The sequence below is a fragment of the Phyllostomus discolor genome, chromosome 5 (assembly GCF_004126475.2).
Source record: "Phyllostomus discolor isolate MPI-MPIP mPhyDis1 chromosome 5, mPhyDis1.pri.v3, whole genome shotgun sequence".
Taxonomy (NCBI): Eukaryota; Metazoa; Chordata; class Mammalia; order Chiroptera; family Phyllostomidae; genus Phyllostomus; species Phyllostomus discolor.
In genome coordinates this window covers 10,066,821-10,349,154 of record NC_040907.2, presented here as the reverse complement: position 1 = coordinate 10,349,154, position 282,334 = coordinate 10,066,821, and the positions used below count along the sequence as shown (strand labels likewise).

At 59.0% G+C, this 282,334-nt stretch overlaps 2 protein-coding genes across 9 annotated transcripts; both read right to left on the bottom strand.

Annotated features, from left to right (window-relative positions):
• Positions 1 to 9,968: 9,968 nt before the first annotated feature.
• ACTL8 (actin like 8) lies at positions 9,969 to 12,909 on the bottom strand. The gene is made up of 2 exons (XM_028512600.2): positions 12,562 to 12,909; positions 9,969 to 10,736 (listed from the first exon to the last, which is right to left on the bottom strand). The coding sequence occupies exons 1-2, from the start codon at positions 12,907 to 12,909 to the stop codon at positions 9,993 to 9,995; spliced, it is 1,092 nt and encodes a 363-aa protein (XP_028368401.1). The 3' UTR covers positions 9,969 to 9,992.
• An 87,134-nt stretch (positions 12,910 to 100,043) lies between these two features.
• Positions 100,044 to 254,050, bottom strand: ARHGEF10L (Rho guanine nucleotide exchange factor 10 like). Of its 8 annotated transcripts, XM_036025388.1 has the most exons (30): positions 238,482 to 238,586; positions 227,400 to 227,519; positions 204,142 to 204,221; positions 198,420 to 198,611; positions 197,661 to 197,694; positions 183,239 to 183,330; positions 181,532 to 181,615; positions 177,757 to 177,926; positions 173,041 to 173,157; positions 169,992 to 170,100; positions 167,455 to 167,561; positions 165,122 to 165,199; positions 164,142 to 164,321; positions 163,022 to 163,138; positions 161,572 to 161,664; positions 160,743 to 160,916; positions 156,781 to 156,926; positions 155,176 to 155,190; positions 154,767 to 154,948; positions 151,744 to 151,859; positions 151,058 to 151,185; positions 148,867 to 148,967; positions 141,911 to 142,032; positions 135,796 to 135,882; positions 133,749 to 133,981; positions 132,899 to 133,053; positions 126,292 to 126,440; positions 108,790 to 108,964; positions 102,260 to 102,382; positions 100,044 to 101,112 (listed from the first exon to the last, which is right to left on the bottom strand). In XM_036025388.1, the coding sequence occupies exons 3-30, from the start codon at positions 204,176 to 204,178 to the stop codon at positions 100,583 to 100,585; spliced, it is 3,846 nt and encodes a 1,281-aa protein (XP_035881281.1). In that variant the 5' UTR covers positions 204,179 to 204,221; positions 227,400 to 227,519; positions 238,482 to 238,586; the 3' UTR covers positions 100,044 to 100,582. The 8 variants fall into 8 exon arrangements, with proteins under 8 accessions (XP_035881281.1, XP_035881282.1, XP_028368001.1 ...); XM_036025389.1 differs by lacking the exons at positions 227,400 to 227,519; positions 238,482 to 238,586 and adding an exon at positions 253,888 to 254,050; XM_028512200.2 differs by lacking the exon at positions 227,400 to 227,519 and having other exon boundaries at positions 238,459 to 238,590.
• Between the last annotated feature and the right edge of the window lie 28,284 nt (positions 254,051 to 282,334).

The following is a 282,334-nucleotide window of genomic DNA, read 5'->3' as shown; positions in this document are numbered from 1 at the left end:
TCACCCACCTGCAGCTTAAAAGAGGGTGGAAAGGCGAAGAGGGGCTGGAGATGGGGAAGGGAATTTGGGGGGGAATTGGAGATCTGAAAGTCCCTGCTACCAAGAACGAAGGGTGGGGTGCCTGCCCTTCCATCAAGCCCAAGGAGGGGGGGTTTTGGCGAGACCACTTGGAGAGCTAGGTACACATCCCCTGGGCGCTTGGGCAGTGGGGGCACAGCCATGACACGGGGCCTCGCCACGAAGCAGCTAGAGGTGAATGACCAAGGGGGAAGATAATGCAGACCCCCACGAGGCCGCTGAGGGAGCTGCAGGTGGGGGCGATTTAACTAACACAGGATCACTGGTTGGGGGCCAATCCAACCTGACCGGGGTCCTTATGAGAAGAGGAGATTAGGACACACAGAGAGACGCCAGGGGCCACGCACACAGGAAAGACCCTATGAGCACACCGGAAGAAGTGCCCCCTGCAAACCAAGCAGAGAGGCCTTGGAGGAAACCGACCTGCTCACACGTTGAACTTGGACTTCCGGCCTCCAGACCTGTGAGAGAACAAATGTGCATTATCCAAACCTCCTGGGCTGAGCTGACGGAGACCCTCTACCAAGCTCTCCCGCGTTCAAGGAAGGACGACTAATAGGGGCAGAGGGGGCGGGGCAAGGGGCAGACATTCCCCAGCTCCAAGCCAGCTTCGCCAAGGTCGTGTGTCACGCAGGGTAAGGCACAACACCGTGGAAGTTCTACCACCTCAAGGCCCCAGGTTCACTCCCATCCTTCACCAACCTCCCAGGTCACCTTCGCCCTCGGTGCACCTGCCAGCCAGCCTTCTAACTCCTAGGCTCTCCTCCGCACCTTTGCACAGGCCAGTTCTTCCGCCTTAGTGCCCCGACTTGCCGCGCTCCGACCCTTTCTCCCAAACTAGGCCCAACAGCACCTCCTCCGGGAAGCCTTCCAAGTTCCTCAGCTTCCACAGGGCTCTGGGCTCCCCTAGTGTCACCACCAGTTTCCTGGAGGGTTTTCTCTACTGAACTGCAAGCTTCTAGAGCCAAGGCTGCCTGTGCTGTGCCCTACTGTGTCCCAAGGGTCTGGCACAGCCCTTGGAACTTAGGTAAATGGAAGGACAGATGGAAGGAAGGGACATTGGGAGGCCTGGAACTGTCCTCGCCCACATGCATGCTCGTAGGAGCTGAGCATCGTGGACTGTCAGAGCTTGTGGGGACTTGGGAGGCCACCTGCTCCCTCCTCCTCCTCTGAATACGGGAAGCTGAGGCCTGGAGAGGCCCAAGGTCACAGTGATCAGACGGCCCCGTCGGGTCGCAGAAGCCCCACCTCTCAGCCCGGGGCTCCTTGCACGATGTTGTGCTCTCGCCAACCTCCTCTCGGTCCCCTTGACAAGTGCAGTTTAATTATTTACGAGGGCGCTTTATAGCTGCGGGTGAACCCACCGGAACATATTTTGTAAAAGTAATGAAGGCTCAGTAATGCGAGACCTCGCTACAGCTCCCGTCACTAAATCTTGGCCCGGGAGTCGGCCAGACTGAGTAGGCATTTTTTTTTCCCCTCTTCTCTCTTTCGGAGCATTACGGGGTTTGCAGATTAGGGGTGGTTGTGGCACAAGGCGTATCCAAGACATTTTTTCTTATTTGGGAGGAAAGAATTGCAGTTCTTGGAAGCGGAGTCTGAATCTCCTAAGTGGAGATTGTAATGGCGTGTCAGTGAGGGACACGCCTCAGGTGTGTCACACGAGGCAGGCGGGATGCTGTCACAGACCCCCACTGTGCCCCTCGCCCTAGAGGGCAGGAGAGGCACAGTGACAGTGGAAGTGAGGAGAGAGGGCAGGCCTGGGGGTCAGCAACACATGTCTCCACTCCACTTCTCTGGGCCTCAGTTTCCCCATCTGTAAACTAGGGAGCGGGAAGAGGCTTGCCTCTCCTAGTTCCTTCTACAACATCCCACCCCTTTTTTCTAGCAATAAGCAGAGTGAGACCACAGGCTGGCTCCAAGAAGGCACCTGGGCTGTGTGTGGGCTTCCCGTGGGCTCTCCCTCAGTGTCTCCCACGACCCCCCGTGTGCAGATGAGGCAGAGAAAGAGCAGGTGACCTAGTCGAGGTCACGGTGCTGGAGAGCAACCGTCAGGACCTGAACGCAGGCTTTCTGACTCCAGAAAACACCACTTCACCCACCTCTCTGCAAGCTTGGCACTGACTGTGTGCAACAGGCCAGACGTGGCGATGGGCACCGCTGACTCTGTCTTCCCAGCAACGGTGAGACACGTTTTCTCGCCCTCTCTGAGAAGTAAGAACACTGAGGCTCACAGCGGACCCAGACTCAGGACCTGGGTCTCCCACCTAACGGGGCTGAGCGGGGCGGGTGGTGGGGTTCTGAGTCAGGCTGAAGAGGAAGGGAGAGAAATGGGCCTGCAGAAGACATCTGAGGTGGGGGAAGGCGTAGAGGGATCTAGATGGAGGGTGTGTTTGGGACGTTCCAGCATTTGGGAGGGAGGGTGACGGCCTTAAATCATGGGATTTGAGATGGGAGGCCTGGGTGGTGAGATCAGAGGGTTAGACACGGAGCCCTCACAGACAGGAGCCATCCACCCGTGAGTCTGCGTGGCCTCAGATGCAGTAGGTGCTCAGTGCATGGAAGCAAGTGCTGTCAAACAGGCAACTCCCTGTGGACCTTGTTCTGCCCCGATAAATGGGCAGCCTTGAGCGTTTTCTGTCCCTTCTCTGGGCTTCTTCGTTATCCCTTTAATCAGAGCCATCTGCCCGTGCAGGAAGTTCTACCAGGCAGCTAGCTACCTAATCCATAACCCTGCAGGTGCGAAGCTTTCACATCTCCCAGAAAGCCGGTTCAGTCAGTGCACTCACAATGCCACGCCAATATTGAGCTCAATGCCAGAAAATTCTGCAAGCAGCTAATCTAACTGCATCCTGCTGGATGCTGGAGCCATACAGTCTTGCTTGGACCTCAGTACAGAGGGAAGAGCTGGTTGGCCATTCCCTGGGTAAATGACAGTACTCTCAGGGAAGGAAGATTCATTCATTCGTTCAACAAACACTGACTGAGCAGCTACTATGTGTTGGCACTGTTCCAGGCACTGGAAATACAGCAGTAAACAAACTACAAAGTGTTGCCTTCATGGAGCCTCGACACTGCATTGGCACTAGCCCCTGACCCCACTGGCCCACCCTTCTTGTCGAAGGCGGGACCAGCCCTCCACACCCAGCCCCTCCAGCTGCATCCCCCACTGACTCCGCAGCAAAGGCACCACAGGGCTGCCATCTCTCACCTGGAGTAAGACCCCCTTAACGCCAGGTAGAGGGCCAGGCAGTCAGAAACAGGCACTATTTTTAGAGAAGTGAAAGCCAAATTGGTTGCTCATTGCAAAGACGACAAACTAAGGCCCTCAGGGAACATTTCAAGGAATACATAATGACTAAGGCGTTAGATAAAATGACAAGACCTCAGGGGCTTTTTCCCCCAGCCCAGGGTGGCCTCCTGATAGGCCGGGCACTTCGCTGAGGACACACTCTCCTAAAACCCTGGAGCACGGACGGCTTCTCAGCACCATTTTGCAGATCAGGAAACTGAGGCTCAGGAAGGCTGAGTAAGTTGCCCAGGGCCGCCCAGCTGGTAGGGCTGAAGTAGCGAGTCACACGCAGCCTCAGACTCATTGCCTGCACAGCCCACGACCCCCGCAACGGCGGTTAAACTGGCTGGGTGAGGAATGCACCTTGAATCACACTCCCCTCCGCAGGCTCGACATCACCCCTGCAATTTCACTCTATTTTCTTTCAGCAAACCCATTCTTTTCTTCATATATCATGCAGCGTCAGGCCCTTGTCAGAATCACCAAAGGCCCAATTAACCCTGAATACGATGGCCCCTTCTCTGCAGACTTCCCCCAAACCCACAGCTTTTGGGGCCAGGAATATTACAAATCTGGTAGAAAACCAGCCCAGTAAGCAAGCATTTATTCTACAGTGACCCTGTGGGGGAGGGAGAAACCCACGTGCCTAAAAAAACCACCCACAGCAGCTAAATTCCAACTGCCAAGCCTTTATTAGTAGTGATAAAAGGCAGCAAAAATGCACAGGGCTTTGTACTCCCAGGTGGGGGCTGCAGTCTCAGGAATTAGTCATGTTTTGACTGGTAGAGTTATAGAATTTATAATGGAGGCCCTGGAGAAATTAAGCATGCTTTACAGCCAACCTCCCCTCCCCCCGATGAATGTCTCCAGTGGGAACCATCCTCAGGGCCCCTGAGAACCCTCCAGGAGCCTGGTTTGCTGGCCCGGAGGGCTGGAAGAAGAGGGCGACCCCCACAATGCAGGGCTGCAGAGGAGATGGCTCGGGCAGCTCCTGGCCTCCCTGGGGCCACGCCCATGCCTCATCAAATCTGGGCAGCGTGAGTCAGGTCTGTCCTCTGCGCACCACACCCCCAGCGGGGTTCAGGGATGCTCATTGAATGAATCTGCGTCTTCACCCCACCAATGTCATCCTTCCTGGGTTCACATCAGTCTCTTTCTGGAACATCAGAAGTGGCCTGAGTTCAGGCAAGTCCAGTGAACTCGATTTTAATTAAAGAAAAGAGTTGGACCTACATCTCACACTCTGATTTTAGGCCCTTCTTAGAACGCCAAAGATCCCTGACAGCAGTTGTATATCAAGAGCCTAAGACCTTAGTGGAAAATTCATCAAAAGAACAGGGTGAAGAGGAACCTTTACAAGCAGCATGTGTGAGCTTTGTTCGGGGCCAGGCATTGTGACTCTACATGTGGTTGATTACTCCCAGAGTCTTTAATCCTGGTTTTGTGTTGCAGAAGAGTGGTTAGGGTGAAAATAACCTTTATTGAGCACCTACTATGTTCCACACACCATGCTAAGCAACTTTATAAACATTCTTCATTCTAACAAAGCCTAGAGAAGGACTCAGCACAGGGTAGGAGCCTAATAACATCCATCTGCCCTGGGAGGTAGGCGCTATTGTCAATTCTTTGCAGATGAGGCAGTAGAACCAGAAAAGGGCAGGTTTGTGCCCCATGCCACACAGCACACAAAGTTGGGGACAGAGTTCAAGCCGGGGGGTGTCTGTTTCTGACACCAGAGCGCTTTCCTGCCAGCCAGGGTTCCTCCTTTCCCAGCAGGGATTGGCCGCTGGGAACAAGGGATGGGGAGTGGAGCAGGAAGCCAGAAGCCTGGGAGCTGTCCAGGATTCGCGGTGCTGAAAGGGAGAGCCCGTAGAGCCAGGCACAGACTCCCAGCTAGGGCAGGGCCCAACTTGCCTTCACCATGACGTCATGTCACTCTCTCACCTTGGTGACTATGCTCCCCAAGTCCCACATTCCCAGCTGCCTCTCCTGCCACCACTCAGGCCAATGTTCTCTTAAGCTGACAACTACCAGACTGCTGCTAGGTGACAGGAAGGACGATCTGTTTGTCCCTCAACCTTACCACAACCCTAAGTCTCACCAGGGCCAAATCTCCAGTCCAAGGCATAAGAGAAGGAGCAAGGTCATGGACAATGCAGAAACATTTAACCTACAGTCTAATGATATGCATGTTTTCATGATTTATGTTACTGCTCTGGCCTAGTCCCTCTCTGGGCCATTCTCCAAGCTGTAGCCAGAGCTCCAGTTCTGCAAGTGATGTAATGACTCCCCTGACTAATCCAAGAGGCCTCCCTTCACCCTCAGCATGAAGTCTTCACTCCTGAGCACGACACTCAACGTCCTTCAAGACTTGGCCCTACCTACCTCCACCTTCATCTGTCCCTATGACCTACTGCCCTTCTTCACTAGCCACTCTAACTGTCCTATGTATGGGGCTGGTGGCAGGGATAAACATTTCAAACAAAAGGAACGGCAGGTGCTAAGTCCTGGTGCTCTGGCAAGAGTCACCTCAGGCATCACTCCTACAGAAGTCTCCTCTGGCTGACCGCCTCTCCCTGAAGCCAGCATTTTCCGTGCCCTTGATGGCTCTGCGTACAGAATGTGCTTCTGCCCCATCACTCAGACAAAGAAAGGAATTACCCTGCTGTGCTTCCTCCTGGACAGTAAGCCAGCACTCTGTGATGTTTTATTCATTTGGAATCACTGGCACCTATCTGCATGTGAGCAAGTAAAAATAAACAGAAGAGCCAGGTTGTTGGGTTTTTTTAAAGAACTTGTTCAATAGAGGCTGATGTATACAGAAATAATAATAGCTAACCCTTACGTATCTGGCACTTGCTAAGTGTTTTATGAAAACTCATCAAAGCCATGCGGTAATCATCAAATCACTGTGAGGTACACATCCTTGTTGTGCCCATTTTACAGATGGGAAAACTGAGGCAAAGGAGGTTACGTAACTTCCCTCAAGGTAACTAACTGAGCCAGAAAACTGCACAGCAGACATGCTTATCCAGACAGTCTGGCTTCAGTCCCAGCCCTTGTCCATTCCACCATCTGCCTGGCTGCGGAAGGGGGACCTAAATGTGGGAGAAGCAGTGGAACTCTCTTCCAGAGCCAGGAAGGTTCTGATGTTAACATTGACTTTGTTTTCCGCATCAGCAGAATCTAAAGCTTCTACCAGGGTTATCTCAGGGAACTTGGGCATCCAAAGCCCACCCAAACCCAAACACCAGGGTGCCAAGCGCCAGCCTTGGCAACAGCAAGTGGCAGGACTGTACTCTCACAGCTGGAAATGGCCCGGCTAAGGGCCCTTTCCTTTATCTTCTCTGCCAGCCCCACCTAGCCCTCCCTCCCCAGCTGCCAAGACCCTGCTTCCCACCCCCTGCACCTGGCTGCCCCTGGCAGGCGGCCCCAGACCCCTTGTGGAGGATAAGCTTCCCCCAGCTCTCAGCAGCTGCCAGGCCTGGCATGCCAGAAGTTCCACGTTAGGTTGATGGCCCCGCACAGCCCTATGGAGCTGCTATTTTTAATTTAATTGGAGAGTCGGAGGAGAGAGATGATACCCAGTGAGAGAGTTTTAAAGGCTTTCAGGGTAGGGAGGGGGGAGAGAAAGCAAAGAAAAGTTCGTAATTATACACCAGGAAGCCAGATTTGATGCTTGAACAGAAAGGTTAAATGTTACATTCAGAATAAAATGAGAAACAGAGTTCTGATGACAGTTGCCCAGAGCTAAATAAGGAAAAAAAATACCCCTTTGCCCAGCTCCCTCTGCTCCCTTATACTCGTTTCTGTGTCTCCCCCTTCTTCTGTTTAAGGCTCAGGGGTGCGCAAACAAACCAGTTTAGAGCACAAAGAGTCCTTCTCAGTATATCATCCCCTGGTCACCACCCAAAAGCAGATTTCACTCAAGCACGGCAAAATCCTCATCACTCAGGCCAAGAGGCCCAACAGGGTACGGAAAACTGGGAAGGTGATCTGGCGCTGTAGGTAACAACATGGGCTTAAACACAGAGGGACCTAGGTTCAAAACTCTCCTCTTCCACAGGACAGCTGCAGTGGGTCAGCTCACCTGATGTCTGTGTGCTTCCTACTTCTTTAAGTAATGAGATGGAAGCAGAAGTCTACAGGTGAGGCTTTCCTGACACGGAGATAGACTCAGATGGCACACTCCTTTCACCCTCCTCCCTTTTCCTGCGGGACATATAGGCAGGATGCCTGGAGCTGCTGCAGCCATTTTTTGATCTTGAGGTAACACATTAGAAGTGGAAAAATGGAAAGATAGAGAGTCCTTGGTGATACAGATATACAACTGTCCCTCCGGTCTGCTTACTTGTTACCTGAGACAAATTCCAATACGTTTCAGCCACTTTTAGTCCAGTTTTCTAGGGATGCTGAATCCATTCTAACTTTGACAATCCCTTATTAAATAAGCTGCAGCCTGTGTGTGAGCCTGAGCAAATGCTTATCACTACTAAGCTCCAATTTTCCTATTTACAAATGGAGAAATATATCACCCATTGCATGGTGCACCTGTAAGGATTAAATGCGACTCCATTTGTAAAGAGCTCACCACAATGCCTGGCAAGGCACAGTGGCTGCTGTTGTTATAAATACTCCTAATTAATAGGCGAGAAATACAAGATTACAAAATTTAAAGCGACATCTCGTATTTTAATAGCACTTTCTGGTTTTCCAAGTGACTTCTCATCCCTCATCCTAGCTCATCCTCAACCCCAAACCTCTGACAAAAGGCAGTGTTACTCCTTCATGTATACCTGATAGACTCAGAGTGTAAGCAACTTGCCCAGCTTAGCTAATGACAGGGCCAGCCTCTACCTCAAGTGTGGTTCCGAGTACCTGGGGCCTGGGCCAGGCTGGCTCTGAGCTGTTCTGCTAAAGAGGCATCATGCCAGACTCCTGCTTCTTTCCCTGGAGACCACCGATGGCTCAAGTTTGGGGGTAAATCCGTGGCCAAGAAAATACAGTTCCCATGTCAAAGACAAGGGGAGCTGGCCTCTGGCCTCCAACTTCCTCCTCCTGTCCCTGAAATATCGGGGTTCCTTGGGCCTTCATCCTCGACCCGCTGTTACTGTAGTCCAGTTCCCAACATTGGAACCAAGAGCTCCCTTCAGAAGCAATGATATAACTCAGTGGTTATATCAAAGACAGTGGCCCAGTCTGGATTTGAACCCCACTTTTGCCCCTTACCAGAAAAATATCTGTTAAATAAATAGTACGTATGACTCCTTTCTCTGTATTAGTCAGAGTAAGCAACACAGCTGCTGTAACAAGCAACCCGCGCATCTCAGTGGCTGACCATCACAGACCACTCCTCACACCCCAGAGCAGTGCAGGTGGGGGCAGGGGCTCTGTCCCACCCAGTCATACAGGCTCCTTCCATCTGCAGCTCTACCGTCCCTCCCCCCCATGGGATCCCCCAAATCCCGCAGGCAGATAGCGCTATTTTAAGGGTCGGGTGCACACGAACTGGCCAGCACTTCTGGTATGGTCACATGGTCCTGCCTAACTGCCAGGGGGCTGGGAAGTGTAACCTCCCAGTGTGCCGAGGAACGCAGCAGGGCACAGTCCCCGACAGTCTCCAGTGGTCTCAGCCGACCTCATCGAAACTAGGCATCCCTGCCATCCCCCAGATCCCATGACTGTGCTACATTTGATTTATGTCATCCTTCATCATCAAAAACATAGTGACTTACATGTGCCCGAGTCCCCACAGTAGGTGGTAATCTCTTAGAACCAGAAATGTCCTGCCCCTTTTTCACCTCCACGCCCCCCATGCCCGGCGCAGAACCCGTCACGTGGTACATTCTTAGCTGTTTATCCAATATTACTGATAGGAACTCGGACTTGAACAGAATGTTGGGACATCTGGGGTGAACGGAGAGAAAGAGCGTGGCTGCGGAAGAGCAGGAGGCTCTGGGCCCTTACCCATCCTGCTCAGCGGTCACCACTGTCCACAGGCCCCAAGTTCAACAGCTACCCAGGCCTCATGCTAGTTCTCATGTACTCACGGGCCCTAGGTCTCCCCAAGGAACTGCCCACACTGCCCCCATTCATCACAGAAGGCAGCTCTTGCTCCAAACAAGTGGTTTATTTGCATATATAAAACAAGACCCCTGCCACGCAGGAAGGGCATTCTTCCCTGGCCGGAGTGTGGAGGACTAGAAACTTCAGCTCTCCCCAGCCTTACCCTCCCACTGCCCTACTCAGTAAGAACCCTCTCTTGCCCCAGTTAAAACCTGCTCTCCTAAAAGAATGGACAACCCAAGTGAGATGCCAGTGAACAGTAAGTGGCTATTAGGTAGGGAGATCTGGCAGCTGGCCACTCCCCTCCTAATAACACACCACCCCTGGAAAAACTGTCCCCTGGAGGGTGTCCAGGGATGACACCCTGTCCTCCCATGGGTTGGCTCCCATTCTTGAAACAAGATAAAACCCCAACACTTAAAAAGTCCTCCACGAGTTCAGAATTCCAGCGCTAGGTAACCCCACCCCTGCCCAGACCCTCTCACTGAAACGAACCCACCCATGTCCATCTGGCGAGAGCCAGGTCCTCCGCACAAGCCGACGGGTCACACAGCCTCTAGCTCTCGTCGTACTCCACCTTGGTTATCCACTCAGACTTGTAAGTCGACAGATGAGCCACAATAGATGCTCCCAGCCACACACTACATTTTCTTTTGGAATTGACACACACCGAGGCCGTGAAGCCAGAGGGATGAAGTCTGGCCAACTCCTGCTCCAGGCGCTCGCCGAAGCCGCTGTACATGGTGTTCCCCCCGCAGGCTATCACGTGGGAGAGGAGCCGGGGCTGCAGGGAGTCCTCGCACGTCTTGATGGAATCCACGAGAACCTGAGAGAGGCTGGGCGACTTCAGGTCGAACATCTCGGGGCTGAAGAACATCTCGGGGGCCAGGCGCTGCATGGGGGTAAGCTCCACGGAGGTACCGTCCGGGAGCCGATAGGTATTTTGTTCATCAGAGCCAGGCGGCAGGTTCTGAAGGAAGTCTATTGCGTCCCCAAGATTCTGTGGCGTGTAGCATTGGTTCATCTGAATCGTGTCTGCCATCTGCATCTGAAACACTGTGGGTACGTCAGACCCTTCTGGAAAGAGGGTCTGTTTGAGGTAGGTGGAGAGGTCCTGGCCGGCGAACTCCACCACCTTACGGCCCTCCCACAAGGGCTGGCCCAGGTGGAAAGGCTGCACTCGGGTGAGGCCAAAGCCAGAATCGAACACCGTGCCCGTCAGGAGGCCAGAGGCGTACAGGGACATCTCCAGCTGGTCAGCCAGGAGTAGGGACGGGACACACAGCGACTCAAACATGATCTGCAAGAAGAGAGAAGACAGTCAGGCAGGGTGTTTTCCTCGGACAAGGGCCGGGATCCGTTTCCGTTTCACCTAACACCGTGCCGTGCCCAGCTCTCAAAACGGATGTTGGCGCTGATGTGGGCCCTTAGAACTGTGGGCCCAGGCCTCCCCACCCCCCGGAGCTCCCCCCACCTGCCCTAAGGTGATCAGGGAGGGGCTCTAGAGGATCAGATTCGAATTGCCCTCAGGAGCTTGTTGACGGTGGCGTGGAGGGGTGGGAACGGCCACCAGGCTGCCAGAAGTGGTGCTGAGGATTATGGGAACATGGGGGGAAGGGGTGGGGGCCACGGCCGAGGGCCAGCGGTGCAGCTGAAACTATTTCTTCAGAAGAGGGAAGAAGAGATAATTAGAAAAGAAAGAAGTGCAGCATATCCATGACACCGCCTCCCAGAAAGTGGGGGTGTAAAGATCATGCCCTCGCCTCCTGGGAAGTGAAGACCTACTTGTTTGTTGTTGTTCTTTTGCTCCAAACTTCGAACATCAAGCCAACACTTTAGCAGTGGGCAGAGTCCCTTGGCTGATCTTCTCCCCCTGCCCATCGCCCCTGGATTTTTATGGCACTCCCGCACAGCTCCCCACTTGCCCAGCTCTGGGTGCACCCCCCAAGCTGCTGACACTACAGATGCAGGAAGGCTATCACAGTCCACTTTTCGGTGGCCTGTGGCCGCCTCCCCACCTCTTCGGGCCCTGGAGCCCTATCTTCTCCCCTGCACGGGAGAGAGCTCCCTCCATTCCCACAGTCAGAGCATCATCGCCGCCGCCCCCCCCCCCCACCAACCATCCGCTTTCCAAATAGCAGCCAACGTCCCCTTTTTCAAAGAGAAAATCACGTGTGACTCCTCCATTAAAACTCCTCAGGAGCTTCCTACTCATTGGAGCAGCAGTTGGGAAGCATTTTCTGTAAAGGGCTAGAGCGTCAGGTTGCCCGACGTAGCCAATGAAAATGCAGAATACCCAGTTAAATTTGAATTTCAGATAGACAACAAGTAATGATTTAGTATAAGTATGTCTTGAGCAATACCTGGGACATACTTCATTATACGAAAACATCTGTCCTTGTTTCTCTGAAATCCCAGTCTAACTAGGCACCGTGTATATTACCTAGCAAACCTACAAAAATAAATATTTTATGCACTCCACAATCGCTGACACAACCACTCCACTCTGCTGTTGTAGTAAAAGCAGCTGTAGATGGTATGTAAATGAGTGGGCGTGGTTGCGTTCCAATAAAACTTTATTTATAAAAACAGATGCGGGGCCACATTTGGCACAATGGCTGTAGTTGGTCAACCCTTGATTTAAAGTAAAATCCAAGCGCTTTCCTCAGCCTACCAAGCCTGCCAGCTCTGGCCCCTGCCAACCTCACCTTCCTGTGTCCCTCTTGCACCGGGATCCAGCTGCACCAGCGAGCTATCGTCCCACTCCATTTTGTCTCTGGAACTGACCACTATGCGGAATCCTTTTTTGTTCCCTTATTCACAGTCAAGTCTTCCCCAGAAGGTAAGCTCTTGGAGGGCCAGAATCTGATCTGTGAACAGGACTGAATGTCTGGGGTCTCCCAGGAACACCCTTGCGAGAACATTCTTCCTGCTGCGTCTCTAGCTGTGGCAGGAGCCTATGTGAGTCCCCGTGCCCAGGGCCAGGCACCGGGAGGTACTCAGGAAACATTCGTGGGGCAAATGACTAAGAAAGAAGCCTGACATCCTGACGGCCGATCGTGTCCAAGCACAGAGGGCCAGCTGCTCCTCGCTCCTTGGTCATGGCAGCCCCCAGAAGGACTTACCTCCAGGGTCTTCTTTCGGTCCACAGGCTTCCTCAAGGGGGACTCAGTGACCAATACAGGGGAGCCCTCACATCCCTTTTGGTGGCTCTCCATGACAAAGGACCATATGTGCTCCACGCCCTCCCAGTTGAGGATATGGCCACGCTGGATGGGGTAGCTAAAGGTGTCAGGATGGAAGATATCGATGCCGAGACCCACCACCCGCCGGGCGGAGCTGGGGCCAGGATTCTCCCTGCACGGCCTGTAGTTCACGATGTTCGGGTGGACCAGCTGGGGCTCATTCCAGCCAGAGAAGCCTGACTTCACATAGCCAGACCCGTGGTCAATGACGATGGTCCTTGCAGTCATGGCAGAGGCAGGGGAATAAAGGGGAGGGGTCTTTTGAACTCGGCTTCTCAAGGGTGGTTTGGCCACCTGTGGAAAGAAAGGATGAGGGTTCTCTGTGAACCCATTCTGGGCCACTGTGAGAGGCATCCCACTCTCCGCCCCACATCAAACCTCAGGATCCCCAAAAGCCTGCCCGTTCCCCCTTCCAAGCATTTGCACAAGCTGTCACTTGCACCTGGAATGTTCTTCCCATCCCAAACTCCCAATCATCCTACAAGGGCCACCTAGCCAGCCTGTCTGAGAACCCTTGTCTGTGACACCAGGAGGGCACGTCCGCTTCACAACAGCAGAGGACGGGCCCTATTGCCCTTTGCAGGTCCGGCAAGAAGTTTGTCACCCAGGGAGTACTTGGTGGTGGTTGGGGACACACGGAACATGACCCATCAGCCTCAGGGGCCACCAGTAATGCAACAATGATTACCTTCAACAGCAATAGTGTAGGAGCAATTGCAGTGACAATGGCAATGATGACAGCAGTGACAGCTGTGGCTGCCATCTCTGAAGTCCATGCTCTCTCTCTAGTACTAGGAGGGACATTTTGCACATTAGGTTGAATGATGGAAAATTACCATCCGTATCCATCCAAAAATGGTCCAACACCAGCCACTCTGTACATTCTGATCTGATACTCATGCAACCCTCACCACAACCTGTAAAGCAGGTAGCCTTGTTACGACCATTTTACAGAGGGGGAAACTGAGGCATGCTAGCACTAAAAACAGAGCTGAGAGGTCAACACAAATCTGGCTCCAAAGGCCACTCTGAGCATCGGGTGAGGCATGAGACGATGTAGGTTTTGAGGATGGGCTGAGCCGATAATTGTGAGTGAGGCATCTCACCACGATTCGGTCAGTTTCCTCACCTGTGACGGGGGAGGATCATACCTCCATGCTGAAAAAGTAGGCATGGGCATTGCCTGATTTCCAGGCTCACCGTAAAACTACAGCGCAGGTGACGAGATGTCGTCGCATAGATCTACGGAGAAACCAACCCCCACAGAAAAGGTGAACTGGTCTTTGACAACATGCTAGACAATAACATGGAAGAAGAACAGGCTTTACAGCCAATAAGAGGGAGTGATCGGATAACCATATGCTAGAAAGAAAGAGAGAGGGAGGAGAGGGAGAGAGAGAGAGAGCGGAAGGAAGGAAGGAAGGAAGGAAGGGAGGGAGGGAGGGAGGGAGGGAGGGAGGGGGGGGGGGGGAAGGGAGGGAGGGAAGGAGAGAGGGAGGGAGGGAAGGAGGAAAAGAAAGAAAGAAAGAAAGAAAGAAAGAAAGAAGGAAGGAAGGAAGGAAGGAAGGAAGGAAGGAAGGAAGGAAAGAAAGAGGGAGGGAGGGAGGGAGGGAGGAAGAAAGAAAGGGAAAGCGAGAAAGAAAGAGAGAAAGAGAAAGAGAGAAAGAAAGAGAGAGAAAGAAAGAAAGAAACAGAGAAAGAGAGAAAGGAAAGAGAAAGAGAGAAAGAGAAAAAAGAAAGAGACAGAGAGAGAAAGAAAGAAAGAAAGAAAGAAAATGAACTTTCAGGTATGGAACACCTCACACCTTATAAATAACTAAGTCAAAATGAACCATTTGTAAAACCTAAAACTAAAAAGCATTTTTTTTTACAAAACAGGAGAAAATCATTATAACCTTAGGTAAGGTAAAATTTTCTCAGATGTAACATCAATAACCTGATACATGAGCGAGCGAAATTGATGGATTGGTGTTCATCAAACCTGAGGACTTTTGCTGTTCAAAAGACCCTGTTGAGAGAATAGAAAGGTGAGCCTTGGACCAGGAGGAAGTACGTCCACATCCCACATCTGACGAAGACCCTGTATCCCCCAAAACACAAAGAGCTCACAAAACCCAACGATAAGAAAAGCACCTCCGTTTTTTAAATGGGAGAAAGATTTCAACACTCTGGAAAAGAAGATGTAGGATGACAAACACACGAGAAGATACCCAACACCAATAGCTTTTAGGAACGCAGAAACTAAAAAACCACAGTGAGGCACTACCGCACACTTACGAGAACGGCTCCAGGGAAGGCGGGACGCGAGGGGGAGGCACGGGGGCCCTCCGACGCCAGGGGCTGTGCCGCAGCGGGGCACGGCCGCTTCGGAAACAGCACAGCAGCGTCTCAGAAAGTTAGATGTACCGATGGCATGACCTAGTTTCTGCACTCCAAGGTATTTACCCAGGAAAAATGAAAACTTATATCCACACAAAGATCTTTATGTATACATATATAGTAGCTTTAGTCATAATCACCAAAACCCAGAAACGACCTAAATATCCCTCAGCTGGCTAATGGGTAAGCAAATCTCCATTCAGTGGAATGACGCTGGGCTATAAAAAAGACCGAATAACACAGTCACACGAGTAAATCTCAAATGCATTAAAGCTGAGTGAGAGCAGCCAGACTCAAAAGGCTACAGACGATATGACTCCACTCATAGCACATTCTGGAAAAGGCAGGACAAGGAAGACAGAAAACAGACCAATGGCTCCCAGCAGCAGCAGGTGGGGAGAGGAGCTGACCCCTGGGGTCATGGCAGAATATGGGGGAGGGGGTCAAAACTTGGCTTGTATTCTGCTCATGGAGGTGGACGCACAGCTGGAAGCATTTGTTGAAACTCTCACAGCTACACACTATAAAAAGTGACTTTTGAGCCTTGGCTGGCATAGCTCAGTGGATTGAGCACGGGCTGCGAACCAAAGCATCGCAGGTTCGATTCCCAGTCAGGGCACATGCCTGGGTTGCAGACCATGACCCCCAGCAACCGCACATTGATGTTTCTCTCTCTCTCTCTTTCTCTTTCTCCCTCCCTTCCCTCTCTAAAAATAAATAAAATCTTAAAAAAACAAACAAACTTATGTTCACACAAAAGCCTTTACACCAATGTAAAAATCCATGCCGATTGCCCCAAACTGGCAACGACCTAGAATGTCCCACAGGCAAATGGACAGACCGTGGCACACCCACAGGACAGTGCCCAGCTCAGCAGTGAAAGGGGAGAAGCGACGGAGGTGCGCCGTGACATGAACGGCTTCCAAAGTCAGCACGCTCAGACGGAGCAGCCAGACCTGCAGAGGCCTGCTTCCGTTTAACCAGCGTCCTGGCAAAGGCAGACCTCTGAGGACAGAACACGGATCCGCGGTTGCCAAGGCAGGGGCGGGTGGGAAGGGCTGAGGACGCCGGGGCGCTGGGGACGGGAGTGGACGTGATGGGACCGTGTTGTGCCTAGATTGTAATAGTGATGACATGACCATGTGTATTTGTCAAAATCGGGAACTACACACCCAAAGGGGTGCGCCTCGTGCTGCATACAAAATCGTCAGTGAATTTTTTAAAAGAAGAACATTTGGGGAACTGTTGGTGAAATTTGAATACGGGTTATATTTTCAGTGTTACATTTCCCGCATTTGATCACTACATTATGGATTTGAAAGAGAACACCCTTGAATAAGTATTTACAGGCAAAGTGTCATGCAATTTACTTTCAAGTAGATCGGAAAGGAAACAGCGTGTACATAGAGAAAAAAAGTCTCAAAGCAAGTATGGTCGAGAGATAATAACCCTGCATATAGGAGAGCGTGTTGAACCATTTTTGTTCCGCCTCTAAATATGAACAGTTCTTAAAATTAAAAGGTTTTTAAAAGAAAACGCGGGTGCAGAGAAATTGGAAACAGGGAGCACAGGAAATTTTGATGAGTTCTCTGTGAAAGGAAGCAGAGAAATACAACAGAAGATGCAGGGAGAGAGAGAGATGGCAGCCCGGGAGGGGAGGGGTGTTGTTTTGCTTTGTGTTTTTCTTTCATAAGATGAGAAGTAATATGTTCAGGTTGCGTGTTGGTGGGAATCATCCAGCAGAGAAAAGAGTTGAATAAAACCAGAACAAACCCCAGTTCGATCTGGATTTGACACTGTTACCTTTCCTTACTTCTCCAGAATCATCTTCCACCATCTCCCACCCCCTACGTCCCCCTCTACCCGAGTTCACGGAGCTCCGGGCCCACTGACCACTGACCCTTCCATTCCTGAACCACACACAGCCTGCTCCTTCCTTCCCAGGGGCCTGGCGTGGCGTCACCTTCTGTCTGAGCTCCTGTCCTCGCTCCACCAGGTGCCGGCTGCCTCTCATCACTCCAGCCTCAGCGCGAGGGTCACCACCCCCCCGCAGCCCTGAGAAGTCCTCCCTGCCCACCCACTGGACTCTCAGCCTGTGTCTCAGCAACTTTTATTCTTTCCGCAGCGCTGACCCAACACATAACTGTGGCGTGTGACTTCTGGCTTCTTGTCTGCGTCCCTCCAAGTGCCACCTGAATGCGGGCTCCAGGGCGGGCAGGTATTTGTCTTTCGTCCCCATAGTCCCATCCCAGAACTGGCATATTTTTGTTAAATCGATTTGTGTTGAATGAATAAATTTTTTTAAAACACACTGATTTGCTGGCAGCGTGACGGTCCCATATGGACTGCTTGTCTGTGTCCCTAAAATACTCGTTTCTCCTGGAGGCTGCTGGTTACGCTCCTGCTCAGATCCCGTCCCCGGCTCCCACTGCCAACACAGCGACGTCTAAACTCAGCTGCATGTGGGTGGGCACCGGGCTCCGGCCCTGGCTGGCTTCACCTGCCTCTCCTCTCCACGCCCCTACAGCTGGAGCCATGCGGGGTATTTGCCTCTTGAGAAATTCGTCCTTCTCGACATCTCTCGGCTGCCAGAAACTCCCGTCTACGACATTGTCAGGTGTTTAGGACCCAAATTAAGCATCGCTCCAGAAAGCTTCTAACACCAGATAGCTTCCCCACGTAGTATCTCATTGAATCTGCACACGAGCCCAAGGACAAGGGCGTAGCGCCATCTCTGGTTACGGACGAGGCGATTAAATTTCGGGAGAGAAGGAATGGGCTCAAAGACGCCCAGTCTAAGGGCAGTCGGGATTCAAACCCACGCCTGTGGGTTTCCAGAGTCCAAGCTGGTAACCACCACCGTGATTAACCACATGGTGCAGCATCTCAGTTCTCTAAGCCTCAGTCTCAGATGAGAATAACCACCCTTCGTGGGTGCTCGAGGGACTGGCGGTGTCATTTGAAGGAGACAGGGTGCAGAGACATGACATGTCAGCTCTTGTTAGGCTGCAGAGCCCCTCACTGCCGTCGGCTCCCATTAGTTGCCTGCCTGGGGTCTTCTCTCCCTTCCGGGGCTGTCGCTCCCTGTCGCAGTCCGCAGGGTGCCTGCACACACACACACGGGACGCTCCGGGGTTTGTCCGTGGAGCCTCCATCTGGGGCCCCTGTGAATTGCTCTGTGGTTATAAACACTGTGCAGGGAACGCCCCACTTACTCAGCACTTGCACCTACATCCTCGGGGAATCCCTCTGAGGCAGGACATGCCGTTCCGGTTTGCATCCCAGTTCACGGATATCGGCCCTTTCTTGCTGCTGACGGCACTGAGCGTGCCTCCGACGCTCCAGGCGCCCCGCCGGCTCTCCGGTCCGCCTTTCGCCAGCACAGCCACTCTGGTGGCAGGCATGCAGTAGCACCGGCCTCAGCTGTGTATGCCAGGAACCTGCAGCGCAGCCTCCCACAGCCCCCGAGAGGCTGGGCCAGGATTCAAACAGATTCTCTGGCCCCAGAGTCTGTGCCTCTACCAGGCAGCCACTTCGCTTCTCATCCCATCAGCACAGCACAGAGAGGTCTGCTTCCCAACTCGGGAACCTACAAACATGTCAGGTCCCCTGGCCTTGGGCTAGGGAGAGTGTCCCGGAATACCCAGGTGAGCCCAGTGGAGTCACGAGGCTCCTTTCAATGCGGAAGGGGAGGCAGAAGGTCACAGAGTCAGACGAAGACTCAAGATGCAACGACACTGACGACTCTGAAGACGGAGGAAGGGGTGACCTGCCAAGGAATGTGGTTGGCCTCTAGGTGCTAGAGAAAGGCAAAGAAATGGGTCCCTCCCTCGAGCCTCCAAAGGAACCCAGCCCTGATGGCAGCTCAGTTTTAGCCCAGGGAGCCGCGTTTTGTGCTTCTGGGTCCGGGACTGCAAGACAGCAACTGCTGTTTTAAGCCTCCAGGGTTGTGGTCCTCCGCCATGGCAGCGGTCGGAAACCCATCCAGGGGTCAAGGCAGCTCACGTCTCCTTCCTGCCCGAAGCTGACCAGGCCACAAGGGCTCTGGGGTGGGGTCCGGAGGCAAAGCCCCCGGCACAGAGCCCCCTTCCAAACTCCCTCCCCACGCCCTCTGTCAGGGAGACCGAGCTTTGTCCACCAGGTGAACCTGGACGTTTTATCCCAAAGCCAGACATGGCCCAGCCTCCCTGCCAATCAGGAACCACGCCGGGAAGGACCAGGGCCAGGGACTGTGCGACAGACCCCACGGGCTCCCGAGTCCCCTCCCTGGGACCCCACCTCCCAGGGACAGATGGGCTGAACCTCATTACACAGAGGGCCAAGCAGAGAGGTGGAGCTGATCGTTCCAGGGAACATCTGGGCTCAAGGAGCGCCTTCATTAGGGACGGGGTTGCCGGGCAGAAGAGAGTGAGAGCCTTCAAGTCTGCACGAGGGGAAGACAGGGTTTTAATTACTCCTGTTCTTACCCTCATTGGCCCTCGAGGTATTTTAACATTACTCTCCCTGGCAGGAAGGATTGATTGATTGTCTCCTGGCATTCAGAAACCCTGATTAATGTAAAACTAACCAGTCGTTCTGAACTCTGGGAATTAATCACTTAAATGTGGGAATTACTCAATAAACCATTCAAACATGCAATAAACCAAGCCATTAAAAATTAATCGCTCGACATCCCAGCCGTGTAAATAGGGCTAATAAGATCCTGGCAGCCCAGAGTAAGGTGAACAAGGAGGAAGGGGGAAGCCATGCCTTTAACCGGCTGCCTCCCAGGATCACAGTGGACACACCAGTGTCCAGGCTGCACATCACAGATCATCAGGGTAGGTGACATCTGGTCCCTGGGACCTCCTGCCCTGGGACAAGGGAAGGCAGGCAAGTGACAGCAGAGGAGCCCTCACTGGGCTGTTAGGAACAAGTGGCGCAGTTTGAGCTACAATCGTCAACAAATATTTATTGAGCACGTACTATGTGCCAGGCAGTGTGCTGGACTCTGCAGGTGCAGCCGAGAACAGGATGACCATGGAGCTGTCATTGGTGTGTCGGGGGTGGGGTGGGGGGTAGAAAACATATTTGGCTAGGAAGGAAGGAAGGAAGGAAGGAAGGAAGGAAGGAAGGAAGGAAAGAAGGGAGGGAGGGAGGGAGGGAGGGAAAGAGACAGGGATTATACAAATTCTGGGAGAAGAAAGACTTCCTATTGCAGTCGGGCTGAGCAGAAAAGGCCTCTCTGAGGAGGTGCCCTTTGACCAAGATGAAAGAGCAGTGTGGACCCAAAGCACACAGCTGTCTGGGGAAGAGCGCTCCAGGCAGACGCCTCAGCACGTGCAAAGGCCCTGAGGTGTGGGTGTACCTAGCGCCTGGGAGTCGCCCAGAGGGGTGGGTGTTTCAGCGGGACAGCAGTGGGGAGCACAGGGGGCAGAGCATCTTGGGCCCTCTCAGGAAATCATACAGACTCTGTATCTGTCCCCTAGAAAGATGGTGCCATTGAACGTTCCTGAGAGGGGTCTGTCCCTCCCGGGAGAGGACAGATGGTGGGGCAACAGTGGGAGCAGGGAGACCAGTTAGGAGGCAGCTGGATGAGGGCACCAAGGGCAGCCCTTTGCTGCCCACCCCTGTACCCCGTCACCCTCCCAGGCAGCAGCCCCCAGACCCTGCTTTGGACTTTTCCTTCCCCCAGGTCCACCTGTGGCTGGGATGGGGTTTATTCAACTCTCAGCTCAGGGGTGACTCCCAATAGGCTTAATTCAGTGGGCTCATCCCCACTCTCCGACCATAGTGACTGATTCAAGGAGAAACATGTGACCCAGTTTAAGCCGATGGAGATGAGGTGACATTAACTCAGGACTTCTGGTAAAAAACCTTTTTTCTACCCTGGCTGGTGTGGCTCAGTAGTTGAGCGCCGGCCTCCAAACCAAAAGGTCACCAGTTTAATTCCCAGTCAGGGCACATGCCCGGGTTGTGGGCCAGGTCCCCAGTAGGGTGCACATGAGAGGCAATCACACATTGATGTTTCTCTCCCCTTCTTTCTCCCTCCGTTCCCCTCTCTAAAAAATAAATAAATAAAACCTTTAAGAAAACCTTGTTCCCCTTATCACAGGAGGCCCCTCCAAGAACCATTTTCTGTCACTTAGCATGCAGATGTCAGGTCTGAAATGGCCACAGCCCTTCCTGTGACATGGCCACTGTCTGAGGACGAAGCAGGCCCCTGGAGAAGGGCAGAGCCAAGAATGTCCCAGAGACACAGGGGTAGGGTCTGGCATCAGGGACTTCTGGATCAAACTGCTCCTGAAGCCAGCCTTGCCTCTGGGGTTTTCAGTTTTTCAAGTTGGTCAGTTTCCTTGCTTTGTTCAAGTCACTTTGGATAGGCTAGATTCCTCGTGACACCGAATCCTTAGGCTATGTATATACTATTTCGCCTAGGCCTTTCAAGTACCCTTTGAAGTATTACATCCAATTTTCCAATTTACAGATAAGAACACCGAGGCTCAGAAAAATAAATTGCCCAGTGGCATATGGCATATTGCTAGAATGTGGCAACACTTTAAACTTCCACTCTCACATTCTTTCTCTCATCTCATCTCATCTCAAATTACAGGAACTTTCAGCTGAGCGGATGATTTAATTTGGAAACAACAGGTGCAGCCCACGCTGCCCCCCGCCCTCTGCAGACGCCATCGCTCCCAGCCATCACTGACGGTTTGCAGGACTCCTTCCCGCGGGCTGACGCACTGGGAAGTCTCTGCACACTTCCAGCCACCAGCAGCTCTCACACGAGACAGCAACGCAGCATGGTCCTGACGAGACTGAGAATGAACTCTGGCTGCTGATCCACGGCTCCCGGCCACTCCGAGCCGCCCTCTCCCAGACCCCATCCTGCCGCAGCCATAAGAGGAAGAGGGACGTGGACGCGGAAGCCACTAGGGGAGGCCACTAGGAGACGGACTGAATGGTGGCGGGGCTGCCCATGGGGAAACAGCGGCCGAAGGACAAGATGACCAGGCCCCGCCAGAGGAGACAGCCGGAAGACCGCATCGTGACCTTCCTTCTCCCCCAGGTCACCCCATAGTCGGGTCCCAAATTTGAAAACAAACAAAAGTTTCCAGAAAAATATAAAACCGTCAACATTAGTTTAAAAAAAAAGAAAAGAAACATGAAAATTGAGCAAGCCAGTAAATAAATTACAATCAAAGATAGCCCCGCCCAAAGGGCCAGACCCCAGATAGCTGTACAGGAGAGTTCGACCTAATTGTTTCATCCCAGTTGATAGAAAATAGGAAAAAGGAAAGGCACCAAACTCATTTTGTGAGGCCAGTTCGAGCTGGATCCCACCATTACATGGCACAGTATATGCAAAGGAGATTGTAGGCCTATTTTACTCATGAACGTATTTGCAAAAATCCGAAACACAGGATCGGCTCACCGAGCGTAAGAGTCGTTTTTAATCAGTCTGGTCAAGAGGCAGCCCGGTGTCACAATCAATGGCGTGGCCTGGAGTCAGCCTGGGTTCAAGTCCCAATTCCCAATTCTTCCTTACTCCTTACTGTAGTGACTCCCTACACCCAGGTAAGAGGGGACCCAGCCCTGGGCCACATATGATAAATACATACACACACACACACACACACACATCCTCTGGTACTCAGTGCCAACACAACACCTAACTCAACATCACTCTCGTGACCAACATGTTCTGCCTCCCAAGAAACACTCCCAGAAGGCCTTGCTCCGGCCCTAGACACAGGAGGCCCCTCCTGCGTCCAGATGCCATGGAAACGCATCATCTGGGCCACACACGCCAGAAGCACACGGCCTTGGGTCACAGGGAGGACCTGAATGGCGGCAAAAGCACGTTGTGAGAGAAAAGACAACCTAACCAAACTGTCGGCCCTCCCTTTCAGCTCCCCTGCCATAGATCCCCCAGAAGGAAGCGGCATTTCCCGGAGTGCGGGCCACCCACTTCCCGGCTGCCCTTCGGGCCCCAGCCTGGGGCAGGGGAGGGGCCCACGAACGAGCTGGTTCAGAACGGCCATCACAGAGGTCACACGTGGCCACTCTGGGACATTTTGAAACACTGAACCATCCGTGTGACTCTGACACTTGCATGAGCCCGGATCCAGACGTGAGGAGGGTAAGAACAGGGCACCAATTATTTCTGTTGGCAGCTACATGGCTGGTGCACGCTCGAGTTATATTTTCAAAGGGCAGATAAATTTAAGCTCTGGAGAATTTTGAATTTAAAAATCTTATTGAGTCATATTTTGCCTCTTCATTTTAGCAGATTATTTTTGCATTTTCAATGAAAACCTTTGTGATAACTTAAATTATTTTGACGTTAATTTAATTTATAGTTAATAAAAGTTTAATTTTGTGTACTTTGAACATAATTATGCTTTATTTGTTAATCTTTCCTATCACTATTAATAGAACATGTGAAAGCCTTGATTACAACAAAATATAGTCATCTGATTGAGCTGGAGACAAGAAAAGTAAGTTTAATTGGACAGACAAGTAATTTGTGAGTTATGTTGAACTTGCTTGCTCACCAGACTTATCAACAGCATACCAAAATGTGCAACAATAATTAAACTCGGTCATCTGGATATTCAGTCTTTATCAGGGTATATTTTTCAGGTAACAGAAAAAAATATATATCTCATTTAACAGTTTGCTAGCTTGTTTTATAACTTTAAACACTGGTGTATTGAGTACCCATTTGCATCGCACCCCTCCCCACCATCCCTACAAACGCTAGCGTTGGGCCAGGCTAGAGGTGTGACCTTGGCCAAGTCACTTAGCCCCTCTCTGCCTACACTGTCTCACCTACGAAAGGGACAGTCAGTAGTGCCTCACTTACGGAACGGGCACGTGGATGAAGTGAGTCAATATTTAGAAGGCGGGACTTGAGAAATACTCTTACAGAGCGTAGGATTCAGCCCAGAAACGCCAACAATCACTTCAACGGGTTGACAAGAGCATTTAATAGAATTTAACATCTATTTTTTAAAACCCAAACAAGAAACTGAAGGGAATGTCCTTAACGGGATCAGCGCTGCAGAATAAAACCTCCAGCAAATGCCGCCCTTAGGTGAGGAGCTTTTAAATGTATTCCTCATGAGCCCGGAGACACAGCACGGATGCCTGTCATGCTGCCGAGGTCCGACACCACACTGGAAGTCCCGGCACGTGCAGTGGGATGAGAAGAGATGAAACACGAAATAATTGGAAGGGGAGAGCAAAAACTACCAGCGGTCACATTTAAGACAACGTCAGCATTTATAGAAAAAAACCGAAAGGAACCCGCACATGGTCAGAGCCGTCCACTTAAAAACTTAGCATTCTTCCACACTGGCAAAACCAACTAGAAACATAACAGAAAGGGAGATACCCACTCATGTATCAAATAAAATATATAAACTATTGCAGAATTGATCTAAATACCCAAGATTCATGGGGGGTGGAGGAGGAGTATTAAATCAATAAATGACGGAAAAAAAACCCTAAATGTCATGTTAACATTGTTCATCCGTTAACTCCCCAGAGACATTCTAATAAATTTCAGTAGAAATTATAGCAAGGCTTTCAAAGAATTTGATCAACTAGTTCTAAAATCATCTGGAGGAAGAAAAGGTCCACGGATCTTGAAGAAGAAGAGCGACGCCTTTGGCCTCCGAGGGGTTCAGAGACGTCCCCGAGGTCCTGTGATAAACAGAGGGGGATGCTCGGACAGATGCAGGCGGACAAATGGAAGAGAAAGGGCCCAGACCCAGAACCTCCCGTGCGGGGAAGCTGAAGCGTGATGCAGGTGGTCCCTGACACCAGGGGAGGAAGGAAGGGGTTGTGGGTGGTAGGGGGCGGGGGTCGGGACTGATGTGCAGGATAGAGAAAAATAAAGCTGTGTGCTCCCCACACGGAGAGCACAGTACCAAATCCAAAGGGACTCAAGTCCCAGCTCTTCAAAGTACGACTATAAAGCTAAGGGGAAAATCTCGGGAGAATCCTTTTGGCCTTGACTTAGGGAAGAACTTTTAAACCCCCACTCATACCCCCTCCTGTTCCTCCTTTCCTCCTCCGCCCTCCAGGGAGCCATGCCATACCCAGCGGAGTCGATCTGGGCATGCTCAGTAGCCAGAGCAGCTGGGGGGTCCTTAAGACCTGCTGCCCCACTGCTGACTTCAGCATCGCCACCCCAGTGAGATCCCTGGGGGAGAGCATCATCCTCAGCAGCCGCCACAGAGCACAGCCCGCCGCCTGCTGGGCTCCCCCACTCACCAGCTCAACTTGGAAAGGCCCCAGAGGGGCTCCTTGGGGAGAGTGGGGTTCGGCTCTAGCAGGAAGAGGGCGTCAGGGGAATGAGATGTGGCACCCTGCTGCGCCCCCTGCCAGTTTTCTCGGTGTGCAGTCTCGGAATTGCCCAAGCTCATGTTCAGCTGGAAAACAGCCACCATGCGACCCCAGCCTGTCCCTGCCTTGCTTGGGAATCAAGGGGCAGGGGAGGCCATCCCCAGGTCATCGGGCCCACACGCCATTTCCATACATATCTAACCTCTAGTGATCCACAGGGGACCCCCGGGCCTGCTCCCCAGTTTCCGTTTTAAGGCCTCACCGGTTGGAGCCATGGGGAGTCCTCTCGCCCAGGGTCCTGGCGTGGGTCCCTGAGTTCCCACTCAAGGAACGTTCTTTTCCATCGCTCCCACATCTTCCCGGGTCTAGCTCAAGCCTCCCCCTTAGTCCCCAGGAATGAGGGGGAGGGAAAACTACAAACTAGGAGGAAATTTACATCTGTGGAACACCTGTTGTCTTTTACTGCATCCTTAGTTAATCCTCACAGGACCCCCGCAGGGCAGTGAGTATTTACATCAGAGACAGGCTCCAGGAGCCCACCGGCTGGGGTAAAGGCTCGCTTTCCCCCCTCCTCCCCCCAAGCTAACGAAGCCTAGCCCTGAAGCTGGTCTCTGGCCAGTAAAGTGGGGTAGGAGGGTCCTATCTGCCACTTCCAAGAAGTGTCCTTATGAGAGAAAGTGCCCTTCTTGGGCCCCGCCTCCCCCTTCTGTGACACAGACAGAAGGGTGAGCTCCAGGAACCGTCTGGAACACGAGCGACTCAGAGAACGGCAGCTCTCACACAACACAGAGAGAGAGGGAAAGGAGGAAGACTGGGTCATGACACCAGACCCCCTGCAGTGCCAGGACGGACCTGCCTCCAAACTATTTGAATGTGAGAGAGAAATCAACTCTTTGATTGTTTGAGTCTCTTATCTGGGGTTTTTCTGCATTCACCCAACATTACATTTTCCTACTTTAATCCTATACCGATTCAGGGACCTATCGGCTAATCTGCCTTTTGCGGACTTGATCAGCAAATTGTCCTGCGGCCTCAGCTTCCCAAGGGTTAGAGGGAATTTTCAGTGCTGTCAACCCACTCGGTCCCACGAGGGCAGGCCAGTTTGCAAGGATGCTTTGCTCTGAGGGGGAAGGACCAGATACTATCTGGAAGAGCAACTCCCCAGGATCTCTGCTCTGCCCTCAACTTCCCTGCTCACGGCGACATCCGTTTGTGACAACCAGAGCTTCACACACAAGTTTAGAAAATGTTATACAGTTTCATAAAGTAGTAAATAAGACACAATGAAGTGAAGTGATTACAGGGAAGAGAAAAGTACAAAAATAAAATGAGACCAGGAAGGTCCATACACTTGCAGCAATGTGACTGAGCTTCCTAGCAGCCAAAGCAAAGAAGGAAACACAATGAACTCATGTTAACTGTTGGTTGTTTAGTATCTGTCAATATTTTCCAGGCTTTTGGGCCTAAAAGCCATTTCTTCTGTGGGGCCTAGAGAGCACGGTGCAGCTGATGGGCAATGCCAGCGACGGTCCCGGTGACCAACGCAATCACGAGTCTTGCTGTATAATGTATGCAGTCCTCCCAACACCTGGGTGGTGTGGTTAATTGTCGTTCACACTTTTCAGATGAGGGAACCAAGGCAAAGGGAGGTAAGTGGCTGTGTCCAAGTTCACACAGCGTGTAAATGGCAGAGCTGACATTCCGGTTGAGGCAGTCAGACTCCATAACCCAGACCCATAAACCAGAAGCAGGGCCAGGCCCCGTGTTGACCACTAGAGGTTAGGTATGTGTGGAAATGGGGTGTGGGCCTGATGACCTTGGGGTGACCCCATCTGCCCTTTGATTCCCAAACATGGCGCGTTAGCCAGACCTGGTTCAAATCCCACCCACTGTCCGCTGCTGAGCAGCCTTGGGCAAGTGACTGCATCTCTCTGAGCTTGTCTCCTCGCCTGCCAGGGGGAACAGTCCATAAACCAAACACGCTGACTGTGAGACACCAGCAAGAAAAATGTACATGGGACAGGATGGGGCTGGGGGGATTTTTCCTGGGACCCTGGAGATGAAAGCAAGAGCCAAAAGAAGAGACAGGGAGAGCCAAGCACACTCAGATCCTAGAGAGCATGGACAAGGAACTGCCCAAACCTGGGGCCAGACTACCTCTTCCTGCCCCCTGCCAGGATTTACCGGGAGGCAGCAGCGTGAGCCCCGGACACCGGCTCTGCCCACACATGCCGTGCCCGGAAGAGGTAAGCCACGGAAAGACAGAGTGCTGGCCACGGAGATGTGACACAGGCAAAGAGACGGAGCAGAGGTGCCATCAGGGTGGCAGAGGCCGCCAGAGTGCGTGGAAGCAACCTATGCTCAGGCAGGTGGCCCCGCCCCTACCACCTGCCTGGGAAATTAAAGAGCGAGCTGCGTTCCCCTGCTCCCGGAGGGGCCGGAATGGCTGGGAACAGCCCGGAATGTCCTGGGGAGCTGCAGATGAGACATGAGGTCCCAGTTCTAAAACACATTGGACTTTGCTTCAGCAGCCGGGTCGTGCCAGAGCATAGCAGGGCTTGCCTGAGGAGGCCGAGGCCTGAGAAAGGGGGACCCGAGAGGACTCTGTGGAGGGCAGCAAGAAGAAGAGTCAAAACCGTTTCCCACGTCACCCATGAGGCACGAACACCACCACGTCACCTGGTGGATAAAGCCCTTTGCCCACGAGCCACGCCTGCCACAGCAAGGATGGGGGGCCCCTGCCAGCCAACTGGGGGCCCCACAGGCCAGCCCCTCTCCAGGGGAGCTGCAGGACTGGAGGATTCCTACACTGGAAGACACCGCGTCCCCTCATGGGACCCTTCCCTTAGGTCTGTCTCTGTCCGCCCCCTCTGCAGACCTGTGATTCTCCTCGGTCCTCAGGCAGCCACCTCCCTGGGTGGCTGGTCATGGCAGGACAGGCTCTTCCGTCCTCACCTTCCCTGTTCTTTTCTCTCCCATCTTCACCGCCGCTGGGGAAGGGTCTCAGCAAAGCCCCCCAGTGAAGTCAAGGGAGGCCATCCCTATGAGCGGGAGGGCAGGCCCCACTCAGGAAAGAGCCCCCAGGAACACTGGGACCAGACAGGAAGCTGTTGCCCCCAGGGTCCACATAAAGGTGAGGGCAGGATGCGCAGGGCCCTGGGGGCGGGACAAAGATGTGGAGTAGGAGGGGGTGGAGATGGGTGAGCAGCGACTCCAGACCCCCACGTGCAGCCTAAGGAAAGCCGAGAGTAAGTGTTGTGCTCGGATCCCTGGCCCCTGCATAGGTTTGTGCTGGATTACGAGACACACTGGGCTCTGTTCTGGGCCTGACGCAACCAGAAAACCCTTCCAGGCGTCTGAAGGCAAAGCCTCGTGCGCACACGACGTCCAAGTCATTCTTTGTAAGGGGCGGGGGGGGGGGGGGGGGGGGGGGGGGTTCCGTCTGTGTGATCGAACCAGCCCCAGGCCCGTGAAACCTAACTCTCACCTCAATTTCCCCATTCACCGGTTAAAAACACACCCTCTCGGACAGAGTTAGGGTGAGGGGTATAGGGCATGCAGGCCACCAGTTGGGGACGACCGCCTACAGCAGGAGCCTCATAAGCGCTGGGTTCGCCCTTTCTTCAGCCCAGTCTGAGGCAGCTGATCTCTGTCGGCTGAGCGGCACACGGCTCTGATGCGGAGAAGGGGGGGGGTGCTGAGGCGCCGAGAGGGGCCCATTGGGGGGCAGGCCCCGGCCACAGCCCAGCGTCACAGGGGCGGGAACCCCACCCAAGGAAGCAGCCGCACGCGCCTCGCAGACGGCGGAGGGAACGGGGCCGCAAACACGCACCTCAGCTCAAGCTCCGAGCCACGGAGCTCTTGTTTTCTTCCCTCTCCGTCCTTGCGTGATGTGTCCCTGACACTAATCAGGGATCCGTCCCCCTGGGAGCCAACGAGAATGATTAATGGTGTTAAATATAGCCAGAGACTGCCGGGGCAAAATTAGGCGCCATGCATAAAACATCCCCCTCCTCGGCAGGCAGGCAAATCAGCCAGGCTTTGGGGCCAGGGCATGAGGACTGGCGCCCCCTATTGGGGCAGCCCCATCCAGCCACCTCGTCCCCTCCTGCCCACAGGGGTGGTCTACCAAGGTGCCTGCCATTTAGTACGTGACCACACCTGCCCCCTGTGGACCTCAGAGTCACCATCAGGCCCCGGAGTGAACTCAGCATAAAGGAATCCCTGTCCGGCTGGTGGGAAGAAAATGTGCCTGGGACCCAGGCAGACCTGGGTGTGAATCCCAGCTCGTCTGCGGCCTAGCTGAGGGGCCCTGGGCAAATCACTTCCCGCCTCTAAGCCTCAGTTTACCCTTCTGTGAACAGGCTTCTTCATAACCATAAGACAGTATCAAGGTCTAGTGACAGCCAGGAATTTATTTAGTAGGAACTCAGGAAACGTTACTCCCTTCCTCCCATTCCCATCGCCAAATAGCTGTGTGACCTGGGGCAAATGACTCAGCCTCTCTGAACCCAAGTTTATCCCCTACAGAACGGAGACGGTGGTGTCTACCTCCCTAGGCATCGAAGACACCTAACATGTGCTAACACGTCCATTCACTGTGCCGTGGGCAGATGGGAGAACCGACCCAGCACCCGGCACTGTGCTGAGCTCCAGGGGAACCCCAAAGGCTGAGACATTCAGTCCTTCCCCTCAGGGGGCCGACAGTCCAGGGGAGACACAGGCAAGGAATTAAATTAAGTCACTGCACATCACAAGCTATTTTCTAAAGGGAAAAAAAAAGAGGCCAGACGAAACCGTAAGAGGGATTGGAAGGGGGATTGCAAGGAGGTGATGTATGAGGCCCTTCAAGGGGCGTGGGAGAAGTAATCTCCTCCCCACAATCACTCTCCCAGGTCTCCCAGGCCGCCACCCTCAATGGCGCTCCCTTCTGGGACAGGGGCCCTCGCCCCGTCAGGGGCGGCGGGCAGGGGCCGAAACAGCTCGGCCCACGAAGATCGATGGTCCGCACGCTGGGCTGTGCACACGCCCCGGCGAGCGTCTGTTTACGATTATAAACAGGCGCTGCCTCCCTAATTTTATGTACATCATTAAACATACATAAAAATACACCTTCAGAGGAGATGAGGACATAAATAGAAATGAAGTTCTCATTCCGCCTCCCGCACTCCGGTTCTTTCCACTCCCTCCCGGGACCCACACAGCCGCAGCCCCAAGGCGGCCCAAGGTGTGCCAGGGGGCCCACCGGCAGGCGCGTCAGCCCGACTCTCTCCTCCGCCACCTCCCCTGGCGGGGGACACCCTCTCGGGCAACTTTCTGCTTGGCCCTCGCCCTTCTGCAGGGTGGTGGCATGCCTCCTCACTGCCCCACACCCTCCACGGCCCTAGCCGGGGCTCCTCGGGTAGGACAAGCCCTTCCGCCACCCCTCCTGTGGTCCCTTCCTCCGGGACATCCCCTCACCACGCTCCTTCCTCCCCTGGCCACCTCAGCCCCCAGCCCTAGAGCATCCTCTAAGGCAGCCCCACGACATGGGACACAGAGAAAAGAAACCTGTGTCAGGGAACGGTTTAGGCCACCCACGGCAGGAGGTGACTTTCCTGGGGACTCGGGCCACCCTAGGCGCCAGCTGTCTGGGCTGGGAGCATGAGGAGGCCTTAGCACCTCTGCCTCCCACATCCCAACGGGGCGTCTCTGAGCTGAGGCTGCAGCCCTCGCCCCTGAGCCCTGGTTGCCTGCGCTCCATCACATGGGTTGTAATTACCCGTGTGACACCGAGCCGCTTGAGGGTAGGACCGCCTCTTCTTCATCCCGTATCGGGGGTGCGTAGCCCAGGGTGCGGCGCAGACCAGACACTTGGCGAACATTTGTTCCGCTGCACCGTTGATGTGGAAAGAAAGCAAACACGTGGGGGTGAGAAGCCCCCTCAGCCAAGGCTGGAGACGCAGGAGCCACGGGAGGAAAGGCAGGTGTCTACCCACAAAACCCCGCAGGGCGCTCGCACGACCACACAACCACCACCCATAAACAAGGTTAGCAGACAACTCAGTCTCGCTGGCAAAATCACGGAGGGTAGAGGCCAAAGAGGGTTAAAGTCTGTGCTGCACAAGAGCTGACAAGTTGACAGGAAGGGGACAGACGACCCTGTGGAGGAATGCGCAAAAGATTCATGCGCACGGGCAATGCACGGGAAGGCGTGTCCAAACAGCCAGCCGGATGAAACACTGCCCAGGCTCACTGCTAGGCAGGGAAATGCAAACGGAAAGGAACAGGGAGACACCCCTTGCTACCTCTCCACCTGGTCAAAATGAACAGGAGCAATGGCAACCCTCGCTGGCGGGCTGCAGGGGAAAGACGGCTCTCCAATTACTGGGCTCTCCAATTACTGGGCTGTGAAGAGCCACCTGGAAGTGCTGCGGCCTCTGGGGAAATCAGGCTGGCAACAGTGATCACAATTAAAAGTACACAAATCTTCTGACACAGCCATTTACACCCCAGAGAGATGAAAATCTACGGATGTACCTAGGGATGAGTGTGCGTGCATGCACGGAAGTTTATCAGCATGCTCCTTATCGTGAAAAGACACAGGGAGTGAGCAACCATCCACAGGGGAACAGTCAGTGGAAAGACAGGGCAGCCACAGTCAGGAGTAGTATACAGTCAGTAAAAAGGATGTGTCCAACCTGGCGCTATCAGGGTAAAAGGGTTTGCCCAGGGTGTGGCTGAAGGGTGATGATCCAGATGTGAAAACATTGATACATGTTTGCATGTGGTTATATGACCTGGGAAAACATGGAAAGATCTATACTGGATCATTTAACATAGTTTCAGGGCAGACGTAAGGCGGAATGACGTCACCAAAGGAGAGTTAGGGGATAGGGAAAACCAGGGGGAATTGCACGGAAGTACGTAATGTAACATTTATGCATTCAGATAAAATTGCCTGTGAAAAGGCATTTATGTAAGTAAAGAAAGTTCACCTCCTTCCTTTGTCCTGTTTGGCTTCAAGCTCACTTTCCTCCCTAGTTTCCTCACATCAAACAATTCAGACGAGAAAATCAGGGTGATTCTGAACAAGAAGCTGAGCGTCTCATCTGTCTGGCGCCCTCACTCTCCAGAGCACAGCCTGGCACTGCAGGGCGAACTGGAGATCTGGTAGCCAGAAAGGAGAGGATCACACGTTCCTTACTCCTGACAAAGGGCTTGGAGCAAATTATTCTTATTTGACACAATTTTAAAGATTTTTTTTATTTATTTATTTTTAGAGAGGGAAGGGAGGGAGATAGAGAGAAACATCAATGTGCGGTCGCTGGGGGTTATGGCCTGCAACCCAGACATGTACCCTGGCTGGGAATCAAACCTGCAACACTTTGGTTCACAGCCCGTGCTCAATCCACTGAGCTATGCCAGCTAGGGCTTATTTGATACAATTTTAGAGAGCTTATGAAGCTCATGGTGAGAGTCAGGCCTGACAGGGACCCCGATGACCCACATGCCTGCGTCGTCCCCTCCCCTTGCACGTGGGCGGGACCTGTGGCTATCTTCTCACCAGTAAGATGCCGCGAAGGTGATTGTGTTTCATTGCACAAAATCCCGTCTTCGCAGGCGAGACAGAGAAATGCTCTCTTGCTTGCCTCGAGGGAGCAGGTGCCACGTTGTGAACGGTGTGGGCCAGGGCCACACGAAGGGGTCAGAGGGTGGCCTGCAGGCCCGAGGGCAGCCCCGGCCGACAGCAGGGAGCAGCCTGGGCCCATGGTTGCACAAACAGAGCACACGGATTCTGCTGGCAGTCTAAAGGAGATGACACGTGGTTCTTCCCTGATCAAGCCTTCAAGTGAGAACGCAGCCCCGTCCACGCTGTGACGGCAGCCTCGTCGGACCCCGTGCAGAGGCCCTGCTACGTCGTGCCAGGGTTCCGGCCCACAGTCGCTGGCGTGTGAGGTGACAAGTGTCGTCCTCAACCTCTGAATCTGTAGTGGCTTGTCATGCAGCAAGAACAAACTAGCACACTCATCCAATGAAGCATTAAAAGAGGGGATTGAGAAAAACATGCCAAGACGTGTTAGGAATGACCACCAGGATGGAGAAGGACAGACAGAAACCAGCTACAATTTGGGGCCGTGGTGAGTTAGGGCGGAGGGTACTGCAAGCATCTGTCACGGCAGGGCATGGATATCGAAGACCCTGAGGGACCAGGAAGTGGGCGCAGAGAGGGAGGGAGCAGCGAACACCGCAACAGCCCTGCTGTCCCCCGGAACAGGAGGGACAGTCCAAATCCTCCCGTTGGGAAGCAACAGCACGCCGGAGGATGAAACCTTTCCAGGGAACCCGACTCACCGCGTGTCAGCCAGCCTGCACGGAGCACGGAGATCCAGGCGCTGAAGCGGTACTGGCAGACCCACCTAGCACAGGTGTCACTTCCCCTCACCCATGAGAGAACACAGGTTCACAGGTCACACAGCCAGCAAGGGGCATGCCAAGCATTCATTCAAACCGGCGAGGCTGGGCACCAAGATTGCGCTGTATCTCCTCCAACTCCATAGTCACGCCGAACCCACCAGGCCGCCTCCCTGGGCCTCAGTCTCCTCCATCTGTTAAATGGGGAGAAGCCCATGAGGAAAAAATGGCCGCATGCGTGGACAGCACTTGGGGGGTGCCTGGCAGGCAGCAAATGCCAAACCTCTTTCCTAGTGTCCCATACTGCTCACACAAAAAGGGGGACAAAAGCATGAGTTTCGTTTCTGAACAGTAACAACTCCTGGGAAAATGGCTTATTATACGTCATTCTTCCAAGCAAACAAATGACCCACAGGGGTGAACGAAGCGAGATTTCTAACATTCCTGTGAGGCTTGTAAGGACGACAGGACCTTCGCACAAGGGAGGCCAGACTGCTGATGCCTGACGTGGCTGAGCAACTTGGCCGGCCGGCACAGTGAGAGGCAGGATGGAAGACGGACTCTGTTTAGACCCGGAGGGTGAAGTGACAGGGGCCAGCCCTGAGACCCCGAGCTCCAAGGTATTGCTAGTTCAAAGGCTTTCAGCCAACCTGCCAGGACCTCCCCTCTGCACCAGCCCAGGCGGTGAACGAGTCCTCATTTCAGAATTCCTGGCCAGCAGGGCCCGAGAAGTGCACCCCATAGTCCCCACCCCCAGGAAACAGAGGTTCGCCCCTGTCAGTGCAAACATTTGTCTGCAGTGGAGGCCTGGAGATGACATCTTGGTGGCACAGCCCTGCCGGTCGGGACCCCGCACACCTCACAAGAGACTCATTCCTGGCACACACCAGTTGCAAAGGGAGAGAGCTACAGGGCAGCGGAACAGGCCTCCTCTTCCTGTCCCCCCTCCACCACCCTCACAGAGAGACCTCGGGCACAGGGTGACACGGGGACTCAGCTAGGGGCACGGGAAATGGAAAAGCCGGTGCTTCACCCTCTGCTCCGCCTCCACCGGCCTCCCAGGCCCCATGCACAGAGCCAGGGTCAGACAAAGGGTTGAAACGGGCGCGGCGCTGCTCTGCAGCTTACGGTTCACGACACACGTCCCCCACAGAAGCGGACATGTGAGAGCAACTGCACAGATGTTCCCTGCAGAACCATTTACCAGAAAGAAGGCAAACCGGGCAGTTCGTCCCTAGAGAGAGAAGGTTAGTTAAGCTCTGGTCAGAATTCCACACAGTCATTAAAGATGCTTCGTGAGCCTTTCTTCACAGGAAAAGGTATTCACTATTTCAGGCAAACATGTGAACTTCGCTATTAGATACATTATCATCCCTTTTGTGTCTAATAAAACACAGAGAAAAAGGTTCAGAAGGTCAGAGTCCACGCGGCCACCGTGGGTGTCCGTGGGCAATAACATGAAAAGAGTTCCTTCCCTCTGCTTATCTGCATTGCTCCATTTTTCCTGCCACGAACAGATACTGCTTTGCACAGTTTAACAGAAAAACTGAAGCACAGAATCTTGCTTTTCAAGGCAGGGAGCGCGTTCACCCCTATTATGTCTTGCCACCCTCAACACCCAATGCGGATGCCGCAGCCTCCAGCCCCGGCCGGCTCCTTGCCAAATCCGACTTGAGCCGTCTGGCAGGGGCCCTAACGATGGGGGCCTCGGGGGTTTAGGGGTGGCTTTGGGGTGCGAGAGGCATGTGCCCGTTTTTCTGGGGAAGAATCTGAAAAAATTCATATTCTTAAAAACCTGAGGGGTGTGACCCACGGCCTTAGGCCCCGCCCAGAACACACTCCCACCCATCTCCTCTTTGTCCTGCCCAGGCCCCTCCGTGGGTGGCCCGTGTCCCGTGACCTGTCCTCCGTCCTAGAAGTCCCACCTGCCAGAGAGGTGCCCTGTAGGATTGCGGGTCCCTAACCTCAGGGTCTCGGACGGGTCAGAGGAAGCTACCATATTTTTTGGACTATAAGACGCACCTAGGTTTTAGAGGAGGAAAATAGGGGAAAAAATTTTTTGAGGCAAAAAATGTGGTAAAATATTTAATAACACAAATAACATAATATTTCGCCAATGTGAATGTAAATAGAACTCAACAGCAGCATTAACAGCCATTATTCCTCCCAAATTTCGGGGGGGGGGAGAAAAGTGGGTCTTATAGTCTGAAAAATACAGCATGTGTCTTCCTGCGGGGACACGTCCCTGCTGAATTTGATGACGGATCCAGGTGCTTTGCACCCTCCTGAAGCCCACCCACAGATGGCTCGGTGGTGGGTTGAATAGTGTTCCCTTAAATTCACGTCCACCCAGCACCTCAGAAGATGGCCTTGTGTGGAAATAGCGTCTTTGCAGATGTGATTCGTGAAGGATCTCGAGGCGAAATCATCCTGGATGGTACTAAGCCCAAGGACTCATAAGTTCCTGGGGTCCCTATAAGAGGCGGAGAAGTCACAGGGATGCACAGGAAGGAGGAGGACATTGGGGTGCTGCTGCCAGAAGCTAAAAGCGGGGGGAAGGATCCCCCCCCCCGCCAGATCCTCTTCGGGGCTCCAGATCTTTGAGAGGATAACTTCCTGTCGTTTCATGTGGGTTCCTGCGGGCAGCCCAGGGACGCCAATGCAGGCCCCAGTCCCAGAGGGGCTGGAGGGCCCGCTGCAGGCCCGCTTTGGTGGGAGCCAGCAGTTCCCTGAGCAGTGTCTGCGGCCATAGCCCCCGGACCCTCCCTGAGGCCATCTGGTCAGCCCAGGGCACCCCCCACCCGGCTCCCGATTCCGTACTGGTTCCCTCAGCCCGGGCTCTGAAGCCAGCACCCTCAGCCACAGCTCACACCCTCCCCTCACCTCCCACATCCTATTCATAAAACAAAGCAAAAATTAAATTACTTCTAACACACCCCCGGTCTGCTTTCAAAAGGGCTGGATGGTTTGAAATTCTAATTTGCTTTCCGAGGTCTTAAAATAATTTCCCCAGAGCCCCAGCGATGCCATCCCGGCCCCTGCCTGCATCACTCGGCAGGATCAGACAGCAGGGCTCCAGGCTCCGGGGCCAGAGAAGCAAGGAGGAGAGGACAGGGCTAGACAGTGGGAGGGCTGGGACCTGCCGCTGGCCCCTCGGAGAAGAGCCCCACTCTCTCTGACCTCAGTTTTTTGTCCATAAGGACACGGGAGGCCTCTCGAGGTCTGTGTAGGGATGCAGCCCCTCGGCTGGGCCCCAGGTCCTGGACACACGGCTGGGTCCAGGACAGCCCATTCCCACAGTTAGCAGAAACGGCTCTCAGATTGCTGGTCACCCCTCTTTGTTGTAAGTGAAGAAAGGTGGCACCGAGTGGAAAAGCAACTTGTCTGAAGCCACACAGCAAATCCACGATGCAGCTTTGTGACTAGGACACAGACTGGGCCCCCTACACATGCTGTTCTTCTTTCACTGCTCTGCTTCTTAGGACCCCAGGTCCTTGGGAATCTGTTCCACCAGAGGCCGGCCATGCCTGGCAGCACCCCTTCGGCTGACTGGGCGCTGGCTGGAGTGTGTGTGCAGGGAGGAAGGGAAGGAAGACCCAGGGGCTCCTGGGAACAGCTAAACCCAGCCCCTCAGGGGTTCTGGTAGAGACCCTTGTCCTTTGCCTCTCCCCACCCCCACCCCCAGGGGCCTGAAAGATACCCCGAGTTATGGCGGGGAGAGGCTGCGGCCTCGCAGCCCCTCTGCCCAGTGAGGCTCCTCTGAGGGGAGAGCAAGCCCTTTGCACCGAGGCGAGAAGAGTTCAAGGCTTGGTGCCTAAGCCCTCCCTGCTCACCCCGATCTCCCGGAGGCGCCCCGGCCCACCTCACCCTAGGGGGCACCCGTGGCTCGTTGTTGGGAAGGCACCTGCCCTGGCATCAGCACGTGTCTCAGGAGGGAGCAGTTTCAGCCGCCCTCCCAAACCAGCGGGGACTAACTTGTCTCCCATGCAGCCCTCAGAGCAGCCAACCCCGACAACCACCACGAGGCCAGCTTCCAGAGCACATGGGGTGACAAGGGAGGAAAAGGCAAAAGGAAAGTGTCCCAGCCAAATGGCACCTTCTAGCACACACCCCCCCCCCACTCCGCTCCCTCATGGCCATGGCAGACATCACCAATCAATCACCGGCCTCCTTCCCACTGAGTGGAAGGACAGCCTAGCGACTCTCTGCCCTGCACTCCAGTTAGCAGCGGCCTCCTGCCAGAGCCGGCGCCCGCCAGATGAAAGGCACTTCCCACGCCCGCTATCGCCCACCGAGGATCTCAGACACGAGGGCCGCTTTCCACCTCTGGGCACACGTTCCTCGAGTGGCAGGAGTGAAAGAATCAGGACACACTGAGAAGTGGGGATGACATGTGCCTGGGGCCTGGGGATAAAGAATTTCAAGTGTCACTCTGCCGATCAAGAGAAGCTGGGCACTCGGAAGTCACCGACAGGGGCCGGGGGGCGTTTCTGGGATGTGAACAGCCACCGGGCACTCTGGAGAGCCTGAGAGGTTCCTGGCAAACCAGGCCACAGGATCTTAGGCTTCCTGACAGTGCCAACCCAGCGCAACAGGGATATTATCTGCACTGTCTAGGAGATGGGTTTCTTGTGCTGTAGTTAGGTTATTTACCAGTTTACGCATAAGAAACGAAGAGCAGGGACAAACAGTCTCCTCTGGAAGGAAAAGTGAGGTTGTCCGAGGGACTGACACTAAAACTGGTTTTATGCTGGGTGTGAGAACATACACGAGACTGCCGAGTGTGCAGATGGCATTCGCTCAGCCTGCGAGGGTAAATGAGGCCATTGGGGACATGTGGCCAGGAGAGGGAAGAGAGTGGTGCGGAAGGGAAGCTGGGTCTGGTCTGGGGAGAGGGGACTGTGGGACAGCAGCTGCCCCAGCTCCCAGGAGGCTGCTGGGGCCTCCTTCCCGGCTCCTAGAGCAGCCCCTGCACCTAGAGGGAACAGGAGGGTCCCTGGCAGGAGCGAGGCGAGTTCGTCACCACACAGAGGTCTTCCCTGCCTGTTCCAGGCCCTGGTGGCCCCAGATGAACCGACACAGGAGCCGGTTCAAGCCCGTGACCTTCACCATCTTTTAGGCCTCAGCAATGCCTCTCAGCCGGGAACAGCTGGCCAGGACCGGCGGGAGGGGCGGGATGAAGGCTGCTGCGGGGGGACCTTTCACGTCCCTCCTCAGAGCTTCTGTCCCACAGCTCCAACGCTTTCTGTGACTGCCTATGGCCCTTGGGGACAGGTCACAGCACTTGGTTGGGAAGAAGAGGCCGAGAGGTGTAAATCCTGGCCTGTCATTTCCAGGCTGTGTGACCTGGGCCAGCGACCCCCTCGCCCTATGCCTCGGCACCTCCACAGGGCAGATAATGGCAGCGACGCCCAGACTTGAGGAGAAGAGGTAACAAGAGGAGCACCCCATTGATACTCAACGGGTCGCTCTCATTGTTATCAGTCTGTAGAAGACCTTCCATGCTTTTCCATCTCAGCCTCCTCTCCCACACGCCCTCAGAGGCAAAGAGCAGCCACATGCAACTCCCTGCAGTCTCTCAAGCACACCACACTCATACTCGGTGCCCTTCCGCCTGCCACGACCTTCCCTCCACCCTACCTTAGATTCCCAGGTAACTGCCTCTCTTCTAGGGGCTTCTCATGGAGTGATGCCTCCTCCAGGGAGCCCTCCCTGACTCCCCCAGGTAGACCAGGTGCTTCCCCACACTGTCCTGGGAAATTTTCTGTTCTTGCTCTAAGACACTGCCCCCCCCCCCCACCGCCATGCCATGCAGATGCAGGCACCCTCCGCTGTCGTCACCGCAGGGAGAGCTCTGCCCTCATCCTCAGCCCTCCTTGCTCACCGCACTCAGGAGCCCCAGTTCCCTTCTGGCTTTCAAACACTCCAGGCATGTGCCTACCTCAGGGCCTTTGTACCTGTTCTTCCGTCTGAGGGACACCCTTCCCCCACACAGCTGCACAGTGCGCTCCTGTACCGCCTTGGAGGCTCCGCCCAGGTGACACCTCGGCAGTGGGCCTCCCCGACCCCTGGGACATTCACCTGCAAGCCTCCCTAAACACCCTCCAGTGTCCCTGTCCTGTGCTTTACTTTTCCCCATCATCCTCATCACCAGCTGACGTGCTGTAAGCTCCATGGGGGCAGGAGTGTGTGTCTGATATTTACTGAGCACCTACTACGTGCCAGGCATTGTGTCTGGCTCTGAGGACACAGCAGTGGACTAGAGAACCCACCCCACCCCCACCCCCACCCCCAGCTCTGACGTTTGAGCCAGTGGTAAACCAAGATGCCTAGCGTGGCGGAAAGCAAGGGTACCCGTAGCTGCTCAGAGATGCCCCCATTGGCAGAATGCGGGAAATGCGGGACCAGGACCCAGTGCAGGGAGCAATCATTGGTAAGGCTGCCAGCCCCTTGCTCATAGAGTCACACCACCCCAGCTGCTCCTGCTGCAGCCAAACGGGCCCAGATTTCAGCCTCAGAGACCCCCAGGCCTTAGTTCCTGGTTGGCTGCCTGCAGCCAGCACGTCCTGCTTCTCCCTGTCGAGTGAAGAGACACCGCTAGGGTCATTGCAAGAGCCGGAAGACCACGACGATGACGCCCACCATCTCTGACTGCTCCCGATGTGCCAGGCGTCACTGAGACGCAATCCCGCCTCCTCACAGTGACGCTGCAGAGGCGGCGTCAGCTACCCCGTTGCACAAAGTAGGGAACAGAAGCTTAGACATCCTCACATTAACCAGCTTCTGGCCAAGCACTGTCCTGCACACGGCATGGATTACCTCATGTGATCCTCTTTCATCAACCCTGTGAGAGAGCTCCCCTTACAGACAGTGCAACTTGGGCACAGAGAGGTCAAGCAGGGTGCCAGAGTCACACAGCCAACGGGAAAGCAGACATCAGAGCCCCGGAGATCCCATCTCTTCTGCAACACGTTATGCAAAGGAATGGGGGCAGAACCCAGCACTCTAGACAAACTCACTCCAGATGTGAAGTTGCTGGACCCCAGAGCACAATAAATACCCACGTGGGGCGGGGCTTAGCTACCACTGCCCCTTTATGCGACCGTTTCTGAAACAGCCAGCAGTTACGAGCACTTGTTACGTGCTAAGAAAGTGCTTCATGTGCTTTCTTATCTCACGCAGGACGGACCAGAGAGGTGCACTGGCTTGCCCAAGCTCACACAGCAAGGTGCGGTGGGCAGTGAGCCCCTGACTGCAGCAGGGCACGGATGTGAGCACTCAGCTGGCAGTCAGGAGCTGCCTGAACAAAGAATTTCTCTATTTCTTCTAAACATGTACAGCGAGTCCCTAATCCCGGTTATTAATGTAAATAATATTCCAGCAAAGACAGCAAGCACCCCGCCTCTCCAAGGAGCTTCGCGGATTACGTCTGCAGTGTCCGACACAGCGAGGACAATAACCAATTGACTCTTATTAAAACTCCAATAATGCCGGTGTGATTGTGGCTTTGATAAGCGCACTGCTGTGAGCGGGAGTCAACCGCATTAGGAAAATGTAATTAGACTAATAAATTCCAGGCAATCTTTTTTTCCCCTCTTTGCTCCTCTATAGAAGGAGCCGGTCACAAGACTGCATTACCCACATGGGTCCTACTGCAAAGGCAGGCAGATTCTTGGATCTCCTGGGCCTGGCCAGAGAAAGACCCCCTCGGCCCTCATAGCTCTGCACCCAGCACGTGGGACTTTTTGGACACACAGCAGAGACTCCAGGGTGCTGGGGGGTGGGGGGGACACACGGCTACCACTCCTGCTCTCCTCTCGTTCTAGCGGGAACCCCCCCTTCTCCTCCCACCCCATGCAGCCCGTCCCCCTGGTCAAGCACTATTCCACATGAACGGCTTCTTTGCTGCGTCTGCAGGCTCAGAGCCCTGACCCACTCCACGCTGGCTTGCCCGCAAAGAACAGGGGCATTGGGATTATTAGAGGACCTGGTGGGGCGCCTTGAGATCACAAAGAGCCAGTTGCTGGGATCAGGGAGGGGACACACTTTGGGGAACGGTCAACCTCCCCCAAGATCTAGGGGCCATTCACTGCAGGCCGCGGATTTCAGAGTGCACACCCGTCTTCTGGGGTGAGGCGAACCTTACGAGGCAGCCCCTTATTGAAAAGACCCTCTCACCATTCACAGCTCGTGAGTTTTCAGTTCTGCTATAGCGCTGGCTCCGAAAATGCAGAGCTATTCCGATGCAATCAATATACTAGGGGACAATCAGAGCATTACACGGATTTGACATTATGGGAGATTCCGTCCATGGGAAATGCTTGGTAAACAGGACAGCACGCCCGAGCCACCGGGGAATACACAAGACACGCCCCCTCCCAGGGACCACGGGACCTGCCAGCCACACTGGGGGCTCCATCTGCCCATCTGACCTCCCACAGCCCTCTTCTGTCGCTGCGCAGGGCAAGCTCACACCTCGGCCTACTTCGTGTTCTTCCTCTGTTCTCTCTCTCTCTCTCTCTTTCTCATTCTCTCCCCTTGCACATGGGCTGGCAGGTGTGGGAGCTGGGTGGGCAGCCAGCGGGTAGAGCGGACACACACTCCCACAAGCCAACTTCAGGTTTTCTCAAGGTAAATACTAAAATCAATGTACTTTATGTATTTCTGAACAATTAACCATGAATAAAACTCGGCTACCATTGTATTCAAGTCCTTTTTTTTAGGGGTCACTGACAAAGTGCCTGACTGCTGGGCCCCAGCCACATTTTTTCCCATGAACCCTGGGGGTTCACTGTGCGGTTCTGCATCGAGCAGGGATTTGGGGGCACACAGCTGTCGTGTGATGGCCGAGGGGGCTGCGCTTCGCACAAGCCACCTGCCAGGCAAGGGCAGTGTGGCGGAGGGCCACGTCCCCAGCACAGAAGGGAGCGTTAGGTCCAGACTGGGTCCACACTTACCAATCTCCTAACAAACTCATGCTGGCCTTGACTCCTTACGTGTTTAGGTTATCTCGCCGGCGTCCGATGCAGGCGGGGGAGCTGAGTGAGGGTGAGGGCAGGCTTCACAGTTAAAGCCCTGCGTTCGACTCCTAGCTCTACGGCTTAGCTCTGTGACCTCCAGCGAAGCATGTAACCTCTCTGTGCCTCAGCTTTCCCATCTGTCAAATGGGAAGAGCTCAGAGTCTGGGAGGATTAAGTGAATAAATGGGAGAAGGCATTATTTAGTCTCTCACGCGGGTCACTGGAACGGTGTCTGGGGCACAGTCACCACTCCGACCACGTGGGCCACTCTCATTACCAGGGCTGACCCTACACCCCATGGACCCCGATGCCAACCAAAAGGTGCCAGGAGATGGGGATGTGGGGTTGGAAGGTGCAGGCTACTGCTGTCAGGCCCAGGTTGCAATCCCAACTCTCCAACTTCCTCCCTGTGGCCCTGGGCAGATGACCCAGGCTCTCGGCCTCAGTTTGGTCATCCGTAAAATGGGGCAGAAGGTGCATGCGCCCCACAGGGTGGCTGTGAGGGTTCACGGATCCCCCACGTGAGTCGCTCATGCAGAGGGCCCAGCACAGGACGCAGGAGGCCCGGGGAGGTACGCCCCAGCTGAACCCCACACGTCTCCAGGTTCACTCCCCCAGAATCTTTCTCCGCAAGTCCCCAGAGCCACACGGGTGCAGGAAGGGAATCCACTTCTTATTTACCGGCTGTCTGGAGGTCGTTCTTGGGACATGCCCCTTGCCCACTCACCGGGCCTGCGGGCAGCCCAGCCTCGGCCTCACCTCCCCCCAGGCCCGTAACTGTCCAGGCCACACTGAAGCAACTGCCTCCTAACACCCCTCCCCAGAGATGCTGGCCCCACAGAATCATGAGCTTACTCACATACAGCAAATGGAGGGCGGGCAGGCTGCTTCCCAATGGGCAGGCTCCTCCCTGACCCTCCCAGGCCACCTCCACAGCCCCGGGCCGAGAGGCTGAGACGAGGGTGGACAGGAGTGACCTCTGCTTGAACACCTGCTGTCCATCAGGAGCCACACAAGGCAGTTTACACGCAGTAACTCATTTCTCCCTCACAACTGCTTTGATGAGATCATACACCTCCATGTTATGGATGGGGAAAGTGAGGCTCAGAGAGGTCACGGGACTTTTTTAACCCAGGGCCACAAAGGTAGGAAGCCGAAGAGCTGGGACCAGATCCAGGACCACAGTCCATGTGTTCCCACCGAGTCACACTCCCCTGCCTAGCCCACAGGTCTGGCCAGGTGTCCAGCTCCCTCTCTGTCCCCCACTCATACACCTGTATGGTGGGGGGGGCGGGGGTGCTGGCCCCATATACATCACTGGACTATGCAAGAAGCAAGGAAGAGAACGAGGTGCTTTGGGAATTAAGAAAAGGCACCTGGGAGAAAAGGAACCTCCCTTCCCGCAGCCAGCAGGAGCTGCAGGAACCCAGCACCTAAGGGTCCATCTACCCGGTGAGCCGGCCTCTCTCCTGGCAGGTGACCGGGGCCTCCAGCCGCTGCCTCGGCACTTCCAGGGACAGGGGCTCACTGCGCCCACAGCAGCCTGGTCCAGCCTCAGCTGCCGGACCCACACCCCTGTCGGTTCTGCCCACCAGCCCTAGAGGATGGCCCCACGGGGGGTAACAGGACAAAGCCCACCGTCCCTTCCAATGGCAGTTATTACACACCCTCCTCCGCCCCCCCGGCCCGATGTACCCTCCCAGGAGGAGAAGAACGATGATGAAGATAAAGGTAACAAACATTTAATGGACACGTAATAGGTAGTATTCTACATCGGGAGTCACTAAACTATGGCCCATGGGCCGACTCCCACTCACTGCCTGTTTCTATATGGTCTGCAAGCCAGTGGTGGTTTATGCATGTTTAAAGGGCTGGAGGGAAAAATCAGGAAAAGGAGACTCTCGTGTGACACATGGAAGTTCCAATTGCAGTGTCTATAAATAAAGTTTTATTGGAACACAGCCACGTCCATCATTTACATATTGTCTCCGGCTGCTTTCAATGTGCGACAGCAGAGGCGAGGAGTCTGGCAGAGACGCTACGGCCCACGAAGCCTAAAATGTTTACTCTCTGACCCTGTACAGACTCCCATGTGCTTTGCACGATCGTCTCGATCCTCACAGTAGCCTACGAGGAGGTTGCTACTCTGGTCTTCCGTCTACAGGTGAGAAGCCGAAGCGCAGAGGTGGGAAGTACATCGCCCTAGTCCCGCAGCCTCACGGCGGCGGAGCCAGGGCCGGAACCAGTGCCGGTGTCTGCCCGCTGCCCTGTCCCCCCTGTCAGAACCCAGGGCTGACAGCCATCACAGCCCCAGGGAAGCCGTCCTGGCTTCACTAGACATAGTGGGAATAACCAGAGGACCTGGTCAGCTCACTGGCCACTAGGACCCCTAGATCCTCTTCTAACCATCTTGGTTCTGTCACTGGCCCATCCTTAAAAGGGCCTATGAGCCCATGGCTCTCTGGATACTGTAGCAATCGACCTGCAGCACCATCCAGACTGGGAACAGCAGCAGATGTGACCCAGTCAGCAGCTCTGGCCAGAGTTCTCTAAACATTTACGAGAGCCGATGAGTCTCGCTCTCGGGGGGCTGCCCGCTGGCTCCAGATGAACCTCTCCCGTCCACTGTTCTGCAGTGGTAGAAAGTCAAAGTCCCTGAGGCTGCTGTCCTGGTTAGGGGGATCTCAAAGCCACCCACCCAGTTCTTCTCTCTCTGAACATCCAACAACAAGGGGAGGAGGTGCCTGGCTCGGTTACCATAGAAACAAGGCTAAGCTGTGTCTGCAGCAGGAAGGATTCAAGATAGACACTAGAAGCAGAAGCAGCCCAGAGGGAGAGGCACAGGTACAAGATACCAAATCTGTGATTACAGTTTCTCGAAGAGGTTTCCGCCCCATCATTAACCCTGAACTTAGACGCACGCTGTAAACCACAGAGCTCATCCATAAATACAAATCAATACATGTAGAAGGCAAATATTTGATTCTCATCTATCTGCATATTAAATGTAGCGGCATCTCGTGCAGCGGGAAGAGATCCAAATAATCTAGTCCACGTATCGACCCTGGTGACCCATAGGCCGGGGTCAGCCCACGAAGCTGCTTTATTTCCTATACAATCTTTCCAAAACTTCCCAAATAAGTGTCTGCCGTTTAAAATTTGAACTCTTTTATAGCACAGTTAAGATGTCTGGCTTTTCTTGAAATTAACCCAGAGATCTGGCGAACGGCAGCCCTACGCAGCACCAGCTGGTTGGGCCTGACCAGGGGCTCCCCCTAGCGGCAGGGGACATACCTGCCGGTCCCTCCCTCCCCAGCACCACCTTCTCTCCTGCATCCGGCCCATTTCACACATTTTCTTCCCTGGGGGGCTCCACTAGGCATCTGGGTTTGGGACACCCAGCCCCACGTGCCACCACCCATTGTACTGGTGGAAACACTGAGGCCCACAGAGGAGAAACTTCCTGCCTGAAATGTAGCAGTGGGCGTGGCAGAGCTGACCTCCCAACATCCTGGGCAGGACATAGCTCGGGCCTGTCTGAAGGGAGAGGCTAGAGGCTGGGTTGATATCTGTCCGCTGTAAATGTGTCTAACGTGAAAATTAGATTTTTCTGCTGACACTAATTTTGCCAGCCCTGTTCCAGCTCTTTGCAGGGAGAAGGACAGAGGAGGAAAAGCCCCACAGGGACAAGGAGAAAGTCTCCTTGGACCCTCTCCAAACGCCCTGCGTTCTGCCACCCCTGCCCGCCCACGCCCACTGTCTAGGAATACAGAGGAAGAAAAGGCTGAAGGAAAAAGTATCGGCGCAATAGCTCAGCACAGGTCAGCAGGCTGCCCTTGACCTCACAGCTGATGATTCTGTAACACAGAGGAGTATGGAATGTTGGCCAGACCTGGATTTAAATGCTCCCTCTGCTATTTGCTCGCTGTGTGACCTTGGCCAAGTCCCTTAACCTCTCTGAGCTCCATCTCGCCATCTGTGGAGCAGGAATGATAGCACCATGGGGTAGGATTGCTGTGCAGGTTAGATTGGGTCACAGTGAAGCACTTAGTGTAGCGATTTTCAACCTTTTCCATCTCATGGCACACGTAAACTAATTACTAAAATGCTGTAGCACATCACAAAATGTATTTTTTTGCCGATCGACAAAAAAATAGGTATAAAAAGGCATAATCTGATTCATTCACACCAGATGGCTACTGTTGTGTTGGCTATTGTCATTTTTTTTTATTTGACAATCTAAGGGAAAAGGGGTCCGTGCCCCTGACTAAGTAGTCAGGTATTGCATGTTTTAATATTTCCTGCGGCACACCGGCGGAATGATTAGTAGAATGTCAGGCACATAGTAGGTGCTCCACCAAAGCAGTGTATTCTATTACTCCTCGATCTTGGCTGCCACCTGGGCACTGCCCCGCCCCAGCCATACACAGCCACCCTCTTGCACCTGGTGTTCAGATGCAGGTTCAACAGGCACGCAGCTCTGCTGTACCCCTGCACCCCGACCAGTGAGGGGCCAGTTGGTCTCCACCTCCATGAAACCCAGCAAACTTGTCCCAGCCTCCGTGACTTGGCCCAAGCGGTGAGCCTCACTATTTGAGACCTTCCTATTCAAGCCCACCCAGCCCTCCGGGCCCAGCCAGAGCTTCCACAACCTCCCCCAGTCCCAGGAACCTCTGTCTGCTCTGACCTCAGCTCCCTCATTTGCTCAGAGGAATTCGGTCCTGTTCCCTAGCGTTCCCTATGGCGCTATTGTCTGCCCGTAGCATCTGAAGGTCCGGGACACAGCTCATACATCCCGGAGATCCTTTCCGGGCACATTGGGTGTCTGTAGCAGCTAAGGACCCATCCCCTCTTCCTATGAAGGAAGCACCCCCAAATTCCTTCCCAGGGCCCACCCTCCCCTCCCACATTCAGCCATGGCAGGGCTACTGATCACGAGGCTCGAAACCCCACCGAGCCAGGACCAGTCACGTGGCCAAAGCCGCATCCGTTGGATGCCCTCTCTCCCAGGACGTGGAATTCCATCCTGCAAGGTCCTTAGAAGTCAGCTGGGGTCACCCATGCTGGTGGCATCCCAGAGGGCCTTGCGTTCCCGGACTTTTCAAGGCTAATCATTCCGTTGGACCTCAGATTCCACGAGCTTCCTTCAGAGCCATTCCTTACCTGTGGAAGCTGGCCAGAACCTCGAGTTTGCAGGTGGGGCGGGAAGAGAGAAAAGAGCCCTGACTGGCTCCCTGGACCCCACATCACACACTTACACCCCTTCCCAGAGCCGAGCCCACAGATGCCATGTCCCTCTCATAGGGACGCATGGGCACAGCTTCCAGGGAGCATCCAAGCTGCCCGCTGCTTAAGTAACACGGCTCAATCCTTCCCGTGCCGGCTAATGGAGCCCCAAGGAGCCGAGGGGCCAAGCAGGGTGGTGCCTCTTGTTTGAAATTAATTAATGAATTGATTAACCAGCAAGATGTAACTGAACAGGTTCCACATAAAGCAGGTATTTCTGCAGGTGCCAAACACTAGAAGTTGAGCACCTAAGTAGGAGAACAGGCTGTACACGGGCCATCGTCCAATGTCCCGAGAGCAGAGGGTGTGCCACACGCCAGGAGACGATTGGCCAGCCCAGCCCAGCGGGTGCGGACGAGCAGTGTTGGGGGCCGTGAGCATAAAAGAGGCCGAAGTCACCCCACCAGGAGCGCAGGGAAGGTCTTAGCCATGAGGGAAGGGTGCAGGGACGTCGGCTGGGCAAGGAAAGGCAGGAGGAGGGGTTTCTGAGAAAAGACTCCGTAGAACCACGCTGATCTAAGCAGCAACGCCATCTGTCCCGGCAACAGCCCTCCCACGGGTCCCCTCGTTTCACCGCCCACAGCCCGTCCTCGACAGTGGCAGCCAGATCATACCATCCACTGCTCAGCCCCCGCCCCCGACCACCACCCAGCAGCTCCCCACTCTGACCTCTCTGACCTCACCGCCTCCCATCCTCCTTGCAGGGCCTCGAGCACGCCTGGCCTGTTCCTACCTCGGGGCCTTTGCACACGCTGCCCCCTCTGCCCGGACCCTCCTCCCCATGCCGCTCTCACGGCTCGCCTCTGCTCCCCTCGGGTGTCTGTCTAACCCGTCCCTGAGCACCCTGGCTAAGGTCTCCCCTCTGCCATCGCTCCGAGTCTCCTTCCCATCCGTGTTTCCCCACGGCCCCCCCAAACAGAGACCGCTCTGTTTGTCGGCTGCCATTCGCCTCCCCCACCTGGAATGGAAGCCCCACGGGGGCGGGACCACGGTCTGTTCTTTTAAGGACTAAATCCCTGACAGCTGAAATGACGCTTAGCATGTAACAGGTACCTGTAAACAAGCGCTTTTTGACCAGATGAACGAACGAATGAGGAATGATGCATGAATGAACAAAGGAACAAATGAATGAACTCCCAGATCCATTCCTGAAGAAAAACTACGGCACCTCCAGCAATGCTGACTCAGAACACGTCACAGGGCAGGATGGTCGGAAGCCTGGCCCTGGAGACGGCCTGGGTTCCAGTCCCTGCCTGTTGCGTCCTAGTCCCTGCCCTCGGCTCAGCACAGCCATCTGGGCCTCAGTTCCATCCTCCGTACACTGGGGAGAGGGGCAGCCCCACCACGACGGGCCGTGGGAGGGGCACTGAATGCCTTCCCACGGGCAAGGCAATGAGGACGGCGCCATCAGGGCCCGGGCTGTGCATTTTACTTCTATTTACTGCTACAGTCACCCTTCTGCCACAGCCCTCAGCCGGGCGGGAGCGCCCTCAGGAGCAGGCGGTCCTCTCTAATGAGACCCATGAGCGGGGAGAATGAGAGACACGGAAAGAGCACGTGACACGGGGGCAGGAGACCTGCGTTGGAGGCAGGCCGTGCCGTTCACACACTGCACAATTGGGGGAAACATGCAACTTTGCTGCCCCATCAAGTCAGGGCCCGGCACCCCTTCCAGCCCAGGGGGGCTGCCAGGAGGCTCCCAAATTGGGCCAGGGGTGGGAACACAGCCTTGGGGGGGAGAAGTGAACAAGCGTATCACTCATCATTACTGTATGTGCGGAACCACCTCCAAGTCCAAAAGCCAGAGCTCAGAGGGGTCGTGGCGACACATGCACTGAGCGCCAGCTCGCTTCGGAAGCCTCAATTATTACAGAGGCAGGCCCCTCACATTTCGGTCACAATATCATCCAAAAGCTGAGGGTTTTGCAGGGGAAATTATAGTAATTACCCGTGGGAGGGCTGGCTGCTTGAGCTTCAGCTGATCTAAAACCTGGGGTTCAGTTGAACTCCCTGGCGGCTGAGGGTGGGAGGGTAATCCAGAAGGAACGTCCCCCTCACATCAGGGTCCCCAGGAAATGACACCAATTTTATTTTAATAAACTCACAACCCTCGCCAAGCCAGGAGGCAGGAAAGCCCAGTGGTTGGGAACACCGGTGTCGGAAGCTGGACCCGCTGGCTCTGCCCTCCCTGCTCCCACCAGGAGGCAGAGGCTGCCCCCGGAGGCTGGCGCTCCAGGAAGCAGAGACGACAAGGAACAGGAGCACAAACCAGACATTGACAGCTGCCCTGAAGGAAAAAGCAAAGGGGTGGATGGTGGGCTGCGTCACTGGCCCGGGGCTCAGGGCAGCCCCTCTGAAGGGAAGAAAGTTAAGGTGAGACCCACAGGATGGTGAGGAGCCAGCTGTGGAGAGGGGCTTGGACATATTACCTCGCCTCCCCGAGCCTCAGTTTCTCCATCTGTCAAATGGGCATACTTATCCTGCCCACTTCACGGGATTACAGGAAGTCCTCACTTCATAGTTTCTGTGACTGGAAGCGAAAAGTCCGCAGCGCTCCGGCAGAGCTGAGGTGGCTCCAGCAGCGGGGGAGCCCCTCCTGCATGCCAGCGAGTCCTGGTCACTGGGAGGCAGTGAGATAGGGAGGACAGAAGTCCCAGCCCCCAGGGACCAGGGTGGAGCGAGGCCACCCCCTCTGTTTCTCATGTAGGAAGCGTCTGGGGCCTCCAGCCGGACCGGTTCTCACCAACTCTGGATCCCAGCGGTGAGAACCCCCCCCTCCCCTCAGGCTGAGCCCCCACTAGTGCACAGTGGCCCCCTGAGAGTTGTGCATCCCAGTTCCTGAATCACAGTCTCTGCCGTGACCCCCCGGGGTGCTGGTGACCCATTCTGTGGTTCTGAGCACGGCCAGGACTCCAGTCTGATGCTTGGGAACCTCGAGCAGACCCGCCTGCCGTCAGCTCACTGAGGGCGGAGCCACCTCCCCTCAGCCCTGCATCTCCAGGGCCTGGCACACAGCGGGTGCTCAGCAGGACGGATGGAGAACGATAACCAGATCAAAGTTGTCCCCTCCCGCACCCCATTGTGCTGCCACCAAGCAAGACACAGGGGGTGGCCTACTCTGCACCTGGCCGCCTGGGGTAAATGAAAGGTCAGAGGGGCCAGAGACCCAGGTGCAGAAATGCCTGCTTCTGAGCCTCAGTTCCTCACCCTGAGAATGGAGCCAAGGCTCCTTCTTCTCTAGGGTTCGGGGAACTCAGGCTGGCCCAGAGGGTTTTGATGCGTAGAGGCGAAGGCCTCTCAGAGACCTTCCAGCCCAGCCCCTCCCACCTGAGAAGGGTTCTGTCTGTCCCACCTGAACAGCAGCCCCCTGCTTGAATGCTCCCAGTGACAGGAGGCTCACCACCTCACTAGAGAGCCCACCGCACTATGAGGCAGGCTGGAGTCTTGCTAGAAAATCTTCACCGTGGAAGACCATCCTGCCCGGTGACTGCACTGAACAAGGCTGCTCCTCGTGTCACCTGATGGGAGTGAAGTCCCAGGGAACCTGCTGGGACTGGAACGGTGACCCCAGTCCAAGCCCCAACCGAAGGTGCAACCTTGGGCCAATGACCCCTCCCCGTTTCAGCTTCCTCATCCATAACACGGGAGACATGAGAGCATGCCCATTCCCACGAGGTGGTTGTCAGGCCCAATTAAAAGGCTTGCCGGGTGCCCGGCACACGCTAAGCAGCCAGCTTAGTGTGGAGGGTGAGAAGCAGGCAGGACACAGGGCCCCGGGGGCCTGGGTGAAGGGGGTGGGGTGGGCTGCAGAACAGCCATGAGGCCTCCCTCTGCTCCTCTCACAGAGAGGTGGGGCGGCCACACAAGTCTGCACGAGGTGGCTTTCCCCAGGGGGAGGTGGACCACGGGTGCCCCCTCAGCCCCCACTGCCTCAGCTCGGGTGGGCCCGAAGGTAAGCACCACGTCGGGCTGCAGGCCGGGGCGCAGGGATGCAGCCGAGGAGGCCGCGTGAAGAGCAGACGGGGAGAAGCCACGGGGCCTATTAACACATCAGTTTCTGCATGGGCTCCCCCGGGGAGCCAGGCGGGCAGGGTGGGAGGAGTGAGGGCCTCGACACAAGTCAAATTTTTGTATAAAGAAATATTCAGCTATTAAAACCCAGGCTCTCAGGCCACACGGGGCCTGCATACTAAGTGGGGCTGGTGCAGCGTCAGCAGCGTGTGGCCGAGGCAAGGAGTGGGAGGCTGGAGCGGACACTGGCCTCAGGGTGCAGGCGCTGGCCTCAGGGTGGGGGATCCATGGAGGGGAGGGGCCCCAGGAGGCCGGACCACCATGGTCACAGCAGTGCCCCGTCCCCAGCAAGGGGACCTGGGCTACAGCCTGCTTGTCAGTCTTGCACCACCCCTGTTTGGGACCACCCAGTGCTGGGAAGGCACAGCCCACTCAGAGGAGGGCAGTCCCGTTTGCAGGCTGACTTCATCCCCTGGCTCTGCCCCAGACTCTCCTCATCCAGCCTGCGCTGAGAGCCAGCTACGTGCCAGGCATGGAGCTGGAGGGCGTCTCCATGCCGGCACTGTTGACATTCGGGCTGGCTCGTTCTTTGTCATTGGCACCATCCTGTGCCCCGTAGCTCCCCCGGTCTCTACCCACTACGTGGCAGAAGTCCCCCCAGCCCTAGTCATGACAACCAAAATTGCCCTGGGGGACGAAATCACCCCAGTTAAAAACTATTGGGCTAGAGAGATTAAAGCAACTAAAGAACAACCCTGAACTTGCTGTTCCCCACCTGACACCTCCCCTGGCACCCGTGACCTTGGACATGGAACCCGAGTTCCACGGTCTGACATCTGCCTTGGGTGCTCCATCTCTATGCCGGCCACTGCCCACCCCGTACTTGATCCTCCAGCATCGACGAAGCCCAGGTCATCCCTGTCTCAGGACCCTCTCGCCTCCTGGCTGGCTCTTCTCTCAACCCCTTAGCTGCCTGGCTTCTGTCTGTTCGAATTTAAGGAATCCACTCAGATGTGCCCTCCTCCAGGAAGCCTTCCTTGCTGCTCTCCACCCCCAGGTAAGTAGCACACCCTGTGTGCTCCCATCGAACTCCCTCATAGTGGTCACTACGCACTCTGTGGGCAGGGCCACGCCATGGTCATCCGTTCGCTCGAGACAGCCCTTGCCCTCGGGGAATGTGACGTGAACGTGTGCCCTCAGCCTCCTACCATAAAGGGACCAGTTCCCTCCTGAGGTCAAGAAGGGGAATCTCGAGTTGAAGGGGTGCTGTCCAGTGGCAAAGCCAGTGGGGAAAGGCTCTCAGGGAAGGACGGAAGGGCCTTCGGGAAGGAGGACCACAGGGTCATACCCAAGGCCAGCCCCACAGAGGTCTACCAAGGGCAGGCACCACCCAGAGGCCCCTCGGGGGCCAGCGTGCCTTTGAGCTCTGCCACCGGCTTCCCGGGCCCCGCTCAGCTCCACTCCCCACAGCTCGGGGTTCCTCCTCTGCTCTCTGGTCTGTGACACGTCATCAGGAATCACAACAACCGCGATAGAAGGCATCGGAGGAGTCATTGTCTCATTTACCCCTGGTGACAGCCCTGTGAGGTCACCCTCCCCAGGCACCAAATGAGAAAGCAAGGCTGACACTGACCAGGTCGTCAGCTGGTGAGGCCCAGAGCTCCACCTCAAAGCCACCGCCCCCCACACAGCGCACCTCATCAGCTTCAATACTCCCCTTCCTTTCTGCGGGAGTGCGGGGGAGGCTGAGCAACAGGTCGCTCTAAGTTTTCCCACGCCCCAGTCACGGGCACAGGCCCCAGACGTCCTGGGAATCCTCTCACGGAGAAGGGCTCTGGCTGCTGAGGAAGGGAGAGGGGAGAACCCTGCTCAGCCCCTACAAAAGCCTCTCCGAGCAGAAGAGGGGTTCGTAGTACCCTCCCGTTGTACGGGAGGGACATCACCAGACTGTCCCCAGGAGCCCCAGGAGCAGCAGGGAGAGGGGTCGGGGTCCTTGAGCCTGTGGTTCAGTGACAGGGAAGGGAGGGAGGGCAGGACCCCAGGGGGAGCTCAGAGCTGCGGGCTCCAGGCCTGGGGGGCTCCCAACACTGCCAGGAGCAGGGGAGACCAGCTGCACAGCATCCAGGCCTCCCTGGGTCTGGGGTGGGAGAACCATCGGGGTGGGGGGCGTGCAAATGGAACCATGAGGAACCAGGGGCATCAGCCCCCAGGGGAGCCTTTCCGAGGACGCCACTTATACCGAGCACGTCTGGCCCCCTGTGGCCACAGCGCTGACCATCCCCCAAAACCCTCTCAGGGCCAGTGCGCTCGCTCGCTCGTCACTTGTCTCCCCACAAGACCCGAGGCGCCACCAGGGCTGGCTTCTGGCTGTCCTTCCATCCCCTGCCCCGGGTGTGGCGTCTGACATACAAGGCCACGTTCAGTAAACAAGTGATGGATTTGTCATGGTGACAGGGATTCTGATCCCTGAGGTGTGAAACCAGCCGTCCCCACCCCAGCCCAAAGCCCAGCCCGCTTCCTTATGGGTGAACCAGGAGTGATGAGTGGTTTTCACCTTGAAGTCACACAGGGGGTGTGGGCTGCGGGGAGGGCTGGAGGGAACGGAGGAGGGAGGACACTGAGCGGGGGGCCTGAAGCTGCACTGGCGGACCCCTGGCACCCCCGCCACCCACCATGAAACCCCAGCAGGAACGAACCCGTCAGCACGACAAGAGCTCATCCAAACAAAACCTCATTCCATAGCCTTTCATTCCCTAATGGGTGCTGGATGCCGGGTGCCGGGTGCCAGGGAGAACTCCTGAGACTCGACCTACTCACCCCGGCCCCGAAGGCCTCCCCCCACGGAGGGGTCAGTCCTCAGAGGCCCCAGCTCAAAGGAAGGCCCTCACCCCTGCCCTTCCCCTGGCCTGATCGGAAATGCGAACAAGGAATCCGATACCCTCTTCTGGCCAGGAGCCTGCCTGTCATACAAACGCCGTCATTTCATTGTCGCCTGGACCCTGCGAGGCAGACCTATGCTCCCCACCCACAAGCAGGGAAATAGAGCCCCGGCCAGGTCAGGGGACCCACTCAGATCACACAGCCAACAGCAGAGCCGGTAGCCCCGAGGGGCTGCAGTGTCTCCTCCACAGCCACCCTCAGCCCAAGGGACCGAGTCACCAGGCGAGACCCACCGTCTGCGGCCTCCTCCACAGGCCCAGCCAGTCCAGAGGCCTCAGCTCCTCTAGCAACCCAGCTGCCAGCCAGCCCCCCGCTCGGCCAGCCCCAGCGCCCTCCCAGCCCAGCGCCCTTGGCTCCAGTGGCTGGCACCAGCGGACTCCAGACACAGGGCAAACCAGTGTGACATGGTCACAGTCAACCCACCTGGCAGGGAATCGGGGGACCCAGAGCGAGAGTTACCTGTCAGGGGTGAGCCGGGGCCTGGGAGGACCGAGTTCCCTGGCTGCCGGCCGCAGGTGTGAGCTTTTTAACAGCTCTGGGCTCTAAGGAATGAAAGTGTGACCAGCAGTAGGGGCCTGAGCTTGTGCCTGTGATTTTAAAGGGCCCAAGAGGTGGGGGGCTAGTCTGTGCTTGATGGGGAGGAGGCAGGGAGGGACAGAGAGTGGCCGTGAAAAGACCTCTGGCCCAGCAGTGGGGACACTGCGTGCTTTCAGATGCTCAGGCCCAGCCCTGCCTTGGAGGGTTTGGGCCCCATGAACCGCTCTCTCAGGGGTGGGCTGACACACCTCCACCCCCTCAGTCCTGGGACTCAGTGACGCTGGAGTCCCTTCCAGCGAGACCACCTGCCTCACTGGCCCTCCCTCGGCGCCAGGAGCCTGAGGTGGCCCCCAAGCACAGTCCTGCAAGTAGGATCAAGGGTCGGATGTCTAAAGCCAACAAAGCGGGAGCGCCTGGGATCCAGGTGACCTGAGATATAAGCCCCTCAGTCCCCCAAACCTCCCCATCCCCAATGCAGAGGAGCCCACCATGGTGTCACCTCTGTCCCCAGATCCTGAGGGGTAAAAATGGGTCCGGCCCTAGAGCAAAGCCATGTGTTAATAGCAGAACAAGGTTGGCCAAAAACCTCCTCTCCCAGTGTCCTTTGGGGATGAGCACTGGGTAATTAATGGTCCCATTTTAAAGATGAAGCTATGCAGGCCCAGCAAGTGCATGTGGACCGGTCACACAGAGTCTATGACAGCAAAAACATGGCCTGGAGCGACTGCCACCTCTGTCCAAGGGGCCTGGCAGGGTCCTGAGGGGAGGGAGGGAGGAAGTGGGGAAAGCAGAAATGCGCATGCGTGAAGCACCTGTGCCAGGTGCTGGGCCCCTCGAATCAGGATCTTTCCAAATGCCGCAGTGCCCGCCCCCAAAGGTTTGAGTAGAGCAGCCTCTCTCCTTCCTCCCTCCATACTGAAGGACCCGCCCCCAGCTGCCTAGCCACCTCCGGCCCGGGCAGCGCCGGGGGCCTGGCTCCTTCCAATAAAGACATCTGCAGCCTTATTTGAAACTCACTGCTGCCCCTAATTAGAGGCACTTACCCCCTCAGAGGCAGCCTTCCCCTCTAATCCGTTTTATAGCAGTAACTCATAAGTTCCTCAACAGATGGAAACTTTATTTGACTAATCACAGCTGTTTGGCGTGCTGGGGTGCCGTGGCTTGGGCCCAGACTGGCACGGTGCTGGCTGAGGCGACTGTCAGGGGCCAGGCATGGAGCCCAAAACCCAAAGCCGACTTGAGGGTCCTCTCCTCGGAAGCCATCAGGCATCAGACAGAGCCAGGGGCTGGGCAACAATGGGCAGCTGTATCCCACCTTTTCTGGATCCAGAGTTGCCTCTCGGCAGGGCGCCGAACCCTTTCCACCCGTCTAGGTGCACAGTGGCTGGTGCCTGGCAGAAACAGGCACACCCTGGCCTAGACACCTGACAGCATGCCGGGTGCCACCCGCCGTGTGCCATCTCCATGCCAGCCCATGCCACACACCCCTCGGGCAGTATGCCTGCTGGTCCCATCAACAATCCTTTGGGTGCACGTGCACATGCCCATTTCACAGGTTTGGAAATGGATGACAGAGCAAAGTCACATGCCCTGGGTTCCTAGGCAGAGCTGCCACCCTCCTCTGGGGAAACGCAAGCTGGTGTCCCGCAAGCCCACGGGCACAAGGCAGAGCCATCCTTCTAAAACCCACACCGAGTCCTATCGCCGCTATAGAAACAGACCCGCAGAACTCCCGGGAACTCCTCGGCATCCTTGGGAGCCGGCGACGTCCAAGCTTCCGGCGTCTCTGCGCCATACTGGAGGAAGAGTCATCTAGCGCCACACATTAAATACATGGCAACACGTCATCACGCAAAGGTCTCATCATGTTTTAACTAAACTTGCCACTTTGTGTTGGGCTGCATCCACGGCCATCCTGGGCTGCACGCAGCCCACAAGCCAAGGGTGGGGCACCCCTGTGGGCTGGACAAAGTGAACCCCCCTCGGCCCAGCCTTCACAAAGGAGCCCAGCAAAGTATCCGTCCGAGAGAAGTGAAAACGTGGTAAACAAAAAGGCTCTTCACTGGAGACACCACAGCAGATCGCTCGTAACAGCCCCACACTGGAGAGCGCGACATGAACACTGATGAACAGACTGCGCTCCGTACAAACAATGCGAGCGCCTTTGCAGCCAGCCAGGAGGAGGACACCACACGGTCATTTGGAAGGGAGAGCTTCACCCAAAGAATCATTAACTATACCCGGAGATTGAGTTAACAAGGGAATGGCTAGAAAGACGTGGAGGAGGCTAGAACAGCGACGTTCAACCTCTCCCAGCTCATGGCACCCATCAACTAATCACTAAAGTGCTGCGGCACATGCGCGCGTGAGCACACACACACACACACACACACAAATGTATTTTTTTTGAGCTGACCAAAGGAAAAAAATAAGTATAATGTTGATTCATTTGCACCAATGGCTACTGCTGCCTTGGCTGTTGTCACTTTTTATTCGACAATCTAAGGGAAAAGAGGTCAGCACCCCTGACTACATCATCAGGGACTGCGTGTGTTGAGAATTCTTGCGGTGCCCTAGGGAACGTGGCCACTGTAGAGGATGGTATCAGGGAGAAATCCCCGTAGGGGCTGGCATATAGCCCCTGAGGTAGAGGTGTCCCCAATATGGGCTGAATAGAGCCCCAGAGCAGCACTTCCCACATGCCCAAGACTGTGAGAATGCCCAAGGAAGAGCCCCCCACCCCCAAGACTGAGGTGGGCCCCCTGAGAAAGGACCCCCCCACACACACACACACCCTGCAGGGCTGACACCCAGACCTTGCTGGAGGCATGCCTGTGGCTCATGGCTCAGGCAAGTGTTGGCCTGGCCCCACACTGATGGAAACTGCTAGAAATCCAACCTGCGGACCTTACCAGAAGTCTGCCCTGGGGGATGCCACAAAAGCTGCTCTCAGAAGGTGTCTTCCCAGGGACACCCCACTAGAGAACTGCCTGCAAAGGGGTGCTGGGGAAGCTGCGGGCCTCGGGGTGCTACTGCCCACCGTGCACTGCGGCGGCCGGGCTCTGGTGAGGCTGCAGGTGTGCGGCAGCCCACTGACACCAGGAAGCAGGACCTTTCCTGCACAGATGCCACAGCGCCCTCTATGGACGAAGCTTGGCTGGCCGGCTGGCCTGCGGGGGGGGGGAATTAAAGGGCCCAGATGTAGCCCGTCTCAGGGGAAGCAGCCTCTGCTGCCTACAAGAAAGCAGCCGTGGAGCATTTAAAGGGCGATGCCCTCCCTCACTCATGACGTTCTGCTCCTTCTTGTGGAACATAGCCGGGGGGACAGCAGGGTACAGACTGCACGTAGCAATCCAATCCGACGCCCCTGTGTCCCCCAGCTTCCAGAGTCCCCCCCTCCACATCATGACATCGCAGCCACATTAACCGTAGGCCACGGTGGGGTCCAAATTTCAGACAATCAACGAAGTACGTGGTTAGAGCCCCCTCCAGCTGCACACGCTAACGACCAAATCCAGAATGCCTGCTACGGGCATCCGCAGCGATGGTTCAGCCCAGTGCAGGGTTATTTCCTGCCGTCTCCGGTCTAAAACCCTTAGCACCCCCTGCCACCCATGTTCCCCAGGTTGGTGCAATACGTCTCAGCAAAGTCGTGCAACACGTTTGGTGGCGACTCCTCCTAGGTCATGGTGTGTCCTATCACCAGGGAACGTGCTGAGATTTGACCCTAGCTAGAGTCTAGTGATGACAGGGGGTGGTCGCAGTGGGTCTTGAGAATAGGACTCCTCTCGGGCCACCTGCTCTGGCCGAGGTTGTCAGGGGATTGTTGGTTTGTTTTTTATTAACAGGGAAAGAACGGTCTCCTCAGACACTGGATGGCGAGCTCCCACCACCACAAAGGGAGGCTCAGAGCCACTTGAGGGTTAAGCTCGTCTGTCTCATCTGGGTCCCACAGATGGTCCCCATTCCACGTTTCCAGGCTCCTGTCTTTCCAAATCAATGCCCTAATTTTCACATGAGGAATTTGTCAAGCTGTAAATTCGATTGTGGTTGTAATTCAGCAACCAGCACGAGGAAAACAAAATGAAAGGCCACGGTTGCTTTCCCGCAATATCCATCCTGCAGCTCTGACAAATGCCGTCTTGCAGGGCCGTGCTGGGAGCCCCCAGCTCTCAGGCCTTCCCTTGAGGGAGGAGCACGTGGACCTGCATGTGTTGCTTCCTCTCAGTAAGTGCTGAGAGCCCTTGAAAGCATTCATCCCGACCCACAGTCCTTATCTGCAGTCACCGCTGCCCTAACGGTCAAGTGCAGCCTCACTCCGGCTCCCAAGGGACAAGCCTCGGTGGCTCTTCATCCCAATCAGCCACGGGTAGCAGGTTGTGAGGCTGCTACCTGTCTTAGGTTACCAGCATCTTGTTTCCCGCCGGCAAGGCGTGAGAAAACCAATCTGCAAACCCCTGAGCAGCCCCACCCCCTGGCACCGCTCCGGGCGGCAGTTCCATGCTGGTCTGGGTCCCATCGGCAGAAAGAAACCACACAGGGCTTTTAACAGAGAGTTTCCTGTGCAGACGTGCGAACTTGTAACAGAGGATTGGATGAAGGAGGCATTGGCTCATAGAGAAAGCACAGAACTGCCATTAACTCGGGAATGCATGCAAGGAGCAGCCACAACCCCAGAGGGGAGACGGAGCCCCTAAAAACCCCCCTCCCCCAGGGCAATGGTAGAGCCCCCAGGAAAGAGCCCCTGAGGAGTTTGGTAGAACCCCCTCAAGGATGAGTCCCCCCAGAAGTGAAATAAAGACCCCAAGAAGCAGCTCCCCAGGGAGGAGGTAGAGTTCCCAAGGAACAGGGCACCCCATTCAAAGGCTGAGCTAGAACCCCAAAGAAAAGCCTCCTCATCCCCAGGACTGAAGTAGATCTCCCAAGAACAGCCTCCCAGGAAGAGACCCCCACATCAGGCTGAGGTGAAGTCCCCAAGAAAGCATCTCCTCAAGCTGAGCTAGAGCCCCCAAGGAGGGGTCCCCAGGCAGGCGGAAGCATAACCCCCAAGGGAAAGCCCCTCCCCTCCCCTGAGCTGATAGGGAGCACAGAGCCCGCCGAAAAGTGGCCTCCTGCCAGGAGGAGACAGACCCCCCCACACCAAGGGAGAGCCCCCCGAGAGCTAAGAAAAAGCCCACCAGGGCTGATATAGAGCCTAGAGCCCCCAAGACGAGACCTCCCACCAGGGTGAAACGGACACTCCATCCAGGAGGAGACCCCCTCTAGGGCTGGAATAAAGTCCCCAAGGAAAAGCCCTCGGGTGGAGGGAGAGCCCCCTGCAAAGCCCCCCGCCACACACACACACACACACACACACACTCCAGGGCTGACACCCAGACCTTGCTGGAGGCATGCCTGTGGCTCACAGCTCGGGCAAGTGTTAGCCTGGCCCCACACCGGTGGAAACTGCTAGACATCCAACCTGCGGACCTTACCAGAAGTCTGCCCTGGGGGATGCCACAAAGCTGCTCTCAGAAGGTGTCTTCCCAGAGGCACCCCACTAGAGAACGGCCTGCAAAGGGGTGCTGGGGAAGCTACGGGCCTCGGAGTGCTACTGCCCACTGTGCACTGTGGTGGCCGGGCACTGGAGAGGCTATCCGGGTGCAGGAGCCCCCGCAGATCAGTATGCAGGACCTTTCCTGCCGCACAGACTCCACAGCGCCCTCTGCTGATATAGTGTGCCTGACCAACTGGCCTGGGGGAAAAATTAAAGGGCTCAGATCCATTTTCACCTGGCAGGCAAGAAGGGTGAATTTGATACACTTGCTAAGCTGTGAGTACTTGGAAGGCAAGGCCCATAGCTCGCTAACCTCTGTGTCTTTGGGGCGATGGAATTAGTCTGTATTGCGATTGGGCTGGTGGTAACAGGAGCACATACATTTGTGAAAATCGCTCAGATGGAACATTTAAGATCTGTGCATTTCATTGTTGGTGAATTCTATGTATCTCAATTTTTAAATTTAACTATGTAAGCTTTGGTCGGAAATCCAGTCACTGTGTACTGCCCACACACAGGAAGCAAATAAATATCTTTGAGTAAATAAATGCATGCATGAGGCACACACTCTTTTTGCTTTGCTCGCATCAAACTCACGACAGCTCCTGAAAATCACGAAGCTATTGGCCTGACTTTCTGGGCTCCCATAACCCTCTGCTCTCAGTTCAGTCACTGCTTTTATTACACTGAGGTTAGCCTCAGAGACTCAAAAGTGTCTGGTACCAGAACGTCTTGAGTGCTCTAGGTCTGACACTGTTTCCAAAGCTGAAATATTCGTAACACTTACGCAGTAGCTACTTCTATCATCCCCATTTTACAGATGGGGCCACTGAGGTGCGGTTTGTCACAGCGTTCACACTCTTAACCACTCTGTCTCTGGGATCAGACTGTCCTTGGCTCCTCTTGCCCACTGGAGATCTTAGACAAGACCACCGATCCCTCTGAGCCTTGCTCTACACATCTCTGAAATGGGGATAATAATATTGTCCCCTTGGGTTGTCACGAGGGACAAGTGACTTTATTGTCCACATAGAACATTCAGCACAGGGTTCATCTCAGAACAAATGCTCGCCATAAGTAAACAGCGGATTTGATCAAGACGCACACATTTTAATATCTCTGAAATCAGAACGGATCTTCCAGCCAATGGCAGCTCGCCGTATCCTTGGCCAGTGGCCATCGTGACACAGTTGTCCCTGCCCATGCGTGAGCAAACCGGGTCAGGACTGTTCACGCCGTTGTCACTTCTGCGGCTAAGCAAGCCGCAAACAGCTCTTTCAACGAGAACAAAAACACGATGAGCGAAGACGGCCCCGGGACGTTCCTCAGCTGGCAGCCGCTTTTCTTCCTGAGTGGCACGGGGATCGGTGGCGTGTCTCATGATTGACGGTTTCTCAGATGTGATGGAGTGCCCTACAGTGTTATCGTCACAAGTCTGTCTCCCCACTGCAGATAACTGCGTGCTTGTCCCCTGTCCTCCCTGCCTCCCTGTTGGAGAATGAGACATGCATGTCTTTTTTGTGGGACTTTGCGATGCCTCCCACGAGAGTGGGCGATAAAAATGGCCTCGCCCCACCCACGTTGGTTGGGCTTGGCTGTGCAACTTGTCTCGGAATGCAAGCAGCAGAACGGCACAGCAGTTCCAAGAGGGAGGCTTACGACATGTATGTTTCTGTCCAGTGATCAAAACAGAGCCTGAGTAGCCACCCATACAAGAAAAGTGGGAGACAAGCAAAGCCTATCTGGACCCGAGCAGCAGTTGGCTGCACAGCCACCCTAGCTGACCCACTAGGAGCAAAAGGGATAATTCCTTATAGTTGTAAGCCACTGGGGGGGGGGTGCTATTTGTTACTCTGCATTAACATACTAGCAATACCTGATACACTTGCTAAGCTGGGAGTCCTTGGAAGGCAAGGCCCGTAGCTCGCTAACCTCTGTGCCTTTGGTATCGAGGTTAATACCTGGTCGTAGTGGGTGTAGAGGGCGCTCAGAGGTACGCAGAGATGGGAAAAGGCAGGCTCTGGAATCAGACGGGCCTGGATTAAAATCTCGGCTCTGCCACTTAAGTTGGGCAACCTTGGGTGAGTCGTCTGGAGGTCCCCCATCTCGACGTCCTCGTCTGTAACGTGGGGACTCGGTGTAACAGGAGTGACGAGAAGTGAAGCGGACGACGTGTGGGGTCCTCACTCGGTGCCTCGCATTAGCAGGCACTCCAGACACGCACCGCTCCCTTTCCTCGGTAGGTATGCGTGATTGTGTACCTGACTGAGACCCCTGTAGCCCATCGCTGCTCCCCAAAACCAGCCAGAAAAGCCTCTTCCGGATGTTCTCGGCACACGACAGGAAAGACCGGGCAGGAAGGAGACACTGCTGGCACAGTAGGTCTGGCAGGACCCAGGAGGGGCCGTTGCCAAGTTGCTCCCAGCCATTCAGCCCCCCGGGGAGCCCCTTCCCCAATTCTGTTTCCAACCCGCCTGGCGTCCAGGTGCCTGGGCGGGCGCCAGGTTCGGGCTCGGCAGGCTGGGTGCTTCCCTAGAATTTTCTGCCCCAGTTAGTCCCTGTGAAAGGTCAGGGGTGGAGCAGCCAGGCAGGGGGCAGGGGTGGGCCGGCTCTCCTGTCCGGGGATCTACCAGCCAGAGCCCACAGGTACAGAAGCCCTCTGGACCGCGGCAACCTAGGACACCGTCCGCAGGCTGCACCCTGGGACAGAGTATCCAGCAAGGAGGCCCGGACTCTAGCACTGACTCTGCCACAGCCTGCTGTGTGACCTGAGGCAGATGCCGCGACCTCTCTGTGCCTCCCTTTCTCATGTCTCTACAGTGAAGAATAACATCTAGGAAGTCTCTGTGGTTTGCATCCCAGACCCATCTGAGAACCTGGTAGAGGCCACAGACCGCCTCCCAAGAACAATGCGTCTAATTTCAGCGGCCAGCACGTGGGAGCAGCTGACCCAAAAGAGCCGTCCGGTGGCCCAGAGAGCCCTGTGCTGCCTGTGCGCCGGGGCCGGAGGTCCAGTGGCAGCTGACCTCCCACTCACCCTCTCCAATGTCTCTCTCACCAAAGGGTCCCCTCGCAGGCAGGGACACAAGCCCCAGGGGACCTTCTCTGGAGCTTCTCTCTGCGTGGCCTCAGATACCCAGGCTTCTGGCCTCCTCGGTCCCTGCTTATTAATTATCCCTCTGTTGCCATGGTGTTTCTGAGTCTCGCACAGAGAGCAGGCCCGGAAACAAGCGGCAAATCAAATAATCAGCTGATCTTGCGCTGAAGGGTTTTCAGGGGCGACCTACATGCACACGTGTGCACACGCACACACAAAAGCATATGCATACATGCACGCTCACATATACACACATGTGCATGCACACGCCCATGTACAGGCACGTGTACACACACAAATACAGGCACACGTGTGTGTGCATGCACATACACACATACACACCAATCCTGTGCCTCGGCCCTCCACGCCCCAGCGCACACCAGGGCCGCTCCCTGTCCCAGGGGCCCAGGGACCATCACCATCGGCATCACAGCTTGCACCTCCACACTCTGATGCTGTGCTTTCCATTCTGGTGGAGACTTCGGTCCCCGCCAAGGTCAGGGCGGCTGGGGGGCACAAATGGTTAAAACTGGACAGCTGGGAAGCACACATCACCACCCCCACCCACCCTCACTGCGTAACCCTGGGGGTTGTCCATCAGTCACCCTGCCCCCTTTTTGTTACATTTTGTGCGGCCTTCAATGCATCCTGTACTGTGCAAGTGCCTTCGTGAATTTCGTCCCCGCAACAGATCCGCGAGGTAGATGTATTAGCCCCACATGTTATATACCCGCTCCTGTGAACCAAATCACCCCCAAACCCGGCCTCTTAAAATTACATTACTGTCTCGCTCAGCCTTGGAGGGTCAGGAATCTGGGAGTAGCTTGGCAGGATGGTTCTGGGCCTCCCGTGAGGTTGCAGTCAAGTGCACGGTGAGGGCCGTGGTCTCGCTCAAAGCCCCATGGAGCCGGAGAATCCACGTCCCAGTTCGACCGTGTGGCTGTTAATAGGCCTCAGCTCCTCACTGGCTGTCGGACAGAGACCTCAGTCCCTCGATACATGGGACTCCCCGTAGGCTGCCTGAGCGGTGGCCTCAGGACATGGCGGCTGGCTCCCCTTAGGGTGAGTGATGACAGAGAGAGAGAGGACAGGGGGGAGAGAGAGAGAGAGAGAGACCAAGGCAGAAGCTGCAGCATCTTTTCTTATCCAGCCTCCAAGGCTGGGATGTGGGTATCGTCCCCTTTGCCTTAGTCTGCTGGTCACACAGGCTGAGTACAGGGAGGTGGGGGGAGACCGGGGAAGGGTGTAAACACTAGGGGGTCGTCTTGGAAACTGGCCCTCACGCCCTACTTTATAGACGACTGAACTGAGACGCAGAGAGAGGAAGTGACTTGCCTGAGGTCCCACGACCAGCGAGTGATGGAGCAGAGATTTCAGTACAGGACGGCCCGACTCCGACATCCACACCCTTGACTGTGCGTCTTCTCTATACCATGACGACGGTGTGACCAAGGACGAGGATGAGGACGGTTGTGAGGACGGTAAGTAACATGTGCTCTGAGCGCTTCCTGTGATGCTGAGAACTTGCACTGCCTTTTGACCTCACAGGCTTGGCCGTTGAGAGTGTGGCCCACGGGCCCGCAGCGGGGGCATCGCCGGGGCACCTGTTCCAAATGCAGCGGCCGCCTCGCTCCCCCACCCGGGGGTGGGCGTGCGCTGCTGAGTGTGAGAAGCGCTCTGACTTCTCAGAATCAGGAGACGACACACCACCCAGAAGGGGAAGTAACATTCTTGTCCCTCCTTCTCCGGCAAGGACACTGAGACGTGGAGAAGTTTCTCAGCCCACAAGGGGTCTCCTACCCCTTGGGCTGCAGCTCCTCCTGTCTGCCCCTGGGTGAGGTGAGGGTGCAGCCAGGGGGGGCCCGGCCCTGACAGCACCCCTCCCGGGCCCCTCGCCTCCTCCACCGGGCCCAGCTCCCCCACCACCTCCAACATGCTTCCTCGTGCTGCTCATGCCCCTCAGCCTCACAGGGCTATTTATGGGGAGACCAGGGGCGAAGAGGCCGCCTGGTGAACAGCGACCTTGTTCCAAATTACTCCGGGGAAAGACACTCAGAATCAAGAGCCGGCACTCGGCACAGCGGCACAGCGGCATTTCCGAAAGAGGGGGAAAATTACATCTTGGAAATAACATTAATCACGATAAAGCTTTGGCTGTTCCCTCCCTGGGTATTTGCTGGGTTTTTTTTTTTTTCTCAAGGTGGGTTTAACCCTGGGCAGCCCGGGGGCCATGCTCTTCCCCCCCAGCCAAGACACCCACCCAAGACACTCGCCCACGTCCCCGAAGCACGAGGAGCACGTCTTTTCCCACCCCCCACCAGCCTCCCTGGGCCAGGGGTCGCTCCAACCCAAGGTCAAAACCCAGGAACCAGGTGGGAAAGATACATGAAGGAAGCCGGCTGTGATTAGCACCCGAGTGTGCCGGACCCATGCTGGTTCGCCTCCTTCTACAACTGAAATCTGGCACCCCGGGGACCCCCTCTGTCCTGGGGACACCTGAAGGGCGGTCACCCTCATCGGGACTGTCATAATCAGGGGGAAAAACATCCTGCTTTGGGACAGCGGGCGTCAGTCACCTCAGGCTGGTCGCTACCATGCGGCGTCATGGATGGAACTGTGCCCCCCACTCACATGGGGAAAGCCTGACCCCTCCTTGGGACTGCTTTGGAGAGAGAGCTTTAAGGAGGTAATTAAGGTTAAATACGGTCCTAAGGGTGGAGCCCTCATCTAATAGGACAGGTGTCCTCAGAAGGAGAGAGAAGGGCAGTGGGGACGCATGCGCAGAGAGGAAAGACCACGTGAGGACACGGCGAGGAAGTAGCTGTTTGCCAGCCACGGGGAGAGGCCTCAGGGGAGACCAGCCCCCCAGCATCTTGGTCTTGGACTTGCAGCTCCAGGACTGTAAGACAATAAGTTTCTATTGTGGTATTGGGTTGACAAAAAAAGTTTTGTTTGATTTTTTTTCTGTAAGATGGCTCTCCTGCCACTTAGTTGTCTTTAACTTCATTTGAAACAGTTTTGTTCGATTGTATTGTGACAGCTGTCATATCAGCGTGCATTCAAAACACGCTTACCAGAGTGGGTGCGTTTTTGCATAGCCATTTTAATATTAAAGATGGGAGAAAATAAGCCATGTTTTTGGCATATGATGCTGTATTATTTCAAGACAGGTAAAAATGCAACTGAGATGCACAAAACCAAAAGATTTGTGGTTTGTGGATTTTTGCGCTGGAGATTCCTCGCTGGGCGATGTTCCACAGTCAGGTAGACCAGGTGAAGTTGACAGTGATCAAATCGAAACATTAAATGAGAACGATCAATATCCTATCACATGGGAGATAGCCAACATACTCAAAACATCCAAATCAATAGAATTACTGGTGAAAATGAAAAATGCGTCTTGTAGGTTATGGAAAAAGACACATGGAATTTGGGGGCAACCCAATATTTCATTTAGAATAGCCCCGAGGGGCAGACTGGCAGACACGGCAGGGTGGTTGGGAGGAGTGGCGATACTCGTAACAAAAGCCACTACTTACACGGCCCTCACTACGTCCCAGGCACCAGTCCCAGTCTCTCCACCATGTACCTAACCCTCACCATGGCCCTCTGAGGTCAGCACTTTCACCATCCCCATTTTACAGATAAGAAAACCGAGGCCCAAGAGCTTAGGTAGCTTCCCCCCAGACTCACGGGTGGAAAAGGCCAGGCTGGGGCAGACCCCTTCGGGGTGAGGCGCACGGCCGGGCTCCCCGCCACTGTGTGAGGGGTGGCGGCCAGGCAGCCCAGCCTTCAGCTGTCCAAGGGAACTGAAAAATAGCCTGTTTCTTAAGCCTAGCTGCTAACTCAGAAAAAATCATATTTATGGGCAGAAGCCAAAGATACCCATGTCGAACTCTCCACTGCCAGCTTATAATGGCGGCTCAGAAAATTTCAGCAATCAGGATTAAAATTTTTCCACCGCCCCCAACACCCACACGACTACCTCTGCTTCCCAGGATCGATGCAGGCCTGGCGATTGTGGGGTTCATAGACTTAGAAAGTCAGAGAACACTGGAGCCCGGTGGGAATTTGGGGGCCATGGCATTCAAGCCCTTGTTGCACAAAGGGCATCGCTACGCTGACAGAGGTTACCCGGCTCGCTGAGTCACCCAGCAAGTGAGACCAGGGCCAGTGAGACCTGCCCCTGGTCACCCACCAGATCAAAGACAAAGGGGTCTACTGTCTTTGGGGTCCACTCTCTACCACTCTTCATTGCCTGTTCTTTTCTACATCTTTGAATTTGGGTATCTGTCCATTTGCCCATCTCTCTGTCCATCCACTCATCCACCCATCCATCCACCCATCCATCCACCTGTCCATTCAACCACTTACTCATGCATATATCCATCTACTCATTCATTCATCTGCCCGCCCACCCACCCATCCTGTCACCCACTCACCCACTCAGCCAGCCAGTCGGCCTGGTTCCAGGTCTGCCCTGGGTGAGAACTCCTTGAAACGAGGGGGCTTCCCTCACCTGTTTCCTATTTGCAACTGTCAGGAGCCCTGTACCTAGCATAGTCTTACCCAGCTTAACCCCTTCCTGGCTACTATCCTCGGACTAGGCACTTCACCACCCCAAGGCTGTTTCTCCATCTATAAAAAAAAATGGGGACATAACAGTACCTACTGCACAGTGTCATGAGGAGACGAAGGAGATATAGGCACATAGTAGGTGTACAGTGGCAGCCAGCTGTGATCATGAACCGGCTCGAGGGCTGGAGCCTATGTTCTTCAAGACCCTTCAGCGGCACTCTGACGGCTCTGCACTCTCCCGGGGACATGGGAGCGCAGGTGAGAAGGGACTGGGGGGGTGGGGGCGGGGGGTCCTGGGAAGAGCAACAGAGGACAAGGCTGCAGAATGTTGGCTGGAGACTTGGAACCGCGGAAGGACACAAAGAGGGACAGAGGTCAGCCCGGTGGTGAGGGATGCAAGGTCTGTCCCAGGTGGGCATGCAGGGGGCTGGGGGGAGACACCCAGCCGGCCGCAGGCTCCCTCCTGCAGGTGCACGCGGTCCGCGGGGCGGGGCCCGCGCAGCCTGCTCCCCGCCGCGGCTTCCAGAGCCACGCAGGCTGCTCCCGTTTCCCCATCACCAGCTTCTGTGAAAAATCAGCCGTGATGGCTGAACTTCTGTTCCATTGTTGTTATTGTTTTTTAATTACACCTCCTGCTTTTTTTAACTTGGGAACCAAATTAAATCCAGCCAACCTGAAATTAATTTGCGGAGTAATACGGCGGTGTGGGAAACTGGGCCATCGGCTCGCGGGCTGGCGGGGAGGAGAAGCCAGAGGGAAGGCGGGGGCTGGGGGGTCACCGCTCAGCTCTTCTGCCTCTTCCCTTCTCCGTGGGAGAAAGCCCTCCTTCGTCCCCCACTGGGCGCCAGGCCCTGGCCAGGCTGTGGAAATCCAGCCACGAGCAAGATGGCCAACACTCCTGCCCCAGAGCTCAGTCCAACTTAGTCAGTGAGAATCCTGTTTCTAGGGTGAAAAATAAAATAAAGTCGTTTTCTCCAGACCTCCTATCAGGCTGAGATTTAGTACAAATTAAGCCACTGCCCCCATCTGCAAGTTTTACCAGAGGAATAAAAGGTGACTTTCACGGGAACGTGCCCTTCACGTGCATCACCGCGTGTGATCTGTAGGATGCTGATCGTGTGCCCATTTTCCAGATGAGAAAACTGAGCTTCAAGGGGCCAACCTTGTCTATGATGAGGAAGTGACAAAGCTGGGACTCAAACCCAGGCCTGAATGATCGCCAAGCCTGTTTTTAAAACTACCAGGCTGTTCTGCTTTTCTCGGAAAACCCTGGTGCCTTGGGTACATCCCTGAGCCCAGGTCAGACCCCAGAGTGACCCCAGAATGCCAACGGCCGGAAATGGTGGGTGAGGGCCAAGGTGTGTGTCGGCAGCACCGGGGATCAGTGGCTGTGAGGCTGGCCTGGGCAGGGGCAGTGCCCAGGCACCCTGACCTCTGCCCTGGGGACCCACAGCTTGCCCAGGTGGCATTTTGCCTCCCACCTTTCCTCTCAATCCTGTCATTGATGGAAAAGGCTGTTTTCTCCCCCGTGGAATGGATCCTGCAGAAATGCTAGTGTTTGGGGAGTTGTTCCCCTCTTTCAGGACCCCTGGGGGAGTCGGGATCCCCTTCCCCCGGTGCCCAGGAATGCGGGACCACGAGGGGGACCGTGGGAGACCTTTGTGAAAACTGGAATTCTCTCTCCTTCTTTGTAGCCTCTTTTTTCCCCACCATTTTAATGTCCTTTTCCTCGAGGTGAGCAGTGAGGGGGGTAAGGAGCACCGTTGCCCTGCACTCTACGGTTTTTCAAGAAAGGACCTCCCTGCTCCCCCCAAAGCTCCATTAGCCCACGTCCCAGTGCCCCGAGCTGGGAGAGCCCCTTGGGGCGGCCAAGCAACCTGAAACTGGGAGGTTTACGATTCCCCTCTCCTCTGCTAAGAACACCCGCATCAGGGGTGTGTCAGGGGCCCTGCCCTCCTGCCGGGTTCAGCGTGTTCCCAGCCAGTGAGCTCTGGCTCCGCACTGGCCAGGAGGAGCTGCCCCGCCCACCTTCCCAGTCCCCTCCCCCACCACTCTTCCCCTCCTGGCTGCGCACCCAGCAGACACCACCTCCAAAGGCACCCAGCAGCTCCCTGGGAGGGACATTCCCAGGAAAGAGAAGTCCGCTTACCCACCTCCCACCACCCTGGGCTTAACCTCCCAGCAGCCATCCCCAGTTTTCTTTTCCGCCGAAGTCCACGTGGGATTTGGAATCTGACAGCCTCGGTGGTAAGTACGGACTGCACACAACACCCTCCAAAGACGCAGTGCGGGACGGCAGTGCATTCGAATGGAACCCTGAGCACGCTGGCTCTTCGAGAAGGGAGAGGGGCACCCACAGCTTTCACCTTCTATTTTAATCTTCCACCACAAGCAGACATTACTGTTCTGATCAGAGAAATAAAATAGAGCTCTTTGTAAAGCAGACCAAACCCAGAAACCCGTGGCTCAGTCTCCATCTCACAAGGGAAGATCTTGAATAGGGGTCAGGAAACGGTGGCGGCAGGCGGGTGGGGGGTGGGGGCCAACCCGGCCCGCCCCCTGTCTTTACACATAAAGCTTTATTGGAACACAGACACACCCATCATTTACATATTGTCCAAGGCCCCTTCAGCCCCGACCTTAGAGTTGGATGATTGTGACGGAAACTGCATATGGCCTGCAAAAATGAAAACATGTACTATTTGGCCCCTTGCAGAAGCTGTGTGGCCTGGTCTGGAGGAATGTAACATCGCAAAGGAATGATCAGTCAGGCCCAGGGTCGAGACGGGAGTCTCTCATGCATTGCCAGGTCAGCGATCTGGGCACCACAGATTCCGGGTCACTCAGGGTTCAGAGGCCCTTTGGTCCACCCGCTCAGGCTCCATCCCCCATCGATGAGGGTCTCCTCCACTCTGACCAGTCTCCTGGGGAGGGCAACAGCCTGTCCACCCTCGGACAGGGGCAGGCCTGCCGGAAGTGCACCTTAACTCCAGCACCCCAGTCCTCCTGCCTCGTGGCTCAGACCCTTGACCCAACCTGAGCTTTTGGTCGGGTCTTCCATGGTTGCTGGCTGAGACTTAGATCTTGCTCAACCGGCCCCCCCCCCCCCCCCCCCCCCCCCGCCATCGAGCCAGCAAAACAACCACCAGCAGGAAGGAAATGGCCCTGTGGACAGCTGCCCCCCGAGCCTCCCCCTCCTGGGCCCCAGGGTGCAGGGGTGGGCAGGGCAGGGCCTGACCGACCAGTGGGGCCTCCACACCAGCACTAAGACGGAGCCGTGGCTCCCGGAGCAACTGTTACCACTTCTGGAAGAACGATTACGTGAGCGCTGCATAAACACCCATCCAGACCCTTCTGCGGGGGAAAATGAAAACACGCGAGCATCTGGGCTGATTTATCTTGCCCAGAGGAAGCCAGAGAAATTCATTTCCCTTCTAAACGATCTGCTCTGGGTCCTAAATAGTCAATAATTTCCTAGCTGGGAAATGGATTTCTTCCCCTTTCCCCCGGCAGACGGCTTGCATTCTTATGCACGGCACCATCAAGGTGTTACGGGCCACGCTTTACAGCAGCAGGCTCCGGCCCGCAGCCCCGAACCCTTTCCCGGCTCTGGGAGACTCTGTAGGATCTCAGGACCCTCCCCGTCTCCAGCTGGGTCCTGGCAGCCCTGCCCCAGCCCCGAACCTGGCCTGGGCCCATGGCTGCAGCGGCCGTCCCAGCACAGCCCACGGAGCCCACCCAGAATCTGGCGAGAGCTCAGAGTTCAGAGCCCCTCAACTGCCCATTTGCGTGTCTGGGTCCTGCACCAGGGGGTGACTCTGAGGGCAGGGACGGCCTTGGGTTTACTCCTACGTGCCCCTGTGTCTGTGACCCGGCAGGTGCTCACTGTCCATGGAGCGAGGGAATGGATAGATGAAGGAACGCACGAAGGACGGGAGAATAGAAGGGTAGATGGATGGCGCTTTAAATGGTATTCACTTGACTCCTTAGGGTATGGGACGCGATTAATTTATCTCTCTGCCTCAGTGCCTGAACAACACCGACAGCCAATACGTGCTCACCGAATTAATGTACCAGAGATGAACTGGGGTCGCTGCCCCCACCAGCCCCGAGGAGGCTACCGACCGTCTGCTCCGCACAGCTCTGGCCAGGGAGGGCGGGTGGCAGAGGCAGGAGGACAAGCCAAGGTGCCCAAGGCATCGTGGACCTTCGGCCTGGGAATATGTCCTTCCAGAGGAAGGGGCTGTGGCCAGAGAAGAGAGGTCCCACTAAGAGAGATGCTTCCCGGTGTGACAAGGCGGTCAGGGGTCTGCCCGTGCTTGGGGATGGGACGGGCCAACCATGGAGAAGTGGAGAGAAAAGCAGGGGACTGAGACGGTGGATAAACGGAGAGAGACAGGCACAGCCAGAGAAGGAGCAGCACGAGGCCGAGACAGGGGGCAGAAGTGGCTCTCACACCCGCCCCCACGGGTTGGTCCTGGGGGAGACCTGCTGTCATCTTTGCTGCAGGCGGGGGGATGGGCTGTGTGGCCCCGAGGTGCCTGCCACCTAGAAGCCGAACTGAGGTCCGCCAACAGGAGATGGAATCTAGGAGACAGTTTGACATCCCCCTTGGCCACGTTTTAGAGCTTCTACTCAGACGGTGGGCCGGGAGCCTCCACAGCGCCACCCCCTGGGCCCAGCCTGGACCCCACTGCCCAGCCCCGTCTCTGGGCGCTGTCGCTCTGGCAGTCACTCGCAGGGACAGACTGACACGCAGGTGCCAGGGCGACGTCGGGCCTCATAGACGCGAGCTTCGTGAGGGCAGGGACCTCTGTCTCGTTCATCCACAGCTGTGCCCCGCAGGGTCCAGAACCGTCCTCACGGCAGGGGCCGAACACCTTTCTGGTGAAGGCAGGTGGGTGAAGGAGCAGAGAGCCCCTGGTGGCACCTCAGGAGCCCGAAGAGGAGAGTCCTGGCCTGCCCGGGCACAGCCCTCCAAGTCTGGGGGAGGCCCCTACTGGGAGCTAAGCCCAAGGGTCTCCCCCAAAGCCCAGGGGGTGTCCTTTCCTCCCCATCTCAGAACCCCTACCAGGTTATGTCTGCTGCCTACTCGTCTCAACCCAAGCTCAGCTGAAACCAGTGATGTCCACCCCAACCACACACTAGAATCACCTACAAAATTACCTGCCCCACTCCAGACAAATTAAATGGACTTCCCAGAGGGGGCCCAGGGCCTTGGGAGTGATTTAAAATCTCCACAGTTGAGTCTATGGTGCAGAGCAAAGAACCTCGCATGTAAATTCTAGAACAGTAGGTTTCACAGTGTGGGCCCTGGACCAGCAACAGCGGCGTCCCTGGGAACTTGTTAGAAATGTGAATTCTCGGACCAGCCCCACCCACCCAGGCCTCCCCCATGGGGGAGGTGGGCCCAGCGTGGGTTTCAAGAAGGTCCCCAGGTGGTTGCGCTGCAGCTCCAGGGCGAGCGCCATGCTCTAGATTCTAGCAGCATCCCTGCCCAGTCCGGCCAGAGAGGAACCCCTCCTGGGGACCCCATCAGGCCAGGGCTGAGCTCTCAGGGAAGCCAGGCTGCGGAGGGCCTGAGGACAGAGAGGAACGTTTCCAGGGTGCCCGCAGCACAGCAGAATCAATGCTCGGGGAGGATGCATTTCCTGGGATGAGAGTCTCAGTTCTCCTTACGTAACGGCGCTCTCGGGTGACTTACGGCAGACTCTGGCCCACAGCCACACTCCTATGATCCTGTCTCCCAGAGAGTGGGGTCCCCAGGACCCTCAGATCTCAGGATTTGAGATTTCGTGAGGCCGGGGCATTAACTTCCTGAGATGTCCATAACCCACCATCACCATTAGCAGACCAGCCGGAGTGGAACATCAGTTTCCCGGGACAGGACTCCAATCCCCTTTCAATACTAGGTCTGGCAGGATGCCATTCATTTCCAGGATATTTCTCTCTGCTTCCTGGGGGATCCCTTCCTGTCTTTCTCCCCCACTTGCCCAATGGGGCCGGTTCCGCAGGTCTCTCCTCGAGCCCCCGAGACTTGGAGAAGAGGGCAATGGGGTTCTGTAGGATCAAAAATGCTTCCTCTTTTGTCCCCCAAGATGTTGATGGGCTCCCAACAGGGCAGAGGAGGAGTGGGCGATGGGCTGGTGAAATCGCAAGTCCCACAGTCAGTCCAGCTCTGGGCAAGTACGGGGACGGGGAGGACTCAGACATGGGAACCCCTGGCCCGCAACAGAAGGGCCCAGGTCCTAACTGGCTAGACCCGTCCGAAGAGGCAGAAGAGGGAGAGGCAAGAAGCAGGGAGCCTGTGGCCAGGATACCGCTGTCCCACCTGCCAGGTGCAGAGGACCCAGAGGTCTCCACAGGGGGGCGAGGGCGGGGGGCCATCAGAGGTCACCTCGGGCCCCAGCTCCATCCCACATGCTGCGTTCGTGTGTGGGCTCCAGTGACCACACCTGTAACAGGGCAGAATGAGGCGGGATTGCTCCTGAGGCCCCGCCCAGTCCATCCTCTCCATCCAACCGAGCTGTCTACCTGCCTACCTTCGGCAAAAGTAATAAACCGTTTTAGAGATGGAACAACGGGGGTCGGAGGAGGTGGAGTGACTTGCTCGAGGCCATGAGATAAGTCAGGGACAAAGGGGAGAGCCAGAGCCCTGGGCCCTAGCTCTCTAAAGAGAGATGGCTCCCCAGGGAGTGGTAGAACTTAGAGGTTCAAATCCCAGCTCTCTCCTTACGGCTCTGTGGCCCTGGACTAGTTGCTCCCCCTCTCTGATCCTCGGTTTCCTGATCGCCTCTCAGGGCGGGGGTGGGGGAGGCAGATTCCACCATGAAGATCCAGTAAAACAATGACCACGGGCACGACCTGACCCTGACCTAGGGCCGGACACCACGGCAGGTGCTTACACAGACGGACTCATTCACTTCTTCTCCGTCAGCCACGGCGTACGCGCTGCTGCTGCTGCTGTGGTCGACAAAGCCCAACCCCACATCCGAAGACTCCGTCTTCCCCTGGCAGAGCCGGGGCTCCACGAGGTCCGTCTCATCCCAGCCTCCATGCTCTCTCTGCGGCAGGGCGCTGCCTAAGAGAACACTCAGGGTTTGAGCCCAAGTTCCAGGATTTACACGTTTCTCTCCCTCCAGCATCATGGCCAACAGCTGGTGTCCTTCACAGTGACACGGGTTCCCACACCCCAGGGCAGAGCTTCATGGCCTCCATGATGAGGAAAATGTGGTTTTTTTTTTTAGATTTTATTTATTTATTTTTAGAGAGGGAAGGGAGGGAGAAAAAGAGAGAGAGAAACATCAATGTGCGGTTGCTGGGGGTCATGGCCTGCAACCCAGGCATGTGCCTTGACTGGGAATCGAACCTGCGATGCTTTGGTTTGCAGCCCGTGCTCAATCCACTGAGCTACGCCAGCCAGAGTTAAATGTTTCGTGATTAGGAAAATGAACCAGCCACCAGAGAGGATACCGGGCGGTTCCCTTGTACCCTTCACTCGTGTGTGCTGTGCCAGGCCCAATGCCAGCCCCTGCTGTTGCAGGTGGGACCTCACAGCCTGGTCGTGGCCCATGCAGGGACTCACCACCACCGCCCGGACAGAGTGCCATCCCTTCTGGGGGATCTTGGTCACTCTCGGCACTGTGACAGAGGAGGACACCCAGTGGCCCCTGGAGTCCATCCAGCCCTGAGACGTCAGACCGGCAACTCGGGGGATGTTTGGGACGAGAAGTCCCAGGCTTCGGGAGCATCCCTGGCCGTGGCTGGGCACTAGCAACCACAGCCGGGAAAGGGGACAGCAAGCAGCTACAGAGCCAAGATCGCCGTGTCCTCCTCTTGTCCAGGAAGGAAAATCTCAGTGCTGCCTGTGGCCTGATAAAGAAGCCCCCTCCCTCCCCTCAGCCCGGCTGCGCAGCAGCCACAGAGTTGGCTGGGGCGAGATAAGGTTATTAATTCACCAGCCAAGCCCTATCCAGTGGTTCTCATCCTTAATTGCAATCAAGCGGGCAGGAGGCTGCGTGAGGGATGGGAAGGAGGGACACCCACCCCCAGGACTGGGGCCTGGGGTTGGGCCTGCTGCATACAGCCAGCAGCAAGATAACCCTGGACTCTCAGTGGGCATGGGGGGCAGGGGCTGCCAGGCACGGTCTCAGCTGAGCCGGATTAGGTCCCTCTGATGCACATGGACCCAGCACCCAGTAAAGGCGGTTCCGGTCCCAGCCCTGCCCTGTGGGTGAGTTACCACACCAGCCCAAGCCTCTGTGTCTTCATCTGAAGGGGGACCATGACAGCCCATCACAAACGGTCATCAAGAGACTAACTGCGTGCAGAGCCCAGAGCCGGCCCTGAGCCCACGGTCGGTGACTGACTTCCGAGCCGAGAACAAGAGGAAAGGTGCTGCGTCTGAAACAGCCACCTCCACAAAGTGCCGTTTGATGGCTCTGAAGGGAGGCTGCTGCCCGTAAGACAGGCACAGATGCGGCCCCTGGCCAGGCCAAGGAAGAGCATCAGTCCTTGGGCAGATGAGGAGCGGAACGGACAGGAGCTCAGAGGGGTGATGAGCAGAGGCCGTGGGGACGAGGCCCTGGCCCTGGCCAGGCCTCATGGACGCCTCCTGCAGTAGGGCTCAGGGGAGGGACCTTCGGACCCTGAGATCTGAACCAAGACTCCTGGGCCTTTTTCCAAAGGAGCAGCTGGGATCCAAAGTGTGTGAGCATGCACACACACACATCGCACACGCATGTGTGCACACACGCATGCACACATACGGCCACGCCGACATCCCATGGACAGCTGCAGGTTGGGGGATGGCCGGTCACACACTCCACTCAGTTACGCTGGTGTTTACAGAGAACCGACCCTGTGCGGGGCCCTGGGACCATGGAGGTGAGTGGATGCAGCCCAGCCCGGGAAGCAGACTTGGAATAGGAAGTCACTGCTCAGGTGATGAGTGCTTGGAGAGAAGCCAGCCTGGGTGCTGCAGGAGCCCAGGAGAGGGGCAGGTGCCCGGGCTAAAGGTCAGGGAGGAGGGACCCTACGCTGAGCCTGGGATGTAGGCATGAGGCAGGGAGCAAGGGAAAAGCGGTCCAGTCCGAGGGAACAGCACGAGAAAGGGCCCGAGGCGGGAAAGAGCAGGTGTGCCTGCAGGGACTAGCGGCCACCCTGCTGAGGGCAAGGGCAAGGGGAAGGAAGTGTCCCTCGTTAGCCTGTGAGCATTGAGAAAGCATTAAAGACACCGGAAGCATCAGTTCTGGCCCTTCGGGCTGGAGTGGGGCATGGCTGGGACAGCAGTTGAGACGGGCGAGGAGGCTGCCATCCTGGGCACCCAGACTCCCCAGGGCCCGGCCTCTGGAAGTTGCATAAGCTCTGCTGGGAGCCCCCAGTGCAGAATGCCATCCTTGACCTTCAGGACCGTCCCCCTCGCCACCCCAGCCGAGCCTGCGTCTGAGGTTGGAGTAGAAGGAAACTGTGTGTGCAAAACGGAGACAGCACAGCCCAGGTCCTACCCAGCGTGGCTGCGTGAGCCGGGGCTCACTCCGCCGCAGTGAGTCTGCAGCTCTCCTCACTGCCACTCCCTCTCCTTTCCTGGGCTGTGGCTGACAGAAAAAAAAAAAAGAAGGAAGAAGGAAATGAATTTAAATCTAGTCAATGCCAACTATAGGCCGGGAGCTGGACTTCCTTTCCCTGTGGACTACTAGAAAATTCCTCTCTGCCGAATCAGCTGTGTGACCTTGGACAAGTCACGTCTCACCTCTGGGCCTCGGTTTCCCCACTATCAAATGCCGTGGCTGGGACTGCTTGCCTCTAAGGGGTCGTTCAGTGCCAGCATTCTGGGCAGTACAAAGAAAGTCATTTCAGAGTCAAATTCCTGGCTCCTGGCTGACTGGGCTGTGTGACGTGAGGCAAGTATACCAACCCCTCTGGGCTTCGCGTTTTTCTGCAGAATTTGGTAATAACTCCCATCTGGCCGCACATGGCCAGCATGCAATGAGATAGCGTATGCAAAGCCCCCCACACGTCCTGGGCACACAGACAGGCCTTAGTACCTGCAGTTGGTTCTCGGCAAGAAGCTGGCCCTCCTGCAGCCCAGACCGGCTCTGGTGCGGGGAGGAGGGGGGACCAGGGCTGCCGCAAAGGACAGGGTGGCAGAAATGCTCACGGGGACCGGTGTTTGCTCAGACATTCCGTTTGGAATGAATCTCCTTTTATCCCGGCGAGTGAAGTCTCCGCGCCGGCCGCTCTCGGGCGTGCGGGGGCCCCATTCATCACGGGCGTTTGATGGAATATTCCTCCTCCAGGAACTGCGCTCCCAGACACTCCTCACGCTCAGCCAGGGTCTTTGAAACTTAACAGCAGTTTCTTTAAAGAGACAGCAGAGGCACGCTGCATCCCAATACGCGGCTTTTGCACGCATCAATATTGATAGAGGTCACCCTTCCAGGGGCTGCGCGGCCCTTCCCAGGAATAAGCCAGCCGTGGGAGCCAGCCGCCGGCCAACTGATACGTTTTGCTTACATTTTGCTTATGTTTCCTTTTGATCATCCCCTAGTGTCGGGGCTCGTGCGGTAGGGGAGACACGTCTGCACCCACTTGACTGGGCCTTGGGGGAGAATCCGGTCTGAAAGAGGCCTAGAGCGGCCGCCTGTCATCCTGTCCCCGTCACCACGGCGAGGCAGGATCTCGGAGTTGGCGTGCAGGGTACCAGCGAGCATTACGGAGGGTTTATCGGGAGCAGGAATGGGGCTCAGGGTTCCATGAGCACCCTGCCATTTCTTCCTTGCAGCTATCTGGGGAAACTGAGGCCCAGTTAGGGTCCTTATTTAAGGGCCCACAGATGGTAAGGCATGTGGTTGCACCCCACACTCCAACTCATCCCGACCCCAAGTCTGACCACCCACCAGGCTACCTGACAGGAGGGCTCCAGGCTCAAGAACGCAAGGCACTGTGACTTCCCGACCTGCAGACTCCCTGGGTGCAGTCCCCAGTGGCCTCCGTTCTTTCCAGTCTGGCGCCCCCATTCCTCCAGAGAGGGCGGCAGGAAGCTGGGGCCCCTCGGAGCATGGACTGTCCACCCTGACCCAGCCTCCTGGAGAAGGGCTGCTGCTACATGACGAGTGGGGGCAGCTTGGCCCCCAAAATATGCCCTGGACTTTGCAACCAGACAGGCTGGGTCCAGTCCTTGCTCTGCCATGTCCCAGCTGTGTGGCCTCAGGCAAGTAACTTGACCACTCTGAGCCTCAAATTTGAAAATATACGTTCACCTTTGGCTTGAACACAGCTCCTCCAGCAGAGCCTCTGCACTGAGAGTCCTGGGAAGGGGCCTCGGGTCTGTGTGACAGTCACCCCCACAGCCTCAGGCCCCTCTGACTCTCTTCCCAACCCCTCACTGTCTGCAATAATGCTGGCACCAAATGTGGCTGGCTCCTGCCATGGTTCTTCCACATTTTAAACTCTTCACAATTGCCCAGATGTATAATGTCTTATGTTTGTGTCATTTCTTGGTTACTGATTGTTTTATCAATAGTACTGCCGATGTGGGTTTCATGATTTATTGGCTTCCGCCCCCACCTCCGTGTGTGGCCCTGGGTGGGTCATTCATCCTCCCGCATCACAGAATAGAAGAGCTGGGAGGGACGGACCTCGGAGATCATCAATCCAGGCCTTTCATTATATCAATAAGAATCACGGCAGTGAGCCACACTGCCTGAGAAGCCCGTGGCAGACCAGTGCATGGCGGCCCCCAGCGATGGCGGGCACCTCCTGGTATTTCTGCCCTGGTATAGGCCCCTCCCTCTCTGACACTGGGCTAGGCCATGCAATGCACTTTGGCCAATGGGACACGAGCAAGCGGAAGCTCTGTAGATGCTTGCTTTGGGGGCTTTTTCTCCCGACACACCCCTCTTGGAAGGAATGCTACCTTAAGAATCCCAAGCAGTAAGGATGGCCAGGCCGTAGAGAAGAACCTCGAGGCCACAGCAGAGAACCCTAGCCGAGCTCCCAACACACAGCCAACCCACCGCCAGCCACGTGAGTGAAGCCATCATGGGGCACTGAACAGCCCCCGACCCCCATCGCCCTGCCGAGAACAGGTGCGGCCGAAAAACCATCCCACCAACACGCAGCGTCAAGAGAGATTGTAAACAACTGTAGTCTCAAACCTCTAAATCGGGGGTTGCGTGTCACGTAGCAATAGATCACTGAATCGTGTCCCTCGTACGTGCCAAGCTGGACTTGGCCTTTGAACCAAGAACTCCTCATCTTCACATCAGTCCCTCTGAGATGGTGTTGTTACCCAACAAGTGAAGAAGCACTTGAGGCTCGGGCAGGCCAAGTGATATTTCAAGGTCAGGCATTGCGAATGCGGTGGGGCTGCGGGGTTCAGACCCCAGTGCAGCTCCAGCCTCTGAGCCCTAGTTTTCACCACCGAAACCCCTGGGTGTTATTACTGCCATTCAGCAAGTAGAAATGCACAGATCAGAAAGATGTGACTTCCCCAAGGCCACGCCCGGCAAGTCAGTGCACGGGGCTACCTCAGATGTCTCTGGGGTGTCTCCGTCAGTTATCTGGTGCCACGACAGCACTATGCGACAGACCACCCCACACTCAGCCACTCAGAGCCATGAGCATGTACGCAGGTCATGCGCCTGCGGATCAGTTCGGTGGCCCTGGTCTGAGCTGGGCTCCTGTGTGGGGAGGTGTCCTGGCTGTCAGCTGAGGGACTGGGGCAATTCAGCTCCTCGCAGCCCGCCTCCTGGCCCCCAGCGGGCAGGCAGTCTGCGCATGCTCTTGTGGCAAACAGAGAAGTACCAGAGCAAACACATGGAGGCGCACGAGGCCTGGCCGTGGAGCCAGCATGCCGCTGCTCCCGGCACATTCCTGCTTGGCCAGAGCCGCTCCCAGGGCCAGAGCTGTCCCTGGAACACAGCTGGCGGGAGGGGCGGGGGCAAACGCAAGGTCTCCTGGTACAGGGCAGGGCTGCAAGAATGACTGAAAATGAGGGTCATTAAGACCATCGATTTGTTATTAGTAGTTTTTACTGTGGGCCAGACAGTGTGCTGGGGGTTTTATACTTGTTATCATCTACTGATATTTCTTGAACCATTCCTACCATTTAATTAGGTACCATGATTAGCCCTCATGATCCAGTTAGGGAAACTGAGTCACAGGACAATTAAGCACCTAGCCCAAGGTCACACCGAAAGTCAGTGGCAGAGCGAGAATTCAAGGCCAGGTCCGCTTTACTCTGCGGCCTGTGCCCTGAGACACTGAGCAGCAACCACACATGCACCTACCTCCCTGCCAGCCACTCTGGCCCTGGCATTCCGGAGGCCAAGGGGCTGGGGGCGCCAGGGGGGCTCCCACTGGCACGAGTGAGGAGCTGGTTCTTCCCCCACCAGAAGTTTCTGCTGATGTGGAAGGAAGTGCCGCTCGCGAAGATGAAAGGCCCTTTGCTGAGCACAGCAGCTCCGCTGACAAAGGACGGGCTTCCTTTGGAGTCGGGCCTCTGGGGGGTGGGGGCAGGTAGGAGCCACGGGAGCCGAGGGAAGGCTGCGGCGTGGAGCCGGTATCCGGGCACGCCAATGAGGGGCAGCCCACGAGCGCTGCCTGCATCGGCAGGGGGGCCCGGGGCAGTCCTGGGCTGGAGCTGACCGAGGCTGCCGGAGCTACTAGGGCACCAGAAATTACCCAGGCCGAGGGCTATGGTGCCGATGGGGAAATGGAGGCCCAGAGGGGGGCAGAGTCTTAAGCTCACACAACCAGATGGAGACAACTGGACCCTGGGCACTCGTCCAGCCTGCTACTGACCCAGCTTACCCTGCATGGGGTAGGGGACCTCCCTATGGGCCCCCACTGGGAAGGGTCCCAGTCAAGTTCGGTGTCTGCCAAGGCCTCGCATTGCCCGGTGCTCACATCCCCAGAGGAGCTCAGACCTTGGGGCCTTTGGGGACCGCTGAGCTACTTCTGTGTCTTTCCTTCAAGGAGACTCAGCACAATACAGTGTTGATCAGCAAACACCATTTATTACGTCTCCGGCTCCTGGAGCTCCGGACTCCGAGACAGATAATGTCCCTTATCTGAGCCCGGAGAGCAGGTGGGGGAGGCCGGGAGTGATGATCCCGGCTTCAGCGATAAGCAATTGGAAGCACCGGTCTCCGCACTGTGAGCAAACAGCGCCGGGCATTTGCATAGGGAATTTCACAAAGTGTGGCTCTGGGACGCTCCGCGGGGCACCCAGCAGCGTAGAGGACACAGGGGACACACACCACGGACGCCAGGCGGCCCAGGCCTGGACTCTGCTCCTGACTCCCCGGGCGACCTTGAGCAAGTCGGGCAGCCTCTCCGGGCCTCCTTCCCCCCGCCTGCTCAAGGAAGGGTACGGACAAGATCAGGGGGGTTCCAAGTGTACTCCGTGGCACTGCGGGGTTCTGCGGGAAGGCCTCTGGGGCATTTTGAAAGGGGGGACAAGAAAGTGGAGCCCTGGCCCTGACCCCCCACTGCCACCAGACCAGACCCACTTTCATCTGCTTGATGTGCAGGGAGTCTACATTACATGTCATTCCAGCAAGGGTCTCACCATTTTCAAGGAATCTGTTGGAAGCCTGTGAGAGGTGAGCCACAAAGGCCACTCTGAGCGTCTAAGGCAGCCAGGATCGGGAGGGTGGGAGACGAGACTAAAGGCTACGTGGGGGCGCGGGGGGTGAGGGCTAAGCGGTACACAGCCCTCCTCTGGCAGAGCTGCCCAAATCCACCCATTTCTCCGCCTCCCCACAGCTCGGGGCCTCCCCCATAGCTCCCTGCCCTGTGAAATCTATCACCCGCCTCCCACAGGCTGCTCTGGCCCCAGCCCAGGGAGGATGTAGGCAGGGGAAGGCAAGCTGGCCCGGAAGGCTGAGCTGCAGAGGCTGGGAGCACAGGCCAGGGACGGATAGGTGCAGCAGGATAAAGGTCTGATCGTCAGCCCCAACCCCACTCTTCCCAGCTGTGCAGCCTGGGACCTGTGCCTCCACCTCTCTCAGCCTCCATTCCCACCCCTATAAAGTGGGAAGGCAGCAGCGCCTCCCCCGGAGAACTGTGAGGACCGAATGAGATGTTCAAGTGCTTAGCACAGGGCCTGGGACAGAACAGGTGCACGGGGTGCCCAGTACGCGGCAAGCGCCCGATGAACTTGGCTGAGGTTATGGGCAGACTGTGTATGTTGTTATCCCTGTAGGATCAGGAAAGGCGGTATCGTATCCATCTGCTACACGTAAAGCCCAAGAATCATAGAGAATACACACTTGCCCCAAACCGCACAGCTGGTAACGGGCAGAGCCTGTAGGATCCCAGAGCCCATCCCCTGAATGTCGAGTCAGACTCACCCACGTCCCCTTCCCTTCTCACTCACGCGGTTCCTTTAAGAGGATCCGCCCAGGAAGCTCTCCCAGATGCATCAGAGAACAGCACGCAGCCCTGGCTGGGGTGGCTCAGTGGACTGAGCGCCGGCCTGCGAACGGAAAGGCCGCCAGTTCGATTCAACATGCTGGCCAGGGCCCCAGGCGGGGGTGTGCAAGAGGCAACCGATTGATGTTTCTCTCCCTCTCTGTCTTCCTCCTTTCCCCTTTCTCCAAAAGTTAAATAAGTAAAATCTTTTAAAAAGAAAGAAAGAACACAGCACACAGGTTCCGCAGCTTGGAGCTCACAGAGCCTCTGCCCCCTTCCCATCTCCGACACCATAACCCAAACCCGGCCCCACTCCCCAGAGGGCCCGGCCAGGGCTAGAGCTAAAGGTGGGGACCCCGTCTGCTCTTTGCACCCCTGATGGAGCCGGGATAAGAATAAGCCAAGCTGCCCCTTTACTGGCTGCGTCACCTGGGTCAAGGGACTTCCCCTATCCGAGCCTCAGTTTCCTCAGCTGTAAAAGGGGACTCATAACACGGGGCTGATGTAAAGCGCAGTGAGACAGTGAACAGAGGGAGCACACAGCAGGTTCTTAGAACCCCACCCCCACCCCCCGCTCAGACAGAAGGGCTGGGTACGGGGGTGGGAGAAGGCCGCATCACCCAGCACCACCGTGGAAAGATCTGGCCTCCGAGGCTCCCATGCAAAACCCATCCACTACTGGGAGACTTAAGAGGTGGCTCATTCGGTGATTCAACTGGCAAAGCGGGAGGTCAAGGTCAGGGGCCCAAGATTCAGCCACCGCAGAAGGGCACTGTCCCATGCACACCCCCGTGGGGGCTCAGCCCTTCCCAGGTGAAGGGTAGTTCATGGCAGCAGGAAGTGGGGAAGGAGGCCTGGTCCTGAACTTCTTTCTCTCCCTGATCAGCCCTGGGGGCTCTATCCATTTCAGCCCCCCCTCACTGCCAACACCCCTCCCGGTCCCCATGGGCTATAGGAGGAATGGTTGGGAGCAGGAATTTGGGGATTGGACTGCCTGGGTTCAAAGCCCGTCCTAACCATTGCCCACTGTGTGACCTTGGGTGAATGACTTCCCCCATCTGAGCCTGTTTCAACTACAAAGCAGGTGTTAAGTCAAATAAATGAGCTGATACATGGCGATCAGTTACAATATGGTCTCAGTAAATAGCAGTTATTTTGGGGGGTTCTAAGCAAGGCTCCTCTCAGAGTCCTCCTTCACACACCAGCCCCCACCCCCACCCCACAACCATTCCGGGGGTCTGTGCCGTCTTGGCTCCTGACATAAGGCAGAAGACGTAGAAGAAAGCAGGAGGCTATAAAAGCAAGGGTCCCCACCCCGGACCACTAAGGAACACCCGGGATACCCACAAGGGTATCAAAGAGGGCGAGAAGGCACTGTGGATGTGGTAGAACCCCCATCAAGGTATGGGGATCTAAGACAGAGAGGCAAGGAGACCCCAAGTTTCCTGCATCAACACAGAATGGGAGCAGGAGAAATGGCCGCCTGTGGGGTCCAGGCAGGTCCAGGCGGAGGGCCTGTGCTTGCTGTCTCCAGGTTCCTGCAGACAGCAGGACAAAACGTTCTCCACACGCAGAGAGACACGGGACCAGGAGCCTGTAGGGTCACAGGCAGGGGCTAAATGGAACAAGCACGAACAACCAGCCCTGACCAGCATGGCTCGTTGGTTGAGGGTCGTCCCACAAAGCGAAAGGTCACCGGTTCGATTCTCGGTCAGGGCACATGCCGAGGTTTCAGGCCAGGTGCCCAGCTGGGGGCGTGCAAGAGGCAACCGGTCCGTGAATCTCTCACATACCAATGTTTCTCTCCCTCTCTTTCTCCCTCCATTTCCCCCCTCTCAAAAAATAAATAGTCTTTTTAAAAAGGCCCTGGCTGGCGTAGCTCAGTGGATTGAGCATGGGCTGCGAACCAAAGCATCGCAGGTTCGATTCCCAGTCAGGGCACATGCTTGGGTTGCAGGCCATGACCCCCAGCAACCGCACATTGATGTCTCTCTCTCTCTCTCTTTCTCCCTCCCTTCCCTCTCTAAAAATAAATAAGTAAAATCTTGGGGGGGAGAAAAAGGACAAACGACCACGCGAGGCCGGGAACACCCCAGCCCTACACCGTTGTAGCTGGAGGGCTGAGATGTGTGCCAAAGACACCGGCCGGTAAAAACTGAGGTCACAGTGTTCCCAGAGGCCCCGGGGATAGCTTCATTGAACGGTCCCCAACTCCCATCACGTAAGAGGGATTCTGGGAAGTGAGATGGCGGGGAGTCAAGGCCCCTGACTGCTCAAAGCTCTTCACACAGTACAGAAGCACGCTCTCCCGGGAAGCTCGTGCCGATTTCTGCTCCGCCAGCCAAGGATGAAAACCTCTCTCCACGCTTCCCCGCATCGAGAAACATCACGCTGCCTACTTTTGCCCATTTGATGAGAAAAAAATTAGACTCTCACAGTTTCCACCTGCATTCTTTGGTTAGTGGAGCGAGATGCTACGCTGTGCTTTGGGGAAGTCAGTGTTAGGATTACGAGAACCTTGTTAAGCACGTGTGTGCGCACTGGATTTTTTAAATATTTTATTTATTTCTTTTTAGAGGGGGGAGGGGAGGGAGAAGGACAGGAAGAGAAACATTGATGTGAGAAATATCAATCGGTTGCCTCTCACACGCTCCCCAACCAGGAGACCAAACCCGCAAGCCAGGCACGTGCCCTGACCGGGAACTGAACCGGCGACCTTTCGCTTCGTGGGATGAAGCCCAAACAGCTGAGCCACACCGGTCGGGACTGTGCACAGAATATTTGATGTGAGACACCCGCAGTGGTGAGCCGGCTGTGCTCTCTGGAAAGCCCCCTCCCCACTCAGAGAGCACCCAGTGGGTGGCTACCCTGACCCTCAGCTGCCTCAGCCACTAAATGGGGAGAAGAACATCTGTCTTGTAGGACGGGAGTAGTGGATACTTGTTTGTAGTTTGCTTCCTTGGCATCCTCTTCTTCCTTCCCTTTCCCCTTCCCATTGCCCCAAGTTGCCTGGCCTTGTGATTTGGCCACGGGAGAGCTTGCCGGGATTAGACCAATCAGAGTCTCCCATTTCCCTGGCCACAGGGATTGGTTCAGGAATGGGCACATGACCCAAGTCTGGCCAATCACAGGCCAAATTCTAGGACATGGATTAAGCTGTTGGGTGAGGTGGACTCTCCTCGACTCATAGCTGTTATGGAGAAAGTTGCTGGCGGCAACCTGGAGGCAGGTGGGGCGGGCCTGCTATGAATGTCGCCACACTGAGGGAGCGGAGCCAAGAGATGGGGAAAGGGAAAATGCATATATCCATACCAATCAGGGCAAAGAGGTTGGAGCAATCCTTGCCTGAAGCAGGACTCAGCTCTTTTTTAGTTATGTAAACCAGAATTCCCTTTATTAAGCTTGTTTGACTTGGGCTTTCTGTCACCTGCAACCCTCATCTCAGTACTAAGATTACTAGTGTGGCGACAGTGCCTGGTGTGGCACATAGAGGGCGCTCAGGAGACCACAGCCTCGTGCGGGGCAGCACAGGGCAGAACCCTCCGCTCCAGCTCTGAGCTCTTCAGCGCAAGCCTCAGAGCAAGCAGCCGTACCTCTCTGAGGGGGATAACTCCTGCTTTCTCAAGCTTTTGTGAGAATTAAGATAAAATCCATGTGAAGCACGTTACAGTTCCCAGCCCATTATAAATACTCAACAAATTATCATTATTATTTATTCACTGCATTTTTCTTACCGATATTTCTATGGTTACCTCTCCCCCAGGCCTCCCAGTGAGCTCCTGGGGAGTAAGGGCTCGTGTTGCCTTGTCTGTCACAACAATCGGAGTCACCACTTCATTGTTGATTTCGTGTTACATTTTGTCTCCCTGAACCTGCCAGCAGCATCCCTGCGGGCAGGAGCGAGGACTCCCCTGGGCCCTGCAGAGGGCCGCTGGGTGAGCCACACGTCCCGAATCCCTCGTTGATACATAAGTGAATCCATCATAAGCCGTGTCTCGGAATCACATCACCCGCCAGGAGACCTTCGCCATGCTGCGCTCTGGACGGAGGAGGAAACCGAGGCCTGCCATACTGATGGGGCGGGCAAAGGCCCCCGGGCCACACTGGCAGGGTGCAGACCACAGCTGCCCTCAGCTCTGGCTCCAGGGCCCATGTTCTTTGCACAGGCCCAGAGTTGGCCTTCATGGGGCGAACACAGATCCCAGAGTGGACCGCACTGTGCTTGGAAAGAGCAAACGGCCAACAAGATTCATGGGGAGGGACCCAGGAATGTGGGAGGGGCTGAGGACAGAGGCCTCCTGGTCTGGCTCCTGGAAGGAGAGAGGCAGGTGAGGAGCTGTGGTCACTGCCTCCCCTGGAGACCGCTCGTTCAGAGGCAGTACGGGCCCCCTGCTCGCACGCAGGCTGGGGGCACACAGACAGGGCCACGGCTACCGGCCCAAAAAGGCCTGAAAGGACCTGGAAAGAACCTAAATGGGAGACCAGGAGGTTCCCTCCCCTCCTATGCCACAAACTAGGCATCACAACAGCTGCAGTGATACCGCAGGGACATTGGAGAAACTGAGGCTCAGAGGGTCCAGCAGCTCACCCAAGTCCCCGCAACTGGGCTGTCTCCCAGCACCAGGAGCATCCCCTGCAGTGTCCCTGGTCAGAACCCGGAGACTCGCTGAGAAGACAGGTACCCCTCCTCCCGCCCCTCCCTCACGGGTCCGGCCCAGGTCCCACGTCTGTCCCCAGGCCTAAGACAGGACACGCTGCCCCTCTGAAGGCTTCGGCAGGCCTGAGGGACTTGGGACCCCATCACATAGACACGGACACTGAGGCTCACAGAGGACCCCAGTGTGCCCCCGCTGACCGTCTGTCCCCACCTCCCTGGTGCCCCCCGGGTGACTGCCAGAGCCTGACCTTCCAAGGCAGACAGGAGGGGTAGCCCCCCTCCCCACCTGCCCACAGGGCCCAAGCGTCTGACAGGCCTGGAAAGGCCGGAGGAGCTTCCGCAGGCAGCTGAGCTTCTCAGGATGTGGGACCCCGAGGGGGAGACCAGACACTCTCTCGCCTTCTCAGAGGCCGGCTGATGGAGGCAGAGGTAACAATTTACAAGCACCTTGGGACAACGGGGAACCATTTCTGCAGACACCTCGTGCCTCTAAAAGCAGTTTAACTTTATTTCCTCCTTCCCCTCAGCCTTCCCCTCTGCAGACAGAGCTATCGACACAGCTGTTAACCCACGGCGGTCCCCCCTGCTCCTCCCGTCACCCCTGGCTCAGCCTGCTCAGCTCCCAGCCTGCGGGACCGCCCCCACAGCGCCTTCCTGTCCGTCTCTGGTCTCCGCATCCCAAACTGCAGGTGGCGGGAGCAGGTTGCTGGTGTCGGGATGGCGCCCAGCACTTCAGAAGCGCTCAGTCACATGGGTTTCACTCCTGAGGAAAAGCTCAGGGCCCCCACTGCACACCAGGCCCGCCCGTGGGCCCCTCCCCCTCCTCGTGGCCAGGGTCCAGGGACACCCTTGCTGCCCTTTGCCACCCATCAGCACAGACACCCTCCCCTGCCCACGCCGAGAACCACCTGCGCCGTGAATGTTCCGTGGACCACGTGGTCTTTCATGCCTGGGCCTTGGGCTGCTGCTAACAAGGTCGTAAAATTTCAAGGCAAATCAGGCTGGGATCCCAGGGCGGCCACGCGGACACCACAGCTGGAGCAGGCTTTCGTGGAGGGGCAGGAGGAGGCTCTGTGCGGCAATAAGCCTGGTGGAGACAGAACAGGCGATCCCGGCCTGGCCATTGGCTGCTTCTGTTCGTTTGGTCTGCAACCATCCAACCTGAAGTGACAGGAAGTTAGCAGCCCCGCGTCTAGGCCGTGCTCCACCAAAGGGGCTGGTATTCCGTCTCTTCTGCGGATGAACAAAGGGTCATAGTGTTGGGGCTTCAGCCCCATGTGAACTAGGGAGGGCTCCGCCCTCCTGGAGCTTGCGTTCTGGAGGGGAAGAAACCCGTCAGTCGAGGCAATTTGTAGGTGCTGATCAGCTCTACAGAAATAAGACTGGGGCAGAGCCCACTTTAGACTGCGGCATCACAATGGGAGGACATGCGTTAATACCCGCATGAGGAGGATGGCACTGGCCACAGGCTTTGCTGCTGACCACGGGCTGGCGGCTCCATCACAGGCCGTGCCCGCCTTCTCCCCCAGCAACCCCCGCTGCAGTCCGGGCAGCGGTTTGCCAATCAGATCCTCCTCATGCAACCTCAGCCAGGGGACTCTCTCACCCAGCTTCCCAACCCTGCACAACGCGGGTTAAGGGTGTGGGCTCTGAAGCCACGATCCTGGATTCAAGTCCCAGCTCTCCCACTTACTACTTGGGAGGACTGGGAAAGGCAGGGCCCAGCACACAGTAAGCCCGCCGTCAGGGCCAGTGATGGCTGCCGTGTGTGTCATTCCCACGCCCTCCTCACTATGACTGAGACGGCTCTACCATCAACTAAGCAGACCCAGCAGGGTGGGAATAGGGGCGAAGCAAAGGCAGGGGGGCTGCGGGATGCCCTGCTGCAAGAATCTGGCTGAGACAGGAAGAGAGGGCAGCCAGTCCCCTGGAGGCAGACGAAGCTGGGGTGCTGAGCGAGGGGCTGGGGTGCTGAGCAAGGGGCTGGGCAGCTGGGGAGGGGCCTCAAGGGCTCAAAAATCCGGACAAGAATGAACATGCAGCCAGCCAGGGGCTGTATGACCTCACCTAAGACATGGATGCCACGGAGGGACCCTGAGTGGCACCGTGGAGGCTTGAACCCGCCTGTTCAAAGTCACTGCAGTTCATGAGAAGGAGGAGGTGGCAGAGGAGAGCAGAGCCCGGGTCAGGCAGGCCTGGGGCAAGTCCTGGCTTCAGCCACCCCGGGGCCGTGTGAACCTGGGGCTCCTCCGTAAGCCTCAGTGGCGCCACTCGTACAATGGGGCCAACTCTAGAATCCGCCACCCAGGGCCACTGCAAGGACTGAAGGAGATGGTGCATGCAGTCCACTCACTCCGGGGAAGTTAAAAGAAACACAGGGAAAGGTCTCTGATAATAAGATTCAGTGATTCCAAGGCTCAAGACTTGGAGACTCTAAATACTTATGAGTTTAAGACTAAATCTCACTACAGTGTTGGCTCGGTGAGGGCAGGGAATTGGTCTGTTTTGTCCTTGTTGTACCCGCAGTCGCTGGCACCCAGGGCTGGGTGTACAGGGGAGTGACGTGTGTACATGTGTGATGGCGTGTGTGTGGGATGACTGAGTGACTAAATGAATGAATAAGTGAATTGTCAGGACTGACCACTCACTATCTGTGCGGTTGCCCAAACCAGAAACCAGGCTGCCGCCCCCAGCCCTCCGTCACCCCCCAGCCGTCACCCCTGGGCAGCTGCTCTCCCATCAGCCTCCCCTGTAGACAGCCCCTCGCTCACCTGGGGTGCTGCCACCGCCCCCCAGCTGGCCTCCTGGCCCACCCTCCCCTCCCATCTCCAAAGCCTCATTTGCAGGAAGAAATCAAGTTCACGAACCAAACTGGGGGCATTCTGCCTCGGGGCTGAGCCGCTCCTGGACACCACAGAAAGTCTTATCTGTGTCACGGAATTAATTACGAGGAACTCAGGCGCGGCAGGCTACAGCAACCTCCTTCCCAAGGAGCCCTGGAGGGCCGAGTGGGCACCGTGGCAAGCAGATGGATGGAGCGGTGGGCGCCGGTCACCCGCTGCGCTGGACCGTGGTGGAGCGGGCACCCGGCACAGTCAGGTCACCCACTCTGACGCCTCCTCCCCCTCCTCACCCCAGAACACGCAGAGCGCGGGTCCAGCCACTCCTGCCTCATCGAGCAGCAAGCGCAGAGCCCTGGGAAACGTCTTAATTAGGTGGCCACGCGGGCTCATGTAAATTAATTTGATAAACTAATGAAGTTCAGCAGAGCAAAGCTGACCACATTTGCGAGAACAGCTGCCCTGAGGCCTGAGCTCTACCCACTAGGAGCTGGTGCGGGGTGCGGAGGCTTGTGGACAGCGCCTCCCGGGGCCCACGGTCCCTGCCTTGTCCTGCCTGCCCCTCCACGCATCCGTCCTCTGGAGGCCAGAGGAACCAGGGGGTGCATCTAGTTCTAAGGGTCTCTGGAAACAAGCGGGGTTTCCATCCTGGCTTAGCCGTGGGAGTCAGGCCATGGGATCTCTGAGAGCCTCCGTTTCCACAGCTGTGAAATGGGCTCCACAGGCCTGCCCCCAGCACTGGTTAAATGAGATAATACACGGAAAGGATTTGGTGCTTGCCTGCAGTCTATAGTGGGTCCTCAGTAAACAATAGCAGCTGTTTGTGTTACTAAAATCAAGTAGTGGAAGTCCCCTCCCCTCACTGACCTTGCGTGTCCTTTCAGAAAATGGCTCTTTTGAATGAACCACTGGCTCCGGATTTCCAGGAGCTCGCCCTCGTTCTGGGCCTCCCATTCCCTCTGAGGCTCAAAGGACTAAAGCATTTGGCCAAGGTCACACAGCTACTGAGTGGTAGCTGTGAGACTCGAACCCAGTTCTTCTGACCCAAGAGCAAAGCTCCTCCCACCACAGCGGGTGCTGGGGAAGGGCAGCCGCACAGACCTGAGCCTGCAGATGAGTGGGCTGCGCCGGGGCCTGCACGCCATGTGAGATTCTGGTTTCCCTCCGATCCAGATTCCTCCCCATCCAGCCGGTCGCACGGGAGACTTAAGCAAGCTGAGGGTTCACCCTGCCATAGGCAGTGAGTGGAAAGGCTATTGAACCAAGAATCAGGTACAGCTTTGGGGCTCAGGTACAGAGATGGGGCTCAGGTACAGTTTTGCCACAACTCTCGTGCGGCACCTGCGCCCAGTCACACCCCTCTCTGAGCCTCCTTCCCCGTCTGCAAGCAGGAAGAAAAGCTTCTGACCACGGACACCTTTCTAACCCAATTCCTCCCACAGATTCTCCTCTGAGCCACCTGCTCTTCAGCTTGGGGGTGCCTGAACTGTCCCACCATGCACCCTGCAACCCCGCACAGGGTGACCCCTACAGGGGCTGAGCACGCCGGAGCTGCTGGCACCCTGCTACCTCTGAGAGCAGCCCCAGAGGACCAAGGACAGATGTCAAGCATTCCAGCAGCATCAGGGGATGACGGATCCCAAAAACGGAAGTTCTCCTCAGGACATAAAGTCCCCAAGCCGGTCACAGGACAGGCAGCAACTGACAGTGTGGAGCTTTTCTGTCCCTCGCTGTAAGCAAGAGAGAGGCCTTGGGTGTCCCATCAGCCAAACGTTAGATAACTGGTGTAACCCGGCACTAGCCCCTCCTTGGCAGTCTCCTCGGTGCTGTCCCACTTCGAGCCTGGGCTGCCAGCACCATGGGCCGGTGATTGTGATACTGGAAATGAAAGATCGGGTCAGAGTCCTCGGAGGTGCCATTAACTTGACCTAGAACTGGAAATGTTAATGGGATCCCCTTGCCTGGCCCTCCCGCCCCGCCCAGTCTCCGCCTCGCTCTACCCCAGAGCAGAGCGGCCTCACAGGGATGGGGTGGGCGGCCCTGCCAGCCGGCCTCTGCCCGGCTCCCTCCCTGCAAAAGCACCAGGGGCCACGGCCTCCGAAGGCGGTGGTGAGGTTCGGTGGGAGAACGGGGGAAGGTGCCCCTCCCCGGGGCCTCAGACGGAGCCAGGGTAGCTCTCCTTTCCCTGGAGAGCCGAGGCCTCAGAGCCAGCGCAGCCCCTGCTGTTTCTAAGTCTGATACGACACAGAAGTGGAGTCGGGACAATGTGCGCCCCATCAGTTCCAGCGGCAGAAACCAACTCAACCGGCTTAAGGGTGGGGGGAGCACTTATTGACTCATGAAACTGGGAAGTCCAGAGGGAGAGCTGGCCCAGAGGGGTCACCGCGCCCCCTCTTCTGTCCCTGCCTTAGCCTCCATTTCTGCCACTGTGGCTGGGACAGCTCCATACCGAGCTGACGGGGGGACAGGGTGGGGAACGTGACCACAGACAGCTGCCAGGTTTGCATCCTCCCAGTGAGGCCACCCCAGAAAAAAAAAACAGCTTCTTTCACCCAGCGTCAATATACACAGCCCAGGGAAGGGCCCTGATTGGTCCACCTTGGGTCACGTGGCCATCTCTGGGCTAATCACTGTTCTGATTGGCAACCCCACTGGGTAGGCCCATGAGGGAGCATCACAGAGGGTACTTTTACTGCTAGAAGAGGAGAAGGCATGGGGTCAAAGGCCACAAACCCCCCCAAACTTAGCCTCTCTCACGATTCTGTGGGGTAAGCAGGTTCGGTGAGGTAGTGAGGCTGGAGGAGACGTCGTCTGGATCTGTAGCCCTCTGGGGGCTTGACCAGGCAGCTGTGTCCAAGGCAGTGGGTGCGTGTGTGCCTGGGGCTGGGGTCCCCTCTCAGGCCCTCTCTGTCCCCACGCCTCCGTCCCTGTCGTCCCTCCAGCAGGGTGGCCGGACTTCTCACGTGGCAACTCAGAGCTCCCAAAAGCGTGAAAGCCCAGAACTGGCACAGTGTCACTCGAGTCATATCTCAATGTCAAAGGAGCTTCGAGACCAACTCTGAGCCAGAGGAATGGACACGAACGCCACTTCCCAACGAGCGGAGGTGACCAGGAATCCTCACCCCGGAAGGGCCGGGCCACCGGATGTCCGTTCATCCGTGAGCCAGCTCGAGAAGCACCCGCAGAGGCCCTGCTCAGGGCCAGGCTTGCGCCGGGGCTCCTCCTTCCCTCGAGGAAGCCACCCCCTGCGCCTCCCGGGGGTGGGGGGGGGGCTGGCCTGCCGCTGGGCTGTGTGTGTGTTGTCATGGAGACCAGCCCATGCCGGAGGCGTGGGCTCCTTCGTCATGAGGTAGTCGTGAAACACACAGGAAAAGAAGAGAGGGCCTTCCTCTGGGGTGAGAGGTGCTCAGGCACTCCGAGGGTTGGGGTTCTCCTCTCCCCGATCAAGGCAAAAAGGTCTGGACCCACACTGGCATGCGTTTGAGTCTGGGGCCCCCCAAAACTAGCCATGTGGTGTTGGATGGGTGTACTTCGGCTCTCTGAACCTCAGTTTTCTCATCTCTGAAGAGGAGTTAACAACCCACCTCATGGGCTCTCAGGAGGTGAAATGGACTATCGCGTGTCCAGAGCCCAGTCCAGGGCCTGGCACGTCGTAGATGCTGGAACATGAGGACCGTTGGAAGGGTCACCGCCACTCCTCCTGTCCTTACCTGTCCCAAGTCTGTGATAGGCCATCGATCGAGGACACCCTGCCCTGCGGTTTCATCTGTTGCTTTAGCTTCTTTGTAGCCAGTTGCCCAGAGCTCTCCTGCCCTACCCCCCCCCCCCCCCCGGTCCCGAGCAGCGCTGGGGAGAGCTGGGCCCAGAGCCCTTCCCTGGTCTAACCGTCCCATGGAGACCGCCAGCCCCTCTGAGTCCCTTCATCCCCGCGGGGAGGTCAGGCCAGCCGGGAGGGGTGAGCTCAACACACTTACTTCACTTCACACACATTAAGTTTGTGCCTCTTAAGCCTCACATCCAGTGAAACATGCAAATGGTGCAAATAGGTTCCTGATTTATGCAAAGCAGCATGAAAATGCATGTCCCTGCGTTTGCCGAAGCAAAAGGCCTGGTCACCTAATTCAGCAGAAATAACAGGGGGGAAAAGATCGTGTCTGTCCGTCAGAATTAGGTCCAGGCTGACAAGAACTCAGACCTTCTGGAGTGGAGCTGGGGACCCCCAGCCTCCCCAGGCCACAGCCCTCCAGTCCCTGGAACCAGGAGCCCACCAGCAGAGTCTTCTGGCTTCACAGTGGATCTCTCTTCCCTCCAGGTGGGGCCCGGAAGAGGGCTCTCCCCAGTCTCCCCGCTGGAGCCACGTGCTCACTGCCAGGCGGGCCACTTGTGAATGCCATCACTACTAAAAAGCACTAACGCTGAGTGAGCAGGCCCCGTGCTGAGCACTTTCCACACATGGGCTCCTTCACCCCCAGCTGCAGCATCTTACACCCCCTCACAGCCCCGGAAACTGAGGCAAGCAAGGGGAAGACCCCCCCCATCTGTGGGAGCCCCAAGCCAATATTCTCTTCCCTACATGTGGGGCCTTTGTGAACCTCCTCTTTCCAACCCTGGGTTGCCCATGAGGCTGGAGGCTCGGCTCCAGGAAGCCAGAGACAGTGTCTGCTTAGTTACTGCCCTGGCCCCTGAGCCCCACCCTGAACCTGGCACACAGCAGCCAGCAGCAGACACTTGTTGCTAAATGAATGAATGGATGAGTGAATGAATACTGAATGAATGAAAGAACAATGAATGAATGAAACCTACTCGGGAATATCACTTGCTCAACCACGAGTCTGTTTTCTGCAAACTTACACCATCGATTTTCTGGGCCCAGCCAGCGGCCCACGATGGGCTGTCTCTCTGTCACGATGGTGTTTATTTCACTTTGCCCTTATTTCCCAAAATGCTCGGTGGGTGATGCTGCCACGTGTGGGTCCTAAGCCAGCAGGACTGTTAGGGGCTCCTGCACAAACTGCTGGGTGCGCCGAGCTGGCCAGAGTGGAGGAGCTACACCTCTCTGAAGGAGGGGCTCGGGGCTTCGAGGCATGCCTGGGCGTTTAACACTCTACTGGGAGCGTCTCAAGTACTGACACCAGGCAGGGATCCTGCATGAGATGATAATCAAGTTAATGAGGGCTCACTACGGGCCAGGAGCTGCTCCGAGTATTTAACATAAATTACCTCATTTCATCCCTGAAACATCCTAGGTGGTCAATGCTGTGAATATCCCCAAGTTCTAGCAGAGGAGACCGATGGTGACGGTTTGCAAACACCCTGCGGTTGGTATTGGCGTTCGGGCACCTGTCTTCACACAGGCTCCTTGGGTGGCAGAGTGGAGGGGGCGGGGCCAGGACACAGGCCAGGGATGGGGCAGCAGGATTGTGTGACCCCACAGCCCCGGATTCTTCTTCTGTGCTGTGTGACACTGGGCAAGTGACTTCACCTCCCTGAGCCTCAGTTTCCTCCCCTGTAAGGGAGGGATCAAAACAGAACCTCCTCCAGGGGTGGTTGTGACAATTCACTGCGGTCAGGGGCATAAGGCACTGAACACGGTCCCTGGGCCCGACAGGACCTCAGCACATGGGGACTAGTACTGGGCAAGACTCGGGTTCACAGAGGGGCTCGCACCTGTGCATCCCCTTCACGCCGGCGCCGAACCTCACGCCCGCATCTCCCGACTCAAGGCCCAGGCGCCCTCCCCACCCTACAGCCCGCCCCTCGGCCCATCTGGCGGGCAGGCTGGCTTCCCGAGCTCGCGCCTGGGACACCTGTAGGAACCCGCTCCCCACAGAGGGGGAGCCAGCTGCCTGCCTCGAGGAGGGAGTTCATCCTACCGGCCTTCTCAGCAGGAAACGTCTGTGGTTTCTGTTGATAGGAAAAGATGACAAGGAATAGCTCGGGTAATTATATTAATTTTCCTCAATTTACACCTTCTTGCTATTTGACGGTTCCCGGGAAAGTGCAAATGAGGAGCTTAGGCAGTTCAGCAGCGCCGTAATTAGGTCCGCATTGTTAAAAAGTTTCTGCTGTGTGTCTTGTTATGAAGTCTCGTCACGGCCGAGGGTCCCGTCTCCCTGTGAGACTGGGAGCACCTGGAGGCCAAGGACGCATCTTCTGCTCCAGCCCGGAGGCCTCCACCCTCTGGTTGGAGACTCCCCCAGCAGACTACAGTCTTCTCCATGCAGAAATGTACCTTCCCCATCCACCTGGAAAGCCCCTGAGAGTTAGGCTAGGCCACCCCCAGCAGACTTGGGTCCTTAGGGACAGACCCATGTCTCCCCCCTCAGACTAGCGGCTTCCGCAGCCAACTAGGCGAGAGGGGCTCCGAGTCCTCCGTCAGACCGGGAGCTCCCTGAGACCAGCAAGGACCTCTCCCCCTGACCCCAGACCAGGAAGGTTCCGGGTCGGTGGCTCTGCCTCCCCGTCAGACTGCTAGGGTCAGTGTTGCTAACATCCACCCCCATGGTCAGCGGCTGAAGCTCGTCCATAGCAACTGTGCGAGGCATCCCAGTCCCTGCTTTAGAGGTGAGGAAACCGGGGCTGGGAGCCACACAGCAGGTGCTCGGTGGAGCCGGGCCTGCACGCAGGCCTGCCGGGTCCTGGACTCGCTCGTTGTCCCAAGCGGCCTCTACTCACTGTCCTTGTTCTAGGGGAAGTCTTGACGGATTGACAGTTGATGAACAGGGTAAAAGCACCCCCTGGGAGCCACACCCAGGCAGGGCGTTTGGTGACAAACCTGAGCACACAGCTCTTTGTCCCACTTGTACGTGGTTGGGCAGGACACTCCTCTCCCATGGGAAGTGGCAGGACAGAAGGGAGTCTCCCTTTGACATAAAATGGAAACTGAGGCCCAGAGCAGACGGGCTCCAGTGGAAGGGAACATGGCTGGTCAATGCCCATGGCCACGGTTCCTCCATGCACGGCTCCCTGACCCCGCCAGGGACCCACACGGGACAACGTGCCTTCTGGCAATAAAGCCAACCACTACGCAGCCCACCTCTGCATGGGCCGCCCCCTCTGAGGTGCACCCCCTTCCTCTGCACGCCCTCCCCCTCCGCCAAGCCCACAGCTGTGCCTGCCCTGCCCTCTAACCATGTACTTCCTGGGGGCGGGGGTGACCCCACTACCTCACTCGCCTCTGAAGCCCCAGCAGTGAACACGGTGCCTGAGAAGGCTGAGAGGTTTCCAGAAGATGGGAATGCGTGACCATTGGTGGGTGCGATCCCACCAGGCGGTCAGGACCCGGCTGAAACGTCCTCTCCACAGCGGCTCTTCTCGCTGGGCTCCCACCCGAGTGTCTCTGAACTTGGAGGCTGTACCCAGATAAGAGGTTTGCCCCCCATCTCCCCAGAGCCCTGCTTCCCTCCTCCCCGCACCCCGGCGCTGCTGCCGTTGGTGAGTGCGGAAAGGGGAACAGACGGATGGGTGGGTGGACAGACACGCAGACAGACGGCAGAGAGGTGGGTGAGTGGGAAGGTGGGGAAAACACTTCCCTTTTGGGTGGTGGGTTGGGGTTTTGTTTGTTTTGTGTGTTTTTTTTTAAATTCCCATGCCGGCAGCTCTAGCGATAGGACGGAGACTGAGCCAGACCAGGGGAGCCAGGGTCCTGGGGCAGCCCCGCCTGCCAAGCCCCACCGCAGCCCAGGCCCTGCCCCCACCACCCAGACCTCACCCCACCCTCCCGCAGACCAGGGCCCTCAGCCCCCTCCCGGCCGGGCTCTGTGCCCACAGCAACAGCCCCAGGCCCCAGCTTCCACCGGGGGGAAAGCCCTCAGCTTCCTGCTCTCCCAGGCTGGCGAAGCCAAGTCCACCCACCTTCTCATCACTCCGGTGCTGGTGGGCCAGCCTTTATTTTTCCCCCAAAAAAATACTGAGAAAAGAAGCTCCCAAGAGCCCCTTGTTGAGCAGAAGGGAACTTTCCAGGATGACGGAAACAGTCACCTCCGTGTTGTCCCATACAGTGGCCCTCGCCGTGTGGGGCTCTCCCAGCCACCCTGGGGGGGGGGTCCCAGTTTCACGGGACCGGGAAACTGAACTTGTCATTTCACTTCATTTTAATTCATTAGTTTTAAAAAGTAAACAGCCACGGGTGACCGGTGACGACCACATCACACAGCACAGTGCTGGGGCCCCGTTCTCACCGCAGGGCCCTCCTGGTGCCTGGCTCGGTCTTGCCTGCAGAGGGCAGTGTCGCTCCTGCCTCAGGGCCACCCCCAGCGGTGACGGTAGCGCCCCAGGTCCCGCCCATCACATCCCACCAAAAAAAAAGCCCCTCCGTCCAAGAGCCACATTATCCTCGCCCTTTATTCCAGCATCCCCCGCAGCTCCAATATGTACAGACTTTATTTATACAGAGATAATATACACCATATATACGTATTTATATATATTCACACACCAGCCCGCACGCTCTCCCCCGGGAGGGGCGCGTGGCTGCCTCGGGGCCCCGCTCGGCCCAGGCAGGAGGCGCGGGGCTTGCCAGGCAGTTGTGAGGTTTTGCGTTTTGTTTTCAAAAAGGCCATTTCCTCCAGGGGAGTCTTTCCTCTCCACCAACCTAGACCCCTTCCCCAAACACTCTAAAAACATTTTTTTTCCCCTAAAAAAGAAGAGGTTTTTCTCTGCTCTGCCAAGACAGCTACTGGAGACCCAGGGCCGTCCTCGTGGCCCCGTGTGGGTCCCTGGAAGGTGACTGACTCCACCTGCACTCCCTGGGGGACCCTGGACGGCCGAAGAGCCCCGGAGGGCGGACAGCCGATGGCCCGAGAGCCTGAGAGCCCAGCGTGGCTGCAGCCATGCCCCTGGGTAGGGGGCCGTGCTCCTGGGTGGGGGCTATAGCGTCAAGGGCACCTGCCAGATGAGGAGGGTGCTGTCCGTCTCCCCGCACGGGGCCGGCCTCCCGCCCACGCCCGAGGCGCTGCCGAAGTTCCGGTAGCCCTGGCCGCCCGAGATGATGGCCACGGAGCAGATCTCCTTGCGATGGGCATCGCGGGCGCAGGGCCGGCTGCGCACCCACACGTCGGGGTCGTCGGCCATCTCGTAGATGGAGCCGTCCTCCTCGCTGTGCTCCAGGGCCGAGCCGTCGGCGGGCGCGGGCTCCCGCACAGAGAGCAGCGGGCCGGGGAGGTGGGCCGTGGAGCGCAGGCGGTACTGCAGGAGGACGCCTTTCTTGCGGGTCAGCTCTCGGCCCACGTGGCTCGGGGGCGCGGGCGCTGGCTCGGGGGCCTGCCCGTCCGGCTTGTCCTCCAGGCCCTCGGCCTCTTCCTGGTCACTCCGCAGGATGTCCAGGGCCAAGATGCTGGTAGCCACAGCCAGGAAGGTCACGGGCCCACAGTGACCGTTGAGGGAGACCATGCCTTTCCCTGCAGGAACGGGGGAAGGGAGAAGGGGCCCGAAGGTCCAGAGCTTTACATGAGGCACACACTCATCTCTGGGAGAACTTTCTGGTGGTGGGTTTGCTTGTTTGTTTGTTTGTTTGTTTTTGGTAACTGCAATCTACATTGGAACCTTGCCAGAGAGCCCCAGATCTGGGGTGGGGCTCTCCCAAATGTTCCAGGGCCTCTTCCCCTGCAGTGGGGGGACAGGAGTGACCTCACAGACCACCCCGGGGAAAGCTCAGGGTGAAAGCAAGCACCTGCAGCTCCCTGCCTTCCCCAAGCCATTGCCTCCGCCCAGAGTCCCTTTGCCGCCCACGTGATTCGGTGACCCGTCCTTGGAAGCCCGGCTCCAGCTCCCCCACAGCACATCCCTCTGGAATTCTCCCCTGGAGAGCTGACCGCTCCTGCCTCTGAGCCGCCGTCCCCAGGCCGCCCGCCTTAGCACCTGCCACCCTGGACTACAGCTGCCCTCAGCAGACGGCCACACTGTGGGGGCAGGGGCTCTGCCTAGTACAGGCCCTCGACCCCAGGACCCAGCCTGGGAAGGACAGCACAACCTAGCTGATGAGAGCGGGACATCCCGGAAGTGAGAAAGGGAGACTTCTTTAGCAGAGAGCTCAAGATCTGGCCAGCGCTGGCCTACCGTCAGGGCTCCTCCCCCACTCACCCCTGCTCTCCTAGTTGTCACTCTCTGAGAAGAAGCAGAGACAGGCCCAGGGCCCTGGGGTCCTCCCGACCCCGCCCTCACTCGCCTGGGCCCCAGTGCCACGGGCCAGACCAGACCCACCCCCAACCCGTGCACACACGTCTGCACACGGCCCCCACCCCAAGGGCCCCCAGGCATGTCTGCCTCTGGAGCCCGGACACTCTGCAGCTGCTGGGGGGGGAGGGGAGCAGGAGGGGCCTGGCAGAGTCTCTGCCATCAACCAATCAGGTATCTCAGCCTTTCCTCAAATCATCCAGCCAATACGCATTGCTGTGCCCATTGGCCAGGCCAGGAAATGGCCACTCAGAAAGGAGGCGGGAGACTGTGGGAAATAGCCCTGACACATCTGGGCCTGATTCAACTATACCACCCACCCTCAGCCCCACCCCCAGCCCCGCCCTCTGCAGCGGACTCCCAGAACCTCACCTGTGATCTTGGGGATGCCTTCCAGCCGAGGTACGGGCAGCAGGACAATGACACCCTGGTCAGTGCCCACCCAGAGCAGGCCCTGGCAGATCAGGAGACTGGTGACACACAGGTGCTTCTGGCCTGCAGAGAGAGAGGCCAGTGTGAGCAGCACACCATCCCAGGGACAGCAGTGGGTTCCAGGCCACCCCAAACTGAAGAAATGGTACAGTCCAGGCTCTGCCCGTGAGACGAGGAGAAGCTGCACGGGGTGTGGTTCAGGCCCGGGGCTTGGGAGGCTGACCCAGCTGGAGGTCCAGCCCCTGGATCCTCGAGCCAGCGCTCCCCTCACCCAGCCTCGGTTTCCCTCCATGTAACTTGGGGCTGTGGCAAGGATTCAGCGGGGCAACGACACAGGGCACAGTGCTGGCCCCTGTCTGCTCCTGCACAGAGGGGCTGGGTCCTCTGGCACAAAGGGCAGACCTGGGAGGCCCACATCAGGGCCACAACCAGCCACCTGGGCAGTAAGGCCAGGGAGGCCGGGAAGGTGCGGGTTTGAGGGCGGGTTTAAGGGCGGGGAGGATGCTGGTACAGGTGGGATGCATGGAGAGGGGCCAGGGTAGATCCAAGAAGCTGGAGAAATCAGCCAACTGTCACAGCCCCTGAATTTCCAGCCAGGGCTTGACAATTTGCCGAGGTGGGCCCTTCCCCCGGGGAGGCCTCAGCGTGCCCTGCAGTCCCCGGGCCCGAGAGCGAAATGGACAGCTCCGTGCCAGGAACGAGCATGTTTTTGATGTCGGCCCAGATTATTCTCGTGGGCTACCCCTGGGTGCTGCCTCTCCACCACAGCAGAATGCGATGGCAGGGAGGGTCGCACCGCCCTTGCCCGGGAGGAAGAACAGCGCGGGCTACGCGGCAGCGGCCAGAGCATCAGACCCAGCTCTGCCACCTCCTGGCTCCGTGACCCAGGGCCGGTCCCTACACCTCCCTGCGCCACGGTGTCCTCGTTTGCCAGAGCGGACGACGAGGACACTCTCGGCCTTCCGTGGCCTTGCCCTGAGGATGGAATGAGTCGATGAATGTCAGTCCCTGGAGCCAGGGCCGGGCACCTGGTGTGCACAGGCGGGCGCTGTGTCCCTCTGTCATCGCTGCTCCATTGCAGTTCCAGTCGGTGAGAGCGGGCGCGAGCGAGAGGCTGGGGACAGACCCCCGCCTTCGCAGAGGGCTGTCTTCTCGCTCGCTTCTCGCCTGGATCCTTCCGCCCCGCCGAGAGGGGCTCACTCTCCCCTCGAAGGAAATTCCAACTCCTGCCACGTATCCCGGCAATAACAACACCACGTGATGTGGAAATGACGCTGAGAGCCTCGGTCCCCATCCTGGGTGGCCTCAGGGCCACAGGAGGGCTGGCCACCCAGGGCCAACCCCGAGAGGTGAGGCCTCCCACCTGCGCTTCCAGCAAGTCCCCAGGCGGCACCGATGTGGCCGGTCCAGGACCGCACATTGAGAAAAACCCTGCTTCGGAGTGTCGGCAGCGGCCCTGAGCTCGCGCTGCTTTGAGACCCGAGCAGAAGCACAGGAGACAGCATGTGCAAAGGCCCTGTGACAGGAATGAGCTCAGCCAGTGGGTGGAGCCGACGGAAGCCAGGGCAGCCTGGGGAACGAGGGCAAGCTCGAGGGGACAGAGGGAGGCCAGGAGGGCGGACGGGTCAGGGGAAGGGCTGTGACTGTTCATTCTGAGCATGACAAGAAGCTACCGGAAGGTCTAAGCAGGCAAGGGAGAGACTTATTTTGGAGGAGCCTTTTAGCAGTGTGACGGGGGAGGGGGACAGGGCGAGGTGGGGGCGGCCAGGAGGCAGGGGTGGCAAGGAGAAAATGAGAGGCCAGCGGGTTCAAGGTCTGTTCTGAAGCAGAACGACGGGCCCGTTGCAGACCAGAGCAGGAGGAGAGAAAAGGAGAGGAACCAAGGACGACTCTGAGGGTTTTGCCTCCAGCAGCCGGGGACACGGCAGTGCCATTGACTGAGATGGGGGCGGCACAGGCTTGGGGTGGAAGGCCAAGTTCGCTACCAGACGTGTCGTGTGAGAGGCACAGCCGACCGCCAAGCGGAGCTGTCAGCAGGCAGCAGATGCATGAGTCTGGAGACACGATGCGAACTCAGAAAGTCATGTTCCTAGTGTTGATTCCACGGAGAAACGCAAACCACATGGGGGGAAAAAGCCAGTTCGTCACTCGACAACGGACTGTTTCACAAGCAGCGGCAGCGGCAGGCGGTGGAGCCGGGACTCTGCCCCACACCTGCATTGCTCCCAACCACTGGGACACCCCCGCCCCCGGCACACGGTGGCCCTGCCGGCCCTCAGGGAACCACAGCAAGCAGCTCAGGCCACGAGCTCCCTCTCGTCTCCTGCTGTCCTCCCTCCTGGCCCCGGCCAAGGTCTACACCTGCCCTCTCCTGCCCTTTGCTTCAAGACTGTTTGCCGTCACATGGAAGCTTCGAGAGGGCAGGCACTCGTCCGTGTGCTCAGAGTCACACCCCAGCTCCCCGGCAGACACTCAAACAGGATCTGTGAGCGAAGGAGCGAGCGGACGAAGGCAGAACGTGAAAAAGGACATGGGCGTGGACGTCACTTACTAACCGTTTGAATTAATAAGTCACTTTCACTGATCGATGGATATTACAAATCTACCTTGCTCCGTTTTATGATTATTAGAATATATACAGTATAGACGAGATAGAAGATATATACACAGTTGAGCACAGCTCTTAGCCCTCGTATACAATCAATAAATGGAGGCTATTAGGGTAACAGCTGTAATTATTAAAAGGACCTAGACTCTAATGTCTTAAGACCGGCTCCACCAGAGCCATAAACCCGCAACAACAATCAAGGCAAGGGAGGGAACAGCGGCAAATTCTTCATCTCGATCGCCTCACCCACTTTTCCAGAGCCCCGGGGGACCCTGCAGACTGGGAGGAGACCACTTTCCGATGCCCCTGCATCCCTGCACCCCCGGCCCCTCCACCGCTGGCCGAGCAAACCCCTGCAAGCGAGAGGCAGGCAGCAAACGACCCCGAAAGAGATGCCGGGACTGAGAAATGGCTTCGTCGTCGTCAGACCTCATTCCCGGACCCTCCCTCCTCCCGCCTCCGCCCAGAGGAACGGAGCGAGGCTCTTCGCAAACAGTCCGAGAGAAGGGGAAAAAAATTCTAATGGTGGATAAATATTTTATCACAGAGACTTAATGCGGCAGTGTTCAACCCACCCAAGCCATCTATCTGGAGATACACAACTTTAAAAAGCTCAGGCTCTCGGAGAACATTTTATTAATGACCTGTCTAGTTAAGAGGAGGCGGGAGTTCAGGTTCAAAAACGCATTAATACCAGCCGGGGCACACGCGTGGGAGACAGGGGTCGGGGGAAGGGAGCGCGATAAATTTTTAACGTTCCCTTAAAAAAAAAAAAAAAACAACCCACGTTTAAAGGAGGAACAAATTTTTACTAATTATGCAATTATTTCATTCGCTGGCGTGGGGGAAGAAAAATACTCCAAAGCCTTTTTTAAATATTTCCAATCAAGAATTCAAGGGCTCTGCCCTGCTGTTCTACAGCTGAGGCACAAGGTTGGTGGGGGGGGGTTTGAGGGCACCCTCTGCCCGAGGCTAGCCCCGGCCCGGCTCCCCCTCCCCCGAGCTCGGGGGTGGAGGGGCCCTAGCTCCCTGGTGTTGCTGACTGGGGACAGTCAGGCCTGGGGGGGAGGCCCAGGGTGGTAAGTCCTGGGCCCGGCCCCCCTGACCCCCCGGGAAGCCCTGCACTCAGACCCCAGCCTCTGCCCCGGAAGCGCCCGGGGCCAGCCCCAAAGAGCCCCAGCGAGCAGAGGGGCGGCTTCTGCCTGCGCTGCTGTAGCTGACTCAGAGGGCAGGGGCTGAGCAAGGAGCTCCTCCGGAGATGCGTGGCTGGAAAGGGCCCGTGTGACGAGGGGCGGGAACGGCCAAGGAGACACGATGGCAGTGCACACAGTGCCGGCGGGACCGGAGACGCACTCGAGCCAGGAACCGCTCCGCTTCAGGCCCACACCGCCCTGAGAGGCAGGGACCGGGGACGAGAGAGGTCCCCCACTTGCTCCCAGTCACGGGGCTGGACGGCGGCACAGCCAGATCCCCAGCGGGGCTGCCCCTTCCAGGCCCTGGTCTGCCCTACACGGCCCAGCCGGGCCCTGACTCGAACCTCGGCCCCTTGTCATACAGAGGGGGAAACTGAGGCCCAGGGAGGGGACGCTGCACGGTACGTGTGTGAGAGAGTGCGACGATTCACGTGCTGGCTCCAGCCTCACCGGCAGCGGGACCGCAGGCCGCTGAACCTGCTGGGCCTCAGTTTACCTGGCCCGGAAATAACCATCACGCGGATGAATGAACGCTCTTCCCCCTGAAAGGGGGGCTGCACAGAGCCAGTCGGTCGGGGGCGTGAAGGCATGTGCGAACAAATGCAGCGAAGCAGCGCCGGGCTGGGGGGAGCTGCGGTCTCTCCGCCTGCCCCCGGGGCTGTCCGCACACCCGGCCGCTGGCCGCGGGGCAGCCGTGACCCTTCCTCTCCCTCCCCCCTCCCCCACAGATGAGACCGCGGCCAGAAAGGCCCATAAGGTTCCCCGTGTCTCTCCTTGAGCCACTAACTTGGAATAATTTAGCTATCAGCGTGAACGTGGGACTATTTTTGTGATGTAGAGACACATTTATCGTAGTTAAAATGGATTTGCTTTGTATAATGGCTGAATCCTATGAAATACAATAAAACTAAAGCTGCAAAAAAGAAAAAGAAAGAAAGAAAAGACCCATAACGCAGGTCCCACAGGCCCCGGCCACTCCCCGGGGCACATGTTAGGGAGGTATTTCTTCTCCCGGTGTACCTACCACACCCAACACCTGGGCAAGGTGTCTTCCCACGCCTGGTGGCATCTACCTGGAGCCAGGACCACCTCAGGTCCCCCGGAGGGACCAGCGGCTCCGGGAGGCCAACAGGCCTGCCCCAGACCCAGCAGTGGCCCAGCCAGGACTCTGGCCACCTCTGAAGTCCTCCCTTCCCCCTTGACTCACAGTGGGACTCTGAGGTGAGTCTGACCTTCTGTGACCCCCAGTCCGGCCTCGGGCTGGCTGCGTGACCCCAGATCAGCCTCCTGACCCGGCCGAACAAACATCGGCATCTGCACCTGCACAGTGGGGCCAAGCCCCACCTGGCAGGGTTAAGGTGAAATGAGGTCCTGCAGGCAAAGTGCTTGGGACCCAGCTCACCGTGGGGCTCACGGCAGGGTGGTAGGTGCCCTGTAGCATTGCCACTTGTTGACCTTGCGGTTAGTAATCACCAGACCCTGTGGCCACAAGCCCAGACTCCGGGACAGTCCTGACCAGCCGGGAGGGAGCAGGAGCCAGGGTGACTTCCAGGCACCCCATCTGGAGTTAGGGACCAGGCCTCTGGGGTAAGACAGAGGCCCCACGGCCCCCCAAGTGCTGGCTAGCGTGCCTGCCCTTGACCCAGCCACACAGCCCAGGGAGGCCAGTCCCCTGGCTGGGCCCACAGTGTCCCCGGCCCCGGGGCCCTTCAGCTCCCCCAGCTGCTGCCACCAGCCCAGCCTGCGGTGCTTACACAAGACAGAACTTCTCTGTCCTCCTAAACCAGCCGGGGGTCAGTCTGTCTGTCTTTCTGGTGGAAGATGGGCGAAGCAGGGAGGCAAGGCCAGCTGATGCCCACTGGCTCCAGGGACTGCTCTGAGGCCAGCTGGGGACAGGAGGGGGCCTTGAGCAGGTGTCCACCCTGGCTGCCTCCACACCACCTGCAGGGCTCTGGGCAGCGGCGCGGGCAGCAGACGGGAAGGGGGACACCCGGGGTCAGTTCCACCGAGGCCTCAGACAGACACAGGGCAGGGGCGGGGTGTCAGGTGAGCCCCCACCTGATCTTCTCTGCCGCGTCTCACAAACAGCTATGCAGGAGGCAGCACAGGCCCCACGGGGAAGCCGTCCAAACCCTTGGACCTCCCCCGCCCTCCGAACCCCAGCTAATGAACTGAAAGGGACAGTTGCCTTTCTTAGAAAAACCTCTAAGTAAGAGCCCCTTGCTTGGCCTTCTCTCTTTCCCTTCACCTCATCCTGAAGGTGACGAGGCAGACCTGGGTTTTTTTGTCAACCTGAGGAGTGGCAGGTGGAGACGGGCCTGGGCTCCCACCCAGATGGGGCTTTCCGGCGGCTGCGTGACTGGGGAAAGCCCACGGGGCTCGGGGCCTCACTTCCCGGGAGCCCGAGCCCACTGAGCTGCAGGGCAAGCGGGGCGCGCAGTGACGGCGAGAAGGGCTTTGAAATGACAGGCCTAGGGTTGATTTCTAGACCCACTGCTCTCCCCCCAGAGGCCCAGCTTTCAAGGCCGACCCAAGGCTGCCGCCAGGGTCAAGGACATGAGCCGGATAGGACGCACCTCCGCCCGGCCGTGGCAAGCACTCCACAAATGCCAGCTGCCTCCCCCCGCAGGCCCAGGGCAGCCGGGACAGCGCCCCCGCAGCCGCCTCACCTGGCAGGAGGAAGGTGGTCCTGGTGGCGATGTTGATCTCCTGCAGGTGCTCCAGCGTCTCCGTGTGGAAGAGGCGGATGGAGGAGCCGGAGGAGAAGGCCATCCAGACGCCGCTGCCCGCCTTCACCATGTGCGTCACGCTCACGGCCTCATCCTGGTGCGCCTCGAAGCTTTGCTGCAACACAGGGCAGGGGGTGTTGGTGTCGGTGCTGGGCCGGGCCCGCCAAGCACCTGGCGGCCACGCCGGGACGAGTCGAGGCCAGAAGGAAACCGCAGAAGCCCCGCGGTGCATGTCGGTGACTGTGTAACCGGCAGGGGCATCCTGGTGTGTCGAGTCTGCCAATTCCCGTGGTGTAAACACCGCTAACCGGGCCGACCTCAGGCTACCCGCACGGCAGCCCTGAACAAGGAGCACAGAGAGACGCACGCACTCAAGGCTCGTGGGAGTGGATAGGACTGGGCTCCGGCACGCCTCCGGGACGGGGGGAAGGTGGAGCGGAAAGTCAGTGGGAGAAGTAGCCGCCCATGCGTTACGGGAAGTGCAGAGGCAGCCAACATAGCTGTTGGGAAGGAAGGCGGGTGCTGTGAGCCAGACCCCCCTCTTTCACCGCAGGAGACACCCCCGAACGTCTGAAATGGACAACCCAGGAGCCAGCGATCAGACACGTTCGAGTCCCGAGGAGAAGTGCCAGCGAGTTAAAAACAGAAGCAGGTGGAAAGTATTTTCTCCCAGGAAGTGGGACCGGAGAGGAACCAATCTATGCTATTTGATTTTTTAAGTAGGTGTATGTATAATTTTGATCTTTAAAAAAAAGAAACCCTTTTTTTAAAGAGAGAAGACAGTCAGCACTCCCATCCTCGGCAGAACGAAGTCCAAGTTCTTTAACTCGGCATTCCAGGCCCACCTCTGCCCCCGCTCCCCCCTGGCAGGCTCCCCGCATCCCAGGCCACCCAAAGCCTGTGCCCCAGGGACTCTCAGGACGGAGCATGTGACCACAACTCTCCCCTCGGGAGGACCTGCGTGCTGTGTGCCCTCCTGGGAACAGCCTCTCGGCTTCTGAAGACCCCCCTTGGGGTGACGTCCCTCTCCCATGAGGCACCCCCCGCCGCCCTTGCACCGGACTTCCTCCTGCGCGCCGTCCTCCGCTGCCCCGCCAGGTGCCCCCTGCACCACTGCGGCTCTGCCCAGCGCCTCCCGCCCTGGATCGTGAGCTCCGGCCACAGACACCGAGCCTCGGGCCCCGCCATCCCCCGGCTCAGCACGGCAACACGTGGCCACAGAGCGAACGGATGGGCCCTGGAGTCCCATCGGCGACACTGATTGTCACTCGGATGTAAACCAGTCCCACACAGCGAACTGGAAACGACCTGAATACTCGGTCACAGGGGACAGTCGGGTCACTGACAAATCTACTCGATGGGCTGTCCCACATCCGTTCAGAGGCGCTCACAGAGAGAGACTGCGGGGAGAACACGGGGACATGTGGATGTTACAGCGGGAAGTGCAGACGACCGGGGGGGGAGGAAGCAGTGCGGGGGGAAGACCCTGACCGCCGAGGGCCAGTCCAGGGCCAGTGCCAGCTGAGTGTCCCTTCCACTTCCCTGTCGTCCCCACTTTGTCTGTAAAGAGCACAGAAGCCCGGAGCTGCAGGAGGGTGTTGGACGGCACATGCATTTGATGTCGGACCTGCTGTCGAGTCTCAGCTCCTCAGTCACTGCACAGGCCTGGGCCGCAGTTCCCCCTGTGCAAGCAGAAGTTGCCACAAGGGTTATGCGGACCTGGGTCCAGGCAGCTCGGCCCAGGCCCAGCTCCTGGCACGGTCTCATTCACCCGTCAAGGGCTCCTGGGCTCCTACTCTGTGCCTGCCCGGGTCTGGGTGCTGGGGAGACAGGAATGAACGGGAGTCCGAGGGGCTCACTCTCGTGAGGTGAGTGTTCCCAGGGCAGAGACAACGGAAACGCAAAAACAGATAAAGGGTACTCCGAACAGTGGTAACCGCTGCCCAGGAGTGGGTGGCCAGGGAAGGTTCCTCGAGGAGGCAGCATTTAATCAGAGACATGGGAAATGGGGAGGAATGGGCCCCGGGGTAGTGGGGTGGGGAGGGGAGAGCATTCCAGGCAGAGGACACGCAGCAGGGGCAAAGGCCCTGGGGCAGGGATGAGCTTGCCGTGTTTGAGGAAAAACAGAACGGTGGCCAGCGTTGGGGGCACGGCAGTCAGACAGAGGCGCGGGAGGTGAGCAGAGGCCAGGCCACCGCGGGCCCCCTTGCAGGGCACAGCCAGGAGTCTGGTGGTGTGCGAGCGCTGGAGGGGGCTGAGCTGCTGAGCGGCACGATCGGGTTTCCATCTGAGAGGAGCTCCGTGCATCAGCTGTGCGAGGCGGGAAGCTGGAGTCCCAGCCCCCGCGGGGGCTCAGTGAACAGAAGTGGCAGTGACACGCTGCAGAGCCACCCCGGCCACAGCCTCAGCCCCGAGTCACCGAGAGGTTCCCCACAGAGATAAAGACAAAGCTGGCGGTGGTAGGGTGTCCTCCACCGAAACCCAAGCCAATGAGTTTGAATCTCATTCCCGATCCGAACGCAGGGCCCAGGAGGGCAAGACTTTGAGATGGCCAATGAAATGGCTTTCTCTAAGCCAATCCCTGATGGCTGTGCTCCGCCTCCACAGCTGAGGGCTGGTGGGGGAGGCCCGAGGGCAGGGGCAGCCTCGAAGCCGAAGACCCCCAGAGGAGGGCGGGGAGAGGAGAGGTGTCCTGCTCTGAGGAGACAGAGCCCTGCCTGTCACCCCGTGCTGGGGGGGGGACCCCGAGAGCAGCAGTGGTAGCTGCTCTCAGACAGGAAGTTCACCAAGGGCAGGGGCACATGTCCCCATCAAAGTGGGGGTTCCTTGGGGGCGAGGAGGGGGTCTCGCATCAAGGCTGAGCACACTCGGAGGGCAGGGAGCTATTTCCTCCCTCAGATTGGGGGCTCAGACTAGGAGCTCCGGGTGAGGGGGGTCACTGTCCCTCTTTCCTTAGCACCCCACCCCCACCACAGTGAAGGCCCAGGTGCTGGAGGCCCAGCCGGGGAACCTCTGGAATTTGGGGGGGACGCAGAACGCCTCACAGCCTCCACAAAGCCGGGCCCCGCCCATGCAGGGCTGGGGGGAGGCGCAGAATTTCCATTTTTCTTGCCTTTCGCCCCAAATCTGCTGCCCACAGCCTGGGCAGTGATGGCTCCCGGCTCTCTCTCTCTCTTTTTTCCTTTTCATTGAATTTATTGGGGTGACACTGGTTAATACAGTCATACAGGCTTCAGGCGTGCAGTTCCATAAACCATCATCTGTCTATTGTATCGTGTGCTCACCACCCCGTCACGTCTCCGTCCATCACCATGTACCCCCTTTCCCTCTGGCGATCACCATCGGTCCTCTGTGTCTGAGGGGTTTTTTCTCTTAATCCCTTTCCCCTTTTTCACACCCCCCCCACCAAAGTTCTCTTTTCTTGAGAGGCTGGTCCCTCAAGGAAACCCTGGTGGAGGGGGGGGGGTGTCATCTCCCTCCACCAGCCTGCACTGGAGACAGGCCTCCTGAGGGCCCCCCACAGGCGGGCACCTGGTTCAAACAGGGCCCCTCCCTCCCGAGGGGCCTGCCGGGAAAGGCCCGACGATGAGGAACCACGAGCCCCATCACAGAGGGGACCCTGCAGCCCGGCCCACCCAGAGGGCCCGCCCTCCGCAAACAGATGGACGAGCGGACGGGGAGCAGGACGGAGGGGCGCCCGACACGCTTCGTCCACACGTTCCCAAAGGCAGCTCGCACGTGCGTGCACGAAGGCACGAGCACACACATCGTCGGGAAGGTGGGCGTGTGCTCGCAAGCGTGCATCCAGATTCCTGCCGGGCTCCCGCAGAAAAGGAGTATTTCTGCCTCCAAAATAGCCAAACGGCCCCGAAACCGGGAGGCCCGGGACCGCAGAAAGCTGCACCTGAATTTGCAGCCTGCCAGCCCCGCGTGCTGCTGTCGGAATCTAATTAAAAGAGAAGTCGGCGGTGAAAATCCAGACTCATTTCTCCAGAGGCATAACAAGTCTGTCTCCCGGCCTGAAGGGCTTTGCACAGGGCCTGCGCGAACCCGCCAGGCCCAGCGGTGAGGTGGGTGGGGGCAGGGCGAGGGTGCACGGAAACGACAGAGCAGCAGCCCCTGCCCCTCATCCCTCAGTTCCCTCCAGGCTTCCTGGGACCCCTCCCCATGCTGGGAGTCTGCTCACGGGAGCCAGGGTCTCGGGAGTCCGGGGCACCCCGGGCAGGAGCAGTGACCCACCCACCAGGTGCCCCGTGTGGGCCGGGGGCGCCGAGCGCAGCACTCGGGGTGGAAGCAGGTGGCGGAGTGGTGCAGCCCCGGCTGCCCTGAGCGCGGTGTGACAAGCCACACAGCTCACTGTGTGCTCCGGACGGGGTGTGCGCTGGCCCAGAGGGCATCTCAGGAACGGCCGGCGGGGCTGGCTGCCTGTCCAGCTCTCATTTCCACCCAACCAGGGCCAGTGGGAGCGCTGCCCACCCGGCACCCCACCCCAGGTCAGGGCCCCCCATTTCTCACCTCCAGATGCCTCCTCTCATTGCTGGGTGGTCTTGGGGGCCCAGGAGTGGGGGGGGGCACCTTACCCGCTACGGGGCCTCTAACCTGCTTGTGCCCGAGAAAGGGCCACCGGCCACCAGCCCAATCTCACCCATCCTCTGGGCTCTGAAAGGCCCGGTGCTTCCTGCCCCCTCGGCCCCTAGGGTCCTGGCATGACTGTCTACTGGCAGCTTACCCTGCAGCAAGGGCTGCTGACACTCTGGGCCGGGGGGGCTGCAAACAACGACCCTCGGGCGACACCAGCCTGCCGCTGTTTCGGCGAATCGAGCTTCATGGGGACGTGGCCACGCCCACGTGGAAAAGGGGCCGTTCAAGGGGCCTGGGAGCTCCGCACCCTGGCCACACACCCTCGGTCCCTGCCTAAGGACAGCAGGTCTGCGACGAAATCCTAAACTTGACCTAGCAGGCTTGGGGAGGGTGGGGAGACGGGCACGGCGCCCCTAAAACCATGTGGGGTGGCGGAGGTACACTGAGGTTGTCCCTGCGTGGGCACCAGGGTTCACACAGGGAGAAAGGAATCAGGTGCGAAGTGACAGAGGTCAAGTTCTGCGATCTCGGTACGGACTTCCTACTTTCCTCCTGGCTCTGTGCACTGGGGCGGGGGGGGGGGGGGGGGGGGGTCTGGAAGAAGTGGCACCCCGGCCTCAGTGGGCACCCCAGATCTTGATTTACACGTGCCATCCCCATGTGCCGGAACCAGCCAGGGCGCCCCGGAGAAACGGCTGACCAGGCCCAGGACGGTAGCCGCTGATCCTAGAACTGGTCCCGACGCAGAGAAGCAAGGAAGTGTTGGAAGAACAACAGGGGTGTCCAGAGGACCCGGAGTCAATACTGAGGGGTTCCCATTGGCCAAGTTTGAGACAATTCGGGCATTCGGAGTAATAACGAGAGTCTGAGACTATAGCACCCTGGACTCTCAAAGATCCTGTGAATTTGCAGCGGTAGTTGAGGGGGAGGAGAACTCTTTAAATAATGAAAGTTTGCTGAGGAACAGGATAGTCACAAAATCCCCAAGAACCAGCCGCAGGACACTCAGTAGTCGTTATGACAGGAATCTGGCACCTGGACGATGGGGAGGCCCGGAGGGCCCCCCTGAACCCAGAGACCAAGGATGGGGCCAGCCCTCACGTCCCGCCGCCGCCACGGGTGACGCAACAGACAGTCCCCTCTGGCCAGGAACGTGGCCAGACGCTCAGATGGCGTCAGAAGGAAACAACTGGGCAATCCTAGACTGCGGGACTGGGACTTTTTAGAAGTCCACCTCTCTCTCTCTCCCTCCATATCTCTCTCTCTCTCTCTCTCTCTCACACACACACACACACACACACACACACACACACGAGCAGAGGGCTTACTCCAGATCAAAGGGAGACTGAAGAGACAGGACACCCAAGTGCAGCGTGTGGTCTCGGCTCCTGTGGGTCCTGGGTGGGGCTGGGGGGCGCTGTGAAAGGAATTTCGGGGACACCTGGCGGCACGTGCCTGTGGACAGCACACTGATGCTAAGTTAAGTTTCCGGGCACGAGGAAGGCCGGTGAGGCTATCCCGTGGGGCGGCCACGCTGAAGTGTCTGGACGTGAAGGGGAAGGATGTCTACAGCGGACTTTCAAACGGTTTACCGCCCCCCCAAAAAAGGGGTGTGTGCATTTGTATAACATTGGGGGGGGCAGAGAATTTATGGCAAAACGTTAACAGACGGTTTCCCAGGTGAAGAATATGTGTGTGTTCGCTGTGCTGTTCTATCGGCGCTCCTATCGTTTTAAATGCTTCAAAGTAGAAAGCTGGGGGGAGAAACGCTGGTGGCCAGAGAGGAGGGCCTGGCTCTCCGCTCGCACCTGTCACACCTGTCGAGGGTGCGCGGAGGCTCCAGGGACGGGGCGGCGCCCCGGCTGCCTCGGGGGCTGCCCGAGGGAGCCGGGGAGGACCAGGGGCCCGGCACCCGCTCCCGGCGTCCGCACAGAGGCCTTTGGTTGAGCGACGCTGCCCCAAATGGTGCTGACGCAGCCCAACCTCCAGCCGTGCAATATTTATGTGCCTCCAGGTGACGCCTCTGTGCTTGGCTTCCACGAATCCCCAGGTGAGCAGCTCAGCATTCAAAGTCATTAAGGCGAAGATGACACCAAGGAGCCGGGAAGGAGTGCTGGGCCTTCGGGGGGGCCGGGAGCTGCTGAGGCAAAGGCGGAGGGCCGGCGGACACTGCCTGCTGGGCACCCGCTGGGCGCCAAGCGCTCCCAGGCCGCAGTGTCCATCCTTGCCGAGACCCCTCTGAAAGAGGAGGAGCCCACCCAGGAGGGGGACTTGACGAGACCCACCGGGCAGGGGCGGAGCTGGGCGTGGGCCTGACCAGCCGAGCTGGAGCCCGTGCTGTCCCCGCACTCTCCGGCCAAGCACCCTGGCGGGTGTGTGGTGTGAAGGGGCTCTCGCCCCCCACTCCCCTCTCAGCCCCCACAACCAGGCAGCCCCGGGGGCACCGCCGTGGGCCAGAGGTCAGCCACAGTGCACTCGCCAGCACCCCAACCGCTCTGCTCCCACTCCACGCCCCAGCACCTCCATTCCGTCCTCTTCTAAGGGGTGGGACTCTGAAGCTTCCAGAAATCGGGGGGGGGGGGGTCCCTTGGTCAGCCTGGGGACAGGCTGGGGATTGAGGCCCAGGGGTCACACTCCAGCTGCCGCGCTGGGCAGTCCATCTTTAACGACAATTAGCACGACAACTCCCTGCCCTTCCTTTATCCGTCTTATTTCTTATCGGCACTTCGCAGCTGAGGGAGCAAAGGGAGGGGCCAAACAGCCCACATTCGCAAAGCCGCCGTGCTTAGCAAATGGGGGGAAGCCAGGACTCCAGCTCGGGGTGCCCGGCTCGTCCCGGGGTGCCCAGGGAGGCCCCAGGTGTAGCACTGGACATCCAGCTCCCCGTCCGGGGCAAACAGGGTCGGTCGGTCACGCTACCAGGGGACCACACCCAGTCTCCGAGCCACGCACAAACACCTACCCCTGGCTTCCGCCCGATGCCTAAAGACGCTGCCTTCCACATCTGACCCTGTCACGGCCAAGGGACGGTGTCCCCGGGGCAGCCCTGTCCTTCCTGGTGCGTTTCTGATGGAGGCATCCTCCCCCACCTCTCACCGGTAGCTGATTAACATCTCTGGCCTCAGTTTACTCATCTGTAAAGTGGGGGTAGGGTCATTCCTGACTAACAAGAGACTTCGTCGGACGCTGGGCTCTCCTAGCTCAGGGCCGCCACAGAAACCTGGGAGGGACAAAGGGAATGGACATCCTCGTCAGCTTTGAGACTGAAAGCCAGCCCTGGCCACTATGGCTCAGTGGGCGGGAATGTCATCCATACACCAGAAGGTTGGGGGTTCAATCCCCAGTCGGTGTGCACACGGTGGGGGCGGGGGGGGGGGGGGGGCAACCAATCACTGTTTCTCTCAATGTTCGTCTCTCCCCCTTCCTCTCCGAAAGCAATGAAGAAATGTCCTCGGGTAAGGAATTTGAAAAAGAAAAAGGTTGAGAGCCAGTTCCAGACATTTAACAACCCCTTTTGGAATTGACTGTGCAAACTCTGGCGTCTTTGGTGCATTTTTCTAGAAAGGTGGCCAGCCAGCCACCAGAAAGTTAAACTCTCCTGCGTTAAAGCTTTACTTGTCACAGACACGTAGGAGGGCAGGCACGGAGGTCAGGCTCCACCCCTGGCCGCCCCACCCTCAGCCGGACCAAGGCACAAGAAGCACCTTGGCTGGGGGGACTGCCCCCTGCGGCCGCACCGACATTCTGCCTTTATGAACAAAACAAGCTCAACTCGCCCTGGCTGGCGTAGCTCAGTGGACTGAGTGTGGGCTGCCAACCAAAGCCTCGCAGGTTCGATTCCCAGCCAGGGTACATTCCTGGGTTGCAGACCACAGCCCCCAGCAACCGCACATTGATGTTTCTCTCTCTGTCTTTCTTCCTCCCTTCTCTCTCTAAAATAAATACATAAAATCTTAAAAAAAAAAAAAAAGAAAAGAAAAGAAAAGAAAAACAAGCTAAACTCCTCCGGCACATCCGGCTGCTCTGGAGGAAGTGGGAAAAGAGGGCATCTCGGAACACGGGCTACCACCGACAGCCTCGTCGTTGGGACTATTTAACTTCCTCCTGTTCTCTTCAACCATGCGAGTCAGCACCGCGGTCCCTCTCCACGGACACCTGGGGAGGGAGGCTGGGCTAGCTGCCCCCCGGGACCACCAAGAGCCTGCACGGTTTGGCCCTAGCAGCTGCTGCAGCCTTTCCCTGTACAAGCAGAGAGGGCTAGGCTGAGCCAGGGGTCTGCCTGGTGCCCACCCTGGCCCAGCCACCGCGGGGACCCTGTGAGGCCCGAGCAACAGAGATCGGGGACGTGGGTCTCCAGCACCTGTGCACACCTGGGGCACAGTCACACAGCTCAGCGCACCTCACGGCGTCCTGCCACCCCCACGAGGCAGCTGGACCCCCGAGCCTCCACCAGGCGAGGGAGCGAGGCTCAGAGCCAGAGTGGACTGTCCCGGGCACGGCAGGCCGAGCCCAGTGTGCCTGGCTCCCCTTCCTCACGTCCCTCACGGCAGCCTGGTTGGCAGAAACAGTGAGGCCGAAAGCCCAGAGCCAGACTGTCAGGGTTCAAGTCCCAGCTCTACCACTTCCTGCCTCAGTTTCCTCAACTTTAGAATGGGGGTGACGAGATCACTACCGCAGGGGGCTGTTGTGAAGACCACATGAGCTGCTACCTGCCAAGAGCTTGGAACAGCCTGAGATGAGTGAGTTTCAATAAGGGCTAACTCGCTGGGGGGGAGGGGGGGGAGACGGGGCAGTCCCTGCCGCGTGGACAGGGACCACGGCTGAGTCCCAGTGCCCAGGACAGGGACGGAAGTGCTGGTCAGTGCCCACCCCTGGGCCGGAGGCTGGAAGAGCCGGGGGAGAGGCAGCCTGGACGGCTCTGAAGCAGGGTCAGGTGTGGCGGGAGCTTTGCTCCAGAAAGACCCCCAGCAGCCGGGCCTCGGAACACGACGCCAGGGGCCCACCTATGGCTGCTCTGTGCTCCACATGCTTCGCAGCTCCACGGAGCAGACCGAGGGGCACCTGCAGACCCTGCCCAGCCCTTTGCCTCTGGTCATCAGAGCACAGTGTCCGTGCAAAGGCCAAGGCGTTGGGGAGCTGGGGTAGCCGGGAGCCCTGGGCAGCTCAGAGCTCAGGCAGAGGGGAAGAGCCGGTACAGGGGGGAGGCCGTGGGGAGGCCGCCAGTAGGAGAAGGAAAGCGAGAGAGAAGCCAGCTCAGCGCTTGCACTCGCACCAGAGGAACCGTCGTGAACACGAGACACTGTCCCGGCTCCCAGGGGACTCGATCCCGTGGGAGGTGCAGGCGTGCGCACACCCACCAGACACAGGGGACCGCGGGCCTCGGGCCGGGGCTTGGGGGTCAGAAAGGGTCTGTGACCCTGGCTGCCCCACCCACTGGGCATCCCTGGGGCCCTGACTATGGCCTGCAGTCCCCGGGAACCGGCTGCGGCCACTCACTCTGTCCCACCCGCGTCACACTTCATCCTGAGGGGGGGGCCTCTGCAGGGACCCCGCCTTCCACAGCGTGGACAGGGAGGCGAGCAGAGGTGGAGAGGCCTTGTGGGCGGACGGACGGATGGACGGACAGACCCTGAGAGCCAGGGACTCGGGGGCCTGCTGCCATCGCTGCCCACACTCATTTGCAGCAGGCCCATCCGTTCCCCCCACCCCCGGCCACAGCATCCATCCCGTCTGTCCCCCCCCCCCCCCCCCCCCCCCCCCCCCCCCCCCCCCCGCTGCCTCCGACAGCTTCACAGAACCTGCGCCTGAGCGACAGCTTCAAACCCCTTTCTCCAAACCACGACATCCTTTCATCTTCGTGAGTCTCCCGGGACTGGGGCGCGGGCACCTGATACTGGATACGCCGAGAAAGGTCTGCGCTCTTCCAGAGCAGGAGGGAAGGGGCCCGGGGCCCGGGGCCCTGCGCGGGGCCACCCCCAGCCCCACGGGATGGGAGGTGCCCTGAGAAGCCTCCTCACCATCCCGGACTCTGGAGCCAAGTCGGCAGCCACGGTCCTGAGCCCCACCCAACCCCGAGGCTCCCCCAGGATCCCCAAACCCACCCCCACACCCTGTCCTTCGCCAGCCTCCTGAAAGGAAGTTCTTCTGAACATCTAACCCTGATTCCTCGTGCTGCGGCTAAACGCTCACCCTCCTGGAACTTGTTACTGTCAGAGCCTCCAGAGAAGTCTGCACAACCTTTAGAAAAATCGATTTCTCAAGTTTCACCTGCCTACTTGTAATGTGGAAAAAAAAGAAAAGAACAGGATGACAGCGGTAATGATGAGACACACACAGAAAATAAAGGCAGAACTGCTGCACGGATGCGACCCTGTGGAGCGACGTGACCCCAACTCGCAGGCTCGGGCTGCCTGCAAGCAGGGGCCTGGCTTGGCAGCTCCCCTGGCCCCCCCGCCCTGCTCTCACCACCCGCCCCCCCCCCCCCCACACACACACAGGGGACTTGGCGGATCTTTCCGCCCTCACGCCAATTTGCATACCATTACCCAAGAAGCCCTGCGCCTGGATTCCGCTTTTGCAAATTCCCACCCGTTTTGTGTCATAAATAAGATAGGAGACAGAAAACTAATACAGCCCAGTGATGCATTATTCATGCCGCATCACACTGTTATGATAGATTTACAACGGCTAATACATGCAAACTACGTTTGGGCACTAAACGTGGAAATTAAGGGTGGGGAAGGGCCGTCGGTGTCCAGGAACCCAGAGAAGTTTCCCACCCGATGTGCTCAGTGACAAAAGGCGTCGGCGCTGCTGGCGCATCAGGAGTCCGTGGGAGGCATGTTCCGCGAGCTCGGAAACCGGCGGCGGAAAGCAAGCCCTCGGTCCACTGCTCTGCCCACATCTCCCCTCCGCGGTTATCAGACCCACCATGGGCAGAGCCCTGCACCCTGCACAGCCCCGCACTGAGCACCCACCAGGTGTCAGCCTGGTCTCAGCACCAGGATGCAGTGGAGCAACAGGAGCTGACCAGGTGCGCCCTGCCCAAAATGTCAAAGTGCAGCCGTGACCCGTGTTGCCCAGGGAACTGGCTGGTGCCGCCGCAGCAGGTCACGGGGGTGTGACCGGGGCGTGTGGAGGAGCTGTGGTGGTCTGCCCAGGCTTCTCCCCGGGGTAGGGGAGCGGGGTCTTCTGGGAGAGAGTTGCCCCAGAGAACCCTCGCAACAGCCCTGCCGGCAGGAGCTGGGCCTGGAACCCAAACGCAGGCACCAGGAGGGGCCAGGAGCACTGCCGTCCCCCCCACGTAGGTCCCCCTGCCCGAACCCCCCTGTGCTGTAGTAGCGCCTGCCCTGGAGCAGGACCTGCCCCTGCTGGGCATGAGGCCCTCTGGCCAGCCCTTTCCCAAATTCCTTCTCGCCTTCTCCAGGGGTGGCCTCTCCATCCTGCTTTCTTGAAGGCACGACTCCTCCGGGGACACTTCTCCAACGGGCACAGGCACCCCCAGCCCCCGCCAGCCCGGATTTCCAGCCTTCCACCCCGAAAGAGTGGGCGGGGCGTCTTGGCACACACCCCCAGCCCCGCCAGGGCCCTGCCCACGGGGAGAGGAAGGGCATCCCCGTCCTCCCGCCGACGCTGGCTGAGGGCCGGTGCCGGGCCGCGCCCAGGACACACCGGTACATGAGCCAGGCCCAGTCCTGTTTGCCTCTGCTTCTTTACAGCCCAGCGGGGGCCGAGGGACCACAGTCAGGGGGGCAATTTCAGACCCCGGTCAATACTCGGACGACGACATCAACGGCAGGAAATGCATCAGGGCTGTGACTGGGGGCCGGAGAGGACGCAGCCAAGCCCTGAGACCTGCGTGAGGAGGGGGAGCCACCTGGGGAAGCTGTGGGAGGGATCGGGGTCCCGGGCTGGGGACCCGCAGGGGCAAAGGCGTGGCAGGGAAGCAGAGGCCACAGGCACCGACCAGAAGGCCTGCCTTCCAGTCCATGTTCCCATCTGCGAAATGGGCCCAGCCGACACCCCTGCAGCGTCTGGAGGCCCCAGTCACACACAGCGCACTCACGGCCCCGCCCCGTCTGCACCCCCATCCCTGGCGCCCCGGCCACCCTCCCGGGAGCAGGGAGCAAGCCCTGCCGTTGCCCAGACTGCCCCCGCCTGGCAGAGCACACCCCCCACACCAAGGGCCTCCTCGCAGCCTGGCCTCCAGTAAGTTGTGTTTTGTTTTTTTTTTAACGAAGATACAACAATCCCCCACAGCCAGTTTTCCCCTCCGGCGGCCGGTTAAAATGAACTCCAGACGACTGGATTAGACTTTGAAGGTGTCCACAGATCTCGATAATGAACCCGGAGGACGCGGTGTTGACACAGGCCCGGAGAGCGGGATGATTATTTAACAGCCTGACCCGCCGCTGCTTCCTCTGGGGTCAGGGAGCTGAGCGAGCGGTTGGGGGGCAGGCATCAAACCCAGAGCCGGACCGCGGGCGCCGCGCCACACCACGGAAGACAGGCTGGGCAAGGTCAGGGGCAGCCGGCAGCAGCCGCGTGGGCCTCAGGGAGAGGGCCCTCCCCGGGGAACTCCCACACACCCCAGGGCCCACACACACTGGGTTGTCTCTGGCCGGGGCACCCTCCCCACTCCCTCTCTTCCCTCGCCCCTCGGTGCCCAGCCTCCTCGGGGGTCCCACCCTCCAAGAGCCTCCACCGCTCCCCCCACCCCTCCTCCAGCTGCATCTGGCACCCCTTGCATCTCCCCTGGGCTCCCAGTGGGCCTCCCCGTTCTGGCTGGCACTGACCGTCCCGCACCGGACGCTGAGCTCAGGTCTCCCTCGGGTCCACCCCCCAGGACCTGACGTGAGGGCCCGGAGAGCAGGATACTGCCTGTCCGTCTCCCGTGGCCAGTGCCCCTGCCGGGTGCGCTACGTGAGCTGGGTGGACCGTGGCCGAGAAATGGGAATGGGGTGCAGTCCTAGGACCGGAAGATGTGTTGGTGGGAAAAGCAGGTGTGTGAATCCATGACAGTTCCCAAGGCTAAACGTCTGATGGGACAGAAACTGCAGGGGACAGTGCAGCCCAAAGGGGGCTGAGCCTCCAGCCCACCAGGGCGGCCGGCACAAAGGTTAAGAGCAGACTCAGGTGCGGAATGCCCGTGCCCAGATCCCAACCTCTGCCTCCCTGCACTGTGTGACCTTGGGCGAGTCACTTACCCTCTCTGTGCCTCTGTTCCCTCGTCTGTAAAGCGGGAGCAATAGCAGTGCTCATCTCAGAGAGTGGTTTGAGGATAAGCAAGTTAACTCGTGCAAAGTACTGAAACCCGTCCCGGGTCCGCGTCGAGTACTCAGTATGTACCGGCTGCTATTGCTTCCTGGGGGGGAGAGAGCTCCTGAGGGCTAACACAGTCCTCAGATCAACCCCCTGCGTCTTCAGATCTGGGCCAGGGACACAGGAGCCACACGCTCCGTCAGCAGCAATACACCCCTCCAGGCTTGGAGCGCTGGGCGGCTGTGAGTGCCTCACAGCCCCAGGGGGCGGTTTTGGAGCCTGGGGGAGGACTGGGGTGACGCCCTCCCTCGGAAGAGGGGCGTTCTGCAGCAAAGGTCTCCCGACGACCCAGTCCTGCAGGTGCTGCGCCCCAAGCACACCTGCGCTCAAGGCCCCCGAAGCCCAGACGGCAGCCCCAGCTCGGGGCCCCTCCTCGGTGCCTGGCTGGCCGCAGGAGGCACCGAGAGCAGACGGACGTGGGGCGGGCGGCCGTGCACACCCGGGAGGTCATTAGCAGCAGCCAGACCGAGCTGTTCCCGAGCCCGGGCGCCGGGGCGGGCGGCCTCCTCTCTCCCCCCCCAGCGGCGGCGGCGGAGCGCAGCTGCATTAAACATGCATGGCGATTCCCTCGTTACCGTGCCCAGGGATCCTGAGCGCGGAGGGCGAGCTGCCCACACAAACTTTCCGACCTCCCTGGCTGCAGACCCGGCGCACACGCTCCCTCGGGCCCCCCGCCGCGCAGCCTCCCTCGCCGCCCTTCCCTGCATCGTCTCCCCGCACCCAGCGCTTCCCAGCACCCTCTGCGGTGTGCGGAGCGGGCGAAAGCCGGTGTGGAGCCCCTGGGTAAGAGCAGCAGGCGGGTCCAGAGCTCATCTTACAGCCTCGCAGCCACGGGCTGGAGCCCGGTGACCTCTTGGCCCAGGGACAGCAGGGCTGGAGCTGAGGTGCGGGGCCTGGGCCCTACTGCCCTGTGGCTGGCAAGGGGCAGAAGGGGATGAGAGGTGGGCCGGCCCCGCCCAGGCCCCCCAGTGCTTCCCCCCACCCCCACTGCCCTGTCCATGTGTCTCTGGGCCCTAGGGCAGCGGTCAGCAGGAGGAAGCAGCCCTGCCGGTGAGGGGAGAGGAGGGCAGACCCGAGAGGCCATACGGACCCAGGCCCACCAACACGGGCTCTAAGGAAGCAGCTCGATTCTCCAAATGACCCACAGGCCACAGCGGCGACGATTTCAGTGAGACGAATCACTGCACCGCTAACTGGTGTTCGTCCGGCACCCACTTTGTGTCGGCACCGTGTGAGACGGTCCTTGGTGCGAACATCCACCCTCACTCCCCCTCCGGGAGCTCTGCACGACCACCCCATTTCACAGCCGAGGTGACTGAGGCCCCGGAGGCTCGGGGCCTCGTCGGGGGGCTGAGGGCTTGGCAGGGGCAGGGCCGGGTCCCATGTGAAGCAGCTGCGGGCACACCACACACGCCCGAGGAAGGGGTGCCCAGGGGACCCCAGGTGGGCACAGCTGGGACGGGGACCTCTCCTTCCTGAGAGGCGGGTCTGATCCCCCGGGTGGCGGTGCTGAGAATGCCCTCCACCCAGCTGGGCTCCGCCCCCCCACCCCCGCTCGGCCCCCAGCTCACCTGCATCCCCCCAGCGGTCCCAGGAACCGGCAAGGGCGGGCTCTGTCTCCCTCGTTAGACTGGAGGCCCCCCAGGGGCAGGAAGTGTCTCCGCCTCACACTGGTGGCCCCCGGAGGGCGGCACGGAGACTTCTCGCCCTGCCCACCGCTGCCCTGAGCCAGGCCCCAGGGCGCAGCTGCTGGCCGAGCGGCCCTGCTCCCACGGCTCTCCTCCAGGGCTGGGTGGAGCCCGTGCAGGCTGCCAGCAGGAGAAAGCAGCAAGGACGCCTGGGCCTGGGGTGCGGACAGGGTGGGGACGCCCCGGAGGGGCCACAGGGGGGCAGGCCAAGGAGACACAGACGAGCCTGGTCCCTGCTCCTGCCAAGTGGTTGAGCCCAGGTGAGCCCAAGTGAGTCCGGGACCCCGAAGGCCCGGGGAGAGCCAGCCTTCCCGCTCACTTTCCTCTCAGGAGGCCGAGAAGGTAAGAAACCCTCGGAGACAAGAGATGGGGTTGGGATGGGGGGAGCAGGGAAGCCCCCCATAAAGCAAGCCAGGGGCTGGGAAGGGATTTGGGGGCTGCAGCGGCTCCGCACTCCTTGGCTGAAATCTGGCTCCACCCAGGAGAAAGAGGACCAGGAAATCAGGACCCCAGAGGGGGGGAACAGTGGTCTCCCTGTCTGTTGGCTCCTCCCAGGACCCTCCCCAGCCCCCAACCCCACACCTGGCCCAGCAGTGCGGAGTCCGGATTCCAGAGTCTGAGCATGGGAGGAAGGTGCCGCCCAAACAGCCCTGGAGGGGCCCACTTCTCCTCAAAGGACAGTTATAGCTCAAAACCCAAACCCCCTGACCCCGTCAAGGTTCTGGGCCGTGTGCCCCTCTGCCCTCCCCAGCGCCCAGGACTGCCGCTGAGCAAACCCGCCCGGCCCTGGTCAGAACTGTGGCCCCCGAGCACCCCTGACTCAGCGAGCGGAAGGACCCTGCCCTGGAGGGACAGACTCGTGTTCGCACACAGGCCCATGCCGGCACCCAGGAGGTGTGGGGCAGACCCGGGTCCAGGTGCGGGGACCAGGTGCGCACAGCCCCGAAGCTTCGACGGGTCCCGGGGCTCACCCACCGCCCCCTGCGCCTCAGTTTCCCCCATCTGCCAAGCCAGGACTGTGACCCAGGACCTGCCCTGATCGCCCGAGGTCCGCTGGACAACGGATGGACTCCACCAGCGTTCCCGCCCGGCTGCTGAGAGGCTGATCTATAGCCATCCACGGGATGACCGCATGGGGGACCAAAGACAGCCCCCACAGGAAAGCTCGCCTGGGGCACCCGTCTGTCCTGGCGGCCAGCCTGCACCCAGAGCCCCACTCGGGGCCCGGTGGCAGCTCCTTCCAAACTGATAATACAAACAAGTCAGGTGACAGCCGACATCACCGCCCAGAGAGCCCCGCCCAAGTCTCACGCCAGCGCGCCCCCCCCCCCAGGATGGGCCCTGGGGCCAGCGGTGAGGCAGCTTGGGTAATGCCACTGGTCAGTGGTGACAGGCGGGGGCCCAGGCGGAGCCAGCATGAGCCCCCAGGGCCGGGCTCTCCGCTCGGGGCTGAGGCAGGACCCAGCAGCCTCCACCCGCACACTGCCCAGGGGAACCCAGCCTCGGCACGGCTGCGTCCACACTGGCCGGCCGCTCAGCAGCACAGCTGGGTCCCGGGCACCAGGGCGAGGACAGCCGCCTCCACTGGCAGTGACAGACACAACTGAGGATGCACGTCCCAGCCCGGTGCAGTCAGGACCCCCCCACCCCCCTCCGTCGTCAAGGCAGCCCCTGGGATGCATGTGGGTGGGGCAGAGCGCAGGCCCAGCAGGGGCGTCCCCGCCTCCCAACAGACTCAGACACAGGGATGTGATGACAGTGCCACGTAGAAAAAGGTAAGAAGGGTCAGCAAGGGTGTGCCCCGCTGACGGCCCTGAGGGCAGGGCCACCAGCCACAAGGAGAGGCCGGTACCTGGGTCTGCAAGCTGGCGGCATCCAGGACGGTGACCCGAGGCCCACAGCTGGCCCACACAGCGTCCTCCAGGCTCAGCAGCGTGCGGATGGGCCCTGGCCCCACGGTCAAGCACACGGCGGGGCTCTCCAGGTTCCAGGGGACGTCTCCTGGGGAGAGAAAGAGGGGGCAGGTCAGAGCCCGCCCAGGGCTCCTCCACCCCCAGGGGCCATGGCCTGCAGTGGCAGGCCCGGCCTGGTTCCGCAAGACCCCCTGGCCCATTTCCGTGGCCCCTCCCCCTCCTCCCAGGAGGGTGTCAGCTGTTCCCATCAGCCTTCATCAACGTGCCACCTCCTGGGGGCTGCACTCCCCCCTTCTCTTCCTCTCCTTCCCCCTTCTGTCCACTCAGTCCACTCATACCCGCCTTCTCACAGGTCTGCCCGCCGTTACAGGACACTGTCATCTTTGTCAAAACCTCCGACCTCCCTCTTGCGGAGACGCCACCGCCCCCAGGTGTGGAAGGGGGAAGTCCCGAGCGGAAGTCAGTCCCCAGTCCGCCACCCCCGGAGCTGGAACAAACCAGGGGCCCTGGCATGGTGCTGAGCAAGGCTCTCCCCCGCCCACCCCAGGGACGCTCGGCTCCCCTGAGAACAGGCCGGAAATCTCCCCTGCGGACAGTGCTCAAGGAGGCTGGTTTTCCTCTTAAGTCATGCAGAACCCCAGTGGCTACCCTGTCTTGCCGGGGTGCCAGGAGGGATGGCGGGGGTGGTGGGGGGGGACGTGGGGGCAGGCCCCGGGGGAGACAGCAGCAGCAGGGGGTCTGGGAGGCAGGATGGAGCCCTCTGCGGGGGTGCCAGCACCCGGCCAGCCCGCATGCCCTGAACTGCCGGGGCCCTGGAAGGAAGGCAGAGCAGCCCCCCACAGAGCCTCCTCTGAGCCGGCTGCCGGTGACGCCACGGGGCACAGCGGTCTGCGGGCCAGGAGGGGCCGCTAGGGTGCCCGGCGGCGCCACTGCCTGGGGCGTGGCGGCAAGAGCCCTCGGCGGGCAGAGCAGCCTCCCCACCACGACCACCCCGCCAGGCTCTCCCTCCCTCCCTGCCCTCCCGCCCCTGTAAAACATGTTTGCCTGTTGCCCTTCCATCCTACTTAAAACTACAGAACCCCAGCTCACCTAAGAGCCGGGGAACAGGGACCCCCCCCCCCCCCCCCCGCAAACACACAACTGGGTCTTTCCAGCCTGTGCACACGAGCATGTGGGAAGCGGGCTGGGCCAGAACCCCGGCTGTGGCCTCCAGACTCCCGCATGAACGAGGACAGGGGACTTCTCCTCCCTGGGCCTCAGTTTCCTCATCTGTAAAATGGGCACGACACGGCGCCTCCCCCTCACCAAAAGCTGCAGGGGCCAACGTAAGCAGGCAGGACGCCGGGCACAGGGCAGGCGCACGGTAAGGCGGCTGAGGACTGCCACTGCTACGGGCCATTCTGGGTCTGCACGCCAGGCGCCGTTTCCGAGGATCATTTCCCAACGCCCAGCCTGAGCCTTCTACTCTCACCCCTGCACTACAGCCGAGGAAGCGGGGGCAGAGAGGGTTCCGACAGCCAGCCCAAACCCGCAGCTAGGGGTGCCCCGGGCTCATCAGCTCACACTGCTCGGTGCCGAGTGTCACAACAGTCCGTGGAAACGGGTGTCGACTCCCTTTGACTAGTGTGACAACGGAGACCAGGGAGCTGAGCACGCGCCCACAGCTGCCCCAGGGGTGACAGGCCCCGCAGGAGTGAATGAAACTCAGCTGACTCCGGCCCGAGCCATCCTCCCAACCCCTACTGCCTTCTCAGGCTCCAAAAGCTTCCAAAGGGCCTGAGGGCAAGCAGGGGCGAATGACCACAAACAAGGCAGCCAAGCCTCCACGAGGCAGGCACACTAACCCACAACAGGACGCCAGAACCACAAAATACAAGGCTTTGAGTGCCCCCCAGTGGCCACATGTGAGTAGTGCTTGTGTCCAGAAGCTGGCGCTCTGGCCTCTATGGCTAAGGTGGGGACTGCAGTCTCCTCCCCAGGAAGCAGTTGGGGACACTGGGACCACACCCCAAAAACTAGTAAATGGGGGCTCTGCCCTGTGGGCACAGTGGTGATGGCTACTGAAACCCCTGCAACCTCTACCTGCACTTTCCTGGAACAGCATGGCCAGGGCTGCCTGGGGTCGGAGCAAGGAGCTACACTCCCTAGGGTCCCATGTGCCCTGAGCACGAGTCCACCTGCAGGGCTCCACCTGCGGGGCCTCTCCAGGAACCTCTCAGCTGTCCTGACTCCAGGACAGAAGGTTAAACTGTGCTAATACCTGCATGGTTATAGCACACACTGGGCGGTGGTCCCCGATTCGAGGGCCCACGGTGGGACCCCGAACAAGAGACTGCCGCTTGCTGGGACCCAGTTTCCCCAGCTGCACCCCACAGGGACAGGACTCTGACCTCCAAGGTTCTTCCCGGCCCTCACGGGCCACAATCCTAGCGTTCTGGACACAACCACCATGAGCTCTGCGTAGGGCGAGTCCCCTGCAGCCTGCCAGGGGGTCCCCCCTCCACTCCGCTCCTTGCCCTCCGGGTTTTAGGTGCACACGTACCCGGTCCAGAACACGCACTCACACACACACACACACACACACACACCCCTTGTGTGACAGCCCATTCGTCTGGGGCCATCGCCGCTCTCACGCGGCCAGCCGAAGGGAGCAGGAGGCCCTGTCTCAGCAAAGGCACCTTCAAGAGGCTGGAGCCCCTCCCCCACCAGAAGGAGACCTGGGGTTTCCCTCGGGGGTCCGGATCCAGCAGAAGCCCGAAGGCAGGACAGAGTGACAGTCGCGGAGACCTCGAGGGACCCAAAAGGCAGCTGTGCCAGGTCAGAACCAAGGGCAGTAGCAGCCGTGCGGACGGGGGGGGGGGTCGGGTCACAGGCACAGGTCTACACACCAGGTCCACCCTGCGCACTTGGGTGGCTGATCGCACCTGGCTGTCATGCCCAGCCTGTGCGGTGCGGCTGTCTTCATCCCATTCTACAGGCGGGGAAACTGAGGCCCCAGGAGATGAAGCAACAGAGCCGATCTCACAGCTAGGTCTCAACCCCGGGCAGCCTGACTCCCCAGCCTGTCCCCTCAGCCATTCCATCATCTGGCTCCTCCTGCAGGGGGTGCCCCTGACCCACAACCCCAGCAGCTAAAGCAGGGACATCCCCACACCTGCCCCCAGGCCCGGTCATGCCCCTGTGCCTCCTCGGGGACAGGGGAGACAGGAGGGACCCAGAGGGCTCTGCTGGGACACAGGGCTGGGTCAGGGCCCGCCCAGCTCCTCTCTGGGTCCCGTGTCCTGCTCAGTGCCTGGCACCATGGGACACTGAACACACATTTTCTGAGTGAATGAATGAATAAGTGACTGCCAGGGCCACACCGCTCTCAACCTCGGTTTCCCCACCTGTCAGCTGCAGGTTGTGCTCGGAGGCCCCTCAGGCTCAGACAGTCCAGGACTCCAAGGGACCTGGTGGCCCTGGATTCCTCGGTCACTTCTCAGCTGCTGATTCCACAGGTCCTCCGGGGCTCAGGCAAGTCCCAGGTTAATATTTCTGGCCCTGCCCTCTTGCAATAAGCCAAAGCATGGGCCAGGAACACCAGTTTTACCCAGTCTCGGTCTCAGCCAATCCAAGGCAGGACCTCTCGTCCTATACCAGCTCCAAGCCCGGGATTCGGGTCCGGATCATTCACAATCCCCAGGCCCTCCGGCCACCAGGGGGCACCAGAGATGGGTTCTGCAAGCACGGAGCTCAGAGCTTCGAGCCGCCCTCTGGGGCTGGGATGGAGCAGGGGTGTGGGAGGGGTACCCATGGCCTTGGAGAGTCTGGAGGAAGTCCCACAGCTCAGTCATGGTCACAGCTGATGACCCCAGTCCCAGCCACATGCAGCCCAGGTGAAAAAAGGTAATGGAGACGACCCCCCAACACAACCCCACAATGCATCATGTCCTGAGAGCCTCCCTCCCCACCCCGGCCACGTCTGCAGAACACCACAGGACGTGGCAGCACCCGGCAAAGCCTCTCCCAGAGGTTTCTCTGGCCAAAGCCAACCTCCTGGAGAGAGGGACCCAGGCTCACCTGCCCGGCTGTCTGTGGCTGCAGCAGCCTCCCAGCCCGTCTCCCTGCCTCCACTCCTGCCCGCCCACCAGAGGGCGCACAGTGCTCAGCCACTTCCAACACCTCCCTCCACCTCCCATCAACCGGGATGAGCCCAGGGTCCACAGGACATGGCGTCTGCTCCCAGACCTTGCCTCGTGCCACTTCAGTTGGCTTCGGTTAGTAGCCCTCCGGTTGCTGTCCAGCAAGACAGCCCCCTCCCTGGCTTCCGCCACAAGATGAGACCTCTCCTGCCTCCAGGCCTTTGCACACGCTGGTCCCTCCACCGAGAGCGGAGTCCTTCTACTCCTCATGTGCCCAGCCCCTTCTCCTTCAGGACTCGGCTCTGGGTCCTACTCCTTGCAGAGGCCTTTGCTGACCAGCCCACCTCATGCTCAGAAGGGTCAGGCTCTCGTCTGACACCCTGCCCCTCCTTCGGGGCCCCCAGCACGAGACGTAACTGTAAGCTCCCTGCTCACTCACTTGACCCACTCTGTCTCCGTCTGCAAACTCTGAGGGCAGGGTCACGTCTGTTTCACTGGTGCATAGTAGGTGCTCAGTAAACAGTGGACAAATAGCCCTGGCTGGCATAGCTCAGTGGATCGAGCGCAGGCTGCGGAACCAAAGTGTCGCAGGTTCGATTCCCAGCCAGGGCACATGCCTGGGTTGCAGGCCACGGCCCCCAGCAACCGCACATTAATTTTTCTCTCTCTCTCTCTCCTTCTCCCTCCCTTCCCTCTCTAAAAATAAATAAATAAAATCTTTTAAAAAATAGTGGACAAATGTTGGCAAGGCGGGAAAGGCACCTCAACCTTCCCCTCCGGGCCAGACGGCTGCTGGCTCCACTCGGAGAGGCCAGGGCCCCCTTGCACCGGCAGAGGGGTCCAGCCCCAAACTAGGCCGGGCTCAGGTCTCTGCTCACCCCTGAGACTTTGGGGAGTCCCTTCCCACCTGCAAAATGAGGCTGAGGAGTTCAATGGTGCTCAACGGCCCTTCTTATTCTGACAAACTGCCAGGCCCAACCCAGACCGAAAGCCAGTGGTTAGCTCCAAAACCCCCTGTGGGCTGAAATGCATCCCCTAAAAATTCCTGTGTCGAGGTTCTAACGCCCAGCACCTCAGCGCGTGACCTTACTTGGAGACAGGGTTGCTGCAGACATAACTAGTTGAGAGGAGGCCGTACTAGAGCAGGGCCGGCCCCTGATCCAATGTCACGGGCGTTACTATAAAACAGGGCAGCCCCAGCAAACACACACTCACCTCCCCTCTCCCAACCTGCACGCCCAAACTGATGAGTCAGGGACCAGGAGGCCAAAGGTCAAGGGCAACCCCAACCACAGAGCAGGGGGGGCCAGGGTAGGGCACGGCGTGGCTCCCGGTATTCTCCGCCGTGGGGGCCCCGGGGCAGAGCACCCCACCCCCAGAAGCACTTGTCTAATCTCCGAAGATCCCGCCGATGCCTGCACTCCCAGGCGCGCTCTGACGGTGAGAGTTTTTTCTTCCCTCCCTCTTCCCCCTTTAATTAAAAACTATAAATGCCTTATCAAAAGCTAATTAAAAATACCAACACAGTGCCAAGTGGCGAAAAAATAGCTCAGTACGAATATCCGTTTATAACCCTGCAACAGGCTGCGATGACGCAGCAATTAGAGGCTCGTGGGAGGGAGAGGGAAGGAGGGAGGGAGCTCTGGCGGCCACAGTGCATCAGCCCCACCGGCCCCTCCCGGGGGGCACTGGGGCCCCCTGCCCTCTCCGCCCAGGCCCTCATCATCCTCGTACTGCACAGACCTCAAGGGACGAGGGACCGCGGCACTTGTGAGGCTGTGGACAAGCCGCGTCCCCTCCCTCGTCTCCGTGTCGGGTCTGCGGAGAGGAGGCAATTCTCAAGGGCTGCGGTGACAATTAAGATAATGCGCGAACATCAAGCCCTTTGCCGGGTTTCCGGAACACGGCGGCGCGAACGCTGCTCGCCCTGCCTTGCAGACGTCACCATCTGGTGGGCCCTGGACGGCCCGATAACACGACAGAGACCACCAACGCCGGGCCCCACCAGGCACTCACGGTGCCGGGCCCCGTGCTCTGCCCTCACCGGGTTGCTTAGCCCTCTGGCGCCCACAGGCTGTGGGTTCTACCCTTACTCCCACATTAGAGACAAGGAGACGGGGCGTGAGGAGCAGAAGCCGCTCACCGAGGGTGACAGCTGCCACCAAGGCGCAGCCCGGACAGGAAGCCGGGTCTGTCTGAGCCCAGACCCTGCAGCTCTCATCTCACCAATGGGCTGAGCTGCCTGGGCAGTCGTGGGCACCCCAGTCCTGCAGGGACCCCGATGGGGAGCAGGACCTCCAACGCCCCCAGCTCTGAGCTGCCTCCTTGGCCTGCCTCCCACGGCCGCTCTGGGATGGAATCTGGTGTCCAGTCGGGGCCCGGGCCCACCCCCGCCCACCCTGCCGCCCCAGCCCCACGTTCTCACCGCCGGTCCGAGGGTAGGCGGCGAGGGTCCCGTCCTGCAGGCCGGCCAGCAGGTGGAAGGGGCTGCACCGCAGGCAGAGCACGGGCTGCAGGCCGGGGCTCCGGCAGGTCGCCAGGCACTGGGTGCCCGTGTCCACGCTGCTGTAGACCAGGATGCTGCGGGGAGAGGCCCACGGGGCTCGCTTAGCCCCCACATGCCCTCCAGAGAGAAGGGTCGGGGGCTCCCCCCTGCTCAGCCAGGCCCCCTGCCCTGTGACCGGGCCTCGGCTGCACCCTTGGGAGGCTCAGACTTTCCCCAGGGGGCCTTGTGAGGAGGGTGCCTCCCTGGACTCTGTCCTGCGGAGGACCTGGGGGGGGGGGGGGGGTGCAGGGGGAGCCTCCAGAAGCAGCACAGTGAAGGGGCTGCCCGAGTGCGAATCCAGCCACGCCGCGCCTTCCACCGCGTCGGCCCCGGCCTGCTGAGCCTCAGTCCTCTCCAAACCTGGGGCGCAGGTGCCCACCTCACCACCATAGAGAGGAACGAGGTACAGGCACGCACTACCCTGCGCACGGGGCCGGCAGAAAAGGCCACGCGCTGTAGGACTCCGTGTCTGTGAAATGTGCGGCAGAGACGAGTCCACGGGGACGGGAGGCAGAGGAGTGGTTCCCGGGGCGACTGCTCAGAGAGGACAGGGTCTCCCTAATGCTGGCTCCCCACCCCCACGGGAGCTGCCCCGCTGCCCAGGAAGGAGCCAGCGTGCGGGAAGCAGCCCCTAAGGGGTCTCACGAGTTTCAGTGCCGCAGACTCCTGACACCGGCTCCCACGTTGGGCGACCCCACGCCCACCCTGCCCGCCCCCGCCAGCCCCTCACCTGCCGTCCTGGAGCCCCAGGCAGATGGCCGGGTGCGCCGCAGCCGAGGGGTCGGGGGCCGGGTGGCCCTCGTCTCCATCTCTGTCTCCGCTCTCCCCCTCCTCCGGCTCCGGGATGTGCTCCATGCAGAGCACGGGGGCCGCCAGCGGGAAGGACTTGACCGTGCGGGGCGAGGGCCGGTTCAGGGAGAAGATCTCCACCTGGCCGCTGGCGCCCTCCTGCCCGCCCCCGACCTGGGGCGGAGACCCACAGAAGCTGTCAGGGGGGGCCCGTGGAGCGGGGGCGGAGCTTCATTCCTGGCCTCCCCCCCGCTGCCCCCCGCCCCAGTGACCTGTCCCAAACTCCTGCCTGCCACTGGTGACTGACAGGAGCAGCCCCTCCTGCCCACACGCATCCTGCTGTCACTGAAGGACGTTCGTCCCAGCGTCCATGGCAGCAAGTTAGATTCGGGGCCCGTAGGGAACCAGGTAAGGAGCTAAGGTGGACTAGATACCAATCAGCTTTGTATTCCCCTGTCCTCAGGGCAGATTTCAGTCAACAAATAGTGAACATGCACTCTGCCCTTTCGAAAGGTCCTTCTCCGCCCGATCACTGTTGCACTTGGGTGTCTGGCAGACGGCAGATACTTAATATACACTGGCTGAAGGGGTGCAGGAGTGGATGAGTGGGTGGGTGGGTGGATAATGGAAGGAAAAAAGGAGAGAAGGAAGGCTATATGGATGGATGGATGAATGGATGAACGAATGAGTAGATAGGTAAATGCATGGATGGATGGGTGAATGAAGTAAGGAAGGAAGGAAGAAGGATACACGGATGGATGGATGACTAGATGGATAAATGGATGGATGGATGGATGGATGGTGGATGGATGGATACATGGATGGTGGATGGATGGATGGATGGTGGATGGATGGATGGATGAATGGATGGATAGATGGATGGATGGTGGATGGATGGATGGATACATGGATAGATGGATGGATGGACACATGGATGGATGGATGGATGGTGGATGGATACATGGATGGATGGATGGATACATGGATGGACAGATGGACACATGGATGGATGGATGGATGGATGGTGGATGGATGGATGCATGGATGGATGGATGGATGGATGGTGGATGGATGGATGGATACATGGATGGGTGGATAGATGGATGGATACATGGATGGATGGATGGGTGAATGGATAGATGGATGGATGGACACATGGATGAATGGATGGTGGATGGATGGATACATGGATGAATGGATGGATGGACACATGGATGAATGGATGGTGGATGGGTGGATGGATACATGGATGGATGGGTGGATGGATGGATGGATACATGGATGGATAGGTGGATGGATGGTGGGTGGATGGTGGATGGATGGATACATGGATGGATGGACAGATGGTGGATGGATACATGAATGGATGGGTGGATGGTGAATGGATGGATACATGGATGGATGGATGGTGGATGGATACATGAATGGATGGATGGAAGGATGGGTGGATGGTGGATGGATGGTGGATGGCTACGCCACATGCTAGACACTGGAGAAACAGAGAAGAACAAACGGCCCTCGGGAGGGACATTCGGGGTGGACTCGGAAGGGTAAGCCAGAGACTCCTGCCCAGTGCCTTGGGACAGGAATAAACAGGGGGAATCAGAGGACGGCCGGAGGGGTGGTGGGGCTTCGCCAGGAAGCCTGAGGGCAGCAGGCGGGCTGGGGTCTCTGAGAGACGGCAATAGCCAGCCCTGACTTCCGATCCCGGGGTGGAGGCCCCGTCCTACGGCCATTGGCAAGAGTCATGCCCACTTACTTGTCCCCCGGTTATCCCGGGACTTACTAGTCCCTGGTAAGGCTGCAGCTGCCAACCCCAGGCACAGGGCCTGGGGCAGAGGCCCCCAGGAAGACCTTGCCTGCCGGGTCAAGCCCACAAAACGGGAGCCAGCAGGCAGGCGGCTTTCTCCAGCAACTCCCTGCCCGGTGCCACTCTCCCCGTTCCCGTCCTGAGGCCAAGCTCCTGGCTGGGGGCAGGGGTCACTCACCCAGAGGTAGCCCTGCGGGAGGGAGGTGCTGACCGCCGAGAAGCCCAGCAGGGGGCAGCTGACAGGACTGTGGACCAGCGCCCCAAGCTGCGGAGACAGAAAAGACACGTGCAGCGTCCCGTGTCCCGACGCCCGGGAGGCCAAGGTCTGGCTGCGCCACCTGCAGGGGCCGGGGGTCGCTACACCTGCAGGTTCCTGGGCCCCATGCAGGCCCCAAACGAGGACCCCTGAGCAGGGGGGGCCGGGGAAGGGACGGGTTTCACAGGGTCTCTGGGAAGCTTCTCTGTGCTCGCCTTGGACCACCGCTGGCCTAGAATCTTCGGGCTAGGAGGGGCCTGGGCGACACCCTGGGACCCCCAGGGACCTTTCCAGCTGGCCAGCTCCCAGTGAAAACTGGCTGAGAACCACTAACACCCACCCCGCCCTCCTTCATTTCACGGGTGGGGAACATGTGGCCCGCAGAGGACACGTTTGTGGTCCCGAGGCCACCAGGAAGGCGAGTGACAGGGCCTGGCCTGCACCCGCCTCCCGCCCCAGCCTTCCTGCAGGCTTCCCCAGAAGCACAGTGGGTGGAGGGTCCCAGAGCCACCCTGCAGACGAGCCACCGGGACGGAGAGCTGGGTGGCAGCGTGTGCAGCCTGCCAACAGGGGCCAGGGGCTCTGTTTGTAACGAGTGTCACCAGGAGCCACGAGCTGCTGGCTCTTCTGCAACCTCTTCCCCAGCATCCACGCCAGGTGGCTCTCTGGGCGTTTCCTGAGCCCGACCCTGCCCGTCTGTCCCTGACCAGGCTGGCGACGGAGAGAGGTGGCCTGGCCCTGTCACGGGCTTGGCTGGGAACCCTGGGCCGATGGCCAGGGAAGGGGGCAGAGGGCTGACAGCTCAGGGGGGCCAGCTGAGGAGGACACAGCCACCACCAGACCCTTTCCCGAGCAGGTGCTGCCCTCTGCTGGTGCCAAAGGCCCAGGCCAGGCCCAGCCCTGCTGGAATATTCGAACGAAATTTCTAATGGCCAAGGGTGAGGGGGCCCAAAGGGGTCACTTCTTCCAGCCTCCAGCCCCCCATTCAGGAGTCAGCAACCTTGAAGTTCAGGGCAGGGGCCAGGCCTGGCTCCAGGTCACATAGTAAGTCAGTGGCAAAGTCCCTTCTCGTTGAATTCCGCCCAGAGGCCACACTGGAGGCCTCAGGGTCCCTCCTCCGCCCAGCTGGCTGCCAGCCTTCTGGGCACCCCAGGCCCCTGCTCCCCGTAACTCTGCTTCTTGGCCACATGAGCTGGGCACCCAGCCCTCTCTGCCAGGCTGCGCCTGTCCTCCGGGCTAGGGAGGGGGTAAATGCAGCCCTGGCTCTGGCGTTCCCATGGCAACCCCAGCAGCCCCAATGTCAGCAGCGCCCAGGTCTAACAGGATGGCTAAACCTCGACCGGGTCCTGGACCCAGAGTCCCGTCCATGCTCACACAGCAGAAAGGGCAGCCGCCTGAGGCCGGAGGATGGAGCAGGCTCTGGAGGCAGCTCAGCTGCCACCGGCGGGGGGGACCCACCCAACGGCTCTCGGGGTCACGGGGACTAGAGACGGCAGGTGTGCACAGGGGCCCGCCCGGCAGCCGCTGCTTTCCAAAGACTCTGTGGGACATCCTCGAGCGTTCCCCACGGTGACTCGCTCAGCTGACACAATACTGCCGTGAGGGGAGCGGCTGTCACAGACGAGGGGCTGTGACCGAGTCAGGAGACAGGGACCCCACACACTCACTGAGGGCGACAGGCGGGACGGAAGCCACTCGGCTAGTCTGCCAACCCTCAGCCATCCGGCTTCAGGTCCTCTGTGGGCTTCAGCCACGGGGCCCCTCACCCCCACTCCACCCCCCGTGCTCACCCTCCCATTCCCCAGGTGCTCGCACAGTAGGGCGCCCCAGAGCAGGCAGTGCCCGGCGGCTTCCCCAAGCCCCTGTCCCCGGGCAGGCCTCCTGGCTGGACCTCAGCCCCCAGGGAGATGGGTCTGTGATGGGCCCTCCCCTTGTCTTCCAGGGGCAGCCTCTCACTTGGATGGAGCTGGGGGTCCAGTGAGAACCTCCTGACACCTCAGGAGTAGTCAGGCCACCAGAAATGCTCCAGAAAAAACACCAGTGGCGTTTCCCTCCTGGGGACCAGAAAGTCCCCGGACATCCGCTTTCTGAACTCGGGGCAGGCCCCAAGCAGTGGGCGCGTGTGACACGGATTGCGTCATGCAACCCTCCCTAGGACCTGGTCAGGGAGGCTCTGTGGCCGCCTCAGTTTATGCGCGGAACACGCAGCCGTGACACCGAGGGCCGGAGCAGCGTTCCTCCTGTCGGAGAGCTGGGATTTGAACCCGGGCAGGTGGCTCCCAGCGATGGTCTCCCCCCACCCCCAGCCAGATCCCTCGGGTCAGAGGGCCTGGGCAGGGCCCAGCGTGGGCACCAGTCACCCGTCCACACTGGAAAGAGAAATGCTCCTTCCCTCGGCCCCCACATTCCCGTTCCCTTGAGGGGAAACCCAGCACACACCCTCGACCAGCTGGCTGACCACAAGCACTGACCACGGCGGCACTGGGGGCGGGCCGGGGCACTGAGCCTTCTGGGAGGACAGACTCAGCCTCCAGCTCCCACGGGGCCAGCCTCGGAGCCCAGCGGGAGTCCCGGGCCCCTGGGCCTGGGGAGAGGGGGAGGGGGAGGGGCGCTGGCCAGCACGTTCGCAACATTCCGAGGTGAGGGTCAAGGCACCAGCGCACCAAGGCCCTAAGGCGCCTGCCACCGGCACTGGGCTGATGACGGGGCATATCTGTCCGTCTGTCCGTCCATCCAGGCTGGGAGGCAGGCACAGGCACTATGATGGTGTTTTGGGGCCCAGCAAATGGATATGCATGCCCTGCTGGTCCCTCAGGAGCTCCACGGGCACATTACCCACAGTTCCCTGGGCTCTCGTGGGGGGCTCCCCAGGGCGGGGGGTGGGGATGCCTCCAGCCCGCACATCCCGGCCCTGAGAGCTCCGAACAGAGAGCCTCTGGGGCCCTTCCCCCAGCTTCAGAGTGGCAGGTGGCTCCACACCTGGGTGGGGGTTCCTTCTGCCCTGGAGGCGTGGCCTGTGTGTGACTCTGTCCCCCAGGGGGTGACCCGTCAGGGTTCTACCTAAGTAAGTCTTAGAGTCCTGAGAGGCCCAGGGGGGAAGGGAGATGGGGACCATTCCCCACCCCACCTGGTCGGCCTTCCCCACACAGGCCCTAAGACCAGGTGGGACACAGGCAGGGTGGGCCCTGAACAACCCCCACTCCTCGGGCCCCAAGGCCTGCTGGGAAGGAGCTCCGAAGACGCAGCAGGCCTTTGGTCCCTCAGTACGTAGGGACGGAAGCCCTACGCAGGGCAGGCTCCCCCAGGGCGACAGAAATGAACGGCGTCCCAGCCACCCCTGGAAATCTCAGTGGGGGGGCCCACACCGTGGCACACACCAGCTGAGCGCCCCCGGGAGGCGGAGAGGGGCAGGACCCAGCAGGAGTCTAGAAGAATCTCCCTCCAGGGCCACAGGGCAAGTGCTGCTCCGAAACCTCCCTCCCAGCCTCCAGGACTGACAGCCCCACCTCGGCGGGCAGCTGGGGGGACAAGAGAGCGAACCCCTGCGAAGCAGCACCCGGAGCCGGGCCTGGCACACGGGCACCTCGGGGGAGGGGGGCGGGGGCTCCCCATCACACGGCCAAGACCGAAGAACTTTGAGAACTATCCTCTGGTTGCTATGGCCACTGCTGACTAAGCACCGGTCATGGGTGTCAGGCGCGGTGCCGGGGACCTGCTTCTGGGGCTCTCTCCCCCTGAGCCCCTAAATCAGGCTGTGGTGCCCGGGACACCACACTGCCAACGGCACCCCCTTCCAGGGGCACGAGCCAAAGACCTGGGCACAGGCTGTCTCTCCTGCCCTCAGCCCCCGTCCAACCTCCCACCGCAGGCCAGCTCTGCTCCACCACACTCCCTGCCTGTGTCCCCATGCCCCCCACCTCCACCAGGGCCAGGGCCAGGGGGAGGACAGGGGGCGCTCCCCTCGGGTGCAAAGTCTCAGGGGGTGTCCAAACACTCAGACGTCAGGAAAACATTTCAACGCCATTTTTAAAAGTCAAAATTAATGCAAAAACCCTGGCTGGCGTAGCTCAGTGGATTGAGCGCGGGCTGTGAACCAAAGCATCGCAGGTTCGATTCCCAGTCAAGGCACATGCCTGGGTTGCAGGCCACGGCCCCCAGCAACCACACATTGATGTTTCTCTCTCTCTCTCTCTTTCTCCCTCCCTTCCCTCTCTAAAAATAAATAAATAAAGTCTTTAAAAAAATTAACACAAAAATATCCATGATGAACAAATTACCAGGAGTTTAAAGGAAGGCGGGATCTGACCCTGCCCCACCCTCATCTCGGCCCTTTATTTGCAAAGACAAGCAGCCAGACCAAGGCCGCCGAGTGCTGATTTGAATTTTTTAAATATGGCATCAGAGCATCACTTCTCTGGGTGATCGGGAGTGTCAGCACCTGAGGGAAGGGCCTCCCCCACCTCACCGCCCCCCGCCCCCATGGCCCCGCCCCCGCCCTGCCTGGGCTCCGTGGACCCCGAGCTAGGCTCTGCGTGGGTCCCTCCGTCCCGGTTCACACTCACAGAACAGCCAGAGGGATCGGAGGACCCTTCCAAAAATACAAGTCAGACCATGCCCGCCCTCTGCCAGGAGCCGTCCTTGGCTTTCGGTGGCTCAGAGAACAAAACCCAAACCCGGCCCAGCTCACCGGCCCTCAGACCTCACCGCCCAGCCTCCCCTCCTGGCTCACCCAGCCACAGCCCGAGGGCTGCCCCAACTGCACCTGTGGGCATGCGGGGTGGGGTGAGGGGGGCACTGCTCTCCGTTGCTTTGTCCATTTGGAACATTCTTCCCCGGGGCCCTCGTGGGCTTGTATCGTTCTTGTCATTCAGGTCTCAGTGTAAATGCCACCTCCTCCAAGAGGCCCTCTCTGACTCCCTCCCTATGTTGGCCTCACCTCTGTATATCTATTAGATCTGATCTATTTTCCTGATAGTGCACACGACTCTCTTCTCTTTCCTTTTGCTTGCCGGGGTCTTTCCGTCTCTCTCTAGACTGAAGCGACGTGAGGGTACGTGGCATGGTTTGGGCACCACTATATTCTCAGTGTCCAGCACAGGGCCTGGCACATAGTAGGTGCTCAATGATTATTTGCAGATGAACAAAGGGAGGAATGGGTGAACTAATGAATAAACGGACATCTCAAGGCTACGTTCTTTCAGCTACTAAGAGCCTCAGCCTACAGCCCCACCAGCTTATCTCCTGGGATTATCTATCTGGGCCCAGGCACCAAGCTTGCTCTCTCTTCCCTAGAGCTTAGATGGCCTCGGCGCCCTGGGAGGACGAGGGGCGGCCGCTGCTCCAGATAAAGGAGTGACGTTGGCCAGGACGCCAGGGACAGATGACCGAGCAAGGTTGCCACTCCTGGGCCTGTCCGGACTGGCAGTGTCATTTTCAGAAAGTCATGCCATCTTTCTGAGCCTTAGGGGGTCCTTCCCTGTGAAATATGTCTAGAAACAGCTACGTACAGGGTTCTCATACACATCAGAACAGGAGAGGGAGGGCAGAGCAGTGGGCAGCACAGGAGGTGCCTGACGACCGGGAGGTGTGGGGGCTTCGGAATGTGTGCCCCCCACGCCCCACCCACATCACAGCTGGCTGCTGCCTAGCTCTGGGCGATTGGGTCCAACCCACCCACAAAGGGTCCAGCCCACCAAGTCCCTCTGGCTCAGCTACTTGGGCATATTCCGGCCTATCTTCTGGGCTGGAGCCATGCCATGGACAGATGAGATCATCGCTATTTGTTAGCTCAAAATAATGGAATTTTCCATTCGCTTGACCCAATGAGCGCCTCTACCCGCCTGTTTTTGGTGAGAAAGCTGACTCCTAAGGCAACAGAAAGGCCCGGCCAACTCCATCGGGAAGAAGCTGAGGAGCTGGATGTGGAGCCAGGCCCCCCCCCCCCCCCGCCCCCGCCACCGGCTCCCGCTGTGGGCACAGCCCGGAAATGCCGGCCCTCCCGGGAGGAGGCGAGCTCAGCAGCACCTGCCCCACTCACCTGCAGGCTGAGGCCCCGGGAGGAGAAGGCGGGGGTGCAGCAGGCCAGGGTCGGGCACCAGAACGGGGCTTTGCTCTTCTTGTCCTCGTCTGGACAGCGCCAGCCCGGCTGGTTCTCCTCTCCTGCGGCAGAAGGAAGGAGCTGGGTGGAGCGGGTCAGAGTCGGCAGCCCAGGGGGAAAAGTGAGCAGCCCCGGGGACCCGGCAGGCCCCAGGGGCCTGGACTGCACGGCGGCCGAGCCACACCCCCCCAGCCCTACCTACTCTGGCCCATCTGAGACGAAACCCAGCCCTGCCCTGTGGTCATGGCCCTGGGTCCCCAGCAGGGAGCAAGGACACCTTGGGTCTGAGTCCCAGCCTGACCGGCCTTTTGCTTAGCGACCTTGTGCAAATCACCCCAACTCCCCGAGCCTCGATTTCTTCACCTGTGAAACGGGGACAATAAAACACCTTCGTCCCCCGGTTATTGTGAGCATCCAAATAAATAAGGGGGGGGGGGTGTCAAGGGGCGTTGAGAGGCTGAACCCAGCCCAGGCCTGGCTGCCTTGCCCTGACCTTCTCGAGACAGGAGAAGGTCGTAAACCAGCCAGCATGACAGACAATTCTGGATTGTGAGGATGCAAGTTCAGGCTGCCTGATGGTGATGGTGATGGTGCTGCTGAAGGGGAAGGCTCTTTCTCCCGCTTCCTTTGCAGCCACCCTGAAACCTCCAGGCCCCCTGTCCAACTGGGTAGAGGAGCCCCCAGGGACCGGTCACAAGCACGGACACCCAGACCTGAGCCCAGGCCCTGGTCTCACACTCAGAGACCTCTGATCACCTGCTAAACCGCCTTCTCTGCAGCAGCTCCTTCACGTGGGTCAGGGCTCCCGCCTCCAAGAAGTCCTCCCTGACCAGCCTGGCTGCAGCGGCCCTCTTCTCTCAGGGGGCAAGGCCTTGACCCTGTTTCGTTTCTCCCACAGCCTTCACCACTATCTACAATCATTGTGCCTGCGTTCCTGTTTATAACCCATCTCCGTGTGTCTCTGGAATGCCGGTTCAAGGCAGAAGGATCTGGGGTATCTCCTTCGCCGCTGTCTCCCTGGCACCCAGCACACTACCTGCACTGGAGTTAGTGCTTGGCGAGCACCAGTTAAAAGAATGAATGGAAGGAGCGAGCGAGTGGGCGGGTGAGCAGACCTCTGTCTCTCCCAAAGAGTTCTCCCCGCTGAGGAGCCCACCCTTACGCTCCACATGACGACGACCGCCTTCCCGGGAGCCGGACAGCAGGGACGAGGGGCAGCTAAAGCGCACCTACTGTGTGTCCACGCATCAGGGCTCACACTGAGTGCAACACGTGTCCCCTGGCTTCGCTTTCCCAGTAACCGAGCACAGTCAGACGACGATTTTCACTTTATGGGCGACGAGGCGGGCGTCATGCTAGACGGCCAAGCCCGCCTGGGCGCCGAGGTCTGTCCGAAACTCAGAGCCTGGGTCCCTTGTGCTAAACCAGGCAGTCTCCCAGGCCCCGCCCCCTACCGACAGCCACGGGCATGACTGACCCCGGCCGTGGTGACGCTGGACAACGAGCAGGCAAAAGCCAGAGACGCTGGGGCACCTCAAGCGACAGCGGCTGCTTAACGTCTAGTGTGAGTTACACGTGACGACTACGCCCTCACAGCCCAGGGCCTACAGGCATCGTGCACTTGACATGGGCCGGGAGGGCAAATGTGCCGTTCATGGTTCCCATCAGGAAAAAGTGACAGAAGGGCAGGCAGGAGGGCCTCTATGGAGGGGAGGGGCTCGTTATGGCCTAGACGGTGGTGATGGGTTCGCACGAACCCCCACACTCAGGGAGCTGCATGCATTCAGTAGACACAGCTTTGGTATGTCAACCACGCCTCAGTAAGATGGATTTTTTTTAAACAATGCCATTGCTACCAGGGAAAAGCGGGACCTGAGTGTCAGTCGCAGCAGGAGGAGCTGGAATGAGGTAGCGGGTGTGGATGCTCTTTGGGAAGTTAGAGACCTTTGCACACGTCGGCCGTCACTGCTTGGGCACCCCGCGTCAGCAGAAGCACCGGCACCTGTCCCCGGCCGGCTCTCGAGCCCGGGGTGCCCTCTTCCCGCCAGCAGCAGAGTCTCTGGGTGGTGAGCTCGCTCCCTAAACGGACCCTCTGCCCCTCTGGGCCCTGCAAACAAAGTCACATCCAACCTGGTGCCTTCCACGGAGGAGGAGAGGCCATCGGGGAAAGGGCAAGAACAACGATGCCACACTTCGCGGCTCACAAAGCTGCCTTGCATGCCATCTCCTTTCATCCTCGTGGCCACCCGGGTTCAGTGTCTCCGCCCCGCTCTCCCCCTAAGCAAACAGGCCCACGGAAGTCAAAGGCAGAGCGCAGGGGCCGAGGAACTGAGCCACGGGAGTGCTCCACACGGCACACACCACGCAGAGTGGCCTCGGACACGGCCCACCCGCCCGTGGGCAGCCCCCGCCTCCTCTGCAGGACTAACGAGGGGCGAGATGTGAGCGCGTCCCTGCTCTTGAGGAGCTCACAGTCCCGCAGCCCCTCGCCTCTGCCAGGCAGGGGCCCCGCAGAGCACCCAGACCCCAGCCCTTGCCAGGCGGCCTCTGGAGCTCCGTCCTGAGAACGTAAGTCCCTCCCCTGGTCACCACGTCACGCCGAGCTCCACCCCTCCCCTCTCCCCCACAGCCCGCCGAGTCCTGGCAATTTATTAGTGCATATTTCTGCAACGATCTGACCTTCTCCTTCCAGATGGTGCCTTCCCCGCCTGCGCCGGGGAGCGTTAAAAGGAAATGGGGTTGGGGAGGCCCATCTGCCACTGCCATCGTCCCCGTCACAGAGCCAGAGCGGCTGGGACCAGATCAGAGGGCTGCTGCTGCTGCTGCTGGAAACTGAGGGCCCGCTTGGGGTGAGCAACGTTAAGGGCTGGCACCGGCGGGCAGAGCTGCGGTTTCCAAGTGACGTTAAGTGGGGGCTTATTTAGCACCCGGCTCGGCAGCACCCGCTGAACACAAGGGTGCCTGTCCGTGGGGCGGCAGGGGCAGCTCAGGGCTGGGGGCCCCGGCCCCTCCCGCTCCCCCTCCTCTGAGCCCACTGAACAGCCCCACAGGCTGCGGGAGGCTTGCCCTGACCCAGGGGCCCTGGCAGATCCCAGCCCGGCCCTCGGCCTGGCCCCCGGCTCAGTGTGGCACTGAGCTGGGCACTTCTCCCCCCATCCCCGCCGTCCTGAGACTGCTGCCTCATCTGGAAAATTCGGGAACCATTCCAACCACTTGGAGCTGTCGTGAGCACGGGAAAGAACGGAGCGGAGAGTACACCTGGCCTGGGCGGGGCACCCAGGAAAAGTGCCCACTATGGCCGCTGTCCTGGAGGGTAAGGGCACTGCCTGTGCTACCCAGGAGTACCAGGCGATGCCCACAGGGCTGCCCCCCTAAGCACCGCTGGCCGGCCCTGCTGCCCCAGCCCCAACCGGCCTCCCGTGCGCCTCCTGCATTCAGCCACAGCGTCCTGCCTCCTGTTGCTCTGCCCTGTGGACACCCGACCGCCCTCCTCTACCTCCCCCGCCCCCGCCCCCATCCTGGCACAGATGTCAGGGCTGGCGGGGCGCAGCAGGGCCTTCCCCAAACACCCTCCCCTGCAGGCAGACGCTGGAGGCCGGGGAAGCGGCCCTGACCGACCCGCAGGGATGACACCGAAGTCTTGCCCCAAGGTCCCCTCGGCTCCTGCCCAGAGGGCAGACCCAGTGCTTCCGGCCGAGCTAGGGCTTGGCCAGGTCCCAAGCCCAGGGTGGTCGAGGGTCCGAGGACAGGAGGGGGAGACTGCGCACCTGGGCCGGGCTCAGACCTCCGTACCTGGCCCACGGCCAGGAGGGGCAATGGCGTCGCTGCGAGGGCTGGGGGCTGGAAAAGCAGCCAGGTCAGAGGCCGCGAGGGAGGGAGCCCAGGCCGCGCCTGTGAGAACCCGCCCCTGGGAGTGTGGGATGGCCCGCACAGCCCGCCCTGCCCGGGGGTGAGGCACAGGAGGCCATGGTGGGAGAGCAGCCGGGGACACCGAGAGCTGAGGATGGGGGAGACACAGGAAGGAGCATCAGAAACCCCTTCCTTCTCCAGCACCTCCCACCCGCAGCCCTTCTCCGGAGCCATGCAAACGGGAAGGTGATCGGCAGAGAGGCGGGAGGGTTTCCTGGCCCGGCTCTGCACGAAATCACGCGCGACCTCAGGCCGAGCGATGCAGACACTCCCGTGCTGAGCTCTCCCACGGGCCAGCTGCTGGCCGTCCCAGACGCCCGCCACACACCATCTCCCCGCACGCCCACTGGAGACCTGTGGTGGGGGCACTGGCATGATCCCCACTCTCTGACGGCGAACCCCAGGCGTCTAGGAGCTGCGTCACGTGCCCGAGATCACAGAGCTGGCAAGGCGAGCGGCAGAGCGGGGAACCGAACCCAGGATCCCCAAAACACAGCAAGGAAAGGGCTCTGGGAAGCCTGCCTTCCCCAGAACCGCACGGCAGAGCGGCGGCCACGACAGGCAGTGAACCGGGTCCCCCGACTCACCAGGTCCCCTGCCCTTCCGAGGGGCAGAACGGACACCCCCTCCCGGGTCCCACCCTCTCCTCTGGGTCTCCAGTGGGTTATGATCGGCACTGCAGTCAGGGAGAGTAAGACACAGCAAAACAAATTAGAGGAATAATGTCTTTTGTGAATAATTTTTTTAAATATATTCTAACGGGCTCCTGTGATTTTTCCTTCCCCACCAGGCACAGAAGGTAAAAAAAACAAAACTGGCAAAATAGAAGGGACAAATTATTCAAGCCCCAGGGGGACCCAGGCATTCAAAGAAGATTTCAAATGACTGTCGTTCCATTAAAACTTTCTGCTGCAGTGAGAACTTTTTGCTGTGCTGACAAAGGGCGGCTGAGCTCTGCAGGCCACCGAGAACCGAGGTGCTCACCTCAGCCGGCACCTCTCCCCCTCGACGTCGGGCTCCACTCAGCAAAGCACCTGGGGTTCCAACAGGAGACCCACCTGCCTTTAGAGCAGGTGGACAGTCAGGGCTGAGGCATCTTCCCGAGATGCGACCACTGCACAAGTGACTGCTGCGTGGGTGGGAGGGGAGCGCGGGGCCTGCAGCCCGGCAGGGGGTAGCTGACCCAGCCTTTCCTTGGGCCGGAATTCCCAGAGTCCTCTGCCACAGCCTCTGCTTCACATCCTCCCTCCACCCTCCTGGTCGCCAAAAAACATCCGGCGGAGGCCTGGCAACATCAGCTCCAGATCCAAGAAGGGACTGGATGAGCAGAAGCCTCAGATCCTGGCTGCTCCGAAGCGACAGCCTCCTCCCCAGTCCCCCTCTGACCTCCACGCGCCTTCTGTGCACAGCGCCAGGAGGATTCACTGGAACAGAAGCCAGGCCACGCCCCTCTCCAGCTCTCGGTGCTGCCACGAACAGCTCCCGTCACATCCCGAGTAAGCTCCGTACACCTCACCCTGGCTTTCCGGAAAACTCGCCCCCTACCTCCTCCCACCCAATTCACCGGCTCTGGCTACCTCAGGACCTTTGCACCTGCCGTTTTCAAGCCTGGGTCATTTTTCCCAGCATCGTGCACGGCTTCAGATGTCACCACCTCAGACACCCTCCGTGACAGCACGCCCGACCCCCACGCTTGGTGCCAGTCACGTCACCCAGCACCGTACCCCTGGCAGCGCACCCCTCCCTGCAGATCTGCTCCATGTAAAGTCTGCCTGCCCCCACTAAGCTGTCCGTTCCGTGAGACCAGGGACCTTTCTGCCTTTGCCACTGCCCCTTTCCCGTAGCCTGAAATTACTGCAGAGACTCAATAAACAGTTTCTTAATTGACGAGAGCCATTGATGAAAGTCCCGACTTCTTTCCGGAAATGTCTCAGAGCCTATTGGAAACATACACTTATCTATAGCAAGATCACAGCGGAAACGAGAACGAAAAAGAAATCGCCGCTATTGGCTGGAATCCGCAAATGAGAAGCCCAGTCCCTCACAGGGAATGACAGCTCTGGTCGGCAAGGCCCTGGGCCTGCTGTCAATTCCCAAAAAGCACACGTGAAATGACAGCTAAGTGGACGTGGTCTGACCAGCAGACACTCACCACCCTGAGGAGGCAGAATGGACAGGGACTGACAGCGGGCCACACACGGGCAGCAACTGCCCAGCTCCCACCCCGGCCTGCTGTGCGAGCTCAGGCGAGTCACCGTGCCTCTCGGGGCCTCGGGACCCTCGACTGTAAACAGGGGTTCACGACAGCCCTCCCTTGGAGGGCCACCGTGAATGGGAAGTGAAGGAAGTGTGTAAGGTGCTTAGAAAAACACGTGTGCAAGGAAGCGCTCTGTGAATACAGATATCCGTCATTACCTCCATGTTATTAGGCGGTGCCTGGGAGGGAAAAAAAAAAAACTAAAGAGATTCTTGGCTGAAAATCAGTGTCTTCTAACCAGCATCGTTTGTTGGTAGCAGCTTTGCTGAGCTACATAATTCAGCTATCATAGAAGCTACGTTTTGAAAGTGATACTTCGCTGGTTTCTAGTACAGAAAGAGTTGGGCAACCATCATTCCAAAATTAAGAGCCTTTTTATCACTCCCACCAAAAAAAAAAAAAAACAACAACACCCTTAGCAGTCTCTCTCCATTTCCTGTCCCCCCACCCCCAGGTCCCTGGTGACCACTGATGCACCTTGTGTCAACCCCCACAGTTTTACAGACGGGGAGGCTGAGGCTTGGAGAGGGGAAGCGACTTGTCCAAGGTCACTAGCAGGGTCTCAGGACTCAGGACCCTTGCTCCAGCTGTTTCTCTACCACCTCCCCCCAACTCGGGAGCCTCCTCCCCCATGAGCCTGGATGCCCCCCAGGCACGCCCGGACACACACCCCACAACTCCCCTCCTCCAAGCCTGCCTCCTGAGGTGCTCTCTCTGGGGCTTTACTCACGGAGTCCAATCTTGGCCAAGTGCAACCTGTTGACCCAGGAGATCTTGCTCAGGGGGTTGGGGGTGATGAAGACCACCATGAAGCTGATGGGGCGGCCGGACCTTGGGTGAGAGAGAAGGCGTGAGTGCTCGGAACAAGGGTCTGGCGCCCCCTGCACAAGCACCCGGCTCTCCCCTCACCCCACGTGCCCCGGAGAAGAGTGAGGTCCGCACAGAGCACCAAGTGTGGCCAGAGAGGCCCCTGGCCCGCCCAGCAGCGCCTCAGTCCCCTGGGGGAGGAGCCCCTCCCCCCACCACGGCCCCCGGAGGAAGGCACCTCCCCCAGAGTGGCCAGGCCACACTCCAGCCCAGCCCCAGGGGCCTCAGCCCGGGTGCCCAGCAGAGCCAGAGGTGTCTGGCCGTCTGTGGGCAGTGACTCAAGAGGCCCTGCCAGGGCTCCATGTGGCCAGCTTCCCACGAGCCTTGTCAGGCACCTGTATGTGTCTGACCGGGGGCCTCCGCAAGGAGGGACAAATCTCCCTCGGGTCTGTGCCCGGCACCTGGCACCGCGAGGTTGCCTGGCATATGTTTGCCAGAGGGACATGTGAATGGGTCAAGAAATGGATGAGTGACAGGCCTGGGGCAGCCAGAGGTCACTGCTATCCCCACATTGTCCTCTCATGGTGGAAGCATCGGGGTGCCCCTCAGTGTTCTGTGGGGCCTACTCCCCGCCATGGGCCATGCCAGCCCCCAGGAGGCGAGCTGGACCAGTGTCACTGACCCTCTGCGGTGCAAGGGGAGGAAGGGGCGCAGAGGAGGGAAGGGAGGACACTCAGCAGGGCGGTGACAGACCTGGTCAGGGCTCCAAGGTGCTGCCTCCCGCCCCCAGTCCTGAGCCTGGCCTCCTGGGCTCACGGCCCTGCCTCAAACTGTCACACTCCAACCCTCCCTTCCCTGTAGCCATGTGGTTTATAACTCGGCCCCCCACCCAGAAGGTCAAGACGTGGCCTCCAAGCCCCTCACTGCGCCATCCTAGGCTTCACAGTCAGACAGACCCCTGGGAACCCAGCTCCACCTCTTCCTGTGTGGCCTTGGACCTGGCCCGTAGCTCTCTGAGCCTCACCTTCCTCATCTGTAAAACGGGGCGATAACACCCACCTCGCCGAGCTGCGGAAGGACAGATACCTTTCCCCACCTGCCAGGCTGCCATCGGCTCCACTGACAGCAGCGGAGGGTCTGCAGACCACAAGCTGCTGTGGGGGCGTTAGGGAACGGGGAGGCGCTGGGGGCGGGGGCAGGAGGGTCCGTGAGAGGAGACCCAGGGCCTGGTCCCAGGGGACGGCACCGTCCAGTGTAAATGTAAAGGACACGGCACAAATGGAACCGGCCAACAGCAGAGTGTCCGAGTGCCCTGGGCAGGAAAGGGGGCTCCCCTATTGGTTCATTCGCTCACTCGTTCATTCACTCACTCACTCATTCACTCACTCATTCATTTACTCATGCACTCACTCATCCACTCACTCATCCACTCACTCATTTATTCATTCATTCACTCACTAATTCATTTACTCATTCACTCACTCATGCACTCACTCATCTATCATTTATTCATTCATTCACTCATCACTCACTCACTCATCCACTCACTCATTCATTTACTCATTCACTCCCTCCCTCACTCATTCAATCACTCATTCACTCACTCACTCATTCAATCACTCACTCATTCACTCACTCATTGGCTCACTCACTCATTCACTCACTCACTCTTTTGTTCACTCATTCATTTACTCATTCACTCACTCATGCACTCACTCACTCATCCACTCACTCATTCATGCATTCACTCACTCATTCACTCACTCATTCATTTACTCATTCACTCACTCATACACTCACTCATTTATTCATTCATGCACTCACTCATTCACTCACTCATTCATTTATTCATTCACTCACTCATGCACTCACTCACTCATCTACTCACTCATTTATTCATTCACTCACTCACTCATTCACTCACTCACTCATTCACTCACTCACTCTTTCATTCACTCAACTGTGAGCCCCTGCTCTGTGCCCAACGCTATGCAGCGGAGCACAGCCCGCAGTGAGCACACACCCACCCCCATCACAGTGACACTGACAAACACGGGGACTCCAGGGGCCCCCTCTGAGCACCCCACTTCTCCGCAGGCCCCTCCACCTCTCACTTGTCGGGTTTCCCGGGAAGCAGGAGCCTGAGGCGGCACTTGTTGGCCGAGTGGATCTCCTCCTCCTTCACCCGCATCAGCCTCTGCAGGGCCAGGCACCAGTCTTGAGCCACCGTCATGTTCAGGTTCTGGGGTTAAGAAGGTCAGTGGAGTCACCACACAGCCCACCGGCTCCCCCAAAGCCACCACAAGTCCTACGGCCGTCAGGGTGCCCCAGGGAGAGAAACTGGGGAGAAGTCACAGCCAGGAAGCTCGTTCGGTCAGTCGCAGCAGGGCCCAGCTCCCCCGGGCTCTGGGCTGCAGTGGGCCGCCCAGCCCTTGGTGCAGACCCCACTCGGCACCCCTGCTTTGAGAGGGACACCCCCTCCTAGCCAGCTGTCTCTGCAGCCTGAGGCAACGCCAGGAAGGGGCTGCAAGGCTGACTGTGCAAAAAAACAACAACAAAAAATGCCTGGCACCAGGGACCCTCCGTGGGAACCAGAGCTTCAGCCTGAACCAGGGGCCACGCCCCAGACTTCTAAGCAGCGACAGGGGGCGTAACCACTCCTGCTGCCTGTGGAAACACAGAGCCAACGCCACACCAGGGGGCCAGGCCAGGAGAACAGCCCCCAGCTCTGCCTGCCGAGTCTGGGCACTGCCCGCAGGGAGGGGCCTGGAGCCCCCGAGGGCGGGCCAGCGCCGCGTACCTGGTAGGTGCCGTGCAGCGTGCTGATGAGGAGGGTGATCTGCTCCACCACGGCCAGGTCCTTCTGCAGGTCCTGCAGCTCCTGGAAGAGTCTCGGGGGACCGAAGTACACCTTATCTGGGCAGAGGGAGACCCGAGTCAGCCTCGGGAGTGGGAAGTCGCCGGTGAGAACCCGAGCACCCACTCACTGCCGGACAGGAGAGCCGTCGCCCTGGCGATGTGGCACCAGAGACGCAGGAAGAAACGTGACCAGGCTCGTGTCTACTGGGGGACACGGATCCAGTCACAGGTAGAGCCCAGCACCTGCGGCCCAGGACACACTCAGTCCGTACCAAGGGCCACAGGAGACCGGCAGACTGAGGACCAGCTGCCCCTGCCAGACACGGGGAGCCTTCACGGGGCCAGGAGCGTGGTGGGCGCCGCCGAGGAGGAGAACAGCACGTGCAAAGGCACTGTGGCCCGAGGAAGCCCATGAACAGCAAGTGGTTTGAAAACCTCCTGAGGACCTGCTAGGTGCCAGGTTCTATTCCAGGTGTTAGGGCGACGGCTGTGACCAAGACAGGCAGGGTCCCCACGCTGACAGAGCTCGTGGCCTGGGGAGGGGGGCAGTCCGCCGCAACCACAAACGGTGGCGGGTGCTGAGGGGACCGGTATCAGAGCGACCGGACAGCGGTGGGGGTGAGGAAGCCCAGAGGTCTGCTGAGGACCCGGATGGAGTGTCGGGCCGTGGGCAGTGGGCAGTGGGCAGTAGGAGGCTGGGCAGGAGCGGCCGGCAGGCCTGCAGGGGGCGTCCTCGAGCGCCACACCGGGGGTTTGGGCTGTCTCCTCCAGGTCACCGTTTCTCAACCTGAGGTCTTACGGGACCCCGGGGAGGGGCGTTGTTCGGGGTTGCCGTTGAGACCATTTAAGAAAGCAGATGCACACCACCCTGAGCCACCCGGATACAGTGACTTCAAAGCCACGTTCCGTGGCACAGAGCCGGGGCTTCCGTGGACTTCGGTCCCGAGCAGGCAACATGGTTGCCCCGAGTAGGGAGCAAGGAGCAAAGTGGACAGGGGGCGTGAGCGAAGCTCATGCCAGAAACAGGACAAGACCGGCTCCGCGGGGACCCCGACACGTGAGCTGGCGGGAAACGCGGGCCACCGTACGGGGTGCCCTGGGCCGTGGGTGCGGAGGGCTCCGGAGAGCCCGCCCCCAGGAGGCCGCTCCCGCGTGGTGAGCCGTGTGGTCCCCGCAAAACAACGTCGCCCATCGCGAGAAATTAATGCCGTTCATTTGAATTTTATCGTTTTGTAGCTTCGTTTTTACCCCATTTGTGATTTTTGGTTTTGGTTTTTATGGTTCTTCAAGGGGTATGAGCATAAGGCCTCTATTATACCTCGCCTTATACTTGTACACATTTGAATAACAATATAATAAAAAAAATCATTCACAGCCAACTGGAGTTCAAAAAGAATCTCTATCTTCCCCCTTACAGGGGGTCCTGAAATGACTCTCATTTCGGGAATGCGGCCACAGACAAACTGTCACTGATGGAGGGTCCCCGAGGGAGGGTCCCAGGGTGAGGGCAGAGTGCAGGGGGGCATGGAGGAGAGCCTGGGCGGGAGGCGGAGCCAAGGTTCCCCCCCCCCGCCCCCCCCCGCCCTACTCCCCGCCAGGGAGGCTTCTGGGGACCGGCAGCCCTTGGAGCCGCACAGACCTGGGGAGAAGATGCCGCATCCGGATGTGGGCGCAGCTGTCTGGCCCGGCCCCCCAAGGCGAGGGTGATGCAATCACCCTTGATTTCCAGAACTGCCAACAGCCCCATGAGGCAACCTCCAGGGTCAGGTGACGACCAGAGCGCCCCCCCACCCCCGCCCCCAATCGGAGACTGAGAGCAGCTGGGTGCTGGGGAGAGGGGTGTGGCCGAGCTCCTCCCGGCCCTGCGCCTGGGCGCCCTTCATTCATGCAACAAACATCATCCACGCCACCTCGAACCGGCCTCGGGCCGGGCCACAGTCACACCCGCCGGGAGGCCAAACGTGGCCTGGAGAGCACCGGTGGGGGTGGGGGTGGGGAGGGGGTGGGGCCTGGTCCAGAATTGGAAAAGGCTTCCAGGGGAAGGGCCCCCTGAGCCGGGATGAGCAGGGGCACGTGGACAAAAACAAGGCGGCAGGAGCTTGCTCAGCAGGAAAAAGGGCAAAGGCAGGAGAAGGCCCTGGGCAGGAGGGGGCTCCCGGACCCAGGAACCGTGAGGCTGGTGTGGCCACGCCTGGGGGTCAAAGGGGCAGAGTGGGCTGAGGAAGGGCCGTGGGCGCCTCCAGGAAGGATGCACGGCCCGAGTTAGGACCGGGAACCGGGAACTCACCCTGAGACCCAGGGAGGCCGCTGGGACACATACAGACCCGACCTGCATTTCGCAGAGTCGGCTCTGGGGACGGGTACAGGACGGGCAGGAGAGGGACAAGGGTGGAGGGCAGGACAGCAGCCGGACGGCCACCGACCACACTGACCTTGGCCATCGTGCAGAGGGAGAGAAGTGCCCGACAGAGAGAGAGGCCACCGAGCGTCATGCCCAAGGGGTCACTCCCCTCATGTCCCAAAGAGTCTGAGGGGATGGCCGGGACAGGGGAGGGCCAGGCAGCCCTGAGCCTGGTCCCTGAGGGCGTGGGGGGTAGGGTGAGGGTCACGGGGACCCTCACTGCCCGGAGGGGCAGACTGAAGCACAGAGAGGAGGCGACACCTGCACACGTGCCCCAGGGGGGCGGCAATGGCGGGGCAGGGACTGGAAGTCACACTTTCTAGCCCCAAGGCCACCGCCTGTGCATGCACCAGTGGGGGCATGAGGGCACATGGGGCTGGGGTGGGTCAGCAGCGTGGCTGCAGGAAGTGCCTGTGCACCCATGGGTGAGCGTTCACGTGCAGCATGGGGCTGCCAACCAGCGAGAGCCCCTGGACCGAGCCACCCCCTGACCCCGGGGGACCCCAGACGGACACTGGAGCCCGGGCGGATGCCCCGCGGGCAGCAGCGGGGCAGGTACTCACTCTGGGCCTGGCCCGAGGCAGAGGCCTTCTTGGCGCCAGCGTGCTGGATGAGCACGTTGTCCTTGTCGTAGGAGCCGCCCTCCTGGCCGGCCTCCACCACCTGCACCTGCGGCAGCGCCGTGTTCCACTTCACCACGTACTTGGGCCCCAGGGGCACCAGGCTGCTGATCTCCAGCTGGCCCCTGCCGGGACGGACAGAGCGAGGCCCGTGAGGCGGCGGCCCCCGGCCCCGGGGCCGGCCCCGAGTGCGCCCCCCAGCACACCAGCTCAGCCAGGCGCCTCACAGCCCAAGCACCGCAGCTCAGGCCAAAGCCAAGCCAGGCGGGGTGGGGAGATGTCGGTGGGGCAGAAGCACCAGGCACCCAGGGCCCAGCCCCAGCCCCCGCATCACATGCCCCCAAGCCCCTACCTGTGGGTGGCAGGCCTGAGGAAAAAGACAAGAAGGAGGGAAAGGCCGTCACTGTTACTGAGTGGTTTCTACGGGGGAGGAGACTGCTGGGGGCTGGCCACCGAGAGGGGCCAGGGGTGGGCGGAGGGGCCCACACCGAGAGCCTGCTTCCTGGGCTGGGCACAGCTTTCTGTCACCTGTCCCCACAACGGCTCTGCTGCGAGGCTCCTGTCTTGTGCTACTCTGGACGAGGACACTGCTGCTCAGACAAGTCACACAACTCACCCCCAGCCACCCACTGGGACCCCCGAAGTGGGCCGGCGGCATCCCCATCTCACTCCCACGTCATCTGGACAGGCAGAGAGGGTGTGGGTCCCTGTGGTGCCTAGGACACTAATGGGACCTAAAAATCACCCTATGGGAAGGAGGGCAGGAGGGAGGGAGGCCCCAGCAGGGCTGTCCAGGTCTTGTCCAGACCCGTGAATGGGCCCAATAAATATCTGACGGACTAACAGTGTCCCAGTTCCCAAACAGCCCTGCTTGCCCCCTTTCCAGGGCCTGGGACCCACGACCACGGATGATCCCCAGCTCTGCACCGCGCCCCGGTCCTGGCGGCGGGCAGGAACGCACAGCCCACTCCAGGTGTGGGGCCCACACCGGGCTCGCAGGTGCCCTGACCCCACACGAGCTCCAGGCCGGGGCGGGAGTCGGGCTGGGACGGGCGTTCGACCACACGTGACTGCTTTTCCTCCCAGACCTGGGTCACGGTGGCCATGCTGCTGCTTCGTGGGGTTTTTTTAAAGTGCCGCTGGAGACCGAGCCTGAGGTCTTCCCGCACGGGTGGGCAGAAGCCCGGCTGGGAAGGGCCCACGGCCAAGCAAGGGATGCGGGCAAGTGTGCCCGCCGAAGGGGACAGTGGAGAACAGCGCGGCACGAGCCCCGTTAGGGGGGACGTGTGACCCAGCTCCAGGCCTCGGCGGCCCCAGGCCATGGGGGCTCCTCACACCTTCCAGCAAAGTCAAGGTCTCTGTCTTCGCGTGAACTCTCCGTGAGAGTAGAACGGAGGATTCCTGGAGGCCGGATGCGGCTCCGGGTCTGCAGAATCCCCTCCACCCCATGCAGGGCTCCGGCTCTTTCGGGCACAGCCTGGCGGCCCGGCGGCCCGGCCCTGGGCATTCCTACGACCCCCCGCCAGAACCTGGCTCCTGCGGAGGAAGACGCTCTGGGCCATGGGGAGAGAGGCGAGGGGCCTGCTGGGAGACGCGGAGACGCAGCCTGAGGGAAGCTGTGTGAACTGCAGCAGTTGCGATTCCGGCTGGACACGAGGAACCACCTCTCCCGTTTCAAAGCGGTTAAAAGTCAAGAGACTCCCGAGTCCCCGGACAGACCGCACTGCACGGCGGACAGCTGTCTGCCCAGGGGCCGGCGGTGGCCGCCAGGGACCTCTCCAGGTGCTTCCGAGCCCTGGGGACCTGGACCAGAACAGGCCGGGAGGGACAGGAGAGGAAGCCGGTACATCACACAGACGGAGTTCACTGAGACCCCAGCCCAGAGAGGCCAGGCCAGGGACTGGGGACAGGACGGAAAAGGGTCCCCGAGGAGGGGTGACAGCCCAGGCCCACTCACTTGAAGTTGATGTTGGCACAGACCAGCATGTCATTGAGCAGGAAGACCCTGCGCTCCTTGGACTTGATCAGCTGCCCACGGTCACCATAGACGGTCTCCGTCAGCGTCTCACAGAGGAGCAGCTGCCTCTGGCCCGAGGTCAACAGCTGGGGGAGGGACACGGAGCAAGGTCAAGGTCAACACCAAGGAGCCCGCAGGCTGTCGCCCAGACATCCGCGTGCCAAAGGCCCAGAATTCTGCAGCTACAGGGAGACCGAGGCTGGCAGAGGCGGGGTAAGGCAGGGCCACGGCCTCCACCCCTGGGGAGGCGGAGGTGCTGGAAGGGCCACACACACGCTGGGTCCCCTGACCGCCCGCCCTGCCCGGCAGCCAGCGCCTACCCTTCTCAGGCGAGCCGGCCGCTGGCAGCCCGTCCCTGCGGCAAGCCTGCGTGACCAGCCCTGCCAGGGACTCAGGCTCCCGAGTCACAGACGTGCCCCCACCCTGGCTCCCCGAGCACCCTGAGCTGTGACGCCGTCTGGCAGGTCTCCGCACTTCACGGGACAAGTGCGACGACGACGTCCACAGCTCAGGGCACCAGGGTAATTGGTGCAGGGGCAGACCTGGCCTCGTAGCTCGCCACGCCCCAGGCAAGGTGAAACTCCGCCCTCGGTCAAAAGTCGTTACGAATTGCAAGACGGTGACAGCAGAGCTTTGGACCCAGTGTGAGGGGCCCTCTGAGAGAGGGTCCTGTGTGGCAGGGCAGGTGGCCCAGCCCAGGAGCTGACCCAGCACGTGGCACACGGAGGCCACTGTGCAGACCACAGCTGTCCCCGCTGCTGCTGCTGCCCGAGACAGAGCTCGCTGCAAGGATGTGCGGCCTCACGCCGGCCGACGCCTGGCCTGGGAGGCGGACCCGTCCCTGCGCCCTGACCTGCTGAACTGCCTCGGCCGGTCTCGCCCCTCGGAAGGGCTCCCGGCGGGGTCGGGCAGACCCGCTGGTCAGCGAGGGGACCCTCGGAGGCAGCCAAGGCCCTCCAAGCTAGACACCAAGGACCCCCTTCCAGCACAGGGACGGCCACCCAACCCAGGGCCCCTCTGGGGAAACACCTTTTTACTAACGGGGATGTTTGGGGATGGGGGTGGGGGGATGGCCGTCAGCACAATTCATCCCTAATACCCGTGACTCAGGACCAGCGTTATCCTCCCCTTCCTCCCCACCCTCCCTGGGGAAAAGGCAGAGCACCCCAAAACCTCTTCTGGAAAGAATGCCGTGTCAGCCTCTGAAGACCCGTGTGAGTCACGTCAACACAGAAGTCCAAGCGGCACAAATCCGCACAGCGCGCGGGGCACTGTGCCTGGCACCGAATACCCCCCCCCCACCCCGTGGTTTCGCTGGCTCAGCAGTCCCGAGGCCACCCTGTCCCCAGAGGAGGAAACCGAGACTCCAGAGGTGCAGTGACTTGTCGAGACCCAGCCCGGATGAAGCCAGGCCACATGCGCTGTCCCCCCCAGCTCCTGGCCGGGCCACAGGGGTCCAGGAAGGGCCCCACTGCTCCTAATACGAGAAGACTCGGCGTCCCCTGCGCTCCCCCTGCCAGCACCAAGCTCCTCCGTCCTACTACTTCTGCCAGTAAGCTGACCACCTGCTCACGAACACACGACTAGGACTGGAAAGACCAGGCCCCGTGGAAGACTGCCACGTGTGCCGTGACCCAGAACTTGGATGAGGAAAGTCCCTGGGCTCTGGAAACCATCTCCCTGCTCCTTCGGCAGATTTTTAAAAAAGAAGAAAAAAAAAAAAAAACTCGGATATTGCACAAACATCCCCCGGGAGGGTCCTGAGCAGGCACATTTTGAAAGAGCTGCAAGGTTCCGCTTGGGGCACACCCAGTTTCACTTCCACCGTCCCCTGGGCGGGGGACAGCAGGAGGACAATCACTGGCCTGGTCTCAGGGCTGGCTGCAGCTGCCCAGGGGGGCTCTGGCAAGGGGATGGCCCAGTGGCGGCCAACACGCACCTACTCCTCACCACATCCACATGTACGAGCACGCCCCCCACTGGACAGGTGGAGAAACAGGCTCAGCCTCCAGCTCTTTTCCCCACCTCCAGCCAGTGACCGCCACTCCTTCCGGCCCCGGTCCCCACGGGGGACAGACGGCTCTTCCCAGAGCCAGTGCTGTCCATGGAGAGGGCCTTCCTTCTCCCGATCACCCATTCCCACTGCGGCTGCACAGGCGTGTGAGCGGAGGCCGGAGAAAGCCTCCTGGTTACAGAAAAGGAGCTAACCGAGAGGACAGAGGAAGACACTCCCAAGTGCAAAGACCATTAAATGCCTGCACAGGTGGCCATGGCCAAGCTGAAGTCTTTTTCTTGAGAGATGTTTCAAAATAGAAGTCTTGTGTGTTACTAGCTGAGGGCATTCTGCCTGGAGCAGGGAGGGGGCGAGGGACGACCCCGAGCCTCCGCTCCCACCTCGAGTGCTCCCCCCAGGAGAAGGGGGGGGGGATTCGGACATCCCCCCAGGAGGAGGCTCTGTCTGCTGCCCCATCCTTCCCCATCACTTCCCTCCGGGAACAGACAGAGCAAACCCCGATACCTGTGGGGCCCCCAGGCAGCCTCGCTAGGAAGACGTTGGGGGGGGGGGGGGGGGAGCGGGGGGAGGGGACAACTGCTGCACAGGTGCCCGTGTAGGCAGGTGTGCCAGCCCACCAGCTCTTCCCATCCTCCAAGAGGATCCACAGGTCCGAATTTTACGTGATATCTCTGCATTTTCCAATGCTGGCAAGTATTCCGTTTTCTTAAAAACTACTGTGTAGGCCCGGAACACACGTGTGGCCTGGGTGTGGCCTGAGCTGGGAGAGTCATGAGATGCGGGAGCCCTGAAGCTGAGAATCGCAAGGGACCCTGCAGGCTGCCCTGCACCTGCCTGGCTCCGCAGGCTGCGGTAACGACCAAAAATTGGCAACGCAGGCCAGACAGCGTCACGTACTGTGAAGTGCGGTCCCCGCAGAAAGAGCTGCTGTCTCCCTGGCAACGCTTCCTGTGCCATCAGAAAATGCCACCCATGTGGCTGACCTCTCACTGGCCTTCGTCACTGGCCCGAGTTCTGCTTTTGGGCCCACAAAGCCAGAAGGCTCCCAGGTTTCCCTCCGGAAGGTTCTAAATGATGCCCACACGATGCCCCTTTCCTGCACAACCTGTGTGCTCACTCCCGGGGCAGAGTCGCCTCGCCCTGGACCACCTGCACAGACCACCGCCCTCTAGTGAGTGAAAGGAGGCGGGGCCCGGGGTGCAGATCTGGGTACAGGACCAAACCTCAGCCTTGCGGTGTACGGGACCACCCTCCAACCAACTGAGCTACCTGGCCAGGGCCGGGGCTTTGTACTGCATGAACAGAAGTGTCTACGGGTTCATTCTAACGTTTTTTAAGATTTGGGGGGGTAGAATATTCCTTAGTTGCAACCTCAAAACACAGCATGGATTTATCGTCTTTCTTCTTCTTTAAAAATAACACGGATAATGACAACGGCCACCTTATACTGAGGACTCTGGGCCTGCGACTTTGCCATTTGCCCCTCCGGGTCAGGCGCCTTTGATTTCTCCTTTCAGTGGGAGTAGGGGAGGTTCAGAGAGGTTGCACAGTTCCCCTGAGGCCACACAGCGAACACCAGTGGCAACATCTGGACTTGAACCCAAACTCTGACTCCAGAGCCCACTCATTTAAGCACAGTTCTGGGCTACCACTTCCGATACCTTTACTGGCGATTACTTGGATGAGCAAAACGAGCTTTCCTCCAGAGTAACGTGAACAGCAGTAAATGCGGGGGTTCAGTTGAGACTAATCTCCCAGGTAAGGTCCGTGGGCTCAGACAGAAGCAAGGAAGCCCCTCCCTCCGCGAACACCGCCCCCTAGTGGTGGCCACTGGGCAGGAGGCAGAGAGACAGGGGATGAAGGCCGCAGCACAGGTAAGGGCACTCACCTTGTTGAGGCTGCTGCGGTCGCTGACGCTCTTGGTCAGCTGCTGGATCTCCGCCACCTGGTCGGCCAGCCGCTTCTGCTCGTTGAGCTTCTCAGCCAGCGTCTCCAGCTCCGTGAGGGCCAGCTGCAGCGACAGCCTGTCCGGGTGGCCCCTGGGGGTGTTCTTCAGCATGTCCTGCAGGGCCCAGAGGAAGCCGGAGCTGAGAACCCGCAGCCCGGCAGGCCCTCCGCCGTCTGGCTGGGGTCGCAGCCTCAGCCTCCACACCCGCTGCGGGGACCGGGTCTGAAAGGCCCCGCTTGCAGCCAGGACAGGACAGGTAGCACGCGACACAGAGCAAAAAAAAATGAAATCATCGTGTGGACCAGTTCCTGCGTCACCGATCAATGGTATGCTGACAGCCCTGCTTCCCAGCTGAGGGGCAGGGCTCACCCCCGACAGAGGTGCCCTAAGCTCCGGGACCCTGCGGTGAGGCAGGGGGGGCCTCATGCTCCCCGAGAAGCCTGAGGTGGCCCAGGTCTGCTCATTGGCTGAGCACCTCCTCCCTGCCCAGCTCCCACAGGCCCCGGGGTTGCACATGCCTTCATGTCCTTCCCAAATCCTGGGCTCGCCCACCACCAGCCACCCAGACTCCCACCCCGGGGGAGGCGGGAAATACTGCCCGGTCTGACTCGCTCCACTCCAGGAGCGAAGAAAGAGGCGGGCAGGGGTGCAGGCAGGGCCCCGCCCACAGTCCACAGCGGACACACAGGCTGCAAATCAGGCATGAGAAGCCCCTCCCCACAAGGCTCGCCCCCTGCAGGCCACTGGCTGTCGGGACCCTGTGGGGTACCTGAAGCAGGAGGATGAACTGCGGGAACCTCTGGATGGGCTTCACCATCAGCCCGTAGAGCGTGACGCGGTCGGGGCTGCACACCTGCCGCCGCTGTTGGAGACCAGGCGGGGTCACTCGCTGGCCCTCCGCAGCGAGGCCCCGGCGCCGGGGGTGCAGACGCCGCCCGGCCGGCCGGGGCTCCTCTCCCCGGGCCCAGGACTCTGCTCAGCCTCGGGCCTGAGAGAAGAGCCGGGGGAGGGGAGGGTCTCTGGTCCTGCCGCCGGGGCTCCCTGCCACCACGGGGGTCCCCACACGGCCCCTCTCACCCTGGGGAGACTGGAGCAGTCCGGGTAAGGTCTCTGGACTGAAAGCATAGCTGGGAAATTCAGCAATTTATCACAGACGGCTGCTCTACTCTGGAAGTAGCCAAGACAACCCTTCTCTCCACTTAAGCTAAAGCAGCCGGGCCCAGGCCAGGATGAGGGGTGGGCACAGGGGTCTCACTGTCCTGCTTCTGGCATCTGTTTCCACCACTTCATCCGCACACCTGTCACCTAGACCCTGGCCCTCATCCCTGGCAAGCCAGGCTGCTCCCTCAGCCTCCCCACTGGCCCCCGCTTCCACCTGCCCCGGCCCACACCTCTGCAGCTGCTCCCACTGCCTGAAACCAAAGGTCCTGCAGGTCCAGAACCACCCACAGGGGATGCAGCTGCCTCTAGGTGCTCCCTCCTAGGACGCCCCAGCAGGCACCCAGCGCTCCCAGGGTCCAACCAGATTCCCCTGACCCCATCCTCCTGCCCCTGACCTTTGCCCCACCACCCCTGCACCTATGATCCCCCTTCCCCACCCCCATCTGTTACAACATCCCCATCCCCCCCACGACCCATGTCAGATGCCCTCTTGGGGCGGGGCAGTGGCTTCCTCCACTGAGGCCCCGGCTCCTGGCCCACCTGCACCCTCTACTAGGCGCATGCTCCCTGCAAGGTAGGGTCTCCACGCGATTCGCCTGATTGTGCACCCAGGGAAATCGGGGGGAGTCTGGCCACAGCTACACAAGGCCTTTGGTCCTTTCACCTCTAATCACCCACACGAGCCCCAAGATACCCCTTTGAGAAATTCTCCTTGTCCTCTTACAAATCAGGATAAGGCACAGCCCAGCGATACCCTGAGCTACACCTGGAGACCCACCCGAGAGACAGGGCGGGCCTCCCCTTCCACCCGGCAAAGCCCAGGCTCCCACGAGGCTGCCTGACACTGTAACCCCTGATCACCCTCCTGCGGGGGGCAGGAGGAACCCACCATCTCCCCGGGGGGCTGGGGGTGCCCCGAAGGAAAGAGGAGGCGCCCAGGCCAAAGCAATGCGGAACCTGAAACTGGGCTGAAATCCCCCCTCTCCCCTGAGCAGCGCTCCTGCCCCACCGCGGCCTGCACCCCGCTGAGAGGTGCCCCAGGCCGCCGCCAGGCCCACCTTGAGGAACTCGAGGAACGCGGGCTTGGTGAGGCAGGCCTTCTTGATGATGGACATGGCGTTGGTGAAGTTGTTCACGTAGTCGCTGTACACGTCTAGCACCATGGACTTCGAGAACTGAAACAGGCGTGCGAGTGGCCAGGGAGGGTCACGTCGATGCGAGGGGGGCGGGTTCCGCACCCCCCACCCTCACTCACTGCACCACAGCCGCTCTGGCGGCACCCCCTGTGGGGTCTCAATGGTCACCCGCCCAGGGGAGGAAACCAGACTCAGAGAGGCTGCAGGGAGGAGGAGGTGGTGACGAGGAGAGCCGGACACTCCCCCTGCCCCGGCTCTGCAGCCCTGGCCCACAGGTGAAGGGGGTGCAGGCGGGACACCCCTGTTCTATATGCATTTCCTCACCAGCCCCAGGAAAGGAAATGCCCCTGGCCCTCCTGCATCAGGGACGGGGCTCCTGCCCCCAAGCCCATTGGACGCCCTGGCCAGGGCGTCGGCTCTGCTGAGCGCTCAGGTCTTCTTTCGGCAGAACCCAGTCACCGAAAACAGACTGGAGCAGGGGTCCACCAACATCACCCTCCTTGGCTCTGTGAATCTGTCTCCGGGGCCCACAGATTTCAGTTTGAAAAACCACCAGTGCATGCACCCCTCATTCCACAGAGGGGACCTGGGCCTGAGAGGGCCCTGGAGCTGCCGGAGGTGGCACAATGGCTAGGGCCGGGCCAGGCCTCCAGGAGCACGAGCTGGTGCACTGCGTAGGAGCCGGCGCCCCGGGGCAGCCTCTGGGGGCTGAGGCATGGTCTGTTTGAGCATCGCACACGGCGGCCACCCCGGGCGTGCTGGGCAGGAGAGCTGCAGACTGCCGGTGGCCGCCCACAGCGGCCAGTCTCCTGGAGGTCGCCAGCACCATGTCCACACACCTCTCTAAGGGCACACTGGGCACTGGGAGGTGCCACCCTCAGCTTGGACCACAGGGCTGATTCAGGCCCTGCCACCCTCGGACCCCCCTGACTTGGACAAGGTGACCGGGCAGAGGCCGGCAGCTGGCCCCAATGACCCAAGATCCGGCAGGCGGTGGTTCTTCCCTTGGCGGACCAGGGCAGGAGCATCTGGGGACACCCACCGAAGCCACGAAGAGGTCCCCGATCTTCTCGGTGGAGTCCCACTCCGCCACGCGGGAGGACAGGGCGATCCGGAACATGGAGTGGCAGTGCAGGATCTCCTTCACGCGGAAGAACACCACCTGGCACTTGCGGACGCTCAGCACCTTGGGCTCCATCTCCATCAGGGGGTTGCGGTAATCCTGGCGGGGGCAGGCAGGGGTGAGCACCCCACGGCTGGGCCACAGGCCCTCGCCCACCCTGGACGAGGCCGTGGGTGGGCCTTCATATAGGGGGACATGTGTCCCTCATCCTCACTCATCTGTCTTCTAGGAGGACCTCCCTGCACGTAACCCCCTGGCCCTTCTGTGCCCACCCCCAGCACCGCCCCCGCGAGGCTGGGTTGGGAGGAAGGCGCCTGCCCCTGAGGAGCTCCGCAGAGTCGGCCCCAGGGCCGGGCTAGCCGAGCTGGGCTCTGACGGAGCAGTGGGGGGATGTCCCAGCAGGCCCCCCGGCCCCGAGCCCCCAGACCTGGAGCTGCAAGCTCCAACCAGCTTTGTCTGAAACACAGGATGTTTTCATCGCCACCTGCCTGAGGTCGGAGCTCCCCGCTGCAGCTCCCACCCTGGCCATTCCCTCCCCTGCCGGCCCACGGCATCCCAGCGGGTTCATCTCTCAGGAACGCAAAGGACAGGCCAGCTGGATGGGCCTTCATCTAGTCGTGTGACCATCCAGCAACCCTGGGCATCTGATGGGGAGAGGGGGTGCACCCTACCCCCCACCTCGGGGTGCTCCAGGATGATGGGAAGACACCGCCCTGTCCCAGGGGCCTCCTAAACTGGCGAGGAAGATACAGAACCCCACCTTTGCTTCCAAAAACCCAGTCCTCCTGTGAACACCAGGGGTCCTGTCCCCTTAAAACTGTTCACGGTCCCCAAACATTCCTTGCAACATGTCCCCAAGGGGCCCTCCCTGCCCTTTACCCAGGGGCCCGGGGCCATACCTGGAGCACCCGCTTCAAAGACTCCACGTAGCTGCCCTCACTCTGCACGATGGAGCCCAGGATGTGCCTCCGGACCACCTGCCCAGGCCAGAGAGCGCGGTCAGCACCTGCGCCAGCCGCGGCACCCAGCCAGCACCTGCTGGGGATGCCGAGCCCCGGGTGACGGGGAGAGGAGTCACAACGCCCAGAGGAGCCGACGACTGAGGGACGGAAGGGGCCTGCCCCCCACAGAGACCCCTCCACTCCTGGGACCCCTGGGGCCTGGGGGGCCGGCATTTCCTTCCAGGGCTCCTGCCCACCCCAGAGACACCCCTGCTCCCCACCGCAGCATGGGGCAGGGGGGCACCGGGGCCCGAGTCCCGGCCTCGGCTCACACACGTCCAGGGACGGGGGCATCACGGCCTCTCCCCCAGGGGGACGGTGGCCTCCTCTACCTCTGAACAGCCTCAGGAGAAAAACCGAAATCCCAGCTCCCACCACGTGTGGGGCCGACCCTTAACTGACCCCCTCCCACGTGACCGGCTGCCCCGCACCCCACCGAGTGCATTCCCAGCCCCTCCCCTTCCCCCCGCCCCGCCCCCACCTCTCCTCCCCTTGAATCTGCGGCCTGCCAGGCGAAGCCCGAGCAGCACCAGGTCAAGCACGTGTGACCTGCACCCGTCACCCGGATACCAGGTGCGGGGGAGGGGCGCAAATGTTGCTGCCCACTGGAATCACGGGGGCATCTTTAACAGCATTGTCACCTGCCCCCCCCCCCCTCCACACAGTCTGAGTGAGTTGGTACCACCTGGGTATCGGGGCTGTCAAAGCCTTCTAGATGATTCTGTTATGGAGCAAAGCCAGGGCAGAGGATATACGTGAGAGGTGGCCCAGGGGTTGCCTGTCCACCTGGGCCTGGGGCTGGGATGGTGACTGACCCTCCCTGTGTCCCCACAGCCGTCCCGAGAGTGTCATTCCAGGCACCCACCGCCACCTTCCCTGCGGCCCTCCGCCACCTCCCTCCCGCCTCCGGCGCCCCCTCTCATCTCTTCCCGCTGCCCGGCCTGCAGTGGCCTGGGCCTGACTGTAGCCCGCACAGCCCCGAGACTGTGTGATGGGCCGGGCCACTGCCCTTCCGGCTGTCCCCCGGATGGGTGCACTGTCATTGGCCCCCTGGTGCCCACGCTGCCCCCCGAGCAGAGTTCTCGACCTCAGCACGCCGGCATTTGAGGCCAGGTGACTGGGCCATGGACCGTCCTGCGTGCTACGTGGTGTTTCCCAGCATCCTGGGCCCTCAACCCCTGGAATCCGGCAGCGTCTCTCAGCTGGGACAACCAAAGATGTCACCAGACGTTGCCAGATGTCCCCTGGGACACAAAATCGCCGTGGCTGAAAGCCAGCGGCCGAGAGCAACTGATCTGGCCTGATCCAGGACAGGCAAAGGCCCCTGAGTGGAGAGACCGGCCAAGGCCCGGCAGCAGAGCCCGGGCCGTGAGCTGGAGGCCGGGGCCCCACACAGCTCCAGCTGCTCAGACGGGCCTTGCCGCAGTGGGGCGGGGCGGGGGCATCCGCCTCTCACTGCCATTCAGGGGCCGGGCCGGAAACAGGAATGAAGGAAGAGTCCCAAGGTGAGACGTGTGGCCACAGCTCCCTGATTTCTACAGGAGGCCACACATCGGGATTTCCTGCCCCCCCAGAAAGAGTGACAAACCCCTTCACTGAGCTTGGTACCCCTACCACAGCTTGCTCAGTGTCCTCACAACCAGAGGAAAGCGGGGGTCTCTCGTCCTGCTTTGTGGCTGGGAAAACCCAGATGGGGTGGGAACCAAACAGGACCAGCCACAGTCCCAGAGCAAGGCCGCCCCGTCTCGTGTGATGCTGGGAGAAGGGAGACATTGCCTGAGGGGCCCCAGCTCCGAGCGGAAGCCCGCAGGGACTCTGACGCCCCAGCTGGACAACAGGCGGACAGAGAGCGGGACTGGGCACCTCGCTCGCCTCCAGCGCCCTCTCTGAGCTGGATTAATTCGGTGCTTCTCAGCCCTTTTTTAACTGCAGTCCCTTTGTAGGAAGCGGCTGAGTCGGAGCTGCTCTGGTTGCCGGGGGCGTGGGAGGCAAAGCTCCAGAGGTGGGGTCCCACCCCCCAGGACAACGGCGTGGCGCCCACAGGCCCGGTTCGAGAAGTCTGTGCAGCCAGGTAAGAGGAGGCGCCAGGAGGCCCCAGCTGCGGTTCTGCCAAGAGCCCTCGATCATCACGTCCCCTTCAAGATGCAGAGCTTATGGCCCCAGGTAACAGGCTGGGACCCCAACCAGGCCGTCCCCTGCAGACCCCCACCCCCCCAGTCCCTCCCACAGACCTGCTGAGGGCTCAGGCCATCTGGCATGGGGCCCAGCTCCGGGGCCGGGGGCTTGATGTCCGTAACGCTGACCTCCAGGAGCCCCATGTCCTCCTCCTCCGAGTCACCTGGAAAATCAGATACGCTGGTGACACATGCCAGACAAGGACAACACACTCTGCTGGGACCCCAGGAGCCGGGAGCCACCCCAGCCCAGGGTCCGGGGGGGCTGGGCAACGCCTGGGGCCACACACGGGGCCAGAGCCCGTCACTGTGTCCACAGCCACGCTCTGCCACAGCAGCCCGTCCCTAAATAAACGGGAGCGAGGGAGGGAGGGACACCAAACACCGAGCGGTGCAGCCCAGCTCTCCGGATCCGCTCCACCAGAGTCCCTGCCCCGGCCCAGACCCTCCCACGCCGGCCCGGCAAGGGCCAGGCCAGCCTGAGTGCCCTCGCTGGGCACTAAAAATAGTCCTCTCCTGGCTGACCTAAAATGGGGGAAGAAAGCCTCCAAAAAAGCGAGCTGTTTGCCTTCGTGTTTGCACCTTTTCCAAAACTACGCAAACACGCAGAAGGGGAAAGTTCAGCAGGCGTCCTCAGGGCACACGGGCACGAGTGGGGGCGGGCCTCCGGCGGAGGGCACGGGGGTTGGGGGGGGCCAGAGGCTCAGGCGGACAGAAAGGGGGGCGGCCAGGCAGCGCGCAGGGGTCTGGCAGGCTGGCCTCGGCGGCCCCGCCCCCGCAAGAGACGCAGGCACCGGGGAGACGGGACCCCGGCCGCTCTCGGCTCTGAAACCCCGTGGCGGCGGCGGCGGCCGGGGCGGCAGGAAGCGGGTGCTGTGGGGAAGCTGGGAAGAAAGAGGAAGTGGTCGTGATCCCGGGGGCCGTGGGAACAGGGACGCCCCAGCGGGCCCTTACCTGAGCAGGAGACCGACGAGGAGGAGGAGGAGGGACAGCGAACGACCGCGCGGGGGTGGCCGTGGGGGGGGCCCTCCTGCCTGGCCCACATGGCCCCCGGGGCATCGCTCCGCGCCCACCCCAGCCACCGGCCCTGCGGCTTCCTCTTCCCCCATGAGCCACTGGGCAACATTCTTGGCTGGTGATTCGAGCCCTGCCACGGCTATTAATAACCCCTCTGGTGGGAGGGTCACTTCAGGAAAGGCTCTGGGCTAACGGGTCGAGTGGGGAGGGCCTGGGGACAGCCCGCCGGCGGCCCGGCCGGCCTGGGGGTGGGGACAGTGACCGGGAACGGCTCCCAGCCAGCCCGCCTGGCCACCCTGCCCTTTCCCCACGCCTCTCCACTGCATCTGGAATGACCCCTGGGTCTGTTGCCCTCCTCATCAGGGGCCGTGGGTCCCCCACAGGCTCCCCCATCCAGTGAATGCAGCGGTGGGACGAACTGCTCAGGGTCACACAGCCAGGAGGCGGGAAAGCCGGGATCTGAACCCAGCACAGCAAGATTCCGTCCTGGTACCAGACGCCCCCACTGAGTGTCGGCCCACCGAGGATAACGCTGGCCACACAGGAGCTGGGGGCTGGGCCAGGCTCTCTCCACGCGCTGCCTCGGCCACCCTCCCCACAGCCCCGAGACAGAGCCACAACAGTCCGCCATCCAGGTGAGCAAACCAGGACACAGGGAGGGTCAAATACGTAACTCTTCAAGAGGGTACAGAGCCTCGAAGTTCTCCCTGGCTTGAACACCTGACCCAGCCCCGACCTCGCACTCCTTCCCGCACGGCAGCTGGAGGAAGGGCCCCCCTAGTCCCTTCCATGCCCGTGGGTCCACAGGCCGGTCACCGACCCACTCTGTGCCTGTCCCCTCATCTCTGAACGGGAACGGGCCCAGGCAGCTGTCTGGTGTTAGTACGCATTAAGGGAGGAGCTGCAAAGCTCTTAGGAGTGCCTGACACCCCATAAATGTTCGGTAACTGTGAACCGTCACGAAAGTCATTTCTTAACATCTCCTACCGCCTCCCGACCTTTGCTCATGCTCACTCCTGTTCCCCCTCGTCCTGCTCGCAGCCCTTCCCCAGCCTTCCACCTCCACACTGCACACCCATCTTCTCCACACCACGCCATCACGCCCCCATGCCGCCTGTCACCTGCATTGGCGTGTCCTGTCTACATGCCTGTCTCCTCCACTGGGCCAGGAGCCCCTGGGGGAGATGCTGTTCAATGCATCTTGGCATCCCTGCACCCAGCGTGGGGCACAGCACTTAGTAGGTGTTCAGTTAATACCGGCTGGCAGAAAGACGGGCGGAGGGGTCAAGGCAGGAATGAACGGCAGCCCTCAAAGACGAGGCCGCCTGAGACCGTCAGTGTGGGAGGCCGGAGGCCAGCAGCAAGGCCACGGCTGAGGGCAAGGGGTAGGGATGCTGCAGGGGGAGGCCACGCCTCCAAGAGAAGAAGGAAATAGGCTGAGACAGTGGCCGGCCACTTGGGGCTCAGTCCCCAAGCGCAACCGCCGGAGGAGCCGACACCAGTGACTGCGCCCACCGGTCCCTCTGTCCGAGGACCGAAGACCGACCCTCCCGCCAGCCCGGCCCGCAGCGCCTCACCAAGGACGTCTTTCCTGTGCAGAAAGGACACTTTTCGCAGGACAGCGATCCGAGTCTTCTCCAGCCCGTCCTTCGTCCCGCTCTTGGCGGCCTTCATGAACTGGGTCATCTGGGCGGAGGCAGAGGGACTCGTCAGAGAAGCCGAGGGAGGCCCTGGGACGCCAGCCACCAAGGGCAACCACCCCCCCCACCAGGCCTCCAGGCCGGGGCCACAGACATTGAGCCCCCAGGGCCCATCCCTCCCACAGGGGTGGCAGCAGAGACAGGGGGAGGGACAGCACGGTGGTACAACCCTGAGGCCCCCTGCGACAAGTGAGAAGGGGCATCTGCGCCCAGGGGGTCTGTCTGCCCAGGAGGACCCTCTTCATGGGCGGGGGGGGGGTCCTAACTTGATGCCTCCCCTTTGGGACAAACTACACAGCACTCACTCCCAACAAACTAAGGAGAAGGTGCCCTGCACGGGGAAAGGCTCGAGGCCTGGAGTCCTAGCCTGGGTTCAAATCCCAGCTCCGCCACTCCCGGGCCACATGACTCCGGACGAGCCTCAGCCTCAGGGAGCCTCAGTTTCTCACTGAGACTCATCAGCGCCTGTGAGGACGAGACTTCCCAGGGCCTGGGAGGGCGCACGGAACACCAAGCCGAGCTGCACCAGTGTCGCTGGTTGCTTAAGGGGCAGCTAAAAGGAGGTGGGCGCACGCGCCGCCACCCCATCTGCCGAACCCGAGTGAGGAAGCCTGTCCCTCACCCCCCCCCCCCAAACAGCCAGGTTCCTTACTGAGCCGCTGTCCGGGAAAGGAGAGGAGGCTGAAGTTGCCACAGAGCCGGGCAGCGCTTCCCCTGGGCGGGGGGGAAGCTTCCCCGCGGACACAGGCACAGCAAGCTCAGCAGAACTCGGGGCACGGGAGGAGGCGTGCCCGGGAGGGGGAGCGGGCACCCTGGGTGCGGGAGGAGCCCCGGGCCTGCAGGCAGAGCTGCTGTCAGCTCGCTCATTCTTTGGTCCCCTCAGCACCCCGCCCAGCCGTGGCATCCTCCCCAGCGTGCAGCCAGCGCCGCGGGAGGGAAGTCCCCAGGAGGACGGAAACGCCGGCTCCTGGGCCGCCTGACACGGCGGCCGCTGGCTGAATGCAACTATCGGACGCCAGGAAAGTGGCTGCTGCAGCTGAGGACCTAAATGCCTGAACACAGTCCATTGTCATTGACTTCAGTTTAAATAACCACGTGGCTATAGCAACAGACAGTGTGACTTTAGGAAAGCCCTCTCCTTCCGACAGCTCCTGCTGAAGGTAGACAGCACTCCTCTGGGTCGGCGGGGGGGGGGGGGGGGGCGGGTCCCTAGTCTCTGCTCTATCGCCTTCCTGCAAACACCCCCTGCATAACGGGTGGGGACCTTCGCGCAAGTCCGGGAGAGGAGGTCTTGCTGCAAACCCAGTGGGTGCCGAGGCCCGGGCAGGGTGCAGGGCGGCGGCTTTTCAGGAACCAGCCAGCTTCCTAGAAACAGCCGACAGAGGGGCAGGGAAGGCCCCAGCCCCTCCCCACACCTACAGGGACCACTCCAGGGTGGCAACTCCCGGCCTTTTGGGTGGGGAGGGTCATAAATGCCTTTGAGAACTAACGAGAGGGACGGATGCTGACGCCAACACGGCACAAAGATGCTCATCCTCTTCTAAGGGGGGTCACACACACCCCCCCCAGATGGGAAACCTCTGTGCAGGGGCCCGGTTCCTGGCCCGGCAGAGAGCCGTCGGGGGCGCTGTCCTAGACGCCACTGAAGTGGTCTTTGGGGGAACCCCTCAGGCCCCTCTGTTGGCATGCTCACGGGCCAGAAAAGAACAGGGGAACGCCCCAAAGGCGTCCCTGAGTGAACCTGCCACCCCCATCCATCTTCCCCGTGTGGAGGCCAAGGTCAGGAAAGGCACCCTGGTCTTGGGCTCTGGTCCTTCACGTGTTCCTGCTCCCCTCCGGGCTTCGGCTTCCTGAGAAGTCCAGCCCGCCCTGCCCCCGGGCCCCGGGCCCCAGGCCCCTAAGGGGGTGTCTGTAAAAGGGCCCTGCGAACTGTGAGGTGCCTCTTCTCCTCCTCCTCCGGGGAAGGCCCCGGGTTCCCACGAAAAGGTCAGTGCCGCAGGCCGGGGAATTCACTCTGACCCGCACGAGCCCGGGTCTGAAGCCCCACATTGCTGCCGACGGCTGGAGTCACCCTCACTGTCCTCCCTCGCTAATGCAAAACGACAGCAATAAGGTGGCCCCTCCCAGGCCGCCCTGCGGACAGAACAGCCAGGCACGCGGACAGCAATGCCACCATCCACTGGGTGCTCGGGTGGTGCCCCCTGCAGCACGGAGCGCCTGAGAGACCTGAGCTCGTCGAACCCCTATATCCATCCGCCTCGGGGCTGGTACTGTTAATGCCCCCCTTTCACGGGCAAGGAGACCGAGGTCAGAGAGGCCAAGAGACCCGAGAGGATCACACAGCAAGAAAGTGGTGGGATGGGGATTCAAACCCAGGCCTCCAGGCCTTCAAGGCCCATGGCACATGGTAGGTGCTCAATTAATGCAAGCCAGCGCTGTCAGCATCATCACCCTCCAGGAGTCTGAGGCCCATCTGAGGAGAGGGTGCCCTGAACCTCCCCGAACAGCTAGGAGAGGGTAGGGCGTGCAAAGTCACCACCACTCACGTTTCTCCAACGGTAACCCAACCCCATCCTCCACAGTTATTAAGCCCACAGCTTGGGGGGCCTTGGTCCACACCTGCAGAATCCGCCTCTCTGGGGGTGGGGCTCGGGAATCGGCATGTCTCAAAGCACCCCAGGGGATTCCGAGGGCCCGAAGTTTGAAAACCCACCCAAGGGACCCCCGTAGATAGATGGCTACGGTTCCACTCGAGGGTGGGGAGACAGAGGCAGCTGAGGACGTGGAAGGAAACCAGCCGGCTGAGGCGTCCACCGGCTCCAGCACAGACGTGAGAGGCGGGGCCAGCTCTGGGTCTCAGGGGCAGCCCAGGACGCGGGCCCACCCCCTGCGGCCCGGGGACTCGGGAGGGACAGACACACGATACCTTACAATCGTACTTGTGCTTCAGCTCCTGCATGTCTCTCCCCCCAACTCTTAAAGCCAAGATGTCTCTCTTAGTCCTGGCGTATCTCTCCTTTAGCCTAGTCAGGTCTGGAGAAAGCTGGAGCCCCCAAGCGGCCAAGCAGAAGGACAGCAGGTGAGAGGAGCAGGCAGGACAGGGAGGAGACAAAACAAGGACAACGGAGGAAAAAGGAGACTCAGGTAAGGTGGCAGAAGGACCATCGGGGCAGGTGGGACTGGGGACCTGGGGATGACCAGGGCCCAAGCAGCGGTCCAGCCAGCCTCCTGCCTGGCACGGCTCCAGCATCGTCCGACCGACCCCAACCTGTCAGGGACCTGGGCTGGGCCTCTTCTGTGGCAGGGAGCCCCCCAACCCCGGCTGGGGAAGAGCAGTGGGAGGGGGACACCCCTCTCAGGGGAAGGACACAATGCCGGGAGGACGAGGACCGTGTCTTCAGCATCTCCCCATCCTGGGGCTCGTGGCACGAGAGGTTCTTGGCAACTCTGTGATGGGGATGGATGGCAGGTGGGTGGGTAAGAGGAATGGATGGGCGTGGGGATAAACGGAGGCGTAGGCGAATGCACAGAAAGACGGGCAGATGGGTGGGGGGTGGCTGGGCGGGTGGAGAACAGAGACAGGTGGGTAGACAGACAGGTGCATGGATGGGTGGATGGATAGGTACATGGACAGGGGGACACATGGATACACGTAGTTAGGTGACTGTGTAGCGGAGCAAAGGGATGGAGGGATGGACGACAATGAAATGAATGAAAAACATAAAGGGACGTGTGGACTGGTGGGTGGCGAGAGACAGCGCCGTGCTGACAGATCTTTGACAACCCGTCCTCCAGGAAACGGCTCTGCTCTGGGCCATGCCCACGGCTCGAATGCTCCCACCTGACCGATGCCAAGCGGCCAGCCTGGAGAACTGGATGTGGAGTTGGAAAGAGATGCACACAACTGGTTCTGGGGTTCCTGCAGGCCAGGACAAGCTGGCTCTAGCACACTGCTGGAAGGAGGGCGAATGGACAGAGGGCGGGCGGGAGGGAGGGGTGGACAGCTGGATGGAAGGATGGACGGGTGACCGGCTCACACACTACTTAGAAAGACAGGTGGATGGACAGATGAACAGGTAGGCATTCGCATGCATGAAGCATATGAGCAACAGTGGCATCTGGTAAAGCACACTGAAGGCCAGGACAGGTGGGTCGCCCAGAGGAGCAGAAGAGCAGAGAAATCAAGGGTACGACCTCTGAAGGCAGGCGAGCCCGCATTCAAATCGCCACTCCCCGCTGGCAGCCGGAAAAGTCTCTTCACCTGTCTGAGTTACAGCTTCCCCACCGGCGGGCTGGCCATAAGGCCACCTGCTTCACAGAGCTCTTGGGAAGATGAAATGGACGATACACATAAAGCCCAGAGCTATCACCATACTATCTTATGCAAATGAGTGCTCCGTATCTGTTGAAGGGATGGATGGGTGGATGGATGGATGGGTGGGTGGGTGGATGGATGGGTGGGTGGATGGATGGATGGGTGGGTGGATGGATGGATGGGTGGATGGGTGGATGGATGGATGGGTGGGTGGATGGATGGGTGGGTGGATGGATGGATGGGTGGGTGGATGGGTGGGTGGGTGGGTGGATGGGTGGATAAAGCATTTTCTTTCAAATCATACGTGATGAGTTGTGGCTCTGCCACTGACTGGCTGTGTGACCCTAACCACATCACCTGACCTCTCTGAGCTTCTGTTGCTCATTTCTCTGATGAACAAAATGAGACTCTTAACACCAATAATACCCCCCACTCTGGAGTACTAGGAAAACTAAATGAAGCTGCTTTGTAAGGGGGACCATGCTAGGCAAAGGTTTGTGACGGTTATACAAAGAAGTAAGGGGCAGAGATACTACACTGAGGTACTCAAAACTGGGGAGTATGAACCATGTCCTGCATCCTGTTTCATCCGTAAATGAGACTGACACGGTAAAATCGGGAAGCCCACCTGGGCCATCCGGAGCCCTCCGCCTCTCTCAGGTCCAAAGAACCAGGAGCAGGAGGTGTCTGCAGAGCTGGCCAGACCAGAGCAGGGCAGCCAACTAGTCTGAGGTCAGAACTGGCTCTTCTGCCCTGTAGCCTGAACAGCTGGATCCCGGTGACCTTGCTTACAAAGAGGTCACCATGGGAAAGTGCAAAAGTTCATTCCACAGTGAACTTCTGGAAGGCAGCCCATTCCGCAATTGGGGAAAAAAGGTAGCTGCCACTGACCACGGGGTGGCAGCCAGCAAGTGCTCACTAACATAAGGGGATGGGGCTCCCGCTCATGCTGGGTCGGAGGCTTCCAAGGAGCTCCCTCTACAGACCCCTCTGTCACTTCCGTTAGCAAAAGTCCCCTCGAGACCCCTGAAGGAGGGACCCACCAGTCCTCTTGCAGCCGGGCAGGGTCCCAGGCCCCCACTCAGTCTCCAGGGACAGGACAGAATGCTTCCCCAGGTCTCTGCCGCCCAGGGCCTCACAGCCACACAACGCAGAGCCGAGCAGCAGCGGCCCCGAAACGCGCAGCCCCTGCAGTGACAGGCTCAGGAGCAGGCACGTGCCAAGGAGCTCAGGGGGCACAGCACTGCAGACAGAGCTTGGTGTGGGACAGCTGGGGGTGGGGGGATGGGGGGATCCCAGACAGAGGTGGGTGGGTGCCGGAGGAAGGGCCCCTGGGAGCCTGCAGTTCAGGGAGCAGGAGGGCCTTTCCCACGGCCACAGAGAAAGTGGTTAGAAATGCCAAGAACTCTGCCCCCTTGTTTATCTGCTGGGGGAGAGTCCGGAGCCCCAGCCTCAGGGTGTGATGGACTGAGCTCAAGGCAGCAGTCAGAGGCCTCCGGGGTGGGGGGGCGGGGACCGGCCCAGCATTCTCATAGTGGTCCGTGGGCCCCTGGCATCCCCTGTGGGCAGAGCTGTGGTTAACAGGCAGATGGCCCTGCCACACCTAAACCTTGAACCAGAGTCCCCGAGGGGAGGGAGACCCTGGCATCTGCCTTTTCAGCCAGCTACCACGTGACCCCGATGCCTGTGAGTGCACGTCTCAGGGCCACCACTAGAGGACCCCGTGGTGCCCTCCCGGTCCCCAGCAAGAAGGCGGGGGCCAGGAAAGTGGCTGTGGGGGTTCAGGAGGACAACCAGAGGTGGAGAATAAGGGCTGGCCCAGGCATCACGTCTGCTTGCTCCCACGGCCCAGGGCAGGGCTTGGACCTACCCATCCTGCCCTCCTACACAGAGGCTGCCCGGGGGACACAGGGGGTTCATAACTGAAGCCCCCTTTCTCTCCTAAAGCAGGGCAAGCTGCCCCTTTCTGAGGACAGAGCAGGGACAGCCCCTTCCTGGGCTTCCTCCTGGGCCATTCCTTCAGCCCAAGACACCTTTCCGTCCCCTCTGGCGTCTGCACCCCCGCTCCCAGCTCCACTCCCTTAGACCCCTCCTCTGACCAGCCCCACCGGGTCCGACCCGAGTCAGGCCGGCGGCCACAGGTACAGGGGCTCATGTTTATGGGGAGGCGTGTGCCTCCATTTCTGACAAAGTAGTTCATTTTCAGTATCCCTTCCTAGACCACAAAGGCTCCCCAAGCCTGGCTGGGTCTTTCTGTACCCGTGCACCCCAGCCCATACCCTAACATACGGACTGGGGACACCGTAGGTGTCACAGACAATAACATTTTTGCTAGCACAACGTCAAGGGCATCTGCGGAGGCCCCGCCCATGGAGGCCCCACCACGAGAGGACCAGGGTTCAGGAGAGACCTGCTCAGCTCCCCGGCTTCCCGAGGACTCGGGGAGCCCTTCCTGATCTGAGGAAAGTCTGCCTGAAGACTCTTGGGCTAGCACTCCTCTCCCGGAGGGGATCCCCACACTTAGAAAGAACAGGAGGCCCCAGTAATCCCAGCCCAGTCTGGGAACCCCTGCCTTGTCCCTGCCCCGCTTTCGGGCAGGAGTGGCCAACAGGTGGCGCTCACCTGCCTGTTTGTGTCTTTTCAACAGGAGCTCAAGGGGGACCCGGTCCCCTCCGGTCAGTCAGGGCCTGCCTGTAAGAAGCTGCTCCCACTAAACCCCTAATCTCAGCAGGGACAGAATCTGCCTTCTGGAGGCTTCTGCAGGATAAATGGGAGGAGTGAGGCTGGCACAGGAGAGGAGGAACCAGCCAGTCCGCCCTCCTCACACTCGCCGCGGCTCCCTCCGGGAAGTCAGCAGAAGAAACCAAAGCCTGGCCAGCACTGTGACAGGCCGTGGGAAGAAGCCTTTCGGGCAGCTCTGCCTCGGCCGCAGCAGCCCCTGCCTGTCCACCTCCCCTGGCAGAGGACCGGAGGTCCCGGGCTGGTCCCAGAACACAGACCAGTGCAGGGCGGGAGGACCAAACTGACTTGGTCCAAGAGCCTACTCGCATGAGCTGGCTGGGCTGCCTGGAGCCCTGCGTCGAGGGGGATTCTGAAGCCCGATCTGAGTGCACGAGCATCGCGGTCAAAGCCGGAATCTGCCACAAACGGGGTGCCTGGCACGGACCGCGCCCATCCCAGCGTCAGGGCTCCCCGGGGCCAGACAGCAGCGTCGGCAGGTCATCTCTTGTTTCAGGGCGCCTGGGCAGCCCTGGCTCTCACCACCCCCATTGTCCCCTCCCGGAGGCAGTGCCCCGGCTATGGTGAGGGACACCCCCGCCCCCTCACCTTGGGCTGGAAGGACACTCGGTGCTTGGCGGGCTCTGCCTCGGGCTTGGCCTCCTCCCCTGAGTCCTCGCTGTAGCTCTCGAACTCGCTGGAGCTCCAGCCCAGGTCCTCCGTCTCCCGGGGCGCCCCGTCCCGGTGCACGTCCTCGTAGAGCAGGTTCCTCTCCGCCCCTGTTGGCCAAGGGATGGGACTGGTGAGCGGGAGCACCGAGGCCAAGCCCACTGGACCTAGCCAGCGTCTGAGCCCTTGTGCACCGCTGAGGGGTGGGTAGGGGTGCGTGTGGTTTGGCCCTGGAGCTCCACCTCCGCTCCCGTGTCCGCAAAACAGAGGTGACGGCGACACGACAGCCACCCGGTAAAGTGAGAAGAATGCAGGAAAACGCAGAAAAGCACAAGCCTTGTGCCAGACACACAACTGGGCTCAGTAACTTCCTCCCACTGTCAGAACTACTTTTCTGGGCTCTGAGCGCTCCTCCCGGGCCTCCCAGGTGTATTTTAAATTTATTTATTGATATTTAGAAAAGGGTAAAGGAGAGAGACAGAGAGAAACGTCAGTTTGTTGTGCCACTTATTTACATATGCATTGGTTGATTCTTGTACGTGCCCTGACCGGGGATCAAACCCACAACCTTGGCACATCGGGACGATGCTCTGACCAACTGAGCCACCCAGCCGGGGCTCCTGGGCCTTTTTTAGCAGGAAAGAGAAGGCCCAGGACCAAGCCCTGACTCAGGCCCTCAGCTCTGGCCTCAGCATGCTGAGGGCAACACAGAGATGGTCAGGCATTAAATGAGCCAGAACCCTGCCTCCCAACCTGCGTTTCCCACATGGCTCCAAGAGGGTCCAGTAGGGGGCGCACCTGGTCCAGAGTCCAAAGCCCCACAGGAAATGCCTTGAACCAAAAGCTCGGGGACAAAGACCCGAGAGCCCACGAGCCTAGACAGACAAGTGCCACCGGGGCCTGGGCACTCCTGGGATCTCTGTCAAGTCCGGTGTGAGATGCTTCTTCCAGGCGAAGGTGGGAAGCCACTGTTGCCGGACACAACACAGGGCTCCCGGCCCTGCCCCAGCTCCACCACTGGGAGACCTGGGGCTTCACCTTCAGCCCCTGGGACTCACTTCTGGGCCTGCTGCCTACAGAACCGAACGGCACACTCCACAGAAGGGAGGCCGGGCTCCCAACGCTGCATGCAGGTGCAGACACTGCTGCCAGCACAGAAAGAACGTGGCATCGGGAAGGGCTTCAAACCCTGCTCGGGAAGCACGTGTGCTGAGGAGTGGGGAGCTTTGGTTTTCGGGGACCTCTCCACAAAATGGGGGTGATAATAACACGCTAAAACGTGGCATAAATAAAGCACACACGTAAAGCTCCAGCAGAGAGCAGCTGATCTTCACTCAGGGGGGCCCTGCATGGGCTGGTGTCATCGCGCTGGCCTCGAGGCCCCACCTGCCCCCCCCCCCCCGCAGGAAAGCTGGGGGCAGGGGTCTGGAAGACTGTCGTCAGCCAAAGAACAAAAGAGACGCACTGAGGCTTAGCCGGAAACTCAGGTCCCAGGATCAGCAGGGAGCAGGAGGTTATTTTTAAGCAAAAGAATAATAGTGACTAATGTCTCCAGGGAGTGGAGCAGCTGGTGACTAGGCTATGACCTTCACAGGGCTGGGTGGATGGTCCTGTTACTGCGGTGGAGGCCCCACCAGTTCTTGGGTCAGCAGGGTGCAAATGACCACCCCTCCTATGAGACAGATGAGAAAACAGGACCCCGAGAGGGCCCGGGACTTGCCCAGGGTCAGGCCGCTGCCTGAATGGGAAGGGGGCTGCAGACTTCTAGGCCGGGCTCCATCCATTCACCGCACAGCCTTCTGCCAAAGCCCTTCCATCCTGAGGACCACCCTGGGCTCATTTACAAAGACTCTCTCCAGTGGACACAGTGTCGCCAGATGCCCCAGCCATCAGGGGCCTCACAGTGGTTCTGACCCCCTCCCTCTACTTCCTGGGGCCTCGGGCTTCACTGGTGGACTCGAGATCAAAGCCCCCTTGTTCTGGTGTGACCCTCCCCAAAGTCCTGCTAGGACAGGATGGAATTCTGATTTTATGTGAAGAAACCAGACTCCTCTGCCCTAATCAGTGGGCAGAGCCGAGATTTGAACCCAGGGCTGTGAGTGTCCACTGGCATGTGTGGCAGCTGACAGCCCCCTCTCCCAGTGCCACTGAGCCCACATCAGTCCACACAGGCCTGTGCTGACGGGTGTGATGCTAACAGCAGCAGCATCCCCGGGTAGCGGACCTACAGAGGTGCCAGCCATAGCCGTCTCGCTCAGCCCTCTGGCGTCCTTGCCGGTGGGGGCCTCCATCTGCAGGCTCAGCGCTGGGGTGCCCAGGCTGCTGCCACCTGCTCCTCACCCCCTCAGGGTGGACTGCCCACAACGGGAGCACGTCCTGTCCCCACACCCTGGGGACACAGTAGTGCTCAGGGCAGGCGGGGGACCACGCAGTTAGTTGCTTGATCTCATTCAGGTGGGAAAACAGCCCAAAGAGGTTAAAGGACTGGTCTTAGGCCACAGGTCCCCCAGGTTGGGACGCTCCTACAAGACCCCCTTCCCTCATACAGCGCGCCTGTTCCCCACCTCTCCTGGGTTCCAGTGAGCTGCACGCAGGGGTGTGAAGCACCTCCCGGGCTTGCAAAGGGAAGCACCTGTCCTTGTCCCCTCTGTCCCTGGTGCTGGGACAGGAGTCGGGAGTGTGGCGCTGGGGGCCCTCAGGTCTCGTCATGTCTGTTCGTCTCTCCCATTGGGCTGCGCACGGCCCCAGGATGGTGAAGCTCCTCAAAAGCAGGGGCTGTGTGTCCCCGACATGGGGAGCCCCTGAAGGCAGGCAGAAGAGTGTGGTGGGAAAGGCAGAGTCAGGCAGATGCCCAGAAAACCCTGGCTGTGTGATCTGGGGCTGGTGGCTTGACCTCTCTGATGCGACTGTCAGCCGGAGCCATAAGCCCAACCCTGCCAGCCTCACGAGGTTGACTGAACAGTGGGAGCAAATGTGCTTCATCTGCCGTAAGATATTGCTCATGTCGTCCTGGGGTAGGGGACAGCGCTGGACTTGAAGTCAGAATGACCCGGGTTCGAATCCCAAGCCTGCCTCTGCAATTTCTTCGAGGAATGAGGACATAATATACCCCAAATCAAAAATTCAAAGCAGAGTACAGAAGACAAACACGAGCGTCGCTGGCCTAATGTGCTCGAGCAAAGATGGACTGGTGACAAATACTCCTCCCCCGATGAGTAAGCAGGGCCCAGCTCCAGCAGGGCTCACGCCCCTCCACCCGGGTTCCCCGCCGAGGCCACCGTCTCCGCGCCTTTCTGGCCCACTGAGGGCCTCACCCCAGAGCAGGGCGCAGGCTTTCCGGCGGTCCCTGCTCCACCACTCAGCTTGAACCAGCTGTCCCTTTCCCTGCAGGCCTGGGAAGCCCAGACAACGACCCCAGTTTCCTGAGGGAGGAATCCAGGTTTGGAGGGGTGAAAGGACTTGGAGGGGTAGGGGCCCTCAGCCGGAGAGCCCACGCCCCGAGGCCCTAACCCCGCCCCCGCCCCGCCCCGCCCCCTACCGGCCCCGCCCCCAGCCGTCTCCGGACTCTCCCTGGAGGACTACGGCGGTTTTTAAAAGCAGGAAGGAGGGGCAGTGGGCTGAGTTGGGAGGGAGGGGAATGGAAGGAGACCCTCCCCAGTTCCCGCCCCTCCCACCGCCTCCCCAGAGCCGCGAGGAAGCGTGAAAGGGGCCCTACCGGGCTGAAGGGCATCCAGGTTCTCACACGGGACGTCGTCGTAAATCACATCTTCTTCCAGGGCAGGGAAAGTGAAGCGGTCGACTGGGAGCGAAGAAGGGGGAGGGAAAGAGCACGAATAAGGCCGCGGCGGCCCGGGCGGAGGCGGCCGCCAGACTGACATCAGGCTGCACCAGCTGGCAGCTCTCCGGCCAGCATCAGGCGGCGCGCGGGCCCTGGGGAGCGCCTGCCCCGCGGCGCTCGGAGGACACTGGTTCGCCTCCTCCCCGCCCCCAGCCTCTCCAAGGCACCCTCCCAGCGACCGGGGCAGACCCCACTTGCCTCCCTGCCACCCACGGGCCTGCCCATCTGGCCGACAGGCAGCTGCTGTGAGCACCTGCCGGGATCATGAGGCAGACCCAGCACCTGGGGCCGCGAGCATCCTCCGTTGCCCAGGCCCCCAGCACTACCCTAGAAGGAGCCACCTCCCAGCCAGAGGCAGGGGAGGGCCAACTAGCTCTAGTGGGTAGTGGAAATAAGGGGAGGAGGCTGGATTTGGAGAGTGGGATTAAGAAGAGCCCCCCCCCCAAACTCAGCCGGCAGAGCCCTGATAGGTGAAAAGTCAGCAAATGAGCACAGCCCTCCCCAAACATTTTACTGGGAGGTCAACCCAGCAGGTCAGGGCATGCACCCTGCCCAAGTTAGCACCCCCTAAATACAAAATTTAAGGTCACCCCCCCCAAAAACTGTGTGCCCACTCTCTGCTCTTTTGAGGGGCACAGGGCCCCTGCAGAGCAAGGGTTTTGAAAGCCAGTCCCCACCCCTGATGGGAGCCTGTCCTTGCCCCACAACCCCCCAGGAAGGCATGGGTCCTGCTGGCCTCTGAGGTCCCCGCCATTCTATCTAACTGCGATGCTTCCAGCTGTCCCTGGGCCCCAGAGCCCTGTCGGAGCCTCGTCCCCCGACCGCTCCCTCCCACCACGGACTCTGCCTCCCACGTGGCTGCAGACCTGTCCACCTCTGTCTAGCCAGGGGCCTCCCTCTCCGGCCAGCCTCCTCTCTGGGATGCAGCCCACCCCACCGTGTCTCCCTATCTCCTAGCTATGCCCCCACCCCACGGTGACTGAATTGAAATGCAAATATGGCTGCAGCATCGGCCTCTCCTGGCTCCCAGTTGCCTTAAAAAAAGTCTGACCCCTGAGGCCCAGGAGGAGCTGGGGAGCTGGCAGCCTCGCCCATTCCTGTTGCGCCTTTGGTGCTCACTGATCCCCAGGGCCAGGCGTCCCCTCTGCCTGGACACCCGTCCCCTGAGCCCTGCTGCCTGGCTCTCCGCCTTCAGGGCTCACGGATACTCCCCACTCCGCCACCTGCACACTCTGCGGTGCCTGCCTGCCTGCCTGTGCGCCTGGCCCTGCTCCCAGAGAACACTCACCTTGGTCACAGGGGGACACCCACCAGCTGTTCTGGAAGTATTTAGGGAACCAATAAGCGACTGAATGTGCGGTCCACTCCTGGACCGAGGCTCTCAGGACAAATGGGGGCAACTGCCAAGCTTGGGCAGTGACCTGAACGTCTCTGAACTGCCACCCAGCCCACCCAGTGGGGGCTGCCCCTCAGCTCACGTGGGCCCATGTCAGCGCTCTCGGCTTAGAGTGAGGGACGCTGAGGTTATCCTGGCACCTCCCTCCCGGGTCTAAGGCCTGGGGCAGGGCGGGGCGGGGGACTTACTTCGACGGGAGCTCTTCCGCTTCCAGCTGGAGCGCCGGACCCCGGGCAAAGCTGCGTCCACAGCATCTCCATTGCTCACCACGGCCGGCACCCTGTGGGCCGAGACACAGTGCCGGTGAGCCAAAAGGGAGGGGGACAGAGCTTCTGATGGCAGGAGAGACGGAGAAAGCCTGCTCTTGAAGCCTCCAGCAACCCCTCAGCAGGACAGCAGAGCTCGTGATGGGCAGGGGCGGGCTGAGGACAGAAGCCTCCGGCCCCCAAGGCCATCGGTCGGGAAGCTTCGGAGGCTTGGACGAGCCCCTTCCTCACCTTTAGAAGGCCCCACAGGCCGACCTGTTGCTTTAGCCGCATGAAGATCACACATGCCACAGCGACCAAGGCCAAGTGCTCCCCAGGCATGGGCACCGGTCTTCCCTCCGGCACAGGCTAATTGGGAGCCCCCATCCCCCCCAGTTCGCCCACAAGGAGTTGCAGGTCAGGGCTGGGGGACCCGCCTCCTGGGAGAAACGAGGCCTTGCAAAGGCGTGCAAAACCACGAGTGGGAGACAGAGCTTAATCCCCCCCACACACCTGAGAACAGGCTGGACTCAGGCACTCGCTTCCCGGGAGCAGACACGCAAAAGAAAATGGTTGGAATACAGCAGACCCCACTCGGACCGAGTGACCATGTGACCCTCTCCAGTGACGTCACTCGGACACCACACCCCCCCCCCGACATGATGCAACATGAGGAGGGCGCCTACCTCTGCAGTTTTCTTACCCAAGCCCATCACCCCAGTCCGACCAGCAGAAAAACGCCAGACGAGCCCAGACTGGGGGACACGCTACGGAATCCCTGCCCATCGCTCCTCAGTGCTGTCACGATCACAAACACCAAGAGAGACCTGAGACGCTGTCGCAGACCAGAGCAGGCTAAATGACACCTACAGGCAACCCGGGGTCCTGGACGGGATCCTGGAGCAGAAGAAGGATGTGGGCAGAAACCAGATCGAGCCTGGAGCTTAGTGAATGGTTTCATGGTTTCTTAGTTTTGACAAATGTTCCCTGGTCACGGGAGATGCTAACAACAAGAAAGCAGGGTGAGGGGGTCGGTAGAGCTCTCTGTGCTACCATTACAGCTTCCCTGTAAGTCTGGAACTAGTGCAATTGAAAGAGGGGTGTGTGTGTGTGTGTGTGTGTGTGTGTGTGTGTTTTAAAGCCCACGCTCGGAACACAAGGGCCACATCTGCCCATCCGGAGGGCAGAGGCCTCCAATTGTCCAAGACAGCAGCCGCTGAGACCAAGACTTGACTTGAAGCCCTGGCTGGCATAGCTCAGTGGATTGAGCGCGGGCTGTGAACCAAAGTATCACAGGTTCAATTCCTAGTCAGGGCACATGACTGGGTTGCAGGCCACGGCCCCCAGCAACTGCACATTGATGTCTCTCTCTCTCTCTCTCTCTCTCTCTCTCTCTCTTTCTCCCTCCCTTTCCTCTCTAAAAAATAAATAAAATATTTTTTAAAATCTTTATAAAAAAAATAGACTTGACTTGGACTTCCTGGTACCCGAGCCTTCAGCCCTTCGTGGAGGATGGGGTCGGGGGAGATGACACCCAGGACAGTGCAGGGAGAAGGGAGGGAGGAGAATGAGCAACACTCCTGTGAGTGGGCCCTTGGCCCTCACCCTCCCTGCTCTGCGGGCAGCAGGCAGAGGGACCCGCCCCAGATCACGCTGCCCGTGAGGGGCAGAGCCAAGGCGATGGAGCCCACTTGCCTGGCCCCGAAACCGGGGTCTCATGACTGCGTCTCGGGTAACAGAGCCCGGGCAACTGTGGTCGCGGAAATGTCTATGCCGCCCCGTGAGCCTCACGTGGCTGCTGGGCGCTTGGGAGGTGGCTGGTGGGACCACTGTGACTAAGGAACTCAATTTTATTTTAAACAGCTCCATGGGGCTAGTGGCCACTGCACAGGACAACGCAGGTCTAAGTCACCTGTTGGAGAAGCTAATCTGAGCTCCAGGTTCCCAGCCAGAAGTCAGCAGTGTCACCCCGGGGTGAGGGACTCAGTCCTCGGGGAAGGCTTTCCACCAACAGGAAGTAAATGCCAAGAGGGGGCAGGGCCGGTCTGCACCGGAGGGGCTGCTGGGATGAAGGGAGCCTCCTGAGCCCCAACCCCCACCAGCTGCTTCCCTGGGCCGGCGCCTGCTCAGACGGGACACCGCGAAGGTGCTGGAGGCAGCCGCTCCGAAACGCTCCGACAGAACCGGACCGTTCCAGCCGAGTCAACGTGAGGGTCGGGCAGAGTCTGGTTAAAAGTTTGCTTTGAGACCTTAACTGTGACAGCTGGTGACCATGACGACATACCTGGGAGATGCTGCTTGCTCTGTTTTGCCTATACGGGGGCAGGCAAAAGCAGGTTTACAGCTGGAGTACTGTGCAGATAATACAATCATTAACTAATAATAACGAGAATAAACTCTGTTTCGCATACTCACCAGTGTAAACCCACTTGTGCCCTCCCCGGCATCTGCGTGTTTCACTGCACAACAGCGCATATTAGGCATCATCAGCCTTGTTGCCGCAGATGGGGAAACAGGGGCTCGCAGAGACTTAACGACTACTTACCAGCGTCCCTCGGTGCCATCAGAGGGAGCTGGGACCCACAGCCCAGGCTGCCTGCTGACAAAGTGTGTGCCCTTTCAACCAGGAGTAGGGGACTTACATTTGAACGTTGACTGAGACCACGGATTTGCCGTGACACAAGGTCACTGCACCTCGCTAGACTATTTAGCGTGGTGGCTGGGGTTTTTTTTTTAAGGGACAAATAGCACCCAGCATAGAGTCAGAAACACAAGTCCAAGTCTTCATCCGAAAGAAATCGTGAGGGTTCCAGGTATTTTTCTGCTGGACATTTTGCCACGAACACTTGCACCACAAAACTAACTAGCCGTAAGGCAACGTGGCCGTAAAAAGGGATGAAATGCGGTTGGTTTGTTGATGTTGGTTTCATTTCTCCACTGACGAATCAGCCGCCTTTGGCAAACTAAAAATGTATTTGAGCCAGTTGTCAATTTGCCTTCATTTCTCCATTGACAAACCGGTGGGGGAAACAGTGAAACAGGGATGCTCTTCAAACAGTGTGCACTTCTTCCAGACAACCACCCGCCCAGCAGTCGGCTGCTTATTTGGAAACACGCCACGTCGGGAGGAGAGGAAAGGACGCACCGAGAGCCGCCTTGGAGGGCTCAGAGCTGAGCCCGCACTTCCCACAGGGCGCACCCGGGTGCTCAGACGCGACCCACCAAGTACAATCAGGTGCTTGCACGGGGCTGCCATGAATCCACACACCTTCTAAATAGACTCCCATCTTTTGTATTGCTCAGTAGGCTTTTTAATTCTGCTATTCATTTTTTTATTATTTATTGATTTTAGAGAGAGAGAAGGGAGAGAGAAACATCAATTTGTTGTTCCATTTAGTTATGCATTCATTGGTGGATCCTTGTACGTGCCCTGACTGCTGATCAAACCTGCAACTTTGGTGCAACGGGACAACGCTCTAAACCATTGAACTACCCGGCCAGGGCCTGTTACTCATTTTCATATCCCTCCTTTGTTTGTCATGACTTTATCTCTTTCGTAGCAAAAGTGCCTTATGGTCAATTAGTTACATGGCAAAAATGCTCATGGCAAAAACGTCCATGGCAAAGAGGCTGTTACAAAAATACTGGACGTGCCGCGTGACACCCAGCCGCTGGGCTACAGTGCAGGTCACCCAGAGAATCCCCAAGAAGGCCCTGGGCAGGCTCTAAAGACGGCATCCAGGGCCAGCGGGACTGGGTGGGTATTTTTGGATGAGGTCAGGCAGCTTTCGCAGGGACCTAGAAATACTTTATGACATACGAAAATCCAGGGTGGGGCTGCAAGCATGAGCCTCTGGGCTGTGTATTACCAGAATACAGCGCACTTAATTTTAACTAACTTCATTCGAAATAGCCACATGTGGCTTGTGACCATCATACAAGACAGCAGAGCTCAGCCGCCTGCACTGTCGGAGAAGCTAGTCTGGGCTCACTTCCATGGAGCGGCCGGTCCAGGTGCCGGTCCCGGCTTCCTGGGCTGAGGAGTGGGGGTCCCACAGCACGGAGAAGTCACCTACATGCCCACCCGCACTGCCTCCACGGCTGAGGCAAACAGAGACCCTGGGAACCCCAAGGGAGGGGAGAGACCGGTGCCTGTGGGTGGGCAGGTCTTCCTAGGGTGGCCGAGACCACCACGCACCCCCACCCTGTATTTTGCTGGCATCTACTCTGCTCCCAGGCTGTGTTAAATGCCTGGGGACAAGTGCATGTCTTATTCTGACTATTTCACAAACAGGAAGTCCCTAGCCCCAGGCCACCTGGCCAGCAAGCGACAGAGCTAAAATTTGCCCGCAAAGGCTCGCTCTGACACAGGCCCTGCTGCCTCCAGGCCAGAGTGGCCCAGGCAGATGCAGATGGAGGAAAAGGCCTCCCAGGCAAGGGAGGAAAAGGGCCTGGCAAGAAGTGAGCCCAGGACGCCTCCTCCCACCTTGCGCCATCCAGCCAAGGCCACCAGCCCACCCTGCACTCACAGGGCCAAGGGCGGGGGGCAGGGGGTGCCGTGGGCAGCCTCTCCCAGCTGCTGAGGGGCTGGGGAGTCTAATTCTCCCTGTAAGCAAACACTCCATCTGGGGCCTCCCCAGATAATAAAAGAGCCATAAAAAGCAATAAGAGGCCAATTAGCTCACCCTTATCTGAGCTTCCTGCATGCTAAGGCCTCTCGGCTTGCACAGGGGAGAAAGGCCGGCAACTAAGATGATGGCAGACTCACAAGGCGGGGCCACCGCCCACCGGATATAAAGGAAAGGTGCCAAGTCTACGGAAACAGAGAGGGACTGAGAAAAAGAAGGTTGATGAAAAGAAGGCGGCGGCGGACAGACAAAAGAACCTCTCCCAGGTGCCCGGCGACAGGGCTCACTGACCGGACCTCGGTCAGGTGTCCCAGAAGGCACCATGGCACTTGGGGCACTTTCTGTGCCCGCCTCCTGTGTCACCAGTAACAAACCGGGGACAAGAGGGGAGTGAGCCCCCGGTGACAGCGAGGACCTGCCCTGTCCCCTGTCCCGGTCACCCCGTTCCATCAGCCTTGGCCCAGGGTGCACGCTCAGTGGGGGCCGATGTCCCCCCCGCCCCCGGCCTATTTCAGAGACAAGAAGCCCCACGGCTGCAGGTGCAGGCCCCAGGTTCTCGGCGAATCTCGATGACAACAGATCCCACGGGGTCCTTTCCCAGGGCCTGCAGAGTGGGGGTGGTCAGGGAGAAGACCCCCAAACCCAGGACGGTCTGAGGGTTCCTCGCTGGGCCCCCGCACGCAGGGCATTCTGGGGCCTTTTCCAGGACAAGGTATGACTAATGGAGTGGGGGAGGAATTCCACCTTTGGCGAATACCGAGGACCAGAATAACCTTTGCCTTATAAGGCCCTGAGCGAAGCCCAATCTGGGGCATCACTCAGAGGGCCCACCCCCACTGAAATTCTCCCCCACCACCAAGTCCACTATCCCCAAGTCCAAGACAGACACAAAAGGAAAGCAAGAACGTTAAACTGAGAGGAAGCCACCCTCTCTCTAGTTCCTGTAACACGTCACAGCCCGAGGGTCTGCTCGGACGATCCCAGGCAGCTGCCCATGGCAGTTGCCCAGGCCCCTGCCTGGGTGGTTCTGATCCGAGGGTCCAGAGGGGACCCGGCACCGATGTCTTTAAAGCTCCCACTGGGTGCGATGTGCAGCCAGCCGGGGTTGAGAACCGGGGCTCCTGGGCTTGAGGTGTGGCAGGAACGCTCTGGAGCCAACAGGCCTGGATCGAACCGCAGCTCTGCCGCTTGGCCCTGCGCACACGGCCAGTCACTGAGCATCTGGGCGCTGTTGTAGAATGGGGTGAATACGCGATTCACTCCCTACTGGGGGACGAAATGAGATGGTGCGGGCAAAGCACACGGTCCTCTCTGTGCCTCAGTTTCCACAGCAGTGAAATGGGGCAGCGATACCTCCTTCCTCTTAGGGTTCTGCTAAGCAGTGAATAGAGAAGGCATATAAAATACTAAGCACAGGGTCTGGCACACAGCCGATCCTCCCAGTGTGCTACTTCCTGTCCCCATCCTGTCCCCCACCCCTCCTCCAGTTACAGGGTCCCCCGGGTGCGTCCATCTCCTCACTCTGCGGCCCGGCCACCCCTCACATCCAGAGGGGGCTCCGGGACCCAGTGCGCCTGCCTGTGCCACCCCGCCACGGTCACACGTCACTTCCTGCATGAAGTAGTAGCGGTGAGGAGCTCCCAGGGGGAGTCTGGAAAGGGGCCCCTCGAGCAGCATCTGGAACACACCCTGCCTGCCCTCCTCCCCCCACCATGGGGAGTGAACACCCAGGCCCCCCGGGGAGCCATCCCAACCTGGGAGCCTGGCCCCACAGCCCCAGAGGCTAACCCAGACCGCGCCTCTGGCCTTCTGCTCCGCGGTGCACCCGCCTTCCTCCCTGACCTCTCCAGAGCACCGGGCATGACAGTCAGACCGCGCACGGGTGCTGCGCCCTCAGCAGTAACTTATCAAGGACCCCGAGGGCTCTGAAGAACACCGGTTCCCATGGGAAAATGCTTGCGCTATGTAATTAGGTCACCGAGTGAGCCATGAAACAGTATGTGTAATAAAACCGCGGTTCTATAAATATATGTACACTTGTATATGTGCATAGCAAAGCAGCGGGGCAGAAACACGCAGTGGTAGAGCTGAAGCTTGCTCCTAGTCTATCATTTTCTGTACTTTCCAACGTTTCTACAATAAATATGTATAACCACTACGAAGGAAAAAGGAGGGAGGGGGAGAGAAGAAGAAAGGAAGGAAAGGAGGAAGGGGGAAAGAAGGAGAAGGAAGGAAGGGAGGGAGGGAGGGAGGGAGGGAGGGAGGAAGAAAGAAAGAGAGAAGGAAGGAAGGAAGGAAGGAAGGAAGGAAGGAAGGAAGGAAGGAAGGAAGGAAGGAAGGAAGAAAAAGAGAGAGAGAGAAAGGAAAGGAAAGAAAAGGAAAGGAAAGGAAAGGAAAGGAAAGGAAAGGAAAGGAAAGGAATCACACATCTAAGGTAAGTGATGCTCTGGGCAGCACGGGTCCCCTGTGCTCTGGAGTCCTGCTCCAGGCAGGTCCGCACCCGTTGGTGACACTGATGAAGAGCAGCGCACTGACTAAGCATCTGTCCTGACACCTCATTTCCTCCTCCCAAGGGCTCCATTGGGTGGGTCTATTGTTCCACTGTACAGGGAGGAAATGTAGCAGATACCGTCCTGGGTCGAGGAGCTGATGTACAGGGGAGCTGACCTCGAGGGCGGGTGGGGTCCCAGCCAGCTCTCCGAGGGAGAGGTTGGAGGACCGGTTCTGGAGGCAGACGGGGCTCTGCCTCATCTCAGCCCCGTGACCTCGGGCTGCTGACAGGCCCTCTTGGCACCTGTTTCCACATATACATGGAAACTGTGACGGGCCCGCCTGTGAGAGGGCCGATGAGATAAGGCAGCCTAGGGTCTTTGAAGCGGGTACAGTGGATAAGAAGTACAGATCACAGGCAGACCGCCATTATCTGGCTCTGGAGGCCGTGCACACACCCGGCGGGCCACGTGCGAAGAACTCAGCCCTGCACTGAACCTCAGCCCCCCACCCCCACCCCGATCCGCGGGCAGGGACTGTTTCATCCTGGGTCACCGCTGCAGCGCCTGCCACCTCACAGGCGCTTGGTAAGGATGTGCATGATAAGAGGATCAAGGATGGAGGTCAAGGGCATGGAGGACAACCAGCCAGCAGAACACTGACCAAGGGCAGCCCCAGCCCTGTCCTGGGTGGACAGGGGACCTGTGCAGGAAGAGCAAACAGAGACCCTGACCTCGAGCTGTCAGCCCAGGTGCCAGCCCAGCCCCCGGACCAGTGGCTGCACCTCCGGGGTCTGCACTACGGGCCCCGTGATCATTCCCTCTCTCCAGGGCTGTCGTGTCCAAGTACTGGTCTTACTCCTGTCGCTGCTGGGACAAACTACCACAAGCTTGGTGACTCACACAACGCAAATTTACCATCTGACGGCTGTGGAGGGGGGTCCGATGTCCGAAGTGGGTCTCACCAGACTAACGGCAGGGCGCTGGCAGTGCTGGGCTCCCTCGGGGGGCTCCGGGAGAGAGCCCACCCCCTTGTCTTTCTCCAGCTCCTGCAGGCAGCCTGGACCCCTTGGCTCGTGGCCCCCTCCTCCGTCTTCGGAGCCAACAGCAAGGCCTGCTCAGTGTTTCCTGACTCTGACGCTCCCTCTGGCCTCCCTCTCACAGGGACCCCCGAGAGCCCATTGGGTTGACTGGGACAATCCAGGGAAGCCTCCCCGTTTCAAGGTCCCTAAGGGAATCACGTCGGAAAGTGCCCTTGCCACACACGGTAACATTTCACAGGTTCCGGGTATTGGAACGTGGACATCATCGGGGGAGGGCGGTGACGTCATTCCTCCTACCACCATTAGGAGAATGAAAACGAGACGTGTGCGGACAGGCCGCATAAACCATGAAGTCTGCGCACGCGTGAACTGTTGGTGCCGCCTGTGCCAGGCGCCAGCGATAGCCGCTGCAGGAGGCAGAGCCGTCCTACTGCTCCGGGGGTCCGGGATGGACCTCACAAGCTTCCCGAGAGGGTCCCCACTGTCACAAAAGAGCAGGGTGTACCTTTTCCGGGGGAGAGACCGTGTGGCCTTTATACCGGGTTCCCCAAGGGCCTGTGGTCCAAAGGCCACAGCTCCGGTGTGGAAATCCACTGAACCAGGGTGGGAAAGTAGAAAAAGCAAAAGTACAGCTTTTCCCATTTAGGGACTGGCGAGGGGCCACAGATGGTCTTCCATGAGGGGGCCCCACCGTGGGGAGCTGACCCCTGCCCAGCCTCAGGTCCCACATGGGCCCTGCAGGACGGGACACAGAAGGCTATGGGCACTTGGGATTTGGGAAAATGGCAAGTTTAAGGCCAAGCCCCAGGTTCCAAACACCCCCAGGCTGGGTCTGCAGCAATCCGGAAAACCCAGAGTGCCCGAGGGAGAATTTCCTCGGGGAGCTGGGGGCCACTCCAGCCTTGTCCAGCTGCTCCCCGGACTCCCCTCCCACAGGCCTCCGGAGCCACAGGGCCACGGCCAGGCTGCAGGCAGGCGCTCCAGCCGGTCTCCGCTCCGTGCAAACGCTGCTGCCTGAGTTGAGCCTCCTCCTGCTGACCCGGTCAGCACCTGATGCGCCCAGGGACGACGGGCTCCTTGGCCCTCCTGGGAATCCAGCGGCCCACCTGCTCCCCTCAGGGTCCAGGTCCAGCTGAGAGATGCTGGCCAGTGGGCAGCATGGTCCATCTTGTCTGGATAAGCCCAGAAAGGGGCAAAACTGGTACCTCCCAGGCGCCCCTGTGAGCCGGGCCAGGAGCCAGAGGCCTGACCCAACAGGAAATGCTGAGGGGGCAGGGGCCCCTCTGGGGTGGCAGCAAACTCGCAGGAAAAGCAAACGGCTCTGCAGGAGGCCGGAGTGCGCCGCAGCAGCAGCGTGCTGAGTGGGGGTGAGAGGTGTGGGCTGCGTCCAGAGAAACACAGGAAGCCAGTGACCACTGGGAGCCCGAGGCTGCTCCTCCAACCGTGCACGGTTCCCCCCTCCAGGGCGAGGGCTGGTTGTGAGTGAGCCGGCCACAAAGGCCGCCAGAAAAGGCCAACCCTGTGGGCTCCCAGGGACCGCTGGGGGTCAGCCCGGTGAGCTCCAGCCCTGCCACTTACCGGCCCTGTGAGGTCTTGGGTAAACTACCCCGGCTCTCTCAGCCTCGGTTCCTAATCTGCCAGATGGAAGCCGTCAGCAGTCCCCGAGGGCTGCAGCGCCCAGGAGACGAGATAATGTACAGGAAGCCTTCAGTAAGTGGCGGCCGACACCATCCGCGCCAGCAGGATCGGGGACTCTGGCTGTGTGGCCTCAGGCCACCGATCCCCTCCCTCCCCGCTGGCCCCCGTCAGCCGCCACAGTCAGAACCCAGGTTCCAAGATTCCATTTCCACGCCGCCTGTGTTCTGTTTGCTTTCATGGAAACACTGAAAGTCCCCTGTCGGACGCACTCCCCCATCCTTCTGCCCATCGGGACCCGCTGTTCATTCCACAGGGATGTCCTCAGCGCCCGCCCTGTGCCTGGCTCCGTGCTGAGCCTCGAGCACAAGCGAGCAGCTGCCAGCTGTCCCCAGGGAGCGGGCCTGCAGGTGGGGAGACACCTCCCCGCCCCTCCACCATCACAAGGCCTCAGCACGGGCTGCTTCTACTCTGCTCCCATTGCAAGAGAAGGGGCCTCCCCCAGAACCACGCACATGGGCAGTACTGAGGCCACTCGGCATGGCTCCCCGGTTGGGGTCCACGGAACAGCCCGAGTGCTCAGAAACTACTGTCCCAGAAGCTAGAGAGCACTCCTCGGCAGGCAGAGTTCTTAAGTAAACACACAAACAATCGGATCGTTCACGGGGAGCCATCAGCACCCCCCACCATGAGCCAAAGTCCGAGGTCCCGGCTTGGACCTGGAGCCCGTGATCCCCGGAGGGGAGCGCAGCGGCCCACACCTGGCCTCCTGTCAGAGAGGCCCCGGGTCTAGTCTCTACTCTGAATGAACACATGTTATCTATATGAAACCTCGGCCACCTGACCGCTCTGAGCCTCAGTTTCCCACCCGAGGCATAGGCAATGACAGTGTCCACTTCCTAGAGACAGGAGGAGCACATGGGCCTGGGTGTTTGGCCCAGTGCCTGGTACACAATAAACAGCATCATTATTGTCACTATTATTTGCGGCTATTTTATCATCATCATCATCATCATCTGATCACAGATGTGTCCTATCGAGGAAAGGAAAAGGACCACCAGTCAGCCGAGCGCCTTCAAGGCTGCCTTCACCCAGCGGCAGAGGCTCACTCCTTGGGAGTGTCGAGCAGGCTGTGGCCCAACCCGAAAACTCACCACACAGGCCTCAGCGTGACACGCCCAGCCACGCCAGCCGCTCTGTTTACCCTGTAGCAGCCTGGCTGCCTCCTCTGGGCAGCCCAGCCCAGCAGGCCAAGGGACCGGGAAGTCCACGGGCCTGGACGCCAGAGGCAGACCCAACGCCCTGAACCTCACCGCTACCCAGCCTCAAGTGTCCCTGTAACTGCCCCCCCCCGCCCCAGGCAGGTGTAATCCCCTTCCCTGCGCAGACTCCCAGGGTTGGTGAGAGCCACACCAAACCCAGGTCTGTCTGGTTCCCAGGGGGCAGGGCCCAACCAGCTCCTTCTAAAACCAGACCTAAACTGGGACCCAGAATAACAACAGCAAATATGTTCGCAGCAGCCAGGATGTGCCGGCCAGACTAAGCACTGGATAAATGCTAACTCGTGCACACCCCTCACAGAGCCCATTTTACTAGTTAAGAAAGTAAGGCTGGGAACTGGAAGCCACTTGCCCAGGGACACCCAGCTAGTGAGTAGTCAGAGCGAGACCTGAAGCCAGTTCTGTGGCTCAGACCCCGAGCTCCCAGGCCCTCGGAGGCCCGGCCCCCAGCCCTCACTGTACCCACTGCGCTCTGGCCACCAGCTAGGAAGTGGGGGTTCTGACTGGCGCTGCCACCCTCCCTCCAGGAGCCCTGACAGCAGGGAGGTCCCTGTGCGGCGGCGGCAGCTCTGCGTGGATCTGGGCGGTTGGTTACTCTCTGCCTGCACTGTCCAGAGCCTCTTGGGAGGTGAGGTGGGCACCCAGGCACAGCCACAAGGCCATTTCCAAACCCGGGGCAGTGGCCATGGAGGAAGAGCACCCGCGACAGGTGAGATGCCCTCCACTGGAAGATTTGTGTTTTAAAGCAGAGTTTGCTTGGGGGCTACCTTTAGGGAAGTTTCGAAAGGAAACCTCCCTAAAGATTTTTTTCCTGTCTCTTGGGTAAGAAGGAGGAGGAACCTGATCTGGATAGATTCGCCTCCCAGAGGACTTGAGAGTGGAAAATCACCGCCCAGGGAAGGAGCTGGAACACAGGGAAGTGAAGACCTGGACGGGAGGGAATGGAGCTGGGAGAGGGTGGAGAGCACTGGACGAGGAGTCAGGAAGCCACCAGGTCCCCGGGAGACCAGTCCCGCCCCTCAGCCTCCCCCTGAATAAAACCAGAGGGCTGGAACGGAGCCCCTTCGGCCTCCTGCTGTGGTCAGTGCTCAGCAGGGTCTCCCGTCCCACCCAGGCCCACCCAAGGGTGACCTTTTTATTCACGCCTGTTGCTGGTGAGACGCCAGCCCTGGCCATCCAGGCCCAGCCCAAGGCAGTGGGCGCACCGTCTCTGCCCCTCCCGCCCGTCACACTGGAATCCTCCACACTGGACCGGAGGTGGGGGCAGAAGCAAACACACTGTGCGTGTGTGTGTGTGTGTGTGTGTGTGTCAAGCTTCCCACAGTCCGTCTCACTTATTCCCCAGGACGCTTCGAGCTGGATGGTATTATGTCCACCTTATTCATGGGGTAACTGGGACTCAGAGAGCTTCATGGGCAGCCCCAAGCCACCCAGCTAGGGAGGGGCTGAGCGGGGACTTGAACCTGCAGGCCTCCAGCCCTGGCGTCTCCTGGAGATGGCGTTCAAGGGCGCTCGAGTTGCAGGACTAGAGGCTGTGCCTCGGGGCGGCAGGCAGAGGGACTGGGCCTCTCTCAGGAACACCCGGGCCCCGCTGAGCTGCCCTGACCACTGGGCTGATGAAAACAGCGCACTAGGCAGCAGCTCTGGGACTGCTGGGGCACAGCCTCAGTGGGGCCCCAGCACCAGACACACAATCTGGCTGTGAATTCAAGGGGTCCCCAGGACACATGGAGGGGAGGCAGGCAGGGGAGGCAGGCAGGGCAGGAGCTGGGTTGCTGTGCTCCTGACCTCAAGGTTGGAAATGGGGGTGTCTGGGAGGCTGGCCCTGGGTGGGGGTGCGCACCTCCGGCCTCAGTCACCTCCGCCATGTGGACAGCCCTCCCATCCCTGCCCCCGTCCCCACCAGTGAATTTACGCTCATTCACTCAGCCGAGAACCCCTCCCGGATTCCCTGGGGCCAGCGCCCCAGTGCCCTGGGCACTCCTGTGAAGTGTCCGCCTCCCCCACCAGACTGGGAGCTGTGCTCCCAGCCCACCTGGAGGGCTATAATCCCGGCAGATAGATCACAGCCATCTCTGGGACTCCCCAGTCCCAGAAAACGACTTGCTGATTCACTTCTGGTCCCTAATCAGGGCGGAGAAGCTGGCTCCCACTTGGGGCCTTAATTACACAGGGCCCGCCCACTCCAGGCAACAAATGAACATGTACAAGGACTTGCGGGGACACAGATTTGAATCCAGGACCGCCTCCTGCTCCAGGGGCCCAGGGCCACATCTGCCTCAGGGAGGCCTCCTGCTGGGCAACACCTACCTGAGAATTAGTCACCTCCCCCTCACCTGGAGGACAAAGGGAGTCTCAACACCCTCCCCCTAACCAGGATGGCTGCCCCTGGCCACACGCCCCAGGGCCTAGACCCCCCAACTAGCACTTCCCTTGGGTGAGGGTTCCCTAAGTGCCACCCGTGTCCCCAGAGACAGGCAGTGAGCAGCAGGCCCCCAGCCCCCAAATGCACCACGCAGCCCAGGCTGGCTTGCTGAAGACCCCAGAGGGAAGGGTCAGGGCCTTGACCCGGAGCCTGCTGTGACGCTGGGTCTCTTACCCCACAGCGCGCTCTGCTAGGAAGGCGGCAGTGGCCCATTTTACAGACGAGAAACACCAAGGCCCAGAGGACCATGACTTATACAAGGACCCACCGCCAGTGCTGGGGCCAGCGTCAGACGCAGGCAATCACCCCCAAATCCAGGCTTTTGACCATTAGGCTACCCTGCCCCAGACAGGCTCCCAGCGGGAGAGGGACAGGGTCCCTGACAGCCGTCACAGGAATGGGGACGGCATTGGCAGAACCCACGGCGACGGTGAAGACGGCTGGGCCAGGCAGGCACCGCGCTGAACCCCAGAGAGCCAGCTCGTTCTCGGCCACAGCCCGGTGGGCTGCGGACTTCGCCGTGTCCGTTTGGCATGTGAACGGACTTATCTTTGGAGAACTCATACGACTTCTCAAGCCGCGCTGCTAGTAGCAAGGGGCAGAGCCGGGTTTGGGAGCTAGTTCTGCCTCCTGCTATGTCACAGGCTTGTGGGCAACAGAAAGAAAGAAAGAAAGAAAGAAGTAACATGAGTTTTAGGGACTGACCTCATCCCTCCAGCCCGGAGATCTGGAAATGCGTTCCTCCGTCGCCTAAGACCTGCCGTGAGCCCTTTCGGCTGCAGCTCCACCCTTTCCCACACCTCCTGCCCAGCGTCTCCTCTTTTCCCAGCCACCAAAACACACTCGAGGAAGAAGGCTCACTTACTGCGTCTGGGGCGGCGCGGCCGCTGGGTCTGGGTCTGCGGGGAAGAGCAGGAGGAGAGCCTGTCAGGCCGGAGGCCGGCCCAGTGGACTCCCCGGGGTGCAGGAGACAGGGCCCAGCCGGCCGGGGCGCCTGCAGAGCCTGCCTCCCTTCCCCCAGCCTGTTCCTGTTCGCTGTCATCAAGCCTCCCCTACCTGTCCTGCCTGCACCACCCCGCCCCCGCCCCCACCCCCACGGCCCACATCCCAACTCCAGCCAGAACTGGCAGCCCTGCCTGCTCTGGGCCTGCCCCCCACCCCCAGCTCCTCAAGGAGTCCCTTGTCCCCAAGCAAGCACGCAGGAAGTTCCTGCTAGTCTGGTCCCCAGCCTCTCCCAGGGGACAGGCTCAAGAGCCCAGAAGCTGCCATTTAACACCACCCTTATCGTGGCCTTCCCGCCCCCAGGGCCGGGGACTCGCCAATCCTCGGGGAGGCTGCTTCTCTGGCTGGTGTGATTCCCTGGGAGAAGCTGGGGGGAGGGGGGGTGCGGGGGGTGGGGGGGCGCGTCCATTTACTATGTGCCAAAGCGCACCAGATGCTGCAGGAATGCTAGGAATCCTAGTTCCCAGGGGAGGCAGAAGAATGCAGCTTCTTCCCAATGGCTTCTCCCTCCCTGCTTCCTGGGGACAGCAGAGGGACCAGAGGCATCCCGGGGAGCCTGGAGCGTCCCCCCACACCCAGAGGCCTGGGAACGGGAGGACCCAAGGCTCCCAGAGCACCTTACCAGTGACAGGGGCGGAGTCCAAGTGGATCAGTGGGGCATCTGCATCCTTCTCTGGAGCAACAACGCTTGGGACGCCCAGGCCAGCGCTGGTGTCCTCGTCATCGTCACTGTCGTCAAACTGAAAGGCCTCTCCAGGGTCGTCCTCCGCCTCTGAGGAGGGGCCTAGGCCTCCTTCAGGAAGCAGCTGATCCCCTGGAAGGTAGGAGGAGTTATTAGGGGGGCTGCAGGGTCACAGGGTCTGGCCAGGCGAGAGATGGCTGAAGTCAGGCGAGCAGCTCTGTGGGTCTGAGCAAGGGATCGAGGGCAGTGCCCAGGCCCGATGGCCCTCCTGTGCCCCGAGGGGTGCTGTGGCTGGGTTCAAGCGCTAAGCAGGGCAGCACGCGGAGAGGAGGAGGGAGCAATGTGGTGCTCCGGGGTGCCCATGTGCCCATCTGTACTCGAATGCATGTCTTTCACATTCTTGTCTCCTATTTTCCTATTTTGTCAGCAAAGGGGCTTTTTAAATGCATCTGTGTGTGTGCATGCAAGTACATGTGCGTGCATTTCTGTGCCTGCATACGGGGCTGTGCGTTTTGCATGTGTGCAAACGAGCACGTGCAGGCTCATTCTGCACACTGCACTTTATTCAGCTTGCAAGGCGGCATGAAACACAGCTGCCCGGGAGTGTCTGGAGTGAAGGGACCAGCTCTCAGGGGCCAGGGTGCAGACTGGCTGGGGCGGGGTGGGGTGGCGAGCTCCCAGCATGGAGTTCCGCCCAGTGCAGCCTCACGCCCTGCTCCTCCCTCCTCGGAGACCCCCCTCATGGCCCTGTCTCCTGCTGGCCCTCAAAGCTCAAGTCAAGCAAAGATACTCCCAGGCCCCTCCCCCAGCTGCTGCCCTAACTAAATGAGGTCCTGTCTTCCTTCTCTGGGATCCCTTGTTTTCCTCGTCTGTGCACAAGGAAGGATATGTTTGGTGCCTGTTTGGGGACAGGTCCTGGCCTGGCCCCAGGTCGGAGCCCTGCAACTTTCGGAAACGAGTAAAGGAAGAGATTCTCTATCCTGAAGCCTAACAAGCCCTCACCTCTCCGGCCATTTCTCCCAGCTGAGGTCCCTAGGCTTCTTCTCCAGAATCTGGAGCAGGACAGAACCTCAAGCGTCCACTGAGCCCATCCCCCTCTCTCCTACAAACCTGCTCCCCACCAAAGGGCAGTGTGGTCTGGCTGTAAAAGTCCCCGAGGCTGACCCCCGTCCTGGGGCTGCCCTGGGCGGTCCTACTGCAGCTCAGACCACACGGCTGAGAGTGTGAGCTTTGGGCTCAGCCCGTCCTGTCTGGGCCCCCTTCCAGCTGTGCGTTCTGAACAAGTCACTTCGCCTCTCTGAGCCTCGAGTGCCTCCCCCGTAAGCTGGAGAATAAAAGCAGCCCCTGCCCCATGCGGCCGCCGTGCACGTGCACCGAGAGGCGGGTCAGTCTCTCAGCCTGGCCACCGTCCACTTGGAGGCTGTGTGGTCTTTGCTGGGGGGGGGGGGGGGCGGGGGGACACGGCAGGTTTCGTAGTAGCACTCCTGGCCTCTGCCCAGGAGAAGCCAGTAGAACCCTCTGGCTCTGACAACCAGAAATGTCTCCAGATACTGGCAAGTGTGCCCTGGGGGACAAAACTGCCCCTACTTGGGAACTGCCGGATAGACAGAAGGCTTGGCGAAGTGCCTGGTGTTCGTGTTACGTAACCTGACCTGGTGTTGCAACCCCCGCCCCTCCCAGCCTGCGATCCTCGAGGACAGGCCTGTCCGGTCCAGGTGTGCGCACAGCTGGATGGTGAGGCGGATGCAGCAGAGAGATGGGTGGGGGGACCCACAGACGGACAGATGGACAGGTCCGATTCCAGCAGTCTCTCTGACCAGAAACATCCAGTCCCCCCCCCACAGTGACCTGGGGCCTCCAGAGCAGAACACTTTCGGGGAGGATATATCAAATTCACAAAGCCCCTTCCTCTGCTGCTTGGCTGCAACAGAAACCGGGAGCTCATCCTCCCTCCCCCCCCCCGACTTCCCCTGTGGGATGATGACCAGATGGAGGCCATTGAGGTGGAAACCCGGCCCCTCCCGGGAGCTCTGGGGGCCCCATGGGTCAGCATCGACAGGCGGACTCCTCCGGGCAGTGCTGCACCCGACACACAGCACATTCCCCAGGAGGGGAGAAATGAGCACGGTGCAGAGCCTGAAATGCACCCGGAGGAGCTCCCTGTGTAAGCCCCACGACCACCCCTGGTTCACGCAGCGAGGCCACAGAGCCATCCAGAGCTCTAGTGACACACCCTCTGTCACACAGCTGGTAAGTGGGGAGCCGCATTTGAACCCAGATCTGGCTCCGCTCATGCCCCACACTCTTTCCACTGGGCCCTGCTGCCTCGTCCGTGAGCCTGCGGCCACCTGGCCCAGGATGATGTGCTAACAAAGGAAATGCAGGGGCGGAGTGGTTTTCAGGTGACAGCTCCCCACCCACCGGCGGGTCACCAAATCAATGAGGGGATTCCCAGGCGGCGATTTTTGTTGACGAACTGCTAATCCGAGGTATCTTTAAATACTGTAGTAGTCATCAAGTCATAGTTAGTATTGCTTTTGATCTTGTTTTTACACTTCTGTTTCAGTTAATATAGAAAACTTTAGGTTCCACGTAATGTATGTGTGCATCCCTATTTGTGTGTGCATATATGTGTGTGGTGTGTGTGTGCATATGGATACATGTGTGTGCATGCGTGTGTTGGCAGGTGTGTGCACGTGTGTAGAACCTTCTACCGCTCTCACTCACTCCACTCCAGCCACACCGGTCTCCGTGCTGCACCGTGAATGTGTCGCACGTGCTGGTGCTGCTGCCCCAGGACCTTTGACCTCTTAGCCCCAGGGTCCAGAGCGGTCCCCCCAGGTGTCTCCCGCTCTCGCCCCCTTCAGGTCTTTACTCCACACCAGCTCCCAGCGAGGCTGCCCCAACCACAGCCGCCCGCAGGGGCACTGGGGCTCCCTCTGCGCCCGGCCGCTTTGCTGTTCTCTGTGGCCCTTATGAGCACGTGGCCCGCCCTAAGTGTCCTTTCTCTCACTGTCCGTGTCCCTGTGAGAGAAGAGTTTCCTGAGGGCAGGTGTGCCGGTGAGTGTTCCACTCACTGCTGTGTGCCCGGCATCTGGCAGGCACCAAAAAGTATCTGTTGAACACACACGTGCACGCACACACACGCATGCACTCCTGCTGTCACGTCTATGAATTATGGTTTTAAAAGTTTCAAAAACATTGAAACAAATGACCACACAGTCCCTGCCCACCACTTCTGGGCCACCGGATGCAGGCCCTTCCTGACCGGGGTGGGGGGGCGGTGCTTCAGTGCCCTGGGCCCCTGTCCACTGGAACCTGCTGGGCAGGCGGTGGCGGGGAGGGCTTCCCTGCACGTGAGGCCGGTGTCAGGGGTGTGACCGCCGTTTCCCAGCCAGGCCACACCCGGTGCAGACTCGGCTCGCGCGTCCACCGGCTGTGCGAGTGTCCAGTCAGCTCACCCCCCGAGCGGCAGTCTCCTCATCTGAACAGTGATCACAACTGCCCCGCAGTGTAGCTGGGAGGACGGAATGAACTCACACTCATAAAGCGCCTGGTGCCAGGTATGTGCTCACTGAATGTGAGCTATTCTTATGATTACGCTTCAGTTTGTCATCACTGTCATCGCATCATCATCAACACCACCGTCATCATCATCATCACCATGATTATTACTGCTGCCCTGAGCCGTAGCCCCATCCTTGACCCTGGGTGAGGTGGGCAGGCCCTCCCGCCCCACAGGCCGGGCCCAGTCCGTGTCCAGGGACTCAGGTCATCTCTGCACCCTCCCCTGATCGATGGCTTCCGTCAGCCCACCCATCAGCACAGGCACGCCTGCGTCTGACGGACTGTTCCCAGCAGCCCCCGGGCCAGGAGGTTCGCAGTGAAGCAAGACGTGACCCTCGATGTCAAGGAGCTCGCTGCGGGGCGGGGGGTGGGGGGAGGCTGGCAGACACGGCAAGAGGAAAACATCACACCGCAGAGACCAAGCCGGGGCAGGAACGGGGAGGGGGCTCGTGCCAGCCGGGGCCTCGGGCCCCTGGCTGCGCTGGGCAGAGCCCTGACGGTGAGCAGAGATCGGACAAGCCCGGGTGGGAACAGGTGCTCCAGGCTGGGGCCGCAGCAGGTGCGGGGAGCAGACACCGAGGCGCCCAGTGGGGCAGGTGAGCAGGGACGCAGGGGCTAAAGGACGGCTGGAGAGGTGTTCCAGAGAACCTGAAGCTCTCAGAAAGGAAGACCACGGCCCTGAGCCTGGCTCGGCCAGACGGTGCCGGCCGGCAGCAGCAGACAGAGCCGGAATGAGAGGTGGCCATAAATGTTTCTTGAACAGAACTGAATGGATTTTGTCATAAAATGACTTTGTTCTCACTTTCCATGCCTGGCCCCTTGGCAGGTAGGAGAAAGAATGCAAGGTGACCGTGGCAGCAGGGGCCAGAGAGAAGGCATCCCGGGACCCAAAGTCACGGCCATGACCAAGGAGATGCCCTTGTCCCTAGGGCTGCTGCCAGGCTCCTAAGACCCAGGCAATCAGACCTCACCCCTTATCAGAAGGAAAGATCAGGAGGCCGGTCCCTGGGTAACTGAGAGCTGGACTGAGCCCCTCCCACCCACACAGACAGCTGGCACAGCCGGAGCTGGCCGCACATACCCTCGGAGTTCCTGGACACGCCCCGTCCTCGGGTCAGCCAACCCCAGTGAGTGCAGGAGGCCGGGACCCAGGAAGCTACCCCCTGTTGTAGAGAAGGCAGGGGCGCTGTGCAGACCCCCACCCCTTGGAGGGGAGCACGGCTCAGGGCAGAGCACGCACAGCACGGGTAGCATCCGGCCAACACCCCACGGCGCAAACAGCCTCCGTTCATTGCGTGATCAGTGGTCACATGCCTGCGCCTTACCTGTATTTAAGCTTTGTGACAACACGAGGGAGGGTGTCGTTATCATCCCCGTGTCCGTGGGTGACGCGACGGAGACACCCAGTCACTCAGGTGTCAGTGGTGGGGTCAGGCTGATGAGGAAGCCCTTTCTCACTACCACTCTGCTATTTGCCTCCCCCGGCGCGGGCCAGAGGAGAGGAGGCCGGGCCCCGCGGGTGACACGGCCTGCGTCCAGCCCCCTCCGGGGTGCGGCCTGGATTCTGCCACAGCGTCTGTCTACCCCACCGCCTGGGGTTGCCAGATAAAATACAGGATGTCGAGTTGAATTTCAGATGAACAACAAACCGTTTTGTTTAACGTAAGTATTTTTGTTTGTTTGCTGCCAACTCTGGAAGCAGGTGGCCTGACCTTAGCACCTTCGCAGACACCCCTCCCCCTCGATCCTGGGGTCCCCACCCTCAGTTCACAAACTTCACCTCCCAGCACACGTCAGTCCCCAGACGGGTTCCGCCTGTCTCTCCGGGGGGCCTTAGGGACACTGGAGGAGAATCAGCCCCTGCCCGGAGCCCGCTCTGTGACAAGGAAATAATGGTTTCCCTGTGGCAGACAGGGAAACCGAGGCAGAGGGGTGACGCCACCTGCCCAAGGGCACACAGCTAACCGCCAGCGGAGCCAGATTCCCGGCCCCTACCCCCCCACCCCGGGTCAGCGTGCTCCCAAGCCAGGGCCCTCTGCCGGCCCCTGCAGCCCTGCGCGGAGGAGGGACGAGCAGGAAGCCCCGGGCACGGTACCTGTGGCAGCCTGTGGAGGGGGGTCGGAGGAAGCCATCAGACAAAGTCCAGCTCAGACCGGCACCAACCCAGCTGCTCGCCTGTGAAGAGAAGGCCAGAAACCTAATTAGACCACCTCCAAGGCCAGGGCTTCAGCAACAGAGAGGGGTGGGTCTCCGGCTCACGGCCTGTGCATTCCAGCCTCCGGCTCCCACATGGCTTCCCCAGCAGCTCTGGGAGCACAGGGCAGCAGAAAGGGCCCAGCCCCTAGCCGTCGCAAATCATTAACCCAAAAAACCCAGCAGCTGCGGAGCAGTAACCCCGTCTTTCCAGAAAGCCCCGCCCCACTGACCTTCCTTCTGCCCAGTGCCAAGGCCCCTCAGGAGTCAGAGGGGTCTGGCCAGACTACCCCTCTGCCCTGTCCCTTCTGACTTTCGGCTGAAGCTGCAGCCCCAGAGGCCAGGGTCATACTCAGCACCGGGTTCCAGAAGTCGTATCACGCCTGACCTGTCGCAGAGCGGGCCGGGCACTTCCTCCTCCCAGATGCCCAATAGCCACAGGCTCCCCTGAGCCCCGCTGAAGGCCATGTACTCTCTGGCTCTCCCTGTCCTGCCCGGTGGGGTTGACCAGCTGGCAAGGGGCCGCCCGGCCATGGCATATGGGTATAAGGAAAGGAAAGGGCTGTGTAGCAGCAGACGGCGCAAGATAAGGGCGGAATCTCAACCGCTCAGGGCTCAGGGCGGCGGGGGGGAGCTGGCCTCGCCGCGGGAACTCACGCAACCAAGAAGCCCGTGCGTCTGGTGGGCTTCCCGGGCCCTGGAGCCAACCTTGCCAGACATCCCCTGCCGAGCAGTGAGGGAAAGAGCTCCCCCCACTCCCCACTCGGCACCCCCCATTCGGAACTAGGGGCTGTCCTTCCAGACGGCCCGTGGAGGAGGGGAGCACCCCGGAGGGACAGCACCCAGCCCTCCCGTCTAATCAGTCCCTGCCACAGACTGGCTGCCTGCCCGCTTCCCTTTCCGCTCCTACAGCCTGTGCTTGTTAATTGGCTTCCTAAATAAAGACAGAGGGCACGTGAATGGCAATTAATTAATAACAGCGAACAATGCATGGAGAGCCTGCTTTATCTCAAAACACGAAGCCCTTTACAAATAATGGAAACACACGGGACTGCACGTGATAAATGAGAACGTGAGGCCCAGGGCAGTTAAGCAAGTTGCCCAAGATCACACAGCTGGGAAGTGGCGGAGCCAGGGTTTGAACCCAGGCCACGGGCATCAGAGCCTGGGCTCCTTAAGTAACCACCACGCTCGAGTGCCTCTCAAAATCCAGACAGGACAGAGGGTGTGCCATGAAAAGGAGGGTGACCTCTCACACCTGACCCCGGTCACCCTAGTCCCCAGCAGTGACCGCTGTGACGGTTTCCCTATGGCTCCCGCAGAACTCTCCCGGTACCCAGCTTGCGTGCCTGGTCGACGGCTTGTTGTGCGCAGGACGGAGCGCCCCGCCCCGTGGTGCTGCAACCACCGTTCCTGCCGAAGGACCTCACGGACCATTCCAGAACAGCACACAGACAGGAGTCTCCCTCCTGCGCACATTTTTTAATGTTCCACAATTTCTTTAATGTCTCTAGCCGTGGGAGGTTGTTTTGACGTTTTATAAGTAACGTAACAACTAACACCCTCCCTAACACGGCGGAGGGACGGGCGAACCCAGAGCACATTCCTGGAAATGGATCCGCCAGGGTCAGTTCTGGTCAAGCGCAAACTGCTCTCCCCCGAGCGTGTGGCTGTGCCTTTTAGCCCCACCCTGAAAACTCTCGGGACTCGCATTTTCTCTCCAGCAAAGGGTTTGGGGAAGCGAGCTAAAAACGGTGGCGTGCAGCTGCCCAGCAGCCCTCCGGGGGGCCGTCCCCCACCCTGTGGGCTCCTTCAGAACCACTCAGGGCGGTGTGGGGAGAGGCACAGCCATTCTCCAGGAGGAAGAAGGGAGGCGCCCCCCACCCCCGGGCTCGAGTGCAAACTGTTCCTTAAGTGTGCATTTTCTGACTTCGCAGGAACTCGGGATCTGCCCTCCAGGCCGGAGTCTGCTCTCCTCCCCCCTCTCCACCCACTTCAGGGCTGATTCCCACCCTCCGCTGCAAGCCCAGGGCTTCCCCCAGGACGGAAGAGAGACGCCGACCTTTACAAAGCCTGAGCTTTGTTTGCATTACTCCACCACAAACAAGGAAACCCAGGCTAGGGAAAGTCACGCTTTGTCCCAGGTCACAGAGGCAGGGGAACAGGGTGAAACTACCAGGAATGAATTAGGGGGAGGCACTGACCCCGAACCTCAGTCTCACGCCTTTGATCGCACCGCCTCCCTGGACTTTGGGGCTGGAAGCTGGGGGGAGTGCAGGGGAGGTTATAAGCTAATCTGGGCCAGCGGGGCCTCGGAGCAAGGACACAGACCTGCAGGCCCCATGCACGTCCACAGGCCTGTGGCCACCATCTGCCTGTAGTCTCACCAGACGTGGGCAAGGGAGTGGGGACGGCTCAGGGCCATGCATTGCCACCACCCTCGTGGTCAACACTCTGGAGAGAGCTCGGGCTACCTGATCCCACCTGCGTCCACCACTCAGGAGCCCGACACCTTGGGTGAGTTGCTTAACCCCCGTCTCCCAGCTTCAGTTCACTCACTGGCATGTGCAGATTACCAAGTACCCACCGCAGAGGGTTATTAAGGAAGTTCCGAGTAAAAAGGTGTAAAAATCTTGGCAGGGAACCTGGGACACACCGGTCTATGGCTGTCTTTGACACTCACCCACGATCACCACAGCTCCGCCTTGGGAGTCAGCGACCCCAGCTGGAGTCTCGGGTCCGCTAGAACGGGGGCTGAGACTCAGCACCCTCATCTGTAAAATGGGGGTCCTGCTACCTGCCTCACCGGACTCCCAGCAGAATACCTGAGGTCAGCCACCGAGTCCCCGGCAGGCTCAGTCAGCGCCGAGATACCCGTCCTTGATGTCCCTCAAAATGCGGGACAGCAAATGGGACTCTGTGTCTGGACTCCACACCCCGAGAGTGTAAGGGCCCCCACCAGGGGTTCAAGGAGAAACCCTGAGATCCCAGAGTTTCAAGCTGGGGGGAGTCTGGGGCCATGGCCTGGGGCAGCCGGGTCCACCTGCAGGCGGGGCTCTGCCTCGTCCTCTCAGTGAACTTGACCTCTCCTCGGCCTCTCGGGTGCCCTGGGCCTTGTCTCCGTAAAGCAGTGGCAGCTCCTGCCCAGACGATGCCAGGGGCTGCTACATGCAAAGGGCCAGCAGGTCATGGGTGAGGAAGCGCTAAGAGAACTGGAGGATGTTTCCTTTTCCTGTTTCACGTCTCCCTTGAGCTATGCACGGTCTGGAAGCTTCTGAGGTGGGAGCCCCAGCCCAAGGAAATGTGTCGTGAAGCCCCTGAAATGAGCCTCTCTCAGAAAAGCGATCCAGAACCTTCCGGCTATGACCATCTCTGGCAAAAGCAGCAGCCGGCTGAGAACCAAACGTGACCCAGCACGCAGGGGGTTTCGGACTCCACTGTATTTATTTTCTAATACACATCATTTCATTACCAAAAAAATGTTTTAAAAAGGCAACATTCTAAGAAGCCCAAAATTTACTACCGATGCGAATTCCCGTGAGTTCGCCGTGTGCTACCACACACGAGTCAGGAAATGAAAGAAACCGTTACGTGTTTAGAAACATTTGACGTCAGAAGCCTTAAAATCGGACTCTATGTAGCAGCCCCTCAAAAAGCGGCAACCTGTACTTTTCAAGAAGTCTTTTCTCTACCGAGGATCTTACCAGCCATGCAGAAACCCGTCGTTTTTATCCCGAAGCGGATCCTGAGCTGCAGTGGAAGCCCCGTTCTTAGCCAAACCACCGCGGAGCGCACACACGCCCCGCACACCCGGTGGCAGGTCGGCCGTTAGGGCTCCGTCCCCGTCCCCCAGCCGGTGTCCTTGGAGCCTGCCCGCCTGCCAGGGCCCGTCTCCCGGCCTCACTCTCACCTGGGCAGGGTGCGCGCCCTCGTCCTTCCCGCGGATCTCCCTCGGCGGCGAGCTGCTCTCTGCTCCTCAGACCACGCTTCACCCAATTTTTTTTTTTTTTTTTTTTGCAGTATCTCTCAGGGAGAAAGCAGGATGCTCACTTTGGATCTTCAGGCCACGTTCAAAGCGGAACAGCAAGGCGGGCGGGAACTTGGGGAGCACTGGGATCTTCTCCCCTTCCTGTCTGACCGCCTGTGGCAGGGACGTCGTCTCTCCTCTCCCTGGCACGGTGGGCTCTGCACTTTCTTGCCACGCCTTCGAACATCGACGTTTCCTTTGCAGACTCCGTCTTCTATCTCGCCGGACGTTTCTCGGGGAATTCGGGAAAACTGACGGAAGAGTCCGGGTGTTTCTTCGTGTGTCCCTCCCAGCAGGTCGGCACGTAGAAGGCAGACGAGGACATCCTGCCCCCCCAGCTTGCTGGGGTCTCCCCTTTACCCTCGGTGACTGACTGACGGCACCCACCTGGTGGTAGGGTTTCGCTCCAAGTCCCGCCACGCGGCCTGGTCTGACTGAGATGCTTCCCTCGCTCGCTGGGCTCCGGCCCACGCTGGTTTTCTCTGACTCTGTTTTAAAAGTGCACGGCCCTGGCCGGTGCGGCTCGGTTGGCCGGAGCATCGCCCCGGGGACCAAAAGGTTGCAGGTTTGATTCCCAGTCAGGGAACATGCCTAGACTGCAAATTCAGTCCCCACTGGGGTTGTGTGGGTGTTTCTCTCTCACATTGATGTCTCTCTCTCTCTCTCTCTCTCTCTCTCTCTCTCCCTCTCTCCCTCTCTCTCTCTCTTTCTCTCTCCCTCTCTCTCTCTCCTATCCCCTCCCTTCCCCTCCCCCTAAAAGCAATAAGCATGTCCTCAGGTGAGGATTAAGTGCACAGAGGACCACACCCAAGGACCGTTGGTGAAGTCAGGGGAATAAATCTCATTTTGGCTCATCAGCACACAGCTGGGGAATATTCTATTGTGATCCTCCCCTAAGACTTCCCCTAAACTCTCAGGACCAAAGACCCAGGGCACACTCCAGCTCTATTCTCCCTCCCCTCCGCTTCTCCCCCCACCCAGGTGCTTTTCCTTTACCTCTCTCTTTCCTAAGCTCCCAGAACGCTTCTTTTGCCTCTGTAACTTTCTAAACCAACTTTTTCTTATAGTTTGAAAAAAAAAGTGCACAGAGGAGAGGAACTGGAAGGAAATTCACAGAGATACACAGAGTGTTATTATGCTCAGGGTTATGGGTTTCCTGTTGACGTTCTTTCCTTTCTAAAATTCCCAGATACTCTACAGAGAGCATTGTAAGAGGAAATACAAATAACCACTCTCCTTTTTAAAACAAATATTGGCACAGAAACTTCAGAGCAGGTCCGAACCAGAACCAGGAAGCAGCTACGAGAGGGCGTGGCTCTCCCTTCACTGGGAAACCGGGTCCACAGGAGGCAAGGCGTGTGCTGGCGGCACTGGTGCGACCTGTCGGCGGTGCTGGTGCGGTGGTTACAAAGATGCGCTTTGTTGCTAGAACTGAGTGCAGGTCCTGGTCTGCCCTTGCTGGCAGGCAGTATGGTGAACACCTTTCTCCCGAGTCCCTGCCATGCAGAGAGCCGTGGGGATGGAACTCAGACTGACTGGGGTGTGCAAGGAGGTATTTTGCACAGAGTAAGCTCTCCGTGCACACTGGCCATTGTTACCATTACAGTGGTAAGAGTGTTATGCTTGAGTGGTAGGGGAGAGTTTCTTCCCTTGCAGGGGGTCATTTATTAAAAATGACTGCCAGCAGGCAGACCCCCTGAACAGTGTCCTTCCCCACTCATGCAGAATGGCCACGTTCAGCCAGGGAGGAAGCCCCCGTCCCGGCCGCAGGGTGTGCCTCAGCAGGTCAGGCCCAGTGACCCGGACCACCCGAGAGCAGCCGGCGCGAGCAGCTCCCTCCACCCTCAGCAGCCCTGCTCACCAGGGCAGGTTTCTCCCTGGCTCTAATCTGACCCAAGCACTTCTCAGAGGTCAAAGTCCATCCAGCCCAAAGGCCCACTGGGAAACAGCCCCTCCAGCCTGCACCTGCCGCCCCGCCTTGCTAGCCCGGAGGCCCACCCCATGCTGGGCCAGCTCCCAGCCGCACTCCGCTGAGTGGCCCCATCCCCCTTCCTCCTGCAGGAGGCCTGGAGAAATTCACCTGGAGGGCCCCCCGAAGTCAGGGAGGCTGCAGAAGCCGACCGACCAGGAGTTTGGGGACAGGGACAGCTGGCCCGTGGAGACAGGACCCAGTTGGAGAGGAGGGGGCGGGCCGGGGTCCAGGCGGTCAGAAGTCAGTCCTGGAAGCAGGGAAGGCAGCAGAGCAAGCACCTCCGTGCCCGGCGGCCTCGCCAGAACAAGGTGGCTGTCACCCAGCCTTGCACAGAGGGAAACAAGGAGTAAGTTCTGGCCCAGCACCCATGTCTGTCTCCGGGACACCAAGACAAAGGGTGGGACAGGGGCAGGACCCCGTGCTTGGGCTGGCCGGGACCAGGGCTGCTCCACGGTACCCTTGAGAGGCGTCTGTGGCTCTTAGCGCTTGTCAGACAGACGTGCCCCTGGCCAATGCATCCCCCGGTGTGACAGTCCCACAACACACACCCTCCGACCCTTCCTCACCGCCTTTACAGTGAAGTCCAGGCCCTCAGCAAGTCCCTCGGTGACACGCCCCGCCGCTGGCCCTGACCTCTCCAGCCTCCGCAGGGCCCCCACCCCAGCCCGAAAGGCTGAAAGGGAACCCTGCCCCGCCCCCACGAAGAGCCGTCAGGCCCATGGCCACGCCGACCTGTTTCACCTCTCTGGGCCTTTTGCTTCCTCCATGTAGAATTCTCTTTCACAAACAGCAAGCGAACTCCTATTCAGCCTTCAAAACCCAGACCCAGTTTCTCCTCGGTGAGGCCTCCCCAGGCCCATCATCTCAGGCAGTGGTTCCCACGCCTGGTTGTGGAGCTTTAAAAAAAAAAAAAAAAAAAAAACACGTGCCCCAGGCCCAGGATTCCGTAGCTGAGAGGTGTGGCCAGGGAAAGTCTATTATCAAAAGTTCAGGTGACTCTGGGGCACGTGGAGCCCCGACAGTAACTGTCTCTCTCGCTAGACTGGGGCCTCTTCTGTCCATCTCGGTGTCCAGAGCACCCGGCCACGTTCTAGCTGGGCTGCGCTGCACGGAGCCCGGAGGCTGAGAACCCAAGAACCCAAAGACCTGGCCCTGCCTGGGACCTCCGCACCATGCAGTCCCCTGGGCCAGGGGCGGCAGCAGGCATGGGACTTTCTGCCCAGTGGAAAGAGAAGCACAGGTCCAGGCAAGAACTTCAGCCCCCCAGGTGTCCTCTGCTCTGTCCAGAGAGCCCGGAGACAGGAGGATAAGGCAGGCATCCAGCTGGACAGTGGGGAGAGGGACCCGCAGCCACGGAGGCGGGGCGGCGGGACACCCAAGGCTCTGCCTGCGGAGGCCCCAGAGCAGATGGCCATCTGCTGCCGAGCCTGGAGGCAGATGGCTCCCAGGGGCTCTGGGCAGACACCGCGGTGCCTGGTCCCAGAAAACACCAGAAGAGCTGCATACGGCAGGGGGAGCTGCATACGGCAGGAGGAGCAGGACCAGGAGGCAGGGCCCTGGACAGGGAGGCATGAGAGGGTGCAGGACAGGGTCCGAGAGAGCCCGCTTCAGACGCCGGCAAGACCCTGGGAAGCCGGTCACCCTCTCTGCGTCCCCTGTCCTCTCTGGCCAGAGGCAAACATCAATGAAAGCCCGTCGGACAAGGTTGGGAGGGTCTAAATAAATGCTGGTTCCCTTCCCAGAGTCCCTGCCGCTCCCTGAGGACGCTGGCGCTCTCCCATTCTGCAGACCGCCAACTGAGTCCAGGCCAAAGACTGGCAACCAGCAGGCTGAGCGCTGCCCTCCGTGACCCTCGCCACCTTCGATACCACAAACAGCCGACATCCGAGCACTGCTGTGCCCCAGGCCCCGTGCTGAACACTTTTCCCTCTTTGTCCGACTTCACCCCCCCAGCAGATAAGGAAAAGGAAGCCGAGAGCCTGGGGGGGCTTCCTCCAGGTCCTCCCCAGCCGAAGGCAGGAGCCTCCGAATGCCGAATGCCCGAGGGACAACAGGGCCAGCTCCTGCCCTCCGCCACCAGACGCCAGGCCACTCAATGGGCTTCCTGGGGGCGGGGGTGGGGAGGGAGGCTCTGAAAGGGGCACCCTGCTGGCTGTGGGCAGGGGTGAGGCTTGGTCAATGGCTGAAGCCTCAGACAATGGGGGCTCTGTCCCCGCCAGAGTAGGCGTCCCCAGCCTCACCCTCCTTCCTCCATTGACTTCCTCAGCTGGGGGGGCCCCCCCAGTCAAGGATCCCCAAGCAGGACAAGTGGGAGCAGCCTGGAAAGAGGCCTCTGGGCAGATGAGCCCACCCACCCCACCCTACACCCCTCCTGAGGGGATCCCTAAGGGCGGTTGCCTAGGAAACCAGAGCCAGCCAGAGCCAGCCAGAGGCTGCAAGACCCAGTGTATGAGATGAGAGGGAGAGAGAAAGAGAGGAGGGGGTTGGGGGGTGGGGAGGGCTGCTGCCGGACGGGTCTGCAGCCCTTCCTCCTCCTCACAGCCCCCAGGCGCATGTACCCCTTTGTCCCCAGCCATCCAGCCCCGCCGGGAGGCGCCAGGCTGCAGGGCCAGGTGAAGAGACTCCTATTATGGACTGAACTACCCCGACCTCATCTTCTGCGTGTATCACCAGAGGGTCGCAGGTCCCGGGGGGCCCATGTGATAGGCCCCACAGGACACACTTCTGAGGCTGGAAGGAAACAGCATGGACTCCGTGCTACCCCTTCACCTTTCTGAACCTCAGTTTCCCCATCCGCAGCCACCCGCCAGGCAATTTGGCACCAGAGTGGCTCCAGGACACTCAGTCAGGCAGCAGAGAATTTCCGTGCAGGGACCAAGCCCGAGAGGTGGGCTTCGCTCCCTCCTTGCACAGACGGGGAAGCTGCGGCTCGAATGAGGCGGGACCAGGGGACGGAGGGGTGCCCGACTCCACGCAATGTGACAGCGTGCATGCAGGGGCAGGATGGCCAGTCTCGGCTGCAGACAGGGCCCCGACCACGGCAGAGAGGCTGGGATTTCCCGGGCAGGAGCCTCCAAGGTTGGGTGCTCTCCCCACCGATCTGTCACCCAGCTCACTGGACCCGCCAGCGACCCCCACAACGCCAAATGCAGTGGACATGCCTTAGGCCCACCCCGACCCCCAGCACTCGGCCACTCTCTCCCCCAAACACTCCCCCCGACCCCCAGCCCTCCTTCCCGCTCAGCTTCCGCTCTGCCCCCCATGCCCTCCACCGCACCTTCCCGTCCAAATGCTGAGCCGCTCCCAGGCTCACGGCCCCATCCCACCTGTGCCCCCAGGTGACCTTGCTCATTTCAGGGTGTTCAAGACCACCTCCACGATGATGCCTCCAGACCGACCCTCCCCTGAGCTCCAGAATCCTCCCTGGCAACGCGCCTGCTCAGCACATCTGTGGTCAGCAAAGCACCTGGAACTCTACATCCATCCAAACCCCTGAGCACCGCCCCGCTGCTCCTCCCGGTCTTCCTGGCGCACCTGGTGGCAGCTCCGGCCCGCCAGGGACTCAGACTAAACCCCCAGACTCTGTCCCCTTGTCCCTGTCTTCCTCTCACACCCACATCCCACCAGTCAGCACACCATGTCCGCTCCGCCTTCCGAGTAGGTCAGGAACTGACCGCGTCTCGCCACTCCCCTCCCTCACCCGGCTGCCCCCCGGCCCACACCGCCATCCTCCCTTACCGGGACCGGTAAAATAACCCCTGATCTGGTCACCTGCTTCCACTTTGCAGCGCGGCAGCCAAGTTCGTGCTCTGCTCAAACCCTCGCATGCTTTCCCACCTCATCCAGAGCGGAAGCCAGGGCGCTCGCCTCGGCTGGCAGGGCCCTCCAGGACGCACCTGCCCCCACTACCTGTCCGACTTCAGACCCCGCCGCTCCCCGCACAGCTCACTCTGCCCCAGTTGCATTGGCCACCCTGCAGGTCCGGAAACGCCCCGCATGGGCTCCAGCCCCGGCCCTTTGCACTGGCTCCTGCTGCCTGGACATAGACAGACGCAGACACCCCCTCAGTTCCTTGGGGCTCCGCTGCAAGGTCCCCGTGTCAGAGAAGCTGCCCCAGCACCCTCTGTGACACAGCACACGCACCTCCCCACCATGCCTGTCCCCTGGCTCCGCCTCCCCGTCATCAGAGTGTTTAACACCTCGGGCATCTGTGTGTGTTAGTTGCTTGTAACAGCCTCCTCCTCCTACGAGAATGTGGACTCACTCAGCAGAGGCCACGGTGTTATTGTTTCTGTTCGCTGTTGTCCCCACGGCCCTGGAGCAGCGCCTGGCGAACACGAGGCCTGGCACACACCTGCTGAATGAACCAAGGCGCCCCTTGGTCTGGTTGGCCCCACCACCTCCATCGGGGCAGGGCATATGGCAGCCAAGGCGGAGGGGCACCCACTTCTGGGAACTGTGCCTCCTTCCGTCTGAAATCAGCCTGCAGCCAGGACCGCTCCTCCTGGGAGAGCATCGTAAACAGATTCTCTGCCAATCTGTGTGAGGGGCGGTTCCCCAAAACCAGGTCTGGGGCCAGAGGCAGGGTGTGATCAGAAGAAGGGGGGGTGGAGAGGCAGGGTGGGGGGAAGGACTTGGACTATTTTTAAGGACTTGCTCCCAAAAAAAGTGCACATTCTTGCCCGGGTGAGTCAGAAGCACGTGGCTGGGAGAGGGAGCAGGACCCCAGAGCTCCCGCGGCTGCCGCTGCAGCAGGACGCGCACACAGCAGCCTTCCCCACACGGACGGGTGAGGCACCTGCCATCCATCCAGCAGCCCAGGGACGGGGCGGAGGGGCGCAGGGTCAAGGCTGGGTGCTGGGGCCCCAGGCTGGCAGACCACGGAAAGTGGAAAAGGCCTTCCCTTCAAAGCCCACAAGGGTCCAATCAGGCTCTGATCTCTTCGTTCAGACCCACCCCCTGCCTCTCTCAGGGAAGGGGCCGTGTACTTGGTCCCGCAGGAGAGCTCTGAGCAGGAAGAACCGACCTGTGCAAAACTCAGGGCTAAAAATAGCTCAGCCCACCCGGCCAGAGCGCAGGGAGCTGGCCAGGCAGCATCTGGGGTCTCCAGGAAGGCAAGCCCCAGGGGACACGAGGCCCCGGCCAAGGGGCCCCCAGGACGGCTCCGGCTGAACCCTCAGGGCAGCCAGCACTTACATGCAAACCGGCGCCCAGGAAGGACGGGGCTGTCGTCCCAGCTGCTCTCCGGCCTCCGGGCCTGTGCGGGAGGCGCAGGGCTGCGCTCCACCTGTTGCCCCGGGAGCCAGCAGCCCGTCCCACAAGTGGGCAGGCTCAGCCCCATGTCGCAGGGGAGGAAGCGGAGGCTCAGAGAGGTGGATTACCCACCTTTTGCCATGTGTGATGCCCACTTTTTGCCCACATTTTTGAGGGGAAAAATAAGGGTGTGTGTTACACATAGGTAGTGCCCAAAACACCTTGCATCTGGTTCTTGTGTTTCGTAATTGTTTGTGACATAAAATCTCTTGTACCATAGTATGTTCAAAACTAAATGCTAAAATTCCTTTACAATATTAAAAAAAAAAAACGAGCATCTAAATATAAATACATACATGATTGAGTCAAAAAATTAAAACAAAAGATTTCTTCCTGCAAGTTGGGGCCCAAAACCTGGGAGCGCATTATACCTGGCAAGATACAGTATCCAAAGTCAGGTTCATCAGATGCAGATCCCCGAGTAGATCAAGGTCTGTCCTCATCTTTGCCGGTAGGGGTGCCCCTCCCTCCCCAGTAAACGCAGGCCTCTCCCTCCCAGCTGTGAGAGGGTGTGGCCAGGGGGGCGGGGCGGGGCGGGACAGGTGGGAGGAGGAGCCTGGGCTGGAGGTGCCAGGGCAAAGAGAGTGGAGGCGGTTTCAACCTGAGATGGATTTGTCCGGAATCCCGCGGCGCTGGGGTGGGAGTCGAACCCAGGACCACGCCCCCACAGGGAGCCAGCCCTACACACTCGTCCTCTTTCACGCCCAGCCTTAACAAGAACACACGGGCGCTCACCGACCCTGTGAATGGGCCCCGCGCGGACCCGGATTGCGCGGGGGCTGCCCACACGCTGGTCCTAGAGAGAGTTCCCGAACCCCCTCGTTTTCCTTCTGCCCGTGGCACTGACACCGTGCTGGGTGCTGGGAGCTGTGGGCCGACTGACCTCTGCCTACGTCCCACTGCCAGAGATGGGGTCGCTCGTTGGGTGGAAAATGGAGGGGCCCCGTGCACTCCAGGCGGCTCCTGCTCTGCTGCAGGCTCTGGTCCCGCAGGGCCCCCTGGGGTGCCCCTCTGTGTCACCACCAGGCCCTGGGGATGGTTTTTAGGAAGGTGAGCTCTGTAGTCAGACCAGGTCGGGTCCTGGCTCTCCACCCACTGCTCTGATCCCCGGCACCCATCCTGTACAAGAACTGTCGAAATCCCCCCACGTAGGGTTGTTACCAGGACGAAATGAGATACTACACGAAAGTGCCTCGCTGAGAGCCTACAACACAGTAGGTGCTTGATAAGTGTTTGTTGAATGAATGAATGAATGCATGAACGGACAACCACCTCCTTCTAACTGAACAGTAGTAGCCCTGGCCCACGAGGGTGCTGTCCCAGATAGAGCTGAAGTACCCTAGAGCACCCCCCCCCACATCGCTGCCCTCCAAGGAAGAGCAAGCTTACCGAGCCTCGGCCTCTCGTGCAGCACCCAACCGTGCAGCACCCCTCTGGGGGCCAGGGGCGCTCACCGATGTGCTCTGGGACAGCCGCCGGTTTCACCCGGCCTGAAGGCCAACCCTCAGCTGTGCCAGCGCCCCAAAGCCTCCACCCGCCTCCCATCCCTTTTAAAGTCACGATCCCAGGGAAACGGATTACAGGCAGGAAAGGGGAGGACCCCAAAGAGAGACGGAGAGCTCCTTTAATTGGTGTGAAACACGGCGATGACCGAAGCTCCGTGCCCGGTGCCAGGGAGGCATTCCAATCCCCTGAACCCGGGCGGGCAGGTATGGCAGGGGTGGGGGAGGGGGGCGGTGCCTGGGAGCTGGCCGCAGATGCGCCCCTTCACGCATAGCACGCCGGCTGGAGGATCGGCCCAGGAGAGCTGCACGAGCCAGGGTGCTTCTGTTTCCTCGCCTGAGCTCCAATGTATTCTGCTAAATTCAGGGACAGCCCTCCTCCAGGCAGCAAAGTTACAGGGACCCCCGCGTGCCCAGGGCTGTCACTCAGCAACATCGGGAGCAGCCTGGGGGACCCGCAGAGAGAGCGCAGGCCTGCCTGGGCAGGCGGCATTCAGGGCTCTCTTCCCTGCTTGCGGCCGGCACACGTCACAGGCGCTCCATGCTAGACGGAGGGGTGAGCACAGGTGCGGACACCTGCGCTCCCCGCCAGGACGGAGCCTTTGTCTGGTCCGCGCAAGGCCTGTCCTGTGGCTAGCGTCTTGGTCGGAAGACGGGGCACCATCTCTTTCCCCGTTAGGGTGCCAACCAGGAAGCCAGTGATGGAGGTCACATCTCCCACCCACGCTCCATCTGGGTTAGAACTGAGGTCTCCAGGCCCCACTCCCTCCCTCCAGGCACCCCGAAGCTCGACAGCATTCAAGCGGAGAGCAGAAGAGCCAGTGGTCACTCTCTAGACCCTTCTGCCACCCAACAGCACCCCTTGGTCACTCCACAAGTACACAACCTGCACTTCCGTGTGCCGGGCACCAGGCAAGGTCTGCGGTTTGCTGATCGGCAAGACACCCTCGGTTTCTGCCCTCCTGGATTCCACAGGCCCGCAGGAGGCAGGTGCGAAACGGTCACGCAGACCCGCACGTTGTCACGAGCCAGAATGGGCCCCAGGAGGCGAGGGAGAATGTGCTGACACTCAGGCGGACGGCTGACTGCTGACTCAGCTCTCCCAGGGCGCACACCGGTCCCGCGTACCCCACGCGGTCATCTGGTGACCTGCCCTGCATCGCAACCGCACAAGGCCAGGGGACACGAAAACCTGGTTAACTCTGCCAGGAGCTCCGCCCCAAGTGGCCTGGGCCAAGGCGCACACAGCTCAGCCTCCCAGGGCCCTCCCGCCGCCCCGTGGACGCCCGCATTTCGCGCCAAACAAGGCCATGTGCGCACCCAAGGAGTACGGCATGGCCTCTTTGTCCCTCTTTTGCCTTGTTTAGCAGGGCGGCAGCAGCAGGAATTTCAAACTTTCCATCCCACCATGCTTCAGGCAGACAGTCTTGCTGGCCCGTCTGAGGCAGCGGGTCTTGACCGAGGGCGATTCTGTCCCCCTGGGGACATCCGGCAACGCCTGGAGACACTTCGGTTGTCACAGCTGGAAGGGCTGGGAGTGCCAGCGGCATGGAGGGGAGGGGGTGGAGGCCAAGGACGCCGCTGAACCTGCTACAGCGCACGGGCCGGCCCCACGCCAGCGCACCGACCGGCTCGCGTCTCAGCAGTGCCGAGGTGGAGCACCCTCACTCCAAGGGCACCTGGTCAAGCCCTCTGAGATCTCGAGCAAATACCGGCCTGTGAGCACGGGGCAGTGTTACTGCTATTAGTCACAGGGACACAAAGAGCAAAGTCATGACCGCTGGTTTCCATAGCAGATAAATACCAGCCTGCAAGTCATTCTACCGTGGTTACTGGTTCTGCGGACCTCCCCACGAGACTGGGGGCAGAGACCACGGCCCACTCCGCCATGCCTCCCCACCACCTGGCCCGGCATCTGGAATACAGAAGGTGGGGAGGGAGGGAGGGAGGGGGGAAGGGGGCGGCAAACTGCAGCCTTTCGAGGCCGGGACCCCATGTCCTGCGCCTCCTGCCCCAGCACCCAGCGCTGTTTCCGGCTCTGAGCAGCAGCTGGTTCTGAATTCCTGACCAAACAACCAGACTGTGAGCTCTCTGAGGCCGGGTCCTCCCGTGTCTGTCCCCAGGCCTAGCCCAGCGTGGGGCTCAACCACGCACACTCGCTCATCGGTCCCTCCCCCTCAGACCTCACAGTCTGGCAGGGGGAGGAGGACGGAACGGGTGCGGACAACGAAGGGCAGGCAGTGCTTCTGTGGGGGAGAAGCGGCAGCTGTAGGCACCCCTGGGAGGGGCCCTGAGCCTAGATGGGGTTGTGGAGGCGGGGGGCCTGCCCATCAGTTAATACTCCCGGAAATAACAAACACAGCACAAAAAGTTCGTCTCTGCAAGGCCTGGGACATGGCCCCAGTGAGAACACGGGAGCAGCACAGAGGGTAGAAAGTAGACAAGGACTTGCAGGGGGAGGTCAGGGGCCCGTAGGCTGCCACTACCCCCCTCTCCCCAGCGACCTGGCCCAGGTACTCCGCCCTCGGGACAAGCAGTATGAAGTGGGTGGAGCCCGGGGCCCAGGCACCACGCACACAAAAAGGCGGCCACTCCTTAGGGTGCCTAATGCCACCAAGGACTGAGTGCCAAGGTCAGCATCGCAACAGCTAATACTGGCTAATTGCCTCTAAGTGCCCAGAGCTATCCCAAGCCTTTCCTCCTCTAATTATCTTAATCTTTGCCCCGTGAGAGAAGAATCATTGTCATCCCCACTTTGCAGATTAGGCAACGGAGGCTCAGAGAGGTTAAGAAAACTGCTCAAGGTCCCACAGGCAATAGAGGGAGAGCTGGGGTTTAAACCCAGGCCGTCTGGCTGCAGGGCTAAACCCCACGAGGATCTGGGTTTCCAGTGAGCCCCCAGCCCACCGCCAGTCCGCTGGGCTGTCTGGGAGCCGCTCTGCTGAGCCGACGGGACCACAAGGACCCCACCCGCTCAGGGGGAGCTGGTGGGTCAGGACCGCCGTGGGGAGGCACATCGGGGAGAGTGTGGGGGACTAGCCGAGTACTCACCGGGCCCGGTGCCACCTGGGGACAGTTCCGGCTGCACCGCCCCAAACGCAGCCTCGACAAGAGGACAGAGCGCCCTCTGTCCCGGTCCCAGCCCTGGGCTGCAGGAGCAGCCGAAGGTAAACACGTTATGTCTCACAGGGCATTCTGGTCTGGAGCCAGCTGGGGGGTTGGCACAGGCACATGGTGCTGTGAACCGGGATTCCATCCAGCCACCGCCACAGGGAAGGCACCTGGGCAGGCAGACTAAGGTTCAGGCCCCGCCGTGCCAACCCGAGCAGGCTCGGCTGTGTGCCAGCCATGGCCTGAGCCAGCGCCCTCCCCTGCTGTGGCTGAGGATGACCGTGGTGCCCGGCCACGCCCAGAAGGGCCCCCTTGACTTCCGGTAGCATCAATCCCCTCCTGACCTGGCCCCTTAACAGAGCACCCCCCCGATCCGAGCAGGAGCTGATGGCTGGGGTACCAGGGAAGGGAGGGGTGCTTGAGGGGCTGAAATCCAAGTGTCCACAAGAGCGAGGGCTCCTTAATCCTAGCGGATGGGTGCGTCGGAGCTTGGGCTTTGAGCCCTGGCTCCAAAGCTCAGCCCCACCACCGAACAGATGTGTGACTTGACCTCCCTAAGCCTCGGTTTATTCATCTGCAGACTGGGTGCAATGACTCCCCTGAAACCCAATTAAGGAACACACTCATTCGTTTATTCAGCCCATAGGGATTCAGCGCCCCCATGAGCCGAGCACCTCCCGGGTGTCCGGGGTGCATCAGTGAACCGTGGGGAAAGGCTCCCTCCCCAACAGACTTGCTGAGCCTCGCTCCGGGCCTGGCCCCAAGGCCCACCTCGCCCGGGTCTCTGTCCCACACCATACTCTCGGGTTTTCATTCCTCCTCTGGCAAAAGGCTCATGAGAAGGCTCTAAACCTGCCCTCGTTTCATCTTCTGGAGTTTCGCAGAGCGAGGCTCCTGCCTCCAGCACAGGATCCCTGTCAGCTGTCCCTCCTTCCCCAGGTCGGTGGCGTTCCCACTGGGATCCCGGGCCCGGCTGCCATGGTCCCTCTTGTTAGTTCAGCAAACGGCTCTTGGGTGCCCTCTCTGTGCCCAGGGCTGCATTTCCTCTCTGCAAGGGTCAGGGCATGCACGGGGATGTGGCGGCCTCGGCCCACAACCAGGGACACTAACTGGCATCGCCAATGCCCATGGAAAATCAACATCACTCCTTCCCCCAGGGACTTGTGTCCCTCCACAAGTGACATCCAAGTGACAGTAACTCACGGAAGTCCCAGAGACTGCTCTCGAGGGCTGGGAACGAAACTAATGCTCCCTGTCACGTCTGCATTTCTGCTAAAACCAGGAGCCCTGTGCGGTGTTTCTCCGTGTCTCCCAGGCTCTCGGCACTTCAAGGTGGCGATCCAGGGTCCCGCCTGACCCCCCGCTCAATCTCAAGGCCCCCAGAGAACAGTGGCTGAGTCTCCCCAAAATGCCTAGCTCCCTACCTGGCATCTAACGGGCCTTCAGTAAATGCTGGGTGGAGTGACAGAAGAAAACTGAGAATCAGAGAGGTGAAGTGACTAGCCCAAGGTCCCACAGCCAGGCTGGGCCAGCCGAGCTACGGACCAGGTCTGCACAACGGCAGTGCCTCCGCTCGGCCTCTCTCTGACCTTCCCCACGTGTGAGCACCGCAGTCCGGGAGCCAACAGCCGCTCTCCCGGGACAGGCTCCCGGGGCAAAAGGCACCGGCCCCACCCAGGGCCCAGGGAAGGAGAGGTGAGCACCGCATGAGACCTCGTAGGGACCAAAAGGAGAAAACCAAGAAGTGCTCCCTGGTGGAGGAAAGGCCAGCCCGTGAGTCGTGTGCCTTAGAATATTCTGTTGTTCACAGCTAGCCCCAGGCAGGCCTCAGCGGCCGGTAGGCCTGACAGCCCCAGGGGCCCGCCCCAGGCAGCCAGAGGTGCAGGGTCAACGTCTGGCTGGCCTCGGGCTGCGGGGCAGCCTTGCTCTGCCACCAACTCCTACCAACGTTGAGCAAGTCACTTCCTCTCTTAGGTTCTGACGTTCCCTGCCTATGAAAATGGCCATGGCCTTATTGAGTTTGCCATTACCCACAGGGCTTGGGTGGGGGAGGGGGCGAGGGATGGGGGTGGGCGGAGCAGGACCGAGAGAAAGCCAACATCTCCCTCTCTCCCCCAGCGAAACGGAGTCCACATCCCATTTGCACCCCCCGCCGCCAGGTGTGGAGCTGACACCCCCTTGTGCCCCACCCCCAGCCGCCTACGGAGTCACCCCCGGCTCCTGCTGCGCTGCCGGCATCTCGGGGAAGCAGCCTTCACGCATCTTTCGGACCCACCGGTCCCGTTGGGCCTTGGAAGACTGTCATCTGAGAGCCCGAGAAGGGGAGTCCATTTATTGAGCAGCTGCTACACGCCAGGGGCTCTGAGCACCGCACCCCTTGGCCCCACACTGACCCTATGACATAATAGGGGTAACGACTCCTCTCCTGCAGGGAGCCGCTCGGGTGGAGCCAAAGGCGCCTGCCCAAGCTCACGCGGCTAATAAGACCCGCACTCGAACCCAGATCCTGAGGTCCCCAAACCTGTGTTCTCAGCCCTGCTCCTGTGGCAGCTCCCAGAGGACAGAACCGGTGGCTGGGCCCCAGGTGTCCCCGTGGTGCCTAGTACATGGTCTCCAGGCAGAGGCCTCTTTGGCCAGCTGGCAGTCACTCCCCAACCCCGGCTTAGGCTCCAGGACAGCCCGGCACATCACGAGTGGGTCCAGCTCCCCATGTTCCCGCCTCACTGCACTCGGGTGTCCTGTGCCCGGCCCGGCCTTCCGGGGACCCCAAAGCAGCCTATATCCGCTTTGCAAAAGAAGAATCGGAGACCAAGGCTCGAAGGAGCCAGAAAGCGGATCCCAGCACCTGTGGCACGCGGAGCATCCTGTGTGGCCCCAACAGCAGCACGGATACCACTGGGGGTCCGAGGGGGGAAGGGAGGGGCTTTGCAGGGAGACCCTCCTGGCTCCGACCCCAGACCCACCCTGTAAGCCTGAACAGGCCCCCCGCCCTCTCTCTGTCTCTGCCTCCTCCTCTGCTGAAAACCAGATACAGCAGCCCCGGACCACCGGATAGCACCAGTGAGCAAATGCCGTCACCCGGCGTGAGGCAGGCACCCTGTTTGCCCCTGGAGGGAGCCTGCTCATCCTGGCCATCAGCTGGGCAGGGGCTCGGAGCCTGGCAGTGCCCCAGACAGCCAGCCCAGGCAGGTCTGCACTCAGGGCTAGACTTGCGGAGTTAACCTTTATCTGCTTATGACCCACATCTTCTGGGGCATCGGGTATGCCTGGCTCACTCAGCCTTGAGAACTCAAACCAAGCAGGGAAATGAGGAGGAAGGGCTCTTGCACCTGGGACAGGTGTCAGAAACCCTGGTCTCTCCAGGCCACCCAGACCCAGGCTGGCCAGGAGAGGACGGTCCCTTGCCCGTGTCCCCGCAGACCAAGTGTCACCGTCCACTCTGCAGCACTGGCTCTGGATTCCGGGAGCCCCCCTCACCTGATGACCGGTTTTCACATGGTCCCAGAAACCACTGAGAGCACGGGAGGCTGAGGGCTGAGGCCCCACAGACATGAGACAGAGCCCCCGGGTCTGTGGGCGGTTGAGGTGGCGGCCACACCCCCCTCATCAAACGAAAATTTCGCTCTAGCTGTTTAGACCCACGTTTTCTGACTTCAGGAAGAAGCCCAGGACTGAGAAGGAACCTCCAGCAACTGTCTGGGGCATCAGTCCCCCTTCCACGGAGGAGAAACCGGCCAAGCCTCTCATTAGTGGGAGACACAGCGGGGATTCGAACCGGGTCTCCTGGCCCCACGACCGATCAACACCGCACCTCCACAGCTCCATGTCCCCACTACTGCGCATCGGCCGTTCACCGAGGACCAGGCACGGCTCTGCGAATTTTACACACAAGTGCCTTCACCGCCCCAAGATGCGGGTGAGGGGGAGGCTGCTACCACCTGACGAGCTGAGAAACCGAGATGAAGCACAGGGCGGCTGAGACACTTGTCCCAGGACACACAGCCAACAAGAGGTACAGCGAGAATCAGAACCAGGCGGTCTGACTCCAGGGCCACCACTGCATGGACTCCACCCCACAGGACGCTGTCCCCTCCCCCACAACATGCACAGGCAGAGCCCGAGTTGCAGGATAGACCCGCCCCTGTGGGAAGGAGCCACGGGCTGGCCACGTTTCATGAGCGCAATGGCTCTGGTCCCAAGCGAAGAGCTAGAGGCCCAGGAGCCCGAGGAAGGTGGGGGCTGGGAAGGCCCCTTTGTCCGCCCTCCCCGCTCTCCCCCCAGGCCGAGGGAGCCTGGGTGACGGTGTCATTCCCTCCCTGCACCCTGTCCAGGGACCCGCAGAGCCAGAAGCTCCTCGGTGTGGCTTGGAAACGGTGCTGCCTACTGGGAGAACCAGCCACCCGCCCCTCTGAGCGCCTGATGCTCTGGCCTGGGATCATTTGCTTTGTTCCCTGACTCCCCCACTAGACTGTAAGTCCCTTGAGGACGGGGACAGTGCCTCTCATTTCTGTCTCTCTGGCACCCAGTGCAGTGCTCAGCACATGGTATGGACTCAAGAGATGATGGGATGCTGGATGGGGGTGGGTGAGGGGATGGGTGAACGCATAGATGGGTGGGTGGGTGGATGGGTGAATAAATAGATGGATGGGTGGGTGGGTGAATAAATAGATGGATGGGTGGGTAGATGGGTGGATAAATAGATGGATGGATGGGTGGGTGGATAAATAGATGGATGGATGGGTAGGTGGGTGGGGATGGGTAAATAAATAGATGGATGGGTAGGTGGATGGGTGAATAAATAGATGGATGGATGGGTGGGTGGGTGGATGGGTAGATAAAAGAATGACTAAATAAATAAACAAACAATGGGATCCCACAGGTCATGACCAGAGGCCACTGGGCTCAGGACTCTCCTTCCATCTGGAGTTTCCTGGAGCTCAGCTACTGAGGAATCCCAGCTTCGCCCCAGGTAACTAGTCAGATCCAGCTGTTTTCTAGACACCTGGTTCCCCAACTTGGCCGAGAACCCCTGTGTGATCCCCGTCCAGGGATCCCACCCTTCGCCGGGCTGCAGCGTGGGTGACGCAATCCCCAAGTCCACGTCTGGCCTCACAGTCGCGTCCTTGAAGCCTTTCCCGGGGCTTGGGCCCCTGCAGGCCTCCGGGAGCACTTATTATGTACTCGACAAACAATGCACAAAAGGCCTGGGGAGCTTTTCAGGCACAGAGATTTCTAGGTCCTGGCCGAGATCTGCTGGTCTGGAGTCTCTAAGGGTGAAACTCAAGAATGCAAATTTTGTTCAAAAGCTTCCTGGCAATTCCGGTAACTGGCCTGGTTTGGGAAACGCCAGCTTGCAGGGAGGGGGAGTCCCCGGCTACCGAAGGCTGTGACCACAGATGAAGGCGTCTCAGAACACGGTCCAACAGCAAAGGACAGGCCAACTGCATTTTTTGTAGGGTGGTCCTTGACCTGTTGACTTCAGAACGGCCTGAGAGAGAGGAAGCCTTTTTTTAAAAAGCAGATTTGAAGCTCCTACCCCAGCCTACAAACTCAGAGTCTCTCGGGGGGAGGCTCCGAGAAGCTGCATCCTTAGCACACCTGTGTATACAGGTATAATGATTACGTACCATGGGTATAATCATCCCAGGTATAATGCGCACAAAAACATGGGTGCGCATTATACACGGCAAAATACGGTAAGTCGTGACACGGATGAAGAAAGTTGGGGACTAAGAGGGGTCGTGAACCCAACGTCACGGGCCAGGAAGCGGGGATGGTGGGACTCGAGCGAGACAGTGTGCCTGGCGTCTGCCCTGGAGGCCGGTGCACTCAGCACTCGGTGAGATGACTCCTGCCACTCGTTTGTACTGTTGCTCTTCTGTCCTGATGGCGGGGCGAGTGGCCGAGAGGGGAGGCTGAGGACCCAGCTTCTCAAACCTCCTTCTGTGCCGGGACCGGCGGCAGAACCAGGAACAGAAGAAGAGTTGTGACCTGGGGCCAGTCACTAGCCCTCTCCAGACCAAGGTGTCCCCATACATAAAATTAGGACTTTGGGATCCAAGTTAGATGATCCCAAAAGGCCCTCCCAGCGCTAAACGAGTCTCTGACTCCATCGTCCCATCCTCAGCTTCCCTTTCTCTCCCCACCAGTCACAGCCTCTCTGGATCCCGAGCCCCCTTCCTGTGAGCAGCTGAGGCCTGCACTCGGCCACACTGTCCCTTCACCATCCTCACTGGAACCCAGGTGCCCGGTTCGTAATCCGTCGCTCTTCCCGAGGCCCCAGGGGAGCGGAAAGAGCAGGGGCCAGGAGTCCGGATGCCAGAGTGCTCGCCCCGAGTCTGCCCCAAGTGGCTCTGAGACGATGAGCAAAGGGCTTTAGGCCCGCTGGAGTTCCAAGGCTCGGGATAAACCTGGAAGAGTGGGACTAAGTCAGATGCCCCCAAGCGGGGGAGGGCTGAATGCTGGGACCCCGCAAGACTCTGTTGGTAATTTGCCAAGGAAAGGCTCAATGGAACACGGGGTTTCCAGAAAAGTCTCCCGAGTCAGACAGATCAGGCCTCCGGTTCTGCCATCTACGAGCTGTGTGACTCCAGGGAAATTACTCACCCTCTCTGTTCCTCAGCTGCCCTGTCTGTTAAGTGATGATAACAACCATATATACCTCACGAGATCACCACGAAGAATTTGAAAGAAGACAATGCATGCTATGCGGCACACTCCAGGCCCTCAGTGAACACGGTTGTTTTCAGTCCTTTGGAACCACATTTCCTATTAACCAGACTTCACAGAGAGACAACCGCGACGGCAAAGGGGCAAGAGAGCTGCCCGAGGTGCAGGGGCTCATCGGGGACAGGTGTCTGGGAGCGGCCGTCCCTCCCTCCCGGCCCCGGAAATGGGGCCTTGGCCTGGCGTCTGCACAACACACCCACCATGCCCGGCGAAGACGGCCCCCCTCGCTGGCCTTGCGTGAAGCAGGTCCAGGGTCAAGTCCTGGCCCGGCCCCAGAAAGTTCTCTAACCACTCGCCGGGGAGGCCACCGGGGCCCAGGAAAGCGTTCCCGTGACCCACGGGGCTCTGGCTCCGAGGAGGGCCCACGCCCACTTCCCAGCAGCAGCCCAGAGGTGCTGCCTGTTCTCCGGGGCTGCCAAAGGGCAGCGGCCGCAGCCACAGGAGGACTGAGGACGGTGGGACGGTCACCCGGAGCCCCCAGGGAGCCCCTCCCTGGGGTCACTCACCACCCTGCTTCTGCCCCTGAGACTTGGGCCACTTTCCTCAGGGGCCCAGTCCCAGCCTGGATGCCCTGTTATGCTGTGTGACCTCAAGCAAGCTGCTTAACCTCTCTGAGTCTCAGGAGCCTTTTTAGAAAAAAAGAAATGAGCAGAATTTAAGAAGACTAGGGAAGCAACAGAGTTTGCAGAATGACCTAGGAATCAGAGCCTCCAAAGGTCTCCCTGAGGTTTCCCGTCCCTTCCAACCCTGTCTCCTCCACGGACGAAAGGTTCTGATCTTGCTCCTCACTATCTGCAAATACTCTCTGGGCTCCCTGTGGCCCCCAAGATAAAGCGCTCCCAGTGAGGTGTTCAGCACCCTTCAGCAGCACCCACCCCCCACGGCCCCGTCCCTGACAGGGCAGGGCCTAGGACTCGCTCACCTGCAGCCTTTGCCCGAGGGCGATGCTCCCCCTTTCCCCGAACTGACTGCCTCTTGGCTGCTCTGCTCAGACAAGCTCCCCCGGGGAGCTTCTCTTTCCCCCTCCACGCCTGGGCCAGGCGCTTTGCACAGCTAACTGTCCGCCTCCCCCAGCAAGAAGCGGGGAAGCACCTTTTACCTGTCCCTGGCTCCTCACCTGGTACCGGCTCCGTAAAGAAATCTATGCCGGACCCTGGCTGGCGTAGCTCAGTGGATAGAGCGCAGGCTGCAAACCAAAGTGTCCCAGGTTCGATTCCCAGCCAGGGTACATGCCTGGGTTGCAGGCCATAACCCCCAGCAACTGCACATTGATGTTTCTCTCTCTCTCTATCTCCCTCCTTTCCCTCTCTAAAAATAAATAAATAAAATCTTTAAAAAAAAAAAAAGAAACTTCATATAAAAAAAAAAAGAAATCTGTGCCGGATAAATATGTGTTGGGAAGAGAGGAATGCCAGGACAGACAGACAAAAACAAATTACTCCTCGAGCTTCGGTCTCCTCCCTGCCAACCAGGAATGCTGTGGGAGAAGTAGCCGGACAGCTGGGTGGGGACCCGCACCCCCCCTCCTGCAGCCGGCGTGCCGGCTGGGTGGCCTCTCCCCTGTGTAGGGTGAGGCCAGCAGCAGCACCCACGCCTTGTTGTGAGGATGCAGTGAGCGAGTCCCCCGGGAGTGCCCGGCGCAGTGCCCGGCGCATGGAGGTCATTTCCTGCACTTCACGCCGAGGGAGAAACGGGGCCGGCTGCACTGGCTTCTGCTGCAGGGAACCGGGTCTCCCGACGCCAAGCTCCCCGCTGGCTCGGGAGCCCACCATGCCCGCCAGCACCAGCCCCGCACCCCGGCAGCCCAGTGCCCTGGAGACGGGGCCTCGCCGCGCCACCTCAGACGCGACGCTGACCCCACTGAGCCCGTTCCCTCTTCTCGAGAAAGGAGGGCTATGAAGCACCTGTTTCCATCATTTGGGGGACCCGGACACCTCTGTTCCTCCTCGTAGTGGCTGCACGTGACCTCTCCTGGGGTGGGCAGTTTTGACTGGACTGTACCCCACACTCCTCCCCCCGTCAAGATGTCACTGAGAACTGTGAGGCTATACAATGAGACTGTCCCCAACCTCCCCTCACGGGCACCCCAAATCTACCCCAACTTCTCCCACTTCCTAAGAAGCACCGTTAGTTGCTCCCCTAACCCACCGCCCCGCACTGTCACACTGGGTGATTCCTCCTCTCCCCTCTGCCTAAACGCCGGCTCCTGCCGCTGCCCACTCGGAACAGGCTTGGCCACCAGCACGAACCATTCTCCCAGGTCCCCCCCACTTCCCCTGCAGCTGAGACATCTTTTCCCAGCCCCCCTTCACCGCCCAGACTCTCAGCAGCGGTCTACACACGCTGCCTTCTCCTTCCCCGCCTCCCACCCCCGTGACCCTCTCCCACTTCTCATCGGAGCCCCGCCCTTCCCGAAAGGCCCAGGCGGCCTCGGCGGGGCCCACACCGTCTCTGTCTCGGCCGACACGAGCTCTCGCGGGCCTGCGGCCCTGCTGGCCACAAGCTCCTTTCTGAAGCAGAACCCCATGTGGGCTGCCCAGCGCCCCTGTTTCACACCCCCTCCCGAGGCCGCTCCTCCTCCTCCTCCGCCTGATCTCTGGGCGTCCCCCTGCCCCATCTCCGTGCTGACCGCGCCCGAGGCGGACTCTCAGCCCAGAGGCCCCCAGTCATTCCCGTCCCAGCACAACTCACTGTGGGCCATTGTGAATGCAAAGGGACAACACAGCAGACCCGACAAGCTTGGGGGCCACCGGGCAGGGCTGACCCACTCAGCAGACGAAAGCAACCACACGAGACGGTCTGCTCTGGTCAGAAACCCCTCACCGGGCGGGTGCAAGGCAGGAGGTCAGATCCCAGGCCCACAGCCTCCTCAGCAAGGGGCCCACCTTTGCCTGGAGCGAATACTGTCCGTGGTTCTTACGCCTCCAGGGGAAGGATGCGTAACTTCACCATTGCAACATACCTGTGTGCAACGGTGACGTGGTTTTCCTTCCCAGACCCCGGGGAGGCACGGCCACCGCACCAGCGCACAGGACCGCCACGCTCCCCCTGGCCGGCTCGGGGCCGGCACACCGTCTGTGTGAGCAGCAGGTGCCAGATGCCCGCTCTCCTGCACCCACCGGGCAAAGGCAGTGCTCCACAACATGTGCCTCTCCATTCCCCTCCTAATCCAGTCCTAGAGGGTGCCCCGCCATGCCGCCTTCTTCCGCCCCCCAATCTGCCGCCCGTGGATTCCTTGTGACCTTCGCTACATTTTGCCTTTGACCCCAAACCGGGGGTTTGACCTCGGAAACGCTACCGAGCCATCCTCCCGAGCACTTTCTCAGCCTGCTGGGAGCCTGTGTTCTCAAAATCCCGGCTCAAATAAACTCTTCCAAAACTCTCCTGTAGGTTGCAATTCTGCCACTGATAACATGCAGTTACTTCATCATCCTGAGTGATCTGTTCGGTTTTTGTCCCCACCCCCGCCATCACATAAGACCCACAGGGCGGGGCTACTGCAGGCCGGCCAGCTCGCTGACATCACGCAGCTGATGACGCCGCGCCCTTCCAGGGGCCAGGCACCGTCCAGAGCGGCCCCCTGGCACCCCCTCGTCCGATCCACACGACACCCGCCACAGCTGCTGGTCCTGTCCCCGTTTGACAGAGGAGGAAACTGAGGTACAGAGGGGCCACAAGTGAGTTGTCCAAGGACCCGCACAGAAAGAGGCCCAGCAAGGAGCAGGGACCCACCTACCCCACCCCACCCCCGAGCCCAACACAGGCCTGGCCCCTTGTGAACCCTGAACAGACACTTTGCCAAATGGGCCAATCAATCATCAAATTCAACAAATGACATGCACCTCAGTATGGAAAGTGTGGTGGGACAGAGGGTGATCTTCATTTTCTGTTCTCTGCATTTTCGAAGTCTTCTTCCAAGGCCGCGGAGCGCGCACATAATTTAAAGAACAATAAACCTTTATTTCTAAAAGGAAATCAGAGGTTCGGGGTAATGTCTTAGTCCAGGGATATTTTTCTTCAATTTCAGAGACTGTCATTCCTGTCCTTAATTTAAACCATTGTTTTTCTAGGGAAATTGAATAACAAGCCCGTATTTTTAAAGCTCTCTCCAAGTCTGTCCACTTCAAACAATGGAGAGGGCGGGTAACGAGGGCGGCTCCCCTCCCCAAGTGCTCAGGCCTGGGAGGCAGGGTGCATGCCAATCAGGCAGCTGCTGTGTTGGATGGGGCGGGGGCGGGGCGGGGGGGTGGTCTGTAGAGGCCAGGAGGCCAGGATCTCCAAAAGAAGGGGCCCAGAGCCACAAATGCTGCCTTGCCTACGGCCCCGTACGCCAACCAATGTGGGCAGAGGCCCCCCCAAACCTCCACACTGCCCTGAACTGCCGGCACCCCTTCACAGAAGGTGGTGGTGAGGCCTGGGCCAAGACCCCGCTCTCGACAGACAGGCGGGAGGGCAGGTGAACCCCTGGGCCTAGGCAGGGGGCTCAACGCCTGGCTCGAACCCACAGGGGCCCAACCTGTGCTTCTGGCCAAATGGTCAACTGTCCTTCCCTGCCTCCCACCCCACGTGGCCACTGCTGCCAGGGGACATCCAAGGCACAGCCAGGCCAGGTCCCGGAAAGGGTGGCACTGCCCTAGGAGGCAGGGCTGGGGGCTGGGACTGTGGGGCAGACAGAACAAGGTTGGCCGGGGCTGCCTCCACCCCTCAAACGGGTGTGACCTAGACAAGCAAGGGGACTGACCTGGGCCTCCGTCCGCCTCGAGGGAGCAAACCGGAGATGACCACACGACCCACCTGTCGGGGTGCCCGAGGACTGAACAAGCTCCCTCGGGCCCCACGCCCGCCAACGTGCCTGCGCTCCCTCAGTTAGAGCCGTTAGCACAGCCCTCTCCATAAATACGAGCATTATTATTAGCGCTTTCCTGAGAGCAGGCCCAGGAGCCCATTTGGGCCCTGGGGTTCTATTCTAGGCCGTGACCCTAAACCCCAGGGCAATGCACCCAGCTAAGTGGGTAAGAAAAAAAACACACGGGTCAATTTCAAACAAAGAACGGCAAAGTGGGCTGAGATCACAGACCACTGGTGGATCTTCCCTCCCTCCCCCCTCAAAGGGAAGAGGGGAAAAGGGACTAAAGGAAGGAAGATAGGAATTTAGAAAGGTTCACTACCTACTTTGAATCCTACCACGTACAAACACAGTGACCTTGGAGAAGTCACACCACCGAAGACTCAGTCTCCTCGTCAGTAAGACGGGATGACAGTGTCTACCAGCGGGATTGGCGTGGCGACGAAATGACTGACGCACGAAACTTGTCTGGCACGTCCAGGCATAGAGGGACCATGAGTCATCTTTAAAGAAAGAAGCTCCCAGCCCTGGCTGGTGTGGCTCCGTGGATTGAGTGCTGGCCGGCGACCAAAAGGGTCACTGGTTCAATTCCCAGTCAGGGCACATGCCTGGGTTTCGGGCCAGGTCCCCAGTTGGGGGCGTGTGAGAGGCAACTGATTATGTTTCCCTCCCTTCCCCTCTCTCTAAAAATAAATTTAAAAAAAGAAAGGAAGAAAGAAGCTCCCAATTATTAAATGAAAGGCAGAAGTAACCAAAAACGCTAGAGAACCTATATACCAGTTACTTTTATCTTTGATTTTTCTAGTGTTATTGGCGGGGGAGGGGGTGGGGGAGGGGCAGTAGACCCACCCTTCCGATCCTGCTTTGTTCAGTCTGATATTAAAACGGAAATCTTTTTTGAGAATCCACCTGCCACAGATGCTGGTGCTGAAATAGTAGAAAGCTTGGGGGAATAACAAGAAATTACCAACAAATCTTAAAGAGGTGCAAGGGAGGGTGACCCGGGGAGGGTGACCCATACAACACAGCGCCTCTAGCAGGTGAGGTCTGGCAAGACCCCTTTGCTGGCACCCAGCAGGTGCTGTCCCCTCTGACATGGGGAAGGTTCAGCACCTGCTATGACCCCCAAGCCAGGCTGAACTCCCCAACAGCTCATGCCTCTGAGCCTTCGCAGGTGCTGTTCCCTGGATCCAGACCCTTCCCCTCTCCCCACCCCATTCTCCTGCTCTCACGCCTCCCCTGTACATACCCGCACATGTGTCCATCTCCCAGAGCTCACACATGGGACGAGAACTATGGCTCTTGGAAACAGATGTCCACTCCACAGTCCAGCTCTACTCTCCCACGCTGTCCCTGAACCTCTACGGACAGGTCCCTCCCGTCCACCGTGACCTAAGCCTCCTCCAGACCGCACCCGCGACCCAGGTCCTGGGCATCACACCTCACCAGCCCTGAGTGATCTGACTTGCCCGCAGTCAGTCCTCAGACACCACCACCGCTCTGCTGCCCAGATGCCCCGGTCCCCTGACCGTGCTTATTGAATCAACGGCAAAGCAGGCTCTCAATTAACGGGATCTCATCCTCCTCCCATTTCCCCTCTTCATGGTGCATGGCCATCCATAACCCAGAATCCACAGGGAGAGGTGAAGTGAGGGCGGTTTACAGCCCCCACCCCGCAGCAGGCCCAGCCCAGCAGCTGCCCCTCTCGCTCTGCACCTCCGAGGGCCCCAGACCAGCCCTGAGGGGTGTCACGCCAGAACTTGAGCTCTGGGGGTGGGAGCTGTGCCTGAGTCACTCACTGCCGGATCCCCATGATGAGCTGATAAATTGGGGCCGGGGATTTGTGGGGAGGGGGCTGGTTTGCAGTGTTTGCCAATAATCTGTGGTGTGAATACTCTCACTACGGCCCATTACAAGCTACCGAGGCAACACCACCAAACACACAGTTAGGAAGAAATGTGTAGTAGCCACGATTATACAGTCAAGTGTTGCATAATGACGGGCTACGTTCTGGGAGATGCATCGTTAGGCCACCGCATCCCTGTGCGAACACCCCAGAGGCACTCGCACACACCTGGGGGCACGGGCCCCTGCACACCTGGCCAGACGGTGCAGCCACTGCTCCCAGGCTACAAGCCTGCACGACACGTTCTTGTGCTGACTGCCGCAGGCAATTGTAACAATAGTGTTTGTGTATCTAAACACAGAAGAGTTACAGCAAAACATGGTGCAGGTGACTTTTTAAACGGAGCACCTGTAAGCGCAGCACGGTAAGTGCACCAGGGCCCTCACCGTCGACAGGGCCCACAGGCCCGGATGCTGCTCCAGGGAGTCGGCGGGTGAGGGGTGCGTGAGTGGGGAGACCCAGGATGTCCCTGGGCACCCCTGGAGACTCTGTAACGCTGGCCCACAAGCCCCCCCGCCCGCTTCCTCCTGACAGGGTCGGAGGCGGAACCTCGGAGCTGCCCCCTGAACAGGGAGGCGGGCTGGACCGACAGGGCACACGGGGGAGAGACGGGCTGGTGGGACGCAGAGACCGCGTCGGTGGCCGTCAGGGGGGAGTGGGGGGGGGCCGAGGGTCAGCGGGAACAGGAAGCTAAGACAGAAGGAGAGGAACACCGGGGACTGTCGTGGCCCTGCGGCCTGGCTGCTGCCCGTGGGAGCAGTGGGCAGATCGAGGAGCTCTGTGGTGTGTTCAGGAAAAGGGGATTTAACACAGGGAGGGTGTAGACCTGAGGACCCACCATTTCGACTTCGGGATTTGGTTTTGGCTCCATCCACCCTGCCGGGCACAAAAGGCTCTCTCCGGTGTTGAACCGGTGGGAGAAATAAGACGTACCTACACTTTACACCACTGCAACCGAAATATTTCCACGTGCAGGGACAGGCTGGCCCCACGTGGCCACAGGCAGCCTTTACTAAAGCGGCGGTGGTGCCCGGGGACCTGTGTCCTCGTACGGGGTCTCAGGTCCCCAGCGGAGGCCTCACAGCCCTGGTCTCCGAGGACACCAGCCGGGGCTGGGGGCCCAGAGCGCCCTCCGCACACGCAGCGCCGGGGGACGGGCTCCCCTGTGCCGAGCGGGTGGGTGCCCGGCAGCCTGGGCTGCGGCCCTGTGGCTACGCCCTCGGAATGGAACGAGGTGCTGTGAGCGCCAGGGGGTCTGCTGCCCGGCCTCACAGACACGGCCCGCCAGAGAGAAGAGTCTGCCTGAAGCACGAACCCTCCTATCCTCTATAGGGCATTCAGTTCCGTTCTCGTCTCTTCGGACCGCCACTGTGGGTGCAGTCTGTCATTGACCGAAAGCTGGTTACTAGCCACACAAGGGGGACCCCCCCAAACCTGGAATGTACTTATAAAACATCGTGCACTTATTCTCACATGTTTCAGCTTCAGTCACCCTCAGTGGCATCCATGGGATGGCACACACCTGTCCAGACATTTTCCCCCTGCTCAAGCAGTGTGTGAAGGGGTCAGTTCTGATGCCTTTTAGCGCTTCTGCCATTTTTTGTTTCACCTCTTCTCCGTTGGCAAAACGTTTCCCTGTGAGGACTTTCATCATCCGGGGAAACGAGAAGAGTCGCTCGGGGCAAAATGAGGTGACAAAGGAGGGTGGGGCAAGGGGGTAATGCCCTTTTTTGATCAAAATCTGCCGAACGCTCAGTGCACTGTGGGCAGGGGCACCCATAAATCACCCACATGAAACGAGCAAATGCGTTGAAAGACTCTTAAAAAAACTCACCGAAACCAAACGCAGCCTCTCAGAACCACGCCAGCTGGTACACTGACACAGATGGGTCCCTAGAACACTCACCTAGTGGGGGGAAGCCTGTGTTACAAAGGGCCCACCTTTTCAGAAGTTAACTCCATTCTTGGGGGGGTCTCCCCTCATATATAATATACATATGCACACACATAAAAGATACAAATAACCACCAGCACACAGGTAACAGTGAAATAGCTAGGAAGGACTGCATTTTGAATATTTATTACCCTTGCTTCTAGTATAATTGATTTAATTGTAAACTTACATACTTACGATTTTTTCCATAAAGGCTGTGTTCAAGAGCCAGCTCACAAAATTCCTAAAACTGAGTGGTCAGCCCCCATGCTTTGGCACAAGCTGGCCCCAGCAGGAGGACGGCCACTCCCGGGAGCTCTATCAGACCAGGACCCCAGAGGAAGGCGGCTCTGCACCCTCCACAGCCCTCCAGCGAGGCGGAGAGAGCCCGAGGGACTCTCCAGGGACACGTGACTGGAAGGAGCTGAGCCGTGGCCCCGGCGGCACGGTGGGGCGGACAGAGGGCTCTGGGCCGCTCTGCTGTTTATGCATGATTCTCCTCCCTGAACTTCGGACCCCCTGAGGGCAAGGGCCGTGGCCCACTCACAGATACAAAATCAGTGAAGACAAGCCTTGGCCGAAAACAAGGACTGGGCGGGTGGGAGACCCAGGCCGGAGGCCCTCACTGACTAACTGCGACCTCAGGCGGTCACTGAAGGCTGTGGATCATTTTCCCCATCTGTGAGATGGGTATGAACCCGTCTGCCCTGCCGAATTATCAGGGCTGCAGCAGAAACAAAGAGATGATGCAACATGAATCGAAGTTACTACTATTATGTATACACACCAGCCCCTTCCTCTGTCCTAAACTTTCCTAAGAAGATGACATGCTTTCCACTCCGCTGCTCCCCCGTGTGTGAAGCAGCTAGCCCAGCGTCTGGCACGTAACCAGACACTGTAAATGTCTGTTAATTGACTTACTACTCATCTAATTCACTGTAGGCTTTTCCCATACCCTAACCTGGTACCTGGGCCCCGAGGAGCCCACCAGCCATACCCACCCCACCCCCCACCAGACTCCTCCCAAGTTAAAACTCGGAAGAGCAGACTTTAGAAACCACTGGTGACTGGACATCCACTTAATCAGCAACTGTGTATCGAGCAGGGTTCCAGACTGGTCCCCACTCTCAAAGGCTTACAGTCCCCCTGGGGGTATAAATGAGCCCCCCCTCCCCGCACCGCGGTGAAGGCTGGAACCGCATCCTGAACTCGGATCGTGAGCCTGCTCGGCCAGCAGAGAGGCCCCCGGCGAGAAGTGAAGAGGTGGAGGGTGGGACCAGCTTTCGGAGGGAGCAGCAAAGGCGGCGGGTCTTTGGCGGGAGAGGAGGGGCAGGGACCTCAGGTAGGCCAGCCCGAGGGAGCAGGGTGAGAGTCAGAGCCGGGCACAACTTTAGGCTTCACCAGCCGTGAGGAGGGTTCTGAGCGTTACCCTGGAGCCTGAGGAAGGGGCAGGACGGCCCCCACCCACAGTCACGGGGAGGCTGGAGATTTCCAGACTGGGCCCTCCTTCCTAGTCCATGTGCCGGAGGACTGGACACCGGGGTACAGTGCTGGGTGGACGAATTGAATGGAGGGCCGGATGGACAGATGGATGCTGCAGCTGATGGCCGCGCAGACAGGGCTGCAGGGACGGGCTGGGTGTCTTAATGAGCGTGCACAACCTGCCTCCTCTCCCCAGCATCCGAGCACGAGCAGATGGTGCGTGGGCAGGCAGGGCGGGGCTTCCCTTGATGGAATCCCTCAGGAGGACCAAGGACTTTGAGGCAAGCCAAGGTCTCAGCTCCAAAGTGGGGAGAAGCGCCGCCCCACCCGGCAGCACCCCCTCGCTGTGGCCTGAGCTGGGGCCCCCAGGCTGCTGGGCTCTCCAGGCTAAAAGAAGATTCCTGACCCCCTGCCCCGGGCCCCCACCCTGGGAGAGGGTGGAGAAACTCTCCCCGCAATTCTCCTATCTCAGGCCTGGGCTCCGCTCTCAGGGACCACCCCTGGGGGCCGGGCACGGGTCTCCACTCTCAGTGGGGCCCACCCCAACACACTTCCTGCCTCGAGGAGTGTCCAGGCCTGACCCGGGTCTGCGGCCATGGCCTTCCTGCTGAGCAGGGCACCCCCCCCCCCACCAGCCCCTCCTCCTGGAAGCCGCCCCTGTTCCATCTCTGGGCGGGCATCCAGTCTGGAGAGGCTCGCCCAGCACTGAGGGGCCAGGAGCATTCCCTGACTTCATGAATCGCAGAGATCCCCAAGGTCAGTGCTGGGGGGCGGGGGGGAGCCACAGTGACAGCAGAACCTGAAGGTCCCATCAGTTGACAGGGAAGTGAGGCACCGAGTCACACACACGTCCACTGATGCACGAAAAACAGAAGTCATGCAGCGACAGGACACCGAAGGGACACAGAGACTCCCGTGGGGGAGGGGGTTCACACCCTCGCACTCTAGAGGTACACATACACACTCACAGCCAAATGACACAAGGAGACACCCCCACAGAGACAGCAGACCCAGAGACACGGCTACAATACTCAGGCTGCCGGGACACACGGACAGAGAGGGAAGTCGCCAGCTCCTGGAAACCCACGCACACCAGGGGCACAGGGAAGATCCGGGCTTGAACTCTCACGCCCAGGGGCACAGAGATACACACTCTCAGACACACCCAGGGACACGCGGAGGGGACGCCAGGCTCCCACTGCTCGGAGCAGGGACACACAAAGATCCCGCAGAAGCAGACACACGCAGAGCGGCCAGGACGATCCGGGCAACGGCGCCGCTGGACTCCCGGCGACCCTGACACAGAGATGGCCCCCTACCCCCGCCCTGGAGTCACACGGAGCCGCACACCCCCTCGCGGAGCCCCGGGCCGCCGGCGCCCGCGGCCCCCGGCCCGGCCCCCTCCCGCGGGCCGCACTCACCCGCTCCGGCCGCGCCTTTGTTGTCCGTGCCGCTCACAAAGGCCCCGGCGGCCGGCTCCGCGCCTCAGCCGCCCGGCCGCCGCGGGCGCCCATGGCCGGGCCGGCCCAACCCCGCGCCCCGCCGCCCGGCCCGCGGCCGCCGCCACCGAACCAATGGCCGCGCAGCGCGCCGCGCGCCGCCCGCGAGGTCGCGGCCCCGCCGGGAGTGCGCCCGCCTCGCAGCGGCCTGGTCCAGCGGCCGAGCACGGAGACGCGGCACCGCCCCCGCTCGCCAGGCCCGCTGCCGCTGAAGTCACCGCTTAACCCCTGGTGGCCGGCCGCCGCTGCGCCCCTGCCTGCGCGGGCGCCCCCGGAGGAAGCGGGACAGGGAAGAGGGGAGCCCCAACCACCGTTGGCAGGAGGGCTTCGGCCCTCCCGCTGGCCCTGCGCCCATCAACCTGACCCAACCTCTCACAACCCAGCTGGGGAAACTGAGGCCTGCAGGGGCCTTGCCCCAGGCCCCACAGGGACGCTCCCTTCACTCCCAGTGTCCCCTCCCACTTTCCTGTTTCTCCCACCAGAAGCTCCCACACACCGCCCAGTCCCGTTACCCAGCTGTCCCTCGCTGGCTGGCTGCTTGCTTCTCTGTCCTCGGGTTCCGGAGTTTGCCCAGGTGTTTCCCTGAAGGCCAGAGATTCCTGGGGTGGCTCCAGGGGAAAACCCAGAAGTGTGACAGCTCCCACCAAGTCTCAGATGGCACAGAGCCCTCCAGGCCCCGGCGGCAGTGCCCCCGGCCTCCGTCAACGACCTCAGTAACTATGACCCCAGCAGCTGCAGGCGTGAGGCGTTTGCTATGCTGAGTGAGAACATCCCACTGAGCTGGCAACGGCCCTGCCGTGTGGCCCTGCCATCTTCCTGATGAGGACACTGAGGCTCAGAGCTGCGAGCCACCTGCCAAGCTCACCCAGCAACGTGGTGGAAAGGGGCTCCTCACACCTCCTTCCTTCCAGACCCCGCCGGAGCTGCCGAGCGCTAGTTACTCCCTCCCAGAATGCCAGCGAGGGCCTCCGGATATGATGCAATTAATTACAGTTATCAGGTCATTAATTAAGATTATCCCTGTAGTTATTAAACACCGCCTTGCTACCCCTCAATTTGCAGTGAAGTTCACACTCAGGCTTATCGGCAATTACTCCTGGGTTGATAATGATGAGTTCCGTGGACTCCAAAGGGCACAGGTGTATTGTGTGCTGGAACCTCTGTCACACTGTGCATTCATCCGGCACAGCCAGCGGAAACCTTTCTGTTAACTACCCCCTGTTCGTCAGGCACCGGCCTCAGGGGCTAGGAATGCAGCTAGGGACCAGACAGATCCCAGCCCCACCCACTCTGTTCTCAGAGGCCAGGAGGAGACCCAGACCAACCGGCCACTACAGCGAGCTGAAATGAGGGCACGTGGGCCACACTCTGAAACCATCTTATTCGTTGGCTGGTCGGTTTGTGTATTGCGCAGGTCTGCATGGAACACAGGCACCGTGGGGCCAGTCCTAAGGCTCGTGCACAGGGTTGTGGGAAGCCCCAGGCCTGCAGCAACACTCGGCTCATCGTGATCAGCCAGTGCATGTTTGCTGAGCGCTTACTGTGTTCCAGACATCCTCTTGGGCATGCTGGACGCATCCATGAACCACACAGGCATGGTCCTTACCCTGCCCGAGCTGCCGGAACTCCCATTCTGGGGAGAATCAACGGCAGCCATGACCGCAGAGAGGAAAGTTTCCAGAGCGCTAGCAAAGCAGCAGGAACATCTCCAGATGTCCAGCGAGTGACCAGCGAGGCTCACAGCAGCAAGCCTCGGGCCAGATTCAGATGTTCTGAACCTGCATTCGAAGTCTCTCGGATCTGTGCCGACCCCCATCCCTGGCTCTGGGTTTCCTGCCGGGCTGAGCCCTGGAGCCCTCGGGGCTGAATGTCTGCCCCTCTTCCGTTGAACTGGGCTCGCCCTCCCCCTGCCCAGATTCCCCCGAAGACCCAGAATGCCCAGGAAAGCTCCCCACGTGGCCTTTGTTCCCTGACCACCTCTCACCTCTGAGCTCCGCAGTGCTCCAACCTTTGGTTAGTTGCTTTTGTTGTTTTGTGAAGCTGGCTCAGGGTAGGAACCAATTTGAACTGTCTCCAGTTTGAGGGCAGCTACGATCCGGCCTTGAGGGCAGGGGCCATACCCCAGGCCGCCACCGTGCCCCGGAGCCCAGTATGGGTTGGGACCATTAGAGCATCACAGTAGATTTCCGTGGACACCCTCAAACCCTTATCGGCGGAGCCCTCTGGGTCCAGGGCTGCAATCCACCAGCTCATAGAACAAGTGAAGCCCACGGAAGCATCTTGCTTCACCCGCCTGCCCGTAGTGGTTTTGTTATTACCAACAACTTGTTATTCATCAGTTACCAGCATCTAACAATGAGATGATATCCCATAAAAAGCCAGATTGCTGGCTTCTCTTAACAGATCTGAGGATTCCATATGGCCAGGTCCCCGTCCCCTGGGGTCATACTCTGCAGTCCCCAAAGAGCCCTGACTCCTTACCAGAGCTGTGCCCTCCGCTTGCCTCCGTGCCACCCAGGGCTGCGCGACCCACCTGACTTGCAGGCCTCTGCTCTGGGAACTAGTGTTTTCATTTCCTTTCCCCCTCTCCATTGTACTTTTAGGAGAAAGCAACACACACTTGAATAAATGAGCCTGCAGCCCTCGCCCTCCAGGCTAGCCCAGGCCCCGGGCCAGGCCACATTCTCCTACGTTCTTTTTTATTTTATTTTATTTATTTATTTTTGGAGAGAGGAGAAGAAAAGGAGAAAGAGAGAGGGAAACATCAATGTGTGGTCGCCTCTCACACACCCTTACTGGGGACCTGACCTGCGACCCAGGCATGTGCCCTGACTGGGAATCGAACCGGCGGCCCTTTGGTTCTCAGGCCCTCGCTCAATCTACTGAGCCACACCAGCCAGGGCTATTCTATGTTCTTGATCTCTCCGCCATCTCCCTCTCCCGACACACACACCCGTTCTCTCTCGCCTCCCCAGCTCCACACCCTTTGCTCCACAGCACAGATGAGTGTGCAAAGGGTTCCCTGGGCCTTCGCCCCTGCTGCTCCCTCCGCCTCCATCCCCCAGACTCAGTAGCTAACTGCTCTTTGGTGCCCTCAATATAAATAACGCCTTCTCAAGGATCTCTCTCTCTAGTGCCCCCAGGCTCTACCCCGGGGCTCACGCAGGGTCCTGTGCTCCCCACCCAGTGAGCCCACCCCACCGTGCTGTGCGGTGTATTTGCCCCATGTCGCCCCCCAGACCGTGGGTCCCCGGGAGGTGGGACCTGGTTGTGTCGTTCCCACCTGGGGCAGAGGCTGACAGAGCATAAGCAGGAGATAAATATTTGCTAATAGTTGAATGAATGGGTTTCATTAGCCACAAAATGAACAGAAAGAATTTCTGGGAACATTTCCACGTCCCAGAACATTGAATTAACCAGAATTTTCCCACTCCCTGTGCATTCTGGCAAGGACGGGATCGACTGTGTAAGCACAATCGTTAATGATGCATCTGAATGGGACTGGAACTCTGCTCGCGCTTGTCTCCGCCGCCACCGACCTGGGAGAGAGGGAGGGAGTGCGGGGGCGGTACTTTCCATCAGCTGGAGAGGCCGGGGGACTTGCCCCAGGTTGCCTAGCAAACTGGTGGCAAAGTCAAGATGGAAACGCAGGGCTCCTGCCTCCATGTCCCGGCCTGGCTTCCCTTCCACCAGCCCAGGCCTACGGTGGGTCAAAGAGGAAGGGGTGGGTGGGACAGGGCACTTCCTAAGCCCAGACACAACCCTCACACCAGCAGAGCAATGGAGAGCACGCAGGAAACTGTCAGTCCTCGACATTTGCTACATCATCGAACCACTCATGGACCGGCTCTTATCCAAGACAGGCTGGACCACATGTTAATTACAAATGAGGATGATACGGTCTGTCTAACCAAGGAGAAACCCTCTTCCCACACACGCCTGCCCCTGTTCCATAGGACGGGTGCTCTGAAGGACGCTGGGACGCACTGAGCAACCCTCCAGGCCTCTCAGGTTCCTCACAACCCAGGGCCTGCATTTGTGGGAAGCAAGATGAGGTCAAAGGCACAGCCACCGGTGGCGATGTCTCCAGGGGCTCAGGTGGGGAGGGAAACTGGACTTCTCTGAGCTACCATTGCACGGGGCTTGGTATCCGGAAGAGGCCAGTCTGAGCAGTTTATTCTCTTGGGGGTGTCGTGTCCAAGTGCTCCCAAGACAACCAGGGGTGGGGTGGACAGCTCCTGTTGATGAGTAGGCCAGACGTGGACACAGTACAGGGTGCTGGGCCTCATTCCACCCTGAGGTCCCTATGGGACCTTGAGAACAGCCCTGACCCGCTTCACTTGGTCCCACGGACTGTCAGGTGGGAACAATAACCTTTTTGCCCTCTTCTATCTCATAAGATTTTGGAGGATCCATCTTAGTAGAGCCTAACAGAGATTTTTCAACTTCTCATTGACAAAACTAAATAAATATGCTACTTAATACTATATTACCGTCCTGACTGGTGCAGCTGAGTTGGTTGGGCATCATCCTGCAGAGTGAAAGGTTTACTGGTTTGATTTCTGGCCGGGGCGCATGCCTAGGTTTGGTCCCCTGGTCAGGGCAGGTATGGGAGGCATCCAATTGATGTGTCTTTCTCACGTGGCTGTTTCTCTCCCTCTCTTTCTCCTTCCCTTCCCCTCTCTTAAATAAATAAATACTGTACGGTCATAAACAGTCATAACTATTATGGATGAGAGGCAAGCCAGTATAGTAGTGGTGAAGAGTTCAAACTCTTGGGGTTGTCACTGCTAGAGAAGGGAATTATAAATACGGGAAGGCAGGAGAGCAGGATGAACCTGCAGTGAGGGAAGTAGTGGTGTGAGCTCGTCGTGGCTCTGTCCACTAAGAGGACCTGGGAGCAGGGACATCCCAATAGCGATGAGCACATTCAGCGGCTAGATCATGGCTTCTAAATACCCTTCTCTACTCAAAAGGACCAGAGCTCCTTGGAGAAATGGCTGATTCCCTGGGAAAAACAGGTTGAGCCTAAAACGTATTGTGCCAGAAATTAATACATGGCTCAAGAAGTGATGGGGACATAGCAAAGGGACACAGAAACCAGCACAAAGAGGCTCCAAATAGCCAAACTGAGGGCCATCTGAGCATCGAAATAAATACTAATGGTAAGGATTCCTATTCCATTGAATACAACAGAAAACCAAGAGTCCCCACCGATGTCAAGCAATAAATGAAGACACTGAAAGTTAGGGATTGGCCGTTTACATAAACTCAAAGTACTTCCCCACAAACACTAACCACAGGGGTGGCAGAGGAGAGCAGCCCTACAGTAGAGAAACTTAGCAGGCACACACCTCGCACAGGTGATCAGACCAGGTCTGCCCAGTGGCGGGACATCTGAACATCACACGTCTCCTGGACGGGATGCACTGAGAAACCCACGACTTCACCTCGTGGTCCTCCTGCCAAAGACGGTCCTGGGCGAACGTCAAACACACCCACACTGAGGGACATCCCTCTGAATGTCTTTTGAAATGCCAAGGCCGTAAAAGTCGAGGAAAGGCTGAGGAGCTTTTCCAGACGGAAGGAGACGGATGGAAGGCACTGGACAACGGAACGTCGCGTGCGGCTCTGAACTCCATCCTCCTCCCCTGAAGCGCACTGTTAGGACAACCGGCACAACTGAAACAGGGTCTGGAGTCTAGGGGGGCAGACGTGTCCTGCGTAATTTCCCGGTGTTGGTGGTCGTCTCGTGGTTGTGCACTGGCGTGTCCTTGTTTATAGGAAATACACACCGAAGCGTCCAGAGTGAAAAAAACATCGTCAGTGGTTTCCTCTCCAGTGCCTCAGAGGAGAAAAGCTGCACTGGCAACTTTTGCGTAAATTGGAAGTTATTTCTAAAGCCGGGGGCCCGTGCCAATCTAGAACAAGTTGCTGAATTCTCTGATCCTCAGGGTTATCGTCTGTAGAGTACGGGTGGCAGTGATAATACCGGCCTCGCAGGGGTTGTTTACAGAATTAAATGAAATAATATTTGGCACAGAACTATATACAAGTACATATTCCAAAATTTTGAGAAGCTATGCCATGTTTCTTCTTCTTCATGCAGTTCCCATCCCCAGGGAGACTACCAGGCTATAGAATCAGGTGGCACACGCCCATGCCAAAGGGACCAGGGAGGGGATGACAATGGGAGAAGCAGGATGAGTGTGTATGACAACTGACACTCGGTTTCAAGCTCAGGGACACCACAGGGAGAGGGGACACCCCCGGAGGCCTGGAAGGCGCATGCCCCTGAAGGAGGGGGCAGCCACCGCCCTGTACTAATAGATGCATTCCCCAGTGTCTCCAGAGCTTTCTGTATTTTTTCCCAAGAGACGCCAAAACTCTGACTTCTATATGACATCCCCTGGTTTTTAATATTGGCAACTATTTCAACTTTTTTTTATTGTTTTAGGGGGAGAGAGAGGGAGGCAGGGACAGAGAGAAGGAGAGACACACGGACTTGTCGTCCCACCCACCCGTGCACTCTCTGATCGCTCCTTGTGTGTGCCCTGACCGGAGATCAAACACGCGACCTTGTCATATGGGGACAACACGCTAACCAACCGAGCTACCCTGCCAGGGCCACTATTGCAAAATTTAAGTGGGCTAGTCACTTGTGAGGCAATCCAGCTCCAAGCGCCAGCACCGGGAGGAGTTCTAAAAGCTTGTCCTGAACACTTGGAAACATGGGAACGCCCCCGTGGGATGTCAGAAAAGGCATCAAACCACAGGTCACAGTTCTGCTGCTGCTCTGACAGAGTTCCTGATGCCACCGGGGTGAACATGCCAGGGTGTGCGCGACCAGCCCCGTGTGCCCTGGCAGCCCACTCCTCCCCTGCACGGCTGATTGGACAAATCCCACTGACACCGAGCCAATCAGCCTGCTTCTTCCAGGAACTTGGAACTGGAAAGCGGAGAGGCTGAGTTGGTCCAATGACAAGGGACACTGAGCCTGAAAGACCGTGCAGAGCTGGGGCCAGCATTCATGTTGCAACAAACCGCAGCCAAGTTCAAGCTGAGGTTGTGGGAGATCAGAATCGCCAGAGGAGAAAAAAATAAAAATAAAAAACAAGAGTGCAGAGCAAAGTGGAGGAAAATGACTGGAAGCAGAGACCACGTAGCCCTGGAAGGCATTCACAGCAATAGAACAGCAAACCCTTCCCAAGCGCGCTCTGCACCAGGCTCTGTGTAAGCTCTGTGCATGCACTAACTCATTTAATCCTCATGGCAAACCTGGAAGGCAGGCAGTCCTACCGCGTTTTACAGAAGCAAGTGAGGCACAGAAGCATTCTGTCCTAGCCTTGAATGTCCAGCAGCGTGTCCTGTTGTGTGTCCTTCCAGGGAGCCCCCCTGCACCCTTTACTCGTACTCACCTGTGTGGGTGTTTATTCCTGTGACGGAGAGGAGGGGTTCATTAATATTCAGGCAGTGCCCCCTGCCCGTGGCTACTGCCTCTGCAGGGTGAGGGGGTGGTTCTGGGCCCGGTGAAAGCATCCCCAAACATCCCGCTCCAGCCTTCCTGTGTCTCCCCAGATGGAAAACTGAGGGGGTAAAGGGGAAGTCTTACAGCCTGGAGCGTCAAAAGCAGCTGCAGACACAGACCCCACAGGCCCCGTGTGCCAGTCCAGTCCGCACGGGGGAAGCCAGCCCCATGCCCGGGTGCTGCGGCCTCCGCTGAGGATAAGCAGGCAGAGGGCTTGCAGCTGTCCGTGAGCCAAGGGAGGCTGGATCTCTCCGCCTGGGGCCCGGCCAAGGAGCCAGGAAGGACAAGAAAAGCAAGGTCTTCGCTTCCTGGCATCATATTACTGCCCATAGCCAGGCTCGGCGTGCCAGGAGAGGCTCCCGGGCGTGAGAGTTGCTGGTCAGCTGACCGCGGGCAGGGCCCAAGGCCTGTTCCAGGAGCCGCCCCAAGATGAGGAGAATGTGGCATTGATTGCTGGGGATGGGGAGCAGGCTGGGGCCTGGGGTCCCACAGAAGGTCTCCAGGAGGAGAGGACCCGGGCCTGGCGAGGGAGGCCTGCAGCTGCCACCCCCCGGGACTGCAGTGACACTACAGGGGAGTCCTCGCTGCCCTCATTCCCACTTGCCCACCCAGGCTGTATGGGGGCGGGGAGGGGGGGCCCTGGCCAAGGCCGCAGCCTGGCACCAGCCCCAGAAACCTTCAGCGTCCCCCAGTTTCACCGCCCAAGGCTGGAAGCTTCCATAAGCTCCCTGGCTTCCCAGATGAAAGACGCTTTCTAAGAGTCATAAAACCGTCCCAGCTCCGAACAATGGGCCCTTATCCCGCTGTGTCCTTCACAGAAGCTCCCATTAGCAATGCACCAGAAGCTGCAGGCAGGCATTTTATAGACTGGGTTTCTGGACCAGCCCCAGCGTTCATTAACATCGCCTCCCCCGCCCGCCACGGAACCTGCAAAATCACTCCAGATTACAGAGGCCCACAGTGTGCCCGACCTATAGGCAGCCCTGCAGGGAAGGGGCCTTTGACCCGGAATAAGGACGCGCAGACCCAGAGAGGTCAGGCGGCTTGCACGGGATCACACAGCGGGAGAGTGGGGGAGCCGGGACTCTGAAACCCGGACTCTGGGCTCCCTCCCCCACACCTCGTGGCCTCTGGTTATGACCACTCACGCCCTGCTCCATGGAATCCAAGAGGTTAAGCCGCATGATTTTCTTGCGTTTATTTCTGGAACCAAGCAAGCATCTTCTGAGGCCTCCATGCCTTTGCCAGCACGGTGCTGTTGCCCTACCCCCGTGTGAGCAGAGACAGAGTGGGGCCAGCCACTCCCAAAGGGAGGCCCCTCCCCTCGGGTGAAATCACAGTCTCTCCCCACTGCTCACGCTCACACTCCCCGGCAGCGTGACGACAGCCCCTTTTAGGGAGCGTTTATGTACCGTACGCCGGGTCCCGTGCTCTTCATACATGAACCCGTGTGCTCTGGCCAGAACCCTATAGAACGGCTGCTTTCAAGATCCCCGTTTTCGTGGGAGCAGCTAAGGCACAGAGAGGTAAGTAGCCTACCTAAGGTCACACAGCAAGTTAGCAGCAGATCCCAGGCCTCTCCCAAACTTCTCAGTGTGGGGTTCAGCAGGCACCCTCTTCCCATAGGACCAATCCCGCCGTCCTGGCTCACCACCCTGGGTGTCACCCAGATGCGTGCATGATGACAAAGGCGGTCACCTTTACTGGGTGGCTTCTGAACCGCTTCACCACCTCCCATGTACTCAAAAGCTCACAATGTCGATGTTGCCGTTCCTGGTTGGCAGGTGAGGAAACGGAGGCCAAGAAAGGGCTCCCAGGAGCTGGTACGTGGCGGGTTTCAGGATTTAAATCCATGTCTATCTGGCTCCAGAGCCACTGCTTTTTCCAGGTAAGTCCACACAATAACAAAACCAAACTGGGATGCCGATTGCCCTGGTGTGCATTCCACAACCCTCCCCACAATCCTCAGATAAGCACCTACTGTGTGCCTGGTGCCATTCCCACGAGGGGTAAATAAGAGTGACATGCCCCAGCCCCCACCAACCCCATGGGGGACCCCCAGGGACCCCCTGACCACTTCTAGCTGCTTCCCCTGGAGCTCCAACTGCAGCCACGCCCCCCCCCAGCCCCCAGCCCAGGGCTCCTTCCCACCGCTGCCTCCCCTGGGCTCCCGGCCTCCCCTCAGCTTCCGGGAGTTTTCTAGAGAGCCTACACCAGCCCCCGCCAGGGCAGCCTACAGCCCCCGGTCTCCGGGGTTATTTAGCCCAACGATGCTTCCCCGCCCACTCTGAGCTGGGCAGACCGAGGAGGTGACTGCGTCGTCTCGGGCTCCCCAGGAAGCCCTCAGACACACACACTCCCCCACCAGAGGGCTCGGCCAGCACCCCTCGTTGAAATCATGTCCTCCTGGGTTTCCCCACCCTGAGAAGCCGGCCTGGGGCCTGCCTGCCCTTCGTCACTGTTCCCCTGTTCCCCTCGGTTGCCGCCGAGGAAAAACAGCCTGCCCGGGACAATTCATGGAAACATATGGCTGCTTAGTTAGTGTCAGACGCTGATTGAGGTGATCTCTACCATCCTCATCGTCTTCATCGGGATCATCCCCATCGCAGCTAACGTTTATTGAGCACTTACTACAGGCCAGGCACTGGGCCAGCCCTCTGCCTGTTTTATCTCAGCAGCTCTTCACAGCAGCCCCACGAGGTCGGCACTGTCATCGTCCCATGCAACAGGCAAGGAAACTGATACGCAGAGACCACGAGGCCACGGCACAAAGCATTGTACCACTTGTGGGACTGTCTGTCGTCTCTGCTGCACTGTCGTGTCCCTGGGGACAGGATCTTGTCTGCATGACACAGACTTGTATCTCTTGAGCCCAGTGCCGGGCATAGCGTAGACACCAATAAACAGTCTTTAGATGGATGGCTGGACATACGGATGGACGAGTGGATGGACAAATGGGTGGATGGATGGACATGTAGATGGATGAAGGACGGATGGACGAATAGATGGGTGGACACACAGGCGGAGGGACGGACAGGTGGATAAATGCAACCGAAAAACAAGCGGAAAAGAACTGGAGAAAAACACGTGGCTCCCGCACTCCCAGCCAGCCACCCGCTCCGTGAAGCAAGAGAAAGCTGGAGGCAGTCGCTCCGCTCATTGGAAAATCCCCTGGCCCAGACTCCGGAGAGAGCAGAGCGGGGTGTGCTGATGATCAGGGAGGGAAAACAGGAGTGGCGTGTGGGTGACGGCTCTGAGAGAGCTGACGGTAATCAGTAGCATGACCGAGCACGCTCCCCCTTTCCCAGACACTCGGCAGGGAATGTTATCTCTGCATCCCACACCACATGCCCCTGCCCGACGGCTCCAGGCCTGGGCCCGGAGCAGAGCGGGGCCAGACGCCAGGGAGTCAGCCCCCAGCCTGTCCCCCGGGGGGGCCATCTCAGAATTCTGGAGCCCCCACCAGGAGCCTTGAGCTTCAGGAAGCTTGTTCTCTGGTGGATCATTTAAACTTTCTCACGCTCTCCCTCGAATTCTTGGACCGAGTGAGTTTTGATCGTCGGCTTGAGCCAACCGGCCAGATTTGGGGTCAGATCAGTGTGAGGCAGGCTCTCCTCCTCCCCACGCACCCCTGCGGAGCCCTGGGCTTCCGGCACGACTCAGAGAAGAAACCCAGTGGTCCCAGGAAGCGTGCACCGCAGCGTGGGGCCAGTCTTGTCGTTTTCAGAAAGAACAAGGGGAAAACTATAAAGCTCAGCGTCATCCCTACCACCTGGGGACATCTGCTCATCTGCATGGACATGGCACTGAGGTCCTGGACAGCAGGGCGAGGCGTCCCGTCATCCTTCAGCCTCATCTGTTTGCCGGAAGTGAGGCATCGGGCTGGCACTGGGGCCAAAAGAAAGGACGTGCCCTTGTTTTTTCTGAGCATCTACTATGCGCCAGGGCGGGGGCGGTGCCTGGGACCGTGCATCACCCTCGTCACACCTCAGTGAGTTTTGTATTAGTAGCTTCCTGTTCGGTTACAGAAACCGAGAGCAAGTGACTCGCCCAAGTTCACACCACTAGGAGAGGCAGAGGCAGGGTCTGAGCTGCAGCCTGACCCCAAAGTCCACGCTCTCGCCACAAATGACAAGGTGACTAGGACCTCAGGAGGGCTCTCCGCCACAGCTGGGCAAACGCTGGGATCCTGGGGTTATTCCAAAATCGGCCAGACAGAATTGGAGCGGTGTTTGCGGGGACCAATCCGGTCTCTGCTGGCTCCCACGTGTCAGAAGGAAGCCCTGCCTGTCCCCACATTCCTGTGCCCCTCGGCTTTGTGGGAAGGAGGGGGAGATGGCAGGGAGCCCAGAGGGCACCTCGGAGTCACATTCGAGCGAGTCAGAGGTGTTCAGAGCTGGAAGAGTCCTTAGAAAGGATCCAAGCCAGCCCTGTCCTTTCACAGAAGGGAAACAGAGAGGGCGAAGGGTCAGCTCAAGGTCACACAGCACTGCCCTGGCCGGTATGGCTCAGTGAGCTGGGCTGCATCCCTCAGAGCACAGGGTCGCGGGTCAGGGCACACACACGGGTTGTATGTGAGTCCAAGCGCATATGAGAGGCGGCCAGTCAACGCTTCCCTCTCACACAGATGTCTCCCTCTCTCTCTCCCCCCACTCCCTTCCCCCTTCTCTAAAAAAACAGATTAAAAAAATTTTTTTTAAAGTTCCACAAGGTGAGGAATGGAACGGGAGCAGAGGCAGCCTTCCGGCCCCCCGCCTAAGGCCCCACCCCCACCCCAGCCGGTCTCAGGCGAGCGATGACCTTGGAGCCCCTTCCATCAGATAGACTGAACAGTTATCAGATTTAATCACAACCCTGGGCCGTGGGACAACCAGGCCGTAGGGTAAGATGGGGAGGGAGGCGCTGGGCAGAGGTAGCACCCGCCGAACCCTGCCGCCTCCCTCCGTCCCTCCCTCCCTCCCTCCCTCTGCTGGGTGGGCTTGGCCGGACCAGGAGCTGGGAAGGGGGTCGCCGGTGGAGCAGGCCCCCATGTGGCCAGGACAGACCCCTGTTCCCCGGCCCCCTGGGCACGAGGATGGCCCCTGTCCCTGAGACAAGGAGGGGTGGGGGAGGGGCTCTCTCGCTGCCCGAAGGTCAAAGTGGGGAGAAGCCTGAGGGGGGGGCAGGAGCTAGGAACTCGCTCTGTGGTTGCACCCCACCTGCCTCGGACCTACCTGTGAAGCTGCTGGGAACCTGCTCCCGTGAGTCCAATCACCTTGAATCCAAAGAGGGGTGTCCCCAGACCCACTCACCGCTCAGAGCGCAGGGGCCCCCATCTCAGGGGCCTGTTTCATCTGGGTGGGAGGCGCTCCCTTCTGGGAATGCACAGACCGGGTTCAGACCCCTGCTTCCCCACCTGGGAGTCCTGTGACCTCCCTTCTCCGAGCCTCAGCTTCCGGCTTGCGTTCCCGCCCCCCAGGGCGATGGTGGGGATTAAAAGGCAAGGCCGTCCCAGGCACCGAGGAGACGGAGGTGCTGCCTGAGGAATTAGCTCCCTTCCTGCTCATTCAGGGTCAAAGGCATTCCCAGCCGTGACAATAACTCACGGCCCTCGGCGGGGCCAGCCCCTGCTCCCAGAGAGGGGGACTCGCCCCCTAAGAGGCTGAGTGCCTTGCCCAAGTCAGAGCGCAGCCAGAACCCGGGGTTCTCAAGTGCCATGGTGGCCCGCCTGGTCCAGCCCAGAGCACAAGGGGATGTCACCACCCTGAGCCCCAGCCTCCTCGTCTGTGAATGGGGATCGCCAGGAGGCCCGCACGGAGCTCAGCACTCGCTCAGCACTCGGCGAGGGCCCGATGGATGGGAAGGTCGGGTGGCAGTGCGAGTGAGCGCCAGCACCGTGGTGTGATTGCTGTCATGGGGGAAGCAGACAGAACACAGCCCGGCCCCGGAAGGAGACGCAGGGACCCTTCCCACGGTCCAGGGGGCAGGGACGGGAATGGGGTTCGACCCTTCACCCCGGTGAAGACCCCGAGTCTTGCTGACTGAGGAGACCCAGCCGGGAGGACTGCTGGGGTCGTCCCAGAGCACCCCCGCCCCCGGGGGTGCAGAAGCTAGAGGGTGGCCCCCCAGCTGTGCCTCAGGAGACCCTGCGGATTCGGGGACCCAAAGCTGGGAAGCCATCGTCACCTCAGACACTCCTGTCCCAGACATACCAGGGTCTGTGGAGAAAGAGCCACCAAAAAAGAGGGACAGCCCACTGAGGAGCAGGCTCTGCTAGGGACCGGGAGGGAGGGCCCGACTCGCTTCCGACTCTCAGCTGTGTGACCTCAAGTAGGTCGCCTCACCCTGCTGAGCCTCCATCCCTAATGACAAGGATCGGATCGTCACCGTGGGGATCACGCCTGCTGCCCCACCCAGCTCCCCAGGCTGGTGGCAGACTCATCAGGACGGCAGACGCACTCGGCTGGGGCACGGCCCTCGCTCGTCACCAAGGGACCCTTCCTAGCCCCACAGCGCAAGGGGCAGCACAGCAGAGGCAACTCGGGAAGGTGATGACGGGAAGAAGTAAAAAGCCCCCAGACCAGACCCCTCTTGCTCCCTCTGCCACGCCCACCCACACCTCCCGCCTCCTCTGCTGGCTGGGAGCGGACGTGGCAGAAAGGAGGAAAGCTTCGAAGGTGACACTTGTGCCCCCAGGACCCTGGGAGGCCAGGCAGAGGGACACACAATCATCTAAACGTCCCCCTTACAAACCCAGCCTGGCCACACCCAGCCGGACCCCTGCCTTGGTGAGCCTCATCAGTGCAGGACGGCCGTCCCTGTCCGGTGAGCGGGTAGGGGTGCCTTCAGGCCCCAGAACCAGACCTGTGCAGCGTCAAGTCTCAGCTGCCCCCTTCACTCTGTGAACTCCTGAGTAAGTTACTGAAGCTCTCTGGGCCTGTTTCCTCCGCCGTAAACAAGAATGACAGTAACAGCACCTCCTAGGGGTGCTGAGAGGGTCGAGTTCATACATGTAACGTGCTCCGTGAGCGAAGCGCCTGGCGCAGCGCAAGCATCCAGCAAGCATGATGTTCGCCCGACACCAGCCACACGGAGGAGAGACAACTTGGAAAAGCGGTGAGCTCGCCCTCACTGGAGACGGGCCGGCAGGCTGTGGCTGAACGGCCACCCGCGGGGAGTCACGGGGAAGGGGGCTGCCTGGGTGATCCTCGGGGGGCTGTCCACGGTGAGCCCAGGGACTCACGCCGGGGGGATTATGCATGCTGCACCCCTCCTTCCTGACATGGCCAGAATAGGAGAAGATGGGACAGGGCTCCCAGGGTGGGCCGCGGGCAGGAATGGAGGAGCAGCAGCCGGCTCCACTCCAGACCCTGCTCCGTCACCCATGGACGGAGTGACCTTGAGCCCCTCCCCCCCACACTCCGAGCCTCGCTGTTCCCAGCTGTGAAACGGTGCCCAGGAACTAGGTGTTCTCTGAGACCATACCAAACACAGTCATTAAACTCCGTGACCAAAGAAGGGAGTGGGGGGGAGTCTCCCCCACACACTGGCCCTTGGGAAGCTCCCTCCGACTCCCTTGGTCCCCCTTTGCCTGGACCTGCCCCACAAGGTGGCCACGAAGGCCAGCATCCTGCCCACTGAGGCTGTGGCCCACCCAGCGGAGTTCCCCTCGCCAAGCCCCACCGACACCTGGGATGGGACAGGGTATCCCTGGGCCTGAACCCAAGGGTGTAGGCAAAGGAGAGATCCACCCACACCCCCAGCGCGCGCCAAAGGATCCTCCTCCAGCCCAGCGAGATGTTTAAAAGCCAAAAACCTGACCTGGATTCTGTGTGATCCAATTCCAGCCCTCGGGGACAGGAGTGCGGGGGACGGTGGCAGGCCCCACTGGCAGGGAAGGATCCCAGCTGTCGCAGCGGCTGGCAGGGCGGGAAGGAGTCCAGGGGTCGGACGGGACACTGTTCAGCATGTAACAGGTGAGTCACACACCTGCTGGACCTGCTGGGCAGTAAGAAGTTTTCCAAAAGCACTTAAGAAGTAAGTCGACTGAACAGGGCTTGGCGAGAATGGGGCTGGGCCCTAGGACCAGGAAGTTCGTCGGATGGAAAAGGAAGGAAGGAAGGAAGGAAAAATAAAAGCGGGGCCCTCTAAAGGCGGGGGCATGCATAAAGGCTCGGCGCTGGAGCGGCCCGTGGGCCCGGGAATGGCCACAGGGCCCAGGCACCAGGGAGGGCTGGAAGTCCCCGTGGACAGGGACCGCGGGGAGGTGGGAAGGCACACTGGCCCCGGAAAGGGTCAGGTCTGAACCGCTGCCCTCCGAGCCTGCTGCCCTCAGGGTCCACGGGAGTGGCCCCACTCAGGCGAGGTCCCCAGGAGGCTCACAGACCCAGGGGGGAAGGGCGCTGGAGGCCCAGCTCTCCGGGGTAGGCCATCACCCTCGCTCTGATCATGAGGACACCCACTCGGGGAAGCCGAATGGCACACTCGGGACAGGGCTTCTTGATTTTTTTTTAAATTGATGAGAGAGACAGACGGACAGACAGACAGACATCAATTGTTCCACTTATTGGTGCATTCGTTGGCTGCTTCCTGTCTGAGCCCTGACCAGGGATGGAACCACAGCCTTGGTGCATCGGGCCAGCACTCTAACCAGCTGGCCAGGGCCCCATGGGCACACTTTTCATCAGGGTCAGTGGCCCCCAGATGTTAGCCCAACATCTGTTGCGCTGATTAAGAGCACGAGTATCTGGACATTAGGATCAAGTCATTTAACCACAAACGCTTACCCTGCGCCCCTGAGACCCCACGATGCGGGTCGCAAAGGTAGATCAGCCCCTGCCCTCCAAACCCCCCCAAACAGCGGTTTACACATGGGTGCCTGGACTTCACACCAAGCCTGGCCTGCGTCCCGGCTCCACTTTCTGCTGCAGGAAACCGTCGATCAAGCCAAGGTCCAAGGGCTGGCAGACTACGCACGGTCCTCGGGCCAAACCCAGCCCATCACCTGTGTTTGTAAATAAAGTTTCACTGAAACACAGCCACATCCGTTTGCTTATTGCCCGCGGCTGCTTTGGAGAGACGAGAGCAGTGACGGAGGCTGTGGGGCCCGCAAAGCCGAAATTATCTGCTGTCTGGCCTCACGGAGAAAGCGTGCTGATCTCTGGCTATGCGAACGTAGTGATGTCGATGACCTTGGATTTGTTTTATCTCACGTGTCTTCACCACTAAAAACCTCTCCCTGCCTAACTTCGTGCGAGCAAAAGCCTCACAATGAGGTGTCCCCCTTTTTGCAAAAAGGGAAACTGAGGCTACTGAGAGCGAAGTGGCTTGCCCAAGGTCACCCTGAGACGCTGCAGCGGATGGATATGTTGAATGGAGGGCTGATGGAAACCAGAACCTCTGGTTCTATGAGTTACCGAGTGAGCTCACAGGCCTGGGGCAGGCAGGGTTTAGCCGGCTCTAGAAGGAATGGCAGTTCCGCATGGAGGGAGAGAGTCAGCCCGCACCTGTCCCCCGCCTCCCCCATCCCCTCCTGGGAGGCTGCCCCAGTCAGAGTCCTGGCTCCCTCATGAGCCAGGTGTAAGGTGGGGACACGAAGATTGCAGGAGAATGAAATGAGAAAGCACCTAGGTCAGTGTCAAGGGCAGGAGGCCTCTGTCATTGCTAGAGCTGCCTCGTCATCATTACTAGAGCGTGAAGGGTGAGCAAAGAGGCAGGGAGCTGGGGAGGTGGCCACTCCAGCTTCGGCAGTAGGAGTGGGGTGAGCTCTCCCTTTAAGAGGGCCCGGCCCCAGCTGGGAGGGATGCTTCCTCGTTCCGGCTCAGGGGCCTTGAAAGGAGAGGTGTTTCCATGATGACTGCCTAGTGCCCTCACCCCGGCATTGTCCCTTAACCCTGCCCCGGGGAGAAGCTGGCACTGTTGGGAGGCTGCACCCTTGTTCCCAGAGTCCCACGCCAGAGGGGCACTGCCTTGCCCACGTCACCAGCTCGCAGGGACCGGCCTGAGCCTTCCACTCCCAAAAGCAGCAGCAACAGCAAAGGTCAAGGCAGGAGCGTGGGAGGGGCCAGTCAGCCTGGGTCTTTTCCTTGGGACCCCTGGGCCAGACTGCCACCTTCCCAAACGGTATAAAGGCCTCTGGAACTTCCTCTCCTGCTCTCTGGGGGGTCTTCTCTTGCCCCTTCTCTCCCCCACCCCCCACCGTCAAGGTCAGAGGGCCATGGAGGGGCTGCATAGTCACTGAGAAGGAGCCAGAAAAAATAAAAAAAACAAAACCACTTCCACATCTTTTCCCCAAACTATTGGTCACTCCGAGAGGTTAGGGGAGCCTGTGTTTCCCATACAACGACTGCCAACGGCAAATGGACCTGGAAGCGAGGAGGCCCGGTTCTTGAGTTTGGGGGCCTCTAAACTGGTTCCACCCTCCTAAGCCACGTGCTACAGCCTGGACAGTATGACCAGCCAAGGCCATGAGGGACATACTGGCCAATGTGGACGCAGAGCTCTCCCTGCGACCCATCATCCTCGTGCAGCTTTTGCACCCAAGGGCGAGGCCAGAGGCCCTTTCCAGGTGTGCCCACCAGTGCCTCTTGGAGACAGAGACCACTGACTCTCATTTGTCGTGAGACAAGCTTCTGGACTAGACCCTGACGCCAGCGACTGCCGGCCTCTGTCGCATGGCACTCCCATGCCCTCTGCCGGCTCCGATGGGAAGCCTCGACCTCAGGGCGGCAACATGCCCCACTGGTCACTTCCAGTGCTTCCTCCCAGCCCTCCAGCCCGGCAGCTGTGAGCACTTCCTGCCAGAGCTTAACGATACAGACAAGATGAACAGCGCAGCGCAAGCCCAGCCAGCACTGCACGGGCAAGGTTTGCGATCACAGCAGGGGCGGATGGAACAGACCCAAGTTTGGATCCAGCTTCCTTAGCGTGCATGTGACCTCGGTGAAGTCACTTGACCCCTTGACCTCGGCGTGGGCCTCTGTGAAGTGGGGATAATGACACTCAACTCTTGAGGGCCGTTGTAAGGAGTGAATGAGCTTGCTTGCATAAAGCACTCATTTACATATATGGCCTTAGCGGGCCATATTGTGGTCATATTGATACATGACTTGATTACGGTATCCTAGAAAAACCTTCAGATTCCATGGGTTAGCCTGAGATTGACCTTTATACCATTTAAGCTTTAATAAGAAAATTTGTTTGTTCCTGCTAAAGCATTCAGGGAATTTGTAATTATGTCATATATCTGCTTCATCAGCATTCTCAGTGTTTAACCCAGTGCCCTGCACATAGTAGGGGTTAAACTTATATGTAGTGAGTAAATTAACAAATTTGAGAAATTTAAGAAAGCAGAGACCTCTTGTCGAGACGGAGGCATAGGTAGATATGCTTCACTTCCTCACACAACCGAAAGAAGAATAGCAGCCCACTGGGAAACAAAAAACAACCAGAACTGCCAGAAAATTGAACTGTGTGGAAGCCCAACAGCCAAGGAGTTAAAGGAGAAACACTCACCCAGCCTGGCAGGAGGGGCGGAGAGGAAGACGGGCAAGGCAGCAGCTGGCGGGCTGGGCGGCCCCACATCTGCATGTGGATACACCAGGAGGAACAACTGGGAGGGCGAGACAGACCATGCAACCCAGGGTTTGTGCGCAGGAAAGGAAAACCTCAAAAACTGTGGGGGTTGCTGTCTCACAGGAGAGTCCGTTGGAGGGGCCCACGGAGTCCTAGAATGTACACTAAGCCATCCACCCGAGAATCAGTGTCAGGGCAGCACCTGGAAGGACACCGTTCACTCGTGGGTAATGGGGGAAGAGACCGAAAGTGGGGCGAGAGCTGGGCAGGCAGCACTGTTCCCGCTCCGACTCCTCCCCCACATACAGCACCGCAACGCAGTGACGGGGGTTGCCCTATCCTGATGGATACCTGTGGCTCCACCCCTTACAACGTAACAGGTGTGGCAAGACAAAGAAATATGGCCCGAAGGAAAGAACAGATCAAAACTCCACAAAAAGAACTAAGTAATAAGGAGGTAACCAACCTATCAGAGTTCAAAACCCTGGTGATCAGGATTGAGTATAGCCACAAAAAAAAAAAAAAGGCAGAAGTGAAGTCTATTTCCAGTGAAATAAAGGAAAATGTACAGGGAGCCAACAGTGAAGGGAAGGAAACTGGGACTCAAATCAACGATTTGGAGCAGAAGGAAGAAATAAACATTCAACTGGAACAGAATGAAGAAACAAGAATTCCAAAAAAGGAACCTCTGGGACAACTTTAAACGTTCCAACACCCAAATCATGAGGGTACCAGAAAGAAAAGAGGAAGACCAAGAAATTGAAAACTCATTTGCACAACTAATGAAGGGAAACTTCCCCAAACTGGTGAAGGAAATAGTCAAGCAGGGAGGAAATAGACAAGTCCAGAAAGCTCCAAGAGTCCAAGAAAAGTTGGACCCAAGGAGGAGCACACCAAGGCACATCAAAATTACATGACCTAAGATTAAAGATAAGGAGAGAATCTTAAAAGCGGCAAAAGAAAGGGAGACATTTACCTACCAAGGAGTGCCCATAAGACTGTCAGCTGATTTCTCAAAAGAGATGATGCAGGCAAGAAGGGGCTGGAAACAACTATTCAAAGTGATGAAAAGCAAGGCCCTACATCCAAGATGACTCTATCCAGCAAAGGTATCATTCAGAATGGAAAGGCAGATAAAGTGCTTCCCTGATAAGGTAAAGCTAAAGGCGTTCATCATCACCAAGCCATTATTATATGAAATGTTAAAGGGACTTATCTAAGAAAAAAAAGATCATTCGATTCCCAGTCAGGGCACATGCCTGGGTTGCAGGCTATAACCCCCAGCAACCGCACATTGATGTTTCTCTCTCTCTCTCTCTTTCTCCCTCCCTTCCCTCTCTAAAAATAAATAAAATCTTTAAAAAAAAGAAAAAGAAGATCAAAATTATGAACAGTAAAATGACAACAAACTCACAACTATCAACAACTGAACCAAAACAAACAAACAAACAAACTAACAAACTAAGCAAACAACCAGAACAAGAACAGAATCACAGAAATGGAGGTCACATGGAGGGTTATCAGTGGGGAGAAGGTGGGGGGAGAATCAAGGAAAAAGGTACAGGAAATAAGCAGCATAAATCATAGGTAGAAAATAGACAGGGGGAGGCCAAGAATAGCATGGGAAATGGAGAAGCCAAAGAACTTACATGTATGACTCATGGCCATGAACTAAGTCAGGGAGAGGTGCAGGATGGAGGGGAATAAAGAGAAGAAAAAAATGGGGCCACTGTAATAGCATAATCAACAAAATATAAAAATAAAACTATCTAGAAAGTAAAAGAAAGAAGAAATTTAAGAGAGCAAAAGTGAGTTCCATGAACAGCCGTTTACGTTCATAATGGCCGGGCTAATGGCAAATGATTCTTACCTGTCAGTTAAACGGGCCCACGAGAACCTCTACCAGGCCAAGTCCGTGCGTGAAAGCCGTGTAGAAGATAGAGGCTGAACCTTCCCCCAGGTTCAGGATTTCAGCTGCCCTGGCTCCACCAACTGTTCTAAGAGAGGGTGTTAACCTACAAATAAAAGGCCAAGGCGGCGACTAAGCGTTCACGTGAGATCCGAGATAACAGCCGTCCGGGGAAGCGCTGGTTCGGGCAGAGACCCACGGAGCGTCCTGACCACGAGGCGTAGGCAAACACACAAATGGGAGGGAGGAACTTCTATGGGTGCAGACAAGCGAACATGGGAGAAAAGCTCCAGAGGCGACATTTGTGCCTCCAGGACCCTGGGAGGCCAGCCAGAGGGACACACGCTCATCTAAATGTCCCCCTTACAACCCAGCCTTGCCACGCCCCCACAGACCCCCACCCTGGTGAGCCTCGTGGTCTCTCAGCAGCCGCCAGTCCTCTGGGACATAAACTGTTATCGTGCCCATACCACAGATTAAAAAACTGAGGCTCAGAGAGGGTAAGCAATTTGAACATGATCCTTGAACTTAAGTGGCTGTATCGACAAACTATTTCTGCATAACAAAGAAACCCAAACTTAGTGGCTGAAAGCAATAAGCATCTAATATAGTTCACGGTCGTCTGTTCTTCTGGCTGGGACCTAACGAAGCTGACCTCACCAGGGTCTGGCTGGCTCCTCCGTCGGCTGGTCTAGGATGGCCTTGCTTGGGACCCTCTCCTGCGCGTGGCCGCTCATCCCCCAGCACTCCTGCACAAACTCACGTCACATGATGGCCGCGAAGGTCCAAGAGAGAGAAGGTATACACAGGCAAGGCCTCGGGGACCCTGGCTTGGGAGTCACAAGTCCTCGCTTCCACCACGTCCCACTGGCCGAAGCAAGAATGGAAGAGCACTCCACACTGGGGGAAACACAGCAGGGCGGCCGTTTCCGTCACTTATACGGTGCTGGGGTCAGGATTCGAACGCAGGCCCGTTGCCCTTATGGCATCCCGTCCCCAGTTACAGCTTGAGCCACCCGTTCCCTCCGGGTTTGGCATTGAACTCGGGCCTCTTCCCTCTCCAGCTCAGGCCCTTAAACAGCATTCTGACCCCACGTTACCCCACAGAGAGGGTCAGAGGCACAACTTATTTACATCTGTGTGCCCGGCAGCCCATGTATTTATCAGACTTCTGTTGTCTCTGTCTTCTGCCCAGCTCAGGGCCATCGTGGAAACGTAATCAGCCGCACAAACAGCTGGAGCACACTCAAGACACTGCAGAACCAGCCCTGGCTGGCGTGGGTCAGTGGATTGAGCGCCAGATGCAAACCAAATGGTCACCATTTCAGTTCCCAATCAGAGCACGTGCCTGGGTTGCAGGCCAGGTCCCCAGTGCGGGGCACTCAAGCAGCAACCATGCAATGATGCTTCCCTCCCTCTCTTTCTCCCTCCCGTCCCCTCTCTCAAAAATAAGAAATCAATAAAATCTAAAAACAAAAAAGTTGGAGGGGGCACTGGAGCCAATGGCTTGGAGGGGACCCAGTTTGCAAGAGGCCGGGGATGGGCCCAATCGGTCATTGCCAGCTACAGTGCTGTCCTTACAGAATGTCTTCCCTGGAATCAGTAGTCAGCTTCAGTGGCAGCTCAGAGGGACCCCAAGGGGATGGGAATCTCCGGGAGGAGTCTGTGTGGTGCACGGCGCCCCCTGGTGGGTGCACTGACCACTACTGTCAGCAGAGTTTTCAAGGGGGGGGGGCCTGTGCCCAGGTTCTCAGGCCCTCTCCTCCACCCCAGTGGAAGGCTCTGAGTCACCTGGTCTTGCAGATGTGGATCTTGAACAAGTCGCTCCACCTCCTGGAGCCCCATTTTCTTACCTGTCAACTGGGGCGATGACCTCTCACCGTTGCTATGAGGACTCAGGGAAGTCACATCCGCAAAGGGCGGGTGCCCCGTGGGTGTGCCAGGAGCGAGGACAGCAGTTCCACCTCTTCACTCAGACAAGGGAGCACGAACGCCAGGTGGCAGGAAGCTCAAGGTCAAGCCCACCACTAGTGTCAAGGCGCTGGCCCAGAGAATATAATCTTACATCGTTGAACTGAAAATTACACGGAAACCCACTTGGCTTCTAACATTAATAACCACAGCAAAAGTGAACCAGCAATAACACACAACACGCTCAGTCCTCCCAGCATCGCTATGAGGAAGCTGAGGTTCAGAGAGGTTCAGTCACTTGCCCAATGTCACACAGCTGGTAGGAAGCAGACTCAGGGTTCAAAGCTGGATCATCAGCCCCAAAGTGTGGGCCTCTCCCCCCTTATATAACTCCACTGGACGGCGGGGGGAGCTTTCCCAGCCTGCCTGAGGGGAGAGAGGAGACAGGCCTTTTTGTCCCCAGTGTGAGGATGGAGAGAAGCTGGCAGTCCAAGCTCCATTCTCTGACCTCTGACCCCTGACCCTGAGTTCGGCTATAGGCTGACCCAGCCCCCAGCCCCAGTGCTGCCTGCTGCCTCTTCCCCCCTCAGAAAGCAGTCCCGGTTTCTGTGGGGCGGGCACAGGGCCATCCTGGGGGCACCCCAGACTCTCCCTCCTGCCCTGAGCCACAGCCAGGTTCAAGGAAACCAAGCTTCCAAACGCCACCTGGCACCCCAGCTCAGGGCAAAAGTCCCCACCAACTCTTCTCGAGAAAAGTTGGGACACCCATGCAGCCCCCACCGGGAGCAGTAGTTCTGGGGGGGGGGAGGGGCAGGGGGAGCCCAGGAACCCAGGGTGGAGCCGCCCTGCGTCTGGGCCGGTAATCCATCAGGACGTGACAGGTGACAACCAGAGCCGGGTCCCTGTCGTCTCATCGAGGAACGAGAGGGAAAGGACATGAGAACACAGCACAGACCGTGCGCCTGCCAGCTCCCAGGGTCTGACACATATTAACTCACTTAATTTTCACAGCAGCGCTGTGTCGATGCAAGAAACGTTCAAACCTGGAAGAATTTTTATGAGTTTATTGGAGCCAAACTGCCGACAATTGCCGGGAAGCAAGATCTCCAGGGACTGAGAAAATGCTCCAGAAAGTGGCAGTTTTACAGCTTATTTTATACAGTAGAACAAGGGAGTTACGTGAAATTCACCGGTGATAGATTAGGAAGGCGGGAGAGAGCAAAGAGGGAGAAATCCCTGGGACTGGATAAAAAGTTAAACAAATAGACACACACTTCTTTCACAGGGGGGTTACAGGACAGTCAACAATTAGCACGACAGGCTCCAGTAAGGTAAATATTGACCTTTGTCAGGGAAAAATACTGGCCTAGGACATGACTGCCTGCCCTGACCTGCTTTTAGCTACAAAGTGTTCATTTCAGACCATCCTTCGTTGGTGACGTTGGCCTCTGAGTTTGTAAGACCGCCATGCCGGCCTCCCCTGAGCTTATCAGCTTCAGTATGTGGCCCCTTTTGCATCCACACTTGTGAGGAGTTCAAGTTATCTCCACTTTACAGATGAGGAAACTGAGGCACAGGGAGGTGAAGTCCTCCAGTCCATGGTCACCTAGCCAGTGAGGAGTGGACATGTCCCTCCTGAGCCTGGCTGGGCCAAGCACTTCATGGGATCACTTTATTAAATACATACAGACCCCAAGCCCTGGCTGGTGTGGTTCAGTGGATTGAGCGCCAGCCTGAGAACCAAAAGGTCGCCAGTTCGATTCCCGGTCAGGGCACATGCCTGGGTTGCGGGCCAGGTCCCTGGCTGGGGGTGTGTGAGAGGTAACTGATGGATGTATCTCTCATGCATCGATGTTTCTCTCCCTCTCTTTCTCCCTCCCTTCCTGTCTCTCTAAAATAAATTAAATATTTTTTTAAAACTACAAACTCCAAGAGACGTTATTATAGCCAATTTGTAGAAGAGAAAAATCAATTCCCAAAGCCCCAAAGCATGCAGTTAGGAATGTCTGGGTGGGCCTGAGTCATTCCACACTGAGTCACCTTAACCACAGGTGACCTGGTTCTCAAAGAACAAGGAAGCCCCCACCTTTGCCCCAGGCCTCCTGAGAACAGGAAATTCTGGGCTGCTCACCCAAAGCTGGAAGAACCCAGCCAGGCAGAATCGTGGTGCTGAGGCGCCCTCTGCTGGCTGCAGTGAAAAATAACACCAAGAGAACTGGGGATGCTGAGGTGGGTAAGGCATCCTCCCTGCCCTGACCCGCTCACGCTCCCCTCACGGGGGAGGCTTCCTGGAGGAGGTGAAATGTAGTGAGCGATGGGCATTCTGATTCAGGCATTCAATTCCCGGAGGCTAAAACAACTTAGGTTGAGTTGGCAGGGGTAATTGGCATGGGCCACCCTGCCTGTGATAAGAAAAGCCAAGAATATGGTCTGACGGCACCTTAAAGAATGAGAAGGCACAGTGGGGCCAGAAAGGTAAGAAGACCCACCTGTGTACAGGTGCATAAGGAGAGAAGAGGACGTCCCAGGTCAGGGGCAGGAGGGTGGAGGAAGGGCAGGGAGCTGGGCGAAGCGGAAGGAACTGAAGCCGCAGCTTCCCAGTAGACTCAGCAGCAAAGGTGGAGGGGAGGCGGTGCTGGGCTGGGGCCAGGATAGCGGGTGGCATCTGGCCACCTGGGGACACAATAGACGAGCCGGGTATCGAATGAGTCCCTCCAGGTGAGGCTAAAATCTGAGCGCCGCCACCTAAGCAAGTCCTGAGGGTCCTGCTGTCCGATTCAGACTTCCATTCCCAGCTGCGCTTCTGACTCCCTTCATAGCCCACGTGGGTGCCAGAGAACCGGCTGGTCTGAGTTCTGAGACTCCATGTGGCTTCCAAACGGTTTTGGGGGGCCCCTGTAACACGCCGACGGGTGCTGCGCAGCGTCGGGGCACTCAGAAGTTCACCTACATCCTTCCCACGAGTGCTAGCAGCATCTCCTGTCTAAAGGTGAGGACCCCGAGGTCCAGCGAGGCGAAGGAACTTGGCCCAGGGTCTCGGAGTGAGGACTGAGCCCAGCAGCAGGTTTCGGGAACACAGGCCTCCCCCCCCTGCACCCACTGCCTGGCCTCGAACTAGACCCACCGCGTGATCTTTGCAAGCTCTTCCCTCTCCTGCTTCTGGTCCCTAAAATAACAGTGTGTCAAAAAGATCTCAAGCCCACTTGCGGTTCTAAAAATAATATAATTCCTTTGCCTGGGACCCAGCCGTGCAGGGGACAGGTGGCGGCAGCTGTTTAGTCTGGGCCTCCCCGGGAAGGTGACCTCTGAGCAGAGACCTGAGCGAGAGAGGAGGGCGCTGGAAAGTCGGGGTTATCTGGGGACAGCACATTCTAGGCAGACGGGACAGCAGGGGCGAAAGCTCTGAGGACAGGAGTTCAGCTTGCTGGAGGGACAGCAAGGGGGCCTGGGGGCTGGAACAGAGTGGGGGGGGGGAGGCAGAGGGCGAGAGAGTAAAGAGTCTGAGGTCCAGTGGGTGTCTGACTGGCTTGCCCACCTTCACCTTTCACCGTCTTTACATTAACTCACGCTCTGGAAATTGCAGAAAACTGAGGGTGATACAGATAGTTCTCACACTGACTTGTAAACTGTGTCCTGGGGATGACATTGACCTAAAGGTTCACCCGCATAGAGATTGACCAGTGAGAGCAACTGGGGTTGCATTCAACCAGAGCCATGGATTGGATGGATGGAGAGGAGGCAAGGAAGGAGGGGGGGATGGAGGGAGGGAGGAAGGAAGGAAGGAAGGTAGGAAGGGAGGGAGAGAGGGAGAGAGGGAGGAGTGGGGGAAGAAAAGCTTCTGGCTCATTCAGATCTTCAAACCCAGGACTTCCCAGAACAAACAAAACATTGGACCAGCCAATCAGAACTCAAAGAAGAAAAGGGTTTCAACTAGATCAGCCCTGGGCAGCTAATTGGTTGGTAGGTCAGGCCCACTTCTCTCAGTCAATAGTAGTCAAGTTGAGAGAGACCTAATGTGTGATTTTCTCTTTGGTGCTTGTTCAAAACAACTTCCACTCTTTCTATGGTCTTTGTACCACCTGAAAATCTGGGCGACTCTCCCCCCACCCTGTTCTGACATTATTATGTAGATTTATTAGGGGTTTGCAAGGGACTGGGCGGGCGTATATACTGGCATTAAAAATAAAAGTACGTGGAATTTAGCAGTCAAGGCTCCTTTATTTTTTTAAAGATATTATTTATTCATTTTTAGAGAGAAGAGAAGGAAGAGAGAAAGAGAGGGAGAGAAACATCAATGTATGGTTGCCTCTCACATGCCCCCTACTGGAAACCTGGCCCGAAACCCAGGCACGTGCTCTGACTGGGAATCGAACCAGCAACCCTTTGGTTTGCAGCCTGTGTTCAATCCACTGAGCTACACCAGCCATGGTTCAAGAGTCCTTTAAAAGCTACTGTGTGTGTGTGTGTGTGTGTGTGTGTGTGTGTGCTTTCTCTCCCCAGACATCTTTAAGAGAACATCAAACTCTCCAAGAATATTTGAGCCAGATCAGCGTGAAACAAGAAGTCATTAAGCAACCCCCCAGGCTTCCTCCTAACCCTCTGCAGAGTCTTCTCTCCAGAAACAGGCACGTCCCGGCTGGGCTCTCGGTGCTGCTGACGCTGCAGAATCACTACCATCCCCTCGCCCTCGCATCCACCCCTGGGTGGACGATCTTTACATTTGGTTTTGTTTTCCCGGAGTCCAGCAGCATGAGGCTGTTAGGAACCCCTTGCAGCGATCACGCCCCGAGTCACCCTTCAGAGTCAAAGCAGAGAATTTGCATTCACGGTGCAGGCCCATGGCAGGCCAGACACCCCCTGGGCACCTCCCATCCCTGGGTGTGTCAGGTCCTCACCACCCAGAGAGCCCGAGGTCACACAGCCATCTAGAGCTGGGCCGGGGCCAAACCCCAAACTCGTCCCCCGCCCCCTGCCCTTCCCAGACTTGGGTATTTCCTCACTAACCAAGACATCACTTACCTGTCATCGCTCGCACTACACCGGGGGAGCCTGGGAACCCTCTCGGAACCCTCCCCACCCCCAGCGGTTTATGAAACAGTGAAAAAAGCAGTCTCTGAGGCCCCTGCTAGATATGAAACATGTGGCCGTAAAGTGGGCTCCAGTGTCGTGATCAAAGGCGTCCATCTGGTTCTGGTCACTCTGCCCTGTAGGGGCCCCCTCGGCCCCGCGCGCCTGCCGCCACAGCTGAGAACAATCTTCCCAGTAACTCCGTGGTTTTCAACTTGGCGGTGGGGGTGGGCGATTTTGCTCCCCGGAAACATCTGGCCACGTCTGCAGAGCATTCCGGTTGCCCTGACTGGGAGAGGGGTGCCCCTGGCATCCAGTGCGTGGAGGCCAGGGTGCCGCCAAACCTCCCACAGGCGCAGGACGGCCCCCGCGGCTGACTGACCTGACCCTCGTGTCTTCTGTGCCTGAGAACCCGCCCTGGCACATGCCCACGAGCCAGGGCTGATGGCAGACCCAGGAGAGATGGCAGGTTTCGGGAGCCACGTGGGGAAGAAACTTCTTTAGCGAAGAGAATGGTCATGAGAGGAAGAAAGTTTACCCACGATGAAAGGCAAAAATTGCTCCCCTGTCACCCAAGCCTTGGGGGAGCCAGCAGACATCTCCACTGGCTCCAGGTGTGCCATCTCCAAGGCAGGAGGGTGGAGCCACCCACCCATGTCCTTCTGTTACAGGGTGCAGCCAAGGGGGGGGGGGGGCAAATAGGCATTTGAAATGGGGTCCAGAACTTAAGGTGTCCAGGAGATTTTTAAGATGTCTCCATCCCCCACCCCAGGGTATGGGTTGGGGGAAGGGACAAATGGAGCAGGGCCATTGAGAGCTGTTTAGCATAGCAACAGCCTTGCAGCTACCCTCTGGCTTGGTCATTTAACATATCTATAGCCTTTGGCTGGTTGCATAGATAGGTTAAGTAGCTGTGATCAGCTCTAAGCCAGGGGAATGGAAGTAACTTCCCCACCCAGAAGTAACTTCCCCACCCAGATGTAACTGGGGGGGCGGGTCCCCTGAGTTACAGCACCTGCATGGGAGCTCAGAGAGGATTGGCTCCAGGACATGGGGCCACGCCTGCCCAGACTCATGATGGCAGCCCAGTAAGGCTGGAAGGACACGAGTTCTGGCATGTGAAGCCGAGTGTGGGAGGAGTCGGAAATGAGGCTGCAGAAGAAGATTGGCCGCGGGGATTTAAAAACCCAGACTTGGCGGCCATTGGGAAGAAGTGAACCATGCTGCTTTAGGAAGGAGAACCTTGCACAGCCCCTAGGAGGAGAGCCATACACAGCCCTGAGAGGAGAACCATGCTGCTTTAGGAAGGAGAGCCATGCACAGCCCTGAGAGAGGAGAACCATGCTGCTTTAGGGGGAGAACCACGTGGCAGCCCTAGAGGGGGAGAACCATGCTGCTTTAGGAAGGAGAAGCACGCGGACTTGACGGAGTGTAGACTCCTGCAGCCCTGAGAAGAGAACCACGCGGCCTGGCAGAGTGGGGACCCCCACAGCTTTAGAAGGGGGAACCACCACCTGGTTTTAGCAGAGATCCTGGTGACTCAGCCGAGGGTGCCGGAACCCAGGGAGGTCTCCCAGTCGAGAGGGAGTACTAACTGGGAAGAACCAGAGGACTGCCTAAGCCATGAACTTCTATTTCCTTCCCTGAGATACGGTACTCTGGACTGGGCAAAGGGGGAAGGAAGGAAGGACTGTGTCTGTTTGTGGGTGTTTTAAGGGACTTTAGGATTTTTTGATAAAGACATTAGGTCACTACTTTAAGTTTGTATAGCATTAAATAAACATTTTCTTTTCACGAATCTCTAGCATTGAGAGACATCTTTCCTCTGGCGGCGGACATAACAGACCCGGGGCCTTCTTTCAATAATAGTATATCGTCCCAGGCCCCCCTTGTTATGTTCTGTAACACTTCCACCACGTCTCTGAGTCACCTGTGTGTCCCCAGTGCAGTTTACAGACACGGCAAAGCGCCAGGTTATTCCTACAAGAAGGTAGTCACACACACGGCCTCCTGCAAGGTGGCTTCTACTGCAAAAGGAAAATGAATCACAGCTCTCATTGCATAACAGTAAGGTGGACTTTCACCAAGGGGACAACTGCCACAGGTCTGCCGCCCCCTGCACTGGGGTTCCGCAGTAAGAGAGACCGAGCTCAGCTCCGGAGATGACAGAGAGCAAGTGGGAAACTGATAGCCAAGGACCGGTGGTTGTACGAGAACTAAGAGGAATGCCAGAGATAAGGCAGGATCCCGGCTAAACCTCCCTCCCAGCATTCCTGCTGCAGGCCGGCCAGGGTGATCAGGCTCCGGGGTGGGGGGATGAGGAACCGGATCAGATCTCGGGGCTGATCTGATAGCGAGGTCTTATTCCTAACTTCGCCAGTGGCTGGCTGTGAGCATCCGTAATCTCCCCCCTACGGGCCTCATTCCTTCCCTGCGAAATGGGAGCATCCGGCTGGGGGAGCTGTGAGGGGCTTTCCAGCGCTACTACCCAGGTTCTGCTCCTCTGAAGAGCCTATCGCAGTATGCCCGCCCTCAGGCAGGTGACTCACCTGAGTACAACATCCCCCCACCCCCCCACCCCCCACCCCCGGCCAGACCTCTGCCCTACTGCAGACTCAGGGCCGACTGCCGGCTTACCCTCCTTGCTCGGAAGTGAGGGAGGGAGGAAGGGAGGAAGGAAGGAAAAGAAAGAAACAACAGGCCAAAAATTGAGACACTTTTGCTAAGCCACTGAACCAAACCAAAACAGAGTAACAGACGCATTTGCAGTTTTAGCCTCTCCCAGGAAGGGGAATTTTAAACCAATCAGTCTACAAACTCCCAGTCAATACTCAGGAGGTGATCTGCAGGATGAAACCCCCACCCCCTCAAAGAAGATAACGTGGCCAAGTACTGCCCCACCCTCGGCCTGCAGACACCTTCCGTTTTGTTCAGCCCTTGGAGCCCTGCAAGCTGCCAGGTGGGGTGCTGCCCGCCCGATGCATGAATTAATCAACAAAGCCAGTGCGATCTTCAAATGTCTTCAGTTGCACGCTGTTCTGTAGCTCATGTCCAGGGGCCCCTGGTGTCGGCACCCCCACACTGAACTCCAGGTGGCCCCTTCGGTCTCCGTGCCACCCCACCCCCACTCTAGCTTGCTTCTCGGTGGGGCTTCCCCTCGCCTTTGAGGGCTTCCTGTGGCTTGGGCTACAAAGGTAAAATCATCTGGTTTTCCTCCCAGACCCACGACCAACTAGTCCCGGAGGCCCCCCTTCAAAATACACTTCAAACACACGCACGTTGGTGTCCTGAGTCACCTCCCTGTTGCCTCCCTGGCCACCTCCTCGGCATCGCAAATGCAGCAACCCTGTTTTTAAAGAGTAGGAGGGTCCCATTGCTCCTCTGCTCCGTGCCCTCGGGCCCCAGGCCAAGCCCTGTGACTGCCCCACACCCCGACCGCTGCCCGCCTCTGCCCCAGCCGCCCCGGCCTCCTTGCTTGTGGACCCTCAGCATCCTAGCGTGGGGGTTCCGGGCAAGCCCCCAACACCTGCCGCCCTGGCCTCGAAGGCAGGTGACTTCCAGCTGAAGACAGTCGAGGTCCAGAAGGCTCCAGAAGGACCTGGGACCTTCTCCCTGACAGCCGAAAAGAACTCAGACGAAGAACTTGCTCCAGCGAGGGAGCTACCGTCCTGGAAGACTGCACTTGAACTTGAACGAGGTGAGGTGTCGTTGATAGGGAGGAACCTGGTGAGATCTGGCTGACTTCCATTGTTTCAGGATGGCCCAGTACACACCTGGGTGCCCCCTCCTGAGCTCTGAATGGCACATGCCCCTCCTTTCACCTCCCTGTCTTTGGAGTTTTCATGCCTACGTGAACTCCCCATGAGCAGGTATTAAAAGTTGATTTTCTCCAGTTAATCTGCTGTGTGTCCTTTGAATTACTCAGCCCGCCAGAGGAACTAAGAGGGAAAAGGGGAAGTTTGCGTTCCTCCCCCGCCCCTCAGGAGCCTGCCTCGGGGCCTTTGCACAGGCTCCTTCCTCTGCCCGGAGGTTTTCCCCAGGTGTCCTCCTGTCCCTTGGCTAGCTCCCCAGTCAGAATGTCTCCTTTCCAGTGGAATCTTCTGAGCCCACCCCCATTTGCTACTGGAAACGTGCCAGCGTGGCTGGCATTCTTTCTCCCCTCCCCTCCCAGAGTCCCCACAATCCACTTCTCTGTCTTGCTCAATGTCTGTCTCCCCTCCGGCCCCTGGGTTTTACACCGGGGAATGAATGGGAGCCCCGGGAGAGCAGGATCTTTGTCCTGATAGGTCCCCACTCTATCCCCGGTGCCAGGAGCAGCGAGGGATTCGGTCAGTAAATCCTTGTAAAAGGGATCCACCCAACAGGAAGCTCTTCGAATGAAGGCAGCCCTAGGGCGGGTCTCTGAAGGAAAGCAAGGCCAAGGTCGTCACCTAAACTCTGCTCAGCACTTACCTTTCCATTTCACCCTTCCACTTTTCCCCTTTCCCCTCTCCACATCCCAGCTTCTTCCCCAAAAAGTAATTTACTGACGGGGCCACACCCCCCTCCCATTTGTGAAAAACGTGTTTCGCTGTGTCTCTGTCTGTCAGGGCCTTGGGAAAATAAGTGTCACAAATAAATCACCCTCCCGGCAGGGTGCTGGTAAAGAAAAATTTCCCCCTCACACTGCTTCTCAGCTATAAATCCCCAGCTACCTGTGCTGTGTACGGAGTGGAGTTCAATGTCTCCACCATTGACAACGGCCTCTCCTCTTATTTTAGTAGAACTGCAGTTGTTACCAGTACAGCTTTTTTTTCTCTCGCTGCACCCGCTGTCATCACTGGGTTTTGCACACACACCCTGCATTAGCTAGACTGGTGCTCTTCTTTGTAAATGTATTGTTTTGAGAGAGGAAGGGGAAGAGGAAGAGAGAAAAACATCGATTTGTTGTTTCTCTTATTTATGCATTCATTGGTTGATTCTTGTATGTGCCCTGACCAGGGACTGAACCCACAACCTTGGTGTATCAGGATGATGCTCTATCCCACAGACCTACCCGGCCAGGGCTGAGACTGGTGCCTCATCTCCCCGTAGATGGAAAGGCCCTCTGCTGAGCTCCTTCCGCACCTCACATCCGTCTCTCTCATTACCCGGGTCCCCACCCATTGCAAATACCTCTCTCCCCTCCTGCTCAGCTCCTAGTGAGTCAGTTCTGTGGAGGCTAAGATTGGGTGCCCCTCTGCCCCGGGCCCTGGGGAGCCACCACCCAGCCCAGGGCCCGGTGATTTGGCTTAGCATCTGGTGGGGGCCCTGGCATCTGGTGGGGGCCCTCCACTAAGGAGCACGAGTGAGAGGGAAAGGGCTGAGGGCATTTTCTGGGGAGACAGGTAAGTTCAGCAGCCTCACTGGGCTGTGGCGGGTTAATGGAGCTGAGGGTCCTCCGAGTGGAAATGAGTCAGTTTCCCAGCATGTAAATTACACCTCAATGAAAGAGTTTGCGCAAACAAAGACGGGGAGGGAAGTGAAAGAAGGCCTTTAAGATTGGGACCTTGAGAACAAAGGGTTTACTTCTCAGCTAGCCTGAAGGACCGACCTGGAAGGTGGAGAAAGCTGTTTGCAAAAAGAGTGGAACTTCTCTTAAAGAGACAGCAGGCATCAAATTCACATCTGGGGCCTGTATTTGTTTTGCCCCAGCCTTGAGCTCAGGTTGGTGCCGAACTTGCAAACAGCCGGACCTCGGTACTGGTCGGCTTCGGAACTCGGCAGATCTTGTACTAAACGCGTTTGGATGAGAAAACAACATTTCCGCACCCGGTGCTTGCTAGGGACTTGTTGCACTTGCTAGAACTTGTCAGGAGCCCCTCAAAAGAAATTGCTTCTATGTTCAGCACTCCCCGGGAGTTCTGGAAGGAATTAACGAGGAGTACTAAGGTACTATGGTACTTGTGAGCAAGCAAGCAGCTCACAATCCCTCAGATTTTGCAACAAAATAACAGTGCAACCATGGGGGTGGGGCGGGGGCAGGGAGGCCAGTCCGGCGTCCAATCGCTGGACTTGCCCGGGCCTGTGCCCTTCAGACCAGAGAATGGATGACACGCTCGAACGTGCCCGCCACAGCCCCAGCCCCAGCCCCGCCCACCCGAGATCAGAGGGGATCATTCCAAAAAGTGCAGCTTTCCCAGCACCTAGTAATCATCATCATAATAAATTATCATTAAAATAGGCTTCGCCACATAACCAACTGGGTAAGCTAAAACCAATCAATTCGCCTCTCTGAGCTTCCCTCTGCTGGACGTAACATCCAATCGCAGGAAGGAATAAAATAATGGGTCTTAAGTACCCAACGGTCCCTAGAAAAAACGTAAGAAATGGTAGCCCTGGCCATGGCGATTTCTCAAAACAGCAGGCTTGGTCCGCCAGCGTCCTTCCCCCAGCCGGCTGAGTCTAGCACTCACACACCTCAGGGGCAGGCACTCGGTTGTTCCTCCAAGGACTCGGCCCAGAGCAAAGGGAAAGAGAGGTTTAGTCATTGTCCTTGATCTGCCCATAAAGGTCACCACCAAAGCAGCGTCAGCCGAAAGGGTCACCGGCTGTGTTCAGGTTGTTAAAAATGTAGGGAGACATCACTTGGGCTGAGTTACTCGTCGGTGGCGCAAGGCTGCCAGGAAGGAGGAAGCCGGAAAACCAGCGCTTTGCGGGGCGCTGCGTGGGTCCCTAGGTCTGTACGCGGTCGTCATGGTGTTTCCGTCCGAAAAGGGGCTTCGGGGAGGTCCAGGAAGCGCCTGGGTCCCAGCCACCCCAAGGTCACGATTGGGATCAGCTTCAGCTCGCTGGGGTCTGAAGCGCCCGCCGCCGCCGCCGCAGGAGACTTGGATGGCTCCCGGAAAAGCGGGCTGTCAGAGGGGGCAAGGATCTACCGAGCAACGAGCAACGGGACGGGCCGTTCGCGGGACGAGCTTTCTCCCCGCTTTCCTGCATCTTTCTCCTTTCCCTTCAGTGGGTCTGTGTTGTTTTCGTGTTCTGAAACAGACTTTCAAGAAACATCATCACATCCACTTAGACAGGGTCCTCACAGCCCTTCCATTCACAGAGATGGGAGAGTGGGGGCTGGGGCTGGGGGCAGGGGTGGGGGAGGGGCCGGGGGAGTTCCAGTGCAGGAAGATGAAGAAAGTTCTGGAGCGCGTGGCGGGGCTGGTTGCACAACAGTGGAGTGCACTGACTCCCACAGCGGCGGCGCGGGCCACTTAGAGGTGAATCACACGGTAACTTCTAGGTTCTGTGTGTATTTGACCACAACTTAAAATTGCTGAAAAACAAGAAACACCATCCTAGCAAGGAATGGGAGCTTCCTTGGCAGCTGCGAAGCTCCCATTTAGGTGGGAGTAACCGGCCCCACCCTGAACCACAAAACTGGACAAAGCACCCGGAGGGAGGGACGGCACTAAACCCCGGGCAGCCCTAGCCTGTGGTCCCCGAGACCCAGAGGAAGGAAACTCACAAGGGAGCCCAGCCCTTCGCCCCACCCACAACCTGCTTCCTGGGGACGGTTTCCCAAACCCTGCAGAGCAGCTGGAATCCAGGTGGAGCCCAGGAGTCCCGCTGAGCAGAGGGTGGAGGAGGGGGGCGGCGAGGGGAGAAATGGCTGGACACGGTGGAGCAGGGTGCCCGAGAGGCAGTCTCCTAGGCCAAGCCTCTGACCCTCTGTGCCTCCGTCTCCCCGTCTGTAAAATGGGGATAACAACAGTGCTCACTTCATGGGATTGTTGTGAGGCTTCGATGAAGTGAAATCTGCTGAGTGGCAGAACCCTTGTGTGGCACATGCTCAGGGCCACAGTCACCTTCCCGTCCTGTGCTCAGTGAAGATTGAGGGTAGTCATACGGGGGGCGTTTGGGGCTGGGAATTTAAAGTGCGCCCACTGACGACACCAGCAGCCACGTGGGGTCCTGTCACGGGCTGCCTACGGCAGGGCACACTGTGCCTCTAGACCTTGGGTGAGCGCTGTGCGCCACGGGCCAGGGAAAGACCCACGCCCTCTGCCCCAGTCCTTCTACTTCTGGGAGTCTGCCTAAATAACATATTCTTTGATACACCCTGGCTGGCGTAGCTCAGTGGATTGAGCGTGGGCTGCGAACCAAAGTGTCGCAGGTTCGATTCCCAGTCAGGGCACGTGCCTGGGTTGCAGGCCATGACCCCCAGCAACCGCACATTGATGTTTCTCTCTCTCTCTCTCTCTCTCTTTCTCCCTCCCTTCCCTCTCTAAAAATAAATAAATAAAATCTTAAAAAAAAATTCCTAGATACAGAAATGTCTGCCCCGGCCAGCACGGCCAAGTTGGTGAAAGTGCTGTCCCATAACCAACAGGTTGCGGGTTTGATTCCCGATCAGGGCACATGCCCAGGTTTCAGGCTGGATGGATCCCTGCTGGGGCTCATGCAGGAGGCAGCTGATTGCTATTTCTCTCTCATGCTGATGTTTCTCTCTCTCCCCCCTCCCATGTCTCAAATGAGAATAAAATAAACCTTAAAAAAAAAAAGTTTTGCCCTGGTGTGGATTGGGCGCTGACCTGCGAACTGAGGGGTCACCACTTTGATTTCTGGTCGAGGCACACGCCTGGGTTGCCGGCCAGGTCCCCAGCTGGGGGTCTGTGAGAGGCAAGCAAGCTGAAGGTTGTTTCTCTCCCTCTCTGTCTCCCTCCCTTCCCCCTCTCTAAAAAATAAATTTTAAAAATCTAAAAAAATAATAAGTTCTGTGTGTTATGTATTGAATCAGAAATTATTTTGTACGTCCTGGCCTGTGTGGCTGAGCTGGTCGGGTGTTGTCCTGCAAAGCAAGAGGTCTTGAGTTCGAGTCCCAGTCAGGGCACACACCTGGGTTGTGGGTTTGGTCCCCAATCAGTTGGGGCCCATATAAGAAGCATGTAAGGTATAAAAGGAATGATGTTTCTCTCTCACATTGACAGTTCTCTCCCTCTCTCCCTTCCTTTCTCTCTCTCTCTCTCGAATAAATAAATAAATTAATTAATTAAATCTTTAAAAATAGGAAGAAATTGTTTGGAACGTCACTGTCATTTCTGGTTCGGGAGGGAGCCGTTCTCTAATGCCAGGTGCAGTCAGGCTGCGTGGCCAGGTGGAGGGGGGTCTGTGTTTCAGGCTGAGGTTCGAGGAGAACCCTAGGACAGAAGGATTTTCCAGCCTTCTCTGGGCAGAGCTGCAGGCCAAAAGAAGAGCTCCAATGTCCCCACCCCCAGTTGCACGCCTTGCACAATCCATCTGAAGGAGCCTGGGAGGCGGGGCTCTTGGAGGCAAGGGGGTGGCGGGGGTGTCGCCTACAGCATCCTCCCTGACCTCTGGCACAGCCAGGCTGGCAGCTGGACAGCCAAGGCTGCCTGGCTGAGGGCCATGGCAGGCGAAGCAGGTTGGAGCCTGGTGCCTCTCCAAAGGCCGCTGCCCCTGACTCTCATGCCAGCGCCCACGCAACGCCAGGGTGCCGGGACCCAGAGTGTCCTGGGCTGAGCAGGGCGAGAGGAAGGCGGTGGCTCCAGGGAAGCCGATGGGCTGCAGAGGAGGTGGCAGCCTGGACCCTATCACTGGCTGGCGGAGGACTCCGGGGAGCTCACCGCACGGGGGAACTCTCCCAGGGCGCTTACCCGGAGTCTGCAGGAGGGGCTGGCGGCATGCAGAAAGGACACGGGCTCTGGGATCCTGCCTGCCTGGGGTGAAGCTGCTCTGCCCCTTACTCAATATGTGACTTACGGTGTCTCTCTCTCTCTCTCTCTCTCCCTTCCTCAATCTCTAAAAATCAATAAATTTTAAAAAATAAAGAAAAATAAAGAAACTCTGCTTTATCGTTTGGGCACTTCCAGCCTAGTGGAAGGAGCCAGAAAAGTGGAAAGGCAAGCCACTTGACCTTTGGAGCCTCAGTTTCCCCTCCTATAAAATGGGCACAGTGATCTGTGACCCGTGCCCTCACCAGAGAGCTGTGAGGCCCAATTATCATCATAGTGGTGTGAGCAGCAACTGTCTACAGGTGTTGTTTTCAGCCGCCTTTTGTGCCTAAAGCAAAGCACAATTTTGCAAACAACTTTCAGGTCTTGTTGCTGTTGGTAGGGACAGCAGAAAGTGGAGGGAGACTTCCCTTAAGGGAAGGATCTGGGCCATTGCTGGCCTGAGACTAATCTACACGTGTTTGGGGGGCAGGGAGTGTTCCCCACACCTCTTTGATCCTCTGCGACTTCTCTCCCATCAAGGGGCGGGTGGGAGGGGCCCTAAGTGGCTGGCACTCTGTCCCAGCATCAAAGAGCTGGTGGGTGAAGGCAATATTTAAACTGTGGCGTTGCAAAGCACCCTTCCAAGTCCTGGCCGGTTCTCCCTCTTGATTCCCACCCCCTCTGCCTAGCTGCCAGCTTGTAATTGCTCCTCACTAGGAGGCTGCCTCCCTCCCTATGGGATCTTGCCCCTGGCCAGGAATGCCATTTGTCCTGCTAATGAGGACCTGTTTTTTCTGTGGTTAGAGGCCCACCTGGGGAGGAGGCCCCCGATGATGAGAGGAGGGGCCTGTATTCCAAAGTCCCTTCTCTGGGAAACTTGCAAGGCAGCTGCTGCCCCTCATGCATTGCCCAAGGGCTTAGAACTGAGATACGGGAGCCTGGGGGAACATCCGTGTGTTCCAGTGGGATTTTTAACAGTGGAATTTTCTCTTCCAACAGAATCCTGCAGGGATCACAAAATTCATAAAGCACAGAGGGGGCAAAGTGTCGTGGTGATTAAGTCCACACCCAGCAGAATTAGGACAGTCTCCAACAAGTGACGCTGGGGCTATTGGATACCCACTGGACAAAACAATGACCTTGACCTAAACCTCACACCTCCTATAAAAACTAGCTCGGAATGGATCTCAGACCTAAAAGTAAAACTCTAACACTTTTAGGAGAAAACAGCAGAATGCCTTTGGAACCTCGGGGTAGGCCCTAGGGAGCCAAAGCATAATCCATGCAAGAAAAACGTTGATAAGCTGGACTTCATCGATATTGGAAATTTTTACTCTATGAAAGAGCTCGCTAAGAGGATGAAGAGACACGCTACAGATTGGGAGAAAATATTTGTGAACCACATAGCTTACAAAGGACTCCTATCTAAACCACATAAAGAACTCCCCAAACTCAAGAGTTTAAAAAAAAGTCCAATTAGAAAACGGGCCACACAAAGCCTTGGAGAAACTTTACCGACGAGGAGTTACAGATGGCAGCCAATAAACCGAGGGAAAGATGCCCGACACCCCAGAGAAAGGCAAACCGAGACCCTTAGGGGACATGGCAACGTCCCTGTTAGAACGGCAGGAAAATAAACAGGAACGCTGGTGAGGGCGTGGAGAAATTGGTCTCTCTGCACTGCTGGCGGGGATGTCATCGTTTGGTCGTTTCTTAAAAAAAAAAAAACAACAAAGCTAAATGTATGCTTACCTTTTGAGGAGTGTAATTATGCTCCTGGGCATTCAGCCAAGAGAAACGAAAACATGTCCGCACAGACACCCGTGCACGAGTGTTCGCAGCAGCGCTGTCTGTGCCAGCCACACACTGGGGGCCACCCGCGTGTCCCTTCACTGGGGGCACGTTGGAGGAGCCGGAGTACATGCACACCATGGAACACAGTTCAGTAAAAAGGAACCGAACACTGCCATGCGCACACACACGGTTGTCAGTTACCTGGGCCGTGGTAAGGACCCGACAGGTATTGGTTATTTATTTTTTAAATATGCTCTGACTGAATTGGGGTGGGGGGAACCCAGGCCCAGCCACCTCCAAGGAAACCTCCTAAGAAGACCCCTCAATGAGAGTTTGCTCCTCTTGGTCCCTGTGGTGCCGCTGAGGCCCCAGGAGTGGGAGGAACCTTGCCCAGGGTCATCTGGAGACTCAGACCCTGGCCCCTCACCCTTGGTCTTTTCCGCCCCCTCCCCATGGAGTCAGAGACTTTCACTGCTAAGGTCTGTCCTGAGCGCTGCCAGCAAGATTCCAGCAACACACGGACAAGAGTCGTGGCTAATGCAAGTTCTTCTTTCTCAAGGGCTCTTTCTGTGCCTCCAGAAAGGGTTCAAGCTCCTGACTCCTCACAAGACTCCTTCGAGGTGAGCTCCATCCTGCCCTGATTCTACAGGGATCAAGGTTGTGGTATGAGTTGGTAGGAGCTGTGGCTCCTGCCGGGTCTGTGGGTTCCCGGGCTGCCCTCCTAAGATCTGGGATATCAGCTCTTACTTCATGCACCAGCCTAAGACCGGCTCACTGAGGCCACAGAGTGAGGCTCCCTGGTAGGTTCTGTTGTCCTTAGCGCTTACAGAGGTGGGAAGTGAGGCTCAGAGAAGCTGTTTAATTTGTCCAGGATCACACAGCAAGGGGCAGAGCTGGGACTTGCACCCAGGCAGGCTCCTTCCAAAGCTGGCTCTCTCCACCTGCCTCCCACGCTGTCTCTCTCGCCAGTCCACTCATTCAGTCTCCTCCGAAGGGCCCTGAGTGGGTTCTTGGAGCTCCAGGTGCTTCCCGCTGCCCTGTGAGTCATCTGCAAACCCTCTCCCCGTCAGACTGGTTGCCCGGAGGCCCCGAGCACCCTGTTTTGGAAACAGAGCAGTAGATAATGATGGTGTGGGAGAGTTCCTCTACGGCCGGCCAGCCGGGTGCCTTCCTCCCCTCCAGGGCAAGGAAGGGAAACCAGCCCGAGAGACCCAGGCAATTTAATGAGATTTGGTCATAAACGTGCTCTTTTGAAAACTGTGTGCATAGTAATTATGATTGAAACTATGCAGCAGATAAAAAGTAATGAGGGGCTTCGTTGTCGGGGGGGGGGGGGGGGGGGGGCGGCTCCGTGGCGGAGGGGCGGGGAGTCAGCCCGAGGTCCCGCCCCTCCTCTGAGACAGCTCACCTTCTCCGAGCCTTCCTCATCGCGTTCCTTGAAGGAGGCGCCTGGAGTCCAGCTAGAAAGCGGTACTTCCCGGAGCAACCTCGCGGACACAGACGCGACTGTGTTTCACACGAACACACCGGACGCGAGGGGCAGAGAGCAGGTTCCGAGCTGCGAGGCCCCTCCTTGTCTGCCGCCCGCTTCCAGCCTCCTCGGCCCCGGCCTCCTTGGCCCCGTCCTCACGCTGGTGTTGGATGGATGACACATTGGGGACCCGGTCACATATTCAAAGCCAAGAGGTTTCCCTGGCTCGGGTGCAGACCTGCGCGATGCCTTGTGAACACTCCGACTGGCTTGCTTTCTCGTCCACTCCCTGACTCCTCTGCTTTGGGGGGGGGGGGGGGCCGGATTGTCCGAAATACGTGGTTCTCTGTCTGCCACAGACCAGAGAACGTCGGAGAAGGGACAGGTGTCGGACAGCAGCGGATCCTGGTCCCTCAGCCAAGCTTGTTTGTGAATCGCCTTCCTCATTTTCTCAGATCTACGTGATACCTGATGGAGCATCGCGCTTTAAATAAACACCCATTTTTAACTGAAGTGGATCATTTAAAAAAGGAAACTATCATTCATTCATTATAGAAAGCGTGGATTGATTGCTATTTATACAAACGTACATGTATTTTTAATAGGCACGGCCATAAATAGTTCCAGATGGCATTTGTAGAATGTTCACGTGTGCACCAGCCGAAACTCCCTCCAGGTGCACGGCCACCCAGCACAGCACAGTGTCTGTCCGGGGCGTGACTGCAGAGCACCCCAGAGGGCGTGCCCACGGGGCCTGTCACGGAGCACACTTGTGAAGCAGGTGTACGAAGCACGTCCACGGTGCACAGCCGCGGTGCCACTCCATGGTGTGTGCCCGCACACCACAGTGTGTCCGAGGGGCACGTCCGGGGCGCATCCACAGCGTATGCTGACAAACCACACCCACGGGGCACGTCCGGCCCCTTCGTTTTGCAGCGAGGGCACCTGAGGGCCTCCAAGGCGGGTTGTCCCCAGCCTAAGCCTTAGCAGCGCCCATGCATGTCCTGAGAAGAGGCCCAGGTCTCAGAATTGGGAGGCAGTGAGGTACAGCTGGGGAGTGTGGGCTGCAGAATCCCAGGGTCGCAGTCAGTCACCACCTTGAACTTCCCAGTTTCCTTGCGCTTGCTCCGAAGATTGACTGCTCTGCTCGCACAGCACCTCACGGGCCGGCGGGCACCTGAGAGCGCCTGGCCCACAGTCTTCTCCGTCCCCTTCCCCACTCCGCCCGGAGGAGCAGCGTGCGTTCCCACCCGGGGGCCTTTGCGCGTGGGAAAGGCGGCGTCTGCCAGGCTCAGCGGCCAACTCCCTCGCCAAGCAGGGGGCTGGAGACAAGGCACAGAAGGGTGCTGGGTTGACCTAAAGCCACACTGTCCCCTGTTACACGGGAGCAGTGCCTTGCAGTTCAGGAAGCCTCTTTAGAGCCCCTTTAATGTGCCGCCCTGGGCGCAGGCGGGGCAGGCACTGCCGGCCCCTCGGGAGAGCTGAGAAGCCCACTCCCCGGAGAGGTCGGCGGGAAGGGGGTGGGATGTTCTCCACCGCACACCCTCTGTGTGCGGGCGTGGCGAGCAGGCTGCCTGCTGGGCCTGCAGCCTTGACTGGGACCCTGTCCCCTTCTGCCAGGCAGCCGTTCCCTCTCCGCTTTCCACACCTGGGACCTGAAGGGCACAGAGGTCACCCTGTGCTGTCCTGCAGCTGGGTCCGTCTGACATGCAAGAGAGAAAGGTGCGGGATTCGACCACGTAGGCTGAAATCTTGTCTCCATCACTTCCACCTGCCAGACCTTGACCCCGTTACCTCCTCTGTGTCTCAGTCTTCTTATATGTGAAATAGGACTATTAGGGGATGACTCACGCTCCCCACCCCACGCCCGAATTCACGGGTTGAATTCTTAAACCCCAAATACCTCGGAATGTGACTATATTTGAAGACAGGGTCTTTAAGGAGATAATTAAGTTACAACGAGGTCACTAGGGTGGGCCTAATCCAATATATCAGGTGTCCTTATTTATGAGAAGGGGAGATTAAGACACAGGCTTGTACTGAGATAAAAGCACGTGGCCACACAGGGGGTTGGGGGGGGGGGAGACAACCATCTACAAGCCAAGGAGAGAGACCATAGGCGAGACAACCGTGCTGGCATTTTCGTCTCAGACACGTGGCCTTTGGAACTGTGAGAAAATAAATGACGCCCCCCGTCTGTGGTTCTTAGCCATGGCGGGCCCAGGCAGGCTCACACGGGCCCCGACAATAGTGCCCGAGTTGTGTGGGTGTGATAAGGATTAAACAGGCTTTTCTAGGTAGAGTGCATGGCCCAATACCTGGCACACAGTAGGTGCTCAATAAACACCAGCGCTTCTCTTCATCCGGCTGACTCAGTCCAATTAGCGAAGGTGGAAGTCAGACAGTCCAGGCATTCGGCACTGTGGGGGCTCATGCTGGTTTGGTTTGTTTATTTTCCAAAGGGTCATCATGGCTTTACGTGACATGATGTGGCCTCAAATGCCACGGTTCGTTCGCAGACACCAGGGCCACCGGATGCGTCAGATAGGCTGTCCTCCTCCTCGCACTGTCACTGAACCTTCCGGACGGATGACCCACTTCCACGGCTGAGCCCAAAGCCTTGGTTTCTCCCTTGTCCATTCAAACGCTGTGTCCTCCCCTCACCAGAGCAGTCGCCTGGCTCCCCGGCCCCATCACACAATCAGTGCTGGGCCTGTCTCCTTCCCTAGTCTCACAACCACACAGCCACACCGCTGGCTGCCGGGGAAAAACGGAATCTCTGCAGAGTGTGGCTTTTCTGTGCAAGCTTGGATGAGGGATCGTCTTAAAAAACGACCGGAGAGCTATTGGTTAGAG

What these genes read in the sequence shown, in the direction of transcription:
- ARHGEF10L (XM_036025389.1), bottom strand. Translation starts at nt 204,178, where the DNA reads ATGGCTTCCTCCGACCCCCCTCCACAGGCTGCCACAG. An exon ending in CTTTGAAGCGGGTGCTCCAG is followed by an intron (nt 164,322 to 165,121) that starts GTATGGCCCCGG and finishes TGCCCCCGCCAG; the next exon opens with GATTACCGCAACCCCCTGAT. An exon ending in CTGGGGCTCCAGGACGGCAG is followed by an intron (nt 133,054 to 133,748) that starts GTGAGGGGCTGG and finishes CTCTCCCCGCAG; the next exon opens with CATCCTGGTCTACAGCAGCG.
- ACTL8 (XM_028512600.2), bottom strand. Translation starts at nt 12,909, where the DNA reads ATGACTGCAAGGACCATCGTCATTGACCACGGGTCTGGCTATGTGAAG. An exon ending in ACCGAAAGAAGACCCTGGAG is followed by an intron (nt 10,737 to 12,561) that starts GTAAGTCCTTCT and finishes CTCTTCTTGCAG; the next exon opens with ATCATGTTTGAGTCGCTGTG.